This window comes from Telmatherina bonti (assembly GCF_933228915.1).
Source record: "Telmatherina bonti genome assembly, chromosome: 1".
In the NCBI taxonomy this organism is placed as follows: domain Eukaryota; kingdom Metazoa; phylum Chordata; class Actinopteri; order Atheriniformes; family Telmatherinidae; genus Telmatherina; species Telmatherina bonti.
In genome coordinates, this window is record NC_136619.1 from 30,915,727 (window position 1) to 31,204,084 (window position 288,358).

At 37.0% G+C, this 288,358-nt stretch overlaps 1 protein-coding gene across 1 annotated transcript; it reads right to left on the reverse strand.

The window, feature by feature from the left end:
* Window positions 1-29,107: 29,107 nt before the first annotated feature.
* On the reverse strand, window positions 29,108-229,298 carry pcdh9 (protocadherin 9; the record flags this gene model as incomplete). Its single annotated transcript, XM_079238331.1, has 4 exons — window positions 29,108-29,478; window positions 86,640-86,841; window positions 176,030-176,131; window positions 226,263-229,298. 4 exons carry the CDS (start codon window positions 229,296-229,298, stop codon window positions 29,108-29,110), a joined length of 3,711 nt encoding a protein of 1,236 aa, XP_079094457.1.
* Between the last annotated feature and the right edge of the window lie 59,060 nt (window positions 229,299-288,358).

Here is a 288,358-nt window from a genome sequence, read left to right on the forward strand (position 1 = left end):
GTGCCTGATTATTTATTAAAATCCTGACAGCATCTGCTAGCAGAAGACTGATGAGCAGGTTACAAAAAAACAAAAAAGAAAAAAACAAAGAAAAACAGGAGCTTGTTAAAGTTGAGGGCTGCCTTTGCATAGAGCCTTAACGTGAGTTAAAAGCAACATAAACTGAATATATACTCTCATAAGAAATGTGATTCAGTCGCTTCTTGATTCACTCTCTTTTCACCACATTGTGCTACTTTGCCTTATTGTTGTCTGTGTTGCTATTGTCTGTTCTTAAATACAGTCTGAGAGCTCCCAAATTAGAAACAAATGGCATAAAGTGCAAACATGAGTCTGGTGCACCAAATCAATTTGAAGAAAATGAGCAGAATGGTCACACTAAGGAAGACCACAGACTTAGTGGACTTCTGTCTTTCTAAAAAAAAACAAAACAAAACATAAAGCATTATTTTAGTGTAAAGAGCTGTAAAGTGTAGTTTTCTAAGCTTGTGATAAGTGAAAGGTGTTTTGTGCTGACAGACCTGGGAAAGACATAAATTCAAAAATATCTCAATCTTGACACTTGCAAAATAACATATTTCAAATGTTAATAACTGTTACCCCAAAGCAAATATCACTTTCAGCTTAAGTTTATCTTGCTTGTTTGTGTGTGTGTGTGTGCACATGCATACCATGTGAATTTATAAAATAGATCTAGCATGGTCATTTCTAATCATTTATGTTTTAATGCAGGACATCTATATGAGCATTTGCCACCGTGACTCCAGAGATGTTGTAAATATTTTCAGAATGAGTTATACATTTCTCCTGGAAGAGGTGTCGCTCTGAAAACAAGAGGGTTCGTAAAACGGCTGGTGTAAATATCAACCCAGTTAGTCGCTACTGCAGCGTGTAAACAATGGATATTTGAACAACATTATACATTCGTCGGTTTTCAAGCATGGAGTCACCTCCAATCCAGCTGCACGTGTTTGAGCTAAATCATTTTAAGAGTAAGATGAATATTAATAACATGATGAAACCCAACAGCAAATGTTACAGGAGGACTCCTCTGTCTGGAAAATGTACCCAATACCTGCACACGTGCAACATTTTGAATTTAGTTGTCTTTCAGTTCTCCACCATGTATGCATTTAGATTTAGCTGTAAGCTTCCTTCTTAATAGCTGCAGATTTGGAAAATGTGGGAAAATGTCAATTGATTGGAAAAGCTGCAAACGTCTAGGAAAGAAATAATGCTTATGTCCAAACGTATTGCTTCTTATTGTTATAGCTACTGATTCTGTCTGCACATAATGTTTGAAGTGGGAGGAGTTTGGTTGCTTTGTGTGAATAACTCTGTTTCTGAGCAGCTGCAGAAAGCCAGCAGCTCATATCAGCTTGTCTGGAAGCAACCATCACTTCCAACCATGACTTCTGCTGCTTCCTGATTTTTTTCCATTGGTCAAAGTACAAGCGCAATAGCTGTGCAGTCCCACGCTGAGATGTTTTTTTTTTTTTTTTTAAAACAATTGAAGGTGGAAAACATATATACCTTAACTGGGGTGCACTAAACAGAAAATTGAACAATGCAAGGAAGTTTGAGCACCATGAAGTGATTATATACAGATTTAAAGTCCTTTTAGCATGACTTTGCTGTTCCTGGATAAAACTATCTGCTGCACCTAGCTGGGGCAGACCAAAAAAGAAAAAACAAAAACATTTTAAATCATCTATCTGTGATTCTTCATTACTAAAATAATGGCTGCACCACAGCAATATTGTTCCAAAGTACCAGTATTAGGCAGTCAAAGAAAAAAAAAAAGAATTAAAGAAGAAGAAAACCTTATGTTTTACATTACTTGAATCTATTAAGAGAATTCCGTTCAGGGCTATTTAGAATCATTCTTATTCATTACAAATTGCTATTAGGAAGGTTTCTGATTGCTATCAAATTAATTTTGCAATACAAGGTTTCAGCAATACATGAACGAATAATAGAAAGGTATAGAAAGTTCAGTACCAGGAAGAGCAAATGATATGCAGATGGAATGACACGCACAGCGACCTGATCTTACAATATTATTCAGAGGAGAGAAGTAACTAACTGTGCTTAAAATTACAAGGAAACTGTATGTAGAGGGAAAATTTGTTTCAACTCCAAGTATAAAACTGTAAATATTGATTAGGCTGTGCATATACTTCAGTGTAACTTTTGGATTTGGCCATCCTGACTCTGTAATTTGTCCCCTAACACTGCTGGCAAGGTTGCATCCATGTGGTCAGGTGTGCAGGGGCTTGACCGGTTGATGTTGAGCTTCCTTGCACACTAAGGAGTCTGGCACTCAGGTCAGTGGTAATGGCCACAGCCAGATGGTAGCTATCCACTGGGGACGAAGGACACAGACATGCTGGTCACAGTTTAACTTTGGAGCTTGCATATTCTAGCTTTATTTAATGCTTGATTACATGCATCATTTATCACAATTATGTCTTGATAAAAGTTTGATGCAAAACACAGCAGAGGCATGCTGAATATTCAAACTTTGCCCTCTCCTGTCTAATCAACCCCAAAGAGGGAGTGTGTGGGGGGGGGAAGAGAAAAAAAAAACAGAAAAAAAAACAGAGAAAGAGAAAAAAAAAAAAAAACAACAGCAGCAAAGGAGCTTTGATGATATGAAAACATTTTGTTATTTAAAGTGGAGCAAGATCACGAAAACACTGAAAATAAATAAATCCTCATAAGGTGAAACGTACAAAAGAATGAACTTCACAGATGATGTTTCTTCTACAAATAGAATATTATAGTTTATATTTTAGTTGTGGGGCTAAATAAATTGCTGAAGTATTACTTCAATGCTAAACCAGGACAACTTGTCATGTCCTAAATAAAAAAACACACAGCTATGAAATTATGCCTTCTTTCTCATGACTATGAATCTGCTTTAAACAATAATAACAGAACAGAATAGTAAGACAGACAGCAAATCACATCATCACAATGATCTTCATGACAGGATACCTTCACCGGCTCAATATATATATATATATATATATATATATATATATATATATATATATATATATATATATATTGTACATGATGTCTGTGTGTGTGAGGGTGAGTGTCTGTGACTGTGTGTCAGATGTTTTTACTTTAACATGCAGACCCACACATTCCCCCCCTTAGCTTAAAAAGGACAAGGGGCTGAGGTATTTGAGAAATGCATTCACTTTTTTTTTTTTCCACATTTTGATTGGATTATATAAAATAAAAATTGAATTCTAAATCCATTTCACTGAGACTCTGTGAAGGCTATCCAGGGACGGAGACATCATTATGAATATTAATTGTTAATAATTATCCTTATCCTCAGGGTAACTCGTTTTTCAGGGCAGTGGAAGCTGGTTTAGAGAGCAAAAAATATGATGTAGGTAGAGAGATGGAGAGAGCGAGAAAAATAAGTGAAAGGCAGGAAGTGAATGTGTATTTGTACTGACACTTGCAGATTTTCCCTAACTGTCATGAAAACTCCGTTGTATACATTGCTCAGTGACTTGAGACATTAACATTAAATCCTGATTAGCGTCAGACCATCTGCTTTTGAATATTTGTATCCACTCAGAGGATTTCATTTAATGCCTGTACTGTAAGAAGTGTCAGATTTTGTTAGCACTGGTGTCTATGCTGAAATTCCAGAGACACTTTATTATTTCACACCATTTATTCTGGTTCTTGCAAGGCCGGTGATCCGACCAACCTCCGTCATTTTGAGGTCACTGTCTTCATGTGCAGCCATGTCCTTGTGGAAATTATATCCTTCAAGAAAAATGTTCAGGAGGTTGACATGGTCATCCTGAACATAAATGTGTAAGTATCTTTTATTCCTGGTGAAAAATGGATTAAAAAAAAATTAAGATAAAAAAAAAAAAAAAGTGTCTAGTTTATAGTTGTAATAGAAAATTGATGGACTGTCATCCAAATATAAACTTGACTTTCAATCATACACTCTTTGGAAAGTTTGAAGTTAGGAAATTGGGAATCATTTTCTCAAAAGAGAATGCAAACCACTTAAAATATGTTTTTTTACCTGCAGCTTTCATTGAGTGTCTCATCGACTCAGTTTCTATCCAGATTCACTTCTTGTTTTAATGACTAAATTACACAGGGAGTCCTTGTTGCATGGATGTGGCACATCAATTACATGTTACCATACAATTACATTTTCTCCAACCATGTCACCCATTTGTCTGTGGCATGAAGCCTAAAAAAAAAAAGATGTGTAGCCATGGCAACATGTGAAAGGTAGACACAGCTTTACAAAATTACATGCATTACATTGTGCAGTTTAGCACTTATCTAGGATGTATCACTAACCTTAGCAAAGTAGTTAGCTGTAGTTGGAGGAAGATAGTCAAAAGGAAAGCTGCAGGTAAAAAACATACTGGAAAAATATTAGCGTCAAGCTTTAAATGATAAACTAGTTGGATTCCTTGGAGTGAGATGCATCCCCTCCTGGCTTCTGATATTCTCTCACAGATCCTGTTGGTTGTTGATAACTAAACAAAATAAAATGACATTTAAATTAGGGATATGCAGCTGCAAGGCAGTTCCTTGCATGTTGGGCAGCAGCCTTTACTCTATTGAGATGTAAATGTTACCTCAAGTCTGAAATGTTCAGATGTGTGAGTTTTCCTGGATTGCTTTAGCTTTGCTTTTTGGGGTCAGGATTGCTTCATTTATTGTGTCTTTCTCCACCTTTTGGCAGAATCTTAATATGGTACTCAAAAATATGACCAAGCAGCTTCATTTAAAACATAAATTATGTTCCAAATTAGTGATTTTATTGTAGACATAGATTAAAAGGATACACATTTTGCATTTCAGCTGATTTTGAGAATTCAGTCTCTGTGCAATACTCAGCAAGGCAACAATCTTGAAAGCCCAATTTATCTGAAGCCAGTACATAAAACATTCTTGTAGAAACCGCTGACCTCTGACCTTAAACTGTCAAATTAAAGTATGTGAAAAGTAGTTACCAAGAAGTTGCTGGCTCTTTTGACAAGCAAGAAGAGTACAAAATGAAATGACATACTTGGTAGTTTGCAGTGGCAGTGACGACAGACATAAGCACAGAAAAATACCATCTTTATTTATTTAACAAAATCCTCTGCAGGACAAACGCTGATGTTAAGCCTCTCTCTGGAATTCTTAAGTATCAGCCTTCATAACAAAAGTGATTTTTTTTTTCCCAGTTTGGGCTTTGACTTAACCATTCATCCATCCATCCATCCATCCATCCATCCATCCATCCATCCAACCAGTAAACCCCAGGTCTCCTCTAGAGATTTGCCCCAGTTGAGCATGTTTGAAACACTTCCAACAGGAGGCAAGCGAGGGACATCCCAAGTAGATGTCCACATAACCTCAGCTGACTCCTTCAGATTAGATGAATATTGAATGAACATGAAATCTCATCAATTTCTAAAAATGAATCACATGAACTCAGAGAATGATCCCAGAGGGTTTTTTCTTTAACATATGCAATAGTGATCATTATTTAGAAGATAATGCCTTGCTCCAGAGGGCAATGGCTGCTGGAAGGAATGATTCCCTGACTATAATTGTACTGAACTTGACGAATTCTCTGAATGACGTGCAGTGCTGTTTCTTCGCTGTTTTGTAAAAAATGTAATGACTTGTGTGTTATCTAGAACAGGTCGTGCAGCATTGTTGTCCTGTTAATCAGCTCCTGCGGCTCCAGAGTTTTCTCCAGCATAGAGCCTTCAGTCTCTGGCTCTGATGCTGCCTCTCCAGTAGATGACTTCATAGTTGATTGAACTTCCCACAACAGTCTAGAAAACAGTAGATGCACCATTGTTACACTGAATGATTATAGCTTCTAATAATAAATATAATAAATTACTCTCATCAGATGGGCGATTTCTCAACTGCCTTCAAAACAGCAAGTTATTTAGACCCAAATATTTTTTATCACAACCAACCTGAATCTAGTTTACCATTTTTAATTCAAATAATAGAAAATGCTTTTTTTAAAATCAATTACACAAACATGAGTCTAGTTTTCAGAAAAACTACTGTCATGAGAGAGCCTTTCTAAAGATACTTACTGACCTCAGGTGTAACTTGGACTCTCAGAAACTTTTCCTTCCTGATTCTGGTGGATCCAAGTGCTGCATTTGATACAGTAGATCAGACTGAAAAGTCTTGTGGGCATATCAGGTACTGCCATAAATAATTGTATTTCTACCTGACAGATTAAAAATGTATAATAATCATGAAAACATTGCTTAAGAATCCATGAACCTAAATGTGGGGTTTCCTGAGGATCAATTCTTGCTGTTATTTTTATTCAATTTAACCTAATTATTTTATTATGTACTTACTCATTTATTTTATATATTACCTATTTCTCTATCTTTTTTGCTTTTTGCTTTTCCTACTCTCTTCGTCTTACCCAAATTCACCATTTATGTGAACTCACTTATCATTCTTATTTGCCCTTCATTCCTTATTTGATCTGCAGATTGTTGCATCATTGTCTGAGGGCCCTGCACTGCAGCCCAACGTCCACAGTTTGAACTGGCCTGCCTTGATCTGTGGCCTGTGGTGATGCCCACCATGGTAATGGGTGGTTTGGTTCCTGGTCTCTGAATCCACAAGCTATTGTGTCCTCATAGCTAATAGTTAATAGTTAATAGCTAATAGTGTCAAGCTAGATGTTTATTTCTATTTTGTTTGTATGAAACAAAGTGAAAGAATCTTGTTTTCGATATGCAAACATGTCATTGTTATTTAAAGCCTTTGAGGCTTCTTTCCATATGGCATTGGAGCATTATTTTCTAAATAAAATTGAATTTGATTTGATTTAAGATGATTTCAGATGACATTAACAAAGGAACAAGTGCAACACCAAGCTGAGGCGATAACAAATGGCCCAAACCATCTATTTCCATAAACATAATCAAGTTTTCTTGATTAACACTGTGTTTCACTCACGTGGTTTGTCTGTTTCTTTAATCTAAATTATGGGAATTACTGTTGACTTATGCTTCTTTTAGTTTCTCACCATTATTCATAGATATTACTGCAAAGATATATAAGTGGTTTCCAGCTCAACATGACAAAAAGCCAATCTCGTCCCCCTGCTACATGCTTAATAAAGAACTGAGAGTGGTTATCTGCTCAATTTCATGAAAAATCATTGTTAAGGTGAAGACGTAACAATGTAATTGCAATAAAAAGATAAAATAGTTGCCATATCTTGCACTGAAAATGAGTTCATGTTTCCAAGCAAGCAGTCAGAACAGGTAAGCATTATCAAAGAAATGAAAGGAACTCGGATATCATTGATAAATATGAGATGGACTTTACAAATGACTCTGAGCTGCACTGCACACAACTTGTCACATGAATTATGTAACACTTGTATAAGTGTGTTTTAGTGACCTTCTGGTAGTACCTGATTTTATTTCAACTTAAAGTTAGACTGTCATATAAAAACTAATGCTTTACACCGGGGATGTCCAAGTTTAGTCCTTTAAGACTACTATCTTACAACTTTTATATGCATCTGTTCTCCAACACACTTGGATCAAATGACTGAATTCCCTCATCCATATGTCATTCAGCTCTCCAGAAGCCTGGCAACAAAACATTTAAATGCTTCAGATGTGTTGGAGAAGGGACGCGTCTAAAAGTTGTAGGATGGAAGAGAGAACTGGACTTGGGCGCTCATGTTTTACATCTTTGGTTTGTGCCTTAATATACGAAAAGTCTACTTACTTTTTGGTTAAAATCAATAAAGAAAAAAACCACAAATATCCTGCAGAAATATTTTAATATTGGAATAATTCTCAGACGGAATATGTCTATTTTAGTGTTTTAAATAATTTTAAAAAAAGTGGATTTTACATATTCGTATCCTGGAATATCTCACACAACTGACAAAAGCACTTAATAAATGCAGTTATATGTAGTTACTTTCTTTTTTAGTGCAGCAAAGTACTCAAGGTCATAGTGACTCAGAAGTCAATATATCTGCAAAAAGAGAAGAAAAATACTATCAGAACTTTAATGATTCAAAATGCATTTGAGCAACATATTCTCAAAACGTATTTGTAGAACACTGTAGGAAAAGTTATTCACAACATTTAGGTGTTCTGCTATGTATTTCCAGCAACACAAGGCATCGTAGCTCCTGCATGTGTGTTTGTCCAGTCTGTGGTTTAATCAGAAAAAAAATGACAAGAACAACAAACTATGGATAGTATACATTCATTTTAATAAAGTCATGAGAAAAAGTAACAATATTGTTAATCAATGAAACTTTTGCACTCCAATAATGTCACTTTGTTTATGCTTCACATCAATCGACCCATGCAATTTCTTCCACATATCTGGGATCAGGCTGCTGAAGCATCATCTAAAAGGGAGGGCCATGTTTTCCCTTTCCCCAACCATTCCTTCCAGCTCATCTGGCCACTTGTTCCAGCATGTCCTTGGTCTTTCCAGGGGCTTATTCCCAGAAGACACCCTGGCAGAATTCTAACCAGTCACCACTCCTTCCATAATAAAGCATATTTAACTTTCTCTACTTTTGCTCATTTCTATTGGCTACTATGGTGTGAATTGTAAATATTACACATAAGCTGTAATTTGCAGAATGTTAGGCTAGAATATCTTTTTTTAAACCATTAAACAGTATTTACTTTTAGTTGCTGAATAATTGCCAGTTCATCTGTAAAATAATTTTGTGATCCAAAGTAGGAATTTCTATTTCTATTATTTTTATGACAGCAAAACTCCAACAAACAGCTTACCAGCCAGAACCATCATACTCACATTTAACCAACATATTTCCAGCAGCAGTGTGATCACTAGCTGGGCTTTGTAAGGTATTTAACCTTCACAATATTTTTTAAAACTCCATTTTTTGAGATTGCTCCAAAACCTGGAAAATATACTATCATGCTGTGGAGCCAATTTCAGCTAAGTGGCACTACTATAAGGAATTGTAGTTTATATGTAATAGGAGCATTTTTCAACTAATTTAAAATTGCAAACATTGTATTAAAAAGACGCCACGGGGGTTTAAATGATGGTGAATGCAATTTTGGATTCTGATCACTATAATCATATTGTTGAACGATGAATATATTTTGTCCATATTTGACAGTTCCTCCACTTGATGGGTATGACGTATTTGTTAATACATAACAGCTCAGTGCAAGAACTCTGTATAACAGTCGGTCCCATGTCTCCCATGTGTTAACCCCTTTTAGTGTTCAATTATAAGCCTTGAAATATGCACTGAGGTCAACGTTGACAATTTTTTTTCAGAAGAATCATACAGTGTTGACAGTGAAGGTATTTTAATTGTCATGTCATTGTCAGAGACCAGAAAGACTTTATTCCAGAGGTTTTGCAAGTTCTAGTATATAAAATTAACCTTTTGTTGTTGTTCTCCTTTCTCCTAAAATGTAATATAAAACACAGATATCACAGATTAATAGTCATGGACATCATGGAAGAAGATGCTTGGTCATCTTTCCATTTATAATTTTGGATGATGAAACCACTTTTTTTTTTACATGAGGAAAAATGCTCCAATTTCAAAATTCTTGGTGAGACCAGTTTGGTGAATGACAACGACTTCAGTGGTTATTCAACCATATTAAAACACATATGTGGACATGTAGACTAAAAAGGAAGCAATCAGCAAATAATGACTGCCATATTTGTTGAAAGCTACGATATATATGCTGGAATTTTCTCACTGCACTGTTGACATAACCAGCAAAAAATAAGCCATTCACCAAGTCCTCAGTTCCTCAGCTACCAGGAGTGCATGAAGGTTGACTGTTGCGGCCATTAGCAGCATTTGTCATGCTTTGAGCATAGCTGAGACATTTTAGAGCAATAACATGGTGTACAGAGGCAGCAGTTCTTTCTGAATTTAAAGCTCTCAGTCTTATCTGTGAAGGAAAGAAAAGTGGAAAAATTGGGGTGTTATGTTTTATGGCACACTGGGGCCACGTAGAAAAGGTTAAAAAATTTTGAAACGTGAAATTTCCATATGCTCCTTTAAAAGATGTGGACATATGCAGTGTAAAAAAATTAAATGAAAGATGTCAATTTTAAAGGTTAAAATTAATGGGGGATGACTAAAGTCACAAAAACAATGCAGCTGGAATATGTTCACCTTGGAGAAAATTTATTATCCTGTACAGGTGCGTCTTAACCTTTTGCAGGTGCTTAATTACTCATAAAACCCATATTATAAGAACACCCTTACAAACTGTCAGCCTGTAAATGGTGTATTATGTAAATGCCAAATGTTTATGTCAACAAATACAAAACAGGAAAACTCATTAGGTGAGAAAAAAGTTGGTCATCAAGCTGTGTGGGCAGGGAAGGGGTCGGTTAGCCCACTGGGCATGTTATACATTACACTCACCTGCAGTTTTAGCTTGAAATTAACAATGCAAATGCTACTGCAAAGCTGAAATAGGTGCAAAATCGAGATTTATAAATGTGCTTGCTGCTCTCACTGCAAAAAGGGAGGGTGTGATCACAGAAAAATCATGCTTATGAAAGGCCAGTGTTTTGTTTGAAAAGTTTTTTTTTTCTCTAATGTGCCATCTGGAGAAAGAAATCAGGTTTGTTTAATAAAAATCTGTTATTATCTTTTAATCTTAACTTGCAAATTATGGTGGTTTAAATGAAATAATACTGTAAAAACAATAGCTTCTTGATCTGTTTCAGCATTTTTAGTTAAATCTGTGCACCCAAGGAAGCAATATTTTAGTTTGTTTACAATAATGCCAGTTGCTTGTGACTTTTTTTTTCTTTCAAAAAGAACTGAACATTGAAGATTTCATGATGTTTAGGAAGGTATATGTGAAAGAAAAAGATATGTGGAATGAACAAACCACTCACAGGTAAAAACAGAGTGACGGCCCTCAGTGAGCAGGCTGAATAGTCAAGTGTGAATTGAAACCTTTCAAACATGCATATCCACACAAGGCCTGCTTGAAATGGGCCAATAGCAATTTCACCATTTTCCCCACAGCCTTTCTGACAGCCCTTTTACAACGCCTTTTAGGGACTTCCTCTGGCACCAAGAGATTTCAGTCACCACCACAGGGGATGGGATGCCTTTCCCAAAAGCAAATTATTAGACCAGAACCTCCATTATGGTGTGTGAAGTGGCTGCATGGAGAGGATTTGACTGCTTCTGTTTTCAGAGGATCTCACTGAAACCAGTATTTGATGCTCCCTTGTCTCAGTTCTTCTGTATCCGAGTCACTTGTTTGTTTTTCTTTGTGTGTTCTTTAAAGCTGAATATGGGATAAATCCATAGTGGCACAAGAGCCAGAAGCTCATGGAACTTCCGTATATGAATTATTCACAATATTACCAACTTGTTGTTTCAAAGCTCGTCTTTCAAACAGTGTGGGATGAAAATCCGATTTGCCTCCCAAAAGGTTTATCAAACAGCAAGATGAACTCTGAGGAAATTATAGATGAAGACAAATAGAGACTTAAATGCCTGATATGTTGATGCAGAATTCAAAAACTAAGAATTTGAATAGACTACACCATCCATCTCTCTATCCATCCATCCATCCATCCATCCACCCATCCATTTTCTTAACTGCTTAGTCCAATTCAAGGTCACAGAAAGCTGGAACGTATCACTGCAATCATTGCATGAGATTCAGGGTACACACCTGGACAGGTCGCCAGTCCATCACAGGGCCTACTAAGAAAGACGAACAGCCATTCACACTCACACTCACTCCTCGGGACAATTTGTTGTAGGGGTCTCCAACTCCGGTCCTCATGAGCTACCATCCCGCAAGTTTTAGTGTTTTCCGTGTCCAACACACTTGATTCAAATTAAATGACTCTCCAACAAGTTGTTGTTATCTTCTGCACCTGTTAATTAGCCATCGACTCGGATGAGGTGTGTTGTAGTTTGGAAACAATAAAACCAGCAGGATGGTAGCTCATGAGAACCGGAGTTGGAGACCCCTGATTTAGATTAACCTATTAACCTAAATAGAACACATTTATTATACTAAAAGTTAGGTGATTTCTTAAAGTAGGGTTTAATTTACATTTGCAACTTCAATTTCTGTCTTGTACCTCACTGATGTATTTTAGTTTCCAAACAAGAAAACAGTGAAGAAACAACACAAGCACTTGACATCTCCTGTCCTCCTTCATCAGATAAGAGTTTCAGGGTTGGTTTTTTAGGCTTATTGAGTGTTTAGTAATTTGTTCTCTAAATGTATGTCAAATGAGTGGGGCAATCCTAAAAAAGACATTGAGTGAATTACAGAATACAATAATTAGACCAAGTGCTCAGTCAGACGATGTTCCACCACCCTTGCATCTCACCTCCACAGCAACCCAGCTCTGACCTTGAACTAAAAACTGTGTATAGAGAAACTTTACAAAAGTGGAATTTGAATCAATACATTAAAACTTCTTAGCTTCTTTCGTAATTATCTTCTTTTTTTTTTTTTTTTTTGGTACAAGTCTTATCAAACTGTGTATTTGACAATATGAGCCATCACCAAGTTCATAAAGAGTTTTGTATTGTTCATGAATTAATGAGCATACAAAAAATGACTTTTTAAATTAGTTTCTATTTTGTAGTATTTTTTAAAAATATTGCTGGTACAAAGTTCCCATTTTTCACATACTGTAACAGGTTATTTGGGAGTGTGAACGTTTGTCATTGCTATCATTTTATACAGCACAGATTAATTAGCATTTATGCTGTATAACTTTAAAACAGTCACTTCACGACATATAATTTGTCTGGTAACTTTTTCCTGTTTAGGTTACAATAAACTCTTAATTAGATGATCAAAAAGTAGCACTCACAAACTCTAGTAAACATAACAGCTCTGTATTATGTTTGCATTTTCTACATGCACAGAAAATGCACAGAAGCACATCACTTCTGTCACTCTATTTTGATCAACAGACACATTGATGGAGAAATACTACTTTTCATACTACTTTACTTCAAAACAATGTTTTAAAATTGAACTGAGTCTTTCTCTTATTATTTCTATTCTTTAAATATTACTCAAGCTCCCAATCTCCCACCTCCTCCAACGGCAATGTGCTGTCTCTACAACCTTTGACTGATTAAATCGGAACTTTTTTAACCATTGTCTTCATATGGCCCCCTCTACTCCACTCCACACCCTGCCACAACTATCTATATCTATATCTCTATATATATATATATATATATATATATATATATATATATATATATATATATATATATATATCTATATCTCTATATATATATATTTATATATATATAGATATATATATATCTATATATATATACATATATATATATATACATAAATATATATATATACATAAATATATATATATATACATATATATATATATATATATATACATAAATATATATATACATATATATATATATATATATATATATATATATATATATATATATATATATATATATTTATGTATATATATATATATATATATATATATATATATATATATATATATATATATATATATATATATATATATATATATATATATATATATTTATGTATATATATATATATATATTTATGTATATATATATATATATATATATATATATATATATATATATATATATATATATATATATATATATATATATATATATATATAGATATATATTTATGTATATATATATATATATATATATATATATATATATAGATATATATTTATGTATAGATATATATATATATATGTATAAATATGTATATATATGTATATATATATATATATATATATATATATATATATGTATATATATGTATATATATATATATATATATATATATATATATATATATATATATATATATATATATATATATATATATATATATATATATTGATGTTATATGTGTATAACCACATGGCTAACACATGTTCTACAGCATACTCTCTCTACACTTTGTCCTCTTTAATTAGTTGAAGTTTGCTTTAAATCTATTTGAATAATTAATACTTTGCTATTTGAGGCATCATCTGCATTGTTGTTGAGGAGGCTTTTGCACAGTTGACACAATGCTGTTCATCCAGTTACTGATAGGCCTGTATCTAAATATTATTTTTGTCCCTGAAATGCTTGCAGAATGTGTGTTCTGACAGGAGATTACCTCTTGGTAGTGAGACTAATAGGTATGTCTGGACCCACAACACGTTAACTTTCTCAGGAGTTGCATAAACTGCAACTAAAATAGGATTTTAAAATGTTAATTGCCTGGATATATCTAGCAATGAGCTGATATGTCACTTGACAGTTTACCAAAGTAAATAGCACCTAAGGCTAGATAGTTTTCACTTGTTTTTTCCCAGCAGCACTTGTGCTAGAAAGATATAAAAGGCTGATTTTATTTATTTAATTTCCAATGCTCAAGTTGCCACCATTTAGTATAATAAATCAATAACATTTCCATGAATACTAATTGTGGTGGGGATATAGCCAGTAGGTGGGAATTTGATCAGGTCTGCAAAACCAGCCGACCGAGGCCTCTGCCTTTCCTGCCATGCCCCACAGAGGCTTGCTGCTAACTCTTTGAAGTTGAGGTGCAAAATCAATTGAACACGTCTGGGAGTAAATGAACTTGTTTGGAGCTTAATTTCCACCAGATGAAGGCTTTCTAAAAAGATGTACCAATCTACATACTGGAAGTTTTCACATATCATCTTGGCTGCAGGGTACATCCCTCTTGCCGAACCCTGAACAGTGTGTAACATCATCCAGTCTGTCCCATCACAGAAGGCAACTCTCGCTGCTTGTAGACTACTGTCGTTTTGTTCATTGTGTTCCTGCATTACTTTATTATTAAGAGTTTAGAAACTGCTAAAGAAACCATTGCTATAGATATAAGTATATGCTTTTCAGCTATCATCTGGATGGTAGTAAACAAACAAAATCAAAATAGAAAAGTTCATTCATAATTTTTTTAATTTTTTTTTTATTGAACTCTTTGACTGATTTGGATGTCCGGTTATAAATTCAGTGGTTTTAACCGTTTTTTTTAATTAACATTTTTTTCACTTTTCAATAATATTCTCAATTCTATTTTTACAGAAACAATCTACTACTCCTTTGCCTACTTGTTTACGATCACCAGTTCATTAGACAACTTTAAATTAATTCTAAAGTTAGTAAAAAGACAACCCAAAAAAAAAACCAAAAAAAAAAAAAACCTGTAACTATGCATACTTTTCTAGCATTTTGAAAAACTTCTTTTTTAAATAGGCATGTTTTCTGCTTGTTAAGTCACTTGTACTTGTTTTAGCCATGCTATGGTTTCTGATCAAAGAGAAACGCTGACTGGACTGCTCCCCTTCAGGCATGTGCAATATATTCTCTATTTCAAGTTTGAAATGAAAGAATTAAATAGCTCTACCCTTCATTTGCATTATTATAGATGCCAACTGTAATTCTCTTTGAAGAAGAATAAAATAAAACTCAATAGGCTCTGTTAATTACCACAGTCTCCACATGAATGTTAAATAAATTTGCCAAGTTATATTTCATCCTGGAAAATAATTTGGTCTCCATTTCAATGCCTCAAACTAAAAATAAAATTAGTTTACATTTCAGTCATTTATATGACTATCATATGGTTAACTTAGCACGTCCACCTTTAGATGGTTACTAAACACAAAACAAAAAATTAAATTAAATTAAAAAAATCAATAATAGTGAAAGGCCCTGATTACTATAATGCCCCTACACTTCTTACACTGGAGCATGTTTAATTTTCTCACACAAAGTCTTAAATGAGAAAACAAAAAAGAAGATTGAGAATGAAAAAGATAATGGACTGCAGCTCTGTCGCCAGAAAAAAAAGAGGGAAAAAAGACAGCAGCCAGAGAAAGGAGAAATAAAAAAAAGTAACTTGATTAGGGGGAAAGGGAGTCAGTAAGACGGAAGAAAGTCTAAGCTCTTTAACTGGCGCTCCTTTGCATATAAATTAGAGATTAGACAGAAACTATATCTTACTGCCTGTTAGAATACATATGCCTAATTACAATATATTCATAAAGTCAGAGTGTAATTTCCACAAAGGCGATTACAAACGAAGCAGAAGGTCAGAAAAAGCCCTTTCTGTTCTTCCACGCCAATAGGATGATGATGCTGATGCTGCACAGAAAATGACTCGCGCTCATTGGTTCTCCTCAGAGATTATGTTTTTTTTTTCCAAGACTAAGTATGAAGATGGGATAAATGGAAGAAGAATAAGTGCTAATGAGTTATGTGTTAGTGAACATATAAAAGTAAAGACATAGTTCATTTAAACTTTGTCAACCCGTTTGTGTTTGGAGTTTTATCTGATGGACAATCATCACTTACCTATTAATAATGATTTGCTATGAAGGCAATGAAGGTCGGCTTTTCTTTCATTTGCAGCTCTGACACTTCTATCCCTAACCTAAAACATACAAAAGGTATGTATACAAAAGAATAGTTCGTACAAGACATTTTAAGCATTATTTTATTTTGCAATAACCTTGATAATAAAAACCGAAATGTGCCTGACATCATCTTTTACATACTCAGATTGCAGCCTTAGTCTTTTATTGTTTAGAAAATCAGTGTGTACTGAATGACTTGTTGTACACTCCAGTATTTTCAGTTTCACTTGTATTTCACATAATAAACAACAACATCTAATTTTTTACAGTTCTTTTATAGACTAATACTATAAAAAAAAATGAAATAACTGTTAGCCAAACAATGTGTTAAAAACTTGCATGTATAGTGTGTACATTTCTAAAGAGCCTTAGAAGAACAAAATAAGACATGATTCAACAGAAGACAAAAGAAAACATATCTATAAATTAATTTAGCTTGATTAATGTGCAATGTTTGTTTTTTTTTTTTTTTTTTGTTTTGTTTTTTTGTAATTTTGTGTTTAATAAAAAAAAAAAAAAAGAAAAAAAACAGACCAATTGTGTGTACAGACTTTTGCGCCCACATACACTAAACATGTCAGTACAATGATGTGCAAATAAATAGGCTGAATGGATATTATGTTAATCCATTCCTTCAACAGTTCAGGGTCGTGTTTCCACATGCCCCCCTATTGCATCTTAATTGATCAATCTTCTCTAAATCAAATGTCAAACAGGACGTCACTGAAAAATCCTTGTCCAATTATAAGCAAGTGAATGTCTAATAGCTCTTATTTCCACTAATGCTAAACCATAGCTGTTTCTTTAGAATTCTAATGGACATTTCTTATCTCTTCCCTGTCTCCCAGGTGTTCAGAAGTCCTTACATTAAATAAAGTAATCCCCAAAGCCAGCACAATTACAGCTAATTCCATTTGATTCAGCCAAAAGGTGACATGGCATGAGGCATTTCAAATGCCAAAAAAAAAGAAAGAAAAGAAAAGAAAAGAAAAACATTTAATTCTAGATATATGGAGACATGAGGAGATGATGCATGAGAGGGAAGGAGGAACTATATTGATAAGAGCTGTAGAGTTTGTAAATAGTGTTTACTATCTGAGTAAACAGGTCATTTGTGTAAATGAACTGCTGTTATTATCATCACATCTTGACAGAAGTCCCAGTTTGACATCATTGTTTGGGGGTTGCTGTAAAATTCTCACTATGCTGTTTGACATAGTTAAATGTATTTGTTCAGCCGGAACAGAGACATAATAACACCTATACTACTACTGTTTTAACACGTAAACAAAAGCAAAAAGCAAGTGATATTTAAAGATACAAAAACATGGAATATAAAGATGCTGGATGTGACGCACTGCTGTAAAGTGAGGGAGCTTTGGGAAGGTGGAAAGTGTGAGTCTCTTAGTTTTGGGACGTTGCTGCACAACAACAGCATAAGGAATGCATAGAAGAAATGTCACTGTAGCACTGAAACATAGCTCTGCTTGAAGGTCCATCTTAGCTGAAGAATTATGATTTATCTCCTTCTTGTGAAAATACAAGTTCTTCTTCTACAACTTACAAAGCCACCTTAAAGTTAGAAAATAAATGTCCTACATCTACATATACTAATCTAGTCTTCTACAAGACTATGTTTCATGTGAACATTACTGTCCTGTTAGTATCTTCAACTGAGGGTGGGGCATTGATGTGCAAGTTGTCCATTGATTACCGAGTCAGATAAATAAAAAGAGAAATAAAGGTCAAAAGCTTTTGCTTCAATGCATTCTTTCTGCTTCATAATATTCAGCAATACTGTGCACTGAAAGTTATCAAAGGATGTCAACTGCTTTCACTGTTAATAATAATGTACGTTGAAGGTACCCAGTACATACAAAGTGTTTACTACTCAACTGACTTTTCTTTTCCTCAAAATACTCAACAGGCATCCCCAATCTATTCTCACTACCACTTTATCACACGAGTTGGTCGGGAGCGAACAATAACCATTAACATAGTAACCTGTAAATGTTAATGACTAATTTAAGTAAATAGACAGGATAAACTTAGTATGTTTCTCAACCAAGTTTTTCCTCCGTCGTTCGTGTTTATTAATTTTGCAACTCTTTAGGTAAAATTCCTGTGGTCCGCCTTAATCTACAGTAAATTCTCAGTCCAAGTTTATTAAAATTAAACAACTAATTTTGTAATCAGAACAACTTACAAAAGTTCTTTTCATTTTTCTGGCCATTGAAGCCAAAGCTATTTTGGATTTTTAATTTACTCTTTTTTAAGTCACTGTTTGGTGAGACAAAGAAACCAAAGCAAATTCAACACACCAAGATGATGGCCTAAAATATTTACAGATATTAAATATTAACTTCACTTCCTCATGATTCAAGAACAGTCCAACAAAACCAGACTCCTACAAGGACAGATTGTCTTATAAGTTTGTTGTTTACATGACTGGTGTCACAGTTTATTATGTCAGTGATTTTACGTCCTGCTGTTGGTAATTATTCCAGGCCTATCTCTTAAACAGCCCATGAAATTTAAATAAAAGATCCATATTTTATGTTTTTTCAATAATTTTATGTATGTGTAAGAGGGCAAGCAACTATTTTTAAAGTGTACTACCCCAAATTTAGCCTTAGCCTTTAATTTCAGCCCTTCTGATAAAGCCTGTATGCTCTACGAAGAGCGAGTCATTTGTGTTTGAACCTTTAAATGTTCAAACATGGAGGTGGGGAGGACACCACTTCACCTCTACCAGGTGACATATATGCTTCATTTCCCCATGTTTTTACACTTCTTCACAAGAAAAAAAAAAAAACATGTTTGCAGATTAGTTGATAAATATATCATATCACTAAACCAGTAAGGGAAATCAATCCACCGACCTTCTGGTTGGAAGACGACTGCTTATCTTCCTGAACTTCAGCCCTACAACACTGCTCCACTGTATAAGACTAATTCTTTTGTTGATGAAAGTTGTATCAGTTTTGCAGTGGTATTTAATAATAAATATGTAAAAGCAACAGTTGTCATGACGCCACTTACTACACAAATGGAAAAAACTGGTTATTAAAGCATATTTAAATACAGATAACATGCAAACACAAAAGTAGCATGTTCTATAATCTGCTTTAACAATGATTAAATTTATGAGAAATAAGTTGTATTTAATTCCTATTGTGTATTTGTACTTATTCTATTTTTTTTTAAGTAAACCAACACAAACACAGCCAGTAGATAGCTCTCCAACCCAGTAAAGTGTCCTGCTGTGAGTAAGGTCTTGGCCATTACAAGGTAGAACAGAGAAGGCAATAACAGGCGAGAACTAAACTGGTCTTCAAACTATTTCTACACACTGTGTTTAAAGACAGCTGGCCTTGACAAGAATCCTTTTCAGATTGCGGTGGTGGATATAAATGAGTCCAATGCCAGAGCCTGGGTTTCTCCTGTGTGTATAGATTTACAACCGACTACAGAGGTTAATCAGCAATCCCCTTCTGCTTTCTGTCTTTCATCTCAGCTCTCTGTTGAGCGCTCAGGCCTCATCTGGAGGGAATATTGGCAAATTGTTTGTTCCTTGATTGGCTTGCGGGAGCAATCCATACAGATGTGTCTTGTGCCCATGTGGATCAAATTTCTGGAAGAGGTAAGACAGACTGAAGCCATCAGATCTCTCTCTAAATGGCCTTTGGGCCCAGAGAATGGCTCTCACAAAGTAGAGTGCCCATTGATCCTCACTAAAGCGGTAACTGTTGATGAAACAGTCAGAGCTTTTTATCAGTACTTTTACGAGCTGTCCAGTTTTAATATGTTATTTTCACTCAACGAACCAAAGAATGTAACCATCTTAAGAGCAATAACTGGGTGAAATGAGAAGCGTAACACATGTTGTATTACCATTAATCTTTGTTTCCTTTCAAATTGTTCAAATCACAACACCAATCTTAACATTATTTACCTATTTATGTGTAATTGAATGTATAAATACTAATTAAATAACTATCCTTAGATAAATATGCCATTTCAAGGTTACTAATGGTTCTAAATTAAGTAAAATATGTGTGTAACTTAATATGCATTGTTACATGTAATGCAAATAATAAAAAAAAAAAAAACGAAAAAAACATGACATCTGCCAAATGATTGTAGAACATGGCAAGTAAAGTTTGTATAATAGAGCAAAAACAATCGTTTTAAATATTCTGCTGCCTGAGGTGACCCTGAACTATCCCCTACACTTATGCTACTGTATGTCCAGGCTGCTGCAGCCCTCCTATGGTGCACTGTCTACTCTCCTAACACTTCAGTCATTCTGCATGCATTTGTATGCCACCACTACATGCCATTAGATTTGTATCTCTTTCCCCTGTGGTTTTTCTCTTCCTCTACTTCACTGCAAGTGTGTCTGGCTTCAGAGCTGCATGTTTCTCATCTACAGATACCTGCCCGACCTAGTGTCAAATGTTTGTTGTGCCTTTTTTTTTTTCGCCCTCTCCCTCTCTTTTGAAGATCTTCATCTTTTTTGCAATACCCTCACCAGAACCAGTCAAGCCAGGTGACCTCCCTGACTGAGTGTGATTCAGGAGGTTTCTTCCTGTCAAAAGCTCGGTTTCTTTCTTTTTTTTTTTTTGTTTGGATGACAGTTTTTGTTTGCTTTCTTTGTTGTTGTTTTATCCCCACTGTTAACATTTTATTTCATCCAAAGGAATTTGTTGGCATTTATTCCATGTGCATAACCTAATATGACATTTTGTTGCTTATTGGTGACACACAATGAAAAAAAAAGTTTCTTTTTTTTTTTTAGAAAAAAACATTCACCCAAGGTTGCTATAGCAGGATTAAACTGACACAATAATTCAGAAATATAGTGCACTCGGGATCTTGACCAGTGCGTTTATGCACAATTTAAGGAAGTCAGAAGTCAGTCAATGATTTCAGTAGCAGTTTGTGTGAAGAGGCCAATGTCACAGTGGCAGCAGGCATATATTTGGTTTTATGAGCAGCGCTTAGGGAAAGCTGGAAACGAACCACAGAGGCTTGACTGATAAAAGTAAACAAAGTCTATTATCCATAAGCAAGCAAAGGTCCCAGAGCTGCATAGCTCTCAAGACATCATGTCTGTCAGTCAGTTAATATTACAGCTCATTCATAAAAAAAGAAAAAAAAATACATGAAACATATAACTAAATGGTGAAACTGGGTAAATATCTAAAATGACTGGAGAGTAATGACAATAGAATTGACTGTAAATGAACCAAAATAAAAAATTTATAAGTTAAAGTAGAGAGGTCTCAACAAAATGTTCTAATTCCTATTAGAACAAATTCACTGATCAATTAAAGGAAAGTAAAAACATATACAAGTTTAAGAGAAGATACAAAATGCAGATATTAAAATCCTTTTTTTTTGTGAGGTGGGAAATTTGAGTAATATTATAGAGCCGGTGCATTAAAATGTATGGTAGAAATGCGGTTAAACAGGTTCAGACTTCTGCCTACTCCTTGTCAACATGAACGGTGAACATGTAAACACTGTAAATGCAAGAACATGTTTGAAATAAATCTTGAAATCGAATGAAATGATAAAAGAATGTCAGATCACATGTATCACATTGTAATATTTTCAGCCAACATGCAGAACAACGGTTGCAAAACCTGAGCAGGCAGTTTTAAATGTCATTAAATGTTCATAGCAAGTAATTCACTAATTGCTGTAACATGTTGGATGACATCAGAGACAAAAGTCTCTCATAAAACTTTAATCATATATGACACATTGAACGTTAGTTGCTTCTTAAGTGTGTTTAACATGTTGAATTTCACCACAGGGCCTTGTGCTCTGTGCACCTTTTTCACCTTTTATTGTTCATTTTCCCTTAACAGTTTTAGTCTCTTCAGCCTTCTTAGATGTAATATGATAAAGACAAGTTGTTAATCACACAAATTTAACCACCTTGGCTGTAAAAAAAAAAAAAAGAAGAAGGTGGTAACTGCAAGAGAAACCGCTGATAAATAAAAAATGGCCAAAACTGTGAACTGGAGAGCTGTTTTGCTGTCGACATGCCACATGAGTAGACCTGTGGAAACTATTTAAAACTGACAAGTGTATTTACAAAACAAGCATGACTGAAGAGACTAACAATTGGAAAGGTCAGCACATTACTTAATGTTGTGTCTTTGTCTGCTATATACTCATTGTGATATATGTGATGAAAGTGCTTTAGAATACAATTTCACCATAACCACTTACTGGAAAGCCTAAAAGAAAAAAGTATGGCTCTGTAATATTGCTTAAATCACTTTCCGATGCAAACAGTGGGTGTGGAAGGGTTTTTTATGAAAAGCCTTCAGTGTTCAGCCTGGAATTGCAGTATTTCATACTGACCTCTAGGAATGAAATATCTCAAATGATTCAGATTTGCTGTATAAGGTCAGAGTTAGAGGAGCTGGCCAAGGTACAATTTCTTCTTACAGACTCTTAATCTGTCATAGTTAATGCAGTGGCCATTGCATGACAGTTCATGTTCTCTCATCATCCTTTCCACTGACCTTCATGTTTCATTTGGTCATCCACCTCTTTCTCTGGGTACATAAATAAAATAGATTGTCCTGCTGTTTATTTAAATGGAGACTCTAAGGCTGGACAAGATGTATGGGCCTTAGCTACTGTGAGACACTGAGGCATCTTTAAAGGATGTGCTGTCATGTCTGTGCATGTAAACACAAATACTCTCATATAAGGAAAATATTACGGCAACTTTGATTTATTTTTTATTTTTCATTTGTGGTAGTGAGTTCATGTGGTGTTTAAAGGCCAGATTAATATTTTAAGGCCACTTGTATATACAGTAGCGAGAGAGTGATAAAGGATGATGAACAGATCAGACAGACTTGCGTGTGATTTTTAAATTTGGTCCTGACTAAATACTTTTTATCAGTAAGGTATTTGTTTTTGTCAGAGGAATGTTTGTTTGTTTGTGTTTTCTTTTTCATTTTTGAGTTATAGTGACATTAACCATGTGAAACACAAGAATAGCAAACAATAGAAAAGAACTGAATAAGTGCATCCGTACATGTTGTTCTGTCTTTCCTGTCCTCAGATGACTGCCGTCCCTGAGCCGGGTTCTGCCGGAGCTTTTCTTCCTGTTAAAAAGGAGTTTTTCCCTTCTCACTGTCGCCTCGTGCATGCTCAGGATGGAGGATTGGATCGAAGGCATGATTTGATGCAATCATTTGGTTTCTATAATAAGCTATGTACGAATTGGCTTGAAATGATGTGTATGTAAAGTGCAAATAAAGCTGAATTGAATTGAATTGAATAAATAAAAGAAGAAATTAACTGTAATGGTACACAAAACACTTAATTTTGAAGCTATTTTTTGCAAACACATATGTTATTCCCATTTCTGTCATTGCATCTATGAAACAATGCTAAAGATGACAGTTTGACAGCCATTGAATTGTCTTTTTCATCCCCAATGAGATTTCTATAAATCTGTTAGCCAAAAACTTGGCATATCCCAAGTTTTAACATGCATGTTATGTGTTCTGATATGAAAAGAGGAATAAAAAGTAGAAAAAATTGGACACGAACTACGAGGTGACAGTGTGTTAATAATAGAGAATGATAATATTCCTGATGGGTACTAAAGACATGCATAAAGTTCTTCAGCGCTTTCGCAAAGCAACTATAATTTTACTTTGCATAGTAAGTTTTTATTATCTTTTAATGTTCCCTTAGATAGCTTAAATCCTCTTTATAATCTATTTTAACAGCATGCACAGATATCGTCTATGTGCGGGAGGTATTAAACCATAAAGGAAGGGAAGTCAGCTTGGGTTGAACAGCTTCGAGGCTGTTCAGCTCTTACCTTCATTTGACTGTGATCTGCAGTGTGAGCTCCTTTCAAAGCTGCACCCTGAGTGATTTCAGATCTTGGCCTCCCACCGAGCTCTTCTTCAGGTGAGACAAACAGGAATTCCTCCTAGCTAAAAAACATTTCGGTTCATAAGACCACGGCTGGCCTGATCGTGATCCAAACTGAATTCTCCAAATTTATGAGCAAACCAAAACTGACTGCATTGTACGATCAGCCTCATATTAATATGTGTTCTTATTATGTTCAAATGTAGCCTTTAAATTGTATAGATGGTGCAGTTTCTGTGTCTTTGTGGAGGGTTCTTTTTCTGTCTGATGTGCATGGCATCTCTGTGACTGATTCCCTGCTGAACATTCGCTCTGTTCCACTTCGTGCACAGAGCCTTTCCTTTCTGAAAAAATATTCTCAAAGCCAAAGAAAAAGCAAATACGATTTGGAACCTTTTTTCTTGGTTGTGGCATGACATTAATTTACTTCTCCTCACACATCCAAGGCAATTAGCTTTGAAGCTTCTCAGAAACTATTCTTGCACAAGTTGATAGCTAGCATGGCAAGCCCAAATTTAAGCTGGCCCATTGGGCGACAACTGATAAATATATCAAATGAGGTTGCAGTAAGAAAAAGAAACCTAAAGGAATAAAGAAAATATAATTATCTCACAAGTTACTCTGAGTTTTTCACTTTACTGGTGACTTGGAATCATGGATATTTATGTCTAATTGACTGTGACTTGATCAGAACATAACTGTGTGGTCTGCAAAAAATGTAGAAAATTATACAAAGAGCTTTGGAGAACTTCAAGGAATAGATCATTTTACACTGTAAATGATGTTCTATTCATTATGCTGTGTAAAACACACTTTAGTGTAAAAGGGAATGGCATTTGCAGATAGTTCTGCTGTCACTGACCGCTGGATCTAGAATTAGCACAAATAGTTTCCTGACTGGTCAAATAAATCCATATAAAACTGTTCCCTTCAGTTCAAATAAAACACATTAACAGCGTTTACATTTATTGAATATGGATATTAGTTCTAAATGATTCCCTTTGAACTGAAATTATGAGAAATATGTTGATACCGTTACTTTCTCTGTGTAAGCGATTACGACTGATGAGCATCAACAAACCTCAGGGCAGCTGAGCTTATCATCATCCTCATCTCTGCTTCTTTACTTCTCTTATGTAAACATTTATATTGGACATTATCTGTTTATTTACCTATTTAAACACTTGTTAAATCAATTTAAGCTTTCCATACGTCAGCATGCTTACAGTTTAATGAGTACCTATTGTTTGATTTTTTTGTACTTTTGCTTTTCTGTACTCGCTGACCACATGTTGCACATCACAGTGAAGGCTGAATGCACCTTTTCATATATTCTTCTTGTTGTATTCATGGAAACATGGCTTTTATTGATTTATTTTAAAATCAACATCTGGATAGGTGAGCGGTGTGGGGTGCAATATCACTTTCAGAACCCTTGGCCTTCCATTTGGTGGATGACTGCTCTACCGGCTCACCCACGGTGGTGTATGTAAAATAAATCAAGGTCACTAAAAGAGGTGTTGCCTGTGCACACGCTGCAGAACCTGCAAACAGCCCTTGCAGTGTTGTATGAAACATTGGAACTGACACTTTGAACTATGAGAATAAAAATGAAAAACCCGCCTGCAGCATTTGTCATCATGGTTAAGCAGTTGATGTGGATTTTTACCATTTATCAAACCTGTATTGCAGAGGTTGTTTTGCTTTGTTAGTGATTTATTCCCACTGCTCATTAGCTTAATTTTGAGTAATTAAACAACTTTTAAAATTAAAAGACTAAATTCAGTCTGAGAAAGATATTCCTAACGTAGTTGGATCCTGCAGCAGAGCAGATGTTAAGGCAGAAAAGAGGGAGCTTCAAGGTTTTAAGTCAAACTGCTGAACTTGTGTCAAATGATTTGATTTATTTAAACATTAATTTTCAAAACTTTCAAAGTCTCCTTTTTTATGTAAGAAGACTGAACGATAAACTGTTGGTTTCCTTTGAATGGTTTGACTCTGCGTTCTCATAGCAACCCTCTTAAAAAAAAAAAAAAAAAAAATCCCCTTCCCAGAAATTGCCTCCCTCAGGATTTGTCATTGCAGTGGAGGGTTTTTATATTCCACAGTGACCCTGGATGTAATGTTTTCAGGAGAATTGTTTTCTGTAAGGACACAAGATGCAAACCAGAACAGTGACCAGAGAACTATTCCCCAAGATACTCATGCCGGATGTTTTAGCACATCTATCTTACCTCGGTTTACATATAATTGGCTTGTGCTTGTTTACAAGTATAAGTAAATAAATAAATAATGATGATATTTTAAGCGGAGGGAACTGCCAGCTCAGATACTGAGGGTCTATAAAAGCTTATTTTCAAAAATAAAAATGAATCAAATTAGGCTAAAACCTGATTCAGAGCAATCTCATGATGAATTACCGTCTCGTACTAGATTACCAGGGTTCATGTCAGCATACATTTACACAAATTAAAAGACACAGATCTTCAGATGTAATCATCTTGTACACAGATTAAGCAGACACATAATTAAAACATTTATTGCAGTAGCTGTATACCTGTAGAGTAGTAACAAGGATTAATTGTTTCGGTATCAGTGATGTCAAACACCCTCACAACTGACAAACATACTGCAGTAAGCAAATCACTCCATCCCACTTATTTTTTTTTGTTTGTTTGTTTGTTTGTTTATATTGTGACATAAATATGAAAGTGCTTTACAAACTGAATGTTTCTTTAATGCACAACTCAATTCTACCCCCTACACTCCCATTACCCAAATAAAAGAAGAAAGAAAAGAAAGAAAGACACAAAAATGATCAAGTTAATTGCAAAAGCTATATCTTTAAGCATGCTAGTCCTTTGTGTATTTGCCTTCCATGCTGTGGGGGAAAAAAACAACCTTATCCAATGGTGGAATAACAGATGATCTTTCATGACTGAGCCATCATCTGCACATGCCTTTTTTGTTTTTCCTCAGAATCAAAGATTTAGGTTTGCACTTTAACATCTTTGTGATTATGTCTTGGAATTTGGCAAACATTCGATGCATAAGGCATTTCATCATCAGACAGGATTTCCTTTGTAGCCAACATGTTCTAGTCATTTAAATAAGCACAATTCATCATTTGAAGCAACATCATGAAGGCACAGTGATTAAAATGTCATCTTAACCTGTGTTTTCTCATGTGTGGAAAATAATAGTCTGTGTGGAAATATTATATATATATATATATATATATATATATATATATATATATATATATATATATATATATATATATATATATATATATACATATATATATACATATATATACATATATATATATATATATATATATATATATATACATATATATACATATATATATATATATATATATATATATATATATATATATATATATATATATATATATATATATATATATATATATATATATATATATATATATATATATATATATATATATATATATATATATATATATATATATATATATATATATATATATATATATATTTATATTTATATTTATATACATATGTCAATAAATTGCAGGTACAATTGAGAGATTGGACTCAGTTAAATCACAATTTGAATAAAATCTATACAATAATGAGATTAACGTTAGATAAAACATTGAGCCATTTACAAATATATTGCTATTTAACTGTACTGAACACTTTCAAAATCAGTTTATAGAAGAGAGCCTTCAGAACCTTTCGTTTTTGTAATGCACATTTTAAGCACTGACATCATTCATACAAAGTTGTTTTTTTTTTTTCCTTTTTTTTTTTTTTAGAAAATGTAGCTTTCAGGACTTTGCAGTACTTGAAGAAATTTATAACAGTCAATGGGAAAAGCATTAAATTACAGGGATGAATTTTGTTTTAAAAAAATATAATAATGACAAAAAAAAAAAAAAAAAAAAAAAATACAAACCATGAATCAACATTAGATTTTTTTTTTTCTTTTCAAATTAGATAAATGCTTTCTGGTTGCCACTGTAAAAATCTTTATCCAGGTGAATCCCAAACCCGATGACAAGCCATTATGATAACAACAGCAAAGAACCGTCCTATTCACTGCAGATGTTACACATACATGATTGTGGTTAATAAGGCTTATTTACAAACACAGAGACAATGACAGAATAAACAAGTGTCCACAAACAGTGTTATCAGAACAACTCTTGTTGAAATGTTTTTTTTTTATTTTTTTTTATTGTGTTGATTAATATAGTCCTGAACAACTCAATAACAATCACACCACAAATATTTGTATATATTGGTCAGCATGTATTATATATATATTTTTTTTCTCTCTTTTTCTCTGTTTTACCAAAGTCCTACTTCCAAACGTCCAATTCGTACATGAAGTGGACAGAAAATGCTATTTCATGATGAAGAAATCCAAGAAGAGTCACAAAGAAAAAAGCTTTCTGTTGAGCCATAATAAAGTTTCAGAGAAGAAAACACAGCATAAGCACTATTTTGTGGCCTACTCAGTACATGTGGCTATCACATGGCAGAAGCTTCAACTTAAGTGAGAAAATATTGAACAAGAAAAAAAACCAAAACAATAGAACAGGAGAGAAGCTTGGACAAGATGCTTCACCTGTTTTCTGTATCTGGATTCAAGGACACCTCAAAGCACAAACGCAAAGTCCCTCTTATAGCTGCTGGTCCTTTGGGCTGTCTGGACAGGAGGCTGACTGGCAGGACTTCAGACTCACCAACGGAATGTCAGCCATGCCACTGTTGGTAAAGTGTCCTTCTCCACTCCCAAACTGCTTCCTGTCACCAAAATGCTCTGACCGTCCGCTTTCACTTTTCCAGGTTCTGGACAGGGTGTGTCCATTGATGAGTTTGTCCTTTGGACCCCACTCCTGCTGAGACCCAAAACTGGACATCGGTGATTTCGACTGCTGGTATGTTCCTAATGTGGGGGGCATCCAACAATTGTCCGAGTGTCCTAGGACGAGGCACTCCTGTGTGCACATCTCCGTGGCCTCAACTAAGCCACGTGGCCCCAAGGGGCCGTCTGAAAAAGAACAAAAAGGACAAAATGCATTGAGATTCGCATTATTCACCATGATAGTCCTTGTTGCAAAGTCTTTCAAGGTATTTAACGTTCGTTCGTTAAGAACCTCATCTGGAATGTATGACTCACAAATAAATTAAAAAAAAAAAAAAAAAGTAAAAATCAATAAACTCTTAAAACTGTTGAACTGCAGCTGTTTTGAGATTCACATGAAAGACATTTTTCTCTCTAAATCTGAAACAAATAATAAAGTTCATAGCAGTTTGAGTCATTCTTGGAGTCTTTGGGTAATGCAGGTGCTTCGTTGTTTGAACTGGCTTGACTGGAGATGATCTACAACATGTGTGGTGATGCAGGTGGATCACTCTGCACAATCTTCTTACGCTTCCCAGAGAACTGAACTTTGATAATATTTTCTTTTTACAATAAAACTTTTTTTCCCCTTCTTTTTCTCATTACGAGCTGGGTCATAATTTAACAGTTATATTATTATCAAAGTCCATTTTTAATTGTTTTATTATAGTAACCAAAGCAGGCAGCTAAAGAAAGAAAAATCCGACGTAATGTGGCAAAAACTGAGTCAAAGTGCTGAAGATGATGAACTACACAATCCAGACAAGAACTTTTCTCAAATTTAAACAATTTCCTATTGCTAGCTCCGAGTCTCGTCACACACCTCTACCAGACCTTGCACTCTGAAACACTCCCTTGTGATTGATCAGTTTGTAATGATGTGTTTCCAGAATTCTGCAACTTTTCACAGCAACCGTGGAAAAGAAATGACAACACAATGCCATAATTACACTCGAGTACGACAGCACTTGGTTCTGTTTTCAAAGTAAATGATATGGAAAAAGACTAAACTTAAGGATAACAAACGCTCCTGCCCACATGAATGTCCGTAGCAGTGGCAGCCATTCTGAGCTGACATGTGAAACATCTAACCAGGACACATATTACCATAGATGCATGAAGAACCACAGAGAGAAATAATGTATGGTGCCCAAGATGCTGCAAGACAAATTCCTCGTATGAGACTGAAGATGACTGAGTAGACAACCTGCGAGCTGTTAAGGAAGAGAGATTGTAGAGAGTGGAAGGGCTGCGATCATGCACATGCTCTGCAGCGCAGCACACAGGAACTAGTTACAGACCTGCCATTTATGTGACATTTTGCTTCTTGGTGTTGCTAGATAAATGACTATTTTGGAGGAACAGTAATCATTATGTCACTGATGGCATATGTTGTTAAACCTCCCTTTTGGTCGCATGGCACTTGAAAAATAATAGCAGAAATGGTTCGCGCATCAGCATATGCAGAAGATATTAGCAGTTTGTGGATTAATTATTTAATTACAAGACTGTGATGTCTGTATTTCATTTGGTTCTTACAAAAGCAAGGCAGTAATTAATCAAGGACACTTTGTGATTTGCTGTTCCTCTGGTATAATAGACATGGCCATTTGCATGTCGACTGGTGCAATCAGTGGCCCCAGTGGGCAGTAAGGGATCATTTAAATAGTCCATTTTCCCTTTTCTAGTCTCTGCGTACCCTGCTGTTTGAGAGAATGTACAAGCTAAGGCTGATTGAAAAACCACTTGAGGTATTGAACCAATAGGTTATGAAATCTAGAGGAATGATGAAAAAAACGAGCAAATGCAGATGAGCGGTTAAATATTAAAACACAGTACAGTTAAATGGCTTTTAGTGTTATTAAAAAACAGAATAAAAATTAGGGATAATTATTTATAGATGCACATGAAAATAATTATTAGGTACCATTCAGCAAATTCCACATATAAAGGCCATCAGATAAAAAAACACAAACTGCATATTTTTAGATGCACACAGAGATCAAGTCCTACTCTTAACTGAGCAAAAGTATGTTAGTCTGTTCAAAGAAATGACACTGTTAGAGGTAGAATCTTCTCCAATTAGTCCTCATCCCCCTGGAAAAGCCTTCTTGACACGCCACAGATTGAGTTCAGATTCAGCACCTATTTAAAAGCAGACACAATCTGACCTAAAATTCTCAACAGCCAATGTTTTATTGGTTTATAATATGCTGATGTTGGAAATCAGCTAATTAAGTTGTGGCTGACATGCTAGTCATGCTTCCCATAGCCACACAATCCACACAAGCACACGCAAACACACAAATGAACCTGTTTTTTGTTTTTCCACCTCTGATGCTGATTAGGGTTTTGACTAAACAGGTTGTCAGTGGTACTTTGTCTCATACTTTTGCTTAAAAAAATAATTAAGCAAATAAATAAATTTGCAGTTAAGTGCACAGTCATGCAGCTGCATGTTCAAATAACATAACCAAGCTTTAGTCACCGCTCAGATCCATGTAAAAAAGCCTGAAGGAAGTCAAGTGACACCCTAATACTCCAAAGAGCTGTGGACAGATGATAAGTACCAACACACCATGACACCACATGTGTAAATAGAAAGCTCTTGGGCATGTTCTCTATTGTACCATGCCATGACAAACAATCTGAACTAGATCCCTGTGTGCCCCAGAGCATGTGTAGAAAATAAATTCTTCTTGTGACTTGGAAAATGAACTAAATCAGACTAAACCTAAATTCAGCGCAGAGTTGTGCATATTTGGCTATTTAAATTACATTTCAAGCAAAGGACTGATGATAGTCCTTTTTATATGGGAGCATGTCCACACTGATGGAAAAAAAACACAAACATATATATATAAATAAATAAATAAATAAATGAAAACATCCTCTTTGTATAATTCTTGCAAAGTGAGATTATTTGTAGAGATGTCCACCCTCTGAAATCAAATACCTTCATGCTACATCCTCGGCATGCAAACGCAGCTGATTATGCAAAACCACTGCTCTACTTTGCAGCTATATAAACTCATGTTCCTTTTTCACACAAAATTACTTCAGCATTGCTTTGTGCTTCTCTGTCTGCGCATGGCCCTTTGCTAATAGCTACTACATTCAAGAAGTCAAGTTCCTTCCTACACACACTGGCACACAAAGACACACAACACACAAAAAAGCAAATAGCCAATGGCGGGTGTTTTGGTGCAGAGCCCCTGAGTGCTTTAAATAACATTGAGGCACAGGTGTTGAGGAATGCAAGGGATTCAGAACTGTGTCAGATGGTGCTGACTTTTGCTTACAGCACTGTGCAAATGCTGCAAATGTCCACAAAGACAGATACCTTAAAGACATAGAAACCATTAGAATGCCTCCTGATGCAGTGTCATTAGGACATGCTGCAGGCTGGTCTTTTTAATTCTGCAGAAGCCGTGGATTAAATGTAAACCATGAGGAATAGCTATTTAACGATGGACACTTTGACTAAGCTGCGTTTACAAGCCTATCCTTCTGTCCTCCTACTCAGCGTCAACAGATCGCAGAGGTTACAGAGGAGGAGAGAATCATCCTGTTTTCTGACCAGAGGTTGTTCGCAACTAGAGAGGAGTACACTTGTTTTACTCTTCCGGCTATTGCTAATGAGATAACGTTTGGCTAATTAATTGGATGCACACTATCAGTGCTGATGTGCCGGTCCCACACCAACAGCAGCCATCAGAATAGCAAGAGGGAATGGGTGTGGAGGGGATGTGAGAGTGATTGAGTGCGGGGGATTTAGTGTCCATAGGGCTTGTTTATTTATCCATGCTGTTAAGCATGCCCAGATGTTGTTATTTGGGGATGAATGAGGCTTTGTTTTGGTCCAGCATGGAGGCTTAAAGTTCCATACCAATGTCTCCAGCTGCTGCATAAAAACTCTCCAGATACATCTGGCAGATTAATTCTGAATCTGTTGTGGGTATTCAGTGTGACCCTTTTATCCACCACTACAAAACATACACAGATATACCACCATCCCATCACTGATTTCACCTTAATACACGATGATATACAGTAGACATAACCTGTATTAAGATTTGTGTCACACCAGCAACCAAAATATCTAAAATAGCTTGGGGATATGTGTGAGTGGTACGGTGGCTGGTGTCCAACAAAGCATAAAATTACAGCTTCATACAGCTTTGTAGAAAATGTGAAAACAGAGCCTGTAATCAACAGTAAAGGCTATCTGGGGTTGTATAGATATAATGGTGAACGGAGTAGAACACAGCAACACGCTGGCTGCATTCTCCTGAGAGTAGCAGTGTAGCTGATGGATCCTTTCTAGTGCTCCCTTTGAGGCCAGGCTGCAGCTTCTCATGAGAAGAGATGAAGGGCAGGAGGGAATCGAAATAGAAGACAAAGACAAAGCTTGGGGATGGGAGTGAAGGGTGGTCAGGAAAAGAAAAGAACAGAACAAAATGGAAAGGAAAAATAGGAAAGCGAAGGTGAGACACACTAAGAACAGAACAAAAATAAGCATAAAGCTTGTCAAAAAAGCAAAAAAAAAAAAAAAAAAAAACTTCATTTCCATCATATTCATGATCACTGAGGAATATCATTGGTTTAGACCTTACTTAATAATATTCTCAGATCAATTTGTAATTCAAATATTCAACTTAAGGTACCTTCTGGAGCCCCGCATTTTGAAAGCTAAAAGCACAACAGGGCGCATGAGGAAATCATTGATGTGTGTTTCTTGGAAATGCAGCTTAAGAAATATGATTTCCATTATCCATCTTTTTATTTATCCAAAAGTAATCCTTTGTTTTATTTAAAGCACTAGACAATTTGCATACCCTGTTTATTCTCCAATTGTTTGTGCTTCTGTATAATAAAGTGTTGCCGGATTGCTCTCATTATCTACGATTTGAGAAGCATTCTAAAGAGGTAATTGTCTAAAAAGCGAGTCCTACTACCCCGACACCAATGAGCAGTTTAAGCCTGCATGTTGTTGGATAACTTCTGCACACCAATTGACAGTTACAACACCTCGGGGGGCATTCTATAAAGCGGGATTAAGGGAAACTCTTGCTTATTTTGATAAGTCTGGCTCATCAAAGTGAGAGTTCAGTTCCATCAATATGGTTAATATGAGTCCCGGTGTGACTGTGGTAGCTACTGGTAAACAAGTCTGCTCTGTACCAGGCTAACCAAGCGTATCCAAGTCTGATCTCAATGTGTGTTGGGCAAAAACAGGACTCCTAAAAGAGTGTCCCAAGAGTTTAATTCTACACTTACACTGGATATGCCATGTAATAAAATAATCTATTAAAATCAAAAAACTGTATTTTCATTGATTGGGAAATAAATATGGTAAAGACCTTAATATTGCAAAAGGTGCAACTTAGAAGGTATGTAATTAGATAAATAAATAAATATTTTTTGGAGGACAGTCTTGCAATGATCCAACTAACTTCATAAGCAATGGAAGATATCTATACTTTACTTTCATATATAGCCAAAGCTGTTGTTGTCCTGTGCTAAATCGCCTTTAGTTAAAGATAATTTAGTTGTGGTGTAATTTACAAACCCCGAAAAAATGTAATTCCCATATACTTAAAAAAACAAAAAAACAATGACTGATTCCCCTTATGTTCTCTCCACTTAGAGCTTCACACCGAGCTTCAGGCCAACAGCCAGGCTTCACATCAACTATAAGTACAATATTTGATCAAAGTTGTTGAATTTTACTAAAGTCATAAAAAATCAAGAAAATGTGAAAATGAATATACATCTATCTCACATCAAAAGCTAGTCTGATCTTTTCTTCCTTGACTGGCAATGATTGTTTAATCACTGCATTATCATTAGTGTGTAAGTTGGGGGCAATAAGGCTTTTTTTTTCAAAGGGTTTTCATATTAGTTTTGCCCTGCTGGTCCAAATGTATATAATGTAGCAGTTTCACCAAAACATGTTACGTTACTCGGAAATACAGTGTTACACACCTTGACTCAATTTACCTTTAAGCTATACATATTTTTTAAATCTCTACATTTTGTGGGCTTCAAAATTGTCCTTTTCTCGTGTCTGATTTTTCACAATGTATCAAAAATGAGTTTTTCATTTAGGAAAAATTTCACATATGACTATAAAATTATTAAAGTTTTAAAAGTTTACACTTACATATAAAATTTATCTTCTAAGGCACATTTTTAATCATGCATAAATGTTTCGAACATGTAGTCGTACAACTACAACCAGCAGAATATAAAAAGCGTGGATGTTGCTTTTACACTACAGACTATTTAACTTTAAGCTTTGTCCAATGAATGTGTCCCTTTTAGCTACGATTTCAGTTGGCTAGGCATGAAATTAATAGAGTTGAGGATTAAAGAAAAAAGAGTGGTCATCTTAAATATAAATAAACACAGGCTGGCAACACCTTTCCTAAAAGCCACCTATTAGAAAAAAAAGGTGATGTAAGATGCCACCAATTTTCTGCCTTTTCCCTTAACAAATGTGCTAGGCTGTATATAAAGATGGTGGTAACCAGGTGCCAACCAAAATGATTGAAGAGCGTCAACTTTGCTTCATCCAATGTCTCTTCCTGCTGCTTCATCTGCATGTAGAATAACATCATAAGGTCAGGTGGGCTATCTGTCTATCTATCTCTCTCTCTCTCTCTCTCTGTATATATATATATATATATATATATATATATATATATATATATATATATATATATATATATATATATATATATATATATACATATCTAGTCTGTCATAAATGTTTATGTTTAAGCATGCGTTATTCTGTGTGTCATTTGTTAGCTAAGTAAATATTTTATTTTTATATTCTCAAATGAAACTGTTGTTCGAGAAGTCTGCACAGTGCCAGTATCGCTTTCATGTGGTTCTCTCAAAAGTCTGATTGTTTTGTACAATGTATTCACCCTCTAATAAGGGAGAAATGTTCCAATGTGAAGCTAAGACAGTTCCCTTAACACGTATTGCTGAAATGCTCTGATGCTCCGTAACACCTTTCACTTCACAAGTATATTAGTTTATACAGAATGCATTAAGACTTGATTAATGGGTTCAACTGGATCAGCTTGTTGATTTTGATAGCTGGAGAACATTGGGCAAAAAAAAAACCCAAAAAAACTGTAAGTTCAAAATCAGATCAGGCATGAATTAGTCAAAGTCCCAGTCCCAAGTGTTTACATCTGACTTGCTACAGATGAATTCACAGCAACACTCGCGATTTCAGCAACCCAGATGAAAATGTATCGAAGCAGCAGTTGTAGACATGGCTGGATTTCCATATTAAAAACAAACTGTACTTTGCTGATAATGTGGAAGAATGGGGCAAACAAGGACAGATTAGGCTGCTGTCATGTGGCTCTGGTCCTTCACTGCATGCAAAACACCACTTATCAGATACGGGAAACTAGAACACCGTTCCTTGTGTTTGAAAAGGTGCAGAAAGTAGGCTTGATAAACAAACTGGTGAAGTGCTGCTTTCTGACCTAAAGAAACCTGTAATGGGGTTTGGGAGGGCATTTTCACTTTCTGCCTCAGCGTTCGCATTCCTGACATTATCTGACAAACTCATTCTGAACAAGCAGCGACTCTCTAAGCCACATGGAACTAAAAGAAGGCAGGATGCTTATACAATCCACCATGGACCACTCACAGCTATCTGAAATATCTTTAGTTTGATGCTGTAAAACTGTCCTGCAGACAAGTCTGTGCAGGAGATGAGTTTGCACATACCAGTTTCCACTGTAACCTTACAACCCCATGCACTTGGGAATAACAATGGAACTGCGAATGGCAGATAATGCATGAGCATGTTTGTGAGCTGCAAACTCAGAGGAGCAGGGATGAATTTAAAGAGACTATACAGGGCACTACATATAGAAGATGTCACTTAAGTGTGCATTAAATACAATAAAAAGATTGCTTTAGAAGGCATTGGCCATGAACTTTTGCATTTAATAATATACAACAAAAAATGTTATCAACTGCTTTTTTGATAACTAAATGGACACTTTTCTGTTTTTTATTTTGTCTCTTTTTGTTTTTTATAAAGCTCACAGGGAAGTATTTTAGTTGATTTGTCTGACAGCATCACCATCTGCGTCAAGTAACTGACATCAGGACTGAGTTTGATCGTTATCTGAGCTGCCATCATTCATCCTTGTCCATCCTTTCAACCTTCTAAACATTATAAAAATGAATCGCTCCATGGCTCTGATGGTAGAGTACAATAGATCAAGAACCTGCAGTATGGAATATTAAAGAAAAAAGTCCAGTTTGTCTGCTCCTTGTGATGGATAAGTTAAGCTGAAGAATGCCAAATATTTGACATTTACTATAGCATGTGTATGGGAGAATCAAATTGTAAGTTGAAAGTGGATAAAACTCTTGCCTCCATTACCAGAGTTACCGTTAATGTGGGAACAAATTATACTGTCCTCCAAAATCTGCTTTTATTCAGTGTTTTAAATTTGTTTAATAACTCTGCCAAACTGTCTTCATTTCTGGTAAAATTCAGTCATGACATCCGTCAGTGCAGCAGAACCACACAGTCCTTCTGTAAATTGTATTCTGTAGGTTACATCGACAACTTCAACCTCTTCTGGAACTGCTGGCCTCCAGTTTAATAGGTATGGCGTTCACCTCAACATATCCGATGGGGAGATAATGACTTCCAGTATGCAACATATTATGCTATCCCACCCACATGATTGACCGTTCACTGCAAGGCCTTGTTATCTGTGGCTAACAAACTGCAGAGTACTGCTGAAATAATGCCACAAATCTATTGCACCTTTGATTCCGTTACAGTTGCTGATCATTCCATTTTTACTGTCACTTTACTCAGGATCTTAAATAGTCACATAATCACAGAGACAAACTATCTCTGTAATCTAAAATCTGCCACTGTGTCTCTTTCATTCCTGCCTCCTACTACAGACTCTCTGCAAATGGTATCGTTAATTATCAAATGTAGACTTTTATGTTTGGTTTCTGCCCTCCAAACACTAGTTGTAAATTATCATATTTCGGATTTTTAGCTTAGATTTATTTTCTCTCAGTGAAACCTGGCTTCATCATGATGATCTTGTCACTCTTAATGAATCCACTCCTGCTTCACACATTAATTTAGCAAGTGCCAGAAGTACAGGTAGAGGGTGTAGAGTTGCAGTTTCCAGTTCAAGTCTGCATATTTAGCCCAAAGTCAAATTTAATGTGAAAAGCAATTATTTAGAATTTCCTATTTCAAATAATTTATGTGCCGTTTGTTCATCAGGATGTTTGTTAAACACATGTTTAGAATTCAAAATTAAAGATAAAAAAAAGATACATTTGAACAAGCGCAGACACACGAACAGACAATAAAGCAGCAAAGAGACCAGTGAATTCTAAATATACAAAATTACAAAAAAAAAAAAAAAAGAACAACTCAATAGCTCATAATTACAACTCAGCCTTTGTGTGGAACCTAAGCCCCATAAACCAGCACCCAGTTCATGCACAGGTTTTTGTCTGAATTCATCATTGCTGAAATGTTGTCCCTCCAGGAGTTTGAATGGTAAATTCAACAAAAATTTAAGTAAGTTTTTGCTCATAAACCTTCATGAGATTCTCTGTTTGCTCAGTTGCCATTTGTAAATGGTATCACATTGGCTTTTAGTTGCCCTGTGAAGAACCTCGGGGTTATCTTTAACCCATAACTTTCCTTTTCTCATCCATATTAAGCAGGTATCATAAACAGCTTTTTTTTTTTTTTTTATCTTAGGAACCCAGCCAAGATTAGGAATATCTTAACTCAAACTGATGCTGGAAAAAACTCATAGTTGCTTTTATTTCTTCCAGGCTTGCCTACTGTAATGCCATTTTAGTAGGCTGTCCAAATACTTATCTCAAAATCCTTTAATCTGCTCGGAGCTCTGCCGCTGGAGTTCTGACCAGTTCAGCTAAATATGACCATATTTCACCAGTACTAGGTTACTTCCACTGGCTATATGTCAAATCTAATGATCCACTTTTACTGTTATGTTGTTTTAATTGTTCATTTTTCATTGGTTTTTGCATTATGTGTTGCGGGCTTGAGAAAGTGCTACATAAAAAAAGTTAAGTTTGAGTGAAGCAGCCACACTAGATCAGCGGAGCCTGTGTCCTAAAGGATTATTACTTTTTCTTTTATTATGGGTTATAAGTCGCTTACTTTTTGCGTTTGCAGAATCAAACTGGAAGAGAGATTTTCAAACACACTTTAAGACGCTGATTGGCACAGCTCAGTGCCGGTGCTCAGTCCCCATGACAACAATAGCCATGTAAAATGATTTCATCTCCATCTCTAATCTTATACTACATTAGACTCAGCCACTGACCTTGTAATTTGATTTCTGATCTAACCCAGTGATTACGCCTGCTCATCTCAACAGTGGATTTAATAAATGTCTGCATTTTTCTCATTTTATTCTATCTGATAATAGCAATGAGACAAATATTTGATAAGATGTGCAAGATTCAATTTGCACAGCTGTCGCAGCCTTTCAGGTGGAAAAGTGAAAAATTAGGATGTGGAAATTTTAAGTATTGATTGGTTCTTAGTCATTCAGCAGTTTTACATATAATGATAAAACTCATCTGACATTATACTCCGGCTGGCCACATCTCTTATTTTTCTGGGAAAAAAAAAAAGAAAAGAAAAAGAAATGCATACTCTTCCCTGCAGTCAACAGTATCAGTCTGTCTTGACATTTAAAAAGGACAAATAGACTTCAAACTGAATTTTTGAGCATATTCTCTTAATTAAATTGAGCTCGGTGTAGCTGCAGTGGTGAAAGATATAAATAAGTCTGGTGTTGACCTCATAAGGTGATAATTCTGCAACTCAACCACAACATTTCTTTTCCTACACATACAACACACCAAACTCCTGCTGTCTAAATAAAGGAAGAAAGGATTAAGGTACTGATTTTGCTTTGTGCTATCAATCCTATTGCCTCGTGGTGTGATATACAGTATTAGTAGTATTACTAGTCCTTGTGCTTTTATTTGTAAGGTGGCTGCCTGTTTTATACAAGTATTGATTTTTATATGGGAGAGATAAGAAATTTACACACATTTTGCTTTTAGCATGTCAGGACGAGTACATATGTTTGTCACTTTTACATTAGCAACTGCTGAATATACTGATGCTGATCAAATTCTGTTGTGTCGGAAAAAAGTAAAAATGTTCAGTTCCAGCATTGAATTAATAGTCTGGAATAAAGAAGTTCAAAGAACTTAATATAAACCCCACACCAACAGGTTTACTGTGTATGCTAAGTATATTATCACATGGGGCCAAGTTTAAATAGAATATATGTCCTGTTGATGGAAGGGATCACAGCAGAGCACAGTGTAAATCTGGCCTTTGGTCTTGAGAATCACAATAAAGTGATCCTCAATCAACATATTTCATTGGAAAAATATGTATTTAACCATGTTTTGAAAAAAAGAAAAAAAACATCATAAACAACATCACTTAGTCATAATGTTGAATGTTTTCCAAAATATTAGAAAATGTATGGTTTTAATAGCTCAACTTTGTGGCAAAGCTTTTTGTCTGACCATAAAATTTAAATATTAATATTTGATGCGTGATCTTAGCAAAATAAATACAGAAAAAAGTAACATTGAGTCCAACATGTCTGTGCTTTGTGTTGGGGCCGGGCAGATCGATCCAAATATGGTTAGAATTGATTCCATGGCTAGTATTGGTATCTTTAGATACCAGCATAATAAGATTAACATTTTCATTGAAGAGGACCATGGTGGCAAAATGCAAAGGGAAAACAAGGAATGTGTTTTTTTTTTTTGTTTTGTTCATTAGAAAGAACACTTGGTTATAAATGACTCCAGGTTCAAATCATATCATCATAATTTTATGGACAAACAGACTGTTAATTGTTCCTGAAATTGTACGACAAGACTGCAATCTGGTCTGGTGTTGGGTGATACTGCAATATTTGGTATCAATCTGATACCTAGTAAATAAAGGGTTAATATTGTTGATACAGACACCAATATTTTTTTTTTTATTGGGCTATCAAAATGATGTGTTCATAATGAGAGATTAATTGGTGGAATAAATGCATCCAGGCGAGACACAGCAAACAAAATATCTGCTTTTTTGTCAATTTTGATGTAATTTTCTTTTCTTAATTAACATGTTGCCAAAATATTTGACACATATTAACATAAAAACAACAAACTTATCACTCATTCTATATAACTCAAAATTTGGGACAATCATGACAATTTGTTTTGCCTTAGAACCGTGATTGTTAAAACCGACCATTGTTTGTAAAGGTCACCATCTTCGTAAAAAGGTTGTATTTTCTGAGTGGATGAAGGTTTTGCGGCTTCTGCAAACACAACAAAATGCAAAATAAGATAGCAAAAAATGTAAGTTTTAGACTGCAACAACAAAGCAGCTGATTTTGAATAAATCTGCTTAATAACAGAGTTACATTGTACCTCATTAAAGCTTTTATTACTCTACACAAAACTGCAAAATATAGTCAAACCGACAACTAATCTGTGAGTGCCGTGCATGTTTTGACATTTAACCATTCCTCTCTTAATAATGGAATATCTTTGGAACTTTAGAATTTGAGTGGGTCGCATTCAGAACTAAAATTTGCTAAAACTAAAAATCTGAATTTATCTGGTAAAGGTCACCATGACTTCACAAAACAGGTCTGCATAAAATATTAAAACTTTTTCATACAAATGTCCAATACGAGGAAATCTAATTGATGTATTTTAAATCCAAAAGAGGGGAAGTACATTCAGACAGACCTGCAAACTCCACAGCAGTTTCAGTTTTAATTTTCATTTGTCCCTGTACTTAAAAACCAGGCAGTAATTACTTCAAAGGTACATGATTGATTTGAGTAAATTACACTGTAAACTGTACATATATCATAAGGTCTTACCAAGTTATCACCCTTAATATGTGTAACAATCGACAATTAGCTACTTTGACTAAAAATAGCTGCATAACGGTGTGATAATGGAATGATTTACGAATTTGCTTTCTCCGCGATGTGAAGTGTAACTCTCCACCTTTGTCTTCTCACAATGGTTGACAAAAAAGATGCTGTGCAGAGTCAGACTGATCATCACAGAGGAACAAAGGGCTTTTATTGGGAAATAGCAAAAGATATGTTCCTTGTAAAGAGATGCTGGAGAACATTGTCTGCATGTTTCTTGGTGAAGCCCACACAGTCATAGGCATAACACATAAGCATAAAGAGGAAGTGAACACAGCAGGTAACTGCTTATTTGCAGAGGTTCAGCAAAGGGGGTAATAGAATAAGAAATGGAAGAGTAGGAGGTGGGAGCAGAAAAGAAGCTCAGATACGTTCTACAGAGAGCGATGACAGAAAGACGTGTAACTGTGTTGATCATTACCTCCAGCCTGAAGGAATCAGATAATAAAACAGAACCTTGTTAATCCCTGGAGAGCTCTATAATTGCAATACTGAAGTATATCTCTTCTCTGTTAATAACTGTAATTTCACATCATGCTCTGCCTACATTTACATTTATTCATAATTACCTTAGGGAACGGACAGTGCCATTCTATTAAAAGTCAAGTGAATTAAAATGATTTCAGGAATCTTCAAAAATATTACAAGAAGGCCGGAGCTTATTTTTTTTACTTTTTTTTTGGCACAAAAAAATGTAGTGACAGGTTTTTTCCTTAAGACACTGACATGTCGATTGTCTGAATTATTCAAAATATGTTCTGTAAAAATGGACAGCACATGTCTGAGTTAATATATTGTAAGTTTTTTTGTCATCAAGGGTTTACTTGTACTTGTTTTCGGTATCTTGCAGCCCAACATGTGTCATGAGATTCACAGCAACATCTTCCTGTTAAATATGTCAAATGTGTCAAAATTTACAAGTTGTTCAGGCATTAAATTGGCAGTGACAGGAAAGTTAGCACCTCCTCTTCAACAGCGAGAACCGTCTGCCTTGACTGCAGTGGTGTTGATGTGTTAACCGAAATTGGCAGCTACACATTAAAAGCTGCAGAATCCCATGAATTGAGTTCTGGACTGATGCAAGTTAGAAGCCAAGATTGTCATTTCAATTGTTTAAAAGTTAGAAAGGGATGTTAAATGATGCTCAGATGCAGCATAGATAGGAAACATCCTTTAAATTTCCATCAAATTACACAGAAGATGGAAATGCAGCATCATCACAGCTATGAAAACGGTCTAAATCCCTTGTATTTGTGCTTGAAAGAAAGAAGAATTCAAAGCATGAAATGTGAGTAACAGCCATATGCATAAACCTGCTTTGTTAGCTGGTGGGTACACTGAGAGGAAGTGGAGGTCAGGGTCTGGCAGAGACCCCTGTTGGGTGCAGGTGGTGAATAACTTCTGTCAGCCAAGTAATTAAGTGTCCATCACATCTTTGCAGGAGGGCTGTGCAACCCAGAGGCCTCTCCCCATCTCCATCTGTGACACTAACTAGAGTTACAATATGCCCTAACATATGAGCGATATCTATACCACAAGATTCTGTTTGGTAATAACATACAGAAAATAGTCTGTCTCTGAGTTTGTTTAAACACCTCAACTTAAAAAAAATCCTAAACTTATAGAATTATAGGAACGTTTTTCAGTGAATTAAGGTTGTTACAATGAAAAATAAAGATTATTTACAAAAATTACAGTTGAATCCATATTCAAAGGATGCTTTAATCAAATTGGAATATTTAAAAACCAACAGTATTTACTAACTTTCCTTTATCAATAAAATTGCCATATGGAAAATGTAAATTTAAAAAACAAGAGGGTTGTTTTGGGAGGATAAATACGTACCTCCATTACAGTTGAACAAAAACAACACCTTGATCAAAATTGACCATCTAACCAGGAAAAACTATTATTTTTTTCTTTCTGTCCATGCTAGTCTAGTCATTGGGTTTGTTTGTGCTTGTTGTCCTTGGCACTTTTGAAGTCACTCACAGTTTTATCCATCTATATGTATCTATATAGTGTCAGAGTTCAAGTATCTCAGGGTCTTGGTCACAAGTGAGAGGAAAGATATAACATGAGACTGACAGAGAGATAGGTGTTGTGTGATGCAGACTCTGCATTGGCCTGTTGTGGTGGAAAAGGAGCAGAGCCAAAAAAGACAAATTTCTCAACTCAGTTTAGAGGGTGAGAAGCTTGATCATCCAGGGATGCTCTTGATTCGCTGCTTCTCAGTGTCGAGAGGAATTAGACAAAGTGGTTTGGGCATCTGGTTATCCCCTGGACACCATGCTGGTGAGGTAGTCTGGGGATGTCCCACCATGTGGAGACCCCAGGGAAGACCCAGGACAGGCTGGAGGGGAGGGACTACATCTCTCAGTTGGCCTGGGATCGGCTTGGTATCCCACTGGATGAGCTGGAAAATGTGGCCCGAGAGAGATTGGGCCTCCCTTATGAGGAAGCTGAGCCCTCAACCTGACTGAAATTGAATATATAGACAATAATAACAACAACAACAATAATAATAATAATAATAATAATAATAATAATAATAATAATAATAATAAAAGCCATAAGTCGCATTAATCGGGTCTGAGCATCATTGTGAAGACCCCCACCACTTGTTACAAAGCGTCCTACAGATTTTAGAGTCAATAGTATGAATCTCAAACTAGTTTGTTCAAATACAGTGCATATAAAGTGCAAAATGGGCATAATTGCCAAGATAATAGACATTCCATTGCCATGGAAACAGGTGTTCAATGGACTTTTGTGCTCTTCTTGGGGTATTACACGTGTGTGCCAAATTTCATTGTCCTACGTTAAAGTAGACAATTGGGACCCTCATGAACCCCTCAAAAGCGACACCCTCACAATACATCATAAAATATGTTAAGGACCTACCAAATATAAAAGCTTCCAATTTCATGCAGATTGCATGTATTTCTGCAGAGATGTGAGCAAACCGTGTTTCATGGCGAGAAGGCTTTATGCATGGGTTGCCACAGTAACACCATTTCTCCTAGCAGAAAGATTTGAATAACTTTTGATCCCCATCTTTTCATGAAGCTTCCTGCCAAATAAGGAGTCAATCACATGAATCCCCTCACACTAGTTTGTTCAAATACGATGCGCCCAAACTGAATAAAAAATGGGTCGTAAATGCCAAGATGGTATAGTTCGGGCCATCTTGGGTTCATAATAAACATAATAATGTTTATTATTATTCTAATGTTAGAGAATAATATTAAACATTTCAACAACAATAGGGCTGGGTCTATACTTGTATAGCTTGACCATAATATTATAGAATAATATTAAACATTTAAAAAATAATAGGGCCAGGTCTATACTTCGTATAGCTCGGACCCTAACAACAGAGAGAGCAGGACAGGAGAGCGACTGGGTTTCTTTTGAAAGGAGACAGAGGCAGTGGAGGATATTTAATTTATGGAACATCCTTCCTGGACAAATTAATCAAAAGTTATGATTAAGTACGTTAATCATGAACACAGATTTCATTGATGCAGTTTTTGACCTTTGATGGTGTTCCATCAAAAGAAAAATATATTGCTTCAGCATGTGAATTAATATTTGGGACAGTAGTCTGTCACCTCTAAAGCCCAAAGCAGGATTTTTTAATCTTTATTTTATTATTTAGGAGCTTAAGTTTTAAGAAACCCAGCTTTAAAAAGATTAACTTGTGTGACATCTGCCCGAAATTTCTTTGACAGGGGAGACATTTTCAGATGTGGTTACTCCATCTTAATGTTGGAACATGTGTGGAAGTAATTTGTTGTTTTTGAAGATGGCAGCAATTAATCTCTCAAATGACCGAGCTAGATTAAATCAGAGGAAAGAGAGGATGCTAGGAAAATAAATGCCAGCATTAGGGAAGAAATTACAAGATGACCTTACTGAACAATGATTTATGGATTCCTTAGTCAAGCAATTACAGCAGGTGATACCTTTGAAATTTCAAACCATGGAAATTAAATTTGCTCCTTTGCAAACTGTGCACTTGTCAAGGACATTTAAACTGTTACCTACATTGGGATACTCCTGTGCAGTCACATCCCTTTTCCCTGAGGGGATCACACACCTTTACAGAAATGCAGCAATGGAGAAAATAATGTAAAAAAAAAGAAGGAAATTGATCCATGAATAAAAAAAATTAAAAAAAAACAAAAAAAAAAACATCATTATCAGAAGCAAAGGTAAATATAGATAAGGAAGGATCAGTTACAAATGATTCAAAGTATTATTTGAACAAATAGATTACATTACCTATAAAAAGTAGGTGATACTTTATCTTGTCCTCCAAAAAAACAAAACATAAAAAACAAAAAAATAAAAAAATACCAACATTTATTTATTTATGTGTTTGTGTGGCTTTAGAAACAATATTTTTGTCGAAAATTAACATTTTATTTCCGTTTTTTTTTTTTTTTTTTAAAGGAAAAGGAAAAATCTCTCACAGGTTCTACTGTTCTGTATTTTAAGGTTATTTTACAGTAATAAACCTCCTGCATGCACTTGAGTCTTGCCCATTTTAGCCTTGACATTTAAGTATACTGAATTTAGTATATTATACTCAAGCATGGCATTCTTTATATGGTTTTTCACTGACAAATTTAAGTAGCACTGGAAATGTAAAAAAAAAGAAAAGTCTATTTGAACATTTAAGCCCTTTTTTCTTTTTCAGACCTACACCAAGATAAAGAGTTACTGTACTTTCCTGTGCTTTCTTTGTTAATTGGATTTTTTTTTGGCAAAGAAAAAAAAAAGTTACATAACAATCTTTATGTAACATTAATTATTTTTTAAATAAATAAATTCAGCATTTTAATTTTTATGTTCATGCTTCTTTATTGACTCTCTGAAGATATCATGACAGGAAAGTGATAATGTGCTGCTTAATGTAAATTCTAAGCATGGCGGTGCTTGTAAACCTGCACATGTCTGTTTACCATCATGACTCTCTCCTACCACTCCCGTTGTGATAGTTCTCTCCAGCATGAAGCTGCGGAACATGACGCATGTGCCTTTGGAACGTGTTAGACTATGTTTTTATGTTATTTAATCTCTTCTTTTTAGCACATTATTTTTGCTGTCTGTCCTTGTGTGTACGGCTGTGTGAACGGGAACATGACACTGTTTTTAGACTGTCTTTAAATTCTGTTATCAATTTTTGTGTGTGAAGATTTACTTCATTGTTAATGTTGTGTCATGTGAAGGACACTTTGTTGCCTCTGGCATTTAACATGCTTAAGAAACTAAGTTTGATTTGACTTAATTTGATGAGACTTTATTCTACAAAAACATGAAATTACAGGGTCGATGAAAACACCAAGACTTTGTAACTGATGACAAACTAAGGAGTGATTTAAGATGGTTTTGAATAGATTGCATATAATGAATATTGCTTTTTTTCTTTCACCGTAAACATGTCTAATGTTTAAAATTTGCATTGCTGGGCTTTTATACCCCTGAATAATATCAAGAGAGAAGTGACTCTAAATGGAGCGGCTTTACAATATTCTTCACCGGCCTCCCCCCACCTTATCAAAGCAGCTGTTTTGCACCATCAGCTGTGTAATCATGACAAATGGGTTACTCTGCAATTGTAACTTAACCAACATTTAGATGATTACATGCTTCTTACAATGATGTTATAAGGATAGAATATTGTCGTTCACAGGTTACTCTCAGTTTTATGTGCAGTTGCACAATGTGTGTGTCCATGTGCTGCTCTACAGTATCTACTCAATCATGTTTCTATTGTAATCTCTCTCTGATGAAGGGTGAGGAGAGATTGCTAAAGTGCTACCCTGTAAAACTGTCCAAAACATATATGGCGGGAACACTTTTCCCATTTAAACTGTGTTGCGGAGGCTTTCAGTGTTTGAAGTAGCTTGGAATAGCTGGTAAATTGTAAATGGCATTCTGTCAAAACCAATCCGTCTAACAGCCCTCTCAGACATTGGACATTTGATGAGTAGCTTTGTCTGTTCCCCTTTCAATGTCAAAAAATCAGCAGCCACTCTGACTCCCTGATGGGGTCAAAGACCCCTTCCGCTGTGTGAGGGTGACCATGTTGAGACGAGGACAAGCTCTGTCATCACACAAAGATATACAGGCTCTTATTTCCTGAGACACAATTGAATCCCTATGAGCCAAGAGACCACCACATAAAATAAATAGATGAAATGAAATGTACAAAAGACAGTAACATTTAGCGAGCAACCAGTTGGGGTGTCATCACTGGGAACGTTCGTCTGCAGTTGTTATTTTTATCCTACATTTGGGTCCTGTGACACATTGAATAATGCAAATCTGAATTCACTGACAAAGAAGTGGATATGAAAGGAGAGACATGCACAGGGCAGAAATGGTGCCAGCGGCCTCATCATTCCATTTCTTTTAGCCAATCTATAAATGGCATGCATTTTAATCCTTTTAATTATGGATCCTCGCTACAATTACCTCAAATTAAATTACTTTGCAAACCTCAGAAGGATACATAGCTGACTGGGAAGAAGATCCTTCTATCAGGGATTTAACCTCAGTCTCTCTGACTAACACTGAGTTGTCACCCCACCTCCCTAAATCCATCACTGTATAAAAATGAAATATTGAAAATACCCAAAGGCTCATACTGTACCCCTTCTAGAACCCAATCAGCCCTCAAACTCATCCAAATCCCCTCTTTTCCAGTCCTACTCTATTCATGGGGCTGTAGAGATTACAGAGAGGAACCCTGCCTGGCAGGCATGCCACACTTAAATAATCTCTGGGTGAAATCCCAGTGTTAATGTGGGGTTTCTGGATCATGGCACTGCAGTGTTTTGCGGCGCTCTGTGGCACGCTGGTCGCAGATGACGGCATGCACCAGGAGGCAGAGGATGTAAAGAGAGAGGGGAAGACAATTAGGGTGAAAGGAGGGAGATGAAGAAGAGTGATGAGAAGAGAGAGAGAGGGAAATGGAGAATAGGAACAGAGTGAAGAAAGAATACAACAATGTAGCATGCAGCAACGGAGCAGATGAAAAGACGAGGCAGGGGAGACATAGAGGGAATAGAGAGGATGAGCGAGATAGGACTGTGGAGGCGAGATAGTCCCCTGAGTGGGACACAAGAAGCTTGCCAAGGTCTAAATGACATTACTCTGCATGTTATATACTTCATGGCCTTGGGTGGGTGTCCCATGTGCCAGGAGATGCATAAAATCCTGACTGCTATTCTTACCCCTCTCAACAGCTGACCCATAAACACACTCATCTCACACTTGAAGTGTGGCATCAAACCAAGTGCGCTCAACACAGAAAATGAATTAATTACTGGATGTTTCAATTGCAGTGCAATAATTGCTTTAGTCCACAGGATAACCAAGAAAGTGAGAAGATAACATATGCCAGTGAAGACGGCAGCATAATGACAGGATTAGTGTAGGTCTTAAAGACTTCATCTTTCACAGATACACATGGAGAAGGAGGGGGAAAGGGAGACTGAAAGACTGGGAAGACAGAGAGAAATCTCTTTGGAGGGATGCTTCCTGTTTAACAGCAGAGCACTGTCAAATAACTGCAGATGCTGAAATGTTTTTTTTTTTCTTTCTTTTTTTTTTTTGGAAAAAAAATGCAGAATCCTGCACATTAATATAATAATGAAAAGAGTAACCCACAAAAACCTCTAAGCCCCATGTTCTTCCCACACCAATTAGTCTCCAATCTTAAAATTTAACCATCTAAGTACTTCATGACCTGATCATGATTCTTTCCACTTCTGTTTTCTAACTGCAGTGAACTTCCTACTCAGTTGGGATGACCAAGTTGTCAAGAGTAAATACACATCAGCTGAAAGGCTGCTTTAAACACACACACACATACTCATAATATATATATATATATATATATATATATATATATATATATATATATATATATATATATATATATATATATATATATATATATATATATTCGTCTTAAACATTGAATAATGTTTCAGTCATGAAATATATATATATATATATATATATATATATATATATATATATATATATATATATATATATATATTTTTATATAAGTATCCTGACCGAATAAAAGCAGAGTAATTAAGAGTAAATAGTATCACATAAGGTGTGGTTGAGGCATTTGACACTTCTAATTATATATTTTTTTAAGGTTTGACCTCTTGGTCCCAGTGAAATGTATTAGCAGGTGAGGCAATGTAAGTATCTAACAATGAATGTCAAGAGTTTTGAGCATGAGGTTTTGTGTTGTTGCAAGAGGTGGAAAGGCTGGCATGGATTGTTGAGTGTGGGGAGGTTGTTGGGTGAGGGGAACAATCTGTACCAGTTAATTAGCACACACAAGGGGGCATGGGGAGAGCCCTGTCTAAATCCTCCCCTTCATCTCATGCCACCCATAACAAGGGCTGCTAGATTAACCTGCCGGTATTATTATCACAGCCAATGGGGCAGTCAATACACAACAGTGCAAGACAGATACTATTAAAAGGGCAGAATAAGCAAGCAGGATTATTAGCCTCTAACAACAGCAGGGAAGCTTTATATTGTGTGTTTCATTCTGCACTTCTTGCATTAGATGACACATGACAGTGACACGAAATTGGCTGCAATGCAACTTCTTTTTGTATAAAAATGTGGTTGAATGACTATGAAGCAAATACTAAGACTAAATATAAGATGTAGATGTCAAATATGATAGTTTGAAATGTGTTCTTTTTATTTATTTTTTTCTTTGTAATGGGTGATAATTTCTGTTTCTGTCACTGCAATGCAGTTTTTGTAACTGAAAGTAAAATGCGTCATGTTGTTATAATCAAGCGTACTGAAGCTGTTTTTCTCTGACTGGCAGCTTAGGGGACAAAACAGCCACGTAAGTGATGATAAATGGCTGAGGAAGAGTAAAATGTCACGGTAAGCCAAAGAGAAGCAGACTGGAATTGTGCAGACTGGACATGTCTTAAAAAAAACATGATGTCTGAAAACAGAAATAATGTCTTTGAAAATAAAAGAATACTAAATAGCACTAAAAGAGTGTTCTCAATGTGAAATCAAGAGCATCAGAAGTGAAATTAGACAGGTCTTAAATACACTAATAGCTTGTGGTTTTCACAGGTGAAAAATGACCTGATGGTAGTTCTACATAAACTCACTGCATAAAAAGACAGGCAGTCTGAGGAAGTTATTCCAATAGTCTAATAAGTTGATAATGCATCCAAAGAAATGAATTAAATGACTGCACTGGATGAAGTTAATGAAGCAATCTGTGAAACATTTTTGGTTATGCAAATTTCCTCTTGTGTTAATCAACAATCTGATAATATTGCACTTCCATATGCCCTGTTGCATTTACGTACATGTCTGCGGATTTGTAAAATGACACCACACTGAAATAAAAAGAAAAGGTGAACGCGGCCAAAATCTGGTCTGGTTATCATGACCGCATGGTGCTCCTGCTGAAAATCAATGTAATGCTAAATATTTGAATAGAACAGCAAAATTTATTTATTCATTCATTATCCTAACCGCTTAGTTCGATTGAGGTTCGTGGGGAAGCTGGAGCCTATCCCAGCAGCCATTGGGCGAAAGGCAAGGTACATCCTGGACAGCTCGCCAGTCCATCGCATAACAGCAATATACTATGCCTTATTCCACTGCTTATTAGATGCTTCATAGTTGCAGATCTATCGATTTATCCATTTTCTTTATCCTGTTTGTAGTCATTCACACGCACTTTTACGATGGAATATAGAATCACCATTTAAAATGGCTTTTATTGGACAGTGCAAGGAAGTCATGCGTGCACAGGGAGAACATACAAAGTCCACATAAAAAGGCTCCAACAAAGATTCAACCAGGAATCTTCATGCTGTGAGGAAACTAATCACCAAGCAGCCTGTTGCAGGTCCGAGGAAAGTTAATTACATCCACTGCTGCTCAGTAGTGCTTCAACCACAATCTGATTTACTCCCATATCGAATACAGTAATGTAACCCAAGACAGTATTTAAAGCTCATAGTCAAATGTGAAAAGATGGGAATGTAAAAAAAAGAAAAAAAAAAACCTCTTTAATTATACAGTTTAAAACTGAAAACTTATCTGGGCTGTCTTAACCTCAGTTATTACCCCCAGAAGTGATTTAATGCTCTCTTCTGTGCACCAAGACCATCATGATAGCTGTTAAGTATCACCCATCTGTGTCCTGTGGCTTTGTTTCCTAAATCAACCCACTAATGAAAGGAATTTCTAGCGCTGGATCTGTTCAGCCTCTTTCTCAAAATACTTGTTTCACCTTCTCTGTCTCTGGATCGCCACATCTTTCTTACTTGGCAGATTGGCATCGCTGTAACTGTTTATATTATTGAAATACAGTAATAGCACCCCACATTTTTGAGGGTCAGACTTCCAGTTAAATCCTTCTGACTTACCATCTCAGTTCATGTCTCTGTCCTCTCTCTTCCTTTTCTATCTCAGTCTGTTCACAGGGGACAGTATAGATGGGGGTGATAATTATTTACACTTTTTTTTTTCTTTTTCATTGATGATAAAATCCAGAGAACAAATTGAGCTCTCTTTATTCTAAGAGCTGAGTGTCAATAACACAACTCAACACCATGCTGAGATTCTAACTTAACGGGGTTAACAAGCCTCTCATTTGTCAATCAGAGAGCCTTTACTTCACTAAAAAACAAACCAAAAGGAAAAAAAAACTGTCCCTGTCGATTTCAATCAGACTCATGGTGTTACATGCAGCTGCGGTCTGAGAGGGAAAAGTGAAAATAAAAATGTGGTGCAATGATAAACGGACCAGATGTGGCTGTCGTGAGTTCAGATGGGAAACTTCACTGTGCTGTGTTCCAGGCGTAGTTAAACAAAGCACAAACACTCACCAATATCAAAATCATTGCAGCCAGGAATGAATTCCATAACTTTATTATTGTTTTAGGGGGCTTAAGAACATTTGAGAGCAGTTCCAGACCCCCCAAACAGTGTCCATGCTTGAGCCCTTGATGTTTCTCGTGTTCCTTTTATCCTGATGTTGCCATCTAGTAGGATGGCTTCATCAATCACAACAGCTTTCACTGAGCACTTCCTCCTTTGGGGGCCATCTTCCTAATGCATTGGCATGGATGTTTCATCTTGTGGAAAGAGGCTCTGATACTTGCTAGTCCTCTGGCTGCATCTTTGAGCTTAGCATATAGCCTTTGGGCACTGGATTTGTTATGAAGGCCTCCATGCATGGTGAGCAGCTTTCGTGTTTTAACATCTGTGGTCTCTTTCTTCCTTCTTCCTCTTTTGACCAGCTTATTATCCCAGCTGGATATCTAATCACTAGCAGGGAAAAGTTCCTAATTGCCCCGGTCTTATTTTTTTTTTTCTATTGAGCTGATATTTCAGGACTTTCCTTCCACATTGCAGGCAGTTGCTGTCCTTCTGACCTCCTTGTGATTGCCATTTACCTGAGGTATTCCAAAACACTTGTACTTCTCCTTGACATATAATTCTAAGCCCCGTGTATGGACATTTTCTTTTTATCACCATAGTTTTGAACCTTGAAATTTCACAAATAAACTTTTTTTTCTTTTTTTTTTCTTTTTTTTTTCCATTTGCTCAAAGATCTCTGGGCATAAAGAGTCCATGACGTATGTATGGCATTATTATATGCTGTCTTTGTCTTTTCATAATTTTTTCTTCCATCATTCTGTGGAAGGAGAGCCTGGGGAAGACCCAGGACAAGCGGCAGGGTCCATGTCTATTGGCTGATCTGGGAACGCTTTGGGATCCCCCCTAATGAGCTGGTAAATGTGGCAGGGGAGAGGGAAGTCTGGGCTTCCCCTGCGACCTAACCTTGGATAAGCAGCAGAAAATGGCTGGATGGCTGGATGGCTGGATAGATGGATGGATGGATGGATGAATGAATGGATGGATGAATGGACGGATGGATGAATGGCTGGATGGATGATGGATGGATGAATGGATGGATGGATGGCTGAATGGATGGTCGGATGGTCAAGTCAAAGCCCAAACTGAAAAAAAAAAAAAATCACTTTTGTTATAAAGGTTGATACTTAAGAATTCCAGAGAGAGGCTTAACATCAGCGTTTGTCCTGCAGAGGATTTTGTTAAATAAATAAAGATGGTATTTTTCTGTGCTTATGTCTGTCGTCGCTGCCACTGCAAACTACCAAGTATGTCATTTCATTTTGTACTCTTCTTGCCTGTCAAAAAAGCCAGCAACTTCTCTGTAACTACTTTTCACATACTTTAATTTGACAGTTTAAGGTCAGAGGTCAGCAGTTTCTACAAGAATGTTTTATGTACTGGTTTCAGATAAATTGGGCTTTCAAGATTGTTGCCTTGCTGAGTATTGCACAGAGACTGAATTCTCAAAATCAGCTGAAATGCAAAATGTGTATCCTTTTATACAATGTCTACAATAAATTCACTAATTTGGAACATAATTTATGTTTTAAATGAAGCTGCTTGGTCATATTTTTGAGTACCATATTAAGATTCTGACAAAAAAAAGTGGAGAAAGATCGAACTCATAAATGAAGCAATCCTGTCATACAGGAAAACTCACACATCTAAACTTTTCAGACTTGAGTTAACATTTACATCTCAGCAGAATAAAGGCTGCTGCCCAACATGGAGGGAACTGCCTTGCAGCTGCATATCCCTAATTTAAATGTAATTTTATTTTGTTATTCAACAACTAAAAGTGTCATTTGTCACAGATTACTTTTTAAAGATTTTTAATGCTTTCCCCCTTTTGAGCAAATACTGAACTCCCTCTAACATGCGTATTAGGCCAAAGCTGTTTCAGTGACAGCTGAAGAGGATGGGTTAGTGGACTGAAATTGGATACTTAAAAGGTTAAATATCAACCAACAATGATTAAAACTACGTTTAGTGTCACAATCTTTTGAACTCTGGTTTTTGAAATAGTACATATTCTAAAATATAGAGCACCAATTGAACACAGAACTTTTAGCAATTAACAATTCAATTCAGTTAAATAAAGCTTTATTTGTATAGCACCACTTCACAACAATGTCATCTCAGGGCACTTTACAGATAATTTTTTAAGAAAAAAAAAACAAAAGAAACAGAACACATTCTTGTGAGTGTTGGGGAAATTTTTACCAACATGTCTAAATGTTACAATTAATTAACTTCTCCACAATTTTGACAGCATGACAAATGATCTTAATGTGATAATTATCCTATTACCTTCTAATTAAAATTGGTTATTCTACCATGTTAGCCCTGGGGAAAGAGAAAAAAAAAAAAAGTATCTTTCCTTTTTTGCACGTTTCATTACAATGCAACAGATTTAAAATGCAGCAGGCTTTAGTGGAAACATTTGAGGAATTAGAATTGAGTTACATTGAGAAATTTTCTTTTTATTGTTTTTGTTCTTTAAAAAAAAAAAAAAGCTTAGGAATGAGCCTACACATAAAAATACTTTCAAATATCTTAAAAAAAAAAAAAAAAAATGTCATGTCCGAAGCCTGGAGGTCACTGCAGCTTGAAATGATAAACACGTCCCACATAAGACGCACGATTAAAATTCACATACTTTCATGATATTCATAGCTCTTCTTGCTACTTCCATTGCTCAAAGGGCGTTTCTCTAAAAGCATCCATCATCAAGCGGAGAAATGACTCCACTTTTTTTCAATAAAAGATAAAGACCATCTTATTACCTTCCTATTAAGGACATAACATTGTGTTAAATGGACTCCTATTTAAAACACTCCTTTGAGCTGTGAGCCAGATTCAATGAATCTCAGTTGCAGTTTAATCAACTTTAGCTCTCCTGGTTCCACATAGGCTTTTCATGATTAAGAAGAATAAAAATTCATAGTGTTTGATTATTCAGAAGTCTAATTCAAAGGAAAGTAGGAATCCCCAAAGGATAATCTTACATATATCTACATCAAAAGTAAGAAATATCAATATTTTCTCCATTCTAGGCCAAGCAGAAGTGATGCAGGTATTGGATTTAAAGTAGTCCTCTATATTTTTCACACTGTCAGATGCTCACCCACAAGCAAAACTAGCCAAAACAAAGAAACAGTCACACGACCTACAGGAAACTAAGCGATGTGGAAAGAATTCCCTGCAAATACAAACACATTCATTTTTTTTTGTTGTTTTTTTGGGACCATTTAAGCGGTGAATAATTTACAAGTAACTTTCAGATGGTGCATCAAATTAATACATTAAATCCCTTTAATTTAAACTATGAAACTGATTCTTGGACTTTCTCTTCTTAAGAAAAACACAAATTCTTCTTGAGCGCAATATAATCAGGGCCAAGAGAAACACTGATACTAGAGGTCATTTGGTCCTAAATGTTGACCACAGGCTATCAGCACTGATCACAAAGACTGTGAATAACAGAGCTTTTGGCAGAAAAGGTTATGAAAGTTGAAGACGTGCAAATTGCAAAAGTGCTTCACAAACAGCTTCATCAGCTGTTCTCTCTCAGACAGCTTTTGTACCCAAGGGAAAGGTCACAATGGCCCATTTTTTTAAGAGCCTTAGCTCCAAGTGAGTCATATCGGGGCCCATCATAACTGATCATGTGACACCTCAGGCAGTAACTGGCAGTTGTCAACATTAGTGAGTGCTAGTCATTAACTCGATTTCAAACTTGTCCTATGTCTCTCCTCTCAGGCCAAATCAACTAAATGTCTCTATGTGATAGCTTCGGCTTTAATGCTCAAACGACTTCAATTAGAACACAGTGATCGCCGTATAGTAAAAAGAGCCGCCGTGTGAACGAAGTAAAGGTGATCAAATATTCATCACAACCACTATTTCTACTTATTTCTACCTTAAAACCTCCCCATATAACTTAAAGCACCACTCACTCTCAAACAGATTTGCAGATAAAATTCAATGATGGCATACATCATCATCTTGAAACATTATTTATTTATTTTTTTATCTTAGGGATAAAATTTGGTGTTAAAATAGCTTTATGGTACAATCTGTTGACTGCTTTGGACCATGCTGAACTACTTCTTCCACATCATGCTTTCTGTTGCTGCTGTTTTAAAGTGTTGCAATCTTAAGGCAAACATCTGCCACATTTACGCACCAAGAGTCGGGATGCCATCCAAGCCACATATGGCCCCCCTGATAGGGTAGGTTTACTCATTGTCTCTTCTGTAAACCCATCTGCTGCTGTTGTTGTTACATCATGCCTTTATGTACTTATAGACTTTGTTTCTACTCCAAGCAGCCACTTTGGTCCAGAAAAACAAAATATATGGGCAATATATATATATATATATATATATATATATATATATATATATATATATAAAATTTACAGGGTAGTAACTCTGAAATCCACAAAGTAGAGGCAATAAAGGCAACACTTTAACCCTTTAATAAGAACTTTTACACATGAATAAAACATCTGTATATCTGTACATGTGCATGTTTAATCAGTTGTTATCTCTATATAAAAAGACTGACTGTGTCTTTGTAACAAAATAAGAGCTGCATAGAGAAATGAAATTATTTCAAGTATCCTTTTTAAGCTGATTTTGAAAGCTGTTACTGAGGAGTTCAAACCAAAGCCATGTATTATGTAGCACACTGCAGCAAATTAGCGCAGGAATGGATTGTGCCTGACATTTCATTCATTATGTGATATTTGTATATTGTGGGACACAACATTACTTCCAAATTAGTTTCAGAATTAAAATATGGAAGTAAGTAGCCGCATCATATCTTATAACAGTTAGCAATGGTGTAATGTCTCTCCGCTGTATGTCTTAATGCTGCTTGCTCTAAAGCAACATGATCGTTCTCTTAAGTGCAGTTAACATGAAATGTTATACTGTTTTTTTTTTGTTTTTTTTTTTGTTTTTTTTTGTTTTCTTTAACAGCAGATTTTATTTTTCTGACATCATATATAAAGATGACTGCATTCTGATGAAGTAGCCACATGTTGGAAAGTCCTGATAATTTTTGACTCCAACTCTGAGCATACATTGGATTTTCTGCCATCATGTCACTTTTTTAGATTCTGAGATTCTTGAGTTTATGCCTTTCAAATGAAAGATTAGATGCAAAATGTTACATTTTACATTTACAAATTCTCTTTGTGTACAGTCCACTTTTACCTTTAAGAGATAGAGAGATTTACTCATTATTGATATGCCAAGCAAAATTCTTTTACAGACGTACGTCACCAGCAGTAGACATGCAAGTCAAATTAAGCATTTATTATTATTATTTTGAATTTCTCGCAGACATGTCCTTATCTAAAACTGCTGGATACTGTGTGTACTGTTGGTCACCCTCTGAATCCTGAGTATTGAGGTGCTCTAGTGCTAGAGCAACATTCAGTCTGAATATCAGGGAGGTGCAACAGCCCACAGCTGACAAACGATTGGACAAGCTTAGGATTTGTGTATCCTATTTTACACACGTAAGTCTTTTTGTTTTTCCTGGTTTGTTTGCACATCTGCAATTAGGTTATTAAACCGTCCACAGTGCATAATCAGACACAATGTGGGAGGCACATACCAGTAACCTCTGATTTCCACACACTTTGACTGTTAATGCTTGCAGTGAGACCCAGCTGGAGGTGCATAACCTTTTAGTTATTAAGAGAAGTTTTCTGTTTTTACAGCTTTGCTACTCATTAACGTTTACTTAACATCTATTAGAAATGGCAATGGTGATGATGGTGATAAGTCCTGAACTTGGTTGGAGTAAATCCTCCAAGAGCTCATCTTCTTTTTATTCTGAGCTTTTCCATTAAAATTCATTTTTTTAAATATTGTATTACATTAATCGTGCTTATAATGGAGGCATTGTGAGGACCTTTAAACTCTGCTTGTTTGCGTAACCCTCAACAGTGATTAAGTAGTATCCAAACAAACCCTTACTCTGTATGAGTGTGTGGGTGTTCAGCACTGACTGAGTGACATAGGAAGTTGTTCTGAGGAAACACTGATATTTAGACACTTTTCTGTGGCTTGACTGTCATATCTGTGTCCAGAATGAGGTTTATTTGACTCATTCTTAGCTTTGCAGGAAGAATTATGTCATAACCAATTATATAATAAGAATAGTTTACATTATTTAACTTTTTTTTTCAAACTTCCAGTTACTCTAAAGTATCTTGCTTTAAGGTCACATATGATATTTTTTCTGCTCTTACTCTCCTTGAGGCTGTAACAACGATAAGTTGGAAGATTTGTCATCTATCTTTCCATGCGTGTTTCTTATAAGTAAGAGTAGAGAGCATAGTTACGGAACACAATTTATGTTTTTCTTCAACAATTTTGAAAGTATATGGCCTATAATGAGAACTATGGTAATAAATAATGGTGCGTCTGAATTCTCAAGGTGTCAATAAAATTGTACCCCATCTTGAGGTAATTCAATGTCACAATCAGATGATGCACTTGACTGTCTAATCAGAATCATGATATGGTTGCAACAATGACGAACAAAACGGTAATCATAGTATGATGCCTTCGAACATAACTATGTTCTACGGGCAGGAATTTCAGAGTAAAATCAAACTGAATTCAAAGCGAGTTGAAAAATATGTTCTTGGTTTGCTTTTTTTTCTGACTGCTGATCGATACAAGGCCACGGAGACAAGGGAGTTGAAGATCTGGCAAAATATCATTAACTGTCGATCATTCTACAGACAAGGTGATTTGATAAAATCAGATGAGTAAAGCACGCATCAAGACAGTAGCGGGTCTGAGTTTTTGAGCATCCAGACTGAGGTAAGATCTCTAATGCTGTGTTGCCCCTTGTCGATATGTTCTGTTGAGGGTAGTAACCCGCAACGCACCAAAGCCCAACTGAATAAACAGAAGTGTTTAGACTTTTGATTGATTCTACGCTTTTTTTTTTTTACAGTATTTTTTGAGATTACATTTTTACTTACAAACTAGTCTTTCCCCTGCTGCCCTCCTCTGGGTTTGCCCTGTGGTGGTTCCCCTTCCTGCCTCTTTCAATCTGGAAATCATCCATTCATTTCAGAGAGAAGGAAGACAAGAAATTCTTCGCTTCTGGGCACAAACTAATTGGAACTGAATTCAATTTCACTGAACCTGCGAGATCTTGAGGCACTCCGGTGTACAGCTAATTTAAGGGAAGTAAAGGACTGACTCTTCCCCAGCTAACACTGATCTGATTTCACCAACAGCTGCAGTCAGTATCTATCCTCTCTTTCCTGTATGGGCTTTTTATTGGTTTGATGGCGTAAGCTTTTTCTGTGCTATGTGACTCTGTCATGTGCACATGGAAGTTTTTCCTTCATTATTTGTAGTTTGAGTTCAATAATTGGGGCTTTTTATTGTTTAAGCATTTGGATTGTGCCACTAATAATTTCACATTCTCCAAATGTTATTATAAACCATGTATATAATGGCTGTTTGGCATATATACTTCATTTAATATATACCCATAAAAACTTTTACTTGTACATACATCAGTTTCAGATATTTTAAGATTTTTCTGTTGATCACAAACATATTCTGCTGAATAAGAATGACCACATACAGCTAAAGTAAAACAAAAAGGGGGTTTTCTTAACCAAACACTCCCAAGCAGTTGTGCAGATGGCCAGCCCACCATGAGCCCTGATCCCAACATCACTGAGTCAGTGTGGGGATTACATCAAAAGGCAGGAGTCACCAAGATAGCCACTCCAAATATGAACCGTGGCAAATTTTCTAAGACAAAATGGGGGAACTTGACACACGAACTGTCCTTTTAAGAATGAGAAAGATTGTACAGTGTCATGTTTTTGCCACCCTGATCTCCTGGCGCTCATCATTGATTACTCGATCCACCTGCTGGCTTCCTAATTGCCTCTGCTACCTCATTCAGTTCACCTGGTTTCCTTTTCTCTCACTGCCTACTTAAGCTCCCTCCAATCCCTCCTTTTCTGCCAGATAATAATCAGACCTATGTCTAGTTTTGTTCCAGCGGTCTACGGATTGTTCCTCAGTTGCCGACCCTCTGCTTCATGCCCCTGGATTACCCTCCTTGCCTTGCCCTCGACGGACACCGCTACCTTTCGGATCTTCTGGTTACCGACCCTGCCTGTCTTTGGATCTCTGAGCCTTGTCTTTGCCTGGATGAGTATTTTGCCATCCTGTTTACCTCCCAGCTGTTGCCTGGTTTCTTCTGCAGACCACTCCCCTGGACTGATCTTCTGTTCATACTCCTCCACCAATAAACTGGTCATTTGTCCAGAACTCCCTGTGTGTGGCTGAATTACGGATCCTCAGGGTAACTCATTACAGTACAGAATAGACTCTAACAGAGGCCATTTTCTCAGGCTTAAAGTCCAGACAGCGTCCAAAACGTTTGGTCTGAACCGGAGCCCATGTTGAATGTGGACGACAAGATGTGCAATAAAACAAGAGCAAAGTAGTGAACCTAATTTCTGTCAATTCAATGTGTTCCATCAAAGTATAGTTTCGTTTGTGTGCTCACAAGCAGCCTGTTGGGTTCATCTATAGAAACTGTAAGCGCCGCTTCCCTTTGAACTATAAATGTTTGAATGAAGTTCATTGACTTGCTTAAACTTACTTTTAGTAAAGTGCATCCTCACTGCACATTAAGAGCTAAAATGACTTAGAACATATTGTAACTATGCAAGTAGAAGTTTAATAATACAATGTAATACAATGATAGCATTAAATTAGTCTACATGCATTGTTTTACATTGATCTGCAAGATAATGTCTGTAACAATCAAGTCTCAATTCTAGTGAGGAATGAGGATAGATAATGTTCCATACAATACGGTGCGCTTACATTTCCACAAAACAAATTTCATAAACATGATGGAAAAAAAAATAGAGCAGCATAATTTCAGTGGATTTAGCAGCATTGTTTAAGACCAGTCAAACAGTTTCCTCTTAAATGTCTTCACTGTAAAAATATAACAGTAGCATATGTTCGGGCAGTTAAATACAATGCATCAGGTCAAGGCTTTGCACCAGAAGAGTAACCTCTGTGTAATCCCTTTCAGCACAGACAGCCTTGCAGCTACTATTTGCATCAGTACATGGCAGATACATCCAATACAGTGTATTGCTGGTGCTAATTTGCATTTGTGTACATGTTAAAAATCACAAATTCACACATTTGTCCCTAAGTGTGTTGTGTGGGCTCTAGGGAATAAACATTGTGATGTGTGATTTCTTTAAATCAGCTGATATCTAAGGTAAATCTGGAATAATCTGACATCTCAAGCAGGGGAAAGGAATTTTTCCTTAAGGTTTGAAAGCTCTTCTTAGGGTGATTCTTTTCTTATCTTATCACACGCATACATTTCATGCTCAGTAACTGCCATATCTATTTCTATTCCAACTAACTCAAAGCTCAGCGTTGGCATGTTTTTTCTTTATATTTCTTAATCAAAATGTTTGAAAGTTGAAATTGGTGTGTAACTGTTAAAAACATAAAAACAATAAAGGGACTATAATAGGGGGAGGACTTGACCTTTACTACAGTAAACAGCAGGAATACTGGACAAACATCTTGTGTGCATATACAAGGTAGGCATTATCATAATTTTCATTGACAATGCAGGTGTAGTCTAGAGAGCGATGCCGTTGCAGATGCTGGAAACATTTCCTGCATGGAGCATGTACGCCTTCACTCTTCAGTCACTTGAGAGAAAACTTGCACAAGCCCCTTTACTGGTAAAACCATGACTTTTTCTGTTTTTTTTGTTTTTTTTTTGCCAGAGTGAAAGCAAACACAGTGCAAACAAATGTCGTTATACAGCTGAGCGCAGATTCAGCGCCGCCACGGTTGTGATCTCAAGTCAGGCCCCAAGTCTGTTCAGTGCTATCCTCATGCTCATACTTCTCCTGACTTATAAAGTCAAAGATCCATACACATAAGTGCAAACAAAGAAAAGCGTCAAACAAAAAGATCTGACATGCTTTCTTTTTTTTTTTATTTTACTCCTTTATAAAGCAAAAACGCATCCACGCAGACAGCTAAAAACTAACTATAAACACATTTCTGGGTGATTCAGCGCTACAGTTGAGCATGTGAGGACTCTGCAATATTTAAACCACCAAAACTGTCATTTCATCTTTTTTTTTTTTTTCTTTCTTTCCTTTTGGATGTGTTCCCTCCCTTCCACCCTTCTGGCCGGTTAACTGTCCCCAGACAATGAGCCTCAGCTGTGCTTCAGGCTCTACAGAGTAGGGACACGAGGCAGACAGACAAGCCTTGTATTGAGGCAGAGCCGATAGGCCTGGCAAGTGTGTCCTGTTTGGCATTTAAAACACCTCCGCTCACTCCTGTGTCGTGGGAGAAGTGACGGACCTGACAGGCTCAGTCTCTTGGGAGCAACTGGGCCTCTTTCCAATCTCCCTGGGTCAGTGCGGGGGTGAGACGGCAGTGAGGAGCTCCTGGCTAGAAACACTAATTATCATGGCTGCCTTGCATTTAGCAGGACTGTGTTCAGCACTAGGTAGCGTACACCTCCTGGTCACGCTGTCAGATACCTCACAGGACTGACTGTAATTGTGGAGATTGTAAAGCTATGGGTGTTTAGGTTCAGGCTGCCAGTGGCAACTCTCAGCATCGCTGATTTATGTAAATAAATGGGTAAACAAACAAGTGTTTAACGTCCCTCCCCCAATTTATCGCCGCTGTTGATATTGTTTGTATCTGATGTCATTAACGGTCCCCCTTTTTTAATTTGTGTAGAATCTTTTGATTGGTGAATCGAGAAGTAGTCGCGTCACTAAACGTGCACACACTAACACACACACACACACAGTGATGCCTCTGCCCAAACTCATGATAATTTAATAAATGGCTGAAGGCAGAGTTTGAGGCAGTGGACAAATATAAATATTAATTAACACACTAGGGACCCAAGTGATGCCTGAAAACTTCTTTAATATGGCAGCAGCCAATAGGCAAAGGAAATCTTGGGTCAGATTTTTAATGTGGTTCGGAATATGCATTAGAACTTCAAACATTAACTTCTAAAGTTTACATCTTTTCACTGATGTTGAGGTTTAAGTTGTAAAACACTTTAACTTGCAGTGACTGCATCAAACTAAAATGATCATGATTCTCTTGGAGAAAAAGGGGTTTTTGGCATAAATGTCTGAGGAAGGGCTTTTGTAAAAGTCTTCAAACTCTGATTAGCACGTAAATAATGCAAATGGAATTATGCAAAAAGGCTACAATAAAATATTGAGGACGTTGAGTGAGTTAATCAGTAGATCTGCTTCTCGGTTCCTTCATAGTGTTCTAGCTACATAGCCGGTGTTGTAACACTGAGCATCAATAACGGCGCCGCTGCGACAGGTCTGAGGACTCCTCGAGCTCTGCACACCCACAGTGTCTGACTGAGAGTGGGCAAGTGGGCAGAATGTGACAGTTAGTAGTGAAAAAGAGGTGGGTTGAGTCTTGACACTGCCCATTTCTGTTTTTCCTCAACAGCAGCCTACTAGCCAACTAAACATTAATACTGCATGGCACAGGATGTACGACTAAACTTAGGTTAGTTAGATATTAAAATTCAAGACAGAAAAACAGACCGGGAAGAGGCTTCCACACTTGCTGGGCACAATTGGTTTGACATGGAACAGAAATAAGCAACTTTATATTTAAAAAAACTTAAAAGTCTCAAACTTCCATGCACACGTGTGCAGCAACAGCATAATGTAAGCTCCGACTTAACTACAGTACTCGTAGGGATCAGATTTCAATCCCACATTACAGCATGATTTGACAGTGGAAAGGCTTAAACATAAATTATGGGAATTTTGCCGGTGTCTCTGAACCAGCACTGGACAGGTGTACCGGCGTACATGTTCAGCTTAGCTCTTCAGCGTGAGAATTACAAAGTCAGACACACATAATAAGCTCTCTCATCTCTGGTAAGGAGAAAGCTGAGGAGCCAGGTAGAGGGAAGACAGATGGGTAGGAGTTTTGCCTGCCAGCTGCCTATAGTGCTCTGCTCTGTTTGGCACAAAGGAAGTAGAAGGTTTGCACAGTTTTCTAAAGGACACTTTCTTCAATGAAAGTTCTGTTTCCTGTTTGACTCATGGCACTAAACACTAGTCTAAACACTAACAAATCTACAGCAAGTGAACTGATGAGACTATTTGCAAATACATCAAAAGGAATTTATTTCGAGGACAGGCAACTTTTTGACAGTTTCGGCAATATTAGTGGTTTTTGAAACACCTACAGTATGCATGTTTTGTAATCAGTGCTTTACCTGCACATAATAACATGTTGTAATTGATTTCTTGTAATCATACAAAACAAATGACACATTGAATATTAAATATATTTTCTATCTTTAATATTTATTTATCTATTATCTATTTAAACAGTTTCATTCAAATTATTAAGAAGTATTTATAACATACAGTAGTTCCTATTTTTTTTTTTAAGAAGATATAAATTGACAATGTTAAACTTCCTATTTCCAATTCTGCGAATAGTGATTTTAAATAGTCTGATATTCACATATATAAAAGAAAGTTTCCATAACTGGCTGCTGTCTTTCAAGATTTTAAAGTGAAATGCTGACTTTTTTAGAAAGAAGTAAGAAGTTTGAGTTATGCCCCAGAGGGATTGCTCCCTGTAAACTGTGGTGTAAACTCTATTAAACACTTTATCTGAGTAATACTCTCTACCATGCAAAATTGCAGCTTGTAATGGCGGGTAGATTAAACGGAATCACTCTCACCTAGTGGCAAATTCCACACCAGTAAGCAACAAATGGCTTGCCACGCTCTCTGTGACATTTCTAGGGATTAGCTCATAATGTTGTGGCTGAGGCAGGACCCAGTAGGAGGGACGGGAGTGCAGACCAACTGTGTCTATTTTACCAAATACAAACACGCACAGTACTTTGGTTGTCAATTTAAAATTGTTATTCCTTACAAGCACTCAGGAGAAGCAAACTAAATGTAGTCAGTGAATAAATACAAGCGATAAAAGCACTGCGCAGGAAAGAGGTAGGAAGGTTTGAGACATACAGCCACATGTTCACGTCAACTGTGCAGTGAACAGAGACTGAAAAAGGGTCCATCCAGATGCAAAGAAATGAACATATGTGAATGTCAAAATGTTTTTTCAGATGAGAAAAATATTTTTGTGGATGTATGCTGACTACATTGTAGTCAGTAACTGATTAGTCTGTGCGTTTTCAAAGGGGTGTCTGTTGATCTGGGCTCGCCTGTAATTTTTGCAACATTTTGTCAGGGTAATAACTGATGATTTGACACCGTTTCATTTTATTTCACCTTTCATCCTAATTTCTGTCTCCTTCAGTCAAGATCAGTTTTTTTATTGGGCAGGAATCTCACTTATTTTCCTCCTGATATTATTCTCTCACTCTGGGTTCAACAGCATGAAGTGAGACAGGAATGGAATGGAAATAATCCACAATAGCACAGAGCACAAAATCAAGCGGAGAGAAAAACAAGCCAACAGCTGCTGATGGTGACATGGTCTGAGGGGTGATGCATAGAGAGTGCTGAGGTGTGGATGACACAGAGAGAGGGACCTATAGGAATGCTGCTGCAGCTCATCTCCAAAGTGCTTCAGCTTGGAGCGTGGGCGGAACGGCCATAGCATCGGCTGAGTCAAAATGCTGTCAATCATCTGCCAGTCCGCTTCAATTGACTGATGATGAGTGACATTTAAATGTTTAGGCTTGAAACTGCCGAATATCCATCTTCATCGAATGTGTAAGAAGTCAAAGTGTCTGTAATTAAAGGTTGTCATAATCGGATCTGTTACAGAGGAAACCTTGATCCTGACATTTATTCAGCTGCAAGCGCAGTTGTCCTCACTTAGGTTAAACCCCAGAAAGTAATTCTGTGTATGTCCAAATGCAGAACACAATTTTCCAATCATCCACATGGACTGCATTTACAGATGGCTTATTTATCTTGTCTTCTGATATACCACACATGTATACATGCAAATTAAAATGCCATCAAGTGATTCATCATCTTGATTTGGCAAGTTGCAAAACTGTTCATAAATATTTTAATCATGTGTATGAATTGTTATTAATGAGAAATTTCTATGAGTATAAGCGTACAAAACAAATATGCCCTTCTAAAAGCGTAGCCATCTCTGTTTAAAAGGCAGCATTGTGGTTAAGGTGATTTTGAGTTGTTGGGGTTAGTTGAATGCTGTCGAGGAATGATTCCAGGTCATCGTAATCCAGTCATTATAAACTACTGAGTAACTATTATCTGAAATAACAGCTACAAATGATATGAAAGCCATTACAGTACGGTCGCACGGTTTCTGGCAGTGATCAGGAAACTGAAACAAACTATGAATGGTTTACCATTGTTTTTCTTTGTCTGTTTTCAGCACATTATTCAACATAATACTGAATCTTTTTTCATGCCTTACTGTAATAAATTAATCAAATAACCACCATTAAATTCTCTGCGAAAAACAGTCCTTCAGCTTTTACAGTAGTGCAATGCTTGCAGAGAAACCTTTTCTCCTCTCAAGCCTGCTTTATTTTGTCTATGACCTTTTCCCCTTCTATCACTCGCAGGATCAGTATGCATTCTCTTTTCAGAGTGATTACTTCTCACCCTGTCAGCTCACCTTGACTTCACCTGTCATCCCTTCATCTATTTTCAATGTGATATTTTTTTTCGACTCTTATTAGTTGTGCCCATCTGAAGTCTCTTTTGGGTAGCTGTCTCTCTGTGTCCTTTCCTCTTACACACACAGTGACACACAGACGAGAAACCACACATATAACCATGTCATTACTTACAGAGTTACAAGTTGCCAGAAACTCTATGTCCTTACTTGTCTAAGCTATGAATTTGTTCCGCAATAGCCTTAAATCTTTATTCTTTTAGTGGTTGTGTTCTGTTAAAATTGATTACTTATTTAACTCACAGAATTTATACAAGTTTGATTTGTTGCTTAATCATCATCGTCACATCCAAATTAACCCCATAATTCAGGTACCATAATAGCAAAGGAAATATGTGTGTAGATTTGTTCTTTTTGGGTTTGTAAACGACAGAAGTCAATTTGAGGAAAAAAATGTTTTACATTTATCGACATGCACATCTAACAAATTGGAGTTAAGAATTCAAAATAATTCAAGTTAAACATGAAATGAAATTTTAAATGTACAAAATCATGCAGAATTCTGTTGAATTACATCAGAAAATATAAAGATGTCAAAAAATACAAATATGGGCATAGAGGTGGAGCTGAGAGGGCAGCCGTCAGCATCATGGTGGATGATTGATATTGAGCGAACTCCAAGCTTTCTGTAGCTAAAAGCTAACCGAGCTAACCCCAAGATAACGGGAGCTAACCAGCTAACGGAGGTAAGCGGACTAAAGCTGAGTCACGTTGTTAACTGGCTAAAAACCGCAGTTGTTCTACATTCTTCTTACTTGAAGCCAGAGATTGGTACCTGTCAATCAAAAGGACACGCCCCTAAATTTGCCGAACTTCGAGATTAAATTACTTTTAAATGGGCGAGTTAGAAAAAAAATTCACTCCCCCCACAGTTGTCATGAAGGTAAACCTGACCTATAAACCGAAAATGGATTTTTGAACCAGGATGTAAACATGTTTATTTCTGCCGTGAAGTTGAACTTTTTAACACTGGAGTCTATGGGGATTTGCTCTGTTTTGGAGCCCGCCCCTAGCGGATGAAGGGGGAACTGCAGTTTTATGCACTTCCGCATAGGCTTCACTTTTAACCGCCGGAGGTTGCCACTTGAGCATTACGCATGCTTCCTATCACAGATAATAAAAAAATAAAAAAATAAATAAAAAAATGGGAAAAGAGGTATAGCTGACAGGAGAGCTGTGCGTCGAAGGGTGGATGATTGACATCTATAAAACTCTGATCTGCCTGCAGCTAAGAGCTAACTGAGCTAACCCAGAGCTAAACAGCTAATAACATAAGCGGGTTAAAGTTAAGTCGCGTAGTTATCTGGCTAAAAACCGTTGTTATGCTGCACTTTGCCTTCTTGCAGCCAGACATTGCATTCCTGTCAATCAAAAGGACATGCTCCAAATTTTGCCATATTTAGAGATTAAATTATTTCTAAACGAACGAGTTATAAAAAAATGCACTCCCCCTACAGTTGTCATGGAGGTAAGTCAACCTGACCTATCAAACCTAATAAATATATATTTCTCAGGCTGCAAACATGTTTAATTTTTGCCAGAGTCATTAAGGGGTTCAGTTTTTGTCAGTTCCGAAAAGGCTTCATTTTTAACCACTGGAGGTTGCCCCTGATGATGTAGGCTATCATATGTTCACTGTATTCCTCTTTAGATGTTATGTTGCACTGCTTTCATGCAAAACAGGAAATCCCAGTACATGCTAATTACCTTTGTTTGATTTGATATATTTAAAACTTAAGGTACAAAGGTTTAAGTGTTTAAGGCATTCTATAAATGAAAAAATGCTGGATATAAAGGAGACTTTATAATGGCAGTAAAATCACTCTTATTTTGTTGTGCGGCATCAGTACTCGCAGCCATCATCACATGTCTTGTCCTACCAGAGGTTGGACGCAACAATTTTCTGCATCAACAAAAAGTATGTTTTTTTTCCCAGCAAATAAACTGCTATTTCTAATGGAAAGATGTGAAGCACGGGGGTGCATGCATAATGCATACTTCCCACTATGCTGAAAGACAAGCTTGTCATGGTCAAATAGAAATAAAACGCTCAGTAAGATGGAATTCAACATAAAACAAAATAGCCAATTTGACAGAGCCAGCATTTGTCACAGTGATTGGAAAATTTGTGCTTGGCTCACATGTGCATTTAGATTTATTAATATATGTAAATTATTATTCACGAGCTGCAATGAAAACACATGACTTGCGAGTTAATTTCTTCTGTCATGTCATAATTATTATTTGTTAATTGCAATACTATAAATAGCTGTAGCTGTGTGAAAATAAACAGTTAAGTATAACTTCTGTTTAACGTATGCTCTCTCATATAACTATTTAACTATGTCATGTATCTGTTTATAAAGGGTAATGGTAAATAGTAAATGGACTTGTACTTGTATAGCACTTTTCCAGTCAGGCCGACCGGTTAAAGCGTTTTACACTACTTTTCACATTCACCCATTCACACGCACACTCATACTACACACTCTACCCCGATAGGCACATTGGGGGGCAGGTTAGGGTTCAGCGTATTGCCCCAGGACACTTCGGCACATAGTCATGGGAAGCCTGGAATCAACCTCCCAACTTTCCAGTTGAAAGACAACTGTTCTCCTACATCCACAAATTACCAAAGTAAAACCGATATGAGTTTCTAATTAAGTTAAAGTGGGCTTCGTCTTTGTTGTTGTCTCATTGATTTGTTCAAGATACTGGTTTTTGAAATTAAGTTGTTTTTTTTTGTTTTTTTTATGATGTTATTTGTAAGGTTGAATTCCTGTAAATATATATATATATATATATATATATATATATATATATATATATATATATATATATATATATATATACACACATTTGATTTACAAGCATTCATGAATTATAATTTATTTGACATATTTTTATTTATCAATCATCTATCAGTATGTATCAGTTCCTACAAACATTTGTACTGTCAAAGATATGTTTCAGTGGTATTATATAAATTTACTATTTGATCACAGATTGGCAGAACAACCTTGGCAGAAATGATAGTAACACCATTTACTTTTCTAACCTCAAATGGAAAATTCTGTGTTGCATTTAACCCATCTGTAGATGTACTAAAGAACATTGGGTCGCCATGTTTAGGCACCCAGGGAGCAGTTGTCGAGAAGAGCAGGTGCACACTCTGGGGAATAGAACTGCGGTTTGACAAAGCCAAGCCCACCTGGCTACCACTACTTGGCCACTTTCTGTGGAAAACAAGACTATGCTTTGTCCAGCATTAGGTATTTGAATATAATTAATGCATAACTATGCATTAATTGTTATATGTTATAACTAACGTTATAACTTATAAAGGGAAGGAACATACTTTTATATGTAGAGGTCAAAATTACTACCGGGGGCTTTATTGATAGTTATGGAATTGTGGCTCTTATGTATTATTATTATTATTATTATTATTATTATTATTATTATTATTATTATTAATAATAATAATAATAATAATAATAATAATGATTTTGTTATTTGTTATTATTATTATTATTATTATTATTAATAATAATAATAATAATAATAATAATAATAATAATAATAATAATAATAATAATAATAATAATAATAATAATTAATATTATTATTTGTTGCTGTTTGTAGGTGCCAGTGTGGTTTTGTGTGTGATTATGACAACAGAGGAAACTATTTGCTGTCAGGAGCAGGAGAAGGTGAAGCAGACAATTCAGAAAGGTCCTGTATCCCCGGTCATCACAGCTTCCTTGCATTGTGTCAGACTGAACCGGCTTACAAAGCGAAGCCATAGCTGAAACTGCTCATCGGTATAGGAATTAAATAAATATATACGTACATAAATAATGATAATAATTAGAATTTGTATGTTGCAAAGCTGCTGGCCTTTCTGTTAACAAAACTGGCTGCTGTTCTCGTGTTGACATCACTTCCACCTCCTTCCTCATTCAGTTAGCAGCGCAGAACATGGCAAAGCAGTAAAGTAAAACAAATGATCTTATCTCAACAAACACATTGTAAATAATGCCTAACTATTATTATACATCTTTAAAATCAGTCTGTTTTTTTAAGTAGTTAAAAATATGTTTTTTTTTTCCTACTGGACAAAAATCTGAAGTTTTAAAAAAGATAAAAATGAAATTATATTTTTTTCAGAAATTGTCGTAAAAAAAAGAGGGTGGATATCTCACATGTATCATAAAGCACAGACTTTTTGATTAAGCTTTTTTTTCCTTTTTAATTTAATTGAGACCAAACATCTGCTGGTGTTCTAGCTTCACCTTCTGAATTCTAAATTGGTCAATTTCTGCAATTAACCACGAGGAATCAGTGCAGCTCCTAGTCGATTTTTCCACAGGCTAAACGCCATATGCTTTACTCAGAAGTACATGTGCACGGACCAATAGAAACACTCACAAACGCAGTCTCCCTTTGCTCTGATCCACACATGCGGTTAAAGATTCAATCCCGACGATGACTGAAAGGATTCATCACGGTGACAGCACCACTTCAACACATTTTCTAGTTTGTCAGAAGTCTTTTTCTTCGCGGTTGTTCCTCACTTCTCCTTGGTTTTCCCTGGTGTATTGCTCCCACTCAAAGCAAGCGGTGAAAGATTGGTCCCTATCACAGCACACACTACCCCCCCCCCACCACCCAGATCAGTTCACCAGGGTTAAGGCACATCTTTTTTTTTTTTAAATACTGTTTTCACTTCAAGAACTTTCACAGTAACATGTTAAAGGAGACCAGTCAGAGTGGATCCTTAATGCTATGATAACCCATTTAAGTTGCTGTCTCAGTCTAAATACTCCCTCTGTTCCACACTCTTTGTCTCCCTGCCTCTGTATGAATGTCAGAGCTCCAGGTTTATGTTAGAGCTTCACTCTGCAAAAAGTAATAATGCTTTCTTTTATCATTTGCTGAAGCAATGTAAGTGATTGTGCACAAAAGTGATACTGAACAGGAAAAATACAATATTTAGCTAAATTTTGAAGTTTGGTTGGATTCTGATTTGATCTGATTTCAATCATGGCCAAAATGTCTTTCTTTTCTTCTCAAGACCTAACTGTAGTTTTAAACATGAAACTTTATATAAATGCTAAATGCTATATAAATGCTATATAAATGCATTAGTGTAAATTCATTCATTCATTCATTCATTCATTTTCCAAACTGCTTTTTCTAATTCAGGGGGGAAAAAAAACTGGAGCCTATCCCAGCAATTAGCAGGTGAGAAGTGGGGTTGTGATTGCCAGTTGATCACTTGTGCACTGAGAAGTACCTTGCTCCATTTTTCTAATGTATTAATGTATAAATATATGACAATATTGCCATCTCTAACTTATTTTCCCTTTTTTTCCGCAGGTCTTCCTGAATGAGTGCAGTTGTACATGTTGTTATGTCTTTCCTGTCCTCTCCAACCCAACCAGTCGAGGCAGATGGCTGCCCTCCCTGAGCCGGGTTCTGCCGGAGGTTTTCTTCCTGTTAAAAGGGAGTTTTTTCCTTCCCACTGTCACCTCGTGCATGCTCAGGATGGGGGATTGGATTGAAGTCATGCAATCAGTTGGTTTTCATGATAGGCTATGTATGAATTAGCTTGAAATTATGTGTATGTCAAGTGCCCTGTGACAACAGTGTTGTAAAGTGGCGCTATACAAATAAAGCTGAATTGAATTGAATTGAATCACAGAGAATATATGCTATTTACAGAAAAATAAACTGGTAATTTTGCCATCCAAACATTCTTCTTTATCTTTAGTCCAACAGGACACTTCCCCTCAGAGGGTAAGTGTCCACTGGGTTTTCAATGTTTTCATGCTTCAGCTTACCTTGTTCTTATTAATGGATCCGAATATTAGGAAAAGTTGTTTAATAACACTAAACTGTTTGTCAAACTTCAACAGTTCTAAAGACCCAAACACATCTGCAATGGCCTAAACCTAATGTACAGTTCTCAATATGTTTAACATTTCTTTCATTTTACCTTCTTCCCTGTGAGCGTTTAGTGCTTTAGAAGGGTGTTATCATAAATAATATTATGAGGACCTTGGTCCATGTGGTGCTTCCTGCCAAGGAAAAGTGCTAGCAGGGAAGCGCTACCAGCAATTTAAAGAGAAGAAGAGAAAAAAGAAAAGAAAAACACTGAGTGGATGCCTTCAGAAAAGGCAACCAAAGCTACACCCACGCCTTTGTAAAAAGTTTGAAGATTTTCAACTTAAATCGCTCTGAGCGGTCGCATAAAAAATGTGACATGCTCTATGAAAAGGATACAGGGTGCAGCATTCTTCTTCAAGCTGAATGCACAACTTTGTTCTTTACACATTGATAACAACTGAAAGACACGTGCACGGATACAGGGGCCTTTTTTCTAATTTGGAAATCTTTGGATATCTCTTTCCTTTTATATAGTGTTGTACAAGGAACAATAATGATTTTCCATTATAAGTATTTATTTATATTTTACAAACAAATGTGTTACTTAGGAGCATGCTGTTAAGTATGCTGTGTAAAGTACCATAGATGTACTTTAATAGATTTTAATCAGGATCAAAAGAAAAACTATTTCAAACCTGACTCAAAATGCACTGACACAAACTTTGAAATCAGTTTGTCAATTAAACACTGGTATTATAAAATATTTCTGTTTTCTCAGAATAAGAGGTCTTGTTCCGTTCTCTACTATGTTATTGACATGTTATTTCTTATTTTTAAGATTCACGGTTTTTACACAAAACTACAAGAACATGAAAACCAGAGCTAAGGTAGGACACAATCAGCTCGAAGCACTTTTATTTTTCAAAACCTACAAAGCACAAAGTGAGCAGGATGTTACAGCAAGTGGTTGTAATTTGCCACTTTACTGCTAAAAGAAATCATTTTTATTCCCAAAAGTGTAATCCTACAGTCTTCAGATGTCTTTTTGTTTGTTTGTTTTGTTCCCTCCTTCCGATTGTGACTAATCATCAGCATAGAAGATGCTCTTCATCAGCCCACCCGTCTGCTCACCCTAGCTGTTGGCACTGACTGCCATGATAATGACTGAGGCTACTCTGAGACGATGTTTACTAGCTGACAGCAGCACCCTGCTCTCTGTATGCTCCAGCAAGCATTTCCATTTAGCTCACTTCTGAAGCTCCTGCCTAATTTCTCTTTGGAGACAGAAATCCTTTAAACCCCATTGTATCCTGGGGCAACATATTTACTGAGGGCTGGCTTTCCAATACCTGAGAGAGATTAACACTGCTCCCTGATTTATGAATCCATGCCACCCACCCACAGGCTTGGTCAGGGGCCCTACCTACTCTACCCTGCTACTTCCTCTTCACACAATGGGATTTAGGTATCAGAGGGAACACACAAACACAGACATGATGTCTCACACATCGTACAACTGGTTTAAAGGGAATCTAAACAGTAAGTATGCATATAGCATCCCTCAGAAAGGCTCTGAAGAAAGCAGAAGATAGAACATGTAAAGGTGATCGGATTCTCTTTTGACACCTTGACCAAAAATATAACTTTTAAATAAACATTATAAAGAATAAAATGGACCAAAACCAAACTCAGTCCTTAAAGAAAAAGAAAACTAATCTTATTTTCAGTCAAATACAATCAAGCACCAGAGGTCTATCTGTCTGTAAGCTGCTCCAGTCAATAAATCTGTGGCAGCCGATCTGATGTTTTGGCACAGCGTCATCTCAACGGCATCCCTGGCTGTCTGTGACTTAGATGGTAGGATGGCTGCCAGACCGACTGACAGCCTGGTATTTGTTTATCCTGGATAGCCAATTGCTGGGCATCTGTACCACAGAAATAACAAAGCTGCTGGCACAGAGTTTGGTTTTTCAGTTCACTTGTCTGTTACTCTGATTCAAATGAGTGAATGCTTTTAAATTGCCCCAATTTCTACAGTAAAGCACTCATTAAAAGACATCTTATTTGCATTTAAATGGAAAAAAATATGCTTCAACAACATAAGTTACACTGTAAAACTGGCAATATCTGTGTGATATTTTACTTATGATAGTAATCATAAGATATACATAGAGGCTTGGGGTATTTCAAGATGTTAAATGTAGAGCAGGACGGCTGTTGTGCTAACAATGTTTGTGCGTGCATCTTACATTTTATTTGGGACCTTTCTATAACTTGGTGACAGTGGATAAACAACTACTCAGGAGACGTGTCTGGGAGTCATTTACAATGTTTGCAAAACAGCTTTTTATTGACAGAAGCACACATTTTAAGAAATGTACAGAGGCTCTCTAGCCCTTAATTAGCAGTAGAACAGTGGCAGGATGCACTGCCTTTTGTTGCTGTATTCTTCCATATGCTTTGGTTATTGTACATCATTAGTGTGAGGCAAACAAGACATTTTTTGACATGGTTTTGAGATACACAACCTTCCCAACGTTTACCTAATGGCTTAGAATTATTACTGAATTCTGAGTGTTACATTGTCATTCACTTTATAAGTAGCCGCAGGAAAGTAAATATGAAGTTTCAGCAAAGTATAATGTGCAAGGCAACATCCAGTCAGAACTACTGTAGTTTTTGTGAATAATTTCTAACAAGAGTTTGCTCCTGTCATAATCATACCGCAACCTAGTGAACAGTGAAAGTCCAAATTTATATTTGCATACTTTTGTGATCAAGATGACATCTCCCAGCTTTGTTGCAGCATCACATCACGACTGCAGCCTCACGTGTGCACACGGCTCTATTTGAAGCGATGCTTTTCTTTTACACCAGCTCATAAAGAAGGCTGCAGTATTCTTATTATGCAGCCAAAGTCAAAAGTTTACCAAGTCACAACCTAATTGTAAAGTGCACACACCTACACCACATAACGCAAGCCCACTCATCAGCCTATGCTCTCGGTTCTTGAAAATCTTTTCTAAACGCCTTTATTTTCACCTCAATTGTAATACCTCCAAGAAAATACACTGAATTTAATGGTTATAATTCTTGCCAGGTTATGGGAAAGCTATGTCTATGTTCCTACCTAATTTTGTGTGTATAATGATTATATAAACTGCTGTAAGTTTACACAAATTCAGACTAAAATGGGTGTTGAGCTTTATTTGATTAAAATTATAGCTGAATTGTTTACAACAATTATTTTAATAATTTTATATTTAGAATTCAAATATTTGGTAGCAAACTGTGTTTTCCATGCAATGGAGCTGATTATTTTCTATGTAAATTTAAAGGGAAAAAATGTTTCATAGCATTCATTCACACTTGTTTTCTAACTATTATTATTATTATTTTTTTTTTTTTTTTTACAATTTCATACAAATCTACTGAAACTTACTTGACCATATCATTACCTGTAAATCGCTGATTATTAGATGTTGTGACATCAACTCGGAAGATGTTGCATGTGCATTATAGTTTCCAGGCACCAAATAAAGAAAACAGGAAGTTTTTCATTAAATAAACATCATCATAATACCGCCAGTGTCCAAAGTGTCCTTTGTTTAGGTTAGATGCTTTAAATACATTGGATTTTTTTCTAACATTGAATGAAGGTGTATAATGCAGTGTGGTTGTTTGGACAGTTTGTTCTTTGGTTAGGTTTTGTAATCGTGCATTTAGCAAAATAAAATATCAGTATTCCTACAGTTAACAGCATCATTACAACATCATCAAAAATAAATCGGATAAATAATTTTACAAGCAAAAATAGATGTTAAATTACTCTCCTAGCCTGTACATAACAGGTTGCAGAGCGAATTAGTTCTGGTTATGTAGTTTTACTTTGGTCCAATATTTTCCATGAAAACAAGTTTAGTAAAACAGATATACTGAAAAGCAGCCAATTGTCTCTTCCCCAATTGGGACAGCTGGATCACCTGGAAAAAAAATTGATGCTGCGGCTATGTTTTTTCTTGCCTTCAGAATGCACGGAGTCCCAAACAAAGTAATGTCCCACTTTTACATGATTTTATCTAAGGTATAATATAAGATTCCACTTGACCAAACATGTATTGGTGATTACCAGCTGTGTAACTGATGCAGTGTGTGTGTGTGTGTGTGTGTGTTTAACTTTAATACTTGGCAGAGTCGGAACTTGAAAACATGCTTTGATGTTTCAGAGAAGCAGTGTAGAACAGAACAGAGCAGAATACATCAACAAGGGAGTTATCCATCGTCTCCTGTCCATCAATGATTAATGGCTAAAGTGGTTCCATTTTCAGGGTAGAGAACATAACAATCTTGCATTTGAGCGTTTTGTCCCTTTCTGCCAAGCCCCTTAACAGCCACCCTCTTCCAGTCACATTGTGCTATTTCAACAAGCACCTTGCCCACTCACCCCGTCTCCCTCTGCATTTCCTCCTCGGTTCCTGTCAGTTGCTTGTGTTCCTATGCATGCGAGGAGCAAACAGCTATTTTTGTGGAGCATGTTCATGTTACCTTCACTCATGTTCAATCTGTTTCTCATCCACTATACAGTTTAAGAGCTAAATCTAAACTATGAAAAGAATAAAAAAAAAAAAAAAAGATAATTTTAATCTTGATTGTTTCTTCACAAAATGAAGCTTCTGACTGATCCCTGATATTTTCTGTTATAGATTAGTAGTAATAGTGTTGCATTGATGTTTGCTTTAAAGATATGCAATAAAAATGGTTATATGATTTTCCTTTAAAGCCAAAACAATTCATCCGTATCTGAATCCATGTAATCAATACTGGCATTATTAGCATTCCTATAGTTATTAAAGAAAATACTCTTGAGTTATAGTAGAATATTGATATGAAGGATTTTGGTTTTAAGCTTCTCTACATCAGGTTGTATTTTTGTTTCTGAGCTGGAGGTCGCCTCAGTTGGACCATCTTCTGTAAATTCTGTGATATTGTTGTGTTAAAATTGTTTCATACAATTCTTTTCAGATGCCACTGGTATTGCCTAGTTATTACTTCATTCTGAATGTTAATGTTACTGCAGCTGTTTAAGTATTAAACAACATATAACATTCTGGATAGTGTTGTATGCAGTTATTACTCCACATATCTAAGAAAAATAAAAAGTTAATGGGGCATAATGAGCTATTGTTAAAAAAATATTACTGTTACCTAATGCCTTGGCTTTATTTCTCATTTTTAGAATCAGTAATGAAAGTCACAACACCTCTTGTATAAAAACTGCAAAACCCACTGCCACAAACAGTTAAAAACACATCTTTTGAAAAAAACACGCTGATTTTATTCACAGGCAGAGGTCTTAAATCTGTGAAATACCGTTTAGAGTTAATACAGGCATATTGTGCAGCGTCTGATAAAGATGAGCCTTTATTTGTTTTGGGAGGGGGCGACTATAATTTCCTTGATTTCATTTTATGAATGTTTTTGTTGCTTCTACATTTGCATGTTTTTGTTTATTGGCTTGTGCTTAAAGGGAATTCAAGCAAGCATGTGTGCCGGGACATGGGAATAAGACTTGGCTCTCTTGAAAATGTAACAATGCTTCCAAAACTTACTGTTGCAGCAAAATAGTGAGAAGTGAGGTTCAGGTAAATGTCTTCCAACTGGCACAACTAATAATCTCATCGGTCCTTTTATGTGATCTCCACACATACTATGATTGTTATAGGACAACACAGAAAAAATGATGTTATTTGTAAGGTTGAATACCAACAAACACACATATATATATATATTGACAACTGTTGTGCAAGATCACTGTGATATCTCTTGGTTACGGGGCATCACCATAGCAACACATCAATCAACAGATTCAGATCAATTGGCTTAACAGCGGTTGGTTGGCATAAAAAGTACATCAAGGCCAAGATGAAATAGTTCCAATACTTTAACATATTTCGCAAATGTTAAATATAAATACAAATTTGTTATAAATGTTTACTGTGTGGGACCATTTATTGCACGGTTCCCCATTAATTAATCCTTACTTGTGGTGTTAGATAACCATGCTGAACTAGTGAGATAATATATATATATATATATATATATATATGTATATATATATATATATATATATATATATATATATATATATATATATATATATATATATATGTATATATATATATATATGTATATATATATATATATATATATATATATATATATATATATATATATATATGTATATATATATATATATGTATATATATATATATATATATATATATATATATATATATATATATATGTATATATATATATATATGTATATATATACGTATATATATATATATGTATATATATACGTATATATATATATATGTATATATATATATATATATATATATATATATATATATATATATATATATATATATATATATATTTATATTATCTCACTAGTTCAGCATGGTTATCTAACACCACTTTATTTTGTTTATATGTTATATTAGCTTCTGGTGGGTCCAGGGACTTCTACTCTCATCCACGCACATACACAATGGCAGACATCAATAACCCAGAAATTAATTTTAATATTATGTTTTGTTTTGTTTCTTTTTGTTTTTTTCAAGAAAAGTATCTGATTGCAATACAAAACCTTTAGTGAATATGTGAACTGGTTGTTTAAATGCTTTATTATGATTTCATTCTGCAGCAAGTGCTGAACATGACTTCACCCTATAATTGCAGAGGGACATGAAATGGTCCTTGAAGATATTGTGCAGCTATAACTTCCTCCTTTATGGTTTATTTCATTTGGTTTTATTGAATTGAGGTGATAAAAATAGAAACTTCAATTTCCAGTCAATATTTGCACTTGCTAAAAAGCAAGACAGAGTAAACTTTGATGAAAATAGAATGCTAGAATAAATTCCGTTTTAAGCTATTAAGCAAATGTTTAGAGATCTGGAAAAACATTGCAAATAAAGATGCCTTTTTAGACATTGTTTTAATTGTCAACTCATATCAAGTCCTCAAATATCTGAAAATCAACCTCTGCAATGCAACAACTTGCATTCTGAGTCATTGGACTTTGCCACACAGCATGCAGAATGCAGTGGAAGCCTGGTGAACTGTTATTTCCCTGAGGTGTGCTGAGGTTATTTCCTCAACTGCAGCAGATTAGTATCTTGGTGACTCTCCATGCAGCACAGTGGGCCACAGTGGGAGAAATGGTGAAGCAGAAGGTGCGGCAATGCCACTCCAACAGTGCACTTAATTCTTAGAGCAAGGAAGAAAGCATCATGTGTGTAGTGACATCTGCCTGCTTGGTGTAGCGCGTATACATGTGTCTGATGGAATTTCATTCATTCTAAATAAGACATTTAGAGGAAGAAAATTGGAAGAAACATGTCCAGTTGTTCTGAAAACTGTAAATATAATAAAAGAAGGAAAAATAAAATAACATTGGCATGTGACCAAACAAGCTAAGAATTTTTTAATTAATGAAACTCAGAAAAAGACATAAAATTGAATAATAACTCTTACAATCTCATTAACAAATGCAAGCAAGATTTCATACCGAGGATTTTTTTTTTTTTTTGTTGGAGCATGGACCATGTGGACCATGAAGTCACAATGATGCATTCAAAACTACTATATTCAATTTATTTCAAATTTAAAACTGATAAAACACTGTTGTAAAACAACTTCAGAGACCTCTACAATTGAGATATAGCATTATCATCCATCAGCGTTTCGAAAACAGAATAAATTGAGAGGTATTTCATTGAGAGATGCTTTCAAAGCAGTTCATGCAGCTCAACATTTCAAATTCCTCAATTTGCAAAGAAATGGCTCATGTCATTCAGCTCCTGCCCGTGTTTAAGCAGTGCTTTCTGCAACACACAGGGTCAGCAGAGGCAAACAGGTGTATGATCATCAGAAACAAGTCATAAGTTTGCTCCAGACTGTCTTTATACTGAATGAAAACTTGATACTTTTAGAATCCCATTTTATTTGTGCATAATACAGGATCACCTTCAGTCCATGAACCAAGCTCTTTTCACTTAATAAACTTTAATAAGGTGAATTACATAACTGGAAGAAACTTCTTTTTCATATACAGGTTAAATTCTTTATTGAAATGGGTGCATAGTTGCATTAAGTTCTTGTTATCTGTCAGCTCAATCACTGAAAAGCTACCGAATTTAATTTAATCAGATAATATTTGATTTTTTGTTTTATTTTATTTTGTTTCTACCTGTTTTGTCTTTCTTTAAAATGGTATCAAAAGGCAGTGGCCTTGGGAAATGATACACGCAATTACTGCCTGTATTCAGAACAATGTAGCAGATATTTCTAAGGAAATTTGATATAATCTAATTTGTTACACATGTTGCTCATGAGCCAAAATATCAGAGACTGACAAAGAAATCTGTAGAATATGAGGGTTTATTTGACCAACAGAGTTTTTGAGCTACTCTCTGAGGAATAAAGACTGAAAGTAAATGATAATCCCATTCACAACCCAAAGGCTCATGCTGGCATTGTAAAGCCAGTGTAGATGCAATGAAGTATAACTACATTGAAGAGTAAATGGTCTTCACCCAGGCTACAGACATGGAGTGGTGATATGTGACTAATATATATTTATCAGACAGAACCAAAGAAAAAGCATACTTAAACTTTAAACCTTTTAACTGAACTTTGCATGATTCTCAAGATTTGTTTCATGGTGTTTTGGGGAAAAAAAATAATAAAATAAACATTCATGTCTCATACTGTCTTTTCCATTTTTATTTGTTACTAATGTAAAAAAACATACTTTTACTTTGCATCCATGCAAATTTTATGGAAGCGTTTTGGATAGGGACCATATTGGGCAGGTAGTGCAGGCAGTTGGCCTTTTCAGTTTAGTTCATTCTTTTACATGTTACAGTCACTTTAAATTGGTTTTGCTTCAGGCTCAAATATTATAACAACTGTAAATAAGAAATACATTGGCCATTTTAATCATTCCCAAGTAATGACACACAAATTGATTAAAATGACAGAATGGTTTAGTGTGTGCTTGTGAGAAACACTAATTAGCAGCAAAATTGATCTATGTATACTTTGAAAAGTTTAATCTAAAACACACATCCACCCAGTAACACATTAAAGGCTGTGGCTGGTCACCAATGTGTTGAAACTTGGTTACTTATTTTTTTATTTATTTATTTATTTTATCATGTACTCTGCTGAGCACAATATCACACAGATTTTTACACTTGGATTTTAATTTACAACTTAATTTAACTGAAATTGCCTCTAAAAGTACTCTTTCAAGAGGTTATTTCAGAGATATGAAATAAAAATTTAATAACTTCTTTGGTCAAAAATCGTAATATGGACCTATTGCCAGATTACACCTTAGATGTTCATACATGACAAAAAAACAAAAAAACTTTCCATCTTTCAACAAAAATGTTCTTAAGAAAACTGTTGTGCCCCTGATCCTCATCCATCTGTTATTTTATCCACATTTCCAATATACTTATTCTGTTAATTCATGTTTTTTTTTTTGTTTTTTTGTTTTTCAGTGCTTTTTGTCTTTCCTTGACAAACTTTTTATTTACTTAAAGCTTTGGGTACATCTTGAAATTGTGAAGAAAAAGAAAAATACAGATCTATGACTTTTCTTTATCTCTAACACAGTATGTTTTCTTAATTCAGATGAAAAACCACAACTTACACCAAAGTCTCACTACTTTCCTGTGTTATATAAAGATAATTAACGCCTGGATTTCTTTTTTCAACAGAAAGGAGGCCAATCACAAGAGGTTATTTCATTAATTTTACCCATTTTATCAATGTAAAGTTTGATCCATGTAGTTTGATCATTTCAGGAGTGACATTTGCAAGATATCTGGACTTATGCGTTGTTATGCATGTCCTTGTAATGTTGTTTTATTTACCTGATGCTGACGGAGATTTATTATGATTTAAACATTAGTTGCTTGGTTAGGACTAAGAGCCTTTGTCTGGCTGAAATGCCTCTGGTATTGAGAAGATGAAGAGAAACAGGAACACTTCAAAAACAAGAAACAGATTTTCAGCATTCAGATATTTTGTTTTAATGAAATTCTGTAATTTTGGCTAAACTCATCTTTTCTTTTTTTCAGAAAAAGAAAATAAGAGTAATATTTTTGATCACATTTAACCCACTAAATTTTCTAAAATCTAAATTTGATTTTAGATAGTGAACAAATCTAGGGAGAAGACAAGCATTGGATTGCTGAAAACCAAGTTTTTAAATTTTCCATTAGGGGTGCAAACAGTCTCACACACAATATGTATCAAATATGATGCACACAGCATCAGACCCCCTATTGTCACAGTCAGTGTTGAAACACTGCACAGTGGGATTATTTTTAATACATTTGGAAGACCAGTTTAGAAGACACAAATATCTTCCATATCCTGTTTCCCTTTGTCAGCATGTATAATCATATTGCACTATAAGTGAGAAAAATAGTGTTTAAATCTGACAGTGGGTTATTCAGAGCTACTCAATGTCTGCCCACTGACTTCATGTATTTAAGAGTAACACAGTAGGTAACTCATCTCTCTTAGACTGAACGTAAAATCATTATCCAGCCAAGAAGCAGGTCAATGCTCGAAGACCAGTGCTGTCATCGTTAATAGTTTGCTGACAGGTAAACAACAGCAAACAAACAAAGCTGACTATGGACAGGAATGGTGTGTAATATTAAAGAAGAAGCATTGAAAGAAAAAGTCCTTATATGTTTATGTGGGAAATGTAATCATGTTTTTTCTTTTACATCTGTTCCTGATATACTTTTTTTCAGATTGGGTGATAGATTCATGCAGCGTAAAAGAACCAAATAGGCTCTTATGATTCCCCTAGACACAACAGAAAGTAAACATACCTCAAGGCTTTTATGTATTTAGAGACACTATCCAAAGAAAATATATGTATCAAACCTTTCATAAATGGGTTAAATGACAAATAAACTAACTTGTCCTTCAAGGTATAGAATGCACTGCGTTCATGATTTTGGGGAAAATGCAAGCCTGCAATCAAGCTAAATGGATTTAAATTAAATTAAATTAAATTAAATTAAATTAAATTAAATTAAATTAAATTAAATTGAACTGAACTGAACTGAATTGAATTGAAGTGAAGTGAAGTGAAGTGAAGTGAAGTGAAGTGAAGTGAAGTGAAGTGAATTGAATTGAATTGAATTGAATTGAATTGAATTGAATTGAATTGGATTGTAGTACAAGACAATGTGGGTCAAATGCAGAGCCAATTTTCCTTATCAATATTAATTAATTAACTATTATTAATGATTATTATTATTTGTACTGTCCAGTAACTACTGATGTGTTACAAACATAGTTTACAACGTTTCTGTTGTCTGTTTTATTTGTATTAAATAATGATTCAGATGATTGATGGTGATTGATCTTTTCCTTGTTATATGACGTTTTCTTCCTTTTTCCATAGTTTCTCGAGTGTCAGAGACAGATATGTCACCTATACTAGAGATGACAGCTGCTGTTTTAGATAGATAAAAGAAAGACTTAAGACTAATAAAGGAAAACAATGAAAGTGATCAAAATCAAGGTAGCATCAAATATTAGTGTGGATCTCCAAACATCCTGGATGTGGTAATGACACCATCAACTTAAGCTAAAGGCAATATTTCCTGTAGCACTTGCTGGTGAGCTCCACTACACCTGCACATGGCCCAACCATGTGCGGCTTTATTTATTTGCCAACACAGTGAGCCAGTAGGCCTGAACAGTACTCGCTGATATCGACTGCCAACTGTGACTACATCTGCTAAGTTGGAATCTGTATGAAATCATTCTCACTAACAGTTTACTCACAGCACTTGTATTTATGTTGCGGTGGCTGCTCCACCCTCAGCAGGCTAGCTGGCATCGACCTTCGGGCGATGCACTTGATCTTTGTGCACGTCTCACCTCTTAATGATAAAATGAGAAAAACTGGGTCGGTGATGTACATTCCCACCAGAAATAGTGGGAAGTTAACATCGTTAGCTGAGCACCAAGAATTCCAACTGGGAAATCATCTCTAAATAAATCAAATGAGTTTCACAAATAGGTGAGGAGCCTATGGGAGACCCACGTTGGCTCCTGGGAGGAGTGAACAAGTCTGGATGATTAACTGAGAAATGAATGACCTGCTCATGTATCCACTAGAAACCTACTTGAGCAATCAAATCACTCTAAATTAAATGATATTTGGTGTGTGGGATCCTTTATAGAAAAAGATGTTGTATTTTCCTAAGTATTTATCTTTTCCTTTTTTCAGGGTGTTAAAATAAGACATCTTCATTTGCTTAACCAGTGTTTGAGGACAAATAAAATACGTAGAATCATGTGTCTGATACCCAGTGAAGCGAACTTTAAATGGAAACAAAACTAACAAAAAAAAAGGCTACTATATGTGGAAGAGAAGAAACAGTGTCCACGGTCAACATTCTGCAGATGAATGAAAAATGTGTACAACTGCGCTTGAACACAGTTTGCAGAGGAGAGAATTACAGGAGAGAGATTAAGAACGATACCAGTTTTGTGTTTTCATTGAAGGGGAAATAGTAAGACTTACCAGAGTTGGGGTCGGAGTTGCCATCGGCTTCGGTCCTTTTATCAGGGGAGGCCTGCTCGTAGAAGTCGTCCTGCGCCTGCACCAGAGGGAGAGGTTGTGTGAGGAGGGAGCCACTGCCAACAGGCTCGTGGTCCCCCAGACCGCTGTCACTGCAGCTCTCCTGAGAGCCATCCGGCAGGTGAAACGTGACGCGCCGCTGTGACTAGAACCAAGAGCACAAAACAGAGCCTCTGATGTTAGTGCTCTGCTCTGCCCCCTCAAAATGTTTCTTTTCATAGTAATATTTGACACTGAGCCAAACAAGCTCACGCATGCTGCTTTGCACACTGAGTACCGATCAGCACTGCAGTGTGTTAAAATTTTGCCTGAATGCTGTGAAATATAGCGGACGTCATTTTTTTGCCGACTGAAAATGATTACTGAATTAAAGTAATTTTTTTGACATGTGCCAGATATTGATGGGAAGGGGAGTCTAAACATTGGGAATACAGTCACGTTTCACTGCACAATGACAACCAATAACAACATGCATACGCACCATGCATTGTTACAAAATGAATCAAGGTGAAAAGTGAAAAGTGTCAAGTTACAACTCTTTCACGAATGCACAACATAATCAATATGTGGTATAATTAATGAAGGCTACATATCCGTGTGGCTGACTATGATCATGTGTGTCAGGTCTGCAGCAGGAACATTTACAGCCTGATTGTAAAGTTTGTGTTGTCAATTTGTTGTGGTGTTGGCAAAGTCAAAGTGCCCTGCAGAGTTAGCAGAAGTCACCCGCAGGGTGTCCTTCTTCCCACATTCTGTACTCTCAATGAGAAGAGAACTTTCAAAATGCACAAGTGCTCCTTGGACACATCTTACACCTCTTCTGGTGGAGGCATGTGCAGACAGACATGCGCGTACACAAACCCGCCGTACTTAAAGCCATCCTGATTGAATTTCCAATTGTTAATTCCGAGTGTCTTTTCCTCATGCTCTAATGACATTTTCCTCGGGCTTTTTCATAAGTCCAGACACAAGACTCCAGCTAACCTTTCGTGAGCATACAGAGGTCCCTGCCACATCCTTGGTGATGACAGACAGAGGCAGGTTTTACAGTAATTATTGGCAAAAGCAAAGGTCACCCAATCTGCAGTCTAATGCAAATGACCTCATTATATATTTTAGAACTGTTCCAAAAGCATGCAACATTCAATTAAACAAAAAAGGAGAATGACGAAAGGAAAAAAAAGGAGGGCTGGGTTGAGAGAGAGATGGGGGTTGGGGTATTTGCAAGGGGAAGGAAGGATGGGGAGTTTAGATTTTGCTGCAATGTGTATAGATAGATAGATAGATAGATAGATAGATAGATAGATAGATAGATAGATAGATAGATAGATAGATAGATAGATAGATATATTTTACATTGGAGTTGCTGATTAAAAACTGACTCGTCTAGAATCCAGTACAATCAAATGAATGTAAAGGTCTCGTAAAACAGTAGGAATCTGGATAAATGTCACAGTTAGCAATTATAAAAAGGTGGATGAACAGATGTGGCATTTCGAATGAAGATGACATACCGATGGGGGGGGAAGGGGGCTTTTTTTTGTTTAAAGAAGCCACTCTTTTGTTTGTTTGTGTGCAGCTTATACTCATTAAACAAATCCAGGAAGAACAGTTTCACATGAAGTGAGGTATGGTGTGTGTGTGTGTGTTCGAACCCAGAAAGAGTTTAGGGCAAGGGGAGCCTTAAAGATGATGTTTAGTGTATCTCCTCTTAATTAACTGTAGCTGAATATGTTTTTCTTTGTGATGATGCCAAAGACATTGGCCTTAGGCAAGTTAGCCATCTGTTTGCTGCCCTGAAAGTGTCAAACTCCAATTTGGTTCTCATACTGGTTGCTTCTCCACCACCTCATGTCAGAGAAAGTAGCGTTCTCTCGGGATAAATGTGTTAGATTTTTAACAATGTGGAAGTATATCTGCAAGAAATATACAAGAATAATCTGATTTACTCGTGATCTGAATGGATACAGTGTTACTGAATTAGGAACCATTGCGGTTTTTTTTCAGATTATCAACACTTGCCAGCATTAAAAATGTGACTTAAAAGTCAGTTCTGTCTCTGAACTACAGGAAACACTATTATGAAAAGATTATTTGCATGATTTTTTTCACTTTCTACAGAGAGGAGGTGACAAATTATTGATTGGATTAATGGCTTTTCTAGATGTCATACACTGCTGAGCTGGTGGGGAACGAATGAGAATTTCTTCTTTAGCCTGTTTAAAGAAAGTAGACAGGTTCAGCAAAATAAGTAATAAATACTGCATAAAAAATGTTGAACCTGTGTAGTTTCAAGCAAAGCAATTAAGACTTTAGTTCCCTTGCCATCCATAGTTTTATCATGCACTCTCCATTTCTGTGGGTGTTGTCTATATTTGTTTGTGCATCTTGTGCATATGGTTGTTACTGGGTTTAAGCATGTTTGAAGATATTTTGTATTTCTTTGTTGCTGACAGTCGCTCATGGTAATATTAGCATAAGACCAGCTTAAACTATCCCTGCTGCCAGTTTACAAGATATTATGGCTTATCACGCCTGCTAACCCTTATTATCCGCTTGTTTTTATAATTTGCCTGACCAAACACACTGATTTTAACAAACACAAAGCAAACTACAGCCCAGCTGCTTGAAGGTTTAAATTCCAGCATGCCTGCAAATTATCAAGAATAGAGTTGGCCCCTGGATCTTTTGTGAAAGTATAATATTTTGTAAAAAGAAATTTACATCTGACAGATGTTTCTTCAAAGTTTGCAATAATGGAGGTTTGTGTTCTGTACGACAAATACAGAATACAAGATCTGCATGCAGTGTTTCATCCAGGGTGCAAAATAGATTAGCAGCTGTGCACAATTATGGAAATCCTTAATGCAGTTGTAGAGGTAGACAGTCTTGAGTAGAAACACAAACTAAAATCTTAGCTTGTCGTTGCTGAGAAAAGACTGACTTTGATGGAACCAAGAGCAGATACAACTTTGGTTTAATGTGACAGAAAACAAATAGGGAGTAGGCTTATGACTCGGAGCATAAGCTCTCTCTCTCTGTGCCTCCCAGTATTTCCACTGCTCAGTCTGACCATATGGAGCATAGTGAGCAGGTTTAAAACAGCTTCTGTTTTGCACTGCGTTTCAAATTAACACAATACACCACTGCATTTCTATCAGGCAGACATTTAATGAAAAGAAGCACACAGGTGGACATAGTGCACTCATGCGCACACCACATACTCTCACAAAATAATGCAACCTTCTCACCACTGCAAATAATCTTATCTAACAGCAGTCTGACACCTCCGGTGAGCGAACACTTCCCACGAGTTTGTTCTCACAATCAGACCACTGAGGGAGATCAGTCAACCAGGAAGCAAAACTCACCAGAAGATCTCTTTTCCCCCCTCTGCCCTCATCTCCTACAGTTGCCTTAGAGACCAACAGTGCTCTGCCATCTGCTGGCCGTCTTGGAAACTACATGTTCATCATTTATTGGTCATGAACGTCATTGTCTTCACTGCTCCACTGGCAGTGCTTATTGATTTTTGTGTCTTACACCTTTACATTATTGCTGAATTTGTTAAATAACAATATGACAAAACTCAGTTTTATTTGACACTAACCTTTAATTAAAGAAGCATGTACCCTTTCTTTTATACGGAGGTGGGATTTTAGAGAGTGCAGTCAAGTATGGGACTCTATTCTTCACAGTTTTCATCTAATTCTGACAACCTGTATGTTTCCATAAAACATCAAACCTAGTGACACATTAGCAGCTGATAAACACTGCCTCCTGTCAACATACCATTCATATTTCCTTTGGGCTCATCCATAAAATGCTTCAGTCAAGCAAGGCTTTTTTTGATGACAAAAACACAGTCAAAACCGACATTTTTGAACCGTTAAAAAAAGATGAAAGACGTGAAGATAAAAAGAGTTCCCAAATGCATTTCTGTAAGTTACACTCAAATCTAAAACGACACATAAACCACAGTCTCCCCATCTTTGATTCTGACTCTAATATTGACTTCTCCTGCCACCTCTCCAGAGTCCAAGTCCTCTGCCTTCCATGTTTCATCATTAAAACATGGCAAGCCAGTTCTGAGAAACATCTGAATTCTGCCACATTTACAGTGAAGCCTGATCAGTCACTCCCTTACTCTGGTTCAACACAAATACACAAATAAAAACTCACAGGGACAAACGCAAAGAAACATAAATCTAAGTCATTTCTGACCTATTTCCTAAATTGCAAGCTTGGAAGGACATTGTTGTGCATGTGTGTGTGTGTGTGTGTGTATTTTTGAGTTTGTGTGTTATTTCTAATAGTTGTTTGCTCCATGTTTTTCATCTACACAACACTGGCTTAGCATATGATTATTTGCACACTCCATCATTTTGACTCTTTCTGGGTGCAACGATCTTATGCACATTGATGGATGCAGTGTACATACTGTGCATTTGTTCATATATCCATTAACTGCTGATCACACATCAAAGACAACCCACAACCCCCTAAATAAAAAGAAAGACACACATAACAGCATGAATATGTGTCTAGTCATTCAGTGAGTTTGTCACCATAGTCCCAGTCTCACCTGTTCTCTTTCACAGATGACAGGTGCTGTGACAATCCCCATCTTGCCAATGCCCTCAAAGCCCACTTTGTTTTCCTTTCATCTTTTAACACCTCATGATAAACCACACATCATTCCACTTTTCTCTGTTAGCATAAACACCCCAGCCACTTGTTACATACTTGTAAAAAGAGTGTTTGGGTTTTTGTCTAATTTGTGCATAGCATGTCAGAGATTTTAAACCTATATAATACCATAATAACATATTTAATACATAATTCATACAAAGATGTGAACTAAAAGCAATTAGTTCACATCTAGATCACAAACTACATGTATGTATATACATATATATATATATATATATATATATATATATATATATATATATATATATATATATATACATATATAGTGTGTATGTATATTGTATAAGTGTTACCTCAATACTATTTGATTCAAATTTAACTTAGCCTTGAAAACAGCTATGATAAAACTAAACTTTAACTTTAGTGTTCTTGGATTGGAAAAAACAAGGCACATTAAGCCAACTCCGGTTCGTTGATGTCAATACTATTGAGGGATAATTACTCCCCAGAGCAACAGAAATCACATTTTGAGCATTTTTATTTAATTTGTTATGTGGTAAGATGTCAGTTTGTCAGCTCCAGTGACCTCTACATACCATGTCTGCTAAACTTATGTCTACATTGGTCAATTCCATACAGAGAGATATGTCAATGTGGGGTCACATTGATGAGACACACCATGAACTCAGCTCACCATCCACCTTACTTGAATACAGGTACTTGCATCCTGGGATCTTCAGGGTCATGTTAGCTGTTGATATATATATATATATATATATATATATATATATATATATATATATATATATATATATATATATATATATATATATATATTTTTTTTTTTTTTTTTTTTAACCATCACCCTGGATGACTGCATTGATCACAATTGTTTTCCTTTGCTACTCATCCATGATTACAATGTGAAGTTGGTTGGCCATTTACCAGTTTGTATTGGGAAGTACCACAGGATCTTGGCTGTTTTATTCTCTGCCACTTTAGGAGGTGTGTCCCAATGGGACAACAGAATCTCCAGTCCATATTCTGTATAGATATTTCTGTAAATTATGCTAGCTACTTAGTTATGGCGTTCCATGTATTGTTTTCCTGCCATTATGGTTCCTCCAAGGCCTTCTTTCTGGTTTCTACTGCCTGAAACATCTACTCAGTGTTTTAGTCCTTACAGCCATATATCTGATGTATTCATGGGGCTTGCATATTTCATCTTGGACAGTAGCTCTGATGCTCACCTCCATCTTTGCACTTACATCCCTTGGACACTGGATTTGGAATGGAACCTTCCATTTTTGGTGGACAACTTTCATGTTATAACATCTGTGGTCTGAACTTTCTCCTTTGACCAACTTATTATCCCAGCAAGGTACTTGATCACTATCAGGGTATACCATTTATTTGCCTGGATCTTGTTCTTGTCTTTAAGCTGACTTCTCAGGACTTGCCTTGATCATTACAGACTTAACTGCAGCAGCTTTCCTTCTGGCATCTTGTCCATTTGCTTTTGGTATTTCTTTGTATTTTTATCCCCCCTCAACATCTGCGATTCAGCCATCTGGGAGTGTAATACCTTCTATCAGCTACCTTCTCTCTTTTTGACACCATTCGGTTACATTTTTCAAGTCCGAAATGACATTCCAGTGTCCCTGCAAGTAGAGCCTGGTGGTCGGATCAGTGAGGCAATGTCTTGCTCCCTCTTTTTAAACAGCTTGATATAATCCATGTAATGGATGATGATGGCCCTGTTTTTAAATCATTGGCCGAGGGGTTCAGGCCTATGTAGAACAGTACTGGGGACAGAACATCTCTTTGATAAATGCCACATTTGATGGAGACTCGTGCAATTGGCTTGAAGTTGACCACAGGGCAAGTCAGACACAGCCTTATTGAGTTTGCAATGAAGGCTCTTAGAATGTTGTTAACGTTGTACATCTTTAGGCATTCTAGGTGTTTGGTATTGAGTCATAGGCTTTCTGGTAAATCAATCCAGGCAGTGTGCATGTTTCCTCTGGTTTTTCAGTTGCTGGTGGCAGTTCTGGAACAAGCAGCTGGTGTGCGGCTCCTCTGACATTTTTACCAGTGTAGTGATTCATGTGCTCACTTTTCTAAGCCACAATCATGCCCTAAAGAACCCTCCATGTTGTGGAAACAGGTTATTGGCCAATGGTTGGATAGAACTGATCCCTTCTCAGTATCAGGAATATTTGTGCCTTGATCAGCTATTTGGGGTAGATCACAACCCTCAGCAGTTGGTCCATTTGAACTGTTAGGGATTCATGGAGAAAATTTAGCTTCTCTAACCAGTAGTTGTAAGTGTGTGAGGTCATATCTGGACATATCTGGGTTTTTTTTAATAATGGCATTCAACACATAAAACACTAGATACACATAAAAACCCCATATAAAAATGTCCACAATGCTAAAACTAGTATCCCTGCAGCCTAAAATCTACAACCCTGTTCTCCTATATAATGCAATACAATACAATACAATACAATACAATACATTACAACACAATACAATACAATACAATATAATATAATATAGGCTGCATGGTGACGTAGTGGTGAGCACTGTGACCTTCCAAAACAAGGTCACTGGTTTGATCCGCGGCTGGGGGGCCATGAGTTTTCCAATTTATGTGTACTCCAGCTTCCCCCCACCATCCAAAGACATACATGTTAGGTTAATTGGTTACACTAAATTATCCCTCAGAGTGAGTGTGAGAGTGAATCGTTGTTTGTCTCTCTGCGTTGGCCCCTGTGATGGACTGGGCCCAGAGGGTACCCTGGCTCCCCCCAATGATTGCGGGAATAGGCTCCAGTTTCCCCACAACCCTTAATCGGACTAAGTGCTTCATATAACAAATAAACTGTGTAGTACAATATATTTTATTGTAATTAATTACTGCTATTGTAGAATTACAGTTTTTTTGCTGTTTGATATTCTGTTTGATTTATCCAAAGTAAAACAGAAAAAGGAAAGCTATTGTCATAAAATAAACTGTAAAAAAAGCCCTTTTAGCTGAAACATATGTTGTCTACTTTATCGGCAACAAGCTTAAGGAACGAGCCCTGAAGAATTATTTCTTCCTCTGAATAGTTTTGTAAGTGCCTGAAGTCAGGTTTAAACTGCAGTTAACCAGCAGGCAGCTGGTTGAGCTAACTAAGTCTGACATAACAATGTGCCCACAGCTGGAAACATGAAAGGCATACATTGCCTAAGCATGCATGCCTAACTTTCACATAGTAGTTCCATCTATCTTACAGATGGACAAATCTTTGTGACTCTTTTGCTCTGCATCAGAGGTGGTTTATCGGATTTTACACTTTACATTCTAATCTATGAAAACATAAGGAAAATCATTAAACCAAACAGACTTCACCTGAACAGACTTCTTCAGATGGAGGAAATTTCATCAATAATAAATGTCATCTAACACCACCTGGGGCTACATACGGACATCTTAGACTCATCTACTCTTTTATCCTCTCTACTCTGCAGTGACCTCTTACCTTTCCTGATGGAGGTTTCACCAGCCTTACCCTTTATATCTCCCACTCCTGACACATCCTAACTTCAGTACGCTGTTAAATCAGCTGACTTGGTTGAGTGAGAACTGTGACACGGTTGTAGTTCAATGAGTTTCTCTCAGTGCCTTAAGCAGAGCTGAAGAAACCTGTGCAACTGCCACAGAGCATTAGCTACAAAGTTAACCACTACTGACTCACTCTTCGGTTCCACCCTCTGCCGACATCCACAACCATAAAATGAGAGACGCAGCATTTCTTCTCTGTGTGTGTCTCCTGCATCAGGATGAAGGATTTGACACTCAGAGACAGTTAACTACAGAAGAGAGCCGGCTAGGCCCTGAGCACTGAATGGGGAAGCTTGATGTGTTTATGAGTTACAGTCCATGAGATCTTGGTGCTGCACTCAGCTGTAGACAGTGCACTGAAGTCACTTTTCTGCTACACTACCGAGGACATTTGCCTTTTATTTATTTGATATGCATGCTTCAGACATAGCTTTGTGATGCTAATAAATAAAGCTATTACAAGGTAATCAAAACTAAATAAAAGGCTTTAATATTGCATCAGAAACTACAGATTTATGTGTAAACATGCAAAACTAATGCATCATCAGAGTTTACTCCATGATTCATAATAACCTACAACCCTATTAGCTGTCATGAAATCCTATTTGTGATTTCATTACATCAAATAGGTACAGAAGCACACATTTGTTTAGTTGGATTTCTGTTTATCCTGTGGAAATAATGGCTATTTACACAGCCATGATTATCCAGCTTTGAGAGATCAAGAGTAAATCGATGCAGCAGGGAGGTCTGGTTGACTTTGGCAACTGGTGATCTGAATTCCTCAATTTTGTGGGGGTGTATTCACATGAGCATTGACAACTGTGCATCTTATGAAAATAGAGGAAAGCAAATATATATGAATTAAAAATATTATCTGACTTTTTAAAATATAGTTATTTCTTTTTATAATGTCATTAATAACAGCTAAAGCTCAGAAAATATAGTGCAGATAATATTATCTCTGTAAAGTCTCAGTGCAGCATGTCCCATCCATTTCCTGCAGATGATGACCATAAAGGGAAGACGCACACTGGCTGTTGAGCAAAACCATATATATGCTTGTTTTTATTGTTGTTGTTTTTATTTTTTGTTTTTTTTTTATTTGTTTGCGTTTGTGTTTATCTTCATCTAAAATTAAGAGCACTAAAAAACAACATCCAGAAAGTTTGTACTTTTTCTGAAAGCTATGAAGAATCAACACTGAAATAATTGAAAGTCCATTTTTTTCTAACTCATTAAACCTTGTCAGACCTTGTCAGACAGTCAGAACCATAATGACACAAAGCAAAAGCAAATTTTAGATGCTTCCAAAGCAGTCCATTCTCACTCTTGAGATTTCTGATATGCTTGTTTGATCAAGACAATTTATGTGCCACATTTTATCTTTTATTGTGACTTAATGCGGTGGTTGAAACCCTACAATGGACTGGCGACCTGTCCACTGTGCACCCTGCCTCTTGCCCAATGATTGCTGGGATAGCCTTCAGCTTCTCTGTGACCTTAATTGGACTGAGCTGTTAGGAAAATGAGCGAATGAATACACAGGTTGAACTGCCAGGTGACTGCAACCGTGTCTATATGGCGGTTGTCAGCAATGTCAAAGGATAGACTACTGTTTTCAGATAAAAAGATTGGACAGAAATCTATAATGCAATGGAGAATTTTTTGCCTGATAAATGAATGGCATGACTTTTTCCTCAACCCTGACAAAATAGCTTTGTTACCATGGTTAACCAAACTCTTTTCAATCATGAGATTTAAACTTGAGTTACCTGCTGAAAGTCTTTCGTTATGATTATTCAGCAGCAGTCACTCATATAAAGTGTTCCTGCACCAGCGTGCTAATTGTAATATCTGTAATATCTGACATGGTTTTTGAAAATATTCCTTCCTTATTCTCTATTCTCTTTGGCTTTTAATCTTTGTAAATTTATTTGTCAGTGGATGAAAAAAAAAAAAAAAGAAAAGATTGATGTAAACAATAGTAACACATATATATATATATATATATATATATATATATATATATATATATATATATATATATATATATATATATATATATATATATATATATATAATCATGATTACTTATAGAATCTAACTGACTGATCAGCAAATTAGTGTGCCACATGATAAAAAAATAAATAAATACTACAGTAACAACATTGACAGTAAATTGATATTTAGATATGATAGTTTAACTGGACGTTAAATACAATGTATGGCATTTAAAAGAAAAAAATATAATATAGCCTGCAATTTAAAGTCTTTGTTGAATTGTTAGCTGCGTTCTGTCACAATAACAAAAGAAGCAAAGGAAGGAGTTTCCGTTTTGTCTAAATCCCTTAACTTGTTGTGCCTTCCAGATGCAGTGGTATTCATGCTACATGATAACGGGAAGAAAAAAACATAAGGGTGAGAATGTCTGAGACTGAGTCGCCTTGGAAAAGACTTAGGCAGCGCTAAGAAATTTCACTACCAACACCCTGCCCGTACAGTATGTGAGTCACTGTGGTGTTACATGCACCTGTACAGAAAACATACTGTAGCCTTCCAGAGATAAAATATTTCAACTGAAAAGGCGATAAGATTTTTTTTTTGTGTGTGTTTGTATATTCTTTAAAGTTTGAGTATATTGTCTGAGCAATTTTCAATTCTATCTGTCAATTAGATATTCTAGCTTCATAATGCTACTCCTGGGCCTCAGTCTAATTCTGACCATGCAAAACCCCTCTTACCTCTCATGTCTTAAGTCTGAGCTTGAAAGCTGGAGCAAACTCAGATGGAGAGAAAGCATACAGGTTCAGAAAAAAAAATACAAACAGCAGACAAAAGAGCCCCCACTGGCTTTGCACCAGCAAAGCTACATTTTTAAAGGGGACACTTTAAGAAGTCACAGTGCAAATATTAATGTATAATAATTATAGATATAATATTATGTCTTTGGGTCCATAATGTGATGGCTAATCTCCATCAATAACCTCTCCCATATAGTTTGTGGCCATAATTCACTTCCTCTCAGTCCTTACTTTGGATTTGTAAAACATTAAGAACAAGCACCTGCCTGGAAATTACAAACTAACATTCTTTTTTTATTTTTTTTGGTTGTTTGTTTTTTTCCCTGAGGACAGTCACAGTAAGAGAATACAATTAAGCTCATGCCTTAATAATTAATTTTATGGTCAATGATCTTACCAGCAATAATTCTGAAGCAACTAATCATCTGGAAAATAAGGACCACCCAGACCTTTTTCCATTTGTTTTGTTGCCAAGCAGCCAGCAATTTCCTTCAAACCATCCTCAGTCAAAGCAAGGCGACGGCATAATGCATCGTAGTGTATGGTGTGTCCCAGTGTATAATTTGTTTTTGTTTGTTTGCGATCGGCTGCCTGTTTGTATTTTAGCAAGTCTGAAAGAGGAACATTTGCTTCTCCCTCTCCTATCTGCATTTGTTTACTTTAATGGAAAACCTTTCAGACAAAATGTACACCAGTGTTTATGCTGATGTGTAATGTGAACAGGTATGCCTTGACTAGACTTGATCATTTGAGCGAGATAAACAACATCCCAGCATCTTTCCAGAGATGAAAGTTTTTTTTTATTATGTAGTCATCACTCTATTATATATTTTTGTGAAGAAAGTAAAGAGGAATCTGATCTCCAGAACCCAAATCAAGATTTTTTTCTTTGCTGAGGTTTTATCTCAGCTGATGGCAGCCAAACGCTCCAAATGGTTTTCCTCGTAACTAATAACAGGGAGTAGCTGTGAATATATACTTTGGGAGGAATGTATCTAAATATGAGCTTTTTGTATAATTAAAACCAATGCTGTCCAACTCTGGTCCTCAAGGAGCCACAGTTTTGCAGGTTTTCCACATATCCCTGCTCAGATACATCTGCATCAAAAATAATCAGTCATTATGCAGAACTTCATTGGCTGTTGGATTCATTCATTGGAAGTGAAGCGTGTTGGAACAGGAATACACTGAAAACCTGCTGGACATCGGCTTTCGAGGACCGACTTTGGACACCGCTGGTTTAAACAAATATCTCTCTGGCAAAAGAAATAAAAATAAATTATTGAAGAATAGTCATATATTATTGGAAACAGTCCCTCTCCCCAAAACCTACCAAAGGTCATCCCTTCACAAAGGCAATGTTGAAAGAATACAGACAAAAACTCCACATGCAGTTTTAAAAAAAAAAACCAAAAGAATGATGTTTGTATGTGATGTATTTTAGCTTGAACACTAAATGTTTTCAGTCCATATTCAAGCAAGTCAAAACCCTAACAGAAGGTGTAAAATAGTATTTTGTAAAATTATTATTAATATTTGAACACAACTAAGACATGGAAAAGTTGAGCCAATTTGTCTCGGTCTCACAGAACATAAAAGCCTATGGTTCAAGGCGCTCCCTGTAGCTGTGCAATGCACCCCTTTTTATTCCTTTTCCATGAAGAGTTTCTGTAAATAACCCTAGAATAGTGCCTACTTCAATGCGAGAAAACATGAGTCATAATTCCCTCTTGGTGTTTTACAGGATATAGTTACAGGTTATGTATAAAGTTGCACTTTGTAACTGTCTGGCCTTCAAATATGAATTTCTGACTTGTTTTGGCAGCATATTGACATTGATTGCATATTTTTCTTGTGCCATTGTAATGAAAGAGGCCATTATTTGATGAAGCAAGGAAAAGGAAGAAAGTAACAGAGGAATTGATAAAACTGAAGTCAACATCAGAGCAACATTAACTGACTGACGAGTGCTCAGAGAAGAGACGGGATGCAGAACAGATGAAAAATTAGCATTTGTTATGGGGGCTATGACCTGTGTGATCAAATCAGTTTATTATGGTTTAGTCTATACTTTTTCTGAATTTATTATTGAGTTTATATATATATATATATATATATATATATATATATATATATATATATATATATATATATATATATATATATATATATATATATATATATATATATATATATAGATATAGGAAAGCCAAGTTTATTTATGTAGAAAATTACATGTACAAGACCACTCAAAAGGCTACAGTACAGCCAAAATAAGGGCAGATTTTAGCTAAATAAATATCCAACTATTACAACCCCACTGTTTTTTCTGAATTGATCGCAGTAGGATGGTCTGCTTGTCTACGACTTAATCATGTCCAAAATTGTTTGAAACAGAACACTATTACAAATTCTGTATACCACAAATAAAGTAATTTATCATTCTAGAAATATCTTTGAAAACAGTGTTTTCAACTTTCAACATTGTCCTGAAAAATATACAACCAATCATTAGTATTTTGTCTTCACAGTTGGAGAGGTCCGTGAGTAGAGCGGACAGGAAATAATATTGTCCTATATTTCTCTAGTTTGAAACTGGGCTTTAAAATCTGAAACATTTTGCAGGCCACTTCAGTTTGCCACAGAAAACTGCTGTGCCAGTTCAACTGTGTCCCACCCTCAGGTTGGAACCAGCTGCACAGGATGGTCCAGATATAATGTGCAGTGGAAGCAATGTTGAGTTTTTTTTTTACATCCCAATAGTCATAAACCTATAACAGCCTCATATAGACAGGTCTGCATGACCATGGTCTGCCTCAGTATCAAAAGAAACAAACATAACTATATGCTACAGCTGATCTTTCATTCCTTGACACCACTGCTAACCTGTATCCACCCATTATCCATTTCCATAACTGTTGGAAATTGATAAAACATGTACTGTACTGTATCAGTGTCAATCTCGGTACCTTCTTGATCATGTTTTATTGCTCCATTTTGTTTTCTCCTTTGCTTTTTCTCACTGCATGTTTTGTTACTCACTCAGATGCTGCCTTTGCAGTCTAAGTACTTCCACCAACAGCCTGAGGCAAGATGCCCTGATTTCCCACAGTGAGAGTGCGGCTAGCTTGTGACGACCATGCCTTTTATCACAGGTGCTGAGGTTGTAGAGGTAGATTGTTGAGCTTAACTGCTTATCTTTTCTAGCCTATGCAGCTACTGACTAATCTGTTCAACCTCTGTGTTGAATTATTTGCTGATAGCGTTGACACAATTTATATTTTAAATAAAAGTGCTCATTTACCAGTTTGTTCCACAGTTATTTAGCACAAGCAAAAGCATGTTTACATAATAAGATAATGGAAATAGATTAATCTGATCATGGCTTTGTGGATAAATATCCAATACATGTGATAAATTATGCAGTAAGTGTGACAGAAGACATCATGGACCAGTGCAGAACTGCAATAACACACAGTGTCAGTGAAAGTGGGAGAATGAGGATGACAGATCATCTGTGTGCATCCTTGCTCCATCTACAGTATGAGGCCATCAAAAGCCCACAAGCTATTTTTACCTAGTTGTCAACATATTGGCTAGACAGGCAGACTTCTTGTCAGTCTGTCTTGTTTTGAATTCCAGTAACACATGGCAAAAGCAGAGCTATATTTTCAACTTTAAACCACTGTTTCAGCATAATGAATTTTCATTTCTGCAAATAGTTTCGAATAATTCACCTACAGCCATAACAATGAAACTAAAACAAGGCAGCTGAGATTTTCTTTCAGCTAAACTCACTCAATCAGGTACTGTACCATTGGTTTTAAGCGAATAATAAAGCGCAGATTGCCAGATGTCATTTAGCTGTATTCAGAAAGAGAACGAGATCATTTGATTTGTGTCACTTAATCCTAAAATTCAGTAGAAGACAGAAACATTCCTTTTTAAAGCTTCAGATTAATCACTATCTCTCATAATATAAAAGTGTCACTCGTTCCCTGGTAATACTTTCAATTTGGCATCAGTTCATGTTTTCAAAACCACAAGTTTACACACAAAATATTTGCTATTTTCTGTCAAAGAACATCCCAGAGCCATATCAATTTACACATCTGGGATTAAAATCCTCCTCACTGAGTTACACAAGCTACACCACAAGCACTTTTTTTAAAAGATGGGTCCTTACAATATTTCTCTATAAACCACATTACATAGTATGGAAACCAAAAAACTAATATGAGACACAAAATTGTTGCCATAAAAAAAAGAAAAAGATATAAATTTGCTCCTGCAGTATAAGCAATATTAGTGTAGGGAAAGTAAAGATGACAGACAGGATCAGGAGAAGGAAAAAAAAAAACAAAAAACGCAGCCCGAAATTCACAATATTAGTTTAAAGAGACAGCTGCAATATTCAAACAGTCATTCATAAGCGTTGACTCCGATGGCTCACTAGAAGCGTGTAAACAAACTTAATGGCTACAGCCTGTATAACCATGAATCTCATAACCGATTCCGGCCCCGAAGCCTTTTCTCAACCCCTATCCCTCCCGCCTACAAGTCCAGTGGCTTATCACATAAACGGTTATTGACTGCTTTGCAAGCCATCAATACTATCAGTGCAGTTTTACATATGGTAAGCCTTTCAACTTCATCACAGTAAGCTAGCAGAGGCAGAAGAGTTGTACAATGAGAATAAAAGTGTGTAAAACTGTGCCGAAGTGTATGAACAGTTGCATGGAAAGAGGGTTTACTGTACATGAACATTTCCAATTCAATCTAATCGTGCCTTCTCTGGGGATTTTTATTAAAACACGGTGAATGTAGAAGAAAAGATAGTTTTCAAGCTTTGACATGGACTTGTTAGAGAACAAAAGCTCATACCATGGCTGTCTGATGGTGGAATGTATTGGTATATAAAATGGTGCCTCAAGTCTTGCAGCTGAGCCAAAACAACTTAATGGATTAATTGGGAACCAACAGAGATAATTAGGCCTTTGGGGTTGTATGATTCCACCCCTCGTAGACTGTTGCCTCAGAACTGTGATGTAGTGCATTCCTGCTGTGTAATCGAGATAATTAGCAAGAATGTTGTGTCACTGTCCAAAGATTAGCAAAAGGGAAAGGCCAAACAAGGCTCATTAAAATGTGGTTCCTACCTAGAGAGACTTTATAGGATATATTTACTGACAGAGGTTGTGGCTTGTTTTCATTTTCCTTATTTGTGTCACCACTAAAGTGAGATGTGACGATAAGGTAATTCATTTTTTTCATCTCGTGACGAGCTATGTTCCTTTATAAAGAGACAACACTGTGGAAAAAGGCAGCCTGGCTTTTAACTAGGCACCCATTAAAAGAGGTCTGTGTAATGTGCTGTAATGCATCAAACTCTGTGGCTCATATTGTGCTGCATGAGAACAATGTACACTCTGGTCATATGTACGTATGCTTCCCCCGAGGAGGAATAAGTATGGATAGCTAGATGCTACTGTAGCTGAGACTAACTGAGGCAGGGCTTCAGTTGTTTACTGTCCTCCTATTATTGGATGCCAAGGTGTCCTTCTGTGAGCCTGACAGGCACTGAGTAGTAGGCCAAATTGATTGGTCTGCTCTTGCCCACCAAAAGGACCTGAACTCAATTTGCTTGTGATGGCTTCAATTTCCTGGCCGAACCAAATCCCCCTCCCCAACTCCTATCTCCCCTCCTCTCTCTTGCTCTCTCTCTCTCTCTCTCTCTCGATTTCTCTCTCTCTCTTTCTCTCAGCATCCTTACTTCGTTCAAGAACTGTCACTTAATTTCATTACTCAACAGGGAAGGGTTCTGCCCTGTCTCAGTTTCTGTCTTTCACCCCCCGTTTTGCTCGTTTGGACGTTATCAAGAGTTTCAGGAAAGAAAGCCTTGTATTCAAGACAAAGCTTGTGTTAACATTTCCTGGAACAGTATCAGTCGTATTATCTGGCAACATCTGGGCAAAGATTTTGGTAACATTTCACTGAAACAGGGTTGCAGGCTTGATTTTTCTTTTATGCTTTACCAGATGAAACTTAACGACATACATTTCATACAAAAACCCCCTGTTTTGTTTTCGGGTGACAAAAGATGAAAGCAACGAGATAGAAAATACGGCCCATGCTAATCTGCCTTCTGACTGCTATTTTACACCTAAACAAACTGTGGTGGACAGATATTGTAGAGATTGCTTTTACACCATTATTCATGTCAGTATTCAGCAGGCTATTCAAGAGAAAGTCATCAAAGGTTGGACTAATTTAGGCCTTACTTCACAAAGCTTATTTTCTTCCACAGCATTCTCAGGAGCAAAGACCCAATTTGCTTCTCCTAGCATACGGTAGCAGCATTTCGTAAACTAATTTCAGATGCACGCAATGCCCACATGGTCAGCGGTTGATTAGAAAGAAAACAGGATCTAACACTAGAGTCAAGCATAGAGGTCTTTGAAGTGATTACCTTACATGTTTTGGCCCTGCTTTTGTTGCTTTAAGATAAACATGTGGAGCCACTCAGCATATGCCAGCTTATGTCAAGATGAAAGATTTTACAAGCCATTATCAGAGACTCGCAGATTGTTCTGAGGGTATTAGCTGGCTTCAGAAATGTGCTACAACTGCAAAGATCTTGCTGTGATTTCAGACACTGTGGATGGGGGGGGACAAGATTCTCAGCACTTTTAGATGATCTAGATGACTGGCGGGAGATTAAGGGCTGGCGAAATGTGAGGTCCTAAAGTTAGGTCATCGCTTGCATTACTGTAAAACAAGAACAATCTTCATGCATACTGTACACAACAGAATATTCCACCAAGAATGAAAAAAAAAAAAAGGAGCTGAGAAGAATGTGCAACATCCTCCTTCCATAACCATGTTTTGCTTTTACTCCTCTGTGTTTTGGAGGATATTCTCTCTTCTGGGTGTATTTACCAGCGGCCTTACAAGCTTTTACCTTCAGGAAACAAGCAGCTGATCTGGCTCATATTTTACAATGATTCATCTCGCTCAGCATCAACCACGAGGCATAAATGTAATACAACCAAATTAAGGCCTCTCAGCCAGACAAACAAGCTGGGGAATTTCAAACCTATGCCTTTTCTTTCATTTTGTTTTTGTGAGCAACTGCAATTTATTGCAGTATTAAGACTGATTTCTTCAAGCTGTTTCTCATGTTGTAGTTTATCCTCCAATCTTTTTTTTCTTTAAATGTTATAATATTCCAAAGGCAGGAGTAAAAAAAAAAAAATAAAAAAATAAATGTATCTATGCATTACTGACTGCACACTTGCAGTCAAAAGCAATGTTATTCAGAGTTCATTATCATCGCTCTTGAACCCAGCTGAGACTGTAGTGTTTCTGTATCGTCAAATCTAAATTATGTCTCAAGAAAAACAGAACATACTCAGGGAACATCAAAGAAAAGACTGCCTCTACAACACCTACACGTATCACTGCATTTTATATCCTAACGCAGTCACTGATCAGTGTATTGAACTCATGTTGTATTCCAGCAGGGTAACATCTAAGTAGTTTGATCAGCTGAAGCAAGGATGACTTCTGCAGAGAGGGAGGATAGTTTGCACAGACATGGTATGCCCCGCTTTTGCTGGAGGTGTCTGTTCTGGCTCACTTCAAGTGAATCAAAATCCCCAGAGGGACAAAATAGCCAGAATTGTGTCCATTGTGTAGCGGGAACAAAGGAGCAAGCGCCCTACCCGCGCAACGAGGAGGAAGAGTAAGCTGGACGCTGACGGCTTTACTCAGCGCTGAGGAAATTACACTGTTACATACGAAGAATATGCACTAAAATGAAAGAAAATATCTTGGTCTTTTGCATGTACCCATCTGTTCCACAAATGAAATGATCATTTTCACCATGTTATCAATAACTGTCATCAGTCTAGGACTAAGTCTGAGATTGTGTGAGGCATAAGTGTAATTTCCCTGTTCACTCATAATGTTTCATGACTACTTTTTATGAAACCATCTAGTTAATCCAAGAATTAAAGTCCAAATCTCAGTGCCACAGATCAAGTAAATTGAAAAGGTTGAAAAGAAAGTATATACTGAAAAATTGAATGTGGTATACATTTTTAACAGAGATCTTTTCTTTAACTAAAATCCACTATGGAAGAAACTTTGCAAATAAAAAGTTTTTTGTTTTTTTTTTCTATTTCCTGGTTGACTTTATAAATATTATATAATATAACCCATTGTCTTTGCTGTCATACTAAGCTTCCCTACGACAGCAAAGCTGTACCCTGCTGTGTCTTGCCATCACTAACTTTCCATATGCTGCTAGTTGTATAATTTATTGAATACAGCTATTTTAGCATTAATTAACCATGTGTACAGTGTCATTTACATTTTAGAAGATCAACACTACCATCCAAACAGTAGATAATCCCAACTGTGATGTCTGAACTGTACTTTGTAGGAAAGAAAGAAATGTTTTACTGCTATAGAAACTTATTGCTTGAATGACAAAAACTCTTGTGAACATGTTCTAGTTATCTGAATTGAAAGGTGAGAAAAATTTCAAGATGATCAACGCTGGATATCATGACCATAGACTCCACAGATTGCTACTGGTCATGACGAAGTGTGGCCAGCGTCATCCCACCGTCCAAAGACATGCATGTTAGGTTGACTGGTCACTTTAAGAAATTGCCCATAGGGGTGAGTGTGAGTGGTTTTTTGTCTCTGTGTGGCCCTGCGATGGACTGGCAAGCTGTCCAGGGTGTACCCTGCTTTCCACCCAAAGACTGCTGGGATGGGCTCCAGCTTCCCCACGATCCCTAATTGGACTGAGTGGTTAGGATAATGAATGAATGAATGAATGTTTTCACAGTCACAAAGTGCTTGGTCAAGGGATTATTGTTAAAAAGCACATATATTGACCTTATGTATCCGGCTTTAGAATCAGCCCTGAATTTTACAATTGGCGCAGCACTAATTAATCTCTGTAATGCTGTAAATACTGTTAATAACATATATTTACACACATCTTTGTAGTAAACATTGCATGTTGCAAAGAAAAAAATGCAAATTCACTCAATGTTCAAGCAAATTCAGATGTCTTTTTTTTCCTGCCACAGAGCAGAGAAGTGTGAATCTCTGTCTCTCCAGCAGCAAGCCCATTTTCACTTCTGTCTTTATTTGAGGTGTAGTGATGTGTATAATAATCTTCCACCTGAAAAGTTGGCTGGTAGATAGAAACGACTGAAATAAAGGGAAGCACGAGGCAAGGCTGGTAAAGCTACGAGGTTGAAGAGGGGTGTAGTTCACTTTAGAAGAGAAGATGGTCTGACCTTGAGAAACAACAGGCAAAGAGGTTCAGTGTCTGCAGGTCGGAGAAAAAAATCTCTATCTATCTATCTATCTATCTATCTATCTATCTATCTATCTATCTATCTATCTATCTATCTATCTATCTATCTAAACACACAGATACACTACATGGTATTGACTTGCTGTCAAGGACCTGTTGTGATGCAACTGTTTAAATTGCATTCTAAAACAAGATAGATTGTACTGCACGCGCAGCTGTGCCAAGCAGATAAATCAATTAAAGTGACCTGATCTGACAAGTCGCCTCGTCCTCAGACAGGCTTAATATGAGAACACACGTCCATGAGACTTATGCCTATCTCTATCGCACTACGAAACCTTTCTCTCCTGAAAGTCTGATTAAAAGACAGGCCGACAATGCTTCAAGAGGGACACACCAATCTTTAATTACAGTTTGGCGAAGAGAATATAAAATCTATTTTATTTCTTAAGCAGATTCATCTTTTTAATCATATTTTTAATCAAAAGCAAGTCAGGTTCCTGACCTGCAAGTTTCCCTCCGATAAAGCTGAATATTAACATAAACTGCTCAAATCATAAGATGGAGGAATTTTATTTATTTATCTATTTTATTTTTATTTTTTTTGGAGATGGAGGAATGTTAAAATTTCAGCTGTTATATTTCTTCACACTCTGTCTGTCCATCTATCTATCTATCCATCTATCTATCTATATATCTATCTATCTGACTATCTGTCTATCTATCTATCTATCTGTCTACCTTTTTTCTTCTGAGCTGATATTTAGACAGTCAGTCATGCAGAATCTTTGCTATATAAGAAAACAACATCAGTTTAGCTGTTGTACACAGTACTGAGTCTTCATGACTAATTTTAACAACACTTAAAAATCAACTATTAATATGAATTGCTAACAACAGTGCGTACATAGGAAGTTGATTCCCACACAGACAAAATACCTTTGCAGTAATAAATAGATAAATAAAGAAGTAAATGCCTCAGTCCTCGTTCAGAACCTCAGTGGTGATTTGTCTCTTCGATTGCACTGGAATCCAGTTGAGGCTCATTGTCATGTCAACTCTATATCAGTTTTTCATGCGTTGTTTTCATTACACGGTGTGTTAATTGCTGGTATGCAAATAATGCTTGAGATATGATGTATAGATGTCGAAAAGTGTGAACAATAGCAGAGTCCAAAGCAAAACAGGACAAAAACAGAAACCCAACTTTGAGCCCTTAAAGCAGATCATAGATCTTTCCATCTCAGGGAAAACAAGAGCATTGTTGACTCTGGTGTTATACCTCTCTTTGTGTGAGGATTTCTAACTGAAGTGCTTCGTTTGTTCAGTGGAGAAAAACCTGGAAGTTTCCCTGCGCCGGACTGTATGGCAGAGACTTAGATAAGCTAACATGAGCGCCTGGCTGGACCGGCTGCGAGAACGCTGAACAGCAAAGCACAAATAACACACATGGAGTAAGAATGATTTTTTCCCCGACTACCCATCCTGTAACTCATCGGTGCTTTTCATCTTATGGATCGGTTTCCAAGCATCAATCACCTTAATTCTCCAGCTTTCAAAAATCCATGTTGACGATAAAATTTACGACAAAGCTATCAAAGAGATTTTTTGAGAAGCTGTCTTCAAGGCATGGCCGCTTTGAAACCACAATACCGCTTCAGATAGCAATGAGTTTACATTACACCATAACATGACAAGAGCATGCTGAAAACTTACTCAAGGTGATTGCAAGTAAAGGAAAAACTGGTGTGGCTAATTAATGCACATCTACAGAGGTCTCAGTCTTTAATCATCTCAAGTATAGACTCTCTTTTATCAAAGCTCAGAGGGAATAAAATTGTGAGGATCCTAAAATGCTATTTGTCTCAAGTACATGAAAGAAAGAACTGGTTAATTTTTAATCATTTGTCTTGGGAAATACTGTTATACTTAATTCAAACACTACATCTGTGAACTGTGATCTATCAAACATTAGTTTGATGGTCTGCTTCCAAAGATCAGATGGTGTAGTGACTTAGAAAATTGAGCAAACAAAGGCTGATATTCAAGTCAAGAAATAGAAAAGATTGAAAATAAAAAAGGAAAACAGAGACTGACTGGAAATCACAAAAAAAAAAAAAAAAAAAAAAAAAAAAACCTTGCAATCCCATATGTGTTCTTACAGTTCTGGAACAATCTTGCTGGAGCTACATTCTTCATGATCAAAAGTGCTGACCAGTTGGCTATCATAATAACCCTTCACCGGCGCTGTCAGCTGATTAAGTTCAGGATGCAGAGAGAAGGAAAGTTGCTACACACTCAGTAAATCAGTCCATCAATATCTCCCTGTCTCTTTCTATCTCTGTCTCTCTCAATTCCGTTCAGACTGGATCTGATTCACTGGGAAGACATGGGGAGATCCTTTTGTAGGCTAGGAGGAAGGTACAAGGGACTCATATAAATGATGGAAAAAGACTTTCACGTGTGATCGATAGTAAATAAAAAGTAAACCTGTCCTGTCAATGGTAATGATAGAGCATGAATGGATCACAGTTTAAAATCAATTCACCATATTAAGAAGCATTCAAGTCAGTGCAGCAGCTGAGAACAGTGGGAGAAATGGGGAGAGCTTCAATAAGAACCAGTAAAACATTATTTAACTCCACATTTAGGATTTATTTTTAACATTTAAAAAAAAAAAAAAAAAAAAAAAGTGCAGCAGTATGGTTGGGTTCATTTTCCCTCCACATGTCAAGCCTGACACTTCAAGTTCTCAGCCGGTAGGTGAAATGTTGAGTTATTAGCAGAAGCGAGACATATACGTGCATATCTGATATACACATGATGTGCTTTTTTTTTTTTTTTTTTTTTGTGTGTATGTGTGTGTGTGTGTGTGTGTGTGTGTTTTCACACAAAAGGAGTAAAATCTATTACTTGGTCACGAATGCCCTTGTGTGTTCTCACCCCCTCCTCTATCCGTCTCCTTCAGTCACACGCTCAACAAGCCTTATGGCCTTTTAAAATAAAATTAGGCTCCTTGTTTGGAGTGTTTGATTGTGAACTTGGTAGATTCTGTTCTGAGAACAAGATGCTGAGACTAAGCTCCGATGGATTAGCATAGAGTAAAGTGCGTTCTTAGAAAAAAATGTGTATCTTTTTTCATTTTTTTCTCAGAAAATGCTAAAACACTATGGTACTATCTGTTCTGTCTTAGAGGAATTAAAATCTGTGACAGATGTGTTTATATGACAAATCTGAATCATCCAGATTTAACTATTAGGTACATGCAGGTGTACAGCCGTAATCGTGTCAGTCAGGTTTTTTTGGGATATTTTTAGTCAGAAAGAAATGTGCTCACTGTGTTTGAGCAGTTGTTGAGCAGTCTTTCTAATTGTACAGAATAAGCAACATAATGTTACATTTTCAGCAAATGCAGTTGCCAGTGCAAATTTGATTAAATTAAATCTTATTTTTCAGGGACAGCATAGCTAATGTGATTTTTGCCAGCTTTTTTCCTGCTCTTGTCTCACAAGGGAATGAAATTAAATTGGCATTTAATAGAAAGAACTGTAAGAAGTACTGGAGAAGTAAATATTTCAGCCTGTATAGTTGTTTCTTTTAGTTAGTTTTTATTATTTGCAAAAACTGAAGCCCTTATTTTTACAGTCTTTTCCACACATGGTTCTTAAATGTAATTTTAAAAATTGTTAGCTTATGTACCATATGAACCTTATGTAGATAGAAAAGACAATTATGATCACCAATAACAAAACAAACAATATAAAAAAAAAACCACATCATCAATCAACTATGATGAAGTAAATCGCATCAACGACATATGGGCTCAGGACATTTAGCTCGCTGTTCACCTCAGACATATCATCAGAGGTTCCCTCTCTTTCTCAAAAGCTGTTAAACATTGGTTTTAGGTTATGTTACTCTGACCTCCCAAGGTATCCCTCCAACCTTCAAGGCTATCTATCTCTGTGTCCCTGGCTCCATCTTCATCTGTCTGTCTCGATCTGTCTCTGTTCTCGCCTTCTCTCCCTTCCCACTTACACACACACACACACACACGCACAAACTCCCAAGCACTTACCCTCACGATCCGGTAATGCGAGTCTAGCACTTGTACTCCAATTATTCTCCTGTACTTGTTCTTGAAAGGGTTCTTGCCTCTCTCTTAGCTAAAGAATGTCATGCCCCCTGTGATTCCTGCCGGACCCTCAGAGGACTTCTAGTGTTCATCTCTTCAAGCTCATCTATTGTCAAATGCACATTTTTAATGCCATTTGACCTGATAGTGATTCAGCAAATAGAGTTTAAGATAGACTAGATGTTCAAATTACAGTTACTGCTTAATGACACACTGAGCAATTGATGCACGATTTCATTTTCAGTCTTTGTATGAAGTAAATTCTGGCTTTACAGAGACTAAAATGTTAGAAAATTAAAAGCTCCATTTAAAAGTAGAAAACTGGATTCAGATGACCTGAGGGATCTGGTAGGTCCATACTAGTTCAAGAGGTCACTGCTGTATTTTGCTCCTGAACCGTTCAGAGCTTTATATACCACGGAACTTTAAAGTCCATCCTCTGACAGACAAGTAGGCAGTGTAGAGACCTCAAAAATGGACTAGAGTGGTCCACTTTCTCAAGTGAGGACTCAAGCTGCAGAAGTCTAAATGAGCTGTCTAATGATTCTTCAGTTGGGCTTGTAAAGACACTGTTACAACAATCAAGCCACCTAAAGATGAAAGCATGTATTTGTTTTCATGGTCTTGCTGTGAAATCAGATCGTCTACCCTTGATATAAGTTAGAATCCATTACTACACCCAGATTTCTTGCTTGGTTGGTGGTTTTTAGGTGTATAGTATGAAGCTGTGTGGTGACCTTTAATCATTTTTGTCTTGATCTGTGTTTGGTATCTTTAGTTGTTTTCCTGTTTTAGTTTGTTGTTTTTCACTGTTTAGTTTCATTGTCTTGTTTCCTGCGTAGCCTTTGTCCCAGTTACTTAGATTCACCTGGTCTTGTTAGTTTCATCCACTTCATCCATGTCTTGTTCTGTTTCTCAGCATTTATACCACTTGGTTTCTGTTCCCAGTTGCTGGTCTATTGTTTATGTGTGTGTGTTAGCCTCCTGTGTTCTTTGTCATTCAGTGCAGTTCTGTTCAGTTCTTTAATTAAAACTTAATTCTACATCCCTGGCTCCACTTTGCTGCATTTGGGTCCACATCTCCACCACAACCGTGGCAGTTTTTCCATTCTCCAAAGACAATCACCTCAGTGTTGTTTTTCTGAAGAACATTTAAGCACATCCAGTCATCAATCTACTTGATGAAATTAACAAGATCCTGTATATAGCCTACATCTCCTGGTGTTGTTGTAACTAGCATGTAGACCTTAAACAGAAGAAACCCCAGAATGGAATCTTGGGAAACTCCCAATGTCATTATTGTCTGATGAGATGTAAATAGAAAGCAGCTCCTGTTCTCTAAGTATGTTTTGAACTAATTTAGTACAGTTCCAGAGAGGCCAACCCAGCTCCCTTGACTAATATATAATAATAAATAATCATTATAATAATAATAATGGGGTGAACTGTATCAAATGAAGCACTGATGTCCAGTAAAACTAAAACCACATTTAGTCTATATGCCAAAATATTGTATGTCAAGAATCACTTCGGATAGAGTTGTGCTGTGGTGCTGTCTAAAACCTGACTGGGAGACATCATAGTGGCTGCTTTTGTTTTTAGCTGATGAAAAACAGCTTTTTCAACAATCTTACTTGAAAATGGGTGATTTCAGATCGGCCAATAGTTGTTCATTTGTGTCTTGTCTAGGATATTCCACTTTAGCAAAGGCTTGATGACAGCTGTTTGCAGCTACAGTTCAAGATATGAAGTTTGCGCAATGATTCATAATCATGGAAAGTTTATTTGAAAAATGTAATGAAGTAATAATGAACAGAAAAATGTGTTTTTATCAATGGAAGAGCTTAGATAAGAAGAAACTATTCAAGTTATCATTCATAGCAGACAAACACACCTACACATACACTCTGTCTCTCAGTGCTGTTAGTAGTCAACCTACACTTTCTTTTTCTGTATTTCTTTTTTCTTTTATTCTTGGAAGCATAGCCGTTTAATTCCATTCACAATAATCAGATTTGCTACAACTTAAAATAGAATTAATCCTCACAGAAGGTCACTTAAGTACGTTTCATAAAACTATACCCCATGGTATCCCTGTATCTTTGTAGTTAGATTATACAGTGTTGGCGTTGATGTTTGCAGTGCTGCAGATGCATTATATAAGTCCTTTTAGAGAGCTTGTGTAGAAAAAAAAAGGCAACATACTGATATTATGAGTAAACTGAGGCTTTCAGCTACATGAAGCTGAACATTTGCCTGTCAGTGAAAACTGAGAGTATGCATACAAAGTTAGAGTAGTGCAGAGATATCTGCATGAAGATAATCTGCTTCATCTCCCTTGCACATTTGAGGAATAATCTCTGTCTTTCATGGTAAAGTGTTATGAAGAGCTTAAAACCAGTGCCAGTGATGGTGGAGACAGGCAGCACCATCACGACACTGAAGAGTGCCGATCACATACAATGTAAGCTCTCGGGGCAGAGCAGCTTTAATGGCATCTCTGCAGCCACAGGGTGGCCATATGCTTGGATATTTGGAGAAGATGCACGCCCGCACACACACTTTACACCAGAAACTGTTAGCAGCCAAGTGACACAAGGTTCAGCTTAGATGTGTCCTCTTCTTCCCGTCTGTTGGTCAGTTCAGCTGCATCCCAACTATAATCCTTGACAGTAGATAGAAAGTCTGTAGCTTGAAATGATATTTTAGATCCAACTAAACATTCCATTGAAAGAAGGGATTCATTTTTATAAGCATTCTTAATGTTTATATCAAGTCTACTCAACCTCATATTTTTAATGGCAAAGTGCTGCACTAAGCACAGAGACGGAGCGGTTCAGTCATTCTGCAGATGTTTATGGCTGTCTCTCTGCATCTCCCTGGCTCCCCCTAAAACAGACAGACATACAGAGAGATGCAGAGTGACAGACTACTACTTCTTACAAGGCACAAGTGAAGGAGAGGACCTTGTTCACTTGTGCCCTCTAGAAAGCAGTGGTCAGCATTAGTGGTCTGACCTCGGTTGTCCTCCAGAGGCAAGAAGATCCACAGACTGTAAAAAGGAAATCTGTCCGGATATGACAGAGATGTGGGCTTTTCAATGGTCACTTAAGCTAAAGAATAATCTCATTACTAAGTGGAGACATCATGCTGTACCACTAGAAAGCATGGACTGGAAGAGATAGACACTAAAGTGAAATTCAAAAAGACATTTTCTCTTACGATATCTGCCAGTGATGACTGATAAGATTTCGCAATTTGCCTTCCTGACAGATGAGCAAAAATGAAATGACGATGAATTCAAGTCATTTCTGCCTTATTTGTGACACCACATGGAAATATTATCCGCTATAGGTCCAGCTTATGTTGCAACATTTTTGCAAAAGAGATGTATACTGTTTTCAAATAATGTATTTTGCTAAACAAATGTCCAAAATATGGTTAAGACTAAATAATTATGAAGAGGAAATAGAGCAGGAGTTGCATTAGTAATGAAAACAAGCAGCAGGGGAGATCAAACCTGAACACTGGACTTAATTTCCATGTCCTTTTTATTCCCCACAGGAGGCACAGTCATTGCACTCAGCAGATTCAAACACCCATTTCCTCAGATGCTCTGCTTGGGTTTTAAGGACACACTACAAAGACATCCTACCTGCTTGCCGGCACCACAAGGGGGAAACATTGCCCATCAACTCTACACACTCTGTTTAAGTCTGTGTTTTCCTTTTTCATTTTTTTAAAAATTTTATTTTAATTAGTGTGATTGCATGTTTGTCTTTCACCCCACTCCCCATTTTTCTCTTAGTAACATAATCAATATCTTCCATCCCTGTCAGTCTAAAACTTAAAACTCACTTACTTCAAAGACCTGCATCCATCATACATTTCAAGGTCACAGATGGACTGAAGATGAGGGGCAAAGATAAATGTGAACATGCCTTCCTGTAAGTGTGTGTGTGTGTGTGTGGAGAGAGAGAAAAAAGGGACACCAACTGAAGATGAAATGTGTGTGTTGCACAGAGACACAGTCAGACATGGGAACATCGGCAGAGACAGAGGCGGAGACGGTAGTGGGGGGTGGCTAATGGAAGAGTTGAACAGTGCTCTGCACCACCCTAAAAGCTTCTGTAAGTCAGACCAAGTCTTGGTCTGAAATTAGCTGATTTTTCACTGTGAGGACTGCACATTATCTGGGTGGGGAATGGGGAGAGGAGTAGAGCAGAGGAGCATGGAGAGGGGGAGGTGGGGGTCGGCGTTTAACTTAACAAGATTAATATGTTTGCCTCATCTCTCTGGGTTTTATTTCCTTCTCCTTGCAGGGCCCTTGTCAAATCTCTTTGGACAGGCTCTCACACATGATGCTGGAAGGAGACCTGAAGGACAGTCGACAGAGTGGCAAGAAAAAAGGATGAGGGTCTGTTTTGCGACTTTGTGATTAACGTTGGTCTAAATGTATGTCACTGCAGGACACACCCTCTGTGGTGGATTTCCACTCACTTTCTCACTTTTTTTTTTATTCAAAAGGGGATTAACTTACAATATGTTGCATATTCCCCTGCATTTGGGAAGCGAAAGTGGAAGTCTGTGATATATATATATATATATATATATATATATATATATATATATATATACATATATATATATATATATATATATATATATATATATATATATATATATATATATATATATATATATATGTATGTATATATATCTTGGCACAGACCTACACTGCCTTCAAAAAGGAATTTTAAATTTCAATAGTTTTCTTTTTTTAAGTTAAAATTAAAAAAAAAAAAAAAATAATAATAATAATAATAATAATAATAATAATAATAATAATAATAATAATAATAATAGCCCTGTGATGGACTGGCGACCCCTCCAAGGGGTACCCTCCCCTGTGACCCTCACTCAGATTAAGTGGGTTCGGAAAATGAACGAATAATTGTAAAAAATATGACAATAGAGGTATAAATAAATGCTGGGTTACAATAAAAACCATGCATATACCATACATATAGTAGGTTTTTTTCAATCATACAATGGTCATTTGAGTAACACTGGGATTACGTGGCATCTAGAAATGTAAAATGGCATCATCACATATACTGAGATTATTTATAGTTTCTCGAAACATAAAATGGTAAAGCTTTAGTTTGGCATCTGCGTTGGTTTATATTTGTGGGCTCAGATGTTTGGTTGTTGGCCAGATTAGTAAGCCATAATGAAATCAAATCTCAAGTCTGAAAGAAAAAAATTAAATGTGCTCATTTAGACCATATATCCATAATGATTATATTAAGAATAACCGTGTATGCAGACAGAGCATTTCTCTGAGGAGATTAAAGAATAGGTATGATGAGATTAAGGAAAGGGATGAAGCGATTAAGACTGACTACTTTAAAATGATTATGGAAGGCTTAGAAGGGTAGGTCGCACACGGCATATTAGAGAGAGACAGAGAGAGGCAGGACACAGAGCAATCTGGAGTTTTTGATCCACAGAAACAACAAAGATGATCTCACGCTGCTTGTTATAGTCTTATGTCAATGGCATTTTTAACAGTCTTGCTTGATATTACTGGGGAAGAAGGAAGAGAAGAAGAGGGAAAACAAAAGGAATGAAAACAAAGCATATGCACTCCCACATGACCTAAGAGAAACAATGACAATCAAATGGCCTGCAGCAGACTTTTCCCTCCCTCATTCTCCCTCGCTGTCTTACGCTCTCTTTTTCTGTGTACTTTGATGTACAAAATAGCCCCAATCCATAAACAGCACCGTTACTCTCACTGCCTACCTACGATGCTCTCTCTCTTTCTTCTTTTTCTTTTCCTATCACCTTTTCCTCTCTTTTCTTTCTCCCTCTGTTTCTCTCTCTCTCTCTCACTCATGATTTCCAATTTCCCAAAGCTACTTTCAAGGTATATTTTGCTGGAGGCTTTTGTGAATTGTGACTCATCTGCAGTATCGATGCTTGCTATCTGATACTTCAGGTTGAAGTTCCGTATGACTGACAGTGACATATAGCTAATTTTTTTTTTTTTTTACACTTCTTCCAATGTAGCAGCCCACCCATCCTTATTGTTTTATCATTCTGTCAAACCTTTCACGCCTCAGTAGAAAGCAGCAGACGTTTAAAAATTTGAACTCCAATGGTCAAACTGTCCTACATTGCCAGTACAGGTTTCCATGAGTTTAATTGGTTACCTATTTGAAAACTGTCCATGACATTTACCTTCTTCCTTCATATTTATCATGTCTTTTTCTCCCTGGCACTGTGTTGTTGCAATGGAAGGGAAGTTGACCTGTCTGACTTCACAGTCTAATGACCCGTGTTAGGTAAAAGAGCTGAAAATGCTGACACGTACTTACATTTGAACCATAGGTTGTGCTCGGGATGGCTGAAAGGGCTACAGGCAGCTTTTGACATAGAATAATGTAATTCGGACCTGGTTTTTTGGAAGTCGAAACTGGTCTTTATACAACAGCAAATTTTAACTAAAATAATACGTCATTCACCTAATGCATGACCTGAATTATGCAACTTTAGGACGTCTTGCTCAGTATTTGGAGGTTGTACTATACATGATAATAAACAGCTAAATGGAGTGTTTAGAGTTTATTTACCAAAGATCAATGCTAATCATTTTTCCATTTATCAATGCCCACTTTATCCTGCCTAGGGTTTTGGATAGGTTGTCAGCCTATCGCAAGCCAAGCTATAGCAGCAGACAACCATTCACGGTCACATCTATCTACAATGTAAAACCAATGCTCAATGCAATATGCTTTTGTGTACTTTTCACTAGCCTGTATTCTGCATGCAAATTTCCAATGAAAGATTAATTGTTGCTTGTTTTAAAGGCTGGAGGGGTAGGATGGAGGTAAACTGTTTGTAATATATGTCAACTAAAGGAAGGAATAAACCAAAATTTACATCAACAACAAATATTAATAATGTTGAAGCTCACAACATGCCATCACACGTCTACCAATATCCATCCACTGATCAATCTCCCTACAACTACTAAGCGATGGGCGAGGTACAGTGTGGACAGGTTGCCAGTTCACTGCAGACTGATAGCAACAAATTACAAAAAATACAACCAAAGAACCAAAATGAGCCAATAAGAAATTAAGGTGGAGTTATAAGGAAATATTTTTGAGCTAAAGACTATCCTTCATGACAACAAACTCATCACACGTCTACAAGTTCAAATAAATGTCCTGGAAGATCAATAAAGGAAAGTCAGATGTTTACAGCTTTGGAAGATTCAAAAGTCCAATGTGCTTTTTAGAGCTGTATTCTTGCAGAAATCTTCTATGGGCATCTAGCTAGTTTCAGTCTACACAAAGAAACATAACATGGCAAATTCAGGTCAGTCAGGCAGGTATTTAAAGAGACATCCAGTATTGAATTAGCAACAATTGTCAGATAAAAGAGGTTTTGTGTTGAATGGCAGGTTTGGGAGATCTATGCTATATTTAGAGTGGCAGTTAATTGCAGTTATTGTGTGTAACTATAAAAGCCTCTTCAGAATCATGGCAGTGATGTTGAAATATAGTGAATATATTATGTGACAGGTACTAAAACATATTTATTTTCCTTTTTTTTTTTTTTTGTGGGACAGTTGATTAGCCATAATATTAGAAATATGGCTTTGTTTTCAAGATATTTTCTGATTCTCTTTACCTAACACAGGAATCTATAATCATCTTGAATATGAACAAATGAATACTTTAAGCTGAATTCTACATGATGGCATGATGACTGCAAATACAATGTGCATTTGTTCTTGGAATAGCTGAGAAGGTATTTAGAAAGGTGTTTAGAGATAATAAGAACCCGTTGTGCATATGAAAGCCAATGTGGGCTTTTCTTTCTATTTCTCTATGTATATAGTCAAATCTTTCCTTTATGCCATGCATACAGAATGCAAAGAGACAAAAGACTTTAGACCCGAGCTAACCATGGCAACATGCTGACAGTATTGTCAGCATTTTGTGCATGTGAGATTTCCACTCCTTTTATTATAGTGAAGGCAGCAACGAATGCCAGACAGTGGCGAATACTCACCACTGTCTGGCAAGAAGCAATGACCATGGAAGTTTAGGATGAAGTGAAACCTTAACAACAACAACATCTTTGATAATGAAAAAAGCACAACAAAAATCACAAGGTAAGAGTCACCTGTAGGTTTCATTTAGCTGAATGGCCTTCATGTCACATATCTAAGGACATTGGTGCTGGCTTGGCAAAATGATATGGATGAGTAATGGGATGCCGCCTACATCCGGACACTCGGGAAGGTGAGGGGCTGCTGCCAAGCCCCAGTCCCTGTTGACCTATCCTTATTGTGCACTCAGCAAATTTGCCAATGACACCCCATGGGCTACTCTCCCCAGCAGTGACATATGTCAGCCATTTTTGGTATTTTACACTTCTGTTGTGTGATTGCATGCTGCAAATATGACCCTTTGCTTGATATTACAAACTATTCAAGAATCTGTGAAGGATATAAAAGAAGTTTAAAACGCCATTCAGCTGCACCAATGAATAGATAATAAATAAAAAAATGAATAAAAATACTGCAGAATGAGCATGTTACCTCTAAGCACCAACATGCCAACTTATGTTCCTTCACCTTTTCCCTCCCCGCTCTTTTCCTTTTGATGAGGAAAAATTTGGATCTCACTCCAGGGCAGACAGACACAAAAAGGGCCTCCTAGTACACTGCTGATTCAAGGTTTTAGCCGAGCAAATCTTAGGCAGTGGGTTGAGAGCACAGAGCTGGCCATTTTGCAGTTTGCTCTCATCTGCCAATTTCTTCCTGGGGCTTTCAGAGTCAATCAAAGAGCTACCAGAATGCTCACACCAGTCTTTTAATTATTCATGGTAATTCTATGCCACTACACACTCTCTCTGCAGCCCCTGTCGTCTCCCCCAAGTGAGGTATGCTCTGATGTGTTTATGTGTACAGAATATATAAAGAAAAAGTCTTCTATCCATTACAATACAGGCCCTTTGCTTTACCATGTGTTATACTGGCAGCTGGGGTCATCTGGCTTCCACTTCTGTAGGAAGCTGAGCTGATGAATATTGGGTCCCATGAAACTCAAAAATTTTCCCCCCTTTTTTATTACTGGATTTTTTGGATATTTAAGCCCAGTTTTTCCTTGGGAATTTGCAATTATCCTTTTTTTCATTATCTCAAAATATCTAGAATTCTATTACAATGATCTGTTCTTATCATCTGCCATCTCATACATGGTGACTAGCCGGACCTCTTGATACAATCTGTGTTTATTGTGCCTGTTCAAAAGGCTCCAATTCTTGATAACAGTCCCGCCTAGAAGGCCAGGCTGGTGTAAAAAGGCCTGTCTATCATCATGTCTGTAGGGGGATTGGAATTTTTTTGATAAGCGTTTGCCGTGCTGAAATTGCATTCATTTCCTTCTATGAGCTAATTAACTAGAGAGGGGGGCAACTCTGCCATTCTTGGCTGTCCATCAACCTGCCAACAACCACTGACATCACAAGGTAGATGTCAAGTTCAGCCTTTTGTGTCTGAGCCAAGCCTATTACCAGGAAGTGTGAGCAGCAGGTTTAAAGTGAGTAGAAAGCAGCAGCTTGATGTTATCAAAATCTCTTTGTGCTTAAAAGCTAAACTGTGAAGAAACAAAAAAAAATCACTTATGTTCACATCACAAAGTGTATTAAATATCAAAGTGAAAAGGAAAATGGGGAAAAAATGTATATTAGGAAAGGAAAAGCTGCTGACTGCAAGCTAGCAACTTGAGTATGCAGTGCGATATACCATACGCTCTTGATGTCCCTTCACAACTTTGATTTCAGTCGTATCAAAGCAGGTGCAGCTACTTTTTGGGCCTTTGAGGGAAAGGTGATGTCTCCAGTGCAGAGAAGCTGTTACATTTTGTTGGCGGCTGAAGAAAAATGGCACGCCCCTTCTTTCTGACTTGTCTTCACAAGACTTGTCAAGCACAAAAAAAAAGTAACAAAAAAAGTGTGTTTTTGTGTGTATGTGTGTGTGTGTGTGTGTGGTTGGGGGGTGGGGGAGGGGGGTGTAGAGGGGTGTTTCATGTCTACTGTCTTTTCCTGCCGAAAGCAACAAGGAGGGCAAAAAGAAAGCTGAGATAGACAGAGTGACATACCAAGGGAGGATGTGGCTGGGATAAAAGCATGTCACTTTGTAAGGGATGATCATGAAACTGGCCCCTTTTCTTTTTTTTTCCCTTTGTTGGAAAACAGATTTTGTTAGATTTTGAAGGATGCATTGTTCCTGTTTTGCAGAACTCACTGAGACAGGAATGGGGCTTTGAAATTGGGTGTTTACAAGCCAGTCAAATTTGTCCTTTTGATAAAAGCGACATGAAGTTAAAGAATGAGACTACAAGGTCTGCAATCAGCTTAAGGGTGTTTGCTGTTGTTTTAACTAAAAGTGGAATCACTAATTGATCCTTTCAGAAGTTCAGACCGCTCATTGTTAGAAAACTGCAGTGGGAGGAAACTGCATATCAATTTGAAATATAACTTTTTTTGTTTTTTTTTATATGTTTTATATATTTATATATATATATATATATATATATATATGCTAAATTTGGATTAAAGTTATTTTACCAGGTCAGAAATGTGTTGGACATAAGCTTAAAAAAAAAGTCTTAAAGGGGCACAACACATTGCCATGGCAGCTCTCATGCACTGCAGTATCATTTCCCAACATTAAATCAGGACAGCAGATGCTCTAATAAACGTTTCTTCTGAAATGGTGCACATATGAACACTTTGTACTTCTATGTTTTTTCCATGTCTTTCTGTGTTCTAATGCATCTACTTCTGACACCAAAAAAAACCCCAAAACAGATTATGTTCAAATATTGCATCTCCAACTGGTTTGGTGAAAAAAAAAAAGAAACTGTAAAATAAATAAATAAATAAACGAATGTTTCCCACAGCTCAATGTTTTCTTGAAATAACTTGAAATTATAAATGTATTCTTCAAGACATGAAAGGAGAACACAAGGAAAACGCACACTCGAGTTTACAATCAGGTTTTAAAAATAAAAACTTGACAGTGGACAACCTTTGCTATCAGATAAAAGCGATATAATAACATAAATGTGTCATTTATAGAAGTCAATTCATTCACTTTAGATCAAACAAAAAGAAGACTGCAACGCTAGAAAGAATGCAAACAATTATTCATTAAAGCCTTCCTCCAGCCCTTAAAACACAAATGCTTATTTGTTAACATCCTTTTTACTAAGTAATCCTGGTCAGCCTAAGGGGAAGGAATTCCAATTCAAAGTCCTCTAAATAATGGCGGAAGACACACTTGGCCTCAAGCATAATGTTTATCACTAGTAACATCGAGAGACCGGTATGCTTTAATACCACTCTGCATTCACAGCATGTTTCCTCCATCCCCACTGTGGTGGTGATAAATGGCTAACACCGGAGCAGAGCTCACCTCTGTAGACCCCGGCCTTACCCTTGTGAGTGTCCAGTAAAGCATTCTGTCTGATTACAAACAGCATCGGTTCACACAGGTGCCACAAAGCACACGGCAGATGAAGTCATGTTTATGTTTTTTTTTTTCATTTTAAAACGTATAATGAGGGTTTTCTAGTCATTAGCATATTAGGTAAAAAGTTAAGTTTGGATGGAGAAAATGGAGTGTGCCATTTCAGTTCCTTTTTTCTTTTTTTATCAAACAGCCTTATAGGAAAAAAAAAAAAAAAAAAAAAATCAGAGAAAAGCCATCGGGTGTGTCGCTGAAAAATGTGGGAAGACAGTAAGCATGACTGAAGCTTCAGTGGTGGTTGAGTCTGAAGGTGGAGTTCAATGATGCATAACACAACACAGGAGCACGAAGCTGCATCTCAAAGACTTTATAGGCAGCAAAGACCATTACTCTTCCATTTCAAGTCTGTCCTCCGCTCCTTCTCCCTGTCCCTCTGACAATTGTGGCCTCGTCATTTCTTTCCTGAATACTCCTGATCGAGTGGTTAGTAGTCGTAAATAAAAGTGCCACGACCGCCGCTAAAATATGCTTAAGACTTATCACAATTGTCATGGGCGTAACTTTCAACTGCTTTTACATGGGGTGTAATGCTGACAAATGCTTCTACTGAAGTGCCAGCTCCAAAAATGCTCAATTTGTCTTGCATTTAGTGAGAACTGCGTAGGCGGAGAGGAGAGTAAACAGCGAGAAGCATCAAGTAATCCCTGAATGGATATTTTATATTGAAAATAACAACAAAGTGTTTTGGTGTGTTTGGGGGTCATACTGAGCCTTCAGAGGATAACAACAGAGGCAGCACAAGCAGCAAGGGAAATAAAGTGAATTCTGTGATGTCTGAAGGATCCCTGATTTCCGCTGCTCAGTGAAAATAAAAAAAAATAAATAAATAAATAAAAAAAGAATATTGCTGTGCTGCCAAGTATTGGCTTCAAAATTTTGACTTGCTGTGATGTAGCTGTCATCCTTTCAAAGGAAGTGGATAGCAAGGGGGAATGGGTGCATGTACCATGTCTTTCACTGAGCTTTTCTGAAGTCCAAGAGGAAGATGCAGGACTTCTATTTCACTCTGCGCGGAAAGAACGCTGAGCTGGGTGTTAATTCAACAAGCCATCGCTATAACCCTTTTCTTTTTTCAGCACTTTAATAGACAATGCTAGATATTCAATTGCAGACAGCACTTCAGAAAGAGATAAAAATACTAACACAAGCTAAAGAACAGCGACGCATGTCAAGACATCAAAGTAGATTCGCCCGTTAGTTTTTTATCAGTCAAAAACATCTCATTTCATTGTTGCAAAACAAAACGTTGACAATGCTTCTGCCCAGCCGTTTGCAGTTTGGTTTCGTAGAAAATTTGCAGTCACTTGCTTCTTTCTTTTCCAGACGCATCCATTGTGAATCCAACTGAGTCCTGAAGAATTCAGAAACAAGCAGCAATTGGAGCATCAGTTACTGAAAGTGTGATGACAACCTGTCCGCCTAAAAGGCTTTTTATTGCCACAGTTTGCCTCCGGGCAGAACATCGCCCATATTCTGCACACTCTGCATGGGCTGAGGGCAGGATACTTCCGGGCCTCCAGACATCTACATTATCTATTTAGTATTGAAAACACATATTGTGGAGAAAAGATACCACAATGAGGAACAATACATTACTTCCCAAAGCTCCAGTGACTCCACTTTAACTGTCTTTCTTGCAGATGTCTGTGCTTTTGCACGTAGATAGCAGTGCTTTGCTTTGAAGTGCTTTTATTTCTGTTTGTGAAGACCATGTGTATGAACTAATCTTTAGAGCTTTCAGTCATTGTTGTAAGTTTTATAGAATCTGCTGCTACATAATATCAGTTTTAATTTCTGTTCAGCTCTGTTTGTCTGTCTTGTCAGCTTTATTCACTAACTGGAGGTCTCCTGGTGGAATTCATTGTTTTAAATTCCTGCAAATTAAAGAATTCCTTGGAGAGTGTGTTTTTCATTGCCTTTTATTAAACTTAGTAAATTAGAAAATAGAACAACGAGCCATTTTAATGACTTTGAAACTGGGTTTTCTTTGTGTCTGACACGATTAAAGCCAAAGAAAACCACTTAGCAGAATTTACAGGGAGTTTCATGCTCACTAAGATGTGATGTTAACTTCTTCTAAACAGTGGCATCTCATTTCATATTTTCTATTTTTTTTTTTTAAATTTATTTAAATAATTTAAATCAAGCACCTACATTTTCCACTTTTATTTAAAAAAATCTTCTCCCCATCCAGTTAAAGACATAGTTGCATGATCTCTTTTATCTGTATGTTGTAAACACAAAATGCAAAATACAAACTATGGCCGTCCAAAACTTTGTCTAACTCTAAAAGCCTCAGCAACTTGATTTTCCATCAAAAAAAAAGAGAAAGACAAAAGGATTTAACTGACTGCATTCAACCATCTTTCACCTCTCACTCTAATGTGTGTCTTGGGTGTAAAATGCAATACATTAGCAGATTTCCAACTCAGAAGCCATAAAAAGGTACACCAGAAGGTTGTGTAGAAGCCATTACAATTGAATGTACATCGTTTAATACACACAAATCCTTCTAATACTAAATAAACTCGCACAGTGCTATCCTGAAAACTTGATTTGCAAAAATCAATGGGATGTCTTTAAACGTGCCATGTGATCACACATCTTTCCACTATCGCTCATCTTTGTTCTGTCTGACTTTCCAATCCAATATACAGTGTTTATGGCTTCATCTGTTTCTGCAGATCAGGAGTGGTGATCTCCTCTATATGACTGAAAGCCTTTGAACTATTCTTTATACAGCAGAAATTTTCACTCCTTCCATTCTCAAGTCCTGGGTTATTTATTTCTTTATTTATCCGGCAGTGAACAGGATTAGTCAGTGGCGGCAGCCCTACTATCAGTCCAAGATTTGCTCTTCCATCCTGCTGCTCTGCACTGATAAAGGAACTGCTCTCCGAGTGACTCAGGTGCACAGAGAGACTTGTAGAAAACAACATTTCTCTGACTGAGGCATGGTCCTGCATGTTAATGACAGCCAATAAGCAACTGGAGAATTGTACTCATGTGACATGCAGGGAGCTATCTGGTTAAAACTAGGAATTAAATGTTTTTTTTTTTGTGTAAACATGTAGACATGTTGCCTTTAGATTGCATTGTATGTTCTCCACAAACTGATACCTCAGTCTGTTTTCACCCTTCTATGAAATCAGCAAAGCATCGTTGAAGCACTCGTTTCCGTGCAAGTATTTAATTCCCATCCAGTTATAGAAACGCCAGAGTTTAATAACTACCTATCTCTGGCAGTAAAATAAGTGTGTAAACAACTTCTGCACATCAAAGTTATCTGACTTCAGCACTACAGTGCACTTATATGGTAACTAAACATTTATGTCTGCCCTTTTCTGACTGTTATTTAAGGGCTTGCTGCTGTCCAAACCAGTAACTACTCCAATATGAGACAGGCAGGTTAAGTCAGCAGATCTGTAGGTATATGCTGAGAGAGGCTCGGCCAAATGGTGCAGAAATAATATGTGTAAAGTACTCTTACTTTCAGGGAGCAGAATTCCCCCTTTTACTGTCTTACTGAGTCTAATTTCTGATAAGTTCAGGCCCTGGCTGCGCAGTGTTGAGCCTCTGAAGTGCATTACAAATGACTTTTACACTGATCTCCCGTTACTTCTGAAGGATGCGATGGAAAACCATACAAGAACGGGGAAAAAAATGGATGCATGCATCTTTAACAAAACACAGGTGAAAAATGAGTCACAGTGTGTTGGCTACGCTGCTACTTCTTCATGCTATCTTTCCAGAGCCCTTTTGTTTGGTGCCTGTTTAAATCTGTACAAGATGAACCCTGGAAGCTCCCTTCTCTGTTCCTCTGTTCGCTTCTCCCTCTTCCCTCTGCTCTTTTCAATTTCTCACAAACTCCAATAGAAGGGGAAAAAAAAGTAAAAGCAGAGCAAAAAGTTTCTTTAATGCCCTGGGAGGCAATGTTGGAAGAATTGTATGTATGTAGACATAGATGCCAAGAATTACAAACAAAGCACACAAACAATAATAAAAGAAAACTTCCATTTGTAAGGACCAATGTCTTACCTTCTACTTCTTCTACCTTACTAATAAACTAAAGCCACAAACATCCAGCTATCCCTCTTCATTAATAAATACATTGGCAAATGAATTTAAGCCCGTGTTTAGCTTTATGTATGGTGATTCTTTGCTTATGGTAATAATTTTCACATTGGCAACAGATTCTAAGCAAGCAAGCAAAAGAAAAAAAAAATGTTTATTTTTTTCTGTTTGTTTTTTTTTTCTACCAAGTACAAAAAAAGGTTTTATTTGATTATCTAAACTAAAAATACTACAAGTTGCCCACATTTCCAACATCAAATGCTTCAACTGAATAAAAGCTTTTAAAGAGCTGTCAACATTTCATCTGAAGCCTTGATGTGTCTCTCAGTCAGCACTGCCTGAAAATGTCACATACTGTATGTTTGAGGTGAATCATTTTTAAATAATGAAAAAAGGGAAAAGGGGGAAGAGATGTCCAACTGAGCGGATTCCAAACTAAATATGGGAAATGAGTGAAATACGAAATGACACAGGCATGGTAAAGAGTCCATCTTTGTTTTCCCAAAGGATCCCTGCCATAGTTTGAAATGCACTTAAAGAGGAAGTGAGGCAGTTCAGTATCAATCAAAGAGCAAATCTAATAGCACTGCAGCTTTTCAGACATGACAAATGATAAAAAAGAATGGCTTTACAGAGCTGAAAATGACAAAGCACTAATCGATTATTCATACAGTCAGAATTCATCTTACAGTACAATCGACTCAGAAAGATGAAATCCTTCGTAGAGTCAGTTTGAGAAACATTTTCCTATATATTAATGCCTTTATTTACAAAGCAGAATTATCTAAATATTTTTCCTGATATTCATTGTAAAATATATTTCAATGGTATGAAAATTGGTGATAAAGGGCAGCCTTGGCGGAGTCCAACCCTCACCGGAAACGAATCCGACTTACTACCGGCAATGCGGACCAAGCTCTGACACCTGTCGTACAGGGACCGGACAGCTCGTACAAGGGGGTCCGGTACCCCATACTCCCGGAGTACCCCCCACAGGAGCCCCCGGGGGACACGGTCGAATGCCTTCTCCAGGTCCACAAAACACATTTAGACTGGTTGGCCCTTTATCACCGATTCTGTTCATAACTTATATGGACAGAATTTCTAGGCGCAGCCGAGGTGTTGAGGGGATCCGGCTTGGTGGCCTCAGGATTGGGTCCCTGCTTTTTGCGGATGACGTGGTCCTGTTGGCTTCATCTGGTCATGATCTCCAGCTCTCGCTTGAGCGATTCGCGGTCGAGTGTGAAGCGGCTGGGATGAGAATCAGCACCTCAAAATCTGAGACCATGGTCCTCAGCCGGAATAGGGTGGATTGCCCTCTCTGGGTCGGGAGTCAGGTCCTGCCTCAAGTGGAGGAGTTTAAATATCTCGGGGTCTTGTTCACGAGTGAGGGAAGGATGGAGCGCGAGATCGATAGACGGATCGGTGCGGCGTCTGCAGTAATGCGGACTCTGCGCCGGTCTGTCGTGGTGAAGAAGGAGCTGAGCCAGAAGGTGAAGCTCTCGATTTACCAGTCGATCTACGTTCCTTGCCTCACCTATGGTCATGAGCTGTGGGTCGTGACCGAAAGAACGAGATCTCGTATACAGGGGGCTGAAATGAGTTTCCTCCGCAGGGTTAGAGATAGGGTGAGGAGCTCGGTCATCCGGGAGGGGCTCAGAGTAGAGCCGCTGCTCCTTCGCGTCGAGAGGAACCAGTTGAGGTGGCTCGGGCATCTGGTCAGGATGCCTCCTGGACGCCTCCCTGGTGAGGTGTTCCAGGCCCGTCCCTCTGGGAGGAGACCCCGGGGAAGACCCAGGACACGCTGGAGGGATTATATCTCTCGGCTGGCCTGGGAACGCCTCAGGATCCCCCCCGCAGAGTTGGTAAATGTGGCTGGGGAGAGGGAAGTCTGGGCTTCCCTGCTTAGGCTGCTGCCCCCGCGACCCGACCCCGGAAAAGCGGCAGAAGATGGATGGATGGATGGATGGATGGTATGAAAATACACTGCCAATGTTGCTGCTAAACCGGTTAACCCCTTGTGACTGATGACAGGGATGATTTAAATAATAGGCAGGCCATTCCAAAATATGTCAAATTATATGTCACAATCCATTTATTATTTGACAGTTCAATGTGGTATGAACTGTAATTTTATAATCATGAACAATTACCTGGCTGAAACCATCACACTGGATCAAACATTAGTGAGCAGTCATATCTCTCTGGGTCTAATTTGCATTTTTAGATGATAGTTTGCATCAGTTCAGCAGCCAGCATTTTGTTGATAGATGGCACAATAAAATTTGATGGTGGGCCAATATGTCGTAAGTCAACAGTAAATATAAGAGAGTGATAATATTTTTCACAAATAAGCCCCCACTACCTGGCAGAAGAGTATACATGTTGTGGTAGAAACAAGATGTAAATTACCAATTAAAGTGAAAGCTGTTTATCAGATTTCAAATATGTTTTCATTTGTATTGTTTACATTTAGACTAATAACTTTAGGGGTATTCTATGGATGTTGTTCACAACGGAGACACTAACCTGAAAAAGTCACGTTAGAACTAACGGCATCCTCTAAATAAGTCTGCATTAATTGCACCAACACAGCTCAATCTTATTTAATATGAACGTATTCAAGACACATTCGCATTATCTTCAATTACCACGCAGACTCAGGACATCTAACACACCCATATGAATGGATGAACGGAGAGTTGATATAACAAGTGACACAAAATGCAAAATCAGAGGGCTCTTCTTTGCATTATCAGATAAAAATTTGTTGACAGATCTGTATAAATAATACATATTTTCAGGCAAAATGGCAGCCATTAACAGATTAAGGGAAACGACATGACAGAAAATTACTGAAAGACCAAATGTATTATTTTTGTAAGTATTCCATGTTCAAGTGTGTTTTATTCTGTGTCACTTTCAAGAAAGAATGATTTCACACGTAAGAAAGAGAGATTTAAAGTTCAATATAAAAAACAATATATTTCCATTTTATTTATGAATATATATTTTTTTTAAAATTGTATATAATTTAAGATTAGATAATATTAGAATTAGTCTTACCAGATTTCAGGTAAACTACTGAGTTATGTGATCAGTGAACTCCACTAACTTAGTAACAATTAAACTAAATACTTGCCATTTCATTACAAAAATTAAATAAAAAATGTTCTTTTTAAATATTATAATATCTTCATTATTATCTCTGAGCAGAAGTGATCTGAGTGAACAAAGACAAATGTGGCAGTGAGTGAAAGTAAACTATAAATAAAAAACTACCTGGCCAAGGAAAAAAAAAAAAGAAAGAAACTGTCACCATCACTAAAAAAGGACACACACTAATATTTCCTTGGACTGCCTCAAGGTTTGATTACAGCACACGCTTGCTGTGGCCTTGTTTCAGTAAGCTTATTCAATGTTACAAGATTTATTTTCATCATGTGTTGCATTCATTTTTCCCAAGATTAAGTCCTGATGATAGGGGAGTTTGGCCCCTACAGAAAGTATTCTCCTGCACATCCCAAAGATTTTCAATGAGGATTTCAAGAATGGACTCTGTGGTGACCAATCAATGTGTGAAAATGATGTCTCGTGCTCCCTGAACCACTCTTTCACAATTTCAGCCACATGAATCTTGGCAATATCAACTTGGAATATGGCCGTGCCATCAGGGAATAGAAAAGAACCCACTGATGGAATAACCTGCTCATTCAGTACGTAATGTTGCTGAACTTAGACGTAACCGAGTGCAGCAACCCCCAGACACTGTTCAGTAGACGCCAGGGACGATGGCTGCATCTCTTCATCTGCCTCTCTTCTTACCCTGTTCTTGACTGACGAGATCAGATCACATGACTGTTTTTCTATTGGTTCAGACTCCAATCGTTATGCTACATAGCGAACTGAAGCATTTTCATGTTTACCCTGATTAATTTATATATATATATATATATATATATATATATATATATATATATATATATATATATATATATATATATATATATATATATTGTTTTGTTTTTTGTTTTTTTTATGGATACACAGCAGTTCAGTCCCAATCCCCTGAGTTTCCATATATAAATATATATATATATATATATATATATATATATATATATATATATATATATTGTTTTGTTTTTTGTTTTTTTATGGATACACAGCAGTTCAGTCCCAATCCCCTGAGTTTCCACTGAATTCTGCATGGGGAAATGCTGTCATATTCATCATTAGCTTTTAGCCTGAGTTCTACTGTTGTTTTTCTTCTTTGAGATTTTTCTCGACATCTGTATGATTTGACCCTTCTTAACAAGACTAACATCTTTTGCACAACCACATGATGTGTCTTTCCACAAAGTTTAAGAAATGAAAAGTTAATTTTTGCATCAGCTGAAAAAAAAATTTTTTTTTGCCCACTGAAAGATAATCATCCATGCAGTAATTATGGAACGAGAGACTATTTACTTATCCAGGTAGTGACTTTCAGTTACCTCCCTCCCTTCATCCCCTGCCTGCACTGACACACACACGCGCACACACACACACACACACACAAAAACATCATGTTAAGTTGTGTAACAAAGATATAAAAAAATAAATAGCACAAATATAAATTCAGTAATTTTTCATAACTTGCCATCAGTTGTGGGAAGGTTTCGAAATCAAATGATTTTTTAAAAATTACGGACTTGACTTCACCAAAACAATTAAGGCTCCAGCATAGATACAAGAATTTTGTCAGATACTGATGCAGCAACTTGCTTTTTTTGTCCACGATGTCCACATTCATTTTTGTAATTGTATTTATTCATATTCATTTATTCTCTACACTGCTAAGTCCAATTAAGGTTTGCAGAAAAGCTGGAGCCTCTCCCAGTAACCATCATGCAAGAGGCAGGATACACCATGGACAGGTCACCAATCCATCAGTGTTTTCAGTATAACCTGTTTCAAATATTTCAACCTTTGTAATCCAACAAAACACACTAAAAAAAAGGAAATAAAATGCCTTAGGGATGAGAGAAAAACTATGCCACAGTATATTCTGTAATTTTAAATAACATTATCAAATACTTAAGAAAAATACAGAATTAAAAGCAGTGTCCTTTTATCTGCACACAGAGAGGAGTTATGTATATACATACTTGAGGTAGTTTCTGTCATGTCCTGCATCCTATAGGACATTTTTTTCATATGCTGCTATCCGTTTTTCAATAATTCAGTCACTCATTCCTGATAAGAAGACTCTCCATAAACTTCCAGTTCCCAAAAATGATTTGTCATTCAATCATAATAGCTGCCTGCTTTCAATACTTCAGTGATTTTGAAAAAGCAGATAACACCTTACCGACTGCTAATATAAAAAACGCCGGACAGAATGCAAACTGCTTTTTTATGACATTAATAATGTGACAGTGAATCTGGTCCGAGAATTGATGGGTTTCAGGGCATATCCACAGCACATGTGTCTCATAGACTGTTATAGATTTATTTTCTCTGGGCATTTGGTGTTGCTGTTGTTTGGTGTCACAGAGTAATAATACATCACTGTCTGCCTGTTTTCCTTCCTCGGAAATGAATAAAAATTTGTCATAAAATCATAAACTCAATAAATACTGAAAAGGAAAAACATCTAATTACTTGGCTGTCAGCAAACCAAGAACCAAAAACTTCCTGCTGTGTGATGTAACATATCAAACTAAGAAAATCTTTTGGCTTTTTATCAATTCAAAATAATTTATAGTGTCAATATAATAAAAATGCTTTATAACTTAATGTGCAATAAAGTGCCTATATGTGACAAGGAATCAGCAGCAGGGGGTATATCATAGCACAAACCCATCATTACTTATCGAGAGACACTCAAAGTAATTAATGACTTGCGCAAACTGTTGCAAGTGGAAAACATTAATGAATAATTTTCGATACATAATCAAGTAATTAGGAAATGAACTCAAGAGTAAATCCAGGAACCATGATAATGAATACTGGTGATTATCAATTTGAAGCCATCTCCCTCATGGCCTCGAGGGACCTGTGCTAGTTTTAGAGGGAGAGAAAGGGGGAGGAAGGATTTCTCTTCCGACACCATGATAATGTGCCAGTGCCACTCAAAGATCCAGAGTGACACACAGCTGTGGAGAAACTGAATTTTGTCAGTATGTCACTTTTTCTGTCTAAAGCACTGTCATGTCTGCTCCAGTTCAGTCCATTATAGAAAGTGGAATCATCTTTACGTCTACTAATGTGCAGCCGTGTACGCCAGGCTTTCTCCATTTCTAATGACAAACATGTTGAAAAGGGTTCTAATTATTTATACCGGGTCCTCATTCTGTCAACAATTCAAGGGTAGTTTCAAGTGTCTAATGAAGATGTCTGATTTTTATGGCATGCTGGGAAAGGGCTGAGCTAGACTGCCAAACCTACCAATTTATTTTCCTGAATAGCCTCTTTTCTTGTTTGTTAGGAACTTAATGGATCCTTTCTGACTTCAAATGCCTTAGGTACCATTACTGAATCTGTGACTTTTAGCTTTAAATGCATTCCATAATGCTTGCCATTTTCCTTAGCAGCAAAGAACTCTAAAATAAGCAATCTTAAAACTATATCTAAAAAAATAAGTATAGTAAATGAGGGGAAAGCGTGTTCTTTTATTAAGAAAGCCCCTTCGAGCTTTCTTTTCTTAAATGGTAACTAAAAGAAAGAGGAAAACATGTTCTAAAACATGGTCTGTAAACTGAAGTTCCCTCCACTTGGAATGCATGCGAATCTCATCTACCCCATTATATTCATTAAGAATCTGACCTCAAGCTAATTTAAGGAGTTTTCCTGGGAAATGTAAAATCCCTGCTCCTTCAGAAGCAACTAGCAGATTATGTTATTAACAAAAAGTACATCTTTCTGAAAATAATGTTCCAGAAAGTAAAAATAGTGAAAATGTGTTCTAGCTGTGATAAGGTAAAAATAAATGTGATTTACTAAGTGCAATTTTTACCTTAGTGGATGTAATTTTTGTACAGGTTGTACAGGTTTCACCACGCTAACGGAGCTGGCTTTTGGAAGTGCAGAGTCAAGACTTCATGATTATGATTGTTTAATTAAATTGTTGTTGTGTAATGTTCGTTTTACAGAAGAGGATTATATACCTGCTGGTCTGATAAAGTTCCAAATGAATCTAGAAGCCAGAATAATGTTAGACTAATTAAGTTCGCAATGTAAAGTCACTTCAGTCTTTACCTCTGTCACATGCTAGAACAAAGGTAGGTATGGTGAGAAGTGGTGAAAAAACTGTCTGATAAAGTTAAGAACTATACTGTAAGTTTATTTTTCCCTTGTAACATAATAGTCTTTCTTGACTTACACCCACTTTTGCACTCCAACATCGCTTCACTCTCTGATACAGTGCATGAAAAATTATCCGTGGGTATAAGGTTGTTTGGTGTTCTCTTTAACACTCCTGTAGTACACAGCCACTTTCTTTGTCTGAAACAAGATGCCGAGCTTCAAAGAAGCAATATATAATTAACATAACAAGACCTCATCTCAGTTCCCCCGCTAAGTTTTCTCCAGTGTCAAAACTCATGTGTTGATGTATATTTTCTCCTTGTTTAGCTTGTCATAGCAGTGGATATGTACTTCCTTTTTGTTTTCTCTTGATTCACACTCTTACAAAATCAGAGGCTGCTAACTTGAACGCATCTTAAAATATGTGCAATTTTCCAAAACAATAAACCACATCACTCTCCAGAGTTGTTATTGGTTTTAAGCTGTTTCGGCCAAAAGAATAAAATAATGGCTATATTTTAAAGGGTAAATTAAGGAAAATAAAAAATCACACTGTTAGATAAGTGCACTTTTTGTGTCATTATGAGTAAAACCTTTAACCTAAAAATGACATAAACATGTTTGATTTTGGCAAATCAGGCGTGTTTTTGCCTTCTCTTGTGTTTTAATCTCATCTAATGGGTCAGTTCCAAATGTTGTTAGGATGACCCACATTGCTACTAAGGTATGAGGACATGTTGGATAAACTGTACCCTGAGGCAAAATCATTTTTCACAGCAGCTATAGCTATTAAAAACAGATAATAAGTGGTGGAATAAAAATAGATACAAGTTAGGTTGTAATTTAGTAGATAAACAGAGTGTGTACGTAAATCCCTCTGCGTAAAAGCTGTTTCCTTGACCTTAAAACCTGAAATGAGCCATCTTATGTCAGGTTTTCATTTAGGATTACTGAGTTTAAGAGCAAAAACCACTGAGTCAAGATATCCAGAAAATAACCATAGATTTGTCATGGTTATTAAAATATTTCCAGCAAGTTGCTCAAATGCATGTTTTCAAAACAACAAGGGGGGGGGATGAAGGGGGTCTAACAGCAAGCACAGCAATGACTGCCTATGGTGACATATCTTCTTACAGAAGTTTGTTCTGCTATGAATTTGACATCCAGCAAGTAAGCAGTTATTGCTTCTGTTGGCGATACGGTTATTCTGGCCATCTAACACCTTTGAGAAATAATCCAAGTGTTGGTGGACAAAAAACAGCGATAATGGAGACATGAACCACTATACACACACTGGCCTTCACTCAGGAACAGGGAGCAGACAAAAACACAAAGAACAAAAAGACAGAAACATTTGTTACGCTTAAATATAACCAAAAACGTAAAAACTCGATGTGAGGAAAACCGAACTTTGCAAAAAAAAAAAGAAAAAAGGAATGATTTTAGTACATTCTAGTTATTAACTTAAATGACTTTGACTCTTTATTACTCTTCTGCTCTCTACAAAATATAACAGTCAGAAATCATAGTTATTTCTGTCTATAATTATTGAGCCCATCTCAGAGGGATTGAACTCGTTCATCCATCGATATCCCTGATGATGTTTGTGCCGTCACATGTCCAGCCTTATATATTCTGGAATCAATTCTCTCATTTCATTGTTTTTGTTTTCCTCTGTTTTACATCTCTATGGATTTTCTATTTAATTGGGTCAGCATTGTGAGGGAAGACAGGGTATTGATTTCTGTCTAAGGGGGCTTATGGGAACCACTTTAAGCTTGTCTCCTTGAGGCTTCACAGCGGGTTGTGACAACACACAGAATATATCCCTAAATCACAGTGCAAATCTGATGCCAAACCAGCCTGAAGTCAAAATTACCTGATGCCTCCCACCTCGGCTCAGGTGGGTAGTCATGTACACACCGCTCTCAAGTGAGAGGCTGGCAATGGAAAATATCTCACTGTTAAGCAAAAAATATGACATTCAGGTCAAACGAGCATGGCAGCCGTGGGTGGATCTTGTCTAGTACAGCTAGCATGTAACATCCCAGATACACACACACACAGTGGGTCAGGAATCTGGCAAGCTGAAGTTGTTTGTTGATTCAAAAGTGGTGATAATTGTCAACAGCCATACATCTTGAAAATGGCCCCCGCTTTCAGCCGAGCTCTTCAGTCCCGAACTCAGGAATGGAGATTTGCAGATGCAAGAGAAGAACAAGAGGGGCAGAGCACAAGTGGAAGCCAGATTTATGAGAAAGATGACAACTTTAACATTATGCAAAACAGATAACTTTTAACAAGGGCTTCCAGTTGAGATGTAAAACAATGTTAAAGTAGTCTGTGGCCAGAGGAATGGGAATCTCTGTTATCTGCCTGAAAAAAGCAACCACACAAGGATTAGACACATATTATAATGAACACAACATAAAGCCGATACATTTTAAATCTGCGATATAATTTGGTGTCCAGGAACGACCAATGTCATTGGTCATTTGACTTGATCTAAATCTGTTTAAAGTGAATAAAACTTTTTTTATCCAAACTGTTTCAATTCTTTTACATGTTAGTAGGCGTAAATACTGGACAAATGCAATGATAAAAGTGTAGGAATATGCACCTAAAACCTGTTGACTTTTACTGCTCTTAGAAAGACATTTCAGCGGCCAAAACACAAATGAGCTTATTTTTGTAAATTCTGATGCACATCAACATGGTGGTACATGTCAGTGTTTGTACTATTATGCAAAACAAAAAAAGAAAAACAACACATTGGAATTAGAGGGAAAATGATTAACATAAGCAGGATTGTATGAAAGGAAGACAGTGGAGGCTGTAGGTCATTTGGATGGCTGAGGAGAGGATCAAATGAAAGCAGACTGTGAACCAGGACAGCCAAGTTGCCTAATCTGGGAGATACACAGTAACAACAGAAATGACTGAAAAAATGGAGATTTGGTTTTGTTTTAGATGCTACACTGTAAGTGACCAAGGGATAATTGAAATCGCAGGGTTGCCGGGGACATCTTGATGCCATTCCTATTGATGAATCCACTATCATCCAAAGACACACACACGCAAACGCCCACACATGACATGCGTATGAAAAAGATTGGTAAGGATAATAGAAAAGCACAGACAGCATCTGTATCAAAATAATGCCTACGGTTTTCTTTTATCCTGCGTTTTGGTCGACTTCTGGCTCACATACCCCATCTCTATACATCACTGTTGGGGTGTGAGCTAATCTAATAGACATATTATTTATTTCAGTATAATCAATAATCCATGACATCCTCTGCAGAGATATTTTTTGTGTAAAAGAGTAACTGCCAGGATTTATTTCTAAGGATACTGTGAAGCAAATATCTCCCTGGTCCAATAATAAACACCCAAAGACATCTTTTGAGTATTGTTTTATATATAAAAAAAAAAATATATATATATATATATATATATACATATACATAATATTTTTTTACATTTAGTATTTTTGGAGCTTTACATGTTACTACATGTAACAAAAATAATTTCCATAGCCCTCAAGGTGTCAAAATCAGGGCCCCTTTTGTCATTCTGCAAGACTAAAACTGTGCAAGGTTTCCATTGACATGTGCTATTAATTATTCAAGCAAGGTCAAACTGTCTCTGTTGTTGCACATGTCCTGTATCAGCAACAGCTTTAATACAAATGGCACTGCTTTACAAGGCAAATGTTCTGGAGCAGATTTTTTTTTTCTTCCTTAACAGAGTCTGTTTGCTTCTCATTTGTGCTCAATCACCTTCTGCAGCCATTTATCATGCACAGCTGTTTCTACCTACCAGTCCTCTGCTGCTCTTCATATATTGCACTCTGGTTCTGTCTTTTACCCAACACTTTGTGCTATTGATCCACACTGTGGCATCCCCCCTCTCGGTGTCAGCGCCGAACACAGGGATCATCAGACTCTCAGGTTTCTCTCTTGTGTTTACAAACATACCTCTGCTGCGATTGGAGACACTCGTACACAATGTACACACATGCGCACACAAGCACATGCACTGAAGGCCATCTCTGGCTCTGTCCTGCAAGAGGTTTAACTGTTATTGGCTTCTTTGCCTTTTTGCGCGATGGGGAACAAGGTCAAGTCTCATCAAATTTAACCTCAACACCATCCTCAGATTAAAGGTCGTGACTTCATCTTTCACATCTTTCATGGCCTGTGATATTATGTCCTAATACTACAGGATTAATCTCTTACCTTACCTGTGAACTTTCTTATCGTTTTTTTTTTTTTTTCCACACAAGCCTTATTTCATATATATAAGACTCATATTCCCTCTTCTACCTTTACTGTGTGTGTGGAGGGTCCTGTATTCCTCGATCACACTGTGCTTGGCGGGCAGCTCAATCTCAATATCATGTTATCGGACTCAGGGGCCAAGGATATAAATACCACGCACCATAACTCTCTCCTGTTCAATAACCATTATATGCTCTACTTTATACATTAGAAGCACCTGATGGGGCAGTAAATTCACAGCTGCAGCTCAACCGTCTCAGAGTGCTTCTAGAGGAAAAATTGATGCTGAAACCAAGGAAACTGTAAAAAGAGAAGTGGAAATAAAAAACAAATGCCAATCGGTTGTAAAAATGATAGAAATAAGAGTAAAGAAAGCATGCGATGCAGAGGGCGATGCAGAGGGTGAGCTGTAGTTATCAGTGACTGCATACATGAAATATATTCAAAAAAAAAAAAAAAAACACAGAGAAGGAAGCAAGAATGAATATTTTCTATTGGCTCGGCTTTCTCCCTTCTGCAATTACTATTGTATTTCTGTAATAAGCTTTGTACATCCACTGAATCATGCATTCCATTTCCCACAGTCGTTCTTAGTCCTGTCTGGCCCTCCAGTATGGGATCTGTCAGCTCACACAAAAGGTTCATGTTCCTGTTGCTGAGACTATTTCAACACCACCGCCACCATCTGTTCCCTTTCCAGGGATGGCAATCAATAGAAACATATTTCCATCCAACTTAACAGATAAAGCAAAGCCCACACTGAACAGAGCATGGAAATGGCAATAAATGTCCATTCCCTAAACTCAAAGCACGCTGCACACAACAACACGCACACACACACAGACTATTGTTTACCACATAAGCATGACTGCTGCATTGAGTTCACGCTTCAATGCACTTTTTCATTTGGAAAGCAAGGGTGGTTACCCACCGAGCAAGAGCTGATTAAGAAAACAGTCCCATTTAATTCCTTTCTCCTCAACGGCCAGCAAGAGAAATGTAATTAAAGCCACTAAATCTCCCATGGGCCCTGCTACCTGCTACACGACCAACATGACATGTTGTGTAATTCGGCCGACCTACAAAGGCGACAGCAGGATTTCGTTTTCTTTTTTTTTTTTTTTTTTTTGGTTGCAGGGTGAGTGCAGGTCTTTGCAAGAGGTGGCCAGATTCAAAGAATGCTGTGAAGAGACCTGTGTTAGACAACCTCTAATCCAGGTCCAAGGACACATGATAGCCTTCAGATGAACAGATGCACATTCGACATAATATGGCAACAAATGAATACAAACAAAGGATACACTGCACTGCCCAGTCTGCACTGTTTCAGAACATCATATGATCTGCACATAAACCAAAAGCACAGTTTGTCTGGCAATAGTGAAAGAAAAAAGATCATATGAAACCAAACAAGCAGAAATTTGTTCATTTCAACAGATAGCTGGGACAAAAATGATCAAACTATAGTCTTCAAATCAATAGCACTTTTCCTTCACTGTTACACATTCTCTGGTGCGATTCAAAACATGGCATCTGTAAGGCTTATTGAGACTGATTTCATGCCAATTTTCATGATAGCAAACAGCATGCAGTTTTATGATGGGTCCAATGGCTTCTTACATTATAATTAGATTGGAAGAGCATGGAGTAGGACAGAGTGTGTCAGCTGTTTACCACCTACCCAATTCTGTGTCTCAAAGGCCAAGTTAATTATTGTATTGACTTTGCAAAGACTCTGTGGGCGAACATACATTTGTATGCTGCTGCTTTTCATATTTTGTTTCCTTTTAGACACAATTCAAAATCAGTTGTTTCCCTTTTCTGTTCTTTATCAATTCAAACATTGAATGTTTGTTTCCTTTTGTTTGTCCATTAAAAACAAAAGGCATCCGTAGACATAAATATTCAAGCTTTGTATTATAACACTTGAGTTCTGCTGCATCCCGCTCCCATCACTGATCAAACAGTTGCTTTTTCAACTTGATAGGAATCTACCAGAACCTAATGGAGTTCAATGAAGATAATTAGGGAAAGCACACACCTGTCTATATAAGGTCTCACAGTTCAACGTGTATGTCAGTGTGAAAACCAATGAATGTGGTTTCCAGATCTGTCCAGAATAGGTGCTTGAAATCAGAAGTGTCGCTGGAATTCCTACTGAAAACATGAAACATGTTTTTTCTTTTTGTCTGTCTGTCTATTGCAGGACGTGTTTATACATTATATATATATATATATATATATATATATATCTTTAGTGAGATAGAAATGTATATGCTGTTTTGTTTCTCTCTCTCTCTTTTACTTGGCAATGTTAAACTGATATGACAGGAAGCATATTGCATGAGCATAATCTACCTTACGTAAGCATGTAGACATGTCAAGTTTAGTTTATTGATTTCAACCCTGACGAGGTACTTTTTTTTACATAATACTGATCATTCACAGATTAAAATAAAAAAGTAAGGAATTATGAGTGGGAGGGATTTAGAGTTCTAATATCCGTTTAAAATGAAAATCTAAGATGAGTCTTGAATCGCTGCGATGGACTGGCGAGCTGTCCAGGGTGTACCCTGCCTGTCGCCCAAAGCCAGCTGGGATAGGCTCCAGCTTCCCCGCGAACCTGAATTGGAATAAGCGGTTCGGAAAATGAATGAATGAATGAATGAGTCTTGAATCGGGCACCTCTTGTATGAGAGAGCTTGGTGTCAAAAAAATCTAGTCCCTCCTTCTTTTTTTATAGGTATTTATGGCCAACATAAACACTAGTAAAATGTCTACATCATCATCTAGGGCAGTGTTTCTCAATTCCGGTCCTCAGGCCTCCCCTGCCCTGCATGTTTTAGACATGATTCTCCTCCAAAGCACCTGAGTCAGATTATTGAACTTCCTCATTAAGCTCTTTGCAGCCTGTTAACAAGCCCTTTATTTCATTCAGGTGTGTTAAGGTAGGGTTGCCTACAAAACATGCAGGACAGGGGGTCCTGAAACTGGAATTGAGAAACACAGATCTATGGACAGGTATGGAGATGGAAAAGTCAACATGCAGACACATACTGAAAATGAAGTTGCATCTGTGTGGGAAACAGTGTAAGGCAAATAGTAATTGCACAATGTTTAAGCCCATTAAATTATAAATGCAACATTTTGGATTGTGAATCAATGTACTAAAGTTACCCCACGTTCTGCCATGAGAGAGAATACAAAGTCTGGTTGAGTAATTGTGAATGATAAGACTCGGTCAAGCAAGTCACCAGAAATCCAACAGCTGCCATAAATAAGAGTTTTTTTAAAGAGATAGGATAACCTCACAGAAGGAGAAACATCAACACAGCACTGCACCGATCATGCTTTTATCGTAGAGCGACTGGACAGATGCTGTTCTGCACTAAGAGACACATGACGACCTGATGGGAGTTTGCTAAATGCACCTGAATAACTCTCAAGCCAAATCCACAGATCTGATTGAAGAGACCGGACGATTTGACACATTTATCAGCAGCAGGTGAGGAGAAAACTAGGCAAAAGCATAATCTCACTAAGCTTTCCCTACAACACCACAACAGCCAGACTGAAAGCTTCGCGGGAAAGATGGATGCAACAAACAAAGACTATCTTAGGTGAAACCACTTTTCCTATCAGGATCTCATCATGGGGTAAAAGTTTGGAATTCAACAAACCGAAGAAGAGAATTTAAACTAAATAAATAAATAAATAAATAATAAATAAACAAACTAAAAACAGCAGTAGTTTCAGGAAACTGCTGTGAAAGTTCTGTAGAGGTCCAGCCAGAAATCCCCAGGAGGTTGTGGTGCGTTGCCTGCATGAGGTAGCAACAGAGAGTGGAGTGCCTTTTGTGTGCTGCTTTCCTGACTAACACCATTATCTAGCTATCACTGAAACATCCATGCATTAACAATTACCACAGTTTTCAACGGTGATTTCTTCAGCAGCGTAAACTATAAACCATAAATCACTTTCAAAGCAAAGTCATTGTAGAAAAATCCACATATTGCATAAGAGTACAGTGTATTCAAAAACATTTCAATTGAGGTAGTTTTGCTTTGAATAAAAAATTGAACAGAGATAGCTGTTTAATTAGTCCTGAAATCAACAGAGATAAAGATGAGATGGCAACCTGCTGGGAATAATTTGTGCTTACAATTATCACCTCTCACTCTTTTGAGATAATATGTGTGTGTGTGTGTGTTTAATGTTATTAATTGCATACCTATTTGAGGCATCTGATCTGTTTTGCATGTTTTGTTTTCCTTTTTTTTCAATTGTTAATGAATGATGGGAAGTTTTTTAATAATTTATGTCCTGCAGGCATATAGACATACAAATGCTTTCAATGGTAATGTTGTTTTACGAAGCAAAACAGCAGGCAGTATCATATAATATGCAAAGACAAAATAAGGAAAAAGCAGTGAAAACCCTTCAATAATGCCAGGAGTATGTCAACTGAAAACAGAAGATATTTTCTGGCAGCTGGTAACACGAATGCTCACCCAAAACCCAATTTCTTCCTCAAAGTTTTGTCACAGTGTGTCTTAGAGCTAGCTGCTGTGCACCGCAGGAGACTATATCCATTCAAAACAAGACATCCGACATAGCCAAAGAAGACACACTTTATTTCTTTAAGGAACACGCCATGTTTTCTCTATAAATATGAAATGAACAAACCCTGTCTGAGCTCTCATGCAGTTCAGATCTAACTTATATTTTTGAGGGGTGCAAACAGTTCCACCCGGCCAAGACTTTTTCCATTGTGAAGCTCAGAAAATTTGCAAATGGGACGGACATCTTCCATTCAATATAACCCCCTTTTTAATGAAGGGAAAAACTGGCTTCTTTTGCTATTTGTACAGTCACTTTACAGGCACTTTACTTTGGCTGTTGTCTACTTTTGGCTCCGTAGAATTTAGCTGCCATGAGACAAACTGTGAGCTCAGCCATTAATTTTGTTTCTAACCAAGAATACAAGGTAATCTACTGAGCACTATCGCATAACAAAACAGGTATAAAGACAATGTATTTATGCTTCCTCAGCCATTTTAGAAAAATAGCAGCACACAGGCCTGCTATGTGACAATCTCTTACTGCACAGTGGCAAATTTGTGAAGGCAGCATGAAATATCTGTGGCAAGCGCTGCTTTGTTTGCTGGTTTCATTAATTCTTCAGGAGGGTATATCTCAAAAGTGCCAACAAATACAGTGGAGAAACATGTGCTCTGGCACCAATCCATGCTTCTAATTGGGAACCTTGGGCTTCAAGAGTGCAGGATGCACCTTCGCTCTGAAAGTTTCCTCCATTATTCATAAAAATGTAAGAATTATAGAACAAGAACCAGCAGCCCATCTGACTAAGCTGGAAGAAAAGGATGAGAGCCGCACACAGATAAAATGCTTAATAATCTATTTTACTTTAATAGCATAAACTCCTATTTTTAATAACTTCTGCTGCATGCCTGTTCTACAGGAATCAACATACTTTTTGAAGAAAAAAAAACTGATAAAAACAGACATTTATCAGAATGTGTACTGCAATGCAGTGGTCTTTGCAGGACCTGTGATCAAGATTGGATTTAATGATGCATAATGAACTGTCAACCTCTTTTTATGAATTATTTTGGAGGACAAGTAGACATATGTTGGAGTAATCTTTTGTTGTTGTTGTTTGTTTTGTGTCATGCATTCATTTTATATTTAGCAATAGTCTTTAACTCCTAGTAATATTTAATCTAAAAATGTGAGTTATTGCTGATGTATCTAATGTTAGTGTTTGACATTAAGAAGGAATAGAAAGAAAAAAAAATCAAACATCCCTGACAAGCATTTAGACTCTCACAGATGAACATAATGTTTATCCAATGTGTCATTCACCTTTGAAATGCCATTAATAGCCCTACAATACAGGTTTAAATCTCAGCCTGACACCTTTGAAACTTACGAATGTTAGCCTCGCCAATGCAAAGCTATCTTCAAAGTTAACCTACAGATCAGTGTGCATTGAAAAAAAGGTAGATTATCTTTAAATTATGCAGCATGGCACAAAAAAACACTGTCTTAATCTTTTATTGCCTCGAGCCATTCTTCCCCCTGTTCATCCTGTTAAAGAAAAGATTTAAGATCGTTTACCACAAACGAATATCCCATTGACTTGTAAGTGGTCACATGTTACCACACATCCGAGGGAGGGGAAATCCATACGTTAAAGTTGAAGTGACAGATGATAGCATTATCCATCGCCAATGGCTGACAGGCATGACTTTGCTGAGCCACCAACTCCCCCTTAACAGGGACAGCAGACACTCCCAGCCACGCACACACAATTATTCCATTTTAATAATGCAGTAGCGGAGAGGGTGAGGTAACTGCAGAAGGAAGAATGGGCTGTAAACTAGCAGCTTCGCAACATGTCAGTAGTCCACAAAGATATCATGCAGGGTCAGTGGTCCATCAGGTTGTTGTGGCAGAGAAATTGTGAACATTAAGTGAAGTGTAACAGCTCAGAGCATGAGCTTTAACACAGATACAGGAGGAGGATTATGTGCTATAGTTGCAGGAAAAGGGGATTACTTCATCAATGTAGCTAACTGTAGGGATGGCACTGCTAGGTAAGCCAAGTTTTCTGATGAAATACAGTTTACTGGACTGACACCCTCAGCCTTTTTTCCATTGTTTTTTGTCTTTATTGTCAAAAGCATACGTTATGTTTCTCTAGACAGTGTGTGTTTGCATAGGCTGATGATCCTACTAAAGCTAGGAGAATACAAAGAACAAGAAAATGAGGGAAAAGCAGAGAGAAACACTAAGAATAAAAACATACTTTGTTTTATATATATATATATATATATATATATATATATATATATATATATATATATATATATATATATATATATATATATATATATATATATATTATTATCATCTCCTCTTAAGCATATGATAGCTCTCATTTATTTAAAAACTTCTATTAAAGCCACCTAAAGATCTCTCTCATAACAAAATGGGAAATCTGTAACTGGTTAAGTGTCCTGACTTCCTGAGGCAACACGTTCTCACTCATTTCTCATCGTACAGGGAGTCTTGGTCAGGCTTACTCCACATCATATACTTATGCATTAGAAACAGTTCTCTCCTTTTTTTTCCACATTTTCAAGCTTTAGACTTCAGTCTAAAGATTGTGTTTTATCAATCTTGCAGAAATACATGAAATAACCATGAGATTTCAACACTTATTTACAGGTTCACGGTACGTTATTGTTCAAAATTATGTGTCGGGACCGTGGAAATCAGGGCATTGTTAAGTCAGTCAGTTGTGGAGCTTTGTCCAGGTGTCTGCACGAATTTTCTGGTTCCTGAACCCCAACATAAAGGAGGAAGTTAATTTACGTTTTTATCACAATTTCACAAAAATACTTGCATTGAACGGGCTCCCGATTCAGACCTTCTCACACAATTATATAAACATTATCAGTGATTATTAGCCAATCCTTATGGAAGAGTGGGATATTATCATATATCCATAATGTTGACCCATCCAATGGGAGTCCAGTCTATCAGGAGACCTCATATCCTCAGCATTACGGTGCATTTTCAGGAAACATGACATCAAATTAGGACATTTCAACCGTGAATATGGGCAAATCAACAATAAATGTGTTTCTTCTAATCCCCAATTAACCTTAAACAAATTAGATTATTGACTAAAAAGGTTCAAACATGTGATGCAGAGGGAGCCTGACCGAGTGTCCATACATGACAAGTAAGGGCTGAGAACCGGCTGCCTTAGGCAGTACAAGAGCAATTCTAAGTGACTTTTATCCCTGCATACCTGTTCCTCTCCAGTGAGAATGCTGGGAAATACAAAATCTGAGAATACTTTATTGCATTTGATCCTCCATTCATCTTGCGTGTGGTGGGCCTAACCAGCTCCCAGAAGTGGATAAGAGTCAAGAAGAAAGAGAAAACTGTGACCATCCTTCAATAGCTATTAGAGATGCACCCATCAATGTGAATGAGGTAAGTACAGTAGACAGAACAAGGCTGTGAGATTAAGGGGGAGGAACAAAAGACTGAGCAAAGGAAATGGAAGTTTGAGAGAGAAGATAAGAGAGATGAAGACAATCAGCAGGGCTTGTGTTTTCACATATTCAACGTGCTTGAGTTTAAATTGTGTTGCTCGATTCTTTATTTAAAATTGATTAATCATGGGAGTCAGAGCTTATGGAAACTTTTTTCTTTTTTTAATTTATGTTTAGCATCTGAAAGATACTTGGTAGAAGTTTAAAAGTTTATCGTCAACTTATTTAAACATGAGAAGTGCTTTGGCAATAAAACTATTTGTAGAAAAATAACTTCTATAGGAAGGATCTATATCTCTTGTCCTCAAGGGCCACGGTCCTGCAGGTTTTAGATGTTTCCCTGCTCCAACAAAGCATTTGACCCAATTGACCATCAAATCCTCCTGAAACACTTGAAGCAATGTGTTGTTATCAGAGGCACTGCCCTGCACTGGTTCTAGTTTTATTTTTCAGATCAGTTTTTTTTTTCTTTGTTTTGTCACTTTTAATTGGGAACAAACATGCTATAAATAAGAATAATAGATGCTCTAGCACCATCTCTGACTTATTTACTTTATAAGCCTATTGCTGGAAATACAACTGTCTAATTCACCAGCTATTTATATGCTAATCGGTATTTAATCAACAAAGGTCTTTTCAGTAATCTTTTTTTACGTTATCAGCACCGTATCAGTTCCGGCTAATGTGTTTCAAGCAACATCAAAGATCATGTGTAAGATACACAGAGGGATTGAAATGAAGCCTTCAGATATATATCGTATGGTGATTTAAGATGTGTACAATGAGGCTCATAAGAATATTTACTGTTACATCAACACCAAGGGTTTATGTAAATAATTATTTTATTCATATTTAATGTTTATGTGAGATATTAGTTTTGGTCTTTCATGGAATTACAATTTTGTCAAAATTTAAGGTAAAACAAGGTGATAGAATCCAAATTCGGTGGGTATAGCTGACATGAAAAATGATTTCAAGCAGGATGAGTCAGTAGTTAAATGAGTAGGTCATGCTTCCTTTTTGTGACATCTTTACTGTATGTTTTGCCAAAAGAAACTGTACAGAAGACAGAACAGTTTCTATTTGTTTTGTTTTGTTTTTGAGATCCAAATCCGTCCCTCAGTCACTCTTAGTTCACACAATCTGCAATGATAGATATTTGTTGGTTTTGTATTTTTATACACAACTTTCAAATCACAACACAATACTACAGGTGCCTGCACACACGGTTCCTACTCCTGGGATTAGCAGTCAAGCTTCAGTCATGCTCTGTGACACCTCCGCTCTTAAACCTAGCTAACTATCAAACAGTCTGCAAAACAGCACAAACAGCAGAGTGCACTACAGACGCAGGCATGAAATTCCTGTGGTGTTTTTGTTTATGTGTATGTATATAGACACACTAACACAGCGGCAATAAAATGCAATTGTGTGTGAACCTGCTGCTTTCCACATTTGTTGCTACTTCATGAGTTTTTGCATTAAATTTTGATTCCAAAAGACGATTTGTATTATTTTTTGTTTTCAGGACATTTTTTTGAATCACTGCAAAAGAAAAATGAATGTGTGAAAAACCAAACAAAAACTTTGTATTTTTATACATATGTTTTAGAGAAGCATTGCACTAAAGCCAAAGCCTCATTTGCAGAAACTTACTCTTTGAATTATATATTATCTAATAGAAGGCTGAATAAAAACAACATAATTATGTTTTTTTTTTTTCTTGTTTTTAATTTTAAAATATGCTTCTTATTTTCTAAATTTTTAATGTCTCTGTGAAGCTCTTTGAATCACCCTGTTGTTGAATTGTGCCAGACAAATAACCTTGCCTTGCCTTGATGTTTTAGAAAAGAATATAATGACCATTTTGTTGCTGATACAAGAGACTGAATGAGGTTTGTCAACCATGGTTGCTTTCTGTGCCACCTCTCCTCTCATCCAGTTTTGCTTCCTGCTTATCATAATTATTTAATGACTAGTCTACATGAAACATCTCTGAAGACTATTCTGTTCATATTGCTCACTCCTTGAGGCAAAGACAACAATGAACTTCATGCCTCTAATGATTTCAGAACTTGCCAAGAGTTGGCAAATGACACTTAATGCTTATTATATTGAGTCAAGCTTGGTAGATTTTGCATCATTATCAAAACAATATTGTTTGTGGTGGACAGTTTTAATGATTCAACTAGCATATTGCATTGAATATTGTCTAAGTCAATCCAAATGGTACAAGCTCCAAAATAGTGTGTGGGCTAAGACTGTATCAACAAGAACATAAACGGCTGGCATTTTAGACAGCAGACACACAAGAAATGTGTGTCTGCATCAGCAAGCAGCCATAGACAGGATTGCTGGAGGCTAACATGTCTACAAGTTGCTGTAGCATAAGATCACTTAAAAAGCACATTTTAAATATGTATCACTTAATTATTCACCTGATGTATCTACAATCCATCACAACACAAAGATATAAAAACTGTTCATTCTGAAACTGACAAGAAGGCCTGACTGTAACTTTCAAAATGGATGCAAAGTGCATCTTAATAAAACATTAGTGATGTAATAGAAAAAAAAACCCAAAACAATAGAAGATTCTAGCTGGCATGCAAGTTCAAACTGAGAATGTATATGCAGTGAGCCAAAGAGCTTTGTATTTGGTCTGCATGTTTAATTCTGACAATTATTAATGTCTACAGTCCCACTGAGAAGGACACAGTCACATTAATTTTAGTAATTGCATAGCCCACGAACAATATGCCTGAATGAATAAAATATTGCACAAGTGCTCTTTAAACAAGACAAATGTTGGAATCTAATTGTAGTAGTAAGGTATTATAGGGCTGCATAAGTGGCATAATGTGTCTGAAATGAAAAGAAGGAGTCTTAATAAAACAATATCGGGGCTATTTTGATCTGATAAGTAGATCAGTACTGATCACTGATTAAATATATGACTGTACTGTTAAATGTACCAGGACCACACTCAATATATAAATGTTTTAACTGATGTTACAGTGGCATTTACAACTATACTTTAGAAGGTTTGATGGTAATTTGCATTTCCCTAAGCAGTAAAAAAGATCCTTGCCATTACATTTCTATTAAATAAAACCTTTATTACTTAGAAAATATTTGTTGTAGCCAATTTCAAGCAGAAAAATAAGATATTGTCCAATTGTCTTTTCTTATACTGCAGATTGAAATAAAAAACAGTCCCTGCCAGTGTTTTAGGTCAACGTTCTTTCATCTGATTGCAGGCAGATGTTCTGCCTGTGAAACAGCATCACACTGAAGGAATTGCTGGCATGATGCATTTAGATTTTTAACTGTAATGTCAGCATAACATGATCACAAGCCTCAGTGTTGCTGCATGGCAGATGTCAGACTGATACTGATGGCCGATTTATTTAGTAACAGTTGTACTCATTCTTTTCATTAAACAGTCGGAACGATGAGTAATCTTTCCCTATGGGATCAATATCATTTTATTATATTAAATATTGATTGATTCATTGAGTTAAAGTAAAGTACACAGCTCAAAAAATTAAAGGGAACACTTAAACAACACAATGTAACTCCAAGTCAACCACATTTCTGTGAAATGGAACTGTCCACTTAGTCAGCAAACACTGATTGACAATCAGTTTCACATGCTGTTGTGCAAATGGAATAGACAACATGTGGAAATTACAGGCAATTGGCAAGACACACCCAATAAAGGAGTGGTTCTGCAGGTGGTGACCGCAGACCACTTCTCAGTTCCGATGCTCTTTGCCTGATGGTTTGGTCACTTTTGAATGCTGGCGGTGCTTCACAGGTGAAAGCAGGTTCACACTGAGCACATGTGACAGACGTGACAGAGTTTGGAGACGCCGTGGAGAACGTTCTGCTGTCTGCAACATCCTCCAGCATGACAGGTTTGGCAGGAGGTCAGTAAGGGTGTGGGGGGGCATTTCTTTGGAGGGCCGCACAGTATTCATTCAGATCTACAACGTGTTACTTGAGTGTCCCCTTTATTTTTCATCTTTAAAAAAATGTCTAGCTTTAAAAATTCGTATATATTTTTTCTTTCCAAGTAAGACATTAAAACAAATATTTCTTGGAAACTTTCAATAACTAGCCATGGTATTGTAGTATAGGCACAAGACTGAATTCTTTGCATGGACAAAGATGCGTAAACAGTTGTAATGCGTAATTACATTTTTACTTGCAATAGTGTAATGTGCAAATTTTCATTTTGAATTGTCTTTTTTTTTTTATGTACTTCATTAAATTATGCGGAAAGTCAGGAAAATGTATCTGTGATTCTTCAACTTAATTAAAAATAGAAAAGGGTAACACACAAAACACAGGCCAACACAAAATGAGGCAAAGAACAACTTGTGCAATCATCAACGTCAGTAATTAGGATTAGGATATTAGGAACTTTTTGGGCTATGTGAAGAAGCCACGTACTCCTGGAACTACATGGAAACCACAGCGCAGCCTATTGTTTGTCATTTCAATTAAAAATCATTATTTCCGTATCGTTGTTATGGATTTTTATTTGGAGTCCCAATTTTTTCATCATTTCACAAATTGAGAAATGTAAGATTAACATCTGTAAAAAGAAAAAAAGTTTCATATTTTATTCTTTCCTTCATGATCATCACTCAGGGTCTTGCATTTATTATGTAAACCTTTTGCTCCTGTGTTGGGAGTCAATATAGGTTCTAGTGTTGGGAGTAACTAGATTACCAGTAATTAAGCTTACCTACCAGCATGTTAAGTGGAAAAGGAATTCTTTGTTCAGCAGGGAAAATATATGTGACTTTCATTAAGTCCATAATGCACTTGTTAGGATTTAGTTAATTAAAGTTGGGTAACGTTAACAAGGTGCAAAATGGTTTAAGTTAATTAGGATCACATTCATCATGTTCAGTCAATTGCCTTGCTATCGACCCTCTAGTCCCCACCTGCCTGCTTCAAATAGTAGCATCACAATGGAATGAACAAAGTTGCTAAACAGATTTATGCAGTCTTGCTTCACTTGAGTCAACACTTCCCTCTTTTGTTTTGTTCTTGTCCCGCCCCTGTAACTGCAATTTTTTAAGATCACAAACAAGTCTGACTGAAGAATTTTAAAATGGGATTTGGAGGACACAATATTACTACTGCCATCTCATGCAATTTGATTTTCAAGTCAATGCTTTCAAACTTTGTTATTGCAAAATGTTTACATTTATCATTTTTTATGCACATATTGTCTCAAACATTCTAACTTTCATGGGTGCTTTTAAAAGATTAAAAGAAGTTCATCAAGGCACCATGCCAGCAATTAAAGGAAAATCTGTGAAATATGTGGGCAGATGAATGTTTACACTCTATTGTCACAAATACATCCTGAGTCTCTCATCCAGTTCCTGAGTAAATGTGAAGTTGATGGTACACGGCTTATAGGAGCTGATTCCCACTCTAGTTTAGTCAAACTAAGAGTCAGACTTTCAAAAGAATGATAAATAATGATAATGATGAATGACACCGATTGGAAGACAGCTGTCTGAAACCCAACTCTGCCTGTTGTTTGGAAATTTGAATTGTTAGGGAGAATTGATTGATTAATGCTAACAAGGTCCTGATGCTGCAGCATGATTCTGTAATACAAAATAATCAATATGAGGATGACCAATTAAGTCACAGCTCACACAAAAAAAAAAAAAAGATCATATTTAATAAAACACATGTTAGAATTGAATTATTTATTTTATGTTTTGCTCTGTAGTTTACTTCTTTGTTTGTTTAGTTTGGTTTTTCTACCTATGATTTTTGGTTGATTAAATTCAGGTCCTCAGGAGGGTCACATACAATCATTACTGGATTGTAAGGGGGTGGTAGGAGTGCAACTATGCCTCTTGGTTTCAACCCTGCATGTTCATTAGCTAAGTTTTTCATGGACAAATATTTGATCTAGTTGATTTGAATCAACCTGACCAGAGTTTCCAACTGACATGTTTACATGGATGCTAAATAAAGTGATCCGATCATTTGTATTTACATGATCGGTAGATTTAATGTGATCATTTTGCTTTTTATTTATTTTTTATTTTTAACCCTTTGACAACCCTTTGTTTTTTTTTTTTTTTGGTTTTTTTTGCAGTCAATGATTTTTCAGATTTTCCCTAAAACGTGTAACATCACTAACCCCCACATGGGTCAAGCATGTGCATAAACAATATAAACCATGGAAAGCATTTAAGTCTTATTCTATTCTAGCCCAATCAGATCACCTATAGTGTACACATGATGTCATACTTCTATTCTGATTGGATGACTAATTAAAGGCTCTCCATGTAAACGCAACAAAGATGGCAAATCTTTTCGTTCATGCTTTTAGATTAAAGAGTTACCCCATATTAGATGAATGCCATTTCTCCTGATAAGAGCAGGTTTTCCCGAAAAATCCCAATAAAGAGCCCTCAAACTCTTTTTCCATGGTTTGTCTTCATCCACAGTGGAAGTCTGTATCATTTTTGGGAACGATGTTATACAATTATGATTTGAATTGAGTCACACAGGAAAATCTAGCAGAACCATAAAGTCACTTAAAAGCCACTTACAGTGTGATCGCAGGGTAACAGATATCACCTGAGGTGCCAAAAAGCTTTCTACCCTTAATGTTAAACCTCAAGAGCACAAACCCAGCTCTCTTTGTCTATTTATTTTTCTTGTTACAGAGTGTTTCGGAGGATGAACCTTAATACTGGATTGACGTCAGTCAACAGCTTTGGCTGAAGTCATTAGAGCTGGCATCTTGGGAGTACATTTTGTACAAACTCCATCCAACACACACACACACACACACACTCACACAAAAATCTTTAACAATCAACACAGGCTGTTGTTGCTCAGCCTTACCTTGGGTAAAAGGACAAGCTGTGGCAGCAGGTTTTACAACCTGACAGTCCTTGGAAAATTGCGTGATCTCACCATTTATGGCAAGTTCAAAGGCTGCATTCAAACAATGATCATTGTAAATCATAAACGTGTTTTACTCAAACAGTGAGACTTTATAGTCATTGGAATTTCAACAACCTTTCTAGAATTTCATGAATATTGCCAAGCAAAAAGATTATCTACGGTGAGAGTTTTTTTTAAGACTTTCTTGGAGTGTGTGCGAGAAAATGTTTACACTACCAAGTCTTCCTTGGCCTTCTGGTAGTTGAAGAACAAGATGGAGGAGATTCAGTTGATCAGATTGGTTGATGTAATTGTGTTTTGAAAGGATCTGCCCTTTTCCAAATGGTTACCAAGGACAACATCACAGATGGTTCTGTATAACGAGCCATATGGCTCGTCAGGTTAATCAAAATTAATAGTGTCAACCAAAGTATTCCCCTCCATTCCTCCATCATAGTGATTGCATCACTGATTTTTGTCCACCCTATGAATGATTAATAAAATGGCATGACAATTATAATTGCATTTTAGTGTTTTGAATAACATTGATTTTACAATCTTTACAAGATTTTGAAGAGACATATCTGTTACCAAATCCACTTCAAATGGATTAAAGCCATATTGCTGCTTCTGTGATCAACTGCATCAATTAATCAAATCTGTGATTTTTCATTCCATATTGCATTCATTCTGTTTACACAAAATGTTTCTTTTCCTTTTCTCCCTTTTGGTGGTGGGGGGAGGAGGGTTGTTTTGTTCGAAGATAAAAAAGGTATAATTTTTTTATTGACTTAAAACAGCTGAACTCAATCAAAAATTTTAAATAAATCCTTTTTCACTTAAAAATAAAACAGCTGATAAAACCCAAATCCATAACTTACAGCTAGAGACAGCTTTAATAGCTGCTATATCTAAGATCAAAAACTTTTTAAAGTGAACTTGTCTTAACTGAGGGGAGCACAGCAGCAGAGCAGAGGAGAGGTGTTAGAGTTATATTGACTACAACCTCAGTCAACATCGGCCAATATACATCCGGAAAAAAAACAAAAACCCTGGCAAATGTCTGCCATGATGCAAAGACATGCCCGTCAATACATTTTCTAAACCATTTCTAATTCAAGGTCATGGGGGCACAGGAGCCTATCCCAGCAATTTACAGGCAAGAGGCAGGGTACACCCTGGACAAGTCGCCAGTCCAGCGCAGGGTCAGCACAGAGACACAAACACACACTGACACTCACACCTAGGGAGAATTTAGAGTGACTAATTTAGCTAACATGCATTTCTTTGGACAGTGGCAGGAAGTCTGGGTACCCAGAGACCACCCACATACACAGGAAGAACATGCAAACGCCAAACAGAAATGTCCCCTGTTCAAACCCCCTCCCCTGAGGCTTGATGCAGTGTCCTGCTTGCCGTTTGACTGCAGTACTCAGCACTGTCTAGTCCGCAAAAACAGAGCTGATAGAGCTCATACTGTTGACAAGAAGCACACATATTTAAAAAGTACATTAAAAACAAGTTCTTCCTTTCCGGTCTCTTATCTTCCTTTTTTTCCATTTATTTTTTATTAGGAAATTGCTTTTATTACTGTCATTTAAACATTATCAACGTTAAATGTGATCCTTTCCTATTCCCTAATGTTGTTATAATCGATTACCAGTGTTCCTTGAGGTCTACTGAACATTGTGCATGTAGTCTCTGACCAGTCAGGCATTTTCAATAAAAACCACCCTAATGGTTAATGGACCATCCAGTACAACCATAAGACTTATGACCCCATTGAAAAGTATAAAAGTTCTGAGTATCTAAGACAGCTTCTGCATTCCTGGAGTGGTTGCCATGGGAACTATGGCTTTTAGACAGTTCATGTAAGGTTAGATAGCCTTTTTTATGTAATAAATTAGGTTATTGTTTGCTATTGGATCAGAGCTCCATTAATATTGTTTGGGCCTTGTATCCGTGCTATCTGCCAGCAAGTGTTAGCATACAGCTATTACAGAGATTTTTTTTCTGCCTTGTGAGCAATCCCAGTTCTGCATGTGAGTTTAGATTAAGCAGATAATCTAATCAGAATACAATCTGTGTGGATTTATCTGTTTTGACGGCACAAGGTTGGAATTGGCACAGTAAGACTGTTCAAGGATGGTAAGAGGAAAATTACATTTTTAAAAGTTCAACCTCCCCTCTAGAGAATGGTACTTGAACCAAACACACTCAAAGAGATTACTTCAAAGACAGTATTCCTTTAGGAAAAAACAGTATTAACATATTGGAAACAATATCCCCTCCACTCTTGGAGTAAACAGAAACAATGTGCAACCATACAAAGACCCCATTGTCATGGAAATTATTCAGGGGAATTAAGGTGTTGCCACTACAGCATAGAAAATCCATCTCTTCCCTGAAGCAACGGGCTACTATTCATACAGTCTGTCAGTACATTTCATCCAGTATGCAGTTTCCTTCTTAACATTCGGGGAGGGAGTACTTCTTGATTTTTATCTTCTTTTACCCCCTTTTTTTTCCATGATTAAGGAATCAAATTGCTGTGGATTTCCGATATTTTAGAGCCCGGATGCCATGGCTTATAGGTCTGCTTCAAATCAAAACAATTTCCTCTTGAAATAGGTCATTGAAGCAGAAAGGGTGCGTATATTATTGTCAAGGATTACCAAGTAAAAGGTATTCACTAAATTCAATACTAAACTGGGTCATGACAACATACAATAGGCTTAGGGAAATCCATATGAAATAAAAATGATTCTGTGAAATTTTCATCTGTGTTGAGATAATCATCTTTCTTGTAAGGTATTTAAACTTCCAATTTACTGCATAATCAAGAAAAAGATACATAGAAAAAGAAAACCACTATGGGTTACATACAGGCTTTGGTCCCTGTACCTTTAGGCACCCTTGTTAGAACCTGGCCTGAAAGAATTGATTTATTTGTAAGATAAAGTGTCAGTATTATAATTTCATTTCTGGAATTCTCTAAAGGAACGAGAACAGTGGTTATATTGTTTTTTTGTTTCTCTCTCTCTCTCTCTCTCTCTCCCTCTCTCTTTCTCTCTCTCCCAGAAACACATGCCATTAAAACTAATTCAAATGAGCCATCTGCCAAGTTTTTCACTCACTAACGAAATATCATTATTTCAGTTGTAGAAGAAATAAATACATTAATAATATCGTGAACGCCAACTCTTTCCACCCACACAAGCACATAGCCTCAAGGGCCAAAAGCGGGCAGGAATCAAAATCCCTGATGTATAATCCTTCGAACAGAAAATCCACTTCAAAGTCTTATTTCATCCATCCAAGACTCATATGCTCATGTCTGCACCACTACAGTCAGGCCCCTCAGGTACTAGTTTTAGGGTCAATGTGCTGATAAAACCAGCTAATGATGCCTTCAAAGACCACTAGGTCTATGGAGGCTGACCACAAGAGATTCAACTTTTTCTTTCAATATTTATAAATATATATGAGACCATTTATTTATTAATTTAACCCCCTACACCTTTGCTTAATTCTTTACCCTTTTCATTCAATATTCATCAGTGAACTCAGTTCAAATTGCAAGCAGATTTTGTTTGACAGTCCTCGGGAGCCTCTGATCAGCCAAAGATCGCGGACAGCTGTGAGCTTGTTTGTGTATGTGAATACAAGCATTACTGTGAATTTGTAGATGGGAAAAGTCCCTGAATAAATAATGAAGTCAAGAGGGCTTATTTGTACAGCGCATTTAAAAACGGTAAATGTTGACTGAAATGTGAGAAGCACAGGAACAATCACATGAAACGCAGACACAAATAAAGGGATAGAATTTTTATTGTTACTCGCCTATATCTCTCTTGGGCCAAAAACCAACAAAACATTAACACTGCCTACAAGTTTTGAGCAATCTAACTCTAATATGTACATGGTAAAGTAGTTTAACCATTCCTTTGATGTTGGTCAGGGGTGTAAAAGTTGGAATCTAAGTCAAGAGTTCTTCCAAAATTAATTTGGGACACCATAACATAAACATGAAAAGCCGTTTTATGTTCTAACAGTACAATCTTTCCTCTGCCACTGGCTGTGAAATAAGCCCAGAGCTTAATCGATCGAAGGTTGTTTAGACGTTCAATTGGAAACTTCTGACACTGAATTTTATGGTAAGGATTCAAGAAAGGCTTTTTCTTCAGTTAACTCCCAGGGTTGTATTTGTGTGAATGCACCAACACTTAAAGTAGTTCAACGCTACTCTTCTTGCTAGATAAATGACTCCATCATATGCAGTTGTGTATGAATACAGCTGCAGTGCAGATGCTCCAAAGATGCATATATTGTTACTGCGAGTGCATTCGGCCTTGTTGTAAAGTTGTTGAACTGAATACTATATTGAGATGCTCATAATATCTGCCACTTTCTCATTTTCTTGCAAAGGAAAGATATATTCTGTGGTTAACTCCTTTTGAATCATCATTTCTGTGGTCCACTACTTAGATAAAATGTATATTCAGCAAATCGAATCACAGATATTAATATAAAGCATTCTCATAATCCATCCTGATTGGGCCTCTCAATAGCCAATAGCTATTATTTAAATAGTCCAATAATGTTATATTGTTCTTTTAGTAATGTGTATTATCTGAAACTAAAAACAGTACGAGAGCATTAGGGTTTAGAAAACACACATAATGCACATGGGAATTTATCAGTCAAAGCTTTTCTTGGAGTGCTGTACTTAGTGTTTGTCTTGCCACTCTGGACTGCATGCTATCTTGTTGCAACACTACCTAATAAGGACTAACCTTCAACATTTCAACACATCTCTCACTGTGTTCTGCTCAGATGTGGAGTGTGAGCATTTTCATACTGTTCTTGTTTGTTGGTCTCTGCTGAAGTTATAATGGTTTCACTTGGAATTACTGAGTCAGTTTGCTTTATAAATAAGCTGCCAACATTATCATTTTGCTTTGTATTTGTCCTATGTACATGAGAAAACAATATTACTGACACAGGCATATGATGGGGGCTGGAGGGAGTGAAGAGGCAGAATTTGTTCTTTGTTTTTTCAAAGAACATTTGTTCTTTTTATGTGGGCAGGTTTCCTGTTGTCTTCCACAATAACAATTATTGTTATTAGTAAATCATAACAAATGATTTACCACCAAACATTCCACCATATCTCACTGCATGACCCTTCAGCAAAATTCTGCTGTCACATGCAAAGCTGCCAAGCCACGCACAACACCTTGGTGCAGTAAGTGGCAGTATGCAAATATTTACGTTACCCTGAGACTTGCTATTAATCAAGAGAAGAAGAAGCACAAGACAAGCTGACAAGAGACAGCGGTTGTTTTCAGTCTATATTTCAAAATAGCCAAATAAGTTAGTGAAGTCAAAGAATCGGTACGTGGATAAAAATAAAATAAGAAATGTATGCATGTTGCGTTTACATAAGCGCCTGCCAAATGAAGGAAATTCCCCCGTTTCTACCTGTTCCCCACAACTTTTGTGTATTTAATGGTGATGGGAACAACTGTTCAGCTACTACTGCCATGCCTTTTTACAGTAACAGGTAATCTAAGAAATGACTTGTCAACAGTGTTAATGTTTCAGCTTGCTGAAGTGTCTTCGTCTAACCAGGGGTTTTACAGAAAGAAATTAACATAAAGCCTAAGTGATCATGACTGACTGATGAAGAGTAAAATGTCACAGTAGACTTAAAATCAGTGTAACACGTGCACACAGCCACATACACATGACTGACACACACACACACACACACACACAACAGCAAGTCCAGAGAAAATAAAAGAAAGGCTTTAAGCTGGAATCACAGACATCACTTTCCCCTCACTGAGACAAATGACAAGAATGTTAAGAGAAATGTTCATTATGACCAGAAACAACCAGTTTCTTTATGGTGGCGGTAAGCAGTTTGAGTTAGGTAAGCTTCTCCTCAGGAGGAAACAGAGCCATGACAACCATACAGCCTGAGATCAGCATAGACACATTTTTTTGTCAGCAATTTTATTCTATTAAGTTTCCATTTTGTTCATTTGTCAGATCAAATATGTAGTTTCATTATGAATAAATGAATAAGCATAGAGTTTGTATGAATTTCTATAATTACCAACCCGGTTACTTTTGAGAAAAGTCATTTTAACATATTACTTTTTTAACGTAACATGACCATGACTGGTGTTTATTATTTCATTCATTCATTTCCTGTTATAAGTCACAATGTGCACAAAGGGATAAAACATTCCTGAGTGCAAAGATTTCCCACAAAGAAAGGCACTTTCAGCAGGAAAAGAAAGAGCTGTGAGAAACATAGTTACAAGATTTTCAGTGGGTACCAGCAACACACACGTAAAAAGTAGTGTGGTTAGCCACAGCAAGCCAACTCCTAGAAGAGTTAGCAGGTTTTGCATCTTGCCACACGTAACACTGAATATTTCTGCCCTGTTCTTTTTAATGTCTCCAGTTTCATTTTAGGGATTAGCTGCTACAGTGGAGTTCTGGATAAGCAACAACTGTCTTTGCCTCTACAGTCTGTACTGTGAGGAAACCAGAGTATACAAGCTGCTTTGTTTGCTAGTACGGGCTTTATTAAAGTACACTACAAGCAATTAAATATTTTGTTCCTTTAGATAGATTTAGTCACTTTTGACCCTTCCCTTCCATGACATCCTCATTCTTTTTGCCTCTTCAATAATTCTGTTCATAATAATTATTAATAATCAGTATATAATAATGATAATAATAATATTTCAATGCATTTGGTCTGTATTGTGATGTCACGGTCAAAATCAAATTTATTTGTATTGCAGAGTATAATAGTATATTGTGTTGCATGTAGTTCATTGCAACTGTAACAATCATGTCATTATCAGATTCCTGACACACACTTTTTTTTAAAATCAGGTTTGATGTGTCACTAGTTTGACTTTCAGGACCTGTCCTTTTAGAGGTCTCCATATGGCCCTTTACCGGCATGTGCTGCAGGGAATCACTGAAAATGTGAACTGATTGCAGCAACACTGATTCATTCCAATATGCAAAATCAAATGATAAACAAAAAATAAGTTGAAATCAAAGTTTGCACAACTATAATGAGTTTGAAATTAAATATTTTGCATGACTGCTTTTTTTTCTCTTCTACACAGTCTAAGCCGTCTTAGACAAGCTTTCTTGTGGTTTCTTTAAATAGTCATCAGGAAGAGTTCTCTTTCCATTACAGCGTTCTTTTTCCAGTGTTTGTTTTGTTATGCTGCCGATCAAGATTATACTGCCTCAATAATGTTGATGTCCAGGCTCTGAGGTGGAGTCATCACTCCATAAAACCTGTTGAAAATGATTTTCAGCCCAGCTATTGTGAAAATTTCTCTTCCTCTGTCTGTCCAGACAACAAAACTTCCAAGGAGACCGTTTCTGTGAAACAGCAGATGAACTGACTGAAAAATTTGATCGATCATCCATTTTTTTTTTATCAGGTATTCATCTTGAGTTTTTCTGTATTCCTTGAGGACATCACTGTTATAAATAAGCAGTTTAGGCCTGTCAATTTTTCTTTAGTGTTTTTTAGTATTAAAAAAAGGCTGCACATCATGCTTAGGTAAGCTACGTTGTTGCTAATATTCTTTGGAAGTTGTCTTGTTTGCACAGAATATAATTGTATCTGTGTCAAAATGTTCATGTTGATAATTCCATTCTGTTGCATGAAAAAAAGTTTAAATGCACCGACGCATTGTAGTCCGCTGCCTTCATCAGGTTTTTGGTGGAGATGAAAAGAACCAGATTATGGTCTGATCTTCGTGAAGGAGGCAGGGCAGAGGACTTCTAAGCATTCTGATCATTTGTGTGAAATAATTCCTACATCTTATGTTTTTTGATGGAACAGCTGACAAATCATTGGAACATTGATAATGTAGCAGAAAGGGAGACATTGTTGAAGTCTCAAGAGATCACAATGTGATGTGTTAGGATGCTATGTTTGCAGCCTAGCAACAACAGAGCTGATGACATCACAGCTTATGTCTGCAGTGTTACTAGGTATTATATCAAACACTACAACAGCATGGTGAATTCTTTGGGTAAATATGGACAAATAGCTAATAATTTGTGTCTCCTTTACAGTGACATGTCCAGGACAGCACCAGTCTTGGCTAAAAGCACTGCAATTCTTCCTCCCTTTCGCTTTCTTCTCTGCCTCTCACTGTTTGCTAGCTATCTCACATTACTCAGCAGAATGGTTGTCAGAAATGGTTCAAATTTCATGTTGTTTTTTTTATATCTGTCTCACTCCTGCCCTGCATCATCTTTCCTTCCTCTTCAAATGGTTTGTGATTTGCTGTGTGTTTTAGTTTCAGAGAACTTAATCAGTTATGTCCTGCTGGTGGAGACCTGTCACTGCCATGGAAACCCATCATAACAAGTTTTGAAAGAGCCCAAAATCGACAGAGAAATAACTTGAGCAGCACAACCTCTGAACCAGTGTGAAAAAAGTATTTGTGAAAAATTCATTTCAAGGTGATTGTCTTGAAAAAGGAAGATTCCTGAAAAAAATTAAAATAAAACATTATGGTGGGACCAACTACAGTTGGCTGCCACCATTCTGCTTATTCTGCCGTGGATATCTGAAATACCATCAACTCTGTTGATCAGGGGTCTCCAACTCCAGTCGTCAACAGCTACCATTCTGCAGGTTTTAGTGTTTCCCCAATACAACCCATTTGTTTTAAAGGTTCTCCAACAATTTTTTTGTTGTTCGTCTTCTGTAAATGAGCCATTGATTTGGATTAGGTGTGATATTGTGGGGAAACACTGAAACCTGCAGGATGGTAGTTCTTGAGAACCAGAGTTGTGGATGAATCCCAACACACCTCATACACACCTGACTCTATGTGGACACATTAGGTTGTTCATATCAAGAATTCTGTTGAGATCTAAATTTTTGGACAACACCTGAATGCTACAATATCTCCTGCCTCCAGAGCTAAATGTTATAACACTTTTATATAAGTTGAGCTAATGCTGCTATCAATGCCGTGGATGTGGATTTAACATGTGCAGTATTTTTAGTTGGATATCTTTTGTGTTACAATCACAGGGAAAGAGCAAGTTCCAGGGATTAATGACGACATCTTAATCTTCCTCTTGATGCTCACTAAAGAAATGTTATCGAGCAACGTTTCCCCTTCCTTTCAAGCTTAACCCAGATAGCAAGCAGTATTCTAGTGAAGAAGTTAGAGAAGGCAGCTTCTGAATTGTTCACTGCTCTGCAATCAAAAGAAGAGGTAGCTGTGGCAACACAGAATGGGCAGAAACAACAAACAGAAGGAGCTTCTATTTGCAAAGCCAGAGTTTGAAAATCTTTTCCTAATTAGCTCATGGTGACCACAAGCAGCGGGGATGGTAATAGTAGATGAAAAAAAAAAAAAAAAAAACAGTAAAAGATATAATTGGACTAAAACAAATCCAATTTTTTGTAAGAAAAATAAAGCCGAAAACTCAAGTTAACTATGTTTTTGCACACTGCGCTGCTCACAGAAAGGCGACTATTGTGCCAGTTTAAGAAAATATGAAGTATAAGTGAGCAACATAAGCGCTAAAGGATAATGAAAATTGCTGCAGCAGTGAGACTTGGATGTTCTACCAATTTGGATATTTCACAGCTGATGCTTTGCTATGGTTGCTCTGTTTGTTTTTGATGATGATTTCCCATGATAAACTGCATGCACTGTATTTCCCAAGGTACACAGCATGTGGCTGTTGTAGAGTGACAAGGAGTTTAAAGCTGTTAAAGTGGCTGACAATGGGAAATCATTTGAGCATTTGAGGGGATAACTGGGCCCAGAGAAGAGGTGCTGTGGCTGGAAGAGATAAACTGTTCACAACTGCAGAAAACACTCACTAGAAAAGATTCAACAGTGTTTGCTGAATGATAAAGCAGATCTTTGTGCTAATGCTAATGTACTTTTCAAGTGATGTCCCTTCTCATGCACTGAAAGAAACCCCAATAGAAAGGGAACTCATACGCATTTTAAAATAGTGAACCAAAACAGAAAAAAACAACTTAAATCTAAGGAACAACGCTTTGCGTTGCTGCACACCATTGACAATAAATGTGTCCAACACTTTTGAAAAGTAATTCCATACAGCAATCTATCAGGTGATATCAAGATTTTAGTTTATATCAAATTTAGGCCTAAAACTAACCTCATTAAGTCAAGTCACCAGTTTCCTGCTTCACCTAATTCTCTTTCAGAGTTGAAGTTAAAGTACACAACACAGCAGCTGCTAAAAACTAAAATGCCTGCCTTAAGCTGCATCCTTTTTCAAGGGTTCCAGCCCCCTCACTACATAGCTTCCACTGCAGGCACCAGGGACCACACAAAGGAACAGAGATATTTTACCCGTAAAACAGCCTTGGTCAAGAGGAAGTGCTCTTGAGAGTTTCCTTATTGTTGACACTTATTCTCAAGTACAAACAAAACTTTACCCACACCTAGAGCAACCCTCTACATAGAAGCGTAAGAAAATTTTTCTTTGCATACTCTTTCAACACTGATCCCCAGGAAAAGAAGTGAGAAAAACGTTTTATCCCTTCACATCAGAGGAGTCATTTTCTAATTTAAACTGATTTGCAGAAATGCCTTTTTTTTCACATGCAAAGTCACCTGGGATGGACTTTTAGCTGCATGGGGTTATAGTTTTACAAAACTACCATAAAGCTTTGATAGCAAGCCTAAAGCATAAATGTGGTGAAATTTCAGACCATTTATATTCTGTTACAAGTGCTGCTTGTTGCTGCAACCTTACAATAACTTTCATTTATCAGTTTCATATTGATTCCTCTTTGGATGACAAAAATGCAGTTTTGGACTGGCAGGGGAGAAAATGTGAAATCGTCCATCCATTCATCCACCTATCTATCCATCCATCCATCCATCCATCCATCCATCCATCCATCCTCTGCTTCAGTCAGGTGACAGAGGCAGCTGCCTAAGTATGGAAGCGCAGATTGCCTTGTACACAGCCACTTCTTCCAGCATCCTAACCAGATTCCTGAGCCACCTCATCTGCCTCCTCTCAATTAGGAGGAGCAGCCACAGCTCCACGCTGTTACCCTCCCAGATGACCTAACTTTCCACCCTATCTATGAAGGAGAGCTGAGCCACCGGGGAGAAGAAACTCATTTCAGCTGCTTGTATTTGCAGTTTTGTTCTTTTAGTCACTACCCACAGCTCGTCATTATAGGTGAGGAAAGGAACGAAGATTGACCAGTAAATTGAGAGCTTCACCTTTTCGCTCAGCTCCTTCTTCATTACAACAGACTTATACAGAGTCCACATCACTGCTGATGCCGCAATGATCTGCTTTTTGATCACGAGCTCCATCCTTCCGTCCCTTGTGAGCAAAACCTTGGGAAACACTGAACTCTTCTACTTGGACTAAGACCTCATTCCCAACCCGAAGAAGACCCCCCACCCTTTTCTGGCTGAGGAAAATGGAATTTTGAGATGCTGATTGTCATCCCAGCCACTTCACAGTCTGCTGTGAATCACTTTGGTAAGATTTGGATATCACATCCTGATGAAGCCAACAGAACCACATCATCTGAAAAACAGCAACGACCCAAACCTGAGGCACCAAACTGGATCCCCAAAACTCTCCAACAGCTGGAAATGCTGTCCATAGAAGTTCTGAAAAGATTAGGTGACAAAGGGCAGCCTTGGCAGAGTCTGACTTATTGCTGCTAATGCAGACCAAGCTGCCAACCGGTGGTTCATGATCTCATTGTTTACCTTTCAGCTTGTCCCTCTGAAGAGGTTGCCTCAATGAATCATTGCACAGGTGAATTGATACGTGTTTTACGCTGGATGGCCTTCCTGACGCAACCCTCAGAGAACAATCGTGTCCTCCTCAGGGCTGCTGCAGCACTGGGGAGCAGGACTCGAACTGCAGAGACCACAAGACAAGTGGCTCTGCCATCTGAGCCACTGCCACTAGTGTCCATGATGTATTCAGGAATTTATGTCACGATAGGAATTGACCACATTAGAGCCACAGTTCCAATCTGCCACCTCAACACTGGAGACAAAGAACACAGCCCACTCAAACTAAATGTCCTCTAACTCAATCAGGGCATGGACAAAGTTCTGCCAGAGGTGGGAGTTGAAACTCTAATACTTCTAATTAAAGTGACATAAATAACACATTGCACCTAATATTGTGTGTAATATGTTTTTCACATGAGTCTTCTTTGCACGATGATTTGTTATGAAAACAATCTAATATGGTTTCAATAGTTGGTTAGAAAATATGTAAAAGGTGGTAAAGAAGGTTGAAAACTTATATTTCCAAGGGGCTACCTTCCAAATCTCCATCTCCTGCTTCTACAACCCCAGTTGACAGCTTTGGTTCCAATTACTAAAATCAAACCTTCCCTGACAAAAACCCATGGGGTTGTATGTCAAGAGCAACTCCTTGTGCCTAAAAAGGAATTAGGTGAGCCAAAAAGCATGTCAGTTCAAAATAACTATGATGATGAGGTCAGATATCTTCCTTCTGTGTTTTTTTTATTTCGATCATATGACCAGTGGGAAAACTGAATAACTACATTTTAGGCATTTTTTAGGATATTTTGAGTAAAGATATCTTGTCCATATCGATGTTTTGGAATTAATACGGCAGTTTAGTCATTTTGCTTGTTTGTTTGTTTTCTCCAATTCAAAAAACATTATCTGTGCTGTAGTTTCCATTTATCGTCTCTCTACTCTGTCCCATATTCATCTAATTTAACCATCCTCTTAGGATAATGAGGTGTGTAGCTGTAGATACAGCAGGAGTATCAATCTGAACCTACAGGCCTTGCCCAAAGCCAACATGTTTGTTAGTATGCCAGGAATAACAAATGACTTAACATGCTTTCCTCCTTAATAACCCTGTACACCTACAAAACAGCAGTTACAGAGATAGCACACTGAGTGCTTCTTTATTCAATTTAAAAAGCATGGACTATGAGCATGCAGTGTAAAAAGAAGTCCTTGAGGCAGAGATAAACTTTGCAGATCTACATTTCTCTGAGATAATAGATGGATGTTTTATGTGAATTTTGCTTTCAAAGAGGCTGATTTGAAATCAAGTTTTGTTTCAATTTTCTATTTCTTTGTTGTTTTATTTATTTATTTTTTAACATCTTTCTATGCACAACTGATCATGGGGAAAATGTCAGGTTGCTCGTGACATTTTTACTTAAAATGGGTTACATACGTTGATTAATTCATAATCCATATTATCGCTTTAAAAAAATTATTTCAAGGGTAAATACTTTTAAGCTTAAGTCTACCAGTAATGGACAAAAAATAATTCTACACAACCTAACTCATTATTCTGAATCTCCGGAATACAGGAGGTAACGGCTAATTATCGTGTTTATGCATTGCCTGACAAAAGTACAGACATTTTTACTTATATTTCAATTTCACAAGCAGTGGTGGTTGGACAGAAATTATACTTATATGCTTTAATAAACAAATTCCACCCTGCAATTATTTATTCTGCTGTGCAGCTCGAATGCACACGGCAGAGCAAATGAGAACAAGCTTCTGAAAAAGAGCTTTGGACTTAAGATGACAGGGAACATTATTTTTTAATAGTGTAGGGGTTTTTAATGGAATACAGGAATAAATATTGAATTCAGGTACCAAGAGATAATGCCATCTACAAAGCAAATACTGCAGCACAAATTAAGTAAATTATGCTTGCTTGGCTTCCAAGTCTGTATTATTTGCACCCATGGTGTCAGAAGCCATATTGACTGGATTTGGAAGAAAATCAGAATCTTTGAAAATGAATGATAATAAGAGCATGTGCAGCCCAAATGTGAGATTTTCCAAGCTACTCTTTTTAAAGCATGATACATAAAAACAAACTCATTCACCATCCTTGAGTCCTTTCATAAGTGGTTAGAATTTTTTTTTTTTGTTGTTCTTTTTTTTTTAAATCTCTCAAATTTCTTTACTCAACAAAGCATACAGACAATACAACAGGCAGGGAGTTTAGTCATCTACCTTGAAAGTTATCAACTACTGGAACCAGCTGCAAGACTCCTTTTTTCCTAAATAAATCTGGAAGAGTTGTGAGATGAATGCCATTGATATTTAGGGCATTAATTGACGCGTAACACTCTTGTCTGGCTGAAAGGCCATTTACATGGTTAATAATGCACCATTTCAACTATTTTACTGTATACAAAATATCTGTACTCCCTCTCTCGCTCTGTTCTATACATCCTCATAGTAAAAGGAAGGTGGAGCAATTGTTGACTACAATGAATTTTTAATGCCTTTTTTTTCTAACTTAAGGAACAAATTGATTGTACATTTTAGAAATCTCAGACTCTTCACAAACATGTAACTCTGTGTCCATCTTGCTTACACCTCGTTGCATTCAGAGGAGTAAATTTGTGTCCAAAAATCTGGCCCCTTCCACTAATGTTCCTCCTTGTCAGAGACAAAAGGGGTTTTAAGACTCGAGGATTTGGCAGGCTCCACCACTTGCAGGCAATATTTCAACCCATCCATCTCGCTAGGATAATAGAGTGTCCTTGCCTTTCAACGCCTAGAGGAGTGACCAGTTATCACAAGCCACCAGCTCCATTGTTAATAAAACAGGGGATGGAAGGATCACATTGAGGAAGAAGATAAAAGGAGAGAAGGATGGAGAGAAGGGTAAAGGAGAAATGGGTGTATGCTATTCTGACAGACGCCTCACAAAGGTGAAGTTGATGGTGATCAGCAGCCAGTTGCCAAGCTGGCAGGAGTTCTCTTTTAACATCTTTGCTATGGTTTCTGTGAAAATACATTTAGCCCAATCACATCTCTCTTCAGACCGTAGAGAGGGGTGGAGAAGTGAGGAGAGGGGGAGATGAGAAGAATTGAAGTGGAGAGGTGGGGCAGGCAGTGTTAGGCTGATCGAGCTAATGGCCAAACTGACCTTCACAGAAAGTCAAACAGGGAGAAGAGAAAGTAGTGTGTCATACACGACTACTGCAGTTTAATCAAGGCTGCGTCCATTATGCTTGACCTCACTATGATTTTAGGCAAGTAGTTAAAATTTAATTGATTGCCCCGTAAGTGTGCGGACAACTGGATTCATGTGGGGCAGTATAAGAGAAATGGAAACAAAGATTAGAAAAATAAGAGAAAAAAAAAAAAAACACAACAAGTGCTGCAAACCATGGAGACACCTTGTAATATTAGAGAATCAAGTGACACTTTTGTTCATCATCATGAGCAGGCAATAATGCTCAAGTGGAAGAAAATGAGTAAAGGGCAATAATGGATAAAAAAAAATATATATTTTGAATTTTTGAGTAGAGCAGAACTGGTTTCTTATGAGGTAAAATTGCTTCGGGCTTTTCCTTCTCCATCATTATTTTTTATCATATCTTTCCACTCTGCAGTCCACAGTGTATTCCCCCTGCCTCACCTGATTGAGATATAGTCTCAGGAAAATGTTCACAATGGCAACCACAACTCTCCTATGATCACCGTTTAATCTCACCTTAAAGTTTCCATGTCAACAACTAGTGAAAAACACGCAGCAGTTTCCAAATCCGAACAACGTGGGGTTTGTTGTGGAAAAAAAACATCTTTTGACAAAAGCTACTGCAGTCAGAAATGCAGATTTTCTTTTAGTTGACTCACAGAAGGACAAAGCGAGTGTTAAGCGAAGCCTTTTTACGGCTAAGATATCAAGAGATTTCCTGGTTCTATAAAAATAAACTCTTAACATATCTTCTGAAAGATAAAGAATACATTTAAAAAGCAGGTGATAACACGTTATCTAATATACAGACAACATTCATTTTGATTTCATGACAGAACATGGAATAATGACACATTTGATGTCCTCCATTACCATGTTTTTCTTCTTGATGATGACCAGTTTCCGCATCTTGCTGATGTTTATTTGGTCACAAAGGGGAGACAAGAGGTAACTTTTATGACTGCTGTCCAACAGATTTCTGCTTTGAGATCCATCTTGCACAATATTTTCGGCCATCATTGTACTATACTGTTTACCTCTCATTCATTCTTCCAACTTAGCATGATGTCACCGAGAAAGGTTTAAGGTTAGCAGTTAAGAATAAATGTTAAACATTATGATTTAAATGCGTGTACATGGTTAGGTTCAGGTATATATATAACAAAAAATAAGGTAAAAGGGTTTAAAAAAAAAAGAAAAAAAGATATAATTATGATTTAAACAATTTTATACACATTAAGATCTCATCATAAGTCATGTAGCGGATGGCCGTTACATTCCAGTCCAATATTCTCCAAAGCATAAAATGGTGGCTGGGCCTAAAACTACACCTCCCACACACCTACACAGCAGAGACAGGTGGAGCTGCTGAAGTCACCTCGTCAAAGGTGGGCTCGTGAGCTGGGAGAGGGAGAACAGCAGACAGGAAGATGAGCTGGAAAGGGGCTGGAGAAAGAGAACCTAAGCATGGAGCTGAAAAAGGAGCTGGAAGGGAGAAGCTAACAGACTCTGCGAACAGCCTTGGAGGCAGGTGCCTTTCACTGATTCGATATATAAAAACAGAAAAGTTCCAAAAACAGCCTGAAAGCCTGGAGTTATCTATTTGTTCTTCCCTCCTCAGTTGGCAGGACAGTCTGGTTTGGTTGATGGTGGTAAACAGAGGCTTTTCCCACTCCGGCCAATGAAAAAGACTGATTTGATTATTGGAAAATAAATTATTTCTGTTTGTGGACTTCTGCACTGTTCGTCACTTTGTCCACTGTCCGCACACCAGCCCCTCTCTGTGAACTCTGAAATCTTACAACAAGTATTGCAATGTTTGAAATGTCAGAATAACAGAGGCCAACAGAAAACAGTGACTGGTTGTAGAAAAGCATAACCTTTTACAACCATGGATTTTATATTGAACAAGTGGACAAAATTATCTATGAAATGTTTTCAATTGAGATTTGGCTCGTTATTACGGTGGAGTCTGGAGAGTTTGTGAAAAATATCATCACTTTAGTCTCTATTTGTATAGAGACTTTCTGGTTTTTTTTTTTTTTTTTTATTTGTTTATTTGTTTTATTTTCATTTTTTTTCCAGTCTGAAAGGATTCTTATCTTGCTGCAAGTGGCTGCTGCTGTCGCATAGTGCTGTTACCATGGGGGACATGTGCTGGGTCTGCAACTATGTTTAGGTGGGTCACACTGACAAAGTAGCATTGACATGAATGCCAGGATACAAGACTTCTTAGCAGAAACCTGCATCCTAACAAGATGATCAATGTTATTCACTTAACCTGTCAGTGGTTTTAATCTCATGGCTGATTAGTGTATATCGATTTTTTTTTTTCATCTGTTTTCTTTTGTTTGTTTGATTTTTTTTTAAGTGTTAGCACATACTAGGACAGATTAAAATTTCTGAAAAGGAAGTTTTAAATAAGGTATGTAAACATATGTATACAATATGTAAAGACAACTGTCCAAAATCCAAACGTACTAAAAAATGTTAACAGCAGGTAAGCATGTCTAAGAAAAGGATGACTAATGCTCCATTGGCAAGTAGATGCATCATGCAGTTGTTGCAAACCAAATATAGATGAGTGATGCAGCAGATATGGCTTTTAAAAATGTTAAACTTTGCCCTTTAATTACTCTGAATACCGGAAAACCATTTCATAACACATGGCTTTTTTTTTTTCCAAACAGATACCCTCATGCTGGTGTTTCATTACATAATTAGCTCTGGATCATTTCATTTTAATGAAAAAAAAAAAAATTTTTTTTGGTGACATATTTACAATTATTCACCTTGCAAATGTTTAGCCGAAACAGAACACTATCAAAAATTGGCAGACCTTTAACAAAAAGCTCTCTACCAATAATACAGACACACAGTGTTCATCCATTGCTGTGTACTATATAAATTGCATTTCATAAGGCCGCACAACTGTGGCCTTATGTGGCATTATTGGTTATTGTATTTCAAAACCCCTTAAAGCCTCCTCTCTAATATCACTACACAGCCAAATAGGATTTAGCACTTGAGTCTGTTACAAAAGTCTAAAAATTGTCAGCATTAAAAGCAGTAAGCATCTATAGCATTTTGCTAATGGGATTTACCAGTCCGATCAATAAGTACATTTCAGAGTAATATTTTAGAGTATATTTTAGCGCATGTGTAAGCCTTGTAACTGCACTCGACGTTGGTTCATTTTCAAGCTCCAAAGTGACACCTCCAAGGATTGTTTCTGACAACTGCACCATCCTCTCGGTGTTGGCTCAGATGGTTTGTCTGCCTCTTCGGACTCCCTTGGACTGACTGGTCCAATTTTTCTTCAAACTCATGAACTTAGCAGTGGTGAGTTTGGAAACACTTCATTATTCTTTCTAGGGTTAATTTCCAGTGTAAACTAATTAAACAGCAATGTGACAACAACAGGAAATGAGTGAAATAATTACACAAAGTGAACACAGCCAGCTAAGGCTGCACCTTTGCCTAATGAAAACGTCAGTCGCTTGCCACTCATAAGTCATATCTTTTTGCAACTGAACAGAAACGGAATTAATATCTTTGTTCTAATGTAACCTTATCTTAAACGGCAATTAATAAATGACATGATACGACTAAATTAATTCCATCCTCGTGGGCATATATGTTGACTGTTTTGTATTCCCGTCACAATAATTGTTTAATCTTCCGTTTTCCAGAGACCGGTAATGCATGGTCATGTCAGTAAATATATTGATCCTTAAGAGTCCACAGACCACAAAGTGAAAAACTCCCAATAAGTCAATGCAGTCTATGAGCTGCTTTTTCCAGTTTGTTAATCCATCTATCCACCACAACTACTCTTTACAATGAAGTTTATTGGGCCACTAGTCTACTTAATAAACGCAAGATCCATTTTTCTCCACACAATTCTGAGCATGATTAAACCATTAATGAAGAAAGGTATCTGTGTGGCCAAGGACTGCTGAACAATCAGCCTAAGGACTCACAGGCTATAGGAGGGAATCATTTCCACCAGCTGTGTCTTTTCATGTGTGCTCTTGCCCCTCTTTCAACCCCTCCTTTCCCAATGCAACAACTCCCTGATGCACTCCGAATGACAGAGGAAAGGAAATTATCGAACACCAATACAATAAAGCTGTCTGGTAACTTAATAGGGCTGCTGAGTAGGGGCACCGTAGCCATCTTGCTTTGAGGCGATAATGAGAGTCATCATTCCCTATTGGGCTGGAAAAATGGAGCCTGTGTGAGTGAACATGCATCCGTGTGTGCACATGTGTGTCAGTCTTTCAGCTTCTTTCGTCCAGCGAGGCCCAATAAGCAAACTCCACAGTGCTTTAACAAAGCCAAAGAGAGATTCTGCTGAATACAGCTTGAGAGAAATCTCTGAGAAATCTTGTTCATTAAATCAGGCTAAAGTCCAAATATTGACTTTGTAAGCTTTAGGGAGACCAAACGCATACAGTGTCCCATTTATCATATTGCACATCCCTCAACCATGGGTATGTTTTAGAAATGTGTCTCAGGTTGATAAAAGAAAGCCTTCTCTTATCACAGTCCAAAGACATGGTTATTTTACCTGAACAGATGTCAGATCTTATATGAGAATCTCTAAGGATATGGTTTGTCAAAGTGACAAAGTGCCGTCTAAACAGTGGTCGTACACTCAGAAAAATCATTTACCAAACTCCAAAAGCACATGACTATTTTAATGTTTATGTGGCCACTGGTATTTGATTGAATCAATTCATGCAAATTCAAAAACACCATCTGCAAGTACTTTTGTACTTTTAAAGATTATCCTATGGGATGCTGTCCAAGATACAGCGTTTACACACTGAGCTAATGCACCTCCACCCTTCTTTAATTGTGATTTATTGCATCAGACAAGATTACACTGTAAAGTAGGCTGGCAGTGGAAAATTACAGTGTTATTTCTCAGCACTTGCCTTCTGGCATGGCTGAGTTTTAGTCTAGTGCAGGATTGAAGTCTAAGTTGACTAAAATGAATGTGTAATTGTGTAGCAAGCAGAAGATGTAAGCAATGGTCAAAAGGCATTGTTTGTTCCTGTGTATGCGTCGGATGAAACATGGCAATCCACCCATTCAAAAAAAGCCCTTGCCTGTTTGCAAGCATCTAATCAAGTATCATTAAGGGTTTTCTGCTCTAATAATGTAACAACATTGGCATTATTTTTTTCTGCCCTCATAAAACTGAAGAAAAATAAAAACCCTTCTGATAAGTCAACAATTAATTAGGAGTTCAAAAGGCACGCTTAGCAAATGTTCACCTGTTGAATATGCTCAGTCTAAAATATGTTCAAATCATAGCACAACACAGCGGCGTGTGCCTGAGGATGCTAAGGGATTTTGGGAAAGAGGGACTGCATTGTGTTTACACCTATGCCTTGTTATCTTTTCCCGTTTGCTGATGGTAGACCCATGGGTCTACAACAAGTGTTAAATATTTAATGCAGAGACAGCTAAAGGTACAACTTATGGGAACATTACTTCTCCATGAAAAATAAACAAAAATTTAAACTAGTATGTATTTAGAAGTGCAAATGTATCAAGTTCACAATGTCCTCACAATATATAAAAACTATGAAAAATGCATTGAATTCCTTGACGATTGTAAGAGGTTACACATGTTGTTTTTTTTTCCACCTTTTGTGTTGCAAAACACATATCTAAAATAAAATAAACTATCCCCTTTAATATCTCTATTGATTGAGCAAACTGTTAAATACTGTTGTGATGGCAAAATGCTGTTTGTGCTTCAAATATTAAGTTGTCTTTTACAGGACTGATGTATACTGGATGGCCTTGGGGATCTTTGGTAAGCTATATAGGGATTTATTTTTCTAAGATAAGAGAATATAAAGACGAACTGTAAGGTACAAATGTTCCCAGGTTGCCCACACAAGAGCACTGTATAAAGAAAAACATTGTGCTGTTCATTTCATTTATCAGACCTCAACGATTATAGTTGGATTCTGTGCAGTTGCTTCTTTTTCCAAAAGCATGTCATTAAACCTTTATATACCGTCACATTGGTGCTCAGCAGTGGTCTTTCACAAACAATTTAACACAAATACACAGTTATAAAATGTTGTAGAGCAGTCAATTTACTGTATCAGTCTTTGTATATAACTATGACAAAGCATTCCATTAGTTGACAAATTACAAAAAATCTCATCACCATATAACTCTATAACTATATATATATATATATATATATATATATATATATATAGATAGATAGATAGATAGATAGATAGATAGATAGATAGATAGATAGATAGATAGATAGATAGATAGATAGATAGATAGATAGATAGATAGATAGATAGATAGATAGATAGATAGATAGATAGATAGATATAGATAGATAGATAGATATTTGTCAAACTACTTTACACAACCACTTGACATTAAGGGAAGACACTTGTTTGTCTGGAGTTGTCTTCAGCAATGTGTTTGTCAAATAATCTCCAGCTTTGTAGAGAATTTTTTTTTTCATTAAATTAAAAAAAGTCAAAATGCTCATCACTACAGAGAGTAGTGCCACAGCATTGAGTTTGTTTTTTTTTAATTTTATTTTGCTGGCAGATCCAAAGTTGCCATGAAACAGCTCTCATACAAATCATATCTGCTGTTATACTGTTAAATAGAAAGGTTATTTTACTTTTTTATTTCATGGTCATTTGTCGTTTTCTTTTAAGGATAATTGTCCACAGAAATATGGCTACAAAATGTAAAAAAAAAAAAAAGGATACAACAAAAGAAACATCTTCTATTATTGTAACACACAATGGTTAGTACAGAAATCACAGACCGCAAATTATCTCAGCATCATGAAAAAGCAAAAATAAACTTGGCACTGCAGTGTGTGATGGAGGCATATTATGGTGAGAGTCCAAGTTTCCCCCACCCCATGTTGATATACTGTAGCTGATAACAGAGACTAAGAAAAACTGACATCATTAAGATTCACCAGTGTGTAAACAAAGCAGCACAAGCAAACCTCCTCTAACCCCCAGATGACTATCAAGCTCTGTTTTCCAAGCATGGTGGTAATGAGACAAATACTTATTACTCAAGTAAAAATGGCATGAATATTAGCATCACATTAGGCCCTGGATTTATGGATGTTCTAAGTGCAATGTGTTGCTGTTACTCTGAGGCAGAACATATTTAAACATTGTAAAGAGAAGAAGGAGAAAAATAAAGAGACACTGCATTTAGTGTCTTACTCTGGAGCGCTCTAAAGCAAGGATGAAGGCACGAATGAGTAATGATAGCATGTCTAGTCCACCATATGTGGCATCTGCATGGAATGCTGAAGTAAGATGGTGTACAAAATGATTACGATTTATGAAATGGAACTATTTTCATCACGTGAAACTACAGTGATTGTTTAGTCAGAAATGGGACCATAAGTACTCACTAAAGGGGTGCAAGGGGTCCAATATTCAGGATTCAGCTCTGCTCGCGGACGGAGGTCCAGATATTCAGGGTTCAGTTCGGTTCGGGCACGAGTTAATGTTCCCTTCATGGAAGATTGAAAAAAAAAAAGTCTGTTAGAGGTGTTTGTTTAACTGTGGTTTGGTTTGTATCCATATAATTAAGAAGAGTTCATCTTAGTAGTCCAAAAATTCAAAGAAAAAAATAACATTCTGAATCTATTGATCAATTTGACTTGTAATAAATTAATTTTTGTAAAAATATTCTCCTGCCATTAAATGGATTTGACTCAACGCCATCTACACTTAACTGAGTAAAGATGTTCCATTAACACTAAATAATCATCACCGTTTTACACTGAAATGCCAATTCAACATTTTTTTCCAATAATTTCAACAAGAATTTCATTTAAATGAATAGCAAATGAGGTTAGCATGCAGTTTTCCATTCCTTAGGCCTTCTGCCCTTAATGACAGGCCAATGGAATGGACTGAATCTGCAGGGCCCCATGAGGTCTATGATGTATACTGTAATTATCTGCTGATTCTCAAAATGGCTATGTGTAATGAGGCTATGCTGCATGAAGCCCCAGGCATAAATCACTGTCTTAAACTGACTTCCAGATGACCAACAACACAGAGCAAAAGCAGAGAGAAAGGAGGAAATGGGTTATCTGGGAAACAGTATTATAAACTTGTGCCTCTTATCAGCAAACCCCATATTGTTAGCCAAACTTCTTATTTAAGACATTTTCTAAAAGTAGCCAGCTCACTTAAATTTGTTTTCTTCATTGCTTGGGTGCCAGTTTATGAACTTCTAACAACATTATCTGCAACAGAGGTGGATTTTTTTTTTTTTTTTTTTGTCTATTTTTGTTTAGTCTGTTAGGCTGAACTAGGCTGAATGACAACGTGCCTGTCAGCCTGTCAGGCTGTTTGCTGTCCTTGGCATGAAACTGGCTCAACTGCCTGACTCATGCAAACAATCATAAATAAGTATAACACTACCATAACACACACTCACAAACACACACATACAAACTTTTTAATTTTTTCAAGAAACAAATGGAAACAATTTTGTTTAATGGACCAAACAATGCACAATCTTGGTTGAATGTTAAACATACACAGTTTAATTGTGTTGTCCTGCATTGCTTTCACTGGTTTATTATTATTGTTTTACTTTTTCTTTCAAATCTTAGGATGATCCATCATCAGTGAATGTCCATCATTAGTGAGATTTAAATTACACTTCATATTTTCTTTGAACGTTTTCTGATTAATGAAAACTCAAACCCAGAAAATGGCCACTGATTTGTCAGACAATTCTTATAATACACAATTTTCCAATCAAATTGTTGAACCTCCTGTTTGCTGGGTAATTTATTACAAAAGCTGTATGAAAATGCTCTTCAGATTTAAAGTCATTAAGAAAAACAAATTAATATTATTCTAAAATGAAATAAAACACATGGATTAGCCATCACAAAGTCCAGACCTGAACCCCAGTGAGCTTACAGTGATCAGACTCTGCCACAATCAATACAAGATCTTGGTGAAAACATCATGAGCTTTAGGAAACTCTCTGACTATAGTATCAAATAAAACAAGCATTTTAGTGTTGCATTCAGCTTTAGGCTGTATATGTGTTTCATCTCTTAGTATATACTGTATATGGGTGATGGAAAAAGTAGATCTGTACTTTGAAACCAACTTATTTATGTCTCACATTGTCACATAGATGGGCTATTATTACTCAAATTTCCAACAACAGGCACACAAACTGAATTGAAAAGTTTTTTTCAGCTAATAATACCTTAACATATCCCTAAATGGGCTAGCAGGAAGCTAATGATGCAATATTACAATTAAAATGGCCTGTTGCAGGTTTTCACATTAATAAAAAATAACTAGCTTATGTTGGCATAGCTTTAATTGTTTGTTAAAAACCAATGTTCCATTTTCTAAAATATGCATAGATTTTTTTAACAAGGAACTTTAACTAAAACAGTTTTCCTAACAAATTCCTGCAAAAATAGAAGAGATACCAGGAAAATGGGTGAAAAAGTAACAGGGCAACATTTGGAGCCCCTTTCTCATTATGCATGGTCTTAATATACTATTTCCACTTGTCTGTCACTCTAATTAATGGCAGAGCTGTTCCATAAACCACCCAGAATGTGGGATTATTTATTAGTACCCAGCCATTTATCACTAGTGTGATAAGTGACGGTGAGAAGGGAAGTGAGAGTTGGCAACATTATAATTGGTCGTTTTTCACTTCACGTTGTCAGAGTGATTGTGCTAAAATCCCTGGTTGAAGTTGACACCATCACATGTAATGCTGTCAACGCTGACACAAAAAATATGGCGTGTGAATAAAACAGGTTATTGAGAATGATTGAGTGCTAGAAGCAGCACGAGGTTCATCTTACTTGCCATTAAAGTTACTTTACTTCACTTTATTACCTGAAATGGAAAGTAAAATATCTCAGATCAAAAAATTCCAGGCACAACTAGAAAACAAGCACTCTGAGAATCATAACTCTCTGCCAAGCGGCTCATTTCCATCTATATTATCATTTTCACACTGTGTTATAGTCCTACATTCATTTATATGTTTACACTATTATATTCCTAGCTTCGTTGATAATGATTCCACAGTGTCTTGGCTATATCGGGGTATTTGTGACATGTTTAGATCTTAATTTGTTCTCTTGTAGTGATGAAAATTTGAAAGATCCCTATTTTTTTTTTTTCCTTTCCTGGATAATAGTATCCAGAATCTTGCCTATCTTTGATATCTTGTAAAACTTTTTAAGAAATTCTCATGTAATTTTTGCAAAGAACCTTCACCATTTATGGTAAAGTAATATGTATGTTATATGCTGCAAATGACCCAACCGCACGATGATATAGAACACAGAAAATTGATCCAGATGGTGATCCAGACCACTCCTACATTTTAATGGAAGCTAAGTTAATAACAACCCAGTCTCAATAAATAAATACATAAATCATGAAAATGAGTCCAGTAGTCCTGTGAAGAAAATGTACACATTCTGTGGTAAATTGAATCAAAACTGAAAATATGTCACCTGACATTTCTATGGAAGAATATGAAAGTAGATAGAAAACATGAGCATTTAGTTGCTGTGTTGGTCATGTCCTAAATAATTCAGCTATGAGCTAGAAATGGTCTGTATGTAGATTATAAGGGGGATTGAAGAGAAACAAGGCAAAAGGAAGTGGGATCATCTACCAGCTGTTGCCTAATATTTTCAACCAATTAGAAAGTGTTAAATCTTTGCTGAATATCAATCACACAACTCATTCAGGTGCACTGGTTTGAATAAGACTAGTGGCAATCTTGAAAGTAAATATAATTATTTTGTGCATCATATTTATGTAGGTACCTAATGCAGGGTTCAATTTTTAAAAATTGCAGACATATTCAGATTTGATGGCATGTTCAAGTTTGCAGGTTACACAGCAGCAAACCGTTGAACTCTGAGACACGAGTGGATTTATGAATTAAGTCTAAAGTTGCTACACTGGTGAATCTAGAAAAAAAATAAATAAATGGCTGAAATTCCTTCTGGACCTGTAAAGGCACTGTGCTGAAGTTGTCTTGATTCTGTGGGCAGAGAAGATGAGTTTCATTCGAGGGATAAAACACACTTTAATTAGCTTTACCATTAGTCTAACCCTGCCAAGTCTTCCCAGTCACAGCAGACCTTTAATTCTCTTTAATTACCTTAGAGATACCACTGTATGCACTCTGCCTTGACATCACAAGACAACATTCATTTTTCAACAAGTGTTGTTGTGTGTGTCTCTCTCTCTGTGTGTGTGTGTGTGTGTGTGTGTGTGTGTGTGTGTGTGTGTGTGTGTGTACAGCTCAAGGGGGAACATGATGTTTATCTTGTGACTGGTGGCAAGACTCATGCGGGGGAATACTTTACATGTGAAATTGTGGGGATGACTTATTTAAGCACTTCGTCAATCATTACTTACTTGTTTATTTAACTAATGGCACCGATGTATCAACACAGTTACATAGATAAATAGGGAGGTTCGATGTAAAATTAAAAGGAGAAAACACATTTCAGGAGATGGATTGGAAGACAGTTGCAAAACTGGCAATGGAAGAGCAAACTGTAGATTAGTCTGAAGAGATAACTCACAACAATGAGCACACTCTACTCACAGTGGTGCTACGAACACTTACAACACTGTAAAATCAATCACTGCATCATCAGACTTGTCTCTGGAAATTGCTCACCATCAGTTAATATACTACAGCCATAATCACCCGGCCCTGGCTTGGCTTTTGTCTTTGTAGCAGCCGGCTGACTTATAGTCAGAGCTCTGGTGATGCAAATGAGTCCATAAAGTGGCCCTATGTGGGGAATCGCCCTCTGGACATCAGACTGAGATCAACTGAGCAGCGTTGTGTCTTATCCCACAATCCAGTTGCTTATTCGTTAATAACAACTAGATTTATCCCTGTTTTTTTTTCTTTTTGGGGGGTCACATTTTGTCTCTCTGTTCAACGCACTTCATCGCTGAACAGTGAAATAAAATAAAAAGTAGAAAGCAAGAAAATATAACACCAGAGGGTTGGGGGGGAAGTATAAAGTGCAAATGAAAATTGAATAGATGAGAGGAAATTGGTGGTGATTAGAAAATGAAAGCACGCAGGAGGTTGATACTAACTTATTTATATAAAGCTGTTGAGATGGCTAGGCGAGAAAATCTGTGATTATTACTCTTTGATTTGCAAAGCTTTACTGTGATTGGCCTTTCCTTTGGTGGCGGCATTAAACTTTATGTTTATGGGTCCCAATATTAAGCCCATTTCCACGCTCCCCATTCCACACACTAAGTATTGACATTCCATTTAAGTTGACGACAATGAGGAGGCTATTTTATGACAGAAATGTAATGGAAATGCATGCACCAAGTACCGCAGTGAAAAATATCACCAAATTACAAAGACATCTTCTCATAGTTGCAGAGTAAAGAACGTAAAAGCATGATGCGGCCCTGCTTTCTTCAGAAAGAACAAAGAGAAAGGATTCATCTCAGTCCTCTGCCTTTCCACTCTGTCTGCTCTATTAAAAACATACAAAGAGAATATTCCCTCTTAACAAAAATCCACTAAGCATATGCGTGTGTGTGTGTGTGTGTGTGTGTGTGCCGAAAAGAATTAATATAAAAAATTACGTTTGATATGATAATTAATTACACAAGTCTAAACATGCCCCTGCTGCATGGTGAATCCAGGGACCATATTTCAAGTGTTCAGAGGGAGAAAAAAATAGATGTAATAGCACAGATTGTTAACATAGCTATTCAATGAAGGTGATTTGTGAACGAATGGGGAAACAAATTAGGTTAAAGTCTTGTGACAAGATAAATAAAACCTTGATCAATTAAGTGGTTGAAAAAGACGACAGTCCAGCACTCAGTGGGAGCAGTCTTGCTGTTACAGTTTAATTCCTGAGCCACAAAGAAGCATTGATTCTCCCTGGCACCCCGTCCTTGTCATTGCAGTCGATGCTGAGGCCAGCCCAAACCATTCTCAGCGGCCGCTAATGGCTTTAAGGAATTTAGCTGGACTTGTGGCAGAATTCTAATAAGCAAATTTTATGAATTCGCAGTGCAGGAGCTTGAAGGGAGACTGTTGCAGGTCGTCCAGAGAACACAGCAAATGCATTAGAAAAACAATTCTCTCCCATTACTTGGAATTACCTCTGTTCTACAATGCGGAATGGAGATTGAGGTGCTGGAGGGGTCAGCTTTTCTGATGAAATAAGATGCAATAGTAATGATTGTAACCTGACTGAATCAACATTTCCAACTGTAAAAAGCCGTTTCTCAAACTACAGTATCTAACTAGTTAGACAAGTTTAGTATGAAAAGTTTTGTTTCCTTTTGTTTTATCGCTCTCGTCAGCCCTGTATCTATTCTGTTAGTGCACCTTTCATCTCTCAAGCGTAGGACTTTAACTCACTGGGGGTCTGTCTTCTGGTTCTGGCTTCAGAACAGTGTTATCCAGGGAAAGCTCCCAGAGGAGGGATGTACAAAAAGACAGGAAAGTTGTTGCTGCACAGCACTTTGCTCTGAGATCAGATGGGTTTCTTATGGTCACTGTGAGGTGTACTCCTCTGACCTTCATTCTTTATTTCTTCTCTTTTTGCAGACAGTAGCTTTTTGCTCAACCTTCTTGAAAGAAAAATGTTTCTTAGTTTAAACGGTGCGGCGTCTCAAAATCTTTTTTGTTGTTGTTGCAACAAGCACACTTCACTCTTGGTTTCGTAACACTTGCTAGTACACTGAAACTTCCCTGTGTCCTCAATAAACAATTTTGTCATGGCCATTGATGTATTTATATCAGGCTTTTGGTTGAAAAAAACCCATTTGAAACCTGGTATTTACTTTTTGACAATAGAATGGCTGCCAAAGCCTGGTCCTTGAGATCTATTATGCAGCTTTTAGATGAATCCTTTCTCCAACACACGTGAACCAAAAAATGGCTCATTACCAGGCCTCTGCAGGGCTGGATAACATGTGCATGAACGAATGCAGCCATTGTGTTGGAGAAGGGAGCATCTAAAAGTTTTACAATAGCTGCTATCAAGAACTGAACATGTGCACCATCAGGTAGAATGTCACAATATTTCTGGTTTGCACATAACCCACTTTGTGGGTTGTTTTTTTTTTATCTACAATTATGTTTATTTAAGAGATGATTGTTAAAATTGACCATAAATAGGAATGATGAGCAGGATGATATTTTGGAACCAATAAAAGTGAAAGAAGGCCTTTTCCCTTCCTTTTTTTTTGTCTTTAGAGTAAAGGAGACATCTTTTTTATGCTGTACAACATTCAATCTTACACAATCCACATTTTTCTGTCACTCTTTTGTAAACTGTGTCTCTATCCACTTCTTTAGCTGTTTGCTTCTCTATCTATTCAAAAGTTCTTTGTTCAATCTGCAACAGCTGATCTGCCTCAAAAGAATGCTGTTGAAGAAGATGTTGCAGTAAAAGTGTTGCATGTAAGTCAACTGGCAATTCCCCCTTAAGGCTAAGTGATGTTTTTAACCATAAAAGTCCCACCTAGAGACCCAATTCTTGCAACCCTATTAAATGTTACTCTGCTGAATAAAGGATAGAATAGCTACAAGAAATTGAAGTTACCTAAATCTGCTGTATCCAATTTCTTTGTTTGGATTTGAAAGAAATAGGCTACTACCTGCCATACCGAATGAGCTGTACAGAATGACACATTATGTTCTACTCTCTATGCTCTGAGTGTAATATACTGCTTTTTATCTGATAGGGATTTTTATGATCTTGGAAAATACAGACTGAGAAGATTGAATCCTGTACTGCCTTCAGGGAGGACAAAGTGTGAATATAAGCTGAATGGCAACTTTTTTTTTTTTTTCTGTGACAACTCTTTGACATTTATAGCAACACTAGTAAGAGAGCAAGGGTGGCATGGTGGCAGGTGGCAGGCTGAACTTAGCATTGAACTAAACAAAGTGTTGTTACTGGTTACTGGTTAACTGAGTTCTTGCAAAACCGCTAATGAAACGTTGATCCCTAAAATACTGGCAAAAGTATGTGGAAAAGCTCCATACTTCACACAAAATAGACTTTTAACATTATGCAACTTCCTGACATCATCTGAACAAAATGTTTTTATGAAAGAGAAGTTGAAAGCAATGATGAATCAGAACGTTAAAAAAAACATAAACCATCTTAAATAAACAGTAAATTCTTGATACATTTACAACAGGAAAACTGAACTATAGCATCAAAAAATCGGAATAAAATGAATAAAACTATATAACTTACAAATTATATTCAAAAGGTTTTTTTTTTCTTTTTTTGTCTAAATGAAAAAGTTTCTCATCTTTTTGAAAAATCTAATAGGAGGTTTTTCCAATGACTATGAAGTACAACGTGTTAAACAAGAAGCATCAGGTGATCTGTTTGGTCGTTATGATTCACAAATTCAAAAAAATTGTCAATAGCAGTCACTTGCAAACCATTACCATGTGGTACCTTATAAAGTATTGAAAGATATTTAGAATCTATTAGAAAGCTGACCCAAAAAAACCAAATGGCTTTACAAAAGGTGGTGTAAATTCGAAAGCACTCAAAGTAAATTTTGAATTAGCAGATGTAATGCTCTGTAGACTAGAAAAGAGAGTTATAATAGCTGGCTTTAAACTCTTTATGTTGCAGAAGCAGGAACACAGCAAAGCAAATAACGGGACTACCGCTGGTCTGCACGGGACACAGAAACGTCCCATTTACATGAAAGATGACTGCCGAAGATCATCAGAGAAAGATTGTTGGTTAATCAATGTTTTGTCCTAGAATGTGTAATAATCATATTGTATGACAAATACTAAAAAAAAACCTGCACAATTATTTCCCTTTCTGGGCCCTTAAATCACTTCATTCCTACTTCTGCCGTCCAAGGCTTGAGTTGGCTGTTTTCAGTTGGATGAAACTTGCATGTGATCAAAAGAAATTTGATTGCATTTTCAGGACTTCAAAACATTGCTTTTCTTTTTGTGTCTCACATGAAGTAAAACTGCTTCAAAATGATATTACAGAAGTATAAAATGCTCAAAAGCAGTTATTATTATTACGCCTCACACTGTACAAAGCTGTGTAATTACCTCTCAAGCAACATGATGTCATCCAAGCGGTTTTCACTTCTAACATTGTTGGCATTGCTCGGTGAGTTTTAGAAATTAAATAAATAAATAACTATTTTCTTTTTGTTAAATGTTTCTCTTTTTTCCTGCTCATGTGTACTTTTTTTTTGGGGTGCTCCCAATGATTGTCAGTTTTTTTTTGTGAAGGTGTTGCTTTTCTGTTTCCTTTCAGGTGTAGCAGCTGGTTGTCTTGTTTTCTTTTCTTGTCAAGATTGAACAGTTCATGTTGTTACTTTCTATCTGGTGTATCATTACATCTTTTCATATTCTTATAACTTTATGTCTCTTACTCTCAAAACCAAGTCAAAACCTTGGAGGTTCAAATGATAAAAAATTATCAAGTGTTTTTTTCAACATCATTTGATGGTTTTGCTTCTCTATCTCCATCTGAAGCAAGGGGCAAATCAATTGACAGATTTTGACATAAATCGGTTTCTGCATGAATGTTACGTTAAACTGGGCTGGTTTGATTGATTGCCTCAGAAACCTTAGGAAAAATGAAGTAAAAAGCTTCCTTGCCTCTTGGTTTGCAATAATTCAGCAGTATTTACTTTGGAGCTCAGCTTCTCTCTGAGCCTTGAGGTGAAGAAACCAGAGTTTTTTTGGTGGGAGGTTTTTGCTGATGTGTCTTATTTTCATTTAGAAGAAAAGACTTTCAAAAGAAGTAAATTAGGTCAGCTCTGCTTATTTGTTTCCTGTCACTGCTACTGGTCGATTAAATATTTATATCAAATGTAACCTTGAGAGAATGATGAGAAAATCACATTATTGGTCCCTAAAGTCTTCTTTCGTTTCCATCATCACTTTCAAAGAGAGAGACAATGAAAAAGTGAACTTAAAATTCACTTCCATTAAAATAATTTCCCTTCAGTTCATGTTCCTTTCTGTCTCCCTGAATAAAGTCAAATAAATAAACAAATCTATATCTAGATTTATTTATATAAGCTAATCTATATTTATGTAAAGTTTGCCAATGAAGGTTAAAGTTTTATCATGTGATTTTTCTTTTCAGAGACTAATAATCTTTGTTGGATCCCAAGTAAAAGGCGGAAACCTGTACAGTTCTGACAAAAGACTAAACCACTCACACTGATAGTCAATTAAAGTTTCATCCACTGGCAAAATTTAAAAAAGTGTAATAGATTTGTGCCTGTCAGCATGCTGAATGGTCTAGGAGAATGATTCAGTTTATTTTAGAAAGTATTACAGCTGACAGCATGAGACAGTACTCATGTTATCAGCATTTGTTAAACATTGTAAGGCTTGTACTGTGAGATAAATGGTCCAAATACCAGCTGTTATTTCTTTACAGATATTGCTACAATGGAATCGAGCATCACGCTGCTCAAGTGAAGAGGATGACATACAAAGGTAATTTTTCTGGCTCAAATATATTGGTAGTACTGTCATTATGGTCAACAATTCCTCTGATAAAAATTGCTCTGTTTTTAAGTAGCGCGTGACTTTGAGGGGTTTTGATGAGGCATAAAACAGCAGGAAAATGGGTCAGATTAACTACGGGAAATTCCCTTTCTGTCTTCTTTTCACTAATATCCCTATTCTAACAGAATAAGAACTATTGTGTCAGTCGCAGCGTATATGCAGCTATAAGCTGCATTTCAATTGCAGGTTTTTTTTGTTTGGTTTTTTTTTTTTTTGTTTTTTCAGAATAAAAGCCATATTTGTAATATTTTGACTAAGTAGTTGTTTCCACTGCCGTTTAGCTAATAAGCTGTAATTCTCATAAAATCTTGTCCCACTAAATTCTGCTTTGAGGAGGATGGAGATACAATACAGTTTTGCGTTTTGGAGCAGCTGTTTCTGTTTCCACTACTGCTGTTGCCATTGTCCTCATCAAAAGATGAAACCAGCCAGTTACAGTTCAGAGGGAAAGTCTGAGCTATGGGAGCAGAGACAAATTAGAGATTTTCGGTAGAGGATCATTATTGTGAAATTGACATAAAATTTAGGTATGAAATATGGAGTGTAAAATTTCTTTATATACAAATAAGTGTTTCCAGTCCCTAAACTGAAGCAGTGGGAGCAGATGTCCATGCTAACATTTGTAACGTTCCCCTGTCCACAAGCTGCCATAATGTGCTCGTAAAGAAATGTGTAAGCCTATACGGCAGGCTAAGGCATCTTTCAGATATGGAGAAATTAGCATCTAATGTTGGTACGCTAAAAATATTTTAAGTATTTTATTTTTTTGGTTTTCATTTTACTTTTGTTTTTATTTTTCCCCTGACCACTTGCACCCTGTCCATGTCCCACTTGTATGAATAAGAATAACAAAGCTGCTTCTTTTATTTTTGATTGCTAGAACAACCAAAGAAAAAGATCAAACATCACCACTGGTTCACACTCATCAATACAAGCAACATGTCTAATATTTATGAGCCACAAGAAACTGCTGTTTTTGTTTTGACGTGGTGAATATGTATATCTCTACTTGTGTGTGTTATTATAGTGTTCCATACAGCATGGCTATTGTTTGATGGAACAAACTATTATTATAGGTTAAGGCAGGCAAATGTGATCGTTGTTGTGCATTTAAATGAGACACACAGGGATTCATTATGTTTACTCTGTAAGTAACCGGTGACACATTCTAAAATTTATACCTTTGAAAACATTATTTGTTTCTTTATTTATGTCAACATCACCTATACCACACATGATACTGATAACGCCAGGGTGTGTAATGATTTTTTGTTTGTTTGTTTTATCCATACATTTTATCATATTTTATGATTTTTTTAAAAAAAAAGTTATTTAGGATTTCTTTTAAATATTCCTATTTTCATGTATTAAAGCTATATACCATCTTCCTAGTTTTACATTTTAATTAAATAATTTTCTTATATCAAAGGAGCATCTGCCAGCTTTATTATGGTTAACCTTTTTCTTATGAATATGTAAATCAGCAGTGAACCCAAAAGAATTCACATGACGCTGCAGGCCAAAACCAGGCAATGATAAATCACAAAGTGATAAGAAGTAATGTTACAGCTGATTTAAATGAGTCAACAATAGGGCCACGTTAGGTAAGTCACAATTAATAACAAAGACATCAGATGCTATCTGCTTTGGTCAGTCCCTGATGGCAGGGAATTAGATGAAGTCAAGTGTGTCAACAACGCTAATGGTCCAGGCTATCTCCAGGGTGATGTAGTTTGGAGAAAAGCTCAAGTCAGCTAACTCATTGCTTCCAGTCAGTGTCACCTTGTTTTACAGCGTGCGAACACCAGCAGGATTTTGAGGATCTAGGGCTGAACAAAGAGAAATGAAAGTGATTTAATGGGTCAGCAGTGCTGAAGATTGTGCAGAGCATTGTCACTGATAGGTTAACAGGATTGGAGATTGTGATGCTTCTTCCTAATATGAAGCTGAACCAGCAGGGTTTCAGGAACACAGGCCATCATAATTTTATTCATGTTCTCCAAATTTTGAGTTAAGCCTATAAATTGAATTTTTGTTCAATTAAACGTCTTACTGAAATTACTTCCACTTTACTTCTTTTTTTTTTTTTTTTTTTTTTTACATTGACGATAGGGGAAAGCTTGCACTTGCCCGTCAGGGAAAATACAGCTAAATGTTTAACAGAAGTTCACTTGATATTACAGTATTGATTCTGCTTCAAACTTCAGACTTTTTTATGGCCTAACGGTAACAAGAGAAAATAAAAGCGAAAAAAAAAAAATCACAGATCCAAGTTTCTGAGGCCTTTGGGAAGAAATTAAGTTGAGCTGGACTTTAAAGGAGCTGCTGTGTTGGTTGTGATTTTGCCATCAACCTTTCACTTGTTCCTCTATTTGCTATTACAGTAAATTCTAGAAGCTGCAGGTCTCCGACTCCCCCTCTGCTTTGCACCTCGCAGCAGTTTTTGTTGCAAAACACAACATTTCATCTAAATCCAAGTCTGAAGCACAGAAATATGAAACATTGTAGCCTTAAAAAAAAAAAAAAAAAACTGTACAGGTGCCAATTTTCTAATTACACTGATATTGCAATTTTTGAAGTTCATTTGAACATGATCGCATTATATAATTGTGCAGGTATAAGTAATTGATGCAATTTAAATACAGAGAAAAATTCTCCATGTAAACAAAATTAAAAGTAATGTGTCTGACGCATATCTGATAACAGATATCAGAGGAAAATGCATAAACCTGGAAAAACTGTTTCACATTCACCTGACAGCTAAAGGGATGTTTTTGATTGGATTAAATTCTGATGAGAGCACTTTTAAAATCAAACTTTCCCTGATGGCAATCAGTTGCATAAAAATGGCTGATTAAAAATTAAACAGCTCCGAGCATTTAAAACATCTATTGTGGCTTCAATATTGGTTAGAGTGTTTTTACAGTACATGGCAGCAGTCTGTGTACAAAACCCTGAGATGAAATTCACCAGGGCTGGCTATATCAAGACTGAGAAATCCAGAAGAACATAAAGCATTAAATGACGGGCTTTAACAAGAATAGTAACAGTCTGTGCAGCGCTGACTGAGACATTCTGACTTTTGATCCCTAAAATGGATACAGCTCTAAAAAGGATGCTACATTTCCTAGAATGAAAATGGATCATGTCTTTCAGGAGACCTTCCCAGCTTGATAAAAACTTACACCAAATCCTAATCTTACAGCAGAGGTATTTGGTAAACATGCACTAAACAAAATAAGCAATACCCCTGATAACATCAACATGGGATCATTTTTTAGATTCAAAGAGCATGAACAAGTAACATCTTCCTGTAGAAAATCACTGGACTTGCTCCTTTAATTTCCTGCCTAAAGGCACGACATGCATTTTGTGTCGTTTGATTTTTTGAGTCCTCTTCAAGGCCCTATACCTCAAACAGTTTCAGCAAGGCCTAACCTGAGAATCAAGACTCTGACAGCACTGGCTTCTTACTTCCCTGTGAGGGCTCAATCTGCCCACGGCATCTGCATCAAATTTAGTCCTTTGACTGCCTTATCATGTTGAGGAATCAAGCGCTGCAAATGGAAACAATTTTCTGTGGGGATATTACTTTCTTTAGCAGCAATAATAAACAGAATCACTTGCAGCCGTGGACTTTTTTTTAAACTTTTACCTTGTCAGGTGTGATTGCTATTTGCATCACAAATCCCTCAGATATGTGGCAATAACTCCACTTATGTGTTAACTTTCTGTGAACATTTTTGAAAACTTGATTCAGTATTAACTTTTTCTTCATTTTTTTTCCCCTCAGAAAGACATTACTGGGGTTTCTCAACAGGTTTTTTTTTTTTTTTTTTTCGGAGCGTCAACCACTGGCGTCCTCGGTGTTCTGCATGTACAGAACCATCCACGCTCACACTTCCAAAGCCTATAATAATTGTGGATCTGCTGTAGTGATCACTGTCTCCCTCCTCAGAGATACTTAATGCCTAAATCTCTTTCTAACTGGCAGGGAATCACATAATTGGCTGTGGTCCATTTGCTCACCCGCGTGTGTGTCCTCTCACTAACAGCAGATTTTAATGAATCAGTTTTACAGTGATTAGAGCTCCTAGCTACGGTGAGGTCAGGGAGGGAGTGAACAACTCTGACCGCTGAGAGACAGCCAAGTCAGAGCAAAGTGTGGCAGGCTTTGTCAAAATGAAACAGTTTTCTCTCCCTAAGTAAAATCTGTCTTTGCTTAAACTCTGAAACTTGCTATCTCTTTCTAAGAATGCACATTTTAGTCTTTTGTGTGTGTTTCAGCTTTGCCTCTCTTATGGAGTCTCTGTGTCTCTCTTCACCTACTGCAGTGAATTTCTCTTTTGTCTTCCCTATAGTGATGTTAGTCTTTATGCAGTAGCTATGGAACCCAAAACATGTCACGGGGGGCTGAAGCTCAGGTAACTGAGGCTATGTTCTGTCACTGTGTACATTGTGTAAAACATGACAGAAATGTCAAACATGGGGAAGAAAAAAAGGTTTGAATACTTACATTTGTATTGAAACGGATAGTTCAAGTTAAACAATTTGTAATTCTATACAAACAGATTTCACAAATCCAATAATTCTGGATTAAATGATTAATCCTTTTTTTTTTTTTTTTTTTTTTTTTTTTTAATTGACTCCTACTCATGTTTTGGTCTATGCCAGACATCTGAAAAACAAATATACAGCACAACGGCTAAATTAAATGTTAATCTTTATGTAATCCTGTATATGAAAAACAGAGTGAACATGATAGAAATTAAATAAAAATCTAATATTCACATTCAATGCAATTTTTAAGTTATTGAAAACTGTGGAATTGTGGTATTAAGGACCACTTTTTGTACATTCATGCATTTGGAGATGCAGCTGTCTACAGCTTTGACGTAGTGAAGCACAGACATTGCGCACCTGCTCAAGATTATAAATGTGTTTCATTCTGTGGAGTAGCACAACTAAAAATCGTCTGATATGGACTTTGCTTTCAGTTAACCTTTGCAGTTCAGCTACTTACTGGGTAACAGTCACCTCTGACACACTTTATGAAAGACACTTGTATGTGAACAGCGTGTGGGTTGGAGATTTGAAGCAGTGGGCTGATTTATGATGAAGCACAGGAGATCTAATTGTGTGTTTTAAAATGATGCAGTAAAGGCAGAGACCTCTGCTGTCCCAAGACATTTAGAGTAGTTTTTAATTTCAGTGTTGTATAATCTATGTGCCATACAGTCAAAGTTTTGTCCAGCAGCCGTTCCAACCAGTGACTAAACCAGCTGAATTTAATTAGCTCAGCTCCACCTATAGGTAGATGAGCCTGTTAGTGAAAACACCTAAATGGACAGGTTGATCCAAAAACATGTCAGGTTTTTTTTTTTTTTTTTTTTTTTTTTTTTTCTATGGCACCTGGTTTATACACCTCTGTTTAATTTGCACTTTATTAAACAGTTGTATTTGAAGCACATTGTGATGAAAATGTATTTTAACAATAGTAAGATTTTATTGTTCCTTATCATTTGTGTATTAAGTATACATACTAATGTTTGTAAAAATATGAACATTTAAATGTTTAAACTTGTACAATTAAATAAATAATGAGCAAGAGAAAAAAGGCCCAAATGCACCCATTTATATTCCATTTGCATGCATTATGTCCAGAATTAAATAAATAGTTAAAAATCCCAAAACTTGCATAATAATCCTTTAAAATGTGCAATGTTTTAGTTGTGTTTTCATTTCATTTCATTTCATTTAGTTGTGTTTCTCACCATGGTTGAAAAACCCTAAAAAGACAGAAAAAAAACGTAAATATGCTTACATACAGAATGAATACCTTCACAGCCATCTGCTAGTTGATAAGCAAACTCATTGCCTGAAGCTCAGTGTATGTGGGTACAAAAAAAAAAAAAACATGGCTCACACAAGTGCAGTGCAGAGCCAAGTCCACTGATTTACCATGTCTACTTCTCTAATTCACCATGTTCTCCATGTTGGCCAGACAATCCATGTAGACAGCCTCAAACCAACCACATTGACAGGAAAGGCAACGGCATTTGGGGGTCTGCCCAGTGCGTCTCTGGCTATGTCACACCTGTCAATCACATGGAAATACTACAATATACAAGCCAAAGAGCTATTGGGTTGGTGCGCATGCCAGAAGGACCCATAGATATATTTTCTTTTTGAGCATTGCAGCTTGCATTTCAAATTACTGATAGCACTAGTTTTTAGTTTCTTTTGTGTGGTGTGTCATGATTATTATTCACTGTAGAAGAGGTACAACCATTAAACTCCTCATTTAGAAAAGGTTCCATTCACTATAGATACCCCATAAATGTGACATTTAAAAATGAATTGGATTATTATAGTCAATTTTCTGTTTTTTTTTTCTTTCTCTTGTTTCCATTCACAGCATTTTTCTTCCTTTTTCTTTCAAATTTTTCATATGCATATGGAACAAAAGAAGATAAATATCAGTTTAATATCAATATTAAGGGAAACTAATATTTATTATATACAAGAACTGTGTGGTTAGTAACGTTTTCATTTATATTCCTTTTATTTCTGTAAAATACTGATGTCACTAATTTTCTGCAACAGCAGAAAGCATGTCTGTGAAAATCCAGCACCCACACACATTCAGTCATGCTCAACATGTTTCTTCATGTTTAATCTCAACTATTTCCTCCATTGGACACTATTATACTCCCTTTATGACATACCCTTTAAGAAATTGGTTAAACTTGAGCCCAAATATGTGACAAAAGCAAACTGGTTTACCCTTTTTCATTACAAATGCATCATTTTCTGGTTTGTGAACTCATTACTTTGGTCCAGTCATTACTCATTCATCAACTAGGGATTTGCCAGCATGTAGATGAAATCAAAAAATTGAAAATGGGTTTGAATTGATTTGCTCTTTTGTTCAAAAGTAACCTCCTTGATATTTGGATGAAAACCAATTTACCTTCTCAAAGAGAGATAAAGTCTGTTTTAAGGTGTAACAGGTGATTTAAATTGGTCTGTCTGATCCATTTGAGAAATACATTCTGATATATATACCTGGATACATTTACCTTTATAAAACTACATTTTTAGTTGAACCATTAAGGTGACGGGACACAAAATCATAAATATTCATTGTCTACAACACAATGTTAGGAATTTTTGCTCATGTTTATGCATGTAGATATAGATATAGATATAGATATAGATATAGATGTATTTAGCACAGTCTACCAGTCCAGGCTATGCTAAATGGACCTCACTGACACTTTGAAAGATTAGCTTGTTGGTCAAGCAGTACATGATGACAAAACACCATTTATCCATGCGTCCTTCACAGATTGTTTGCTCCAGTGGTCATGCTTACACTCAGCCTGCACTATTGACTGATGCGTAGCTGACTGAGAATCTGAATGGACTATGATAACTTGCACCTACTATAAAATTGTAATCAATAAAATGACATCTAGTAATACAAAGAACAAACTTATTTTATTACATTCACACAGAACTTGATACTTACATCTGCTGGTTGTGTAATTGGATCCTACTTCTGTTTTATCAGCATTTTCAAAAATAAGGATGGAAGAGAGGTGCAACGGTGCCGAGTCTGTGCATTGTCACCATCTTTATACATGAGCAGGTGTACAGTCATGCGGGTTGTGGATGCTGTAAAGAGGATTTATTTTTGTTTTTGCTGCAGTGGTTGTCCTCTGTGTCTCCAGATAAGGAGATATGGTAAACATACATAGTAACATGGCAGTATTTCTGTTCCATTTGCGAGTTTTTTTTTCCCTCATTCAAACCAGAGCAAAGGTTGCATTGACACTTTGCTGATGTCCTGTGATAATATAAAATAATGCTTCTGGTTTCCAAACAAAAAAGGCAACTGTGCTCCAATTTTTTTAGACCGTGCAAGATTGCTAATGTATATATTTGTTGCAGTTGTTTTTAGTTGATAGTTTATTTTAAATCACACAACCCAACTTAAAGTTTAGTACCACAAATGATAAAATACCCACTTTTTAAATTTACAGTCACACCCAATCTGTTGTATAAATAAACCAGCAAAGCTGTAAATTCCAGCTATTCAATAGAAAGTATCAAGCATGTTTATGCTTAGTCAATAAAGCGAATGCAGAAAGGAAATCTAGAGACAAGCAGACACGCTTCAGATATGACTGTTGTCAAAGAAGATGCAATTTTACACAAATTGTCGATCTGGCTAAAGAGGTTCTGTACAATCAACACAATTCCACTGTGTGAATGAAGGATTGATGCTACAAAGAATTCAGTGTAATCACAACACTTTCTCTTGTTGAAGCCTTGAAAAGCATGTTTTTGCACAACATGAGGGTGTCACATTTATTTGTGATTGCTATTTTAATTTGCCTTTTTTTTTTTTTTTTTTACACACATAACTATGTTTTTTTGTCACAATTCCAAATTGAATTCTTGAGTTAAATGGCAATAACATGTTTTGGGAGATTACAATGATCTTCAGCTTGGACCACTAAAATCTATTGAGTTCCTCCTTGAGTGCAAGTGAAGGTTTATGTCAAATGTGATTGAACTACTTTAGGATATCAAGTTCAATAGATTGAGAAGGATGGATCGACAGCCTGAACATAAGTTGCCTTTGGCCACAGCTGTCATCACTGCAAAGGCAAAACAAAACTTAAACATAAAAGCATGACCATGTCAGTGCTGTGACCACTTCTAAATGGTTAAGGTCAGCCAGTCGTCATCCATCATCTTCAAATCAGTTCTTACTCCTGGAAGATTTATACTTCAGGGACTTCTGTTTTTTTTTTCCTTGTCCTTCATCCTCTTCTTCCACAAATCACTGTGAGTGGATCTTCTGAGTGGTTCATATCAACCTAAAATGTAGCTGCTCTTTTAATCTTGGGAGAAGTCAGTTTACCAGTGTTCTTGATTTAGACTGAAATATTCGCTGTGAGAGAACATGCCATGGGAAAAGCATGTACATTTTAGATCAGGCTGCCAGGTAATTACCAAATTATTTCACTAAAAGTTATCTGTGCATCACGGTGTGATGTCATAAACCCTATCTTCATTACATCCTGCAGTGCTCTGTCAGAATGAGGCTTTGACATTAAAGCCAATGACATTAAAGTTAATGCCAGAACGTTTCTCTGAAAGTGCGCAAGAAAATAACCACGACAGTTTAGCAGGAAAAGGTCAGAATAAAAATGACTGTTCACTTATTATGGAGCTCCTGAGGCAACTTTTTACCATCACTTGGCAGTAATGGTCAAGCCAGTCAGTGCCAGTGTGGGAGCGCACTGCTTTGCAATGCTTCAGGCAAGATGGGGAATTATTAATTACAGTTACACTCCTGACTTGTCTGTCTACGTTCTGATTGTACTCCTTCTTTCAGCCTTGTTATTGTGTTTCAGGTGCTGTAAATGTTTGGATTGTTATTGAGCCATGCAGTAGATTCAAAGAGCGGTTTGATTAACTTGCATTCAGTATGCAGCATGACAACAACCCCAGACATACTGTACAAAAACGGTCTTCAGAGAAAAAACAAAACAAGGAGTCTTGCAGCAGATGGCATGCCCTGATCAAATTTTAAAGACATGGGATGTAATTATAGCATTTTGAAAGCATGGGGGGGGGGTCATGGTAAATATCGGTTTGATCAGTTTTGACTGTTTGCTTGTATTATGTCACCATTTCTTAAAGTAGTTCCCTTTTCATTGTAGCCCCTAAAATCTTAGCAGAGAACTGTGCATTTTATTTCTGTCTTTGATCAGATAGAGGTTTCTTTTCTATGGAATGTTTGCCATTCAGCTGTTAATAGGACAACTGAAATATCATAGGCTTTCTGTAAGTGCACAGGAATGATAAGTGCCCAGCTGCTTTGCAATTATAAAAACGTTTTGGTAGTCCGGCCCATTCTCACTGTCAGGACATCAGATACTGTTGTTTTGTCTAAACTAATGGCATGTTTGCATCAAGTTAAACACTAGTTGCCGCAAAATTTACCAGCATGGGTAAAACTCTTTCTGGGCTATAAGGCTTTAAGGGTAGAAAAATGTTGTATTGTAAAGATAAAGCTACAGGGTAAGGCTTCCCTAACGGTGCATTCACATCGGGATAGTCCGCTAGACTCGGTCTGATTGGGGACTTGGCTCAGTTGTAGGGGGGTGTATCCATTCAGACCAAGATTGCATTCACGCTGCATTTTGGTCGCACCAAACCTTTACAATAGTATATCCCCATTCCCACCAAAGATGGCGCTGCACTAGTATTTTGCCAAGGAGAGGACAAGACCTGAGTGAAGAAGAAAACTCTGTTGCGAGTTAAACACAGAGCACAAAACTATTACTGTTTTGTTGTTTTTATTTTGTCATATGCAAGTATGCTGTAAAAATTCACTGTAACAATGGACACAGTATGAACCACAGAGAAGGCAGAGGGACTCTTAACGTGATTGCTATGTATTTACCCACAATGCAATGCTATGTCAAATGCAGAAAGTGACTTTTTTTTGTAGTCTGCTTCATGTATTTGGTCCGCTTTAAACGGGATGAGACCTACCTTTGTAGGCGGACCGAGTCTACTTCTTTGGTCCGAATCAGTATGTGTTTGTCGCATTCACAGCTCCCCAAACGAAGCGGACTTTCCAAACAGACTCGGATTCGAATCATAAGGGCTGATGTGAATATGCCTTTAAAATCATGAGTGGGACCATGGCTTTTGTAAGGAAACTTTCATTTACTTCCTGACTTATTTTATTTACGAAAAAAAGGTCTTTCATACAACCACCAGTAGTCCCTATTTTAGGAAACAAAGCTTAAATTTATGTGTTACAGTTACTCTGATTCTAAGGGGTCATAAAAATGCATTACTAATTGTCCATTCGTGGGTCGAATTGGGAAACTGTATTCTATACAAAGTGTTTCTTGCAAAACAGAAAGCAAAGTTCCAGGAACTTGTTGGTGTAAACAATTAGTGTTCTTTAGTTTTCTATCTTTCCTGTTAGCAGTTATGTACTCAGTTATAGAATAAGGATTTCAGTGACTTGTTAAATTTACATAAGAGACGGAATGACTTTCCGCACACATGCACAGTAAGTACACACATCACTCTGTGTGTTATACTACTTCTGACTGCCTCATCTTCGTTTAGAAACCAACATATAAACAGGAGTTAATATTGCAGAGGTCTAGCCTTGTTTCCACTTCCAGATCAGCTGTTGCAAGGTTGCCACTTGCAGAATTATCAGCACATCTCTGCTCCATCATGGACTGCCTTCAAAGGAGGAAAGCAGCTTTTTGAATCAGCTGTGCAGCCCAGCGGGTGGCTTTTTTACATGCAGCACACTATATGGTAACTTGATTCACATTGACATTAGTTTTAAAATGATTACCTTTGTCTTGAGAACCATCTTGCAGAGCTTTAAAGCTAAATTGTCTGAGTAAACAGCCCATTGTGTGTCCATTTCTGCTTCAGCAATGGACACACATTTCTGCACCACTTCCTGAAACTAAGTGCTTTAACGCACATTAATTAAAACAGGACCATTAAAAGGAAGTGGCATTGCATTAATAAGTCATGAACATCTGTATACTGTATACTGCCACTGGTGAAGTGGCGATTACACCTGTAGAAATAACAGATATCTCAGTCTAAAAAAGAACTATCCTAAGAATGGTTAAAATACTGTACATGACCTTCAAGCTCCAAGGCACCTGGTAGAGGACCCAGAGGCCTGACATGAATCAGATGTAACAGACACCATATATATATATATATATATATATATATATATATATATATATATATATATATATATATATATATATATACATATATATATATATATATATATATATATATATATATATATATATATATATATATATATATATATACATATATATATATATATATATATATATATATATATATATATATACATATATATATATATATATATATATATATATATACATATATATATATACATATATATATATATACATATATATATACATATATATATATATACATATATATATACATATATACATATACATATATATATATATATATACATATATATATATATATATATATATATATATATATATATATATATATATATATATATATATATATATATATATATATATATATAAATAATTTTGTCAAAAATTTGGACCCTCTTTCTGTTAAATCCAATGAGTAAATGTGTCATAAACTATACACCCCCACCTTTCTGCACACACTGCCATGTTGACTGGCCAAGATAAGACATCAGCTGCGAGTCATCAGGCACAACAATGGCTTGCAGCACATTGCTTTGCCTTGTCTTGGCTCGCCTCACAGGGAGGGACACATCTCTCTGTCCCCGCAGCAATCGATGACACCCCAGTCACCTCTTGTCCTTTCTGCCTGTTCATCTTGCACATCTCCTCCTGTATCCTGCGTTCCCTTTATATGAGTGTTTCAACTCATGACTTACTCGTGTCTGCACTTGGCCATGAGACAAAATGAATTAACAAAAGTGAAAACATGGAGCGTTTGTCCATGTGGGAATCAATTAGGTCTTTGCTAGGAAATGCAATACATTTGAAAGCCTCCTGGGTGTTCATGTTTCCATTTTGCTTTATCAGAGGAACATTTCTACAAAGATGTTTTAAAAAAGGCTTCGTGAAAGTTAAGAAATGCAAAAAAAAAAAAATTTACTGATATACACACTACTGATATTGTTTAAAAAAATTGTGAAATTGTTTGAATTGTATTCTTTTGTAGCATTTAAAAACTGTTATAGGAACAGTTTGTTATGACAGTTATAAAAGGGGAAAAACAATAAAACGGCACTCAAATGTTTAGATAAAAAATATGAATCCATAACCTGCACGTTGTTAAATAAAAATAAAAAAAAATACAACCTAATTATGAATAAAGTTTAAAAACATTTTCAACTTTTAGTACCTTATACATCTTAGAATTAGTTCTGTTACACACTTAATTTGCTTCATTTATCCAGAAACTAAACACCTATCAGTTTTTACTGTTAACTTGACTTAGTTTCAGTGTTTTTTCTTTTTTTTCTTCGTTTCATCCTTAGTTACCATCCAATTATCACAACGATCAGTTTGTCAAACTTTTAGCAATTGACTGTTTTAATTAAAGATTTTCTTTCTTCTTTTCATTCAGGTGAGATCATTCTCCATAAATTCACGGCCAACTTGTTACCTGTGAAATCACAACAACTAGCTACCTTAACATGCTTGTAATAAGTTGTGCCCCATTAGTTGCAGGAGAAGTGGCTTTGAGAATTACAGACTCTCAGGATGAGCGACAATGTGGATAATAGGACTTGTCAAACTCTTACAACGCACAAGAAGGATCACAGGCAGCCTGAGCTAAAAATAAGAAGCAGAGTGGTAATGAAATTATAAAAGCCCCTGCCCCTACACTTCTATTAGAAGCAAACAAGCAGCTGCAATAGCAATTTAAAACTTCCTATGAGAGATTCCATGTCAGCTGAAGTAGCATGTGAGGTACTCATCAGTCTACTTATTTCTCTGCTTCTTTTTTCTTGATTTATCCATATAAAAGAGAAGCTGTTGAATGACTTTCATGTGTTTTGAGGGCCAGAGGCTGCATTTCATACCCTGAGTTCAATGTTTTGTAAGACTTAGAGTAGGTAACAAGTATTTTGGGTAGAGTTAAAGAGAACTTGTGCTTGTGGTGCTTTGTTCAGACTGCATGTATCAATGCAATCATGCTTCAAGTCAGTGGTGACTGGCGATGTACGTTCCACGTGGTATGGTCTGTAACCATCTACATTGTTGGACGTATATTCATTGCATATATTTTTAAGCAGGATCTAAGTGAGAGCTCCGTTTCTGCTGATTAACAGTTGTCAGGAGGCTTTTAATGCAAAACATAACGCTATAATTTGTTGTCAATTCAACTTAACTGTATTTCACCTGTTGTTTCTCTCTCCTTGTCTCATCTGCTGTTCTCTGTGTCTGCTGTCCTCAACTGTGTGGCTCCAAAATGTTTATGTTTTTTTCCTTGTGACATGTATGGAATCACAACTATGGAGCGATTCTGTGTGTAGGCATACTGAGTGGCTCTTTGTTTTTCCCATGGCCATGACCAAGTGGCTCCAGGAATTGCTAGGTGCAGCCGATTAAACAAGAAATGCAAAAAAAAAAGAAAGAAAGAAAAAAAAAAGCCCAAATCCTCCAATTATAACAATCTTACAGGTCTTTCAATAAGTTCCAATGCAGTCTCTGCCTGGACTCTGTACAATGCTGTCCCTATAATTGGCAGGAGGGAAATGTGACCCATGCAAGCAACTCCTCATAAGAGGAGACATCTTTTTCAACTTTTTCCTTTGAGAAGCAACAAAATCCTCATAAGGAGGTAGAAAGCTGGTTGGTTTCACATTTTCTTCTAGCATAATAGTAGGTAGTTTCAGCCTGCATGAACATCTATTCATCTATTTTCTGTTCCAATTCAGTGTAGCAAGGAGGGACGAAGTGAGGGGGTAGCTTGTCCCTGCGACTGTCAGAAGAGAGCCAAGGTACACTCTGGACAAGTCACCAGTTTAAAATAAAAATTTAGAGACACCAATTAATCTACAATGCACGTTCTGCATGAACAAATGCCCCACATTCAGGTGGAATATAGTTTCCTGTAAAACAAAAGAAAAAACTCTCAAACTGAGCTTGAATCCACACAGTGACCTGGTTGGTTTTTCTTTTCTGTTTTTTTTTTATTTATTTTTTTTTTTATTTTCATTTGAAGGTCTATTATATCTAAGACCCTTGTTTGACTGTGTTTTAGTTGGATGAGGCAAAATCCACATACTTACCAAAAGTAATACATATTTTTAACTAATATTACCACGACCTGCAATAGACTGGCGAGCTGTCTAGGGTGTACCATGAAATTCGCCCAAAACACTGCTGGGTTAGGCTCCAGCTTCCCCACAACCCTTCATTGGACTAAGCAATTAGGATAATGATGAATGAATATTGACACCAGCTCTTTTGGATCTCTTGCAACATCATTAAGAGTTCTAAGTAAAACACAGATAAGAAGATCTGAATGCACAGAAGTTGACTACACTAACTACCCTATGCACACATATAGTCAAACACTATCTGTGCTTATTTATGTGCTGATGGAAAGTCTGTGCATCTTGTCTGGGGGAATTGTGAGCTTTGTTTTGCAGCAAATGGTTCCTCAAGGTTAAGACTTTTGTGATGTATGTGTAACAAGAGTTAAATGTTTTTATAGAGCATAATTGCTCTTGCAAGTACAAGCTATACTACTCAAAATGCAGAGCACATTTCCTGACTTATGCATAACCAGCTATTGAAGAATTGAAGCAGAGTGGGTCAGACCTTTGCTTTAGGAGATCAATAATTCAAAAATAAGACTAGAATGAGGCTCTTCATTCTTAATCCATCTTTGAAAACATCAGAGGTTTGGAGCAAGTACACTTTACTTCCACTAAACTGATGCCTGTGACAGGGTTCAAGGAGATCAGTCTGATCCAACGGAGGTGGCTCATGGACAGGATATGAGTAAATGTTCCAGCTTGAATAAAGGGGAATAACAAATTCAGGATGTCAGCCTGACTGTCAGTCCTATGATTGGACTAATACTCTGTGGTTCTCCAAAGCAGCCACTGTCTGTGCACATCGGCTGCAACACGTCAAACCCTATCAGAAATACCACTCTATACAGCGCAGCACAGCTCAGCACAATAACAGCACCACAGCACAAACAACAAAGATCAAGAGCCACGCTATCTCAGTATGACACTCCTAAAGACTGTCGAAACACTCATTCTCTTTCAGACACACGTACGCATACACACACACACACCCAAAAACACATCCAACTCATGCATGAAGAAGTACACATTCAAAACACCCACTCATGTAGACATACACATGCATGGATGTATTCAGGTTTTATTATAATCACGAGCTTTAAGAATCGTATTTGCAGATTAACAAAGTCGTTTGTTTTTTTTTTCCATTGACTCAGAGTGAAAGTGTCAGACATATTTTTGAGGGTGCTCAGTGATGAATAATACTGCTCCCAACAAAATACAACAGTATTCCTTGTTGTTACTATGGCTGTACACACCTGCTCCTGTTAGGAACAACTGAATAGACAGATCATTTCCTTTTATTTTTTTTTTCATCTAATGGCAAAATTGTATGCCACAGTGCTTAGTTCCCCAGAGCCTAGGTAATGGTAGGGAGATGCCACCCTCCTTCCAAAGCAAGCCTTGTTTACTCTCATGCAGAATGACAAGCACATGCAAGGAAACTGACAATGTGCAAGTGTAAATTAGGTCCCCAGTCTGCTCTGCATTAATTATGAATTAAGTGTAATTGCAGTGGGATTCTCTGAAGTCAATTCATTTGGACTGACTGTAATATGAATATATTCCAAGCAAACAAGCTGTACATTTAAAGGGCTTAATGCTGAGCTCAGACAAAGCTGTGTTGCTGTTGCAGCTGGTCGAGGTGAAGAAATAACTCGGGCAGTCTACAGAGCGCTCAGTACCTTATTTTGTAATATACTGTAATTGGGACAGCATGATTGTGATTGAAGGCAATAAAATTTTTATTTCTTACAAAGCTTTATTTTGATAAGATCTTTGTAATTTCATGCTCTACTTATCTCCTTTTTTATGTGTTTATTACAGTCTAATGTAAATCCAAAGTCAAATGTAAATTTCATGCTCAGAGATTTTGCCAGTTTGGGAGCAGTATATATTTGTGGCTGTGTAGCTCAACAAATAAGTGAACCAAAATGATTCACCATTTTACAGTGTGCAGGCATTCCTTAATTTTTCTCTGTTTGAGCCACTGTCTTCACTACACTAATGTAGATTCTCAGGATTTGTGCAACTGGAAAAGATGAATACTAATTGCAATAATATGTCAGCGTCAACAAAGGCAACAGGCAAACTCCTGCATGCACATGTGTGTTTGCAATAGGAGTCAGTAAGAAGATAAATTAACTCCTTTGTGCAGGATGTACAAGATAGTCACAAATATAAAAAGGATTCAAAGACCTGCAGCACAAAAACTGCAAACCAAAAATGGCACAACATGTAGAGTCTACATTTTACATTTTTTTGACAGTAAAAAGGCAGGTTGGAGTTAGTTGTGTGCATAAAATCTTAGGATGTGTGTGACCTTTGAATGCATACAGTTTGACTGCTTGATATTTTGGCTCCTGGGGTTGGTATTCAAATAAACGTTTTTTTTTTACATAGCACCAAAATATTAATATTTTTATTGAACAAACTTGTTCATATTTAACAAATTTGATCCAGTTCTGGTCATGTAAATGGGAAAGATGCAAATATTAATCAACACCACTGTTCAGTTTTTGCTTCACAACGCTGTCCTGCTGTAGTGAGCTGTGGTGTAGCAGCAAAAGTGTCTGCCTCACCAACCATGCACGGATGACCTGTGCTGGTCTTTCTAACCGCACCATAAAAATAGAGTCCTACATCTGTGAAGAGGTACAGGCCCAGTGAGATGCAAGATGCATGAACATAAACTGTCAAGTAACTCAAGCAAACACAAGCACCAGCTTTTGCTTGTTTAATAAAATGGAAAAATGAGAAATATCCTCTAAACTCCAATGTAATTGTAATGTCCTACATCCCACTTTTGAACAAAATCAGAACTCTTCCTCACTTTTTCCCTCAAAAGTTTAAGCATTAACATTATTTCTATTTAAATATTATCATCACAATTTCAAACTTATTCTCTAAAAACACTGAGTCTGCACTGCATGCTGCTAAGGTTTTTAAAAGACTATTTATTAAAATGACTGATGGTCATTTGTGTGTGAATCCCCTGTGTGTTTATAGACTGCTGATGTAGAAATTTGCATCTGCTATTTTGAATCATTTGGCTATTTTCCAGAAGCTAATGAAGCACAAATTACTGTTTTGTCAGCCTATTTTATTAGCTACTTTCCAAAAACTGTCAAGTATTGTTCATCTGTATTGAATAAAAGAGTAAAATCAACAATAAAAATGGTCTTCGAAATTAACTTCACAATGGAATACAGTTTTAGGGGCTTCAAATTGATCAGTTTAGCTGAAAGTAACTGTTGTTGCAAATGTAGCAAGCGATACATGTGTTATTGTTGGGTTACAATGAATAAAGGGAAAAAAAATAATGCAAAGCGGGAAGGCCTTGATGGTTGGAAACAGCTCAGGATAAAAAGGAGACTGGAAGTTTAGCAAAGAGATTAAGTGAAATGAAAATATTTCAATGAAAATAGTCACAGCAGTGCAAATATTGACTCACACTGCTTCTTTTACATTTAACAAAGTTTTTCCTAGCAACTCCAACAGTCTGTCACTGTGTGTCAGAAAGTGTACTTTATAACTATAGAATGTCTTCTTTGTCAAAGCAAAGCATCCGATCAAGTTTTGTGACTCTCTGTCCAAACATAAACTTTATGCTCTCTTCCACCAACTAATGGCTTTCTGACCACACCAATTCTTTCAAAACATGCCAAATATAAATGATAACGTTTAGTTGTTTAGTAGTTTATCTGGCAGTATTTGTGTTTCATCATTTTACCGAATCGTGTCATTCCGGCCTGAAAATAGTCAAACCTTGAGCGAAAGCCAGTTCTTAAGTGAGATTTTTGGATGAAAAATGATTTGTGCCGACATGCCAATTAGATACAATAATGAGCATGATTCAGGGTGAGCTGTGGCAATATTCTCCTCACATCTACAGATGCACACGTATACACACTGCCCTAAACATTCACAGCCAGAGATCTAAAAATGACCCATAGAGTTGAAAACAGCCTCTCTACTCACAGCGAATAGGCCTATTATCATAACAACAGATATGTAGAACTGTCCAGTGAAGAAGAGGCGAGTGCGCTATTGAGAGAGAGGGGCTAATTTTCACTCAGTGGGGTTATAATGAGCTTGTCATCCCCTTATCCTGCCCGGTTACCATTAGAAACCATACCAGCTCTGGCATAAGCAGGAAAGCACTGCAGAGCTACCACAGCATCTCCAAAAAGCAGAGTAAATATACATAAGTTTTCTTTGTAAAGATCCTGATATTTGCACTCGAGAAATGTAATGTTCCATCTCTGTATCATAAACATGACAAATTCTCCCTGGCTCTTTGCGTACTTGCTGCTTTTATGAAAAATTTAAATCATACCTACAAATTAGACATCTTGCTGAAACTGTAAATGAGAAAATCTGTTTTCCTGGATGATGAAACTTCCTGCTGTGAAGCACGTTCTTCCTATCGGGACTGTAAAAAGCGCCACTTTCATAAAGCCAAATAAGGCACATTAGGAAATTATGCAAAATGTATTCTTTATTATATACAGCACATATAGATCACTTGTTCAATATCAGTTAAATATTTAACGCTTCACGTACTATTTCAAAGCATCTGTACATCTAAAAGCTTGTAAAGACACATCGAGACGCTGATGCACCAATTAGAGGCAATGCTGTGTTGATACGAAGGACAAGATTAAAGGGTACGTCTGTATATGCTTGGTGTACAATGAAGAGGTTTCCTGCTGGGTCACATGCAATCAAAAGAGCAGTTATAAATCAATTCTTTAAGCAGTGCAAAGATAAAAATGGTCAGTCACTAAATCTTCCCATGAAGTAAGAGTACAAGTTATAGGAGCAGAATTAAACCCTTTAATAAAGGCATACTCCAACCGGGGCCGAGTAGAGTTCCATTCTTAATAGTTTGTGCAGTGTTAAACCTCAAGGAGCTGTGAAAGCCTTGAGTCTTTAAAGAAGCCCTGCAACATTTCTGGTGGAGGAGTGAATCACCAAGGCAATAGATAATACAAAAGATAGCATGGAAAACAATCAGTGATACACAGATGCGGAGTAGCTCGGTCAAGATGGCCTGAATAGGTAGGGGCTGGCCAAACAAACAGATTGCACATGAATGACAATGAGGCAGAAAATAGGTGAGAGCGGTTACAGACATCAGCAGAAGTCTGAGAGGCAATATCGCAAGAGAGCTTTAAAATATGCAGGTAGGTTGTAAAGTAGGTTCTGAGTGTATGGGCTGCTGCTGCTGCTTCCACCCAGAAAACACACCCACATATTCTTCTCCACTGGTTCCTTTCTCTTTGCCCCATTCACGTATATGAGCGAAACAACAAAAAGAGAGGACAACTAAATGATGGAGAGCGCATTGGAGGTTAAGGGATGAATTTCCCAGCATCTTTTTGCCTCCGCCTCTGACCATCTGCCTCTCTGGCAATAGCCTTCCCCTCCTGAGGTTAAACTCTAAATTGGCAGCAAGCTAAGCAGCCACTTAGACAGGAAGGTTCAGGTGGGTAAAATTAAATAGTGATACACAGAGCTGGGTCATACACTTAAGAAATGCGTATGCTGAAAACAATAGCAGAAAATACGGAATGCCTCAAAACTGGACGAGTGAAATGTTGCCTACCAACAAACAGCTATGGTGGGGAGGGTGAGGTGAATGGAAATTGACAGGCAGATGGTGAATGATGAAAATTGAGAAATAAATTAGAGAACAAAATGAGAAACGCATAGGAATGAATGAAATGCAGGCATAAAAGACGGAAGATTGAGGAACACAGATGGAAAATAGACTGAATGGTGCAGTGGGGAAGAAATTGAGAGGAAAATAGGGGAATGAAAATTAGAAATAAAAAAAGAAACAGAAAGAAAAGGAGAGGAACAAAAAAAAACAGAAAAAGCTGAAACAAAATAATAGTAAGCAGCTTATTTTTGGTAGCGGAGAGTGTATATACGTACAAACATACATACACACACACACACACACATATATATATAAATATAAATATATATATAAATATAAATATACATATATATATATATATATATATATATATATATATATATATATATATATATATATATATTTATGTGTGTGTGTGTGTGTGTGTGTGTGTGCGTGTGTGTCTGAAAAAGAGCTTGTCTCTGAGGTAGCCCGTGGTCTCATCCCCGCACTCAAGCCGAGGCAGAAAATAAATACTGACAGAGAGAGAAGAACAGAGGAAGAAGGAAAAAACAAAAACAAATGTCAAGCTAGTATTAAGTCAGAATCTTAAGCCATCTCTCTCATCTCACGATATCCGACAGGCGCTCTCCAGAAACTGAATCACTCAGATGGGAGGTCCACAATGCGACCTCCTATTCCGGTTAATTAGATTTCTCAGCGCTGATTTTTCATATGCTAAACAGCCAGGTAACAATAAGAAACGAGACACCTACAGGGAGGTGTTGCGTTTCATCACATTCAGTGTGTGGCAACAACACACAGATTTACAACTGAACTACTTGGGCTTCAGTCCCAGAATCACATGGTTACCTTGCATTCAGCGCGACAGTCCAAAAGGCCACTAACTCCTCTTCCTGTACTTGCACACACACATTCAACCTTACACAGAAATACAAGTTTACATTCATTACAGAAACTAAATATTAATCACAAAATGCAAAAATAGTGGATTGTCACATATAAAGGTTAAAAATATCATTTTGGAGTTCAGGCTATTGACTGAAACAGATTGATTTAATGCTGAATTACACTCACTAATTCTTTTAGCGTCTAGATAGGAGTGCATATTTGCATGTGTGCTTGTTGGCCTGGCATCAGCTCCTCAGAAAGTAGGACTGAGAGCCTGTTACAGCAGTCCCACTGTGTGGCCTCCCTTGGCACACAAACACAAATTAGCTGAGGGACGACTGCTGTGGCAGAAAGCTTCTCTGCAGACAAAACCTCTTAATATTCCTTCCAAGTCCATTAAAGCCTCAAGAGATTGGCCGGGATTGATTGTTTGTACTCAATATTACCAGGGGCTTCAAGGCCTGATCCTCGTCAAAAATTAAAGATGGCATTTTGGTAAAGTCCAAAGAATTGAAAAACTAAATACAAACCTGTGTGTTGTTATCACCCCCACAAAGAGGGATACCAGAGGAAGACTTCACCTAATTAGCAAACGATTGTTGCCATTTCTTTTGTGATTCAGGATCCTCTGACAATAGGACTGCTTTTCCAAGTCAGTGGCTTTTATTTTTCCTTCTTCTTCTTTTACATGTCACCGTGTTTTCTGGCAGAATTGAACTTTTCCAGTCAATTATGCAATCAAGGCAGTGACCTCTGCACACCCCCTCCACACAAACATCACACAGACGAAGAAGAAAGGATTCCTTCTTGTGCAGCCCTGATACAGACACCCAGGTGCAGAATGCAAAGCTCTGGAATTGCATCATGGCTTAAAATTTTCCTTTCGAGATAAGATAAGATAAGATAAGATAAGATAAGATAAGATAAGATAAGATAAGATAAGATAAGATAAGATAAGATAAGATAAGATAACAGGCTAAGTTCAAAAAATAAAGTTGGATTGAAGATAAGATAAGATAAGATAAGATAAGATACGATACGATACGATACGATACGATACGATACGATACGATAAGATAAGATAAGATAAGATAAGATAAGATAAGATAAGATACGATATGATACTATATGATAAGATGAATAACCTGCTGATACATGAAATTTTATTTTAGACCACTGATATGTTTGAAACTTGAAGATAAATGGAAATCCGGACTTTATTCCCAGCTTAACCCTTTCATGCATAGTGGCCATATAACACCAATTTACAAGCTTTTCTCTGGCATATTCATGAATGAGGATGGTATTTTTGTAAATAAAACACTTCAGTCGATGTTAGTGAGTCATCCAATATGTTTACACTCACTGGAGAATGAATACATACATTATCTAATTAAACAGAAAGTAATTACACAAGTTTGCATTTGCAATAAATACGAAAAGAAATTATACAGCTATATTTTATGGAAGGTTTAAGTAATATAATTCTGATAATATATTATTTGATAAATATTTTATATAAAACATTAAAATAAATCATAAATTATTATAAATTCTAAATATTAATAATAAACAAAAGAAGTATTTATACATATGTCTGAAGAGGTAAAATACTGTATCTAAAAAAAAGCTGCATTGTTCTTTTTTTTTTATTAAATTCATGCATGAAAGAGTTAAATTTCCCCATGAAGCTGTGTTAAGATGAGAAAAGTGCACATAAGTTCATAACACTGTTGAACGTCTAGCATATAAAGTCCTTACCTTCTCAACTATCTAGTTTTGGCCTCGTTGAGTATTTTCAGAGCTGCCAGCTTTGAAATTTTGAGATGTTCAGATGAAATATCACATCTCAAAGGTCACTGAAATTCATCCTGAGAGGAGCATGGATGTCCACACTAAATGTTATGCAAATCCATCAAAAGCTATTTGAAACACCTTCAAACCAAGGTGTTAGAACCTGGAGCTTAATATGGATGCTGTACTTTGTATTCAATGTACTTCATACTAAGCCACAGAGATCAGGACTGTGAGAATGCTGTCATTTATTTCTTAACACGAAACAAGTATTTAAAATGTAGAAACCCTCCCCCAGTACAAGGGGCTGGGTGGAACTCTAATTAAATCAACATAATATTCTGGGGTCCAATTGCTGGAACACAGCTCTAGACTGGAGCACAAGGGCTTGCAGTGGCACGACCAGAAAAGCCAAAGTTTCGTTGAACCATTCAGGTACATCACCTGAGGAGTGTAGAAGTCTCTGCCAAACATGTGCTTGTTGCCAGAGAGATGGACGGCCATTTTACATTTCCTGAATACACGTGATCTAACAGTTTCTCAGTAACAACAACCAAGTGTGGCAAAAATATTTTTATGAGTTCAAAGTGGATTTATTGCTTGACCCTGACCAAACACTTTAGTTTCTTAAATGAAACCAAGTGGTTTTGCTGCTGGAGAGAGAAAAAAAAAAAAAAAAAAAAAAAAAAAAAAGACCCAGTGGTCTCACCTGAAATCAAAGCTCTTTGTAAGGCGAAGTGAAATGAAACGCTCATTTCTAATCTGGATCTGGTTATTCTACTGTGGACCATCAGAAATGTAAGCCTTATATAAACAGACTGACAATGTTCTTCTCTGACAACTGAGGGTTTTTTTTTTTTTATCCACTTTATCCTGTAGCAGGAAGCTTCAGCTTCAACTGCCACAGAAAGATATCCTGAGACAGCTAATCAGTCCATTACATGGCCAACCAATACAAAAACAGATGCATGCATGCATGGTGGTCGAATTGGCTGTTGAGCCACCACCAAGCTTCACAAGCACAAGTAAACATGTATTTATACTCAGATACTTCTCTCAGAAAGAAAAGGAAATCCTTGGGATCTTGCAGAACCATGACGAGACAAAACCAAGAATTTTTAAAAAATATTTAACTATAGGCCGATTTTTTTATATGGTAAGACAAGTGGAAAACATAACCCAAAGAACTAAGATGTATTTTTTCCTTTTAATATTAGGCTCACAGTATACCATTAAAAAAATCTTAGTTGTCAGGCATACCAACATTCAAATAATGCTGGTAGTGTGTTTGAAAAATGTTATATTGTAATATTCAATATTGTTCAATAATATCTGATTGATATAAAGCTATTTTCTACTTGAGCTATGTCTATGTGCTTCAAATATGTCATTTGATTTGCCTTATGTATAATAATAGCAGAGGGCCAAGTTAGGACCATAAAACACATCAATTAAACATATTATTTTTGTGTATGCGCACATGCATGAGAGAAGGTCTGTGCATGTGCATACATGTGAGCTCATGCAAAAAATGGCAAGTGACAAACTGACCCTCAGTTGCACCTGACAAGTCGTTTTGTTTCACACTGAGCCATGAACCTTGTACAGCATACGCCTTCAGGGTTTTCCCAGACAAAGAAAACAGTTTAGCAAATTTAGTTCGTTCATTTCCTGTACAGTTTCCTTTTGTTTCAGGGGTCTTTATTTCTATCTCTGTTCTTGAGATCCGGCTTGGCTGGAGCGCAATACTGGTGAGAGGTTTCTCTATGAAAATATAAATACATGAGAAAGTGTCTTGGCACTTATACATTTAAAATATTTGATAAATGCATAAAAGTGGCCAACATGATATCAGTGACTCTTTGTTCACTGGTAAATAAACATAAGATCTAAGCATATGACCTTCTGAGACATTAATCAGTCCAATCTGTCTAGTGCGTTGCATTAAATCCCCTCTGTCCTGCTCTGGTTATGAATAACACCCCAGAGGCTGGGCTATTAATAAGTAGACACACACTTCCTACTGTGAAGATATGGACCAGAACAAGGCAGCCACTGATCTCTTTCTGTGAACTGCTAAGAGCAGGGTTGAATAAGTGTTGGGGGAACAAAGTCCTATCATCATCACAACAAAACACACACTCAGACACACATGTGTAGCATTCAAGGGGAATTCCATGTGATGTAGAGCCTGAGGCGACCACAGTCCACAGTCTGTGTAGATGAAGGAGCCTTATTGTTCCCGGACAGAGAGTAGCCTGGTTTTCTGGGACACTAAAAACCCCTTAGAAGAAAGTCGCGGGGTCGCCTGTCACATGGCATATAGGGTCACTGAGATTAAAGCGGAAATTGGGAAGTCGGGGCAAAAATGGGGCTGTGGTCTGTCCAGTTAAGTCTGAGTCACCCACTCTTCTATCTAAACCTGAATTTTAAAGGCTTGACTTTAAATAAAAGGCAAAATTCAAATCGAATTATTTAAATCTCTGCATTTTTTTTTTCCTCCGGAATAATAAGTGAGTTCCAAACTCTGTGGACTAGGATGGTTATTTTGTAGATAAGTCAACAGAATTCAGAGTTTCTCTTTTTTTGTATGTGTGCTCGCATTACAGCCTTCTTATACATGTTATAGTAAGAACTGCAGCCTTCAAAAGAGCATCTTTCTCTATTTTTTGCCTGGCAAATGTTCCCCTCCATTCTCTGTTACTGGAACTCTGCCTTCTGAATGTCACAGCTGAAAAGCAACCATAAAGCTCTTACACAGAGAAAAAAAAAAAGAAAGTTTCTTGGAAAAACCAGTTGTGGCAGGAAATAGAAAATAAATCTGGGTGCATATATCCATTATCAGGGCACGTTATCGTCAGAGGGGAGTCTGTGGAGAGAGAGGAAACCAGGCTGGGTCTCTATGTGCGCCGCAAGATAGGGGAAACCAATTTTCACCTCCTCCATGCGCATCCCCAACACACTACTTGATTCAGCGCTCGCTAACTCTGCACAAGCAAGACTAAATCATTTAATCTAAATAAGCTAGCCAAATGTTTTACACCTCTGCATATTACCGAGTGGTGATAAGGTGCTGGTTTACCGTTCTGTGCAAAGCATCTCTTCTTTTTCCCTTTTTTGTCAGCTCCATGGTCCAAACAAAGATGAGCAGAACTGAAAGCTTCAGTGCATGCAAGGGGCCTCAGAGATGGAAAAGTGCAAAAAAAAAATAAGATGGCGAGAAGTATTTTAAAACCCTGCCATTTCTAATGCCCTCGACGATAAAACATCAGACAAGCCATATTTTATGTTTGTGTTAAATATTCCCATGTGCAGCCCCTCCATGACAGCTTATTCTCAGGCAGATTTATCACAACCCTTATCTGCTCAACTCAACAGAAAGGCAAAGCTCATGGCTTCCACTGTAGCGTGCTGATGCCTGGGGCACAAGACAAAGCATACAATCAATACAAATCTCCAGTATATACATTGAAGAGGAGTGGGTTGACACACATCCTTCCAGTTGCCATACATCACAACTTCTTATCTAATTAGTTCCCTGAAGAGCATTATAAAGCTACTAATTCCCCCGTTGCACTGTTTGCTAAAAAGAAAGAAAAAGAAGAAAAAAAAAACTTTTCAAATGTCGTTTCTCTCTGTTGTTGCAACGAAGGAAATTTGTTTATGACATAGATTTAAGTAAACATATTAGTAATTAGTGCTTAAACCAATTAATGTGTTGTTGCATCACTTAAAGGTGGAATGTAGAATTAATTTACTGATTTGCAACCAATCAATCACAAGATCAAACTTCTTCCAGTGCTAAGATAAAAGCAGCGAAGCTTTCATCTGGGAAAAGGCGACTTTGTGTGCATTTCTTTCTGTATTGTTTTGTGTGTTTGTGTTTGTGTTTGTGTGTGTGTGTGTGTGTGTGTGTGTGTGTATGTGGCAATTCAAGGGCACCTCTGGAAAGGGAAATGGGAACATAAACTTATTGCTCATGCAACTTTTTGTTGGAAGAAAACTGATCATATCCATTCAGGCTTTACGCGGTTAAGACATCAGACATCATGCGGTGTTTCCACCATTTTTAACTTGGTCAATGCTAGTACACACTGCATGGAAAATATTCCTCGATTCCCATAAAATCAAAATAGTGCATTTAACCTTTAACATGCTTCCTGTAAGAATCTTTGTGTAATCAACTACCAAGTCTCATGACAGCTGAATCTAAATATCAGAAGATCAGATGATCGTAGACATTTAGTAAGACAGGCAATCTAACCAGCGAGAGCTCAACGCTGATAATTGAGAGGTCTATGTAATAGCAATGAGAAGGCAACTCTTTGAATCATCTGGCTCTGCTAACCATCAGCACAGCAAGGCTAAAAAATAGCACCCGGAGTGGGATTGAGCATCAGTCAGCCGCCATTCACACCCCCTAGCCACCTTTAAATTTACAGTGCTCCCATGTTGGGGCTTCTTTGCATCTTTGATGTATTACCTTGCATATCAAATAATAAAGTAATTTTATTTGTATGTTTTAGTTAGATATTAAGTTGTGTATGTAAAGGTACTGATGTGATAAATACCAGCAGCTGCATATCAGTGACCAGCCTAACAACTGCTGCTGTGGGTTTTTGGGTTAGACATATATTTCCACCAAGGTCGAATGGATGAACTCTAAATCCCCACCAGGGACCTCAACCATTGGCTAGATCAGTAGTCAGCTTTGGTATGAATATAGCCTTCCCTGACTTTTCTTTGGCGTGAATTTAGTCCCTTATGTTAGTTAATATGAAAATGAAAAAGGCTCATTTACTTTTGACACCTCTCCATGTTTAAAATACAGAGTTGATTTGCTGAACACACATCTTTTCCAGGAAAGTGTTGCACTGCTCTTATACATTTACCCCAATGAATCAATCTAACAGCAATCTTGCACACTGAAAAATCCCACCGTAACAAAGGGGACTAAGTGCCTTGCTTAAGGGCACCTCAGCAGAGGTTTCTCTCCCCTCGTCCAATTTATCACGACCGTCCAAAACTTGACCGAGCAACCTTGCAGTCAAAAGTTCACTCCTGTAACCTTTTACCCATTGTGTTTTTGAGTCTGCAGTTGTCTACAAATGTAAACCTGCCTTTGGAAAATAAGGGGAAATAGAAAAGTAACATTTGCCTCAGGCTCCCAGTGGCATGACCACTCTGCCTTCTTTCAATAAAGATTACACATACATTACAGTGGACGGGCCTGGCCCTCCCTGCAGCATCAGTGTATAACTCACCACAGTCCTGACAGATTCCAGACGGTTAAGGCAGAAAATGAAAATGCTTTTTCTCTTTGTATGAAGTCAAACACATTTGGGGATTCAGTCGGAGAAATGCACTCACCTTTCTTCATTTGTTTCCCCAACAGGGAAAATATGAGTGACTGTACTAGTTAAGGAAAATTACCGCTCCGGGAAAGTATTAGTAGAAGTAGACCACGCTGTTACTAGAGGGGAATATGACAGTACGTGCATCAACCTATGAAATAATGAGAATAAAAAAAAAAAAAAAAAAAATATATATATATATATATATATATATATATATATATATATATATATATATATATATATATATATATATATATATATTAAATAAGGACGAGCCAAATAAAGTTGATTCATTTTCAAGCGGAAGATGACTAATTTAGTGATTATCCCATCCTGTTAAAGTCCCCTTTTCTTCAGATATTACAGCTATGGCTGCATTCCTATGGCTAGTCCTGCTTTTTGTTTATGAATTACTCATGTTCATCGGGTTTCAAGAATAATCACACACTAACACTTGGTCGATTTACAGTTTTTGAAGCAAATACTTGACACGAGATTTGATCCTAATTTGCATTTTTAATCACAAGCACATTTCCTCTTTGTCTAAACAGGTTTGTTCTCAAAACCTGTGAAACAAATATTCATGCATCTTCCTCTATTGTGCATGCACAAATCAAAATGTACTGTTTTTTTTTTTTCATTATGAAAAGGCATCAATACTTTAATAACAATATCTGAAAATCATAGATTATAATAAGGCTACAGGAAACGTTTCATATCTTAGAAGACAAAAAAAATCATATTTATATATAATAATATCTTTTACAAATAATCACAACTTTTATGACTGGGAAGAAAATAATGTCACAGTGCAACAAAAAAAGGATGATAAAGTCTCTAAGAGGCCTTTTTTGTTTGAACCTTAATCTTCTTAGCACAATAGAAGTCTCTTCAACGTCTCAGTAGAGTTCAATAGTGCTTCAAAAAATGTGCAGTTACTGTATTTCTTCTTGTGTGAATAAACAGTTGGAGCCTATACAATTTTCCACAGGAGAAGTGTAACTTATCCATCTATGTTCATTCAACTACTTCAATGAGCAAATATGCCAAGGGGGGGGAAAATAAAAACATCTTTTTTTTTATGCTTCCTGAATATCACTAAATTTGACACTTATGTAAACCTTAAAAATATGACACATTTTCCGTCGAGAAGTAGTACTTAAAAAGGAGTATTTTTATCTTGTTGTATTGTTACTTTTACATAAGAATTGGAAAACTTCTTCAACCACTGTTAAGTGAGTCATACAATATTTTTGACCATCTATGGCTCATCTAACAATCACCTCTACTGCCACACATACTAAAGTGCAGTGGCTACAGATAATGAAACAAGTGCTGCTTTGAGTACGATGCTAGTGGAGGACCAGGAAATTAGTTTGAATTAGTTTGGTTTCCATCCAAACAAGGTTAAAAAGGCATGTGACATCATCCTTGTGTGGATAATTGTTTAAGAGGATGTATGCTCTGTCATGTGCACTCAATACCACAATCACAAAATTGTATAACAGAAAAATGTGAACATGAGGGTTATAAGTCTATAAATCTGCCTTTTGGTGGATATACAGGTTTTATTAAATAAAGAACCAAAAAAAATAAATAAATATGAAAAGACTGTAGAATTTATTGCATGTGGCTGCTTGAGCGGTTCAGCTTCAGTCTTGCCTGTGACAAGACTTTTGTTTCATGCGCAGTCTGTTAATTGCGTCTTCATTGGCAAAACCTGCATGTTACATTGTGCAACTGGCATATTAATTGAGGAAATGATGTGCAGGGAAAAAGGACTGACTATTCAGTCTTTCAATAACCAGACATCTGAGACCATCTCCAGCACTGTCAGCTTGCATATATATTTTGTGCATGAGATAAAGTACAGCTGCCCCGCTAAATTCAATGATGGCACAGCATTTTCGAAGATTCCCCCCTAATCTACAGTCTTACCATCATATTCAGGATTGTGCTAAATATGAAATAAGACTGACAATAGATTTAGATGTAATGGTTAGAAATGCAGCACATGCATCATAATATTATGATTTTTTTTTTTTTTTTCTTTTACTGTACCCCCCACAGCCACCACCTTGAAAAGGATGGGTAACATGATTATATTTCAGGTCAAAAGTCAGGTTTCAAATTCCAGGCAGCAAGTACACAGAGCTTTTTTGAAAGTGACCGTATAGACGAGGTCAAACTTTAAAGCCTATATTTATTTATTTATCCCTTTTTTTCCCCTCCCCTCCTCCTCACTCAAATGCAGACTAAGCTCTGCTTCTGCCTTTCAAATGGAGTGGACAGATTAAGCTGAGTTAGGCCTACTTTCCATAGATGTGTTGGTGTGGCACTTTGAAATCCACACCTCCCCCTCCTCCTTCCTCCCTGCAAGAACCAGTGAAGACGTGACATATCTATACTTCTTTAACTGAAAGGTAGCAGGAGATTACCAAATGAAACTGTCTGGATAAAAAAAAAAAAAATTAACTGTTGCCAAAAAATAAATGAATTTATTACTGGTTGTTATGGCGACTGTTCCGGTAATGATGATAATGATGATGATAATGATGATGATAGTATGACTTTGGAAATTCTTGTTGCTTAAAACGGAGTAAATAATTTTATGATGCAGCTGAAGTTTTTATGGTTCATTTGCTGCTCATGTCAAGATGTAATTAAGTGAAATATTGCAGCTGGTTTCAACACCTCAGAAATAAATTAAAACTCGGCACAAAGGGAGTCCATTTTAAAGCACAACAACAAACAGAATCTGGGATCATCATTTTATAAGATCTTTTTATACCTCTGTTGATTGTAACTTGCTTTATGAAGTTACTGTGTGTTGTGCTATGATAATTTAGCCACAAAAGATTGGATGGATATACTGTAAAGATATTTGTTTTTAAAACAGTTAAAACTTCTGGTGCAAAATCATTTTGTGAGAAATCTCAACAACTCTACAGATAAATTTCTGGTCATTTCAGGTTGTGAAGAGGTTACTTCTTCTCGCCACTCCAGTGTAAGCGATGGAGAAGAAGAGGGAGTATCACATTTTGAGAGCTCATTTTCTGCTCTCTTACAAATTCACAATTTAATTTTAAAGGTCAATTATAATACAATTACATACTATGATATAAAAAAGAAAAAAAAAGAATAAAAATATTTTCTTCAATTGCATATTCTGACACATTTTATCCCCTTCAGGGTGAGAGACTCCTTTGAGGCTTCTGTCTTTCTAAGCAGTTCCATCGTCCCAAAAGGCCTAATCTGCTCTGACTGATAATCTAATCGGTCCGAAATATTAGTCTGAAACAAAACAGCCCAATAGAGATTTCTGTGTGTGCGTGTGTGTCACGTCATTTCTCTGTCTGATTTATCTGCATTTTGATATTTATTTGATTTGCGATGAGACTTTGCAGAAATTTGCCGTTATCCCCACCAGAAACAATGTGCATGTGAAGCTTCGGAACATCTGACATAAAATGGACCACAGTAGGGTCTGCATAGTGTCAAACGGTTCGCACAGATGCAGATGCAGACACCACCTACCCAGCCTTTGACAGCGCTGGTGCAGTGCCTTCTGGAAGAGAGAATTACTTACTTTGACATGGATTGTGTAACTTTGTAATAAAAAAAGAAACGACTTAACGTAGTGAGCAAAAAACATGAAAAAAAAAGGTAAATAGAAAACACAAATATGTGCTTTTTACTTCAGAAGATATTCATAAATATCTGACTGGACTATCACAGGTTTTACTGAATTTGTGGTTCGCAAAACCTTTTTATATAAACTAAATACCAATGATTATGTCTCCCATATATTACATGCGGTGAATTAACTCACTTATTTGGGCAGGAGGATACTTAACAATGAGCAGACTTTACAAAATCTAAACCAGTCTTTCGCTGCTAGGCTAAGAAGAAATATGAATAAAACCCTCAGCATCAGATGCTTTAGAAGAGCTGCCAACTTGATCCCATTGACATTCATGAATTTAGGTCAGTTTCACTCGGCACTCAGTCTGGCATCAAGCTGCATACAGAACATTAAGACAATATGTGTTTATGTGACCCTTCAGAAATGAAAAGAAAATAATCCACCCCAACCAAATGAGCTTTGTTGAATCATCTCTGCGTGAATATTTAATTGAAAGTAAATTACAGTGTGCTCTGTATCTGTGTCTTTGGGTGCTCTGCTTTTAAAATAACAGATCAGTCATACCAGAAAAAATCTGTTTGCCTCTCAAAATACACAACTTGGCAGTATCATCAGCTCAAGCACTTCTTTGTGGGAAAATGCTGATTAGAACTGGTGGACACATGGAAGTGTGACTGAAACAAATCCCAGTTTATGCATAAAGTTCTTGTCAAAAAAAAAAAAAAAAAAAAAAAAAGGAGAGCAAACGGACAAATTCAAACCAGGAAAGGAACAATCTTTCAAACATTTATTATGAAATTATAAAGGTAGAATAGCACTGTTCAGATAAAGCTTTTATAGACAGAATAGAGGTTGCAGTGTACTGAAGAACTGTAAGAGTTTATTTCAGATGTAATTAATGTATACCCAGCAATGGGGGGGAAAAAAAGGAAAAGAAGAAAGCAGGGCAAATAAATAGCACAAAAAAAATCAAAATAAATAAATAAAACAAGCCCATTATTGTTTAACACAGCACATTAGGCAAGATTACCAGGAGTTCAATTTACATGAAACATTTCATATATACAAGAAAGATTTACATTGATGAGGGTTACACAGTCTTTGTGAGCTATGGGGCTCAGTGGCAATGCAGTCAATGGCAGTCACATTTCAAGTCAAGTGTGGCTCTTTGCTGCAGGGATGGGGGGGCTGGGGTTGGGGTTGGGGTGGGGTGTTTGGCTGGCAATGCCATTATCACAACTATTACTCTGGACACTGGCACACGTTAGAGACAGCAGCAGCCTCTGTGTGTTATTTAACACAACAAGCCAATGACAAGGTCTCCCTCTGGTCAGAACAAACAGAAGTACTTTTCCCATCTTTTACCCACGCACCCCATTTCCCTCTAATAATAAACAGAGAGAGGATGAAAAAAACAGGTAGAAGACTTGGCTGCTAACCCCCCTCATATGTCACTAAGGATCACAATACAAAGGTGAACACACCCTTGGTGATTTAACATTTTATGTAACTGCATTGACCCTGATAAACATGGGTGAAAAATTAGGGCTGGAGATGAGGAAGAGGAGTGGGTGGAAGGGTCGAGTGAGGAATGGAAAAGGGAGTTGGGTTGTTGGGTTGGGGGTGGGGAGGTGGGGGGGTGGGGGGATTTGGGAAGAGGGGAGGCAGTCAAACAATGAAGTAGCATCAAAACTTCATCTTTATATAGAGCTTTTTTTTTGTAGACAAGGAAACAGTCAAGAAACATTTTCTTCCACCCTCTACTCTTAGTTTTAGGGATATTTTGAAAGAATCGAAATGAGGTGTTGATACCTTCTAGTCGGTGTTTTAAGCTGCAGTTTGCCTTATTTTTATCATGCGGTGTTGGAAAAAAAAAAGAGACTTGATTGATTGCCTTTGGAAAATAGGAGATATGTTTTGTGGATTGGTGAAAACACAGAGATGGATCAACTAATGTGAGTCCCACAAAAGCCACAGCGACTTTTGTGCATTAATGTCACCAAGCAAACCACCTAAAGAGTGATCATCAATCAGCTCGCTTTGAGCATTTGTAGAGATGAATAATGAAGCTGAGATAAATTGGTTTGCCAGCCAAAAGTGATGGACACTAAACAAAACAACAAAAGAACACAAAAAGGAAAACATCACAGATAAGATGTTTTGATATGACGCGATATTTGTCACGATGAAAATGTTGGACATGTTTCTCAGAGGAAAACAGTACAGTGAGGAAAGATTTGTCGTGACGTGCCATGAACACACTTTCAAAACATAAATAATAATCAAATGAGTGAAAAAGAAAAAGAAAGCAATTGATAATTCCTGGTAATTTGCCATCATCTGTGTTTTGGCTAGGCTACCCCTGGCTGTTACCAACAACAAAGAAAAAGCCAAAAAAAAAAAATGCTGCAAATAAATGTATTAAAATCAGTAGTACTTCATTTTTCGACACACAGAGAAAGTAAAAGACAGAAAAAAAACATATAAATGAATTTCCCAGTTCAGCCAGTGTGCCGACGGGGAGCTCTGATTTATTTTGTTATTTTGTACAGACAAAATGCGATCCCCTTTGGGCTAATAATGTACTGTGGTAGTACAACGCAAATCCACTACTTTAGTGTAGCCCAGCATACATTTCATTTCCTCTTACCCTGGTAGATACGGAGTACATGGCAAGTTTTTTAAGAGAAGCACAAGGTTTTTTGCAGTAAAAAGTCATGAAAATCTTCAACTGATGATTTAAAGCTTTGATAGAAGTCTGCACTTGCAGACTTATTGGCTTACTATCTCAGGACAGCTACATTTGTTTTAAGGACTGGTTACTAGGAGGATGCAGTAGTCAGGCATTCTGCCTTTGGTTTGCAGAGTTATTAAATACATCAGAAATATTTTGGTTCAACTAGAGCCTTTACATGTGTTTGTCTAGTTTATTTATGAATGTAAACAGGGCTTTTGCGAGTTGGTGTCCTTATTTTTAAGAAAACTTTAAGTTTTTACGCTTACTGGAGCATCATTAATCAAAAGTATCAAGGACACATAGAGTATGAGAGATTACAAGTACGGTACCCAGATTAAGTGACAGGATAGCTGGGGAGAAGGATGTATGATCACAGTCGGCAACAATCGCTGGCCTCTCTCCATCTTCCTCTTTCATACTGCCAAACTCTGTGTCAGCACAACCCAGAAGATATTGCAACAGACTTTTCCCCTCAGGTGCAACATTGTCATAGTTCATTAATCTTCTCAAACTTCTCCTGCCACCATCAGCCCCCGAACATACTACTAATCCCCTTATTAATGAGGCAAATGAACCTGCACAAGAAGGACGACTCCCCCAAGGCTCCATAATTACAATGGTCTGTATAAACTCCTGTTTGCATAGAATGTCCATTCATTAAACGTACGACAAGACAACAGCACTTTTTTTTTCTTCCCTTTCCACAGGCCTTTATCACATTTTATGCACTATAATCTGAGTACTCCATCAACTGTAACTTTTCAAAGTCTACCATTTATTTGTCACCAATGCTGTAAGATATATATTTTACTGCAGTGGTCACAATATATATACATATATATATATATATATATATATATATATATATATATATATATATATATTTATATATATATTTATATATATATATTTATATAAATATATATATATATATATATATATATATATATATATATATATATATATATATATATATATATATATATATATATATATATATATATATATATGCCGTGTTGATTTGGTCTGAATGTGCTAAAAGTACACTGTACATAACTACACAACACAGAAGATGCAACACTCCCTGCCCCCAGATCTAAGGCGTGTTTAATGGTTTATAAGAGCAATGTGACATTAAGCTAATTGTAGATGAACGGTGTAGGCATGTTTCTTGCCATTTATTTTTAAAAAAAAAAAGACAAAAAAAATCTAAAAACACAGATCAAGCCTTTCACATGAGGTATTCAAGTTATATGCTTGAAAAATCCACAAGACACTTTAAGCACATGACTGTATTTTCTAACATTATTGTGTTACCATAAGAGAAGTGAGGAGAAAAAGTACACATCTTGTGTATCAGAAAGATGACTTTATGCATGAATTTATCAACACCCACTTTTTCCCATTTACTGTGCAATTTATTTACAGTTTACAGTTCGAATTCAAAATAGGGTTGATATCGATTATTCATGAAGTTTCGTACACTTTTGCAGTGATTACTAGCAATCCCTGCACCCCTGCTGTTAACCATGTTAGTGTGTTGATAACATGAGCCCTGGGATCTGATGTACAGCACATGCATCGCCACTGGGTTCATGTTATGATAGAGAACCACATAGATGTCTAAGCCTTCTGACAGCAAGAGAGTAAGACTAATGGTGATAATTATACTTGGTTTCTTAGATGCTCATATTGCCTTGTGAAACTAGGACAGTGTTCTCATACTTCTTTTTTTCTCCAGTCTTGTTTACACTAATATGGGTCCCTAGAGGGTAAATAATAAGTGAGGAAAAAAAAATAAAAAAGAATGGGTAGGCAAGGATCGCTTCTATTGCTATCAGCAAAGTTAGGGTCCATATAAAGCTGATTGCAGAAGGCGTTTATCTGCGATGGCACTGTTGTAGAAGTTTGCTATTACTATTCCCTACATGTTCTTTACTCTGAAGAGATACCACTGAAGGTCATGCTTTTCTGTTGCTCTCAATGTCTTCTCTCTCCACTTGCTTTTTGTTTTTTTTTTCTTTTTTTTCAAATCAATCAGTTTCTTTTGTTATTGATTGGAGCTGATGTTGCATGGAGGCAACACTTGAAAACGGGAAGAAAATAGCTTTTCAAATCTAAGAGAAGAGGTCAGTCTTAAAAGCCTTTCCCCCAGCTTTGTGTCTCTTACTCTTGAACATACTTTTTCATTTAATTGCTTGTTTCATGTTAACTTCAGGCTACAACGGATGATTGGTGCTGGCTGGCTACACCCAAACCGAACAGTATTTGCTAAATGTCATTATTTTCTCATCTGCCTTTGTGATGCTTTATATGGTGCCACAAATGAGCATCCTACTGGCTGCAGTATTACTGTATTACATCAACTCACATTTTACAACCCCAAAAAATTACTTTAATAAAAAACTTTAAATCATATTGACACATTTTTATTAACAATGTGTATAAAAGATTTTTTTTTTTAAATAATGCAATTCTTATCTTTTTCTAAAGCGCCTCTATTCTGCAGGGACTCTGATATGATAATCTAATGGTATTACCTCTTGGATCTGTTGCCTACTTTACGTTTCACTCAAAGATTATATGTATTTGTTTTTGGGTTTTGAGTCATTTTATGAAAGAAATGCTCATATTTATATTATTTTATAAGCAGATAGAATTCTAAAGCTGAACTGAACTCACCAGTCATCTATTCATGAGTCCTCATGAAATGGGAGTGAAATGCACATGTCAATGCAAATGGTTGGCATTGTGGTAAACAATCGAAATACAAATGAAGCAATGACACTGATAGCAAAGCCTCAGTGTCATGTCACATGTCCCTGTAGTCAGTGCGGTTAAAATGTTTACCCACGATCAATAACTGCCATTTAAATTCAAGTATGAGCTGGAAGCTTTGTCATTTTTATGTTTTTTAAGTAATTATAATCAAGAACCAATTAGATGGGCTCATTGAGGATCTGCAGAGAAATTGCAAGTTAATAATGCTGCAAATGCAGAAAAGTCATTTTTGATCAAATAATACATAAGTCTGAACATATCAAATCGCATCATCCTTGCTTCATTTTGTGTCATAAAGACACAAATACATGTTTTTACTTGAACTTTGTACATTACATGAATTTAGAAGGTTATAATGCTTATGAGACATATCTTTAACTGAGGTTCTGAAGAGAGATGCTTTTAGAAAAAGATGGCGAGATTGGCAACTGAACTGCTGGGTTACACTGAGGCACGACTTCGGCTACGTTTCAACCCTCCCTTTGTGGATGAATTACACTTAAACCATACACAAGTACCCCAGAAAATATGAATCAAACCATAGAGCTGTGTGAGCAGAAGTGTATATTGTCAGTGGCACTATAGAGAACACATCGCCTCTGTTTGTGTGCTTCTTTGAATCATTTGTCAGAGCTATTGATTCCAATAAATCTTGCAAAGAATTGTGGGATGACTGAGCAAATCGATGAAGTTGTGCTTACAGTAGGGTGTCATATCTCATGTGTCCCCCTCTTGGACTGAAACAGTGTGCCCCCTCCTGCCCCCAACTCACCCACCGCAACCACCGGCACCCATTTCAATGCCTCACCTCGTCTCTCTCTCTCTCTCTCCCTCTCTCTCTCTCTCCCTCACATCACCAAGCGCACACACACACACACGCACAAACAGCAAATGACGCCACACTGAATGCCTCTTTTGACTGCTACCTCTCACACGGACACACATTAAATGCAACCCCAGATGCAGTGACCCGGAGGTATGCACTGACAGGAGTCGCACAGTGTCACCCCTGTAATTCCACTCTCTCCTCCGGATAGATCTTATCACTCACATCTCTAACTGCCATTATCAATCTTCCCTGTGCAGCCTCTGCATCATTAGGCCAGAGTACTTCACTAAGAACACTAACATAGGTTTCACTCTTTTTCTTCTCCTTCCTTGCATTCCACTGCAGGTTGGCGTCGTGCCAGGCTGTGCCATGCAGCGCAACAGTGCCACCTAAAGGTTCAGTACCACCACCCGTCAAGCCTGACCCACTGACAACAGTCTCCCTGCCTCCCTCCCCGTCGCCCACCCCCCTGCACTCTGCCTTATCCTCTGCTTCCACTGCTCCCTGTATTTGTCCACGTGTGTTCCGTTAGATTAGAACTGTGTGTTGTGTAGTGGTGCTTTATTAGCAGAAAAATTAATAAGGCTTTAAAAAAAGGAGCATGGATTATGTTGAAATTTGAGGCTCATTATTGGCTAATCCTTTTTGAATTGGATGTGTATCAAGTTCCAGATGAGCTTCACTCAGTTCGCTACTGTGATTTGAGAGGAGGCATTTAATTCAAGCTTAGATGATGAGGCAAAGCCTACAGTGACATTCACAATACCACTGCAGCACACTAATTATTGACCGTAGTTATTGCAGCAGGTGTTGAAAAGGTTACAAAAGCTTTTGTGATATTACAATACACAGCAAAATAAAGAAACAAACAAACAAAATAAAAACATGAATACAGTCAGTTTTATGAGGTGAAAAGTAAGTTGTTTTTTTTGTTGTTGTTTTTTTTAATGTATGCTGCATTTTTGCTGCGATGAGGACGATTATCTGAGTAGATAGGCAAGAAAAAAATGTTTCTTTCACAAAGAACACTGAGTCACATTTAATGTTATGTAGGGTACATTTTACCAGTGATCTAACCTGGGTGCTGAAGAGAAAAAGTAAGGCAAGGCAATCACTCACCCATTTGCATTTTTGTTAAATACGAATTAAATATATATTAAAGACAAAACTCCTTATGATTATTTCTTCCAAACCCAGGATTAACTCCATAAGCAAGCAGATGTTCAACTTACTTTTTTTCTTCTTTTTTTTTTTAAGTTGGGAAACAGTGAAATTTGCTGAAGCAGTAAGTCTCAGCACTCTTTTCTGTTGCTTCAAAGAATCTTATAGTGAGTCCCTAATCTAGACTGGCACTTCAGCACTGTGGAACAGGGCAGTTATAGGCAGTACTTATAGACCAGTAAAAGTGCTCCTTTACCTGCTGTCTGGTGTGCATGGGCCCCTTCGTCTTGAACCCTCCTTGGGAGCTGCACTCTGAGGCACTGAAGTGGTCGGAGCTCGTGGAGGATCTCTTGGAAAGGGTGTCACAGCCTCCAACAAATGTGTTATCCAATGGGAGTTCCTGAATCACATGATGCTTCTTCACGGAGACCGGTGTGTCGGCCTTGAGGTGGAAGGCCGACTGCGGAGAAGCAGACTTGTAGTGTCGAGCCAGGTCTGGGCTGCTGGGTTTGAAGGTTGTGGTAGGTGTGGCATTCCAATCAAAGCGCCCAATCCCTTGGTCTTCCAGCTCAGTGGGCAAACTGATGGTTCCATTGATTGGCTCGTGGGCTGGATCGTCGGGTTTGTTTCCTTCGATGGTGACGAAGTTGAGCAGTGAGCTTTTGGGGGACTTTCTTTTCTTGCGTTTTTTCTTCTTGTTCTGCTTGTTTTCTGTGTTGGGCGACATCCACTCAGCCCCTTGCTTTTTCCTCTGTGCAGCTTTAAATCTGGAAGCATGGCGACAGCGCAGCAGCACAGTCACAAAGATGACAATAATCACCACTAAGGCCCCAGTTACAAAGGCTATCATTATAGTTAAATAGTCACCACTTTGATATGGTTCACTACTTTCACCAATGTTTCGGTCAATTGGGGTCTCCATAGTGCGCCGGATGAGGTCATAGATAAGTGATGAGTTGCCCACCGTGTCATTGACATATAGATATACTAACACCAACGTATGGAGTGATTTGGGATACCCAAGGTCACTGATGTTGACCACTAATCTGTGTAAGCCTATGTCAGTTATCGTTGGCTTCTCCTCCAGAGTAATATTTCCCGTGACAGGGTCAATTCTGAACAAACCTTTGTTGTTCCCACTCACAATAGTGTATTTCAGTTCTGCGTTCATTCCTGTATCACCGTCAACAGCAAACACCTCTGCCACCACAGATCCCGGGATAGAGGAGAGAGGCACGAGCTTGAAAGACGTGTTGGAAGGGGGGTAGATAACGATGGGGGTGTTGTCGTTCACATCGATGACATTGATGGTCACCTTGGCGGCTGAGGAGCAAGGAGGCCTGCCACTGTCCACAGCTCTAACATCAAAAGTGTAGGAGCTCTGTTGCTCCCTGTCAAATGACACATTAGATTTTATCACCCCAGAGTACGGATCTAGTATAAAGTTCTCATTGTCATTCAGTATAGAAAGAGAGACAGCAGCGTTTTCTCCTGCGTCTGAATCTGTCACAGTTATCACCCCCACAGTGCTGTATTTAGGAAGATTCTCTGACACAAAGAACTGAAAGTGGTTATGTGTAAACTTAGGATTGTTATCATTTTCATCCAGCACCGTTACAATCACAGCTGCCTGTGTTTGCAAAGGGGGCGTGCCGTTATCTCTTGCCGTAACAGTGAAGAGGAACCTGTCCTGATCCTCCCTATCAAAAACCCTGGATGCAGTCAGGACCCCCGTCTTTCGATCCAGATCAAAAAATGATGCATTTGGCCCCAGCTGATAAACTATCTCTGCATTCTTCCCGCTGTCTTCATCTGTGGCGCTAAGAGTAGTAAGGAAAAGGTCTCTTTTGTTGTTTTCCATGACGGCCAGCTCGATGACGGGTTGAGTAAAAATAGGCGGGTTGTCATTCTCATCCTCCAGCCTCACTCTCACCAAGGCAGTCTGATTCAAGCTCGGCTTCCCAGAGTCTGAAGCCACAATTTTAAAGTTGTACTCTTTTGTTCCCTCGTAGTCAAGCAGTGCAGATGTCTCCAACAGATACTGGTTGTCATAGACAGCTTTGAGATGGAAGGGTACATCCTTTTCAATAAAACAAATGACCTTGCCATTTATGTCTGTGTCTTTGTCTGACACTGTGATCAGGGCTATCTTGGTATTGATGGGATCCTTTTCTGAGAGAAAAACAGTGCCATTAATGGGGCTGATTATATATCTCAGGTCTATATTGGGTGGATTATCATTAACATCAGTCACATTTATGGTAACAATAGCTCTGGCTGGACTTGAGCTGCCATCACTGGCTAAAACAGAGAGCTTATGAATAGCGGTCTCTTCCCTGTCCAGAGGTCTCTGCACTGTGATTAAGCCAGATGTTGTATTTAATGCAAATAATCTTTTTGTAGCAGGAGAAACCTGAGTCCCAAATACATAACGTATCTCTGCATTTGCTCCTATGTCTGCATCTGTGGCCTGGAGCTGCACGACAGATGTGCCAATGGGGGAGTTTTCTGGTATATGTACCTCTATCTGACTCTCTTTAAACACTGGCTTGTTATCGTTGACATCTGTTACAGTAACCTGAAGGATGGCAGTGCTGGATTTCTGTGGACTTCCGCCATCCTCTACTTTAATTTTCATCACATACGTGTCCTTCTGCTCTCTGTCCAGATTCTGCTGCACAATGAGCTGGGGCCACTTCTCCCCCTCAGGCGTTTCTACTATGTCTAAGCCAAAGGCACTCTGCCCGTTGATCAGCTCGTATTTGTGGACACTGTTGGGGCCAGTGTCCGGGTCAGTGGCAGAAGGAATGGCAAAGCGGCTGTTAATGAGGGTGTTCTCTGGGATGGAGATGTTGATCACAGGGGAAGGGAACATGGGGGCATTATCATTTGTGTCTTTCACAATTATTTTGATCTTAATCAGCCTGAAATAATCATTAGGCAGGATGACCACTTCAATTTCAAAGGAGCACTCGCTGTCCTCAAACGAGGGACCAGGGCACAACTTTTCCCTGTCGATCCGGTTTGATGTGGTGAATATCTCTCCGGTACTACTCAGAACGCGGACCAGTGGGTTATCTCCTGCTTTGGAGACGAGTCGGTACACAAGATTAGCACTTGCTCCAGTGGCAGCATTTGTGTGGGAAATGTTTAGGTCCTTTGGTATATTTCCAATGAGGACATTTTCCTGCAGTTCCTCCCTGATGGGGTAGATTAGTTCTTGAGCTATTGCAGGATCTAGCCATATGCAGGCAAGCAGGGCACCCAACAGGTAATAGTCTTTTAGATCCATGACAGTGTTAATGTGTTTCCAGCCTTCACAAATCAACGGCTTCTTTCTGTGCGGCGCTGTTACAGGCAGTGACTCCTTGCGTGCGCTAGCATGAATCTTCCACAAACACACCTATGAATAGATAACAGAGTTTCTCTTCAGTGAAGTAACTTGAACACGAACAGTAATTGCATTTAACAAGAACCCCCCCCCCCCCCCCCCCCCCCCCCCCCCCCCCACCACCTCTCACAGTCAACTGCTTCATCCACTCTGACGTTTTTAAATGATTTTATATTGAAATTTAACCATAAGAAAATGTGATCAAACATTCACAGAAATCAGAAAGCAGCCAATTCACAGCAGATGTTAATGCCTGTTTTCTCTCTCTCTCTCTCTCTCAATCTTCCACATTTTATGGTCACCAAGAATTTTCAACACCACCCCCCCTCAGGACAAAAAAAAAAAAAAACTTCACAACACATTACACAGCCTTATTAATTTCACACTTAAATTGCTCAAATGAAAGAGCTTACGCTGTGTGTGAGTTTCTAAACGAATGGATGCGCATGAATGATGCCTACAAAGTAAGCTCAGTCAGATGTTGAATTCAATGGGCAACTGAAAGCTATTCTTATCCTACATACCCAAATCCTTTGCAGCGAAGGAGAAAAAAAAAAACTGGAGTGTGTCAGCTCATAGTCTTGCCGATGTATGCCAGTTTATTCTGGTAAAGAGATCCTTCTCTGCCAGATCTGCGTTTGGGTCCAGAGAAGAAGAAGAACACAAAATAATTGCCCCGTAAGAGGAGTCAGAGTCAGACAGAACAGATTTGAGGTAAAAGCTGCTGATGGCACAAGCAGGGGTAAATTAGAGGCTGCATAGCCCGTGTCGCAGTTCCTTTCTCCCCGTTTAACTTCAGGAATGGACAGAATGGACAGGGACGAAGTGTGCGACCTGCAGGGATTGCGGTGATCAGCGTCGCCCGTCCAGCAGACACATCAAGGTGCTCAGTGGTTTGTGGCGCCTTGCTGAAAAAAGGGTCCGAAAATCAATGCTCATCTCCGGTTCACTCCTGAAAAAAAAAAGCCGGTGTTTTCCTCCTCTTTTTTTTTCTCTCTCTCTCTGTTTGTCTTCAGCTACCTGTGAAGGTGAAGGCGCCGACGAGGTGAATGCAAGAAGAGACACTCGTGTCCCGTCATGTTTCAAGTTCACGGCGCTCCATCAATTATCACCACACGCAGACACAAGCTTCTTTTTTAAAAAACACAATAAAGAGTAAAGGCATTTATAAAGAAAAAGAAAGAAAAATCTCAGTATTAAACCTTTTCTTGGAAATGCCAGCCAACGGGGAGAAAAAGACAGTTCAGTGTTAAAGCGATGCGCACAGTCTGTGTACCGTTTATCCTTGCACTCTCACTCCCAGAGCAGAATATCTTGCACTAACTCTTTGTAAACCCATAGGAGGGGTGGTGAAGTATACCACTCCAACGCACCCCCCCCCCCCCCCCCCCCTCCTCTCTGCACCCCGCCGACCCTCCTCATTGGACACCGCCCCTCTGTTTCTGTTGCAGCGTCAAACCGATCAGCCACAGGATTGGCCAGCGGTCACGTCACTCAAATCAATCCGGAGAGTCGTCCGCGGTGAGATGCTCCGTGAAGATGCTGCAGGCTGCAGAGACGCTTAACCAAAAAAAACCCCGAGGCTGGAGGGGCACGAGCATGATGACAGCGATGATGAAGCTGACAGTGTTGCTGATGATAATGTACAAAATAAATAAATGACACAATATTCCCTTGCTCTTACACTGTGTGTGACTACAAAAAGGCAAAGCACTTATTGCCTTTAAAGGGACGCATCAAACGCATAAACCAACCTGTTAGCCTGTTTGTCAGGTGAGCTCTCCAATAATTGGGGGAGCTCATGAAAAGCTGTAAAGGCCATTAAAAGCTGCATCACTTCCACGGACACCGATATGCTGAGAATAAACACGGGCATACAATAAAAGCCTTGTGTGAGTCACTTATAAACAGCACTCTGGACAGAGAATCCGTTGTCTAAGCATCTTTTGCACGAGGTGCATATTCACGCTCTGTCCACCACACTTAGCACCCTGCAGTCAGTCGTCAGCATTTGTCCGTTACAAATAACCTTGACAGATATCCTAGTCATCAAAGCCATAAAACTGCACATGGACTCCTCTGGGCTACCAGAGCAATGGGTGAACTGATTTTTTATTTTTTTTTTTTAAATTTTTTTTTTTTTTTTAAGTTTACTGCCTCGTGCATGAGTTGTGATGATCTGAGGTTGCTGTGATGTGACTTTGGAATGGCCCCCATAACTGCATCTTACACAAGTTTCAGGGCATTGAGTAGGCTGAACTGAGCCAAACTGACATGTTGGAAGTGACAAAGGGAAGTATATAATAGTAGATTTCAGAGGTGTGAGATCTATCATATAGCTTCTTGTCGTTACTTAATTTCAGTTTAGCATAGATAACTCTCACATCAAGCCACAGCTCTCTGTGTGCTGCTGAGAAAGGCAAGCTGTTGAGCTCAAAGCTGAGCAGCCTGCCATGGTAAACACTGCCATCTTGAGGTGGTGCTTTACAAGTGCCTAAACAGTCTTCTGCGCTTCAAATCCCATATAAACCTCGCCTTTCTTTAAAAATAAGGCTTCAATTCAAGCTCTATCCGACACCTGGGAGTGGGTGACTGCATACTATATGACATGGAGAGGGACCGAGTAAAGAGCTATGCACAAATGACCTGAAAACAAAAGTGAGAATAAGCCCCAGTGTTGGTGACTGGTAATGGAAGCGATGCAGAGGACATGGGGTCCACACTGCTGAGGTGAGAACTAGGCTGCAAATGTCTCCTGAGAGGGTGGCTTATTGCCCGGTCAGCAGTCCATTAGCACAACCAACCTAGTGGCCTGACCTTTCCACCTCTGGATCCAGCCATCAGTGTCCTTAGCTGCGAGAGAGCAGCTACAGGAATGATCTGTCACTTCATTTTAAAGTCTGACACTCTGATGTAGAGGGAAAAGTGACAACATAAGTGTCTGTGGTGGTGAAACACTTTCTTGCTCTGGTGGCCAGCAGAAGTCATTAGTAACTCATCACCTGTTTTTATTCGCTGGCTGGAAGTGTGTGTACATCTGTCTTTTTTTTTTTTCTTCTCCTGCATAACAGGAAATATGCTTGAGGTAAGACAGAAAACTTCAGCGCTTGGTTGGCAGGTCCCTGACGTGCATGTGTGTTAGTACATGGATGATCGGGGAGTAATTGGGAACCCAGAGCTGAAAGTACACTGAAAGCCAGAAATCCTCACATCTTCTGAAGGAATCACTAAGACACAGGTATTGATCACCAACTCTATCAGTACTCCACACAAGTAATGCGGATTCTCTGTATCATGGGTCAGTAATACCTTATTTATTTTCTCTTTACAGATAAGTTAAGTGACCTTTGTTTCACCAAAAGCAGCTGCAATCAGAAACTACACCACTCCCATTTTAAATTTGCCCACTTTCTCTGGCTTGTTATTGTAATATTTTACCTATTTGTACTGGCTGCGGCTAATGTTTCTGCCAGTCAGGTTACTGACAAGTGATGAATAATGTAATATGCTAATTTATGCACTCTGTCTTGCAGTGCACCTCCCACAATCTCCCATTGAAAAGAGAGCCTAAGGGAATGTCTGCACCTAAGGCCTTATGATTCCCTATATACCAGATGCAGTCAATCCCACTATTCACCTTGGTTTGATTCTCACACTGACTTATTGACTTGTCCAAGCTGTTGAATTGGCTTCATGAATAACACAAGGAACAAATATGTTTATTTTCATCTCCATTAAAGTGCAAGGTTAAATAGGTAATTTATTTGTGTTCTAACTTAAACAAGGTCTGTTGAGCTGGAGCTGGAAAAAAAAAAAAAAAAATTAACAGGTGGTGTCCCAACTTCTGTGCTGTAAAAGAAGATGCAACAGGAAACATGGCTAAAAGCTGGAAGTGTTCCAGCTGCTATCTGACATTTATCTAAGGAAAATGTGCAAACCGTAAAATGTGAGCTTGACTTTTAAACAATGGTTTTCCTCGGTGAGGAAAAATGAGCAAAGTTTGAAGAAAAAAGTGTCATAAATACAATTTAAAAACCAAATTAGTCTGAGAATACACTTGTTAAGCTCATTGAGGTTTTTCTGTGTTGTGCCTCAGTGCTATGAGAAACAGTAATTAGTGGCCATTTTAGAGTGTGAGAACTGTTTGACTTTTAGTTCTTTCTCTAGCCACAGAGCAGGAATGGTCAAAATGATGAAAGGTAATTTAGCCACAACTGTAATTACCCAGATCCTGTGCAGTATCGAAAAAAGGACTGCACAACAAACTGCAAATGAATACTTATTTTTACTCTCTACTTCCCACCTCAGTTCTTCTAATCAGCTGACTCAGAGAAAAACATCAGCAGGGCTATTATCACTTGAGCTGAATCCTGCTGCTTGTTTTACTGTACCACCTGCCAGCTAAGCAAATGTGCACTTAAAATTGGATTTGGGCTATAATCAATTTTTTTTTAACTCATTTTACTTGTCATCAAAAATCGCATATTTACTTTAGCTAGGTTTTGAGCTGGATGCTCAAAATTCAAACAGACATTTTCTTTTATCGCCTATTTATTATGATTTGGCTGCATTTTAATAGAAAGTAACCCTTATTCTTTTTCCATAGCTCAGCTCAGCCGCTCTCTCTTTCTTTGTGTAAGGGTGTGCTGTATCCCACGGAAGAAATTGGTTTCCTTTATTCCTTGTCAATACAAGGAGCCACTGCAACTACTGATCAAAATTTACGCTTTTTTTTCCCTTTAAAACCTTTCTGCCAGTGTGATTTCTCTCAAGAGTGGTAACAACCCAGTGGATAATTAGCGTCACACATGCTGTGGATCCCGAATACTAATCAGAATTTCCAATCAAGCATTTCCGACTCCAAAGTCCCAAAATATGTAAATAAAGATTTGGATGGGAAATATTAATCCTTTTTTTTGTAAGGTGTTTTCAGAGGAATTCTCTCAAGGAATTTGAGTTATATCATTTATCAAAGCGGCAACAAGGTGCTTTGATACATGCAGGACTAGAACTGTACAGCTGCTGGCTTATGAGTCAAGATTTGGCTGCTTGTTCAAGGTAATTTTTTTTTTATTCGCCATATGGCAACCCCACAAACATCCCGTAGTTGCCACTGAGCTTTCTGGTTATTGCAAAACTGTTTTAAATACAGTTTTCTTTTTCCACACAGGCAGCTCATCCTTTACTGCCTGTTGGTTGGCATTTGACACATAAAATGCCATTCATATTAATCATTTGGACATTGATTGGCACATTGTTTGTTCAAAGATGATATCCTGAGTGGAGAGATTCAAGATTCCTTAAAAAAAAAAAAAAAAAACTAAGATATCCCCACTAAGAGTCATCTCCTCTGTCTTCATAGCCTCCCTCTGACTGTAATTTGTTCTCTCCCATCAGTTTTGGCTGCTTCTCACCCTCCCCTCCCCTTCTCCCTGACACATTTGAATCACATTTCACTTTGCAGACTGTGCTCTGAGAAAGGTCAAACATTCCCTCCCATATGCTTCCCTTACTGATGTAAAAGCCAGAATCTTACCTGAAATGGATCCTGGTCAAAGATTGCTTCAAACCAGGAAAAGAAAGTGGACCAAGATCCTTTGCTGCTTTGTACATTCACAAGCAGATTTGACCTTGTGCAGTATGAATGAAGCAATATGAAGTTATAGGGTACTTGGCATGCACTGCAACACCAGTGTGATTTCAGATCCCATCAAACTGAGTTGTGTACTTTAGGCAGAGACATCATGTACTCACCCTAAAAGAAATTGCTTGAAAGTTTACTATATGTCTGAGGTTGTACTGATTTATAGTATCTCTCTCTTTTTTTTCTATCTGCTTAGTTCCTGGTTGACATATGGTACATAAACGCTAAAATCTCTCAAGCCTTGAAGTCTATACTAACTGTTAATATCATTCCTTTTTTAATATCTTTACCACCATTCCTCAGAGGTTTGCCATCATTCTTCAGTTATCAGACTGTGAAGTTTCTAAAACAAGCTCCAACTAAATGTGAGATTCTGTAGGTAATGAATCCATACTGTACTGGATGGTTAGCTACAGATTTAGAGTCTCCATATCTTGAAAAAAAATGCCAAGATCAGGCTCTGAGTGTAAATTAGATTGAGCTCATTTATTTCTGGCAGTTGCCTGATTATGACTTTGACAATGAAGACAGTTTGTGAAGAAGAAAGGAGATGGCAAGAAAAAGCCTACATTTATACCAAGGCTCTAATGCATCATGATAAAGGTCAGACTTGTGCATGGCAGTTTTTGTCATGCATTAGCCAAGCAGTTACACATAAACCCAGCAGACAAGGCTAATTAGTCATTTCAATAGTTATTGTTTAATTTTACTTAACTTCCACTTCAACAAATGAAGAAAAGAAAATTCACATAAGTCAGATCTGTTTGTCGTTCACCGTTTCCAAAGCTTTATGATCGTCAGAGTTTAGTCTTGCAGTTCTCAAGATCCAAATTCCTTATCCTGACATGTACTCCACTTAATCAAATTTAGAAAATTCAATTTCTTTCGTTTTTTGTTTTTTTTTTTGGGTCACACTGCTTTTAGCTGTTTTTGTTGGTGGTTGTTTTTATAGTTGCAGCATGCACTCAAACACACAGAAAAGGAAGAAGTGAACACATCACCATTCAGTAAATATATATTTTGAATAAGACACTCTCATCAACGTATTTCAGTGTATGCGTTTTGTTTTTCCTGTTATCTTTGATGAATCCAGATCATGAAACATGGTGCAAGGTCACATACACATACATTGCTCTCAGAGTTCAGTACACACACACACATCTGCTAGAAGGTCTGTGACAATAAAACTATTATTAAGAAAAAGAAAAAAAATCTAGTTGACACCAGGTTATAACAAAAAACTGGAACCTTATGTGCCAAATATGTGAACACCCAGGTGTGCTGCCATTGTTGCAGCTGCACTTTTACACCCACTTATCAATTTAGTCAGTGGTCTGAAACTGAGAATGACTCATTCCCTCAGAGTGAGCTGACATAGATTTGTCCTGTTACTGCGATATTGAGTATGAATACAGGTAGGAAGACAGAAAAGAAGTGAATGAAAATGAGAATGTTTCCTCTGTGAGCAAGGCTGGTCAACTACCTTGAGTTTTCTTTTGCTTATAATACAGCATTCATGTGATGGGTAAGTTGTTTACCAACTTCTGTCGTGCGGACAATCTGCAAAGGAAAATTATAGCGCTGGCTTTTCTGAAAGCTCTAAAATATCTGTTTATGATGAATCTGTGTCACTTTGTTTTTATCTAAACTATCAGGGACACATCTAATTTAGATGTGCATTTTTTTCTTATCTTTACCAGACAAAGTTTATCGAGGCATCTTGTGAACTGTTTTTATGGTATATGGCAAACATTGTAAGGAAAATCATCACGATCAGAAATAAACTGATCTTCACATATAAATCTAAATTAGTGAAAATGTTTGGGGGTTTTTTTCCTATGTCTCAAATCATGCTAACATATAGATGTGCTATTGTTAAAAAAAATGTTACAGTGACTTTTACAGGCAACAGAAGCTTCTATCAAATCACTGCCCATGGTGATAAGGTATTATCAAATGGCAAAATACAATTTATGTTCAGCAAATGAGATGGGGAATTTAAAAAAATACCACTCAACTCTATTTTCTTATTTTCCCAATAGATTCAGCCAAGAAAATGATATCATATGTTGTTGTCATTCTGTGTGGTGTGATGTCTGATGGAGGCTCTGCCAATAATCATGTTTGCATGGTGAAGAGATTGACAGCTTTTTGAGCACTTAAAGACTGATTCATGCTTTTCCGTATATTTAGCTTTATGCTGGGTTGCCCCCAAGAGTTGTATGGGAAATAGGAATGCTGCAAACTCTAAGATCCCATTCAGTCATGCATTACTGTCAGCTGGATCAAGGTGCATGAACTGCTTAGGGGGGTTGACATCAGCGCAAAACTGTTTTTTGAGAGCAAACATGTCATTTGAGTGATTTTTATTGGATGGTTACAAATCTTGCACTTAACTTTTGTCATTTGCCATACATTGTGGTTAAAATGCTGAGGGGTATCACAGCTACAGTGCAGTAGCTGATGTAAAAATCCAACATTCATCCATCCATCCTCAGACCTGTTGGAAACAAGATAAACAAGACACCTTTCACCACGCTATCCATGATAGGTAGTTAAATTCGACCTGTACCTTTAGCTTTTAAAAGACTGCAGCTGGTGGAGATAGTCTGGAAGAGGAGGTACAGGTGCAGAATGATGCGCTTCACTTTCCATCTTTTTAATCCGCAACCTGGGACAGCCAGCGAGGCTGCTCTGTAGGGATTCACAGGAATGTGAGGCTGTAATCGTTTCCTAATGAGTTTCTTCTCCGCACTAATTGAGGATCACATTCTGTTACTTCTTTTACAATCCATGAAGTTTGCATACCAACATCAGCAAAATGTAAGAACAACTGTTGACTAATGAATTGCGTTCCTCTTATGAAACATTGTATAAGGCCTTAAACTGTAAATCTGAGCCTACTTTTAATTTGTCTTGATTTTCCCCCACACTCCAACCAGTCAGAAGTGTTGCTTTATGTAGAATTTCTTTATCAGGTTAAATTCTTTCTGTGAATGGATGTGTGAGAATGTTTTGGCGAAAATAAAGTAAACTTGTCTACTTCAAATCATAACAAACTATTATTGCATTATGAACTAATTTGATTTTTTTTCTAACAAGTCAGTTTAAAAAAAATGTGACATAAATAAATAAACTAACTGTAAATATGTGTCTCTTGTATTTTGTTTGAGAAGAAAAAGCTCAGATAAAAGCAAAACCCCTTCCAGTTATAGGATTTTACATTTCATTTTAATTAACAGCACATTAATGACATCCTAAATTATGCTGTTTCACATTGATATAAGCTGAAAGAGTGTGACTGAAATTTTCTGCCACGTTGCATGTATGATTCTCTAGTGAGTGTGTGTGTGTTTGTGTGTTTGTGTGGTCAAATGGACAAGATCTGGAAGAGTTTGTATAGTTTTGCAGAGTATGCTTTGGAAACCCATAATGTATCTGACATTAGTTTAAAATGCTTTTATTCCCCTTCCCCCATTAAAGTTGTATTTATATTTTTTTAAACTTACAGGTACATCTCAGAAAATTAGAATATTATGAAAAAGTTCAAAAAAATTTTTCTGTAATTTCAGAATGTGAAATCCATATATCATATAGATTCATTACACAGAGTGAAACATTTCAAACATTTATTTCTTGAAATTTTGATGATTTTGGCTCATAGATAATGAAAACCCAAAATGCAGTGTCTCAGAAAATTGGAATATTACAGAAGATCATTGGAAAAAAAAAGGATATTTTAAACTAAAATGTCAGGCTTCTGAAAAGTGTGTTCATTTCCATACACTGAATACTTGGTTGGGCCTCCTTTCGCATGAATTACTGCATCAATGCAGAGTTGCAATGGAAGTGATCAGCATGTGGCACTGCTTAGGTTTAATGGAAGCCCAGGTTGCTTTAAAAGCAGCCTTTAGGTCATCAACATAGTTGGGTCTGGTGTCTCATCTGCCTCTTGACAAAATCCCACAGATTCTCTGTGGGGTTCAGATCAGGTGAGTTTGCTGACCAATCAAGCACAGTAACACCATGGTCATTGAAGCAGCTTTTGGTGCCTTTGGCAGTGTAGGCAGGTGCCAAGTCCTGCTGGGAAAAAAAAAAATAATAAAAAATCGGCGTCTCCATACAGCTTGTCAGCAGAAGGAAGCATGAAGTCCTCTAAAATGTCCTGGTAGATGGCTGTGTTGACTGTGCACTTCAGAAAACACCGTGGACCAACACCAGCAGATGACATGGCTCCCCACTGTGGAAACTTCACTCTGGACTTCAAGCAACATGAATTCTGTGCCTCTCCACTCTTCCTCCAGACTCTGGGACCTTGATTTCCAAATGAAATGTAAAATTTGCTTTCATCTGAGAAACCGTCCAGTTCTTTTTCTCCCTAGCCCAGGTGAGATGCTTCTGATGTCTCTGGTTCAGGAGTGGCTCAACACGAGGAGTGTGACATTTGTAGCCCATGTCTAGGATTTGTCTGTGCGTTGTGGATCTTGATGCGCTGAGTCCAGCTTCAGTCCACTCCTTGTGAAGCTTCCCAAACTCTTGAATGGATGTTGCTTGACAACACTCTCAAGGCTGGAGTTACTTCTTTTGCTGTTGCACCTTTTCCTTCCACTCTACTTTCCATTAATATGCTTGGATACAACCAGCTTCTTTAGAAATGACCTTTTATGGCTTTCCCTCCATGTGGAGGGTCTGATCGTCTTCTGGACATCTGTTAAGTCAGCAGTCTTCCCCATGATTGTGTAGCCATCTGACCCAGACTGAGAGACCATTTAAAGGTTTAGGATACCTTTGCAGGTATTTTGAGTTAAATAGTTGTTCAGGGTGTGACACCATGACTTTCTAAGACTGAAGTTTTTCACAATATTCTAATTTTCTGAAACACTGCATTTTGAGTTTTTATTAAGCCACAATTATCAAAATTCCAAGGATTTAAAATTTGAAATGTTTCACTCTATTTGTTATTAATCTATAAAATATACAGGTTTCACATTTTGAATTGAGTGATAAAAATTATTGAAGTTTTTCATGATATTCTAATTTTCTGAGATGTACCTGTATAATCTGATACTTTTGCATACTCTGGGTACTTTTGCACCAGTCCAGCAGCCCATAATGTTCGGTTCTTAAAGACACGTAAATACTGAGTAAATTAAATTAAGGCATAAGTCATGCTCCGGTGCCTACCATGACAAACAAAGCCAATCTGCATTCCGTCATCTTTATTTCCCTTTTTATAAATATATTAGCACATTGTTGTCATTTGTGTTTCTCATTTCTTTCTTAGCAGCAGGTGTCCCTGGCCTGGAGTTGCAGTGCTTGTTGACTCGCCATGTCCTGTTCTCTCAACCCTTAATCGGTCGAGACAAATGGCTGTACTTCCTCTGTTTGGTTCTGCTGGAGGTTTTTTTATTCCTATTAACAGCAAGTCTTCCTTCACATTGTTGGTTATTGGCTCGTGCATGCTCAGCAAGAAGGACTGAATTGTCTGCTTAGCTAGGCAGCACTTCATGAATTGACTTTATAGATTTTATAATAGTTATAATTGGAATAATGTGCACCACAATTAATATTTAAAAGTGCCTTGAATTGACATTTGTTGTGGAGTGACACCCTGCAGAGAAGGCTTAAATGAACTGAATTGAATAATTAAAGGTAATCTTACTCAGTAGCTACAATGACTCTTCCATATGCTTATTTATTTATTTATTTATCATGCCAGCAGTTATGGATATTCAAAAAATTCCTGGATCCAGGCAGTGATCCAGATCACTCCCAAAGTCTTATCAGTTGTTCCTTATTCCATTCCCGGGATATCCTGATAATGTCATCAAAATCAGTGCGTAACCTTTAGAGTTTTGCTGCTGAAAGACAGACAGACAGACAGACTGATGCTGCTGAAAATATAGCCTCTGCTTTGGTCATGATCAAGCCACTTTTTACAATTTTGCAAATTATTTGAAATGAAACAACCTGAGGAGTGATGGGAAACAGACAAATGATCAGACCATCCTCCACTTGTAAACTAGCTTTGTGTTTATTTTCAGTACAGTCAGTGTGGAAAATAATGGCTCAGATCATTTAATATATGTATATATATATATATATATATATATATATATATATATATATATATATATATATATATATATATATATATATATATATATATATATATATATATATAGATAGATAGATAGATAGATAGATAGATAGATAGATAGATATTTATATATGTATATACACACGTATATCCATTGTGTAGCTGCCTAATGATCCATGGCTGCAGATTAGTGATTGATAAGCATCAGAATTTTGTGAATTGTGTCCATCATATCACTTTTTATTGGTCCAAAGCTAATATCAGGGGAGGTTTCTGGTTCAGGTTCATTGTTTAATCTCCATTCTGGTTGTAATATGTATTATTTACTCACTCAGAGATAAACCAAAACGTTACAGACCCCCAGCTATGGCTTGTAGTTCCAGGGTGCCCAATAGTGGTAAATCAATATCAAAACATTATTTAAGTGACTTTTGGTTTGTGATAATGTCAGAAGAATCGAGATAAATCCACCCTGGAGGTGTTCAGGAAAAAAAAAATATGGCAGAAGAAATAACATTTTTTTTCTATTGCCACAATTCTGTCATTGCTATTCATTATTATTCTATTATCGCTTCCATTTTGAAATGTGATACATGGTGATATTTCAGTGCAAGTGTTGCTAAGGGAATCAGTATGTTTCCATTTCAGTTACCAGCAGAGAAAAAGGAGAAATTTGTTTGGTTGATATGAATGAGCATCACATTTGGTGTGATAATGGTACGTGACTTTGGAATGAAATCTCATACTTCAAAATGATACATACTGGTAATTAAAAGTGATAAAGTGAAGCAGAGGGTGAAGAAAAAGTTGGTGGGTATGTACTTTTATTTCCCTGTTGCTGCACTGCTCAGAACGAACAAAAGTGTCTCAGAGGGTGTTTGTTTCCATCCCACTCTTTTAAAGATATTTTACATAATTTGCTTTGTTAATTACTGTGTTCTGTAAGTTTAAGCAGTAGGAGTCCCAGTTTGCTTGAGTCTGGGGACCATACAAAGCTAAGATGTGTGCTGAATTCTGCCGTGGTGTGCACTGATGAACAGAACAGTAGAGGAAGTCAGGGATTTACCAAAGCTGTTATAACTTCATGCCCTGGAGACAAGGCCAGTGAATAATTATATAATATTTCAGTCTGGACCAAAGTAGTGGACTAACAGACACACTGACAGATTGTCAATACCATCCCTAAAGCACTGCAAGCAAAGCAAAATAACTTGACCTGTATAAACAATTTCACAGCAATGATCTTCTGATCTGTGACAGATCTCACAATTTAGATGTTCCATCTTTTAACTTTGTTCAGCACAGTTTCACAAAAGTTGTCAGGGAACAACATTCACCATTGGTTGCTTCTATTGACCTGTTTATCCCCGGTCTGTTTGTGATATTGATGCAGGCAACAATTGCATGGACTAAACGGAAGCCCATCAAACGGATTGCACTGCAAACACTGTAAAAAAAAAAAAAAAGACATGTCTATCATGACAGAGGCAGCACACCACAGAAATATCTAACTTCCTGTTTATGTCCTTTCTGCCAAATACATCAAGCAAAAAGATTCAGTTCAAATGATAAGAGTTGTCTGGACAGTACTGTTGAAACTCCCCTCGGTAAGGAACTGGCCATGGATATTTAAGCTGTTTTGTAATGTAGCCGTGATGGTGATAGCAAAGTATCTTACCTAGTACCTAATATATGCATCCTCTATTAAAAATAGCTCTTAGAAATTATCTGGATTCATGTTTGGTATACTTCATGACTATGTAGCGGTGATTGTAATCCCAAAGCTCTATGCTCTGCATATCATATATTAGGCTCCACTGTGTGAGATACGAATGTAAAAATAGTTTATAGGTGGTGTTTATAAACTCATATTTTTATCATTCCCATTTACTTTAAGTACATTCAAACATTTCATGCTCGAGATGAAAAGCAAATGTGACAACTTCAAGTGGTCTCAAAAGGCAGCTTAAAAAATGTGTTGAGAAGCTTGATTTTAGTTTGGAAATTGTTGCAGTGCAAATAGAGGTCTTACAATCGTCCCCTGGATAAAAGCAAAAGGCAAATTTAATGAAAATGGTTTAATTGTGTTGAAATGTAAATGCTGTGACACCACCTTCCAAAATAACTGAAGTTTAACATGGATTTACTCCCACATGTTTCTGCATGCATGCAAATGTCAACTTTAGAAAAAAGAATATTTAACAGTAGCAGGAAAGATCCAAATGTGAAATCAGGCAGGAAATGTAGCTAAATTGGTAGCTTGGACATGGCAGTGCAGACAGGCTAATAACTAGTTTGTGATTCTCCTTTATTTGACATTGACATCTTCAAGAATATGACAAAGAAGCAGCAACTCTGCAAATTCAAGAGGCTGAAATCAGAGAATGTTTTTCATCTCTGCCTTTATCAAGTGAGCAATAACTGAGCAATGGATTAATGTTATGTTGACCATCTGAGGAATGATTGGAGTAACAGTTCACATAAACAAAGTAATGGCAGCGAGTAAGGAGATCATTGCATGGCATGTAGCATAATGTGTGTGTATGCTGACTTTAACGCAATTCATTATCAAAGTCCTATGATAAATAATACCTTTGGGAACTTGATGAGGTTCATTTGGTTTTGTATGTGTGTGTGTGTGTGTGTGTGTGTGTGTATGTGTGTGTGTATGGGTGGGTCAAGTTGTGATTCACCTCAATGGCCATTTTTGAGATTGTTTCCTGCATTAGATTATATGGTAATGAACTTCTTTCCTGAGGTTGCAAAGGTAATCAGGTCTTTAATGCCTTCTGGAAGTGTTTCCATCTGGAAGTTATGTGTTTTTGTGCTATCCAATTACAATGTAATCACCTTGGGCATGCTGATGACAGCTGATGTACACCATAAAGAGGTCAAAGAGATAACCCTCATTGTCAACTATACTGGGGTGCTAAATATCATCACAGCTCCCCCTCCCATCTTGTAAAGCACAGATACAGTAAAACGGCTGTAGTTTGGTGTATTGGTTCAAATAGTTTTTTGGGGTTCTCTTGAGGTTTGTTCTGTTTTAGTTAAAGCCACTTTAGATAAGAAAAACGACAAAGTATTCAAAAAAATATATGTTTACCATGAAAACGTTGTACTCTTTGGCCCTGATCCATTAAAGGTTTCCGTGCAATAAAACATGTGCAAACTCACTGGACATGCAAAAGAAAAAAAACCCCAAAACATACACGTTACCTACACAAGCGCACAACCCGACCCTCCCCCTGACCATTTATGCCAAAATAAAAACTAATAACTTCAGTATTCTGTCTCTATATCTGGCTTCTATATCTGGCTCTATATTAATTTCGCACCCACAATGAGACCTGTGAGGTGTGCTGCAGTTGTAAATCGAGCATGCATAAGCTCAGCTTCTCAACCTGGTCCTTGTCTTTTTTTTGGTCACCAATAAAAAGGATTTGTGCAGCTGTACACTTAAAAGTTGAGCAATAAAAAACTACTAAATGTCCTTTGGAAGCTAGAACAATGCTATACCAAACATTACCCTATAGCTGCCTTATGACTAAACAAAAATTCACAATCACACCTGAAGCTTCTATTCCAGCTTTATACTGGAGGCCCCTCCTTCAAAATAAACAAACTAAAATTGACAATCACTTTACAATTAATGCAACAGCCAGACACAAAAATGTAATGTGTAGATCACCCCACCAGAAGTTAATCAAGGCCATAAAACATTCAGCTTGGCTCAAAATATTTATAGATTCTTCATAAATGATCAGCTCCATTAACAAGAAACGCCCCTTCAAAGTATTTATACATACTAGCCTACATGCCATACCATCTACTCTACAAAGGCATTTTGATACTTATCATTCTGGTTTACCTCACTAGAAGATATGGTCTCTATGATATGATCTATCAAGCATGAGAGCAATGTTGCACATAGAAACTGCACCAATATTTAATGTTTCAAAATACAAACAGTCTGTGTGCATTTTGCACGCTGCAAACCATGTCATGTGCAAAACCCTTATCTAAATGGGAGACTACAACACCTGACGCACATCTACGCAATCACTCTTACTAAGTCACACACAAACTGTGGTTCAGCCCTACGCGCAAATTCTGGCTTGTACGAGCAAATTCCTACTGGCAAATTAGGATCCTAGTAGATCTGGCCCTTTAAAATATAATTTAGTTTACTCTATCCTATCTAAGGTTGACTTATGTTAGATTTTCACTGGACAATTATCACAAATGAATAAATAAATGAATTAATGAATGATGATTTAATGGATAAACAAACAAACGAATTAACATTAATGAATACATATTTGTATCAATACAAAACTTTTAAAAATGTTGCCATTAGTTTGATGTGCTCCTCCTTTTAATTCATTTCAACTCAAAATGTGTGGTATGGAGCTGTAAAAATGGCACAAATATCTCCATGTGCATTACACATTCTTATATCATCAAATATTGCTTCTTGTATGCATCATGATTATCTTCACACCTTACATTCAAAATTATTTCATATTATGAAACAGTCCCATCTCTGTGTTTGAGTTTCCATTTGCTAAGCTAATGTATAAGCCTGGAAAATGTTCACATGTCCTTCTATCCTGAAGCCAAAACTGCCCTGTTTCCAGCCAGGGGATTGAACAGTAATTAAAAACACATTATTTTACAAGGGTTTGTTATGACATAATAGTCTCTCAATTGCTTTGTGTTTATGTGCATATAAGCATAAATCCCCTTACAAATAAACTGCCTCTCCAAATAACCAGACCCCTGTGCCCCTACAGTCATTTTCCATGTATAGGAGGCTTAACCGTTTGACTCTGCATCTGTGGTGTTTTAGATCTCCCTGCCACGAATTAAATTTGAATTGTTCAATACTGGGTCAAACATCTTGTGAGAATAAACATGACACACCATGAAATTAGACTTTTGTTGGAAAAAGGACAAGGTATACTTAGATAGAAATTTCTTATTACAGAAGTGTTTGCACACAGATTCATGTTGTGGCTGACTGGTCTGCTGTAATATTGAGCAGACAAACATAACCTGCTTTCATCTCCCTGTACACAACTGGTTTGAAGCTGCGAAGAAATCCAGCCTTACAAGAGTGGACTGGAGTCTATTTGTGGCAATGTGGATTCCTAATGTTTTCATTTTGTTGTATATTATAGCATTAAATAATCACAATGATGGTAGAAATACACACTGTGTTGGCCTTAATTAAGTACAATTTAGATTTATCAGTTTGAATGAGAGCATTTTCTTCTATTTTTGTTAATCAATGAAAATAAAAATACTAATTTTTACTTTTTACTTTATTAATCCAGATTGAGAAATTTTTCTCTGTGTTTGACTCATGTCTACTACTAGAGAGCAGCGGGCTGCATGTTTCAATGCTCGGGGAGCAGTTTGGAAGAAACAAATTCATGATTAATAGTACTGGAAATCTGAAAGCTGTGTCAAGTATTGCATCAAAAATCTGGGTTGAATGAATTAAAATGGAATGAAATGGAATACGCTTCATTTGTCCCAGAGGGAAATTGAAATTGCATGCCAATGACATGCCAAGACACATGTCACAACCATTCAAATGGGAAGGTTTTTTTTTTTTTCATGACTCCACCATGGTCTTCACATCCACCTTCTCTTCAACTATTGGGTTTGGCTAACACTTTAGATATGGTTCTCACAGCGGCAGGGGGAAGGTGTGAATAGTGAGTTTGTGCAATGTGTGGTGCATTGGAACCTGACCAAACAGCTTCTGTGAGCCAGACCAGTGTTTCCAATACATAGGCCTTAACTGGGAAATCTGCCCAGACAAACTTGTCCCCACCCAGGAAATGTCTTTTCTGCCTGAATTTACATCAGAAAATACCAGACTGGCTGTGCAATGCTGACAGATGTCATGTGTGACATTACTGGAATTCTGTACCCTACAGTATGCAGCACACACTGTTCACCCTTGTTCACAGCTGGACATGAACTGCTAAACCAAAGGAAAGTGATGACTTCATAATTTATGATGCCATGAGATATTAAAGTCTCTGCTATTAAAGCTTTTCTACATATTTTAAGACCATGTCAATGTCGTTTCTGTCTGACCTTGTTTCATTTCATAACCGAGAAATTTAATCTAACAGCACTGAAATGTCTGAAAATGTCTGTTGTGCAGGCATATAAATGTGAAGGAATTGCTGCACATGAAATGGGGCACTCTAAAATCATAATCAACACTTGTTTGCAGAATTTTTAGTTGGCACAGTTGGACTGGGTAAGATTCATATGTACAGCTGCATAAACAAGCAAGAATATGTACTGAGGTTGATGCTTTTTCTCTCCTGTGATTTCGCATGGTTCGCGTTATTCACCTCACAAGACGTCTTTGTCCTCTATTAAAGATTACGCACGTGGCATTATAAATTTTCTTAACTTGGCTTTTTGTTTGATTGTTTAAAAATTGTTTTCTAAACAAAAGTCGCATGTCAAACGGATTTTCCTTCTGCCTTTTTACAAATGTCAATTCCATCAGGGAAGTGCTTAATGACGAACACAAAGTGATCATTAAGTTTAACATCTATATAATTATAGGGGCACTGATCATCCCTTTATAAAGTCTAATGAGTAGCTTATGCAGTGGCAGACATTTCTGTCTACTGATTCTGTCTGCAGTCAGTCACGCCTGCAAAGCTGGAGCAAAGACAATTAACACTCTGTCACACTAGTCTCCTTGAAAACGTCAGCAGCTGTAAAAATAAGATGTTATTGAAGCTTAATAATTGGCTGAAGAAAACCAACCAAAGTACAGGCTGTACATTACTGGTGGCTGCCTATATGAACTAGTAAGGACCAGTTTGGGAAGACTTCCAGCCATCGCTCCTTTAGCCAAATCCTTTGTGCTAAAGGACACTCACTTCAGGATTTATTTTCAATCTTATTCTGTAGGAAGGTGTTGCCTGAGTCCAAATGTTTTCAGTAATGTGATAAAATTCATCACACTTATTTTTGTTTATGCATTTTGTTCACGACAATATTTGGCAATACTCTTTATCAGCGTCTTTGTTCTGCCCTTGGTTGTCTGTTCTTTTGTTTCCAGCTTAGCGATTCATGGGCGCTGAGAACAAGGCCCCTCCCCCACACCTGCAACACCTCCCACCCATGCCATCCGTCAGCACTCAATAAGGAGCAGCTGCATCACACAGAAGCTGCAAATCTTTCCCGGAATTGTAAATACAGTAATAATATATATGTGTGTGTGTGTGTGTGTGTGTGTGTCAGATAGGGTTAACAAGATAACAGTAAGGAAGTTGTCTGGCCTCAACTGTAATTATATACATATACTATGGACAATACTAATTATTAATCAGTGTTGTCATGAAGAAATACACGTAGGGTGTATGAGAGTGTGGGTGTTTTTCTCAGAATTTAGGTAGTTAATGTTAATTTGAAAGTTAATTTTTATTTTCTTCCTTTACTTAAGTGTGACAGGTGGCTCATGCATTCCCCAGCTGCTGGACAAGAAACAGGATGACTATGAACATGTTGCAAGCCCCAAACAGGAACAATGGAGAACAAAATAATCATGTACAATGACAAGTTTTCTCACAATCTCACAAGTCAAAGCATTTCTGTATAAATGTATTCTGCAATGGAGAATTTGGATGCTTTAGAAAATTGTTGGTTTGGAATTTTATTTCTTTTCATTTCAGCATTTGCTTTCCATTTATTCTGTGGACCAGTCAGCAATTGTTTTTATATAACCTGATTATATATATATATAATTACATACACACACATTTATGTATATGTATATTACATACACACACATTTTTTCAGTTATAATCATAAGATGCTGGAAAAAAGGGACTATTCAGTATGTCTTGATTCAGAAGGTAAATGCTTGTGCTCAAATAGTAGCAATCGTGGCCCCCATGTTAACTGTGGTCTATTTATAGCACAAGACAAATGTGCTCATGGTGGAATTGCTTTGTTCTTATTTGAGCCCATAGTGGTGTTGGATAATTGTTTAATTTAGTTTGTTTTCTTTCTTTTTTTGCTGTTTTTTCTTTTTCTTTCTTTTTTTTTTTTTTTAACAAAAAAGTATTTACATATACTTTAAAAGACTTCCAGGGGACACAACTTACTTGTCTCCATGTGATTATTTTCATTATAGCATTTTGTAGTCTGAGTAAACATCCACAGTTAAAAAGATTAGAATCGTTTTTGTTTTTTTTTTTCAAGAGTTCTTCTACCCTACAAGGTTGTGGACAGCTTGTATTCTTAGTTGAAAACTCAAAGATTAAGATAATTCTTTATCCAATGAAAGGATGGTTAAATTCTGTAATAACAGCTTTGGAGGTGGGTAAAAATGGAAGTCATGTCACTTTTACAGCCCACCCATATTTGTGAAACCAAGATATGACCTCTACATCTGTTGGCCCGTTAAGCTCTAAAAGCTCATATCACCTGTCGCTCTGCTGTTTGCCAAAGTGCTCTGTACATAAACACACCTGGCACAAAATCTCACTGAATTCTGATTATAGCCTTCCCTCATTTCACAGCAACTTATTTACCGCACCATCCGATGTTGTGTTAACAGCCTATTGAAAACGTAAAACCTTCTTCCTCTTCTTACTTTTTAATAGCCCCCAATCTCCCTTGTCTCCCTGCTGCTGTCGCTTTTGTGTTGACCAATTTAGATAGCCTTCTTTCTACTTTATTTCTTGCACTCATTCTCTTTTGTCTCTCTCAAATCTGGCAGAAGGAGGCCATCGATCTTCATGAGGTTTTGATACACATCGTTTCACCTCCTGCAATACCTGCTTTATCAGGAGATTGGAGGAGGATGGATGACTGATCAGGCTGATATAGCTTCTCTCGCATTTCAGTGACCCCCCCCCCCCCCCCCCCCCCCCCCCCCCACACACACACACACCTCCACACACACCGCCCTCTCTTTTCTCATTTCACTTCATCCTTCTTTCTTACGCTTCTCTTACCTCCTACAGGATAATTGAAATTTGAACAGTTTTAGCTCCATGTTTGGCTCATTTTTTATACCAGCATAACTCCAATTTAAGCATAGCTTGGTAAAACCACTTGAAACACTTTAGTTGTGTTGTTACTTTTGCGAAGAGTACATCTGTCTTCCTTTCTAAATACATGTCAGCTGTTAAAAAGATCACCTCTTGTGAAATTCAATTCAGTTTATCGTATTAATTTAAAATAAAATAACAATTCATATGAGCTAATTTGTTATATCTGCAAAAGGGGAGGTGGTTTTGCCTTTGAGCAGGAAATCACAAGTCCCATCGCTCTCCCGTAATATTTCATCTGGAAACAGGTCAAGTTGTTACAGGAATATATGTGAGGATGATTGATTTCCTCAAATGACTCATTTCCTTTTGCAGGCAGTATAAAGAAGTTGATATTACACAGACACTTGAGGAGGATCAAATATAGGGAGAGGTCACATGCCGAGTTTCCCTGTTGTTAATCCTGAAGCGGGTGAAAAACTTAAATGATCAGACAACAAAGGACACATGTTGACAAAGCCAACACCTGAAGCAAAACCTGTCTTAGCAACAAGGAAACAATGTCATGTCATCCATGTGAGTGGTCTAAATCTATACTGCTGAATTAGCATCACATGACTGGTGGCACATAGATGAAATTTTTCATGTTTAACTGATAAACATTTATGATAGCAAAGAAAGAGGAGCTTAAATTCTATGTACCTACAGTACATTTTGCTGTTGTATAAAGTCTACTTTATTTTCCTGTATTTTCTTCTAAGTAGAAGAAGATAGATTTTCAGGTATTTAGAAAATTAAAAGACCACAGAAAGGCTCTGAAAACAACAGCAAAAGATAAAGAGAGGGCTTGATATACACATGAAGAGAAAGTCAAAGACAAACTAATATGCAACTCTTTTGTTCTGTATTTAAAACTGGAGGCTGATTTTATTTTATTTTTTCCATAAAAAGGCAGATCTTACTTAGGTATTTTCTTAACTTTATATTCATTAGGAGTTGAAGGTTATCTCATTTAAGTCTATTTTTGATAAAAAAAATAAATAAATAAAAAAAAAAAAAAACTTTTCCAGCTTTGGGTCAGATCTACTAAGATCCTAATTTGCCAGTAGTAATTTACATGTGCAATCCAGAAGTTTGCACACGGGGCTGAACCATGGTTTGTGGGTGATAAACTAGGAGGCATTGTGTAAATGGGCGGCAGGTGCACACATATTTTTGCTAAGAATTGCATAAACTGACCCACATACAAGCCAGCTCGCAAGTTGAAGAACAGGAAACTGTTTTTCAAAATAAAGGAATCATGCACTGACCCAAGATTTTTTACCACAATGCTCATTATGTTTTCGAGCATCACAGACACACTGCACAAAAAGTGAATGCATGTGCTTGCAAATATGTATGCATAATAATTGCAAGCACATGCATAATATGTATGAATGTATAAAATTACATATGCTCAGTGTCCGTGGGGGGCACAAGTTGCACATGGGTGCAATCATTTGCTCCTATAACTCGAGCTACTGAAAAAAAAGTCTTGTTTGATTTCAGTTAATGACTGCAGAGTGCATGGAAACCCAATCACTATGATCGTTGGGCAACACATGCTATTTAGTACTTGGACAGCACATCTAAAAAATGGAACTGGGGGATCCCAGCTGTGACATGCAATATCTGTCATTTGCAGGTATGCGTGACCTCTCCTTCAAATTCATCCTGAGTTCCTCCAACAACTTCAAAATGCTGGGTAAGCAACATGTTTTAATGATTGCTTCCTCATTTACCTCAAAAGCATTCACATAAGGATGAAAAATACATGTTAAAATGTCTACTTTTTGTGACAATAACTGCAGTCACGTGCACAATATGTACACAGACTGCTTGAGACTCCTTAAAAAAATATGTCAAATAAAGGCGCAGTTTCTATGAGCCAAATTGCTCCCAGGTTTAACAGATCAAATTGCAGGTGCTAAATCAGTTTATTCACATCTCCTCCTCCGAACACATGCAAAACAACTTTATTGCATATTCATTGGGAGAGATGTACTAACTGGATGCAGACACACTACTTTACACCTTTAAAAGACGGAACCCTTAGTGCACACTCTTAGTAAATCAGTTTCCACATTTTCACATTAAGTTCACGTAAACCTTCAGTAGATCTGCTGCTTTGTGTATACATGTAGCATCAATAAAAGAAATAATAAATCAAAGTTATATTCTACGAGCCAAGAAGAAACTCCAAATTATTGAAGGCAGCTAAATAGATGCTTCATAGAGACCTTTATTTGTGTGATATTTAAGTTGTGTAAAGTTGCTGCAGTTGGATGTGTAAGTGAAGCTTCATCAAGATGTATTATACAACACACTTCTGCTCTTAAGACAAACTTGCACTCATTTTCTTCTGCTGTTTCATTGTTTATTGTTGTTTTGTTTGCACCTGTTGCCATATTTAGCAGCACAGTTGCTTAGTATTTTCCACCTCCAGCTCACAGTTTGCTTCACAGTGCAATTTTGAAATTTAAGGCTGTATCTTTACCATGTGGCATTTGCATCTTCTCACCATGCTGGGTTCCTTCACGTGTTTTTCTTTTCACACTACACAAACATGCAGAAAAGAGTAATTAATTTTTTTATTTTTTATTTTTTTTGGGGGGGGGGCACAGGTGCATCTGGGGGTGTGAGTTTGTATACCAGTATTAACTTACATGAATTTTTATGGCAAATATGTGTTAGTGAGAACTTCAGAAATACAGAACGACTGCCCTTTTTAAGCTGACCTCAAAAGCACTGCATAGCTCCAAACCTATCCAATCACAGGCCTAAAAGGAAATGAAAATATTGCCTTATCTCAGAAATAGATTCACCACCACCACCCTCCTCCTCCTTCCCCACAACTGAGTGCCTGAAGATGTTTTAATATTACATGCCATCCTTTTGATTTTAATAATTAAAGACTGAACCACTGATGTTGATTAGTAGCTTTCAGTTGGCTTTAAAGAAAAAACAGCTGCAAATAAAAAGCAACACTTTCTCCGACTTTAAATGTGTTTTCATTCATTCTAGATGCACTTCAGCAATGATCACTCCTTTGAGCTGCCACTGCGTACTAAGGCAACCTATTTATGAACATTTTGAGAGGTAGTGAAAATGATTTGTCTTGGTGGGTGCAGACAGACAGCTCAAAACATCATGCCTTAATGCATTTGGAAGCGCTATCCCTGGTAACTCTGCAAAGCCTTTGGTTTTGCTCTTTTATTTGTCCAATCACAGAAATAATCTTCAATTTTTCTACTGCAAATAAATGTCCATTGCTGGTATTAGAGTTGATAATAATGTAGTTGTGTATAGTTTCTTGCAAAGACAGTCATGCAGCAGAACTGGCTTTAAAAAAATACTCAAGTAGATGGAAATGTGTTTTGCATGGGGGTTGCCCAAGTGGACGGTGCATTAATGCTAAATGAGCATTTTTTTTCCCCGGCTTGAGACGAATAAAGAATGCACAACGGTGACACTAACTGCCAACAAAAATATTAGGGCAAAGGGAATTCTCTGGTTAAATTACCTGACATCAATTTCAGGCAGTTAGAGCAGCAGGGTCTAGTAAATCTGCATGAACAAAGGACAGAGACTGTGGTAAATTAGACGGATGCTAAATGGAGGATAAGGTCGGAAATAGGACCAAACTGTTAGGAACAGATAAAGGGATTGGAATGAAAGAGAGCAAGGAGAGGTGGGGAAGCCAAGCCTTTGCAGGTGGCCCCATCACCACCCAAACGTGCTGGTAATAGCTGCCATTCATTATGGAATGCACGACTGCCTGGTGCAGGACCAAGTACCCCATCCATCCCTGTCAGCCAGCACCATGTCAATGACAAAACCTTAATTACACCATTAATTAATAGAACGATTTTTTCCAGCATGTGCTCTGTGCCTGATGTTCGTTCAGCCTCCTCGTGTGCAACTGCTCATGCAACAATACCGTTTAGCTGACAGAAGTACACAGTGAAAAAGAACAAGTCGATGAAATAAAGCACTGCAGAGTCCTATTGATTGACAAGATAAGAAGAGAAATTGGTTGATCTTGTGTTAGATACATCATCAGTTGAAGTAATTCACATCCTTTCACAACACTCTATTGTTTATTTGACTTGCAATCAGAGTGCCAGACTGCATTGAAGGACAAGAAGTCTGAAAGAAAAGAGATGGCCTCCAAAATACCAGATATGATCCAAGAAAACTGTGATATATAACTAATGTGAGGACAAGTTACAGAAAGTTGAATAGGAGACAATAAAGCTGAAGATGGTATGTGAAAGATAATTTCAAGAGGCAATGCAGCAAGTGTTCAGGCATTATAGCTCCTGCATGCCAACTGGTTCATAAACAACTATCAAAAGGGCCTTAAAGTGTTCAATCGCTGCTTTCAAAATAAACATTACAAAGTCCTGTTACATGTGTTTGTCTCCTGTATCCATCTGTCGTCACCAATGTTCACTTCAGCAGTGCCTGCAGCTGAATCAAGGAATGATTAGTTGTGAAGACTACAGAACATTAATGATATATGCTTGCATCACTTAAATAAACAAACTTCTTTTCAGTTACTGTTTCAGGTTTTCTATAAACTGGGAGAAGATGCTTGAAAATCTGTGCTGCATTTCATCAACGATCTCAATAAATCTTTTCAGTGCTGTGATGGAAACTGATTGAACTGATAATCACATACTATTAATCACCGCAGACATTACACACCACATCATCAAAGAGATATTATTAAGGTCACAATAACAATGAAGATGAATGTGAGGCAACCCAGTGTGACTGCACAGCACTTAGTCCGTCTCACACAATCACTTCAAAAACAAAGAAAAACAATGTTAATGGTTAATCTCTTTAAAATGTTCATGAAGACATCTCATTATTAGTAAAAGTACAGAAAAAAGGAGCGCTACCACACTAGCTGTGCTATGCAGAGGAAGGCAAACAAATAAAAAAAAAAAAGAAAGAGAGAAGGTCAAAATGCTCCAAATTGACAGTGGAGTGTTGAGAGGCTGTGTACAGAGCTGTGACCGATGTCAAGGCCTCATCAGCCAGAGAGGAATGGGAGGCCAGAAAGCTGAATAAAGCATCAAACCACCTGACTGTGGCAAAGAAAAACAGAAAATGGATGTTGTTCTGGAAGAAGCTCAAGTGTGCTGAAGATAGGGAAAGAACAATTTGACAAAGTCTGTTTGACACTTTGTTAAGAGGCTCTCAAAGAGAAACGATGAAGTGTTATTAAAATAAAGTGACATTCAAGTGCTCATATTCATCTAAGTCTCTAATAGTCATTATTTGATATCAATCAAGGTGATATCAAAACTTTGTTTAAAATGTTTTGACCTTTTGACCTTTAGTTAAGTCAGTTTTGAAACACTTTGATGAAGTTATAACACAGTCAGGGTAAATGAAGGTCAACCTCACAGAAAGCAAAGATACAATTTAGAAACATAAAAAAATAGTAAAATTACATAAAAACTACATAGAATTATTTTTATTCTTTACTTCCATTGTAAATATTATAATAGATAAATGTAGATTGGCTTGTGCAAGTTTGTGTCTTCCCACATTATTACAGTTTTGAAAACAGAAATGCATTATTTATATCATTGTTTTATAAATTTATTTGGCCTATTGCCAGATGCTGTACTGGGTTCTAAAACACTTTGGTCCATAGATCCACTGGTTGAGTTTCTCTTATTTAAAATACTTTCCATGTTGCTTTGGAAACAGAGGAATTTTTACTGGTAAAACTGTCTCTCAGTATTTATCAAGACTAACTAGAAGATGCCTACTGTGCTAACCAGAGCCCAAAATAATGCCTGGAAATCCAAACAAGTTGAAGAGTAGATGTCAAGGGTGTATACAGTAGCAAAAAAGGGGAGCAAAGAAAAGGAAGTTTAAATATTTCCCTTTCCTTAGCTGTCATGGGAAATGTGAGATCATAGTCTAATAAAATGCACAAGCATGGATTCCTCACAAAAACCAATGGTAACAACAATGCAGAAATATTCTAACTAATAACAGCAGATTCCATGATCTCAGGCATGTAACTGAGAGATAGCAACTTTCACCCCAAATATTGAACTGTTTGATTTGCGCTCTCATTCATGTTTTTATCTACTATCAATTTGTAACCTGCTGACACTGCATATGAAGCAATGAGTTCGGTTCTTTCTAGGCTGTAAACACAACACCATGATGCTTTCATGGTGAGCTCAAGAGAATCCAGCAGTCTCTCTTTGTCCAACTTTTCCACAGTTCATTGCATGTTTTATGCATTTATTTTCGCAGACAGAAGATTTTGGAATCCATTTAACAAATGTGCACTCAAAAAACTCAACTGAGGCAACTTGTTTTATTTGCTAAACATATTTTTTTTATCAATATATATGTTTTCAGATCACTTTTATTTGTTAATTGTATGTAAAACAAGTTTGTTGAACTATGTCAGGACTTTTTTACCCATTGTTGGATAATGGCATCAAATATACTGTTGTACTGATATAAAAAGTGTAGTGCCTGGATGTACAGTCCCGAGGCTGAAGCACATGTAATCCAGTAAGCGCACATGGAGGCTTGTATTATTTACTACTTTAGGTGGAATACTTCACTGGAAGACTGCTACACAACACAGTGGAAGAAAAACAAGTTAATTCTGAACCATTTCAGTATGAGCTGTTGCACTGGCTTGTGACAATAGCTCTGGCAGGCTCTGGTGTGCTGTGGCAACTTGCGACAGGCTGATGTAGCTGTCGGACATCCCACTGTAAGTTGCCGCTACTGCAATTTGAGCTTGCTGTCTGTCGCCAGTTGAGAATTGGCAGGTAAAAAATAAAGTCTAGTCTTACCTTTATACCCTTTAAAAGCACAAATTTGTCCCACTGCAGCCATATTTTCTCCAAAGCTCTGTTAATGTCTAAAAGTCTGAAGCTAAGAAATCTACATAAGAAAAAAAAAAGTCACATCCAAATATACACATCAGTGGGCATGGTTTCTCTGCAAGTAAGAAGAGTCTGCCTTTTTTGCATCTGGTGGGAGGGAGGGCAAATTAGTTTTTTAAAGTTTATCTCAATATAGAGAATTACCAAGTTTACCTCTACATTATGAAAAACAAAATTTGGTAGATGGAATTTTGACAGATCTTTGATCAACAAAACTTTTAAAGAAATAAAAAATAATTTAAACAAGTTTAACAGGATAGGTGGTTTTCATCACAATTAAGTAATACTATGTTGATTACAGCTCAAAAACACATGTTTAGGGTGCACTACCCCTTTAAACAAGAAAAAAGAAAAGTTATCGCCCACTTTCACTATTTTCATTTGGTCTTCCAAATCACAATTATCCCAAAATGCCCACACTAACAGGAAAATGGATAAAAAGTTATGTTCAGCATACTATTGATAATAGTATTTGTCGTACTATATACAAGGAGCAGAGTGAACTATCTGTAAAGAGCAAGTGTTTTCCCTTTTTATCCCCCAGTGCTGTGAGAATTTAATAAATCCACAGTTTAAAAATGGTGTGTGCTCTGAATTGAACACCAGTACATTACATTTCTGAAATGTTAATGCAGTTACTCATGTTTTTTAATCACGCTCAAATTTATGTCTTTCTGAGCCAGAATTTTTTTGGCACACAGTACCAGGTCGTCTGCAATGACATCTGCAACAAAGATTTTTAACTACTATTGGAAAACTCCCACATGCTTCTCCTCGTATGAACTCACATTATATTTTGATTGGGTTGAGGGCTGTGGCGTGGTTAGAGGAGCAATTCTCTCAAACTGATTAATTTGTGAAGCATTTTGATGAAAAAAAGGAAAATCCAAAAGAATTCCTCATTTAAGATTCACTATAAAAATATGAGTTAAACAATTTGCAAATGAGATGAAAACAACAGTTAAAAAAAACCTTTTTAAATATGTGATCTTGTACACTACTCAAAAAAATAAAGGGAAAACCTAAACAATATAATGTAACTCCAAGTCAACCACACTTCTGTGAAATCGAACTGTCCACTTAGGTAGCAACACTGATTGACAATCAATTTCACATGCTGTTGTGCAAATGAAATAGACAACAGGTGGAAAGCGGGAGACCTGAGTTCGAATCCCACACGGGGGCATGGTGCTACGTAAGACCCTTAGTGCTACGGTGCCCAAATACCTCATGAGTGGAAATAATGAACCTGACATGCCAGATCAGAACAAGGTCAAACGAGGTCTGCATCACACACCGTGGAACCAGGGTATGGTGATGAGACACAAGAGGTTAATAAGGAACTAAGGAACTATATGAAGAGGCTGAGGGACATATAGATACTTTGATACCCACAGTCCACAATGACATTGAAACACCTAGTAGCACAATGTGCCAATATACGCAAACGGCAGCTGCTATCACATGTGGAGATTGAGGAGGTACAACACACTAATACTTAAAGGGGGACCACTGGGGGAAAGGTATTGGGGAGACAACATCAAGTCCCCCATTGAGAGTGAGAGATAGCCCCAGAGATAGCAATAACTGAGGGAATAATCAGCCTCAGAGACAGCATCGTAGCTAGGATGAGAGTGAGGCACCCACTGGCAAAAATTAGGCAAATGTGGGCGAATGATAACAAAGAGGGGGAAGGCATTGCACTCCCGGTTGGCATGATAACAGATGTTGAAGGAAGCAACAAGTACCTGAGCATACCAGGGTCGAATGGCAACCATGAAAAAGCCACAAGGAAAGCTGCCACAGCTAAATACCTGCAAGGAGTGAGGCAAGTACTGAGAAGTCATCTCAATGCGAGGCAGCTCTGACATCAAAACACGGAAGCTGCTCACCATACATGGAGGGTTCCACCCCAAGTCCAGTGTCCAGCTATACACTAAGCACAAAGAATTGGGCTGGGGACTATTGAGCATCAAGGCCACTTTTCAAGATGAAACACCCAAGCTCCACAAATACATCAGGAAGATGGAACCAAGGGAAGAAGCACTTAGTGCATGTCTCAGACAATGGAGTCTGGAGGAACATGAGATGGAAGAACTGAGGGACAGCGGAGAGGCACTAATCATGGCAGCACAGTAGCATGCCCTGAGCACCAGCATGATCAAGGCCCAGATCTGTCATACCAGGCAAAGGAGCCCCTGAAACAATCCAGCACCTCACAGCAGGGTGCAAGATACTAGCAGGCAAAGAATACATGGAGCACCATAAACAAGTAGCTGGCATAGTGTACAGGAACATCTGTGCAGAATATGGTCTGGAGACCCAGAAGTCCCAGTGGGAAACTCCCCCAAAGGTGGTGGAGAATGAGAGGGCTAAGATTCTTTGGGACTTACAGATCCAGACAGATAAAATGGTAGTGGCCAACCAACCGGACATCGCGATCATGGATAAGCAGCAGAGGAATGCCGTAGTGATCAATGTATCCATCCCCAACGATGGAAATATCAGGAAAAAATGAGCATGAGAAACTAGAGAAGTACCAAGGCCTCAAGGAAGAACCGGAGAAGGCCTGGAGAGTGAAAGCAACAGTAGTACCCATAGTGACTGGATCATTGGGAGCCGTGTCCTCCACACTGGAGAAGTGGCTCCAACAGATGTCTGGTGAGACATCAGATATCTCTGTCCAGAAAAGCGCAGTCCTAGGAACAGCTAAGATACTTCGTAGGACCCTCAAGCTCCCAGGACTCTGGTAGAGAACCCAAGCTTAAGAGATGAACAGCCACCACCCGCCCTACCTTGGCGAGATGGTAGGGGTTGGTGAGATATATTCAAATCTCATCAACCCCTATATATTTGTATATATATATATATATATATATATATATATATATATATATATATATATATATATATATATATATATATATATATATATATATCCTGTTTATAAAATATATATAGTCCAATCTTAAAAAAAGAAAAAAAAAATCAATTCTGAACTGCAAAGAGGCAAGTTTAGCACTCATATTACTGCATTTGCAAAGTAAGCAGAATGTGATTTGGCACAATTTGGATGGATAATTTTGAATAACAGCATGTGTTGCTCCAACGGCCTTCACAAATATTCCATGTTAGACAAGTACATTTCTATAGTCATAAATGTTGGTTTGTTAACTGCTGCCTAATAAAAAGTTGGATGGACTGTCTTATCTTGTGTCTGAACTATGGTCTATAATTCCCAAAAACAAATAAAAATTTCATTCTCCAAGTTAGCTTTCTGTTTCACTTCAGCTTATTTTCAACACCCTAGATGGTGCACAACCACCATAAGCAAGCCAAACCTAGTAGTTGTAAGAAAACTATATCTGTCTTCATTAGATGCTATTAAATATGGAATGTCTAAACATCACACATTAATTACACTTCGGCAGGACAAGCATCAAATTGCACTGTTTGATCTTTATAGCTGATAATGGAGTATTATGTCATTTTTAAGTCAGGTAGGTAGATCAGCCCCATTATCATACAGCACAACAAAATCTGTGTTGGACAAGCTCCGGTGGGAGCTGTTTTGTGTTTCTGCAGGGCTACAGTTGATGTACAGCCTTATAGAAGTAACAAATGCACAAAGGTATTGAACATATTCAGACTAAGAATGACACAGTGTCTGCACCTACATAGCAAGCCAAGCCTTCCTCACTCAGAGAGCTGGCTCTTTATTATTGTGTGATCTACATCATTATTACAATAAGCACACAGGATAATCACACCTCATTAGTTATGTTTGATATTAATGGGGCAATATAAATAAATCCCCCCTGTGTTTCAACTGGCTTAGCAAGAAAACACCCCCTTATATCCTTGCTAATGCGATCCGGGTAAATGATGGGGCTTTGTGTGGCTAGGGCTTGAGAGAGTGAATAAACAAACATTTCTTATTGATCCTCTGAGTAGCCCTGAGTTGGGCGTAAGCATACATGACTGTGATAAGACAGAAGGTCCAATCTATGTCCAAGCTTTGTCAGAGCCTGGTTCACAAATACTACAGAAATGTTTTATTGATCAAAACAATTTATGAATGTTTCTCAACACATATGTGGTTTTGATGGAATGAGGGTGAAGTGAGGAGCACAACTGAGGAAAAGAAGGTCATGGTATTACATGCCCAAAGTCAGTAATAGAATATGGCAGACAGTGTGTGATGGTAAAATCTGTCAGATCTTACTGCTCAGCCGAACTCTTTGTGTGTCCTGCTTGAAATTTCTGTTTGATTCTGTGCTGAGGAGAAGACACAGTCATTAATACCCAGCAATATCTTCCATGTCTTTTGTTGCTGAGGGGATCCTTACCTCATCCCTCCTCCGAAGTTATGTAAATCAAAATGTGCATCTAAAGCCATTTGCCACGTTAAGAGTATCCTGCAAATGTATGTGTACATACAAGCAACCTTGGCAAGCTCAAGACTCCCCGCTGAATTTCAAATTCCCTCAACTCATTTAAAAATCAACCATGCTTAAAAAATGAAGACATAATCAAGCTGCTTCCTTTGAAAATCAATGGATTCGACTTGTTTACTTATGAATAAGAGAAATGTGCGATTTTCATCCATCAGAATTTCTCTGTTTGATATTTTCTATCTAGGATATACAGGAAAAAAGAATCATACATAATTCAAATTACAGCACTTTAAACCATGTTGATTTACTGTATATTTTCAACACTAAGACCCTGATCGTGTCAGGCAAGAACTAAATTAAATAGATGCTTCATCTCTTTCAAGTAAGCTCTTGTAAAGGTCGATGTGTAAAATATCCTCACGACATTGACCTTCTGGATTCCTCCTCATTGTGCATCAGATGCCCCTTTTTCACTAAAGAGCAACTGGTGAAGGTTTGGTGCTGGTGCTAGAGCCAGTGGTTAGCTGATTCAGCTGTGGTGCTTTCAAAGAACCTGTTTGTGCTCCAGAAATATGGAGCTAAGTCAGTGCTGCATCATTAATGCATCCAAAAACTGAATGCAACTGAATATGCTTGCTTAGAGGAAAAGAAAGAAGGAAGCACTCAGACAGAGATTATTAACATGAAGGAGTTTATTGTGTCCCTACAAGCAGTGCTCTTGTCCTTTTAAACTTGCCACCTTTATCACTAAATCAAAATAAAATTTTAAAACACATCTTTGATGTTATTTGTGTAATGTGTTTTTTTCCATAAACTTGTGTGATGTGTGTGTTTTTAAACTTGTTTTATTTTTAACATTCTGCAGGCTGTGCTGTCCTTCATTGTGCAGTAAGTAGATGAGAAAGTGTGTCAGGGAGATGTCAGGATTGAGTTTTGGCTGGCTGTGAATAAGGGGCAGCTGCTATACAAGGTGAAATAAACACTGTGTTTACAAGAGCGTTCAGCTACAGCAAAACCAGTTTTTTTCTTATCTTTGGTCATTTTTTGCTCCTTCATCACATTTCTGTGAGGACAGTAACTTTGCTGCTCTGGATTCTCATTCACAAAACAGTGTGTAGAATTTACACTAAACTGTATGTGTGCACATGAGCTGTAAATTGCGTGCACCAAAGAAAAATGACATTTTTACAACTGTAGGCATGCATACCTGCAGGCAGTTTTCCCTTTAGAAAACACCAGCTGCCTGGAAATGTGAAATGTGTAATTTTGAGGTAGAAGCTCTGATGACAAATATCGTTATCCCCCAGTAGTAAAGAATCCTTTAAAAAATCCTCTCTGGATCCAAGCGATGATCCAGATCAAGCCCCAAATCTAATTGCAAGTTTGGTCCATTAGAACTGTAATGTGTAACTTATTTTGAAAAAATTTACCTTTGCATTGTTGTCACCTCAAGTTTACAGTACATCGTCGGGTATCTGTCTCGCCATATGAAGCCTTCTTGTGGGTCAAAGTCCTTGAGTAGGGCAGGGGTTAGATCAGGAGGGAAAGGAATGCCAATTCTCAACACCATTATGTGATGTTATTGAGAACTTGATGTGTACTCACCATCCTGCTGGTTGGTACAAAAGTCTGCTTGCTGGTTTGAATGCTCATGTTAATGTCACCTTACAAAAAAAAAAAGAAACAAATCAAATCAGAACTAAAAACATTAAAAACAAAAAATAAGGGAGATGGCAGGTGTGAACCAAATTTAAACAATGCAGAGTATTGTGAAATCGTCCTGCAATTCACCAACTCACCACCTTGCATTGTCTGTTTTCCCCACCTCTAAAATGTCCATATGCATGGGCGAGAGTTTAGGTACGGGCACACACATTGTCCTTTTCTATTTGTGTTTACAGATCAGAGCTTTTTGTGTGGTGAGTGGCTTACGGCACTTTCAATTCCTGTTTTGTGTGACGCTGCAGTTATAAATGAGACTCCTGATGTGTTGCGTCAACTTCCAGTAAAAGCTCAGACCGAAAAAGCAGTTCAACTTTCCTGCTTTTGCCCTCAAACCGAGCTCGAAACACTGACGCAAAGTGATTACTCCTGGACTGAGGCAGCAGCTAGCTTTAGGGCCAACACCCTTCACTTTACCCAGCAGTAATAAAGCAGACATGAAACTCTGATGTATCTAGAATAGCTGTGTGGTGTTTATTGCTAAAGTTTATAACAAAAAGATTCACAGCTAAATAGGACACTTCATTCAGCTTACTTTGCTCCTGTATGACCTGCCTGACACAGATCTGCACTCAGACCACCTTGACATGCTGTGTTTCTCTCTTTCCCCCTTTCTAGCTTAGTCTCAAAGGGACCATGCTGTTCGTTTAACAGCACTGCAAACAACACCATGTCTCTGAGCACTGACACCTCCTTTTTGTCCAAACAAAAACAATCAACTTTTTAAAGAAAGCGGCTTTGTGCACTTATCAATTAATCATGCAGATTTATATAAAAGATAAAAAATCAAATGAAAAAAAAAAAAGAAATTCATCAATGAAAACACTAAATCCATGGACAAGGATAGTTTTGAGATTTTTTTTACTCCAGTTAATTCAGCAACTTTGTCAAAGTACTGTATATGGCTTTCTTGGAAAAAATACAATTTTATTAATTTTCTATTGAAAGACGTGAAACAGTTTATCTAAAAACTTCACCTTGAAAAACATTAGACCTTCAACTAGACACTGATATGAATTATATACTCAAATTGACTTAAAAAAAAAAAAAAAAAAAAAAAAATTAAAGTTTGCATTTATATTCAGTTTTTTTTCAATTTCTAATAGTTTATCTCGCTTACAATTAAAGCAGCATACTCATCGGGTAAAGATTAAAAATCAAAGATTAAAGATTACTTTAAAGGCAATTTTGTCAGAACACAGTTTCAATAAATCTACAATATAAATAATCAGACTTAACACCTCTCCATCTAAATTCTGTTATTTTCCCACTTTTTTCACTTATTTTTTCCAAATCAGTCAGTATTACGGTTAGTATATTACACTTTCATTTGGGTGTGTGTTGTGTTATTTCAGTCTTATTGCCATTGACAAAGGAAGCTGCCTTACTTCCATACTATCTCTAATGTATGGAAATAGTTGTAATGGAAAAATGTCAGCTATCCAACAGCTACTGTAAGGTAAAATGTGTGTTAAGTGCTTAGGAGTGGCCAGGTTCTTAACAGCAGGAGATGGTAGTCGGTGTGCTCTCATTGTGGAAAAGTGGGGAGGGGAACTGACATTCTGGCTAAATTTGACCTACTCAACCAGCTAGACAATTTTCGCCATCAAGCAACTTAAACCTCAGATTTTCAACAGCACAATACATTTTCCATTGTGGATTTTCACTCTGGTTCATTTTGACCTCAGATGGTTGGTTTTTTCACATCTTACACTACATTTTCATAACCCAAGAACACTGCTATATCTAGGTAATGCAAAACCATTGATCAGTTACTGCTTGTTCAATGGCTGCACTTTGCTGTCATAAGGCTCATGTTGTTTTGGTTCTTAAAACAAAGAATGTTCCCATTTGCTTATCCAAACAAAATCTGCTCAGATTGCTGGGGTGGATAAGCACTAAACACATCCCACAATTTAACAGGTTTAATTTATTATTTGTGCAATACTTAAGTTTAGAGCACATGCATTGCACTGAATTCAACAATCTGAATATACTGTGTATAGTGTGTTTGCAAGTGAGTGCTTCTGGAAAATGAAAGCATTGGATTCAGACTGTTTTGGATGATCTCATTGATTTGGATGATCAAGTGTTTTCAGATGTATTTTCTGATCTGACAGCTAAATCGTTTGAATGACATAACTGGTCTCTGATCTGCAGTGCAGTTAAAAATAACTACATAAAACTGTTTTAGAAATCAGAATTTACATGAATATATATGAAAGGTGATGACAAGAAATGCAATTAGTAATGTACTTTGAAACTTGGATGACAGTTGTTTTTTTTTTTCTTCTTAAGTGTTTAGAGCTGATGACCTGCATGTTAAGATGCATAGATTAAATATGCTGGTAGTGGTTCCAACACTTTTTAAACAACCCCAGAACTGACATACACTGGTTTTCATGAATCGTGACCTCCATCCAGTGAACTCTGTGATAAATCAAATGGACAAACCTGCGTCTATCCTTTAAATGTAAGGCTTAACCACAATAAAATGTTTCATAAATATGGGTTAACATTTTTTATGGAGGACTCTATAACCAGCTGTGACAAAACACCCATAGGCCAAAAATCAACTTCTCAACTTTGGAACCATTTTTTTCTGGAAACCCATTGATAAAAATCCCAAGGATGTCAGTAAAATCTCAGAAATGTAATAAATAAGCAGGATAAAGTGGTTTGTTCAACTGATTGTTGATAACTTGCATGTTACATGTGAAATTTCAGGGTAGGGATATCTGCAAGAGGCAATTTTATGCAAGAGACTATTTTAATGCTCAAATAGATTCCTGTGGCAGTGCAGATTGAAACGGTTTGACCACAAGAACTGAGATATTCAAAGGGGTTAAGCAGGAGAATAGAAACCTGTTATGGTTGGTAAAGTCACAGTTTGATTGATTACTAGCAAAGGCCTATTGTATTGCTTGTGTTGAGGTGATTAATTCGTCTTTGCATACATCAGAACCTCTGTGTCTCTGACTTGTTTCACTTGTCTGCAAAGCTGTCAAACAAAACACTATCTCGCCTTTCTTTTGATCCAATTTTCTTTTAATTCCTCTTCTAATACCCTCTGTTAGTCATCTGTGTGAATGCCTGCACGCACACCTGTGAGTGTGCAAGTAACTGCTATGTCTCAGTGATTGTTATTAACCTTGCATTGTTTACTCAGCCTTACACATGCATGAGCTGGCAGTGTTTAATTCCACACAGATAAAAAACACATTTAAGATTTAAGACAGAAAGTGAAACCTGTCAAAAATGCACAAAATTGAAATTAGTTAAATTAATGAAATGAAAAGAATATGAAAGGGCAACAGCAGGTAGAGCAGATGACGAGGTCAATGAGAGACATTATAAAGCTGATCATGATTGATGATGACACATCAGAACATTTGTGCAGGCAGGGAAGAATTAATTGGAAAATAAATTAGAAACCTTGGTTAAATCATTTGTTGCCAACATACAATTTACTTTTTTTTTTTAAATTATTATTAAGGACGCTATTGTTGCAAATAAAAAACTGTAGATTCCTGAGAGCAGGGCCCCTATTTGAATATTTCACAGAGGAAGTTATGTTCTGTATTTTTCTCTTTTTTCAATAAAAATGATAATCATATCATGTATAGTTATAAAGGTAGCCTCGTCAAATCAGAGGGAGTGCACTATACACTATAATTACATCCACTCCTTTCCTGGGAGGCATGTTTCAAAATGCAGATTGAGTGTTCAACAGATGACTTCCATGGGTGTCGATTTATTTCTCACAGTAAAAGCTGTGCAATAATCTGCAGGTCAGAGCACATTTTCATAAATAACTCAGTTCAAGATATTGAACAGCATGATATTGCAAATCCCTCCATAACAATGTTGAGTTTGGGAAATAATTGGACATCCAGGCAGTCATTTAGCTAAATCGGTTTCCTGTGCAAATTCTACTGGGCTGTATGTAGCTGCTTTCACTATCTCAGTTACTGCTTGAAATGGACAGTTATACTTTAAATATCCCAGAAAAGGAAGTCTAATTTTACTTAAACTATTTAAATTAATTATATCATTACATTTGTTCCTGTAAAGATTCTAAAGGTTATAAGGTTAATGGATGAGTGATTAATAATAATAGTAGTAATTATAATAAAAAAAATAACAATAATAATATTATAAACAGAAGACCTGCCAAATGAAATCTAAAATTAGACTCCGTATTTTTCTGTTCTGTCATGAAGCCAGAGGGTCATTAGCATAGTCTTGGCTTAATTTTGAGATAATTTGTTATTCCCAAATTGCAACACATGGTTAAGAGTCTTGGTGGGACTTTGATGCTCAGAGCATGAAGCATCAAAGTCTGGCAGAATGTCATGATCACAGCTATGGACACCGACAGGAGGCGATATGCAAATAGGCAATCAAAAGGGCTTTAAAAAAGCGGAGGCCATTCTGAGGTGACCAAACAGACGTTCATCAAATCCATCACAAATAAGCATGTACGTGCACCAAAGCTCCAAATAAGCATGGAAATGCAGAAAAGGTCCACTTAAATTTAGTAAACTATTAAACCATGTTTATCATAAAGTTACAGGCACATTTTCTGAGTAATGACTAAAGGCAGCATGCATACACATATTTGGTACCACAAAAGTATGCTTTAGTGAGTTATACACAACATAACCAATTATTTTTAAAAGCTGTAATGTTACACAGCACTATATGACAAACATATCACTGGAACTGTGAAAAGTTTCATTACCATGTAATACATAACACAGCTAACAGCTAAACATTTACACCTACATTTAACAATATCTATTATTAAAAGTGACAAAATGGTGATAAAATATCTACATTCTTGTCAGCTGCAGAGCTGCTCTGTGTCATCTCTGACAGTGATTAAATAGGATATTTCAAGTCCAATTTGCTGTCAATTAATTTGCAGTACTCTATATTCTAATCAGTGTGATGATGCAGACTGCAAGGAAACAAAGAAAACACTAAAATAGGTCAAACCAGCTGAATCAAGCAATAACAATGCTCAGAATTGTAAGTGGTTCACAAAACATATTTTTACAATGATAACATGATGGTTGATTAACCAGTATTTAAGAAGAACTTTAGTTCTGGAATTTCACCATGAGTTGTAGTCAACGTGCAGCCTTTGCTGTTAGCATTGTATGAAGTACTGCTATGCTGTACTTGTCCACATTATAAATTGTTGTCTTACATTCCTTTCTCCAATTGTAGCAAATAGCAGATATATGAATCTAAACAATTATAAATTGATGAGCTCATACTTGATCCAGTTCCCATGTATGAGTGTTCAGGCATTTCTGTGAAACAATATATTTTAAACGGTTCTGATTTCTGTTTTGAGGTTTGGCTCTTCTCTGGATGTGACTGTGTGGTGCATTTAGTGGCCTATAGGAGAGTCAGATATTGGACTATTAGCAGAGTGAGTGGTGGCAGAGACAGCAACTGTTATCACGTTCAAATAAATACCTAAAAGAGAGTCACTATGTCTCAGAGAGTCTTCTCTGCGATAGCAGAGCATCATATTAGTGTCAGAAGACACTAATCCTCAGTTTGAGAATCTAGGCAGGTGTGGATGTGGGGTCTTCCCACGCAAAATCCAAAATTAACTTAGTTGTGACCAATTTGTGCATGTGTTGAGGTCAGGTAAGTTTTACCTTCACCTATTGCTCACTCACCCCAGCTGGCCATGGAGAGAGTAGTTGTCAACAGTGCCATAAGGTCTGCTCAATCTCCAGGAACCACTATCCAGCACACATCAGGAATGGCAGCAGCTGCTGCTTCTATGGGGAGTTGTTAGAGCAGAGGAATGCATGGATAAAAAGGCTACTACACACTTTACACCGCCTGCACCCAGGAAAGGTGGAATTCAATGTGCGGCTCCTCCTGTCTGCTGGGAGTGCAGCTAGCCTGGTCAGATGATTCGTTTCCCAGAGGACAAGGACCCTGCTGATCGATTGCCAGAAACCACATGCTACAGAGACAATGGCTTCAGTGGCAGATGTTTTTCAGAGAGGTGGCAAGTGGTGGTGCCAGAAAAGCCACGAGAGAAGCCAAGCTGGAGGCGTGTCATGGGGACACAAGTTTTGGTCATTTTGGGACATTTAAGACACTCCACAGTGGTACTACATGGGGCCAGCATCCCCGTAATGTTCAAGACTTCTACTGGCACTGTGATGAATGTGGAGCCAATAATGGCCTCTGGATCCATTTCAAACTGTTCAGCAATTGACCTTTAATTAAGTCCCACACTTGAACCACTGCTGACCAATCATATGTTAGCAAAAGCAACTAAGACAGGAGGGTCTGACCAGCTTTGTCTTGCAATATGCTGTAGCGGTGCGTGTATGGCACCTATAAGTCCAATAAACAATATACTGAACATTTGGATGATGTATCTTTTGCCTATATAATATATTGAAAATATATAACCTTACCCTGCAATACAAGAGGAACATTGTTGTTCCTTTATTAGTTTATTCTGTATATAAACAGTCAAAACATTGTTTGGCTGAGTCTAGCAATATAAACGGTGAGCCTATGCATCAATTTTAATGTCTACATTGCTCTCCCAACAATTATAGTGCATTACAAAAGCGCTACAAGCATTACAACTCCAGTACTTTATGTCTGCTTCTATCTGATATTTACAAACAATTACTCAAGAAATTTGAAATGATTTCCTCTGAAATATGTTGAACCAAACTTGCTAAGAAACCCATGTTTTTTTACATGGAGAAAAATGGCAGAGTCGAAAGGTTGTTTGGTGCAGCAACAGTAACCATGGATGGCAGTGCTATGTGAAGTGTCAATAGGGGTGGTCCATGAAGGGTAGAGCAGGTGGGGGAGGTGGTTAACAGAGTGCAGGTTACAAAGTGCCAAATATATGGTGTACAGCATATAGGTTATAAATCAATAAAAATCTTAGAACTCAAAAAGAATAACTTAAATAGTAAATCTGCAACTTCTGAAGACAGAACCTCATATCACCCAATGAATGATTCCTTTTGACAAGTACATTTTTCTGTAATTTACAAAACTTTGCAAAACTCACTATACCCAGGATTATATACTTACTAAATTAGGGGGGAAAAAAATCAAGCATTTCCTGTAAAAAACATTCCAGCATTGAATTTATAACTTTTGTTTTTTAAGCTTCTAAAAATAAAAGAATGGTTTGGAGTCTTGCCAGATTATTATTGTAGTTTGAGTTTTATATGGCATAATAACGCTTTACTCTCTAATCTGAACAAACAATAAAATTGTTCAGCAAACCCCTAAATTTGCCTTTTAAATATATATTACCCAGTTCTGCACGCTAAGTAGAGTCATTTGCGCTGTAATGTGGACTAATTATTTCAAATTGTGCAAATATGTGTTTTATAGTTATCGAACAACACTGCAGCTAAGTCTTATGTTAAAGAGTAAATATATATCTTGGATAGTGCAATGATTTTTTGGAAATTTTCTCCTCATAAGAGATTATTCTACTTTAAATGCAGTTTTATGTTAAATAAATGCAGCAGTGTCAACGTGGGCATGATGTGATGCTGCAAGACTTGACCGCATGCAAAGGGAGAAATCTGCAAATCCTGCACTTTTCTCCTTGTTACTTACCCCTGACCTGCTCTAAAAATATAGTCAGCAGCACTGCACCAGTTCTAATGATGTGTAATCACACAGGACTTTTTTTTTTCTTTTTTTTTTTTGAATAATGCCTTCACTGTTGGGCAAGACCATCAAAACCACTGATATCCAGGGACATTTTAGGCAGATGGTGATACTCCACTTAACAGGAAACACAAGACATGTTTTCACACCTCAATAAATACACCACTGAGCACATTCAAAGATGAAGTAAAAGGTCATGAATTTGCCTAATTTCTTCATGAGTTTATGCTTTACCGCCTGCTGAAAATCCTGAATGGCTTTCATCAATGTTTCTCCTTATGTGCTGTATGTATTCCATCATTTCCCTAAGAGCAGGGGGAAAAAAATCCCATCAAAGTTATTTGTGTCAGTCTTTCAGCTCTTTCAAAAACTGAAATAGTGAGCAAGGCTGTTTGAAAACTCATACCCATGTTTGCTTATGCTCATTTTATTCCCTCTTGTACTCTATTCTGTTTCAAGGCTAAGGGAAGCAAAGTAGAGCATCAGTTGAATTCAAATGGAGACGCAATCAATTTCTAAAAGACTGTGAAGAAATGCAACTATGGGATGTTAATGCATGAAGGACTTTACTGTATCATAGACACACTTTTGACAACACCATAAGTGGTTGTTACATAAAAAAATATCTGGAAATTGCTAAATGCATGAAGCAGTTTTATCCTGAAAAGAAGTAAACTGTTTAAAAAGTTCTGGTCATTAAAAAGTTTCCCATTTGCTGATGTTGTGTCTGATTTAAATGTATTATACATGGGGCTGTCAAACCATTCTTTTGTCTGATTAATCACAGAATAGCTGTAGATTAATTGTGATTGATCACATTTCAAAATGTAAATTTCTAGCTTAAAGTCTGCTCAAAGTTAGGTGTGAAATCTGAAATTGCAGTCTAAACAAATGTGTACTTGACATTGAGCGAGAGCTTCAGTGAAATTTTCAAACTTCCCGTCGAAATGGTCAAAATGATTTGGAGATTCTCCCATTGTGCTCTGGTCACAGAGATGGTACAATGTGATAATGCAATCGGCTCAACCTGTCTGGAAGCAAAGGATTGTGGTCCTAGAATATTACAGTCCGGTTAGAAATGTTGTTTCATACTATTTCGGAAAATGTGACAAAACCACATGACCATAAAAACATTGTGGGAGCCACCTGACTGCCGTATGAGTGTGCAGCTTGTATAAACTGCAGCTTGTGGACCTGTCTCCATTGACGACAGAACTTAGTCCTGATTGGTTTAACCTCTCCTTAAAACAAACTGTTATTTTCTGACTCGACTTATATCTAATGTTCCCAGTGATAAATCCACTTTGGTGTTATTAATAGGCTATAAAATTATTTTAAACAGGTATTTCATTCTGCAGTTAGGCTAACCTTTACAATACCTAGACAAGCTAATGTTTTGCTGCTTCAACAAAGAGACACAAAATGTATTGCAGCCTTAAAGTTATAACACTTAGATAAATATGAAGTGCAGTGTAAAGGTGTACAATAAGCCTCGAACAATGCCCTTTTCACCTTATCTGTACATGCACCAATCCTACCGATGAGCATGTTCCCCTGTGCATACATCAGGCGACACTATACTTGTCCACATCATCTGTCAGATCATCAGTAATAAACTGAACAAGATATTTATGTTTGCTACACAGAGACAGAGAATTTCCACATAATGAAAACTGAGGAAATTTCAACCATTTATCATCTTTTGTTCTGCCAAGCTCAGAAATTTTCAAAAGAAATAGAAAATGAATTACTTGGAAAGTTGACATAATTCATTCTGTCTTACTTCAGATGAATCTTTACCACTTTGGGGTTCTCCAAATGATTTATTTCTTGGCAAAATCAAGTCAAATTTTAGTTTGTTTAGTAGTGTATAACCAGATGCATGGGAAAAACTATCAGTAATTGTAAATGTGCTAAATAATCTTCAAAAAGCATAATAATATTAAAGTTGCATTGCATTTGTGTGCATTTTCAGCCTATTCTGCTGAAATAGTACAGGAACAACACGTTGAATCACATTGCATGTTATTATTACATATATTCTGCTGTTATGGCCGTCTTTATACACAATGTACTGCCAGGAGATGAAACTGTCCTTAATTTCATCATAAGCATTTGGTGTGCCAATTTAATGACAGAAAAAAGGCAATAAAATGCTTAATGTATGCAAAAATCAAATGCAAAATATGGCTGAAAAGATGACAACATGTTAGCGTGGCAGTGTGATGACTCATTTAAAGCAGCTGCACTAACATACTGCTCATTCTGCACCTCCACTGTAAGATTTCCCACTTTTATTAAAAGTGAAATCATGTCTTTGTTAATATGACATAAAATGCAGTGCAGTGATTGCTATGTAAAGCTGTCCATAATGAATGTTCATCCACCACACATAAATCTAAGAGTGAAATGATAAAGTGCAGTGTGGTTGGATGCAGGACAGAGTGCTGTAAAGTCTGGATGCTGTTTCAGGTGTGTAGTGCATTAATATGAGTCAAGCAATCTGTGTGTGTGTTGGCTAGCAGCTGTTTGAGGCCCCAAGTGCAACCGCAAGAACCACCTCAGTCCCCAACAAGTGCTAGCTGCAATGAGGCGCATCATGGAGACTTTTAATTTCTCTCCTCCCCACATCATATTTACAGCAGGCCAGGGAGAGAATGGGAGAGGAGGGGAGGAAATAGATCCCCAGATTATTTCCATCTATAATTTCTTATCTAGTAGAGTACATTCCCTCTGCCTTGCCTCTGCTGCCACCCTGCAGGCTGTCCTTTTACTCCCTGGGTGTGCCACCAATCTAGAAATTGAATTTGAGGGGAGGAAATTAGAAATGAGGGCATTTTCATTTCAATTTATCTTTCCAATGAGACAGTTTTGACATGGGGCCTTTTAACGCTGCAAGGTTAAACTCCTACACACGGTATCCTTCACCTCACGACCTTGTCACCTACATCCCACTTTCACCCTTTAGCCCCCCACCAGCCTCCTTCTGTCTATTCTTCTACCCCTTTAAAGTGCTCTGCATCTTAAAAACAGTCAATTTCCCAGCCAAAGTGTGCCACCTGCTTTTGGCAGCTGGAAGCCCTGGAAAATGTAGATAAATGAAAGGAGCCACCTGAGGGATTTTATGAATCTACTGCTGCTTGGCAGATTTATTTGCTCCACGCCACAGAGAGCTGCGCTGGTAAGAACAGATTACAGTGAAGAGCACAATTGCCCCTGCCCACTCTCCTGTCCTACACACCGTATGTCCACCAGTACAAGCACTGAGAGGTTGTTGACCTGTAATTCATCAGTATTTCAAATTGTAAACTACCGTCCTGTGTTTCGCCATCTTCCTCCATCTCATCATTACAGATCTGGAACAGACCGCATAGTGCCCTTGGGAAGCTATAATATGTTTGTTTAGTGCCTGATCTAATCTTACATCATTATGCAGAAGGGTATTCGAGTAAATCTTATAGAACTGTAATTAGATTTTCATCAAATGCACTGCTGTTCTGTAGTACACCATAAACGGTGTGGGTAAATATGTTTAGCTATACAGAATGTCGTCTCATACTAATTCATTTTGGCAGCTCTATCCTGAATTGAATTTGCTTTGATATCAGTTTCACTGAAATCTGAAAGAAAGGTTTTTGTCTGTTTTCCAAAACTATTTGAAGCATTGACATTATGTGAGTTTCAGTTTGTTTTTTGATTATATTTTTGTTTGTAGTATATTGTTCAAAAGTTTGCCACAATCCCTCACCCCCCACCGTTTCACTTCCTCGCAATGACAGTCTACTTTAATCTTTTATTGTGATCTAAGCGAAATTTCTGCAGGCTTTTTCAAGGTCTTTCAAAGTTTTCCTTCAGACATTGGCTGCTTTTTTCACTCATTTTCAATTCAGTCATTCTACCTGATTAAGAGCTTTTTATTGTTCATTTATTCTTCTCTTTTGATCATTGAGTCACTTCACACCAACCTATAAATGAGGCACTTAATTTATGGAGTAAACATGTTGTATGTACAGATGACAGATATTTCAGCGATGAATTGAGTTTGATAAGGTACTTTACCACCATCAGTTTGTAACAATAAATTTGATCTGTAAATTTCTGTAATTTCTTTTTAAGAAGAAAATGTGAAAGATAGCACAGTTTTTTCGGCATGCAATACTGTTTTGGACTAACAAATATCTAATCCGTCTGTCCGTCCCCCCATCCATCCATACATCCACACATTTTATTGTTGTTTATTGGGGGTCAGGAGGATTCTGCACAGGGAAACTCAGACGTATCTCTCCCCAGCCACATTTGCCAGATCATCTGGGGGTGATCCTGACAGCACAGTGGATTAGTGGTTAGCACTGTGGCCTCACAGCAAGAAGGTCACTGGTTCGGTCCTTGGTTGGGCAAGTCAGTGGCCTTTCTGTGTGGAGTTTGCATCTCTCTGGTTACTCTGGCTTCCTCCCACCATCCAAAGACATGCATGTTAGCTTAATTGGTCACTCTAAAATTGCCCATGAACATGAGTGGTTCTTTGTCTCTCTGTGGCCCTGCGATGGACTGGCGAGCTGTCCAGGGTGTACCCTGCCTTTTGCCCAAAATCCTGCTGGGATAGACTCCAGCTTCCCTGTGACCCTGAATTGGATTGAGCGGTTTGGTAAATGAATGAATCTGAGGGGATCCTGCGCCATTCTCAGACATTTATTTCCATTTATTTGTCACAGCATGTGTAAACTGGTTGGGGAATGTAGAAAAAAGAGGAGGATCCACTCTTCTACAGTGCTGACAAAAGTCACACTGCCCTGCCCCAATGTGAGGTTTGTCTTTCTGACAGAGCCTCCTCTCCAGGACCCCTGAATAGACTTTACCAGGGAGGCTCAGAAGTGTGAGTCCCCCTGGTCCACCCTTCTAGAAGACGGGGTACCACCATCTCACTCTGTCAGTCCAATGGAACTGTCCCCAAAGTCCACATGATATTGTGGAGGTGTGTCAACCAAGATGGCCTTACAGCATCCAGAGGTTTGAAGAACTCCAAGCAGATCTCCTCCACCCTCCGAGTATCATCCTACGCACCTCAGCAACCTCAGCTTCAGGAGATAGGCGAGCCCAGTCCTGAGTCCCAAGAACCTGCTTCCTCAGAAGATTCCAAGTTTATTGTTAAAAAGGTATTAGCAAGAAATTAAACATGACTCATCCTTAAAGGCTTTGAGGAAACTAAACACATGGAAGAACAGCTATAGTCTGGCAATAAATAAAGAAATATGGGTAGTAAAAGACTTTTAAACAACATTGTAAATTTATAATATACATTGTGTGCCGGGGCTTGCATTAAAGACGAGCTGTTTGCCTGCAAACTAGTCAATGTAAAGTGGACTGCACCATAATAGATGCAACCATTTCTCATTGTAATTATGCTCACATACTATCAATTAGTTTTTAATTGAGGCAAATGTGATTGCTTCCAAAAATGACCCTGTGTACATATAAAGCTTTTAAGGTCATTGCCTAATGGGTTACATTGATGGTTTACTGACCTGATATCATCAACAGCATTGTCTTTATATTACAAAGTCAAATTGTACAATCTATGTGTTTATTGGAATGGATTTCTAAATGTTATTTTGAAGCAGACAATTTACCACCATGTTGTGTGAGCTGTGCCAGCATATTAGCTTATTTAAGTGTAAATTGAATGATGCATACTATTTATTGTGTTAATTAAAAATATTCCTTATTCAATAGCAAACAATATGTTTTAAATTATTGTCGGTAAATAAACTATACAAATATAACCCAACAAAAATAATATTCTAACACTCCCCATCACCTTTAATTTATTTAGCAGATAAATATATTTTGAGTGAAGTTGAAATTATTTCCTTGTGTATGACATCTTTAAAATTTTAAAATTTTTGTTTTTAGCTAATTTTGTTGGCAGTTAGTGACACATGACCAAAAGAAGCTCAATTACTGACACTTGATAGCCCTTTTTGTCTGTAGGCAGTTAGTCACTTCTTTGGTTCACCTATTACAATCATCATTAAGTGGCCAAAGAAAATCTAAATAAACGTTCTTATAAATATGCATTCATATATGTTCTTACAGTATCATGGTGCATATAACTGCAGGTAAACCAAAAAATATAACAATGAGTCTTTGAAGTTGGTTTAGTGAATCAAAACACAACTAAAAGATTCTCTGTCTTCGGCTGAGCATCGAATCCCTTTAACTTTGTTAACTAAGTAGATTTCATTGAATGTCATCAAATTAAATGTATCAAAATGTTTTAACAAATATGCTCATATTTTTTATAAAAGGTCACAAGCCAAGCACATAACTTAGAATAGAAATATATGAGTAAATATACCAATACAAAAGCATATGTTTATCACTGTGATTACAACCAGATTTGCTGGATGTATTTATAAAATAACATAAATTGGACTGCTGAGACTGGAAATGAAAGACAAAAAATGGACTTAAAATGATTTTCTGTTAAATATAATTATGTAAAATGAAAATAAAAACCCTTGATAAATAGGGGATTGTGTGTTGGGTAAAATAACGAAAAAGATCATTTAAGGAAGCAAATGTGAAATTGTATTGCCACTAGGTTTGCCGTTGAGCACTGCCAGTAGACCAAAATGTGTCGTGAGCCACACCTCCCTCTATCTCTTCACTCCACTGGCCTATTCTGCAAATAAAACATGCAGAGTACGAACACACTGAACAAATATCACCTATGTGTGAGTAACTTGTGTTAAGGTTGTTGCTTGCAGGAGAAAAAGCGTTAGCACTGAGTCAAACTGTAGTCCCATTAGCCCTGCCAGTGCTCTCTGCTTTGGAAATACAAGGTGTTGACTCCTTTGCAGCACCTGTCTCTCTCAGGTTTCTGTTATTGTAAAAGGGTAGCGCTTAAAATTTGAACAAACAAAGCTATGCACGTACATATGAAGGCCGTCTATAATGACAGACAAGGCACTCTCAAGCCGATGTTAATCCAGTTTTGTCCCTGACAAATTTTTCACTAACAAAAGTTGGTCCTTTTGATGTAATGTCGGCTCCTGGTTGTCTTGATGATTCTGTTCTCTGCACTACACACTGAGCATTTTGCTATTTGATTAAAAAGAAAAAGGTATCTTTAATAATATAACTACAAGCGCAAGACTTTCTTCACATTTAAAATAATTGTGTTCCTGTGAAGGTGTAAATGTGTCTGATTGATGCATCTGTTTTAAATGATAATATAGTCAGACAGTTCTTTACAGATTTATTGAAAAAATAACCTCTCATATCCAGATTAATCAACCTCTATATTGCATTGCCTACAAAGCAATGCAACATAGAGGTGGAATGATGCAATATGCAATATTCAATGATGTAATATCTTTTGCATTGAAATATCCTGCTTAAAATAATATGTATGAATTATTTGCATCTCAGCAAAGCCACAAGAAAAAATAACAGTTGGAAGATAAAAAAAAACGTAATCATATGTCTTTTAGATGTGAATATTGTGATATGAGGAAACAAATTCAATGAAATCTAAAGGATTTATACATGAGATGTAATGTTAAAGTTTTGACATATTCAGTGTTTGACAGTATGAAATTTAACAGACTACAGTTGAACCATGTCTGTTCCTCTGTTCCTGCTTCAGCTATTTTTCTTTTTCCATGCGTATCCAGTCACGCTGCTTTCCCCCGCCAGATGTCTTCAGACTTCCTTCTGCAGACTACTATACCCATCACACCTGTTTTCCATTTTGCAATGAACCCTCAGTGTACATGGACCCTCCATTTTGCATAACATATTTTCTATAAGGTAGGGAGAAAATTTGAAGCCATGTTAATGAATTTGCTTTGCTTTCTTCCTGGCAAAAAAAAAATCATTATTAAGAAGTGCTACAAATATTACTGAGAGGCAAACAAAGTGATTAGGAAAGTTATTTTACTTGTTCATTAAATTGTGTTTAGCTCTTATTGTGATTTGTTCTTTTTAATTTTTCAAGGATTTTTGGTTGTAATCTTAGGATCATTGAGATCAGGAGGTGAAATCTTGCATGGAGCCCCAGTCCAGGGGAGATTGACAGTCATGTTTAGCTTCTTCCATTTTCTAATAATTTGGTCTTGGCCATGTTAGTCGTTGGAGTCGTAGTGATTGTATGGGGTGGACGGGTGTCTTTATGCAGCTAACAACCTCAAACAGGTTCTTCTCATTTAGGATAATAGGTGGAGTGGAGGTGGACTTTATAAAGGTGGACTGACAGGTCTTTGAGGGTCAGAATTCTAGCTGATAGACTGGTGTTCAAAAACCTATTTGCAGCAATAACGTGAAATTAGATTATTAAAAACAATCATACAATGTGATTTCCAGTCTTTTTTTAGGTTATGCCTCTCACAGTGGACATGCATCTAAGATGAAAATTGCAGACCCCTCCATGATTTCTAAGTTGGAGAACATGCAAAATCACATGGTGTTAAAATACTCATTTGCCTCACTGTGAAATCCAACATGGGATTTCACCCAGGACACTTTGATATGAGGAAAGATTTTCCTCCCCTCTGAAAGGGGAAAAAATATTAAATAAAATAAATGTATTAAATGCAGTGATGTGTTTCAGGAAATGTTTATAGTGTAAACTTCTTACTCTTGCTGATAAGCATGCTGACTTATATAATATATGTATATATGTGTCACGGGGCAGGGTTACAGCCACACCCACCTGCTGTCACATATGTATGTGACATATGTATGTGTATATATATATATACTTTTTCCCAATGGAAAATAAATAAACTTACACTTCATCTCTCCTCTTGTCATCAGTTTAGAAAACCAAGATAAGTCCATCCTTATTTTGGCTGAGTGCTTCTGTGGGATGGCATTTATTGCTCTCATTAATTAATTGAGCTATGGGAGCAGTTAAATTAATACTGAAGCAAACAACAGCCACAGGCATGGCAGACACTGTGTCCATATTTCCGTTCCTATTCTACATTTGTCCATAATTATTGTTCTTAAGTTTATCCAGAGAGAAGCCATTGTCATTATGTTTGATTTTGTCTGACTACTTGGTACATTAACATTTTAAAGGTTAATGACTTTCCATACTCTACTTAGAAAACAAATGAATTGAAAGCCACTCTGATTCCTGCTATGAATATAATTACATTATCACAAGTAATTAGCAATTAATTTCTGATTCTGAAAACGTCTTAATGTGTTGATTCAGACAGGAATGTTTAAGATCTTCCACTAAATTTCTAAGTAACATAGTTCATATCAAAGACAAAACAATTATTCAAACTTTTTTATTCCTCTGTCACTACATATCTTCAGGATATTTGTCTTCGGGAAACAAAGCATCTGAATCAATAATGGTAGCCATAGATTTCACCAAAACTGCACCTGACATGAAGATTCTCAACTCAATGAAAAATAAAGTACATAAATAAAGATAAATAAAGTAAAACTGTTAGAACAGTTTAAAAAAGTAAGTGCTAGCCTGACTGGAAAACCTTCACCCTCTGTGAGTTATTATATAATTGCTTAGAATATATTTTCCAATTATATTATAATCATTGACGGGTCATAACACAACTCGTGACAAAACATTAAAACTGCAAAACACTGCTGTGTGTTGTCTGGTTTAGTTGTGATTGGTGCAATATATAATTTAAACCAGCAAGATGTTAAGAAAGTGAGTTCTCAGAGGTTTATTATTTTACAAGGAAAAGTTTAAGCAAACTCACTAATGGGATTAAACCAAAGCCAAAAGCATAAAAATAATATGTCCACATTTGTAATAGCATTATTCAGTTTCTTTTTATTTATTTTTTTTTTATTTTTTTTAAAAACCTTCAATAAGACACCAGTGTGTCATCTTAGCAGCTATCTCACGTTATCAAAATTGAAACAGCTATCTGAAAAGCATCAGAATATTAGGGAGATAGCTAAGTGTTTTTCATTTTTCTTTCTTCAGTTCTAACTTGAATAAAGACGTAGCAGGCAGCAGGATTGGTGAAGGGCATGCAAAGGTCTGAAAAGTGTGAAAGAATAAGAGAAATGCTGGCTGGAAAGGTAACTATGATCCCCGGTTTAACAGCAGGGAAGATTTCAGAAACTCTGGAGTGATGGTCCCCTGACCTTCATGTAAAAGCAAAGTCTTTGTGTCCTCAGTATCTAAAATTTCTAAATTAACTAGCCTGATGCATAATTCCCTTGAATGGTAATTATAAACTTTTAAAGCTAAAAAAGGGGAACGTGGATGGTTGTTTGTCTCCTTGACCAATCCACTACTGTACATGCAATACACCAAGAGGTAAATGCTGAAACTGTACTGTGGCTCTCAGATTTCCTTGACTTGAACATTCCATAAAATTTGTGAACAGATCTCAAGAGAGATGTGAATGCAAGACAACTCAAGATCCTCACAGCATTGCAGGGTTTTTGCAGATGGAATGGATAAATTTTACAAAGCGTGGAGAAGGGGGATAACCATGCACTGACCATGCAAAACATTTGCTGCCATTTTTTTCTGTTTGTTGATTACTCGTCTAAACTATCTAAAAGAAAAACAAACTACAAATAAGTTTGTATTAAGTCAAACTAATTTTAAGAAAAGAAAATGTTTCTTTGTTTTCATATCGTGGAGCCTATGCTGTAGATAAGATGAAATAGGCTATTTTTGCTAGCTGGGATTATTCCTCTCAATTTTATAGGACAATTGAAAATGCCTTTATAATGTGGTTTTATTGTTGCACACAGTTTGCAAATAATAATACTGTATCAGGCTTATTCTTGTTGCTTGGATAGCCAGATCTTGTACAGGCTACTTTTCTTTTCACCTCACCTGCATTTAATAAACCGTGGAGGAAAAGACTGCCAGCCACCTTCTGATTTTAAAACAATAACTTGTCCAACATCTTGACTGTGAGTGGAGTTTAGAGAGAAAAAATGCTGAGACCTCTTGGAGCCACACAGTAGCTGCACAGTTACCATGGCAATGCATGTACAAGGTTGGTGTTCCAAGCTGCATGTCTGTATATCCAGACCTACAGCATAATGGAACAATTTTAAGTGCCATTATCAAAGTAAGCTTGTGGAGATTCAGCCATTGTTGCAATTGCCCACAACAGAGGAGGTGTGTGGGGGGATAGCTGTTAATGTATTCTTGAAACCTATATACCAAACAAAATTTTAAGTTTATAATGCAAATGTGATAGCCAGTATATCTATATATCTATATATGGAAAACGCACTCTGCTAGAAAGCTTAAAAGCTAGTTTCCGTAAAAACAATGTATATAATTTTATAAAAGATTATCATAGAGCCTTAGGATAATATTGTCAGGTAGCTCAAGTTAAAGCAACTGGCATTAAATCAAAAGTTACAACTTTCAAAAAGCCTGAAAACAAGGCTCTCAGTTAAAAGAGACCAGTTTGAACTAAGGTTCGAATGCCAGAGGTTAGTGGATGAAAAGCTAGAAATTTGATCATTCTGGCTGAGAGTGCACTCCAGTAAAAACATCATTTTAGCACTATATCCTCACACAGAAAGCATATGTTTGCTTTTTTATACTTAAAATATCAGTCAATTGAAAGAATGCAAGTATGATGTTCAGCACAAGGATTTGAATTTGATGTTGTGTTAGTTGTGAGCAAACATTGACATGATTTTTTTTTGCATGACAAACATATTAACCACTTCTTTTAACAATTAGCAATCATTCATGTCCTTGTCATATCCTTGTCTAAAACATAAAACTATACATATACACATAAAACTTATAATAAGACTTACTATAACCTCTTAGCTCAAGTCGTGAAGATTGTAGAAATATAAAGCACTAGAAGATATTCCCATAATAGTCTTTCATCCTCAGGTGGGTAAATATAATGCTAGATATTTTTATGTACGTTGGCTGCATGACGTTTGTTATGACATTACCACCATAGGCTTCATGCATAGTGGTGGTAATGTCATAACAAACATCATGCAGCCAACGTACATGTATATGTCTAGCATTATATTTACCCACCTGAAGATGAAAGACCATACACATACACACACACATACATACATGACATCAGACACGCCCTCTGTCAAACCCCTACTGACACCCTCACCTTAATTTCGAAAGAAATCTACTCTTAACAGGAGTGAATTCTTCACAGTCCTCTAGTATAGTTGCCAACTTATTGAGTTTTTCCAGTTCAGCTGTTGAAAGTTTCATGTTTGCAGAATTATCAGAATGTCTCTGCTGGATGACATCAAGGCCGGTCTGTCTTTAGAGGAGAAAGTGGGCTGTCTGAATCACACAGCAGGTAGTATTTGACATGTTATATACTACAGTCTGAACTTAGTTTACATTAACAATAGATTTAAAAAAAACTTTTGGCTGATCCAGAGAAACCATCTGACAGAGCTTTAAAGCTAAACAGTCTGACTAAAAGACACAAACAATCAGCTAAAATAGGTCTAGCTCTATACCTCTTTATATTTCTCATTTATTTGCGATTCATATTGTCCTACAGTAACTCATTAAGGTCACTGAAGCAATAAAATGGCCTCACGATAAAAGTTGAGCATGAAATATGACTCAGGTAGAAACAAGATTTTACCCTTTCAGTCTTTTATCATATGAGTTCTCCCAGGTGTGTGCTGTTAGACATCATAAACACTTCCTGTTTGTGTTTTAGGTTCAGACAAAAAAACATATAAATGTAGTGTGAGAGTCAGAACATAATATAAATTTAATAAATTGATCAGTTCCAACTAAAGTACAAACTAATATAAGGATATTTTCAAAAGCCATAAACATGCAAAAGAAACACAAACAAGATTTCTTTTTCCTTTTTCTCATCTAATTTACAACACTGGATATTATAGTTTAAATGACAGAATTAGTTCAAAATGTGTATGACCAAAAAGAGGTTGCATTGTTCAGGAGGGTCCAAACACTAGAGACTAGAATAAGCATAGCTTATCCAGAGATATAAAACTGTTTAGTAGTATCTGGGGCTTTGCACATTTTAAGCTCAGTCAAATATTTAGTTAAGGAATTTGAAAGGTGGTGCATCAGGATCAGTAATGCTGTCCGGCAGTTGGATTTATGTTGCTCTCAGGGTTATCTTGCTTCAAACATTGTTTCTGGCATTGCTTTTAAAGCATATTACTTCTTTTGGTATTTTTTTTCTTACCTTTGTGTGATTTGACCTGAAATCACATGTTTGTGTGATTTAGCCACACAAAACAAAAGGAAAGTAGGTAACCATGGTAGCAGGCACAAGTAATGGAGGCTATACCTCACAAGATGACAGTCCCATCATCCTATGCACCCCAGCATGATATACCTTTACATTCTCTGTGCTGATGTTCTGAAGAATAATAGCTGAACACATTACTGTGTTTTCCTATACACTTTTTCCATAGATTACCGGATCCTGTTATGGCTTTCATTGAAAAAAAGGCAACTTAGGGGAAGTCATCCAATATATTCACACATATAATCACAAATATGTTCTTATATAACCGAAGTTCTGCAGCCATATATCCCCAGCATGTTACCTAAAGTCATGTGATTAGGGTCTGCTGGTTGTGCAACTAAAAACTAAAGATGGCAGAGCCTTTTCAACAGTTGCTCCAACTCCCTGAACTTCCTCTCCCTGTGAGCTTAACATGCAAGACCTGGGGATTGAAAAGCAGCTAAAAAGACATTTTTTTCTAAACTTGCTTTTGCTTAGCCTTTTTTTTTTTTTTTTTTTGTAATTCTACATACATTTAGCTATGGTGTTATAGAAAAGCAAAGTTGGAGCAAAGATTTACAATGTTAAATGCATGTTAGCTGAAAGAAACCAAGACTTTTTGACTGTTGACACACTCAGTGCTATTTCTAGTCAAGTGAGGGGTGTTTTGGGAGGCATTATTGCATTTGAAACCTGTTTCTAGAGGGGTTAAAGAAACACAACTGAACCTTGGTGGGTTTTCCAAATAATAGTGAGAAAATAAACTCTGGAACATATATTTCTATGGTCTCAAAATGATTGCTACTTTATGGACCAGATCTACTAAGATCCCAATTTATGTGTAGTAATTTGAATATGTAATATAAAATTTTGCACTATATGTAATATAATACTTACATAATGTAATATAATACTTTGCAGGTATTTTTTAATGAGAGTGATTGCATTAATGGTGGCAGGTACAAACATGATGGATACACTCCATTTGATTGAGGATTTTGCATGTTTTTTTGTCATTTGCAGTGTGATGAGTTTATTGGCAAAGCACAACAAGAAATTAGACCCAATGAAATTGGAAGTGTTGGTTTGTGAACCCAAAAAACACTTAAATGACCTACAGGAAAGTCACCTAAAATAGAAGAAAATAGAAATGAATATGACACAGGCTCTTGTTTCTATTGAGGGTCTACTTTATATTTATTATGATTTTATAAATTGGCTCAGCTACAAGCCAGCTGGCTTCAAACTTGCCAGCTTGCAACTTGGAGAGCAAAAAACTGTTTCACAAAATAAAAGAATCATGCGTTAATGGAGAATATTTTGCCACAACATTGGTAATTATACCTTTGCTGTCACAGATGCACCGCACATTCAGCTAATGTGTCTGTTTACGATTTCTGTACATATGCTTGGTGTCTGTGGAGGTGCACAAGTTGCAGATAGATGCAATAATTTGATGCTATTACTCTGGGAAATCCAGCACCTACAAAAAGCCTTGTTTGGTGTCATTTAATGACTGCCTTGGCCATCTAGCGACACATGGCATTTAGGACATGGACACCACATCTGACAAACGCGATTGGGGAATCCCAGCTGTGACGGCTACTATGCTGGTATAACCCTGATGCAAAAAAGTGCAGACTTGCAAGGAGTTTTATCATTGCAAGTGTTATGATACTCTTCTGCATGGCTGGCTCAAAATCCATTTTGAGTTCCAGCAACTCAAACTGGCAATGCTGTCTAAGCAATATGTTTTGATGATTGTTTTCTGGTTAATTTCAAAGACATTGACAATGGTGAGAAGTGCATTTTCTGTCTCCTTCCTTTGTTTAGATGTCTTCATCTTATGACAATAATCACAGCCATGAATGCACAATTGCACATGCAGTGCCAGATCTGTTTGCATGTACAAAAACATGTGAGAAGTCATATCAACCATATAAAATATTACTTTAAGTCTGGTTGATTGCTTTGTGAATGGTAAATCATGATGATTAAATTTTCTCCTCCCAGCACATGCAAAACTGTGTGTAAATGCACCACACAGAACATTCATTCTGGCAGATACATGAATGCAACTGGATGCAGGCGTGCTATTTTGCACCTTTGAAAGACTCAGATCTCAGTGCACACCGTTAATAAATTAGTTTGTTCATTTTTTATGTGTACAATATGTGCAAATACATATGTATTGATCATTGAACTAGTTTATGTTGCAATTTCAGAATTGAATGGGTACCCTTGAAATGCATACTGTACTTATGTAGTAATTTTCTGATCAACTTCTTAAAGCTGTTTTACACTGCAAGTCATATTTACCTATTAACAAATAGACTCATACAGGAATTCATAATTAGCAGACCAACTCTTGTCCTCCTGAGCCACTGCTTTTTTTTTTATTTTACCACTGAATCAGTCATCAAAATGCTTTTAGCAGTTTCCAGAGATGGAAAAATTTCTGTCATTTAAAAAGAATAACTACATGGAGGAATGTGGAATACAATTGTTTACCTCCACCCATCCAATCTAGTTTTCTATTCCTGTCAATTCCAGCCAGGTTTGCAGGGGTCATGTGCTAAGAAGTACCAAACACTGACTGATTTTATACAGCAAATAAACAAAATGTAATTGGATTAAGACTCAGGTCAGTATGGGTTTAAATTTATTTAGGTCTAAATTACTTCACTAATCTGACTGAATCTCTACCACAGTAAACGATATTAGCACATTAGCATTAGCACTGATAGTGTTGTGATCATACAGTCATTCAGCTATTAAAGCATTTTGATTTCTGAACCATTAAAGCTGTCACAGGACGTGCTCACAGTGGTGGCCACAGCTATGATTATCATCATGTATCACTTTTGACATGATCGCAGATGTTTTTAAGTTTTTCTAATACCACAGTGTTCATGTAACCTCTAGACTGCAGCAAATGTGAATACTGAGGTTTTACTTCCAAGTAACAGCCAATACTGTATTTTTACTTTTATTTAATTTCTATCACAAAAAGGCAATTATTCATGTGGTACAGTGAAATATGAGCAGCTACATAGCCTTGAGATGGAGAAAAGTTATCTAAAGGCAAAACACGACCCTGAAAATTCAGTGGCATGAAAACTAGCTTGGTAATTAGATGCTAAATTAGTCTACGTGGACCAATTATGCAAGACAAGACATGGGGGCTCTGTAATGCTTTGTCAACAGAAACAAAACCAGTACAAGGAGACAGACGGGTTGCGGAGGAACAAGTCTGAATGAGAGACAAAAAAAGAGAGGGGGGTATGAGAGCATGTACTCTGATTAAAGGGGCGAGAAGGATCAAAGAGATTTTATTTGGCATGTGTGTGAAGATTAAACAAACCTTTAGAAGAAAAAAGGGTCCCATCATTTCCTGTATTAAGTTTGAATTAAATTTTAATGTGGAAACATTGCTTGATCTCTTTTACAAATGATGTTGCTTTGATTTGGATGCTTTAAATGTAAGGAGAGTCCCTTAGCCCAGTGCTGACTTGCTAGAACTTCTCCACATTCCTCTAAATTTACATACCGCTTCTGAAAAGTTGGTGATCTTTTTATGCTATTTTCACTTGATATTTTCTTATTTTCACTAAAAAGAAGTGTGTGTGTGTGTATATATATATATATATATATATATATATATATATATATATATATATATATATATATATATATATATATATATATATATATATATATATGAAATGAAAAACACTTTATTAATTAATCCCCAAACGGAAATTCCATACTTTGGTAGATAATGATGAACTAGAGGAGGTCTTGTTCTGGAGGCTGATGGCTGCTGGCAGGAATGATCTCTGTATCTTTCAGTCTTACAGTGGACCTGAAGAAGCCTCTCACTGAACGCACTTTGTTGTTTCATCACTGTGTTGTGGAGAGGATGTGAAGAATCCTCCATCATCTTCATCAGCTTGTGCAGCATTCTTCTTTGGACAATCAGCTCCAGCTCCTCCAGAATTACTCCAAGCACAGAATCAGCTTTCTTGATCAGTTTGTTGATTCTCTTCAAGTCTCTGATTCTGATGCTACTATCCCAGCAGATGGCTGCAAAGCTGACTGCACTCTCCACGACAGACTTATAGAAGATATGCAACATCTTGGT